At 40.1% G+C, this 243,793-nt stretch overlaps 1 protein-coding gene across 1 annotated transcript; it reads left to right on the forward strand.

The window, feature by feature from the left end:
- Nucleotides 1-82,440: 82,440 nt before the first annotated feature.
- On the forward strand, nucleotides 82,441-242,525 carry CNTN1 (contactin 1; the record flags this gene model as incomplete). Its single annotated transcript, XM_082012534.1, has 23 exons — nucleotides 82,441-83,057; nucleotides 146,242-146,361; nucleotides 161,893-162,022; nucleotides 165,850-166,022; nucleotides 170,372-170,467; nucleotides 171,509-171,715; nucleotides 172,998-173,094; nucleotides 173,249-173,430; nucleotides 174,594-174,718; nucleotides 176,719-176,836; nucleotides 178,472-178,622; nucleotides 179,106-179,233; nucleotides 181,875-182,050; nucleotides 193,091-193,211; nucleotides 197,769-197,927; nucleotides 201,243-201,392; nucleotides 204,800-204,870; nucleotides 212,208-212,442; nucleotides 216,037-216,140; nucleotides 222,061-222,247; nucleotides 223,825-223,937; nucleotides 225,080-225,236; nucleotides 242,446-242,525. Exons 1-23 carry the CDS (start codon nucleotides 83,012-83,014, stop codon nucleotides 242,523-242,525), a joined length of 3,126 nt encoding a protein of 1,041 aa, XP_081868660.1. The 5' UTR covers nucleotides 82,441-83,011.
- Nucleotides 242,526-243,793: the final 1,268 nt, after the last annotated feature.

Consider the following 243,793-nt stretch of genomic DNA (forward strand, 5'->3'; position numbering starts at 1 on the left):
ATTTATCTGGTGCTGTGGAATTGTGTGGCATGTTAACAGCTGCAAAAATGATTTAACTTTGGCTCTGTACAAGCATGCAGCTAAGTGCTTATTAATAAAGCAGCATTTATAAAGTAAATATTATGATGACTTAATGTGCCCGCAAAAGTGCAATTCATGTTTCTTTTGGAAATGAATGGTGAATTAGGAATTCCATCACATGACAAACAACGCTAGAAAAGAAAAAGATACAGGTAGAAGAACATGACAAACGCTTTTGTTGATTTAATACAATTGAAAGTTTGCTGATCCTGTGGAAATGTGATTCTTTTTCTTCAACTAAGGAGAGCTCCATTAATGGCATTTAATACTCCATAAGTCTATTAAATAAAAGAGCCTTAGGATTTCCTTGACAGAGAAGATATAGGATGTGTTGTGCGTTGAAATGTAATTATTACTTAAATAGCAGTAATCCTAAAGTTATTACGAAAGTGAAATCATTCAGTGGGCATTCTTGAACAGTCTGTGTGCATGTGTGAGAGTGTATATTCCCGTAATGTTAATCAAAATGTCATGGAGTTTGTGTGACATTTTTTGGATTAAATGTAAGGACTTGGTATTGAAGGTTAAGCCCAAGAAAATCAGATAGACAATGTGATATCTTTTACAAAAAATAATGAAATAATTTTATTTAAAAATACAGATTTTCTATGTGTGTGTAAAATGACTGTTCAGTGCAACTTGAAGACAAATCTGTTCTTTACAAAAGATTTAGTCATGAGAGTAACCTGTAAGGCTTAGTTGAGTTGAGTTTTGCAAATTGGAAAGGAGGGAGACCGTATCACTCTCTACAACTACCTAAAAGGAGGTTGTAGCGGGGTGGGTGTTGGTCTTGTCTCTCAAGTAGCAAGTGATAGGGTGAGAGGAAACAGCCTCAAGTTGTGCCAGGGGAGGTTTAGATTGGATATTAGGAAAAATTTCTTCATGGGAAGGGTTGTCAAGCACTGGAACAGGCTGCCCAGGGAAGTGATTGAGTCACCATCCCTGGAGGTATTTGAAAGATGTGTACATGTGGTGCTTAGGGACGTGGTTTGGTGGTGGACTTTGCAATGTTAGGTTAATAATTGGACTTGATGATCTTAAGGGTTGTCGTGCCTTAACCCCAGCCAGCAGCTAAGCACCACACAGCTGCTCGCTCACCACCCCCGCCCCCCGGTGGGATGGGGGAGAGAATCGGAAGAGTAAAAGTGAGAAAACTTGTGGGTTGAGATAAAGACAGTTTAAGAAGTAAAGCAAAAGCTGTGTGCACAAGCAAAGCAAAACAAGGAATTCATTTACTACTTCCCACTGGCAGGCAGGTGTTCAGCCATCTCCAGGGAAGCAGGGCTCCATCACCCATTAATGGTTACTTGGGAAGACAAATGCCAAATGCCCCCCCCTTCCTTTTTCTTCCTGCAGGTTTGTATGCTGAACATGACGCCATGTGGTATGCAATGTCCCTTTGGTCAGTTGGGGTCAACTGTCCCAGCCGTGTCCCCTCCCAACTTCCTGTTCACCCCCAGCCTCCTCACTGGTGGGGTGGTGTGAGACGCAGAAGAAGCCTTGACTGTGTGTAAGCACTGCTCAGCAGTAGTGAAACATCTCTGTGTTATGAACACTGTTTTCAGCACAAATCCAAAACACAGCCCCATACTAGCTACTATGAAGAAAATTAACTCTATCCCAGCCAAAACCAGCACAAGGTCTTCTCCAACCTAAATGTTCCCATGATTTTATGATTCTGCATTTTCCTGCTTTGATTCTGTGTATACAAGCTCATGAAGAGAGGCTGTGAGCCATCCCTTGATATTCTCCTTGCACCTTAGTTCTATTCTCTTTTGACCAGAACTTGGATAAGTAATTCACAGTATATTTCACATATAGGGGAAAAAAGTTGGAGGCTGGCTGAGGCACTCAATAATTTCCACAAGCAGAGAAGAGTTTTCACAGGTTCGTGGTTCCTTTTTGAAATGAACAGGCTACCTATAGTACTGATGGGGTTTAGGCAGTTACATGCTTGTTAGTCAATTATTCACCTTGACAAGAAATTTTTGATGATCTAGTTAAGCAGATAGATGCCTGGAACATATATCCTCTCATTGGGTAAGTATAATTCATAGACTTATACTACTGTTTGAGCTCCTTTGATCAGTAGTTTCAAAAGGTAAGTTTTGAAATTACTTCATCAGTATTCTTTTTCAAGTTTAATTAAAGTATGCAGACCATTCCTTTGGAAGTTTTAACAGTATTTAAAGCTATCCTACAATTACTTGTTACGCAGTGGAGGTGAAGTTTGTTCAATGTTTAGAACACAGAATAGGGAAAGACAGTTTAAGTGAAAATATTTAGACCGAAGCTGGACATTTCTTGAATGACTGTTCCATGCATATCCTGCCTCTTCGACAGTAATTACATAGCTCCATTTAATGCTGATAGCTAGATTTCCACATGGTTGTTTAATGAGCTGATAGCAGACTGTTATTAACATGAGATTTGCAGGTCAATAGAAGCAGTGAGACAGTCTGGACTGGAAGTACTTTCTGTTTATTTCCATTGCTCTCTGTCTAGTTTGGTTATATAGGAATTAGCCTCTAAAAGAAACGTGCTAATCTTGATCTCAATACCAGCCAGATGGGTAAAGAAAAAAAACCCTACACCTTAGAGATTTTTTTTTTCTTCTTTCTGGGATTAATTCCTCTTGCCAGTGACTGAATAGTCCTGTCTCACTCAAATCAGAGATGTGTTTTGCATCTTAGGAGTTTTATTTTTTTCTCAGAGTCAAGAATTGTTTGGGTTGATGTTAGCAACAGTAATGGCGAAAATTTACCAAGAAGCAGAATGTGAAGAGTGTTGGTACTTGTTTCTATGTAGTGATTCATTTTGGTTTATGTTAGAAAAAATTGCCAACAGAAGTAATAGCAATAATTATTGCTAAAGTCCTGCAACCCTCAGGAAGCTTATTCTGATGAAAAATAATGTTTGGGGGGAAAAGAAAGCAAATAGAAGTATAGAAGTCCCAACTTGTGCTTAACAGGTACTTTGGTTTTTCCTTTTTTTTTTTAAATTTATTTTAAAATTATCTTCCTGTATATTCGAATGAATATTTACTAAGAGGAAAATCTTAAATCTCCTTGCATATAAATGTCCTTTGAACAGCTGGCAGGTGTCTCTCGTATTTTGACTGACTATTTTGCCTCTAATTGATTTTTCGCATAGGCACTTGTTGAAGTTAGGGTTTGTCTAATTATTTACTGAGTGTGGGTTAGTTAATGCTTTACTTTCTATATCAGAGTGTTATACTTGTAAGTACCGTAAATTTTGCTCATTTTTTTGGGTAGTCTCTTGGTCTTTGCTATGAAACGTAATAGGGAATTTTGAAATACTGCATCTTGTGTCTGTGTCCAACTCCTGAATAATTTCAGAAATTAAAAATAAAAGAATCAGGAAGTTCATTCAGAAATGAAAGAATATAACAGCTACTGGAAGGAGATAGATGTAATTGCACTGTGGTTTTCTAAGCCCTTAAATAAGCATGACAGTTGGGAAATTTGGTTTTCATATACTCATATGGGAAGTCAATGAATTAATTTATCATATGAAGTAATAAATGTTAATTTCAATAGAAAATTATGTGGGTGTTTTGTTTTTGTTCTTTCACATATATTCAAAGGCAAAAGAAATGGAGTTTGGAAAGACTGATGGTTTACCGTTTCTTCCCTTTTTTCACGACTGTGAGAAAAGGCACAGAGCTCATTACAAGAATGCTTCATGGTCTGGCAAATACACCTTGCAGGGACAGACTTAGGGAGCTCAATTTAATTGGTTTATAAAGATGAATTCAACGGTGACTCGATCAAAGATTGTAAGTACCTGCCCTGGGAAGAGATAACTACTGCTAGAGAGCCCTTTAATTTGACAGACAAAGATACAGCAAGACTATAAAGCTGGAATTTGCAAATGCAAAAAATTGCAGTAAAAATACACGGAAAAATATTTTTTGAAGATGAGGGTTATTTACTTTTAGATTAACGTTAGCCAAGATGGACTATTTCATAAAAGCTGTGTTTTAGGGTTACCACAAGTTACTAGACCCGATGCATGAATTACTGATGATGGTTTGTGATGTGTATTATACAGCAGATCGGCCTAAACTATTACTATGGCCTTTTTGGTCACAGAGTCTTGATTTCAAGTACATGTCCTAGCGGTACTGTCATTGATTTGTTTTGTTATTGTAGGAAGCTAAAAGTATAATTTGTGGTTTATTGTCCTTAAGAGTTAACTACATTCTGTATCACCAAAAATCTCTCCCTCTGGCCCTGGCGTATGTGGCTTTCTGTAATACATTATGGGAGTATACTGGCAGAGAAAATGAAGGTAGTAGCGTGCTGCCTAGTAGCTGAGACATATGGACAGAAGAACTAAACTTAGAATAGTGGTAGTGTTAGTTCAGATAGGAAATCAGGTTAGGAAAACTTAATTTCTCAGAAGCATAGAACTATATATGAAAGAATGAATGCAATCTATACTTCCAGAATTCAGAGAGATTTTAGGGTAAGATATATAGAAGCCTCTAGTTTTTCAAAGTGAATAAAAATGTTCATCATAAGATGTTTTGAAGATTATAAGAGGAGACCATTTTCAAAAGAACCTTTACTCTTCAATACAGTTTGGAGGCTGGAGTAGAGTTACATATTTTGCACTGTGAAGCAATCATGACTGTTAAAGCTGATGTCTTGATTCTTAAAGCAAATAAGTGAAACACTGAGGTCCATGCATATGTGAATGTATACATATGTGTGCGTGTTTGTGTGTATATACGCACATACATAAAAAAAGGCAAAATTCTTAAATGACACTTTCTTTTCCTCCCACTATATGGAAAAAACCCTAACACTGAACAATCAAGGTTTTCATTTTGACTGAAGTATTCTTAAATCCATTATAATGTTGCCTTAGTTTACAACATTTCTTTTGTTTGTTTATCATAGAGTGATGTGGTGGTTTTCTTTCACTACAAGTTTGCCACAAAGTGTAATAAATATTGGGAAAAAGCCCCGAGATCCTTAGATGTAAGAGACTACAGAAGTATACAGATAAATTGTTAGACAGTGGTGCTGCTCAAGAGTCATGTGGAAAGAGAATTTTCCTCCCAAGATTGTTCAGAAAGCCACTTCATTAAAACAATTGCCCATTTTTCTTTCTATTGGCAATTTTCCAGTAGTTAAACAAACAGTGACAGTATGCAACATCCTCAGCATAGTACAATTAGTATGACACAGCAATGACCAGAATAGAAGTAGATCATTTCACAGTAGCTAGACAAAGACTCTAACCCATGTTTTTTAAAGTGTTGTTCTTGGCATGATGTTGCAGTTAACAATTAGTTGTAGCAGCACTTGAGAAGTTTTCAAAAAAGAATCAGGTGAATTCATAAATTTCACTTGAGTTCGTGGAGGAACATTAGACTCCTTTAGAGTTGAAGTACTAATTCAGTAATCTAATGAGCAAGGAAAAACATTTGTGCTGTAAAAATTACTGAATAAGCTACATGAATCCAAATCGAGTTACTCTTATGTTGCACTGTTACGATTTCACTTGACTGAACAAAAATGCTTTCTTCAGTGCTCAGTGGCCTCCAGCTTTCCTTGCCTATTAAATCTTTTCATACGCTTGATTGCTAGAAAGCTGCAGTAAGTACCTTCAAAAGGTATGGAAGAGCTTGCTTGCTTTCCTTTTATCCGTATTCCCTTTCCTTTTAGACATAGCCTTGCTCATTACATGTAATCTTTTGAGAATAATATTCTGTAAACAGTTTGGAAACAAATTGTGCTAATTTCTTGGAAATGTTGTGAGGTATTTTTACTGCCTAACTGGGAAAGTGAGAAGAGGTTACTTCGCTAATTACACAGTGATTCCTTTCCATAATTAGTTCACTTAGCCGATTTAATCTTCCTCTTAACAGACAAAAGAGTTGCATCGGCTGAATCTCAGATGCGAAGGATGTTCTTTTTGGTAGGAGCTGAGAAAATCTGGATGGTGTCCACAGTACAGAGCCAGTGCTGCTGGCTCTCCCTTGCTTGTGGCAGCCCTGTTCCTCTGCAGTTCCATGTTCAGGCCTTGGGAAGTGCGGGGAAGTCTGGAACGTTTCCATGATCCCTCAGAATACTTTCTTAAATACGTTGGTGACATTCAGGTAACCTAATTTAGGCATCTAAAAGGTAGATACTACGTCTGAGTTAATCACACAGGAGGAGAAGGAGATGTATTTACATAATGATTCGTTTAACCAAGTTCTCTCTGAACATGAAGATAAATGCCCGAGTCAGACCCAGGTATTTAAAGAAATAAACAGCAAAGACTAGGTCAGGGGAATTCAAACCCTTTCTTTGCCCTTATGTTTTGGTATCATGTCTCTCAAACTACACAAAGTGGAGAAGTGTGATAACAATATTCACATCACCCCAGTTTAGACCAGGTTTGCCATAAAAGTTAGCTGGGTGATGCTCTTCACTCCTCACTTGTCAAAAGGGAGAGAGGGACTACGCCAGAGTGTCACTTAGAACAAGGAACTGAATGGGAAACAGGCTTTCTCCAAGAGGGGTGCCTAAGGAAATAAGTTGGTGATAGTAGGTGATAAATGTGCTTAAATATTCCAACATATTACTTTCTCTGTTCAGCTTATTCAGACTTTTTGTTAGGCTGAAAGTGTGCAGAAAGGCCCTTGGAGTGACAGTTGTGCAATGCTAAGTGCAGCACGCAGCAGGGAAGGTACACTCAGAAGGCTGGAAGTATGCTTTGGTTGATGTGTAGGTGTGTCTCTACATATTTGCCAGATCCTTCCAAAATTGTACCTGTCCGGAAGAAACCTCTAGACGGATTTGGTTGTGCTCCTAACTTTGTAGTGGAATGCAGTAGATTTTCACTTGCAAAAGTATTGCTGTATTTGTTCTGAATCCTGCCCCCCCCGCCCCCCCGCAAAAAAAGTTATTGGAATGCTTGCTGCAACACAATGAAAATCACGATTGTAAGTACAGAAAAATAGATGTGTTTAGCTTACTTTGAACATTCAGGAACCATTCAGTATGAATGTATTGAATGAAAAACAAATATTAATAATGTGGCTATTTGAAAAAGTGTTTCTAGAATGGTATGCTGAAAATAAACTGAAATAAACTATAGATTCTATGTACTGATATTGCATAGCAGATCTATTTCAGCATTAAAAACTTAATATAGTCTGTCTTCTTTTTTTTTCCCATCAAAACTATGTTAATTCTGTTGAAAATAATAAGATTAAATTCCTGGGGCACAAACAGGCTGCCAAATGTTCTGTAGGTAAAATACAGCTCCAAGCATTACATGCAGACTTTTAAACTTTAGATTTAAAAATTTAAATCTTTTTATAGTCTGAATAAACTATCTGAGGCTAATTTTATAACTACGAGGCATAAACACCAAAGACCATATCCTCAAATGTCTTCAGTTTATATTTGACGCAAAACAATATGTTGTCAGAAATATTTTTAAAAATTACAAAGAGTGTAAGGGAGGGAAAAAGATCTCTGCATAGATTACACCTCCCACCCCATTTTGTATTATTATTATTGGTCCTCCTTTAGGGCAGTGTACTTATTTGGAAAGCATTCCAGAATATGTGCTGATCTGTATAGCCTGATACTACCTTCTGATGAACTCTTTAACACCTTCTGATGAACTCTAATCAAGTTCAGCAGGTAGGAGGCAAACCTGAGTCCCATTTTCATCACACACAAGAATGACTGTAGCAAGTCAACTGTGGAGTCCTTTTTGTAGACAAGGGGTGTAACTATCTGGAGTCCCATGTTCCCGGGGGCCGGCGGAGGAGAGCGCAGTTCATTGGGCTGCTCTCTTCTGCTTATGGGTGCGTGAAGAGCAGCTTTCACCAGGCCACTGAAGTATTTTTCCTTCTGAAATAAAGAGCTGAGTTACAGATGGGCTACGCTTCCTTTCGAAGTGAACCTTAGAGATTAGTGAAGCAGGGGAGTGATGTAATATTTTGATACTGCGATGTCACACATCAGCTTCTGCTAATCTTTTACTTTCAAATTTTAAACTTATTTCCCAAATAAAAGCCAGTCTTTAAATTTTCTTCCTGAAATGGTTTTAACATCATAACTGTGTGCAGTCACAGTTTTCCTATTTCCTAAATTTATATTATTATAAAAGTCAAATAAATGTGTATTTCCATGTTATGCCTTTCAAAGTAAGTTCAGTACCATTACGGGGATTCAGAGCAGTGAAACAATTAAAACTTCATTCTTTTTGATACAGCTACACAGTCCCTAAATGAGAAACTGTAGTTTTTGAAGCCTCTGTTCAGCTAAACTCCATGAAGAGTTTTCTACTTGCATGTGCTTTTATGTCAGTTTTCCACATTGAATTTTCTTTGATAACTGCTTCAGAGTGAGAACAAAGATGTTACTGTGTTCATTTTAGTCACATGTTTGTAAATGATGAGCTGCTGGTGCAGCGATGGCTTTGTTTAATGTTGATCAGTCCATGCTGTCATGCTGTGTAGCTTGTCCTGAATTTACTCCACTGATTCGGAGCAACATGGTGTAAGGGCTTCTTGCTCACACAGCATACCTCATGGATGGGAGCTGCCTTTGGCTCATTTTGCAGAGAGCTCATCAGGAAAATGCAACTTTTGATCTTTAAGCCTGAGCATGCTAAATGTTTGATTTTTGTCCTGCTTTGCATGGTGTTCCCAATCGCCTTGCCTTGCTATTTCAGGAGTATTCCCTGAGTCGGTTTGGGAGGTCTGGGCGTTGTGACACTGGCACATCTCTTCTCGCTGGCTTTCCTCTGTTTTTTGGCTGAAGATTTCAGTTAATGCAAAATGACATAAGACTAGTGATGTTAGCAGTAAGGAATACTTGCGCTTTGCCAGTGATCTTTGCTCGCTGGCTTTCTTTACGTTGTGTGGTTATTGAGGTTTAAAATGTGTTTTGAAAAAAAAGATGATCAGATTTTTTTCTGTGTGACCCGTTAAAACACTTCCTCACTGCTTTTCTGTGTGTATATGAGGCTGCTGATACTTGTACTTACGGTACCATTTTGGATGTATTTCATACTTTTTATTTTATTTTAAGTATAAGAGAGATCTACATGGTAAAATTCTTCTAGTCATTTCTTCACTTGGCAAAACTTTCCTAGTTTTCACGTGAAAGTTTTTAACTGTTTCTGGAGTGCTTCAAAATAAATGCATATTGAAAATGCAGTAATATGGTGCTACAATTTGTAAGTAGATAAGCATACTTATATATTACAAGAAAATCAGTATGCCTAAAAATATCGTGTTTTATTGGAAATACTTTGTCAGTAAATTAATTGGCATTTTAAAGGAAAAATTAAGAAGGATGAGGTATTAAACACTGAATCTTTTCAGAGCCCTTAAACACTGTTTGCTTTCTATCTGTTCTTGCTATGTGATTTTATTAGCATGTAAATTCTAGTTGGTTGTCTTAGTGCATTGAAGATCCAGTTTCAGGCAACTGAAGAACCACTTTTAAAATAAATTCAGATGATTCAGAGAATTTAATTAAAGTTCTTTGAGATTTGATTTAAATTTTTAATTATAGAGAGTACTGTTTTGCTGTGAGAAGAGTGAAGTTAAAATGTTATTTTTGCAATAGTCTTATCTCTTCTAAAATTTTTTTCTTAGTGTGCTTTTTGGAGTTTTCCATTTGAAATCTGAAATAAATTAGGTCAAATAGCAATGATTGAGGGTTTGTTTGTCTAAGAATGTAAGTATTAGACTGTGTGCTATCTGGTAAAGCTGTTCACGGGTAGGAATTTTTTAGAAATAATAAATGGGCAATGCTGTAAGAAGTTGCTTATAACAAAATAATATATTTGTCCTCATCACTAGTTTGTTGTGTCAAATGAACAAAGGGCACCCACCTAACCGAGGTAAATATCAGATGCCGCAGATTAAATAGTATTTACAAATGTATGTCATAGAATCATAGAATCTTTGGGTTGGAAGGGACCTTTAAAGGTCATCTAGTCCAACCCCCTTGCCATGAGCAGGGACATCTTCAACTACATCAGGTTGCTCAGAGCCCTGTCCAACCTGGTGCCCGTTGCACCAGAGCAACACCTCAGAAGAACAAAAGGGGTTCCTCTAGGAGAGTGACACGGCCGACAGCCCAGCTGAAGAGCTTCTGTACCAATGCAAACAGCATGGACAACAAACAGGAGGAGCTGGAAGCCACCATGCTGCTAGAAAGCTATGACCTGGTTGTCATTACTGAAACTTGGTGTGACAAATCCCACGGCTGGAGTGCGGCTGTCAATGGCTACAAGCTGTTCAGAAGGGACAGGCGAGGAAGGAAGGGCAGAGGCGTTGCCCTCTGCGTCAAGAAATGGATAGAGTGTGAAGAGCTGTCTCTGAGGAGTAGTCATGAGCAGGTCGAAAGCTTATGGGTAAGAATCAGGGACCGAGGCAACAAAGGGAGCCTTGTGGTTGGTGTCCACTACAGGCCAGCCAATGAAGGGGAGTCTATTGATGAAGCATTCTCACTCCAGCTACAAGAAGCATCGTGCTTGCAGGCTCTCGTCCTGGTGGGGGACTTCAACCACCCCAACATCTGCTGGAACAGTAGCATGGCGAGCTGTAGGCAATCCAGGAGACTCCTGGAGTGCATGGAGGGTAACTCTCTGTCCCAGGTAATAGACAGTCCTACCAGAAGGGAGGCCATACTGGACCTCTTGGTCACCAACACAAGTGAGCTAATTGGTGATGTCAAGATTGGAGGCAGCCTGGGCTGCACTGATCATGCACTGGTGGAGTTTGTGGTCCTGAAGGATATGGGGCAGGCAAAGAGTAAAGACAGGACCTTGAATTTTAGGAAAGCAAACTTCCAGCTCTTCAGGGAGTTAGTCAATATGACCCCCTGGGAAACTGCCCTCAGGGACGAGAGAGCAGAACAGAGCTGGCAGATCACAACAGGACACTTTCCATAGAGCACAAGAGGTCTCAATCCCCAGCTGTAAGAAATCAGGAAAGGAAGGCAAGGGACCAGCATGGCTGAGTTGAGACCTGCTGGTCAAACTAAAGGGCAAGAAGGAAGCACAGGCAGTGGCAGCAGGGACAGGTATCCTGGGATGAGTACAGGGACGCTGCCCGGTTGTGTAGCGATGAAGTCAGGAAGGCCAAGGCGCGGCTGGAGCAGAACTTGGCAGTAGACGCAAAGAATAATAAGAAGGGCTTCTACAGATATGTCAGCCAGAAAAGAGAGGTCAAAGAAAGTGTACCCCTCTTGATGAGCAAGACTGGCAAACTGGCAACAACAGATGAGGAGGAGACTGGGCTATGCAACAACTTCTTTACCTCAGTCTTCACTGGCAGTGTCTCTTCCCACACCTCTTGAGGGGATGGACTGTAAGACGGGGACTGGAGAGCAAAGTCTGTAAGACAAGATTAGGTTTGAGACCACCTAAGGAACCTGAACATGCACAAGTCTATGGGACCTGATGAGATGCATCCCAGAGTCCTGAGGGAATTGGCTGATGTAGTTGCTAAGCCACTCTCCATGATACTTGAAAAGTCCTGGCAGTCAGGTGAAGACCCTGGAGACTGGAAAAAGGGAAACATTGCACCCCTTTTTAAAAAAGGTGGCAAGGAGGACCCTGGGAACTACTGACTCATCAGCCTCACCTCTGTGCCTGGGAAGGTCATGGAACAGATCCTCCTAGAGGCTGTGCTAAGGCATGTGAAGGACAGGGAGGTGATTTGAGACAGCCAGCATGGCTTCACCAAGGCCAAGTCCTGCCTGACCATCGTAGTGGCTGTCTATGATGGCGTGACCACATCAATGGACAAGGGAAGAGCTACTGATGTCATCTATCTGGACTTCTGTAAGGCCTTTGACACGGTGCCCCACAGTCTCTCTAAGTTTGAGGGATACAGATTTGATGGGTGGACTGTTCGGTGGATGGGGAATTGGATGGATGATTGCATCCAGAGGGTAGTGGCCAACGGCTTAATGTCCAGATGGAGCCTGGTGATGAGCGGTGTCCCTCAGGGGTCCATACTGGGACCAGTACTCTTTAATATCTTCATCAATAACATAAACAGAGGGATCAATGGCACCCTCAGCAGGTCTTGCAGATGACACCAAGCTGAGTGTTGCAGTTAACACGCCTGAGGGACGGGGTGCCATCCAGAGGGACCTGGACAAGCTCGAGGAGTAGGCCTGTGTGAACCTCATGATGTTCAACAAGGCCAAGGGCAGGGTCCTGCACCTGGGTCAGGGCAACTCCGATATCAATACAGGCTGAGGGATGAAGGGATCAAGAGCAGCCCTGCTGAGAAGGACTTTCATCCACCAGGGTTCTGGTGGATGAAAAGCTGGACATGAGCCGGCAATGTGCGCTTGTAGCCCAGAAGGCCAGCCATATCCTGGGCTGCATCTAAAGCAGTGTGGCCAGCAGGTCAAGGGAGGTGATTCTGCCCCTCTACTCTGCTCTGGTGTGACTCCACCTGCAGTCCTGCATCCAGCTCTGGAGCCCTCAGCACAGGAAAGACATGGACCTGTTGGAGTTGGTCCAGAGGAGGGCCACCAAAATGGTGAGAGGGATGGAACACCTCTGCTGTGATGACAGGCTGAGAGGTGTTGGGGTTGTTTAGCCTGGAGAAGAGGAGCCTCTGGGGTGACCTTCTTGCAGCCTTCCAGTGCTTCAAGGGGGCTTATAGGAAAGATGGGAACAGACTTTTTAGCAGAGCCTGTTGCAACAGGACAAGGGGTAATGGTTTTAAACTAAAAGAGGGCAGATTTCAACTAGATCTAAGGCAGAAATTTTTCCTAATGAGGGTGGCACAGGTTGCCCAGAGAGGTGGTAGATGCCCCATCCCTGGCAACATTGAAGGTCAGGTTGGACGGGGCTCTGAGCAACCTGCTCTAGTTGAAGATGTCCCTGCTTATTGCAGGGGGCTTGGACTAGACGACCTTTAAAGGTCCCTTCCAACTGAAAGATTCTATTATTCTGTGATTGTATGAGCTGCTGTCATCTATTTTTCTCATAGGAGAAAAAAAAATTAGTGGTAGTATAACGTTCTCTCTGATATGTGTTGGCTCTGCTTAAAGAAAGTATTGGATAGCTGTGCTAATTTTCACAATTCAATTTGTGATCTGAAGAGATAATGTTATTACTTTATGTTCAATAAGGCTGTTGGATTTTATTCAGAACTAACTACTGTCTAAAACCAGCCTAATTTAATTTTAAATTATGACTTTCCTAAATATGAAGTCATAATCAATTGAAAAATAAATGTTTTTTAACACAAATTAGTTTTTTTACCCTATTTATTTTTGTCATGTGCCTCAGGGCTCAGTAAGGGATAGGAAATGGTTACAGATTTTCCCAATCTGCATTCACTTTTGTTTTAGTAGTATGCGCAGGACTGGAAAAATCATTCATATGTATGTTATCTCCTGTGGAAGTAAATGCTAAAATTAGGTAACTTACCATTTAACTAATTAAACTTCCATTCCAGCACCTCTTAGCTAGCGGTGAGGGAAATGTACCCCATTGCTATTTTTGAAGTACAGCAAATGCTGCAGAGATTGCATAGTCAATCACTGTAGACATTTTTATAATTAATCAATTGTTGTGAAAATTAATCAGTGCTTTTTCATATGTTATTAAGTGAATGCATTTGCAGTATTACCAATTGAAGCAAACAGTACACTTTTTTAGTGGTATAAGGATGTGGTGTAATGATCTTTCTCCCCAGCAAATAGATTAAGTGGAACCAGATTCTTTGCTACCCTACATTTTCCCACTCACATGATGGCAGAATCTGTGAATTTAAGGAAACCATTAATTAAGGGTAGCCTCAAAATGAAATTGAGAAAATGAAATTCTCTAGTGGGGATAAAAAGTAGCATCTCTGCAGGATGATCATCCCTGATGCATGGCTGCTTCCTGAGATGTACGGGTTCAATGTCTCTCTGCTCCCCAGGCACTCATCGTCGCCCTTTGGCTCTTTGGGATAAGGTGAATATACTCTTTAATTTGTTGATGCAGGAAGGTTAAAAATCCTTTTGAGCTGGAAAGATAAACCCAGGCTCTAACGTTGGAAGGTGGCATGAGATTTATGGAGGCAGGGCTGACGTGACTCTTTCAGTCACTGAGGATGAGGTTGGTAGTTGTATTTCTGCATGAAAGGAGCTGAGGGCTGTGGAGGGGAGGCTGCACTCCTGGGAAGAGGGGGAGTTGCTTTCCGTGGCTTTCTTGCCTTGGAAGCTTTTGAATCAAATGGAGATCAGAACAGGTAGAGAGTTAGGTGCCATACCTGAGAAACTGGAGGGTTATGCCAGTGGCAGCACCTGTACATGTTTTATTGTGCTCTCTCATTAGGCTGAGGAAACTACCCTGTGTTTATGGCTTGCTGTTCCTTGATGAAGGGTCAGGATACTGAGGCTAGAGTATCTTGTTTTGGATCTTCTTTGGAGGGAGAGTAGTTCCTTGAAGAAATTGTCTTCCTGTGCGGGGCATTACACAGAATACTATTCCCAAGATGCTACTTGTTCCCTAGGCTCTCAGTATTTTAAAATGTGAACTAGGTGTAACTGATGCCGTCGTATTTGCAAAGCACGTGAAACTAGATCTGCAAAGCTACCTCAGCACCCTCTCTGGGGATGTTGACTCCATTGCTGGTTTTGTAATCCTTTTTCTCTGTTTTTCTGCCTCTCAAAGTGTAAAGAAAGAAGAGAATTTACTGTGCAGATCCAGTAAAGTCTTCGTCATCTCGCCCCTCATTTTACTGCTTGGAGTATATGGATGTTGGAGGAAGCCATGTTTCCCCAGATTTTAAAGACTAATAATGGAGTCTGCCTGGACTGAAGGATCAGCTGTATCTACCATCTACAGTTTGGCATCTGGTTTTGGCACTGACCGTTGGTGGAGATGAGCTTGTTTGCAGAGTTTAAGAGTACTGTGTTTAAGAGTTATTGTGGCTGTGCCTTCCAGAGCCTGTCTTTCCAGCTGGCTCTGCTGTCCTGCTGGCTGCTGTGGGCCATGCCGGGGCCATGCTCCACTCCTGGTGCACTGGTGTGCTGCACCTTTACTAGCTGCAGTCAGCTGGTCCGTGCTTTGTTGGCAGTCCCCAATCTTCCTGGGACTAGGCTTCTTCAGCTATGGCTGGAAATGTAACCAGGTTTGTCACAGGATTTGTCACAAAAGCTTCTTTATCTAGGACAAGTTGATAGCATAACGCTATGTCCCCACAGCTGAAGAGCTGCTTGGTGGGGCCTGACTGTCTAGCAGGCTACATCTCAACTGTGTTTTCTGCTTTATGTACATTTGGGTCAGTTCTTCATGTTGTATGTTGTGTACCACCTGCCAGTTGGTGTCTCGGGTACTGTGCTTTTTCAACTAGTTAATTACTTTTCCCATAAATTAAGTGTATAGATGTAAGCAACAGTATTTTCAGTTGAGGATGTCTGCCTTCAGATGGTACATTTTGACAGTAACATCAGTCTCTTTCATGGAATTTTTAGTCTTTAGCCTTAAAGACATCCTGTTTAGTAGTCAAGTACATAATATTTATCAGTTAAGCTTGCTACGGCAGTTGCACAGCTCCTTTTTCAAGCCTTCATAGCACCTTGACCTGTTGCTGGCTTCCCCTCCCACCTCTCCTTTCTCCTCTGCCCATGAGGTGTCAACATTTGGGATGCTGGTAGAAGCCCTGTCTCAGAGCAGGGACAGGGATTTCACTTCAAGCTGTTTAATGCGTGTGTGGGATGTTGGCAGTTGCTGTTCAGCTGCAGTCTGCGGAACCTTACTGTTCGCCTTTCGCCTTGGTTGTGTTATTGTTAGTCCTGTGCAGTTGTTGTTTGGACCGCTAGTTATAGGGTTGCTATTCACAAGTATTCCAGATTTCATCATTTCTTTAGCATATCATGAAGTATTTCAAATCATACATTGCCTTTTATTTCTGAAATTACAGAGGAACAACTATAATAAGGCTGTAACTGTATAAGGCTGTGTATTCATTGGGGCTGTTTTGTCAATGTCCCAAACTGCCTCACATTCTTCAGTGTTTTTTTAATAGATTTGCTTGCCTAAAGCTCCGAGATCTATGCTCCCATATCTGATACTGGTGATTCCTATAGCTGATATTGGTGATTTCTAGAACTGTAAAGTTTGTTTTGTAGAACTGTAAAGTTGAGAAAACTTCTTTTTGTCTGGAAAATAGTAGTATCATAGAGAGTATAATTATTTATAGATCACTGATCACAATCAAGTAGAGTCATGGGAATTGGTTGAGTGTAACTGTGGCATAAAATACTGTTTCATAATGTTAGTTATTTAGCTAAAATAAACATCAGAAAAGTTAACGACTAGAAATCACTCTAAGAAGGAGAATTTTGTACTTCTAAGTGGAAACACTACTCAGTGAATTCTCTACTTGCACAGGATTTCTGCTCCAAAAACACACTGTGAGAAATGGCATCCTTTTTACTGTGAGAGGCAATTTTCTTTATTCTACTATAAATCTGCCCTGCCATCAAAAGAGAAGTCCAGGCATTCTCCTTGCTCTGAGCTGGGTCTTCTTGTTCTCTGGTTCATGTTGGTATTAGCATTTGGAAGCCCTCACAACGATCTGGATCATTGAACTGGTGCAGTTAAAAAGAAAAATGGATCAGTGAAAGTCCAGGATACTGGTGGCAACCAGTGACTCATCTAGACATTTAAGCTAATCTTAGTAATCTAAAGGTGTGTGTCCAGTTAAACTACTGATCTGTGCTTTCTCTGTAGTCAGCAGTGAGTAGGCTCCCCCCAAAGGGGAGCTGTTCCTCCAGATGTTCAACAGTGCAGATGACTAACTTGGATGACTAACCTGACATCAAGCTTTTTTAGGCAGCAATGTTTAGATGAGAGCCGTGTGTTTTCCTCTTTCAGTCCTGATCTTTGCATAGTTTTAATACTTTACTTTCTTGAGGAATTCTAATTTTGACTTTATAAATCTATACCTCATTCAACTGATCAGCAAGTGACAGAAAAAGGACATTTGTTAACAACCTCTCAGAGAAACAGTTTAGGGGAGAAGGTAAGTTCTGCTTATTGAGCTATAATTCTCTTCTAGAGATAATTGTGTAAAAACAGTGCTGGTTTTCTGCACTGAATACAACTGCAACCTAGCTGAGATAATTGAAATTACTATTTTGATTAGCGACTATGTAGATATCAGTACTAGGTACTTACAGATCAGATTTTGAGGAAAAAATAATGAACTGATGCGGAGTATGCGTTCTGCTGTTTCAGTCCACAAGTATGCAATCAGAATGATTTATGAACTGGAAAAAAAAAAGATTAATAATTAATGCATAGCAGCTATTCATGGTCGTCTGCTCTGGAATCTTTGAGCCAGTCATCATTTGTCAGTGTTGCATATATTGTTCAGCGTAGAGGAAGTTACTATTTTATAGTTGAATAAGAGCATATTTTGCCAAGATTTTTTAACACATAATAGCATGTCTAAAGAAAGTTGGTGTAGGAAAATTCGAGGAAGATGCAGGTAGCCATAAAACAATTATTTTATTATTTGAAATCCTACCTGATATGTTGTTAAAGTTTTATTAGCTCTTACAGTTATACTCTGAAATACTGTGATTCCACCCTAATGGCTTTCGACCAGAAGTTACTAGTGCATTTTGTACTTGTCAGTATTCATAACTCCTAAAGAACAATTTAAATTTACTTTAAAAAGGGTGGTTGCATTTTGCAACTGTTTTTGTGGAATAATAAATACTGCCTTAGCAGTAAAGAGATGACATGTAGCAGGCAGAATAAGATGTTTCAGTTTTGATATTTGTCCTCAAAACTTCAAAGGCTTAGCACAGTTTTAGGAATTAATAGAGAACCCAAGCACAGAGTACTTACTACATATTTATCTGCAAATCCAGGTAATAAATCGGTTAGTTTTAGTGTTATTTTATTTCTTATTCTTTTAAATTTCCTTAAGAAATAGGCAAAAGAACAGATCCAAACGAGAGCTTTGCCTAAAATAGAACTTGGGCTAACCTTAGGTACCTGAGTTCAAATCCCCAGAAAACCTCTGGCATTGACCACTTTTATTGGAAGTTTCTTGTACAGTGGGCATTTTCTCTGTTTGACTAGTAATTCCCCGGGTTCCTGCACCAATTTTGTTACATCTTGAAACGTGCCCATTTTTAGCAGCCAGATACATACCTAACACGTGAATCACAGCCTGAAGGTGCCCGACTCTCTCCACTCTTTACGTAATGAGCCCTTGCAGAGCGTCTGTGCTTGTAACTTGGACCTTTCTGTGAAATGGTGTAATTAGATGGGATGAGCCGTGGCTTAAGTATTGCTTCACCTAAATCCTCTGAAGAAGTTCAGTCTCCTGCATACGTTCAGAGAATCGTCGTCTCATACATCTGTGTAAGAGCAGACCTGTGGCAGAATGATCTCAGCTGTTGTTTCTTTTTAAGATACAGTCAGTGGATGGGGTACCTGTTTTTTCTGCAGAGCAGTCACCCAAGAACTGGAAGACCTGACTTTCAGCCCAATGGAGTTGAGTTTTTAGTTCCCTACCTGCTATGGTGTAAGCTAAATTGGGGGAGAGGGCGGAGCAGAGAGACTCCCAGTTTTGAAAACATGTCATTGTCACAAAAATAGTCCTTTTAAAGAATATGTGAAGCCCTGCTCTGTCTCCTCAAATGCTGAGTGTATGCATGTCTTGTATGGGAATATGTCGTGCTGCAGCATAGCAATGCAAATGAATTTCTGGGTAATACCTGGCAAATTTCACACTTAACAGGATGGAGTATGAAGTGTGAGAAATCTGACTGTTAAGCAAGTGAATTTTATCTTGAGAGTAGGTTCAGATCTGTAACCTAAATTATAGAGATGGCAGGGTGACTGACTTTTGAACATTTAATCCTGGTTTTATTTCTTACCTCTTTCATACCATCACAATCTGATTTAATAGAAATAGCCCTTGCTCTCAGCCAGGAGTCACGAAGTCAGTCAGTCACCCTTTGTGATAGGCTTTCAGAATAGTACAAACCCTGTATTGCACAGAAAGAAACAGTAAACATATGAAGTGGCCATCATCTTCACAGGCTTGCCAGAAACACAGGGAACACTCCTGAGCACTTTTGGTGCCAGTAAAGTGCCCTTAACTCTTTTTTCTTGTATAATCAAATTTGTGCACATAGTGAATTACAAGCATGCCCAACAGCAGAGTGCCGAATGGAGAGTAATGCAGAGAGCTGGATCACTGTGCTCTTTGGTATGGTGGAGCTGCTTCACCTACTACAGCACAAATGGAACTTGTAGCCTAATGAGGACACTTAGACGTCTAAATTTAGGTATTTAGATCAAATGTTTAAATGTCATCAGTTGGGTAATGTAGATCCTAAGAAATCATATGAATGATTCATCTGTGTGGCCTCATTCATTTTGAAGAGGAAAACAGATAAGGTGCTAATTACTGGTGAAGGCTGATGTACAGCATGGAGAAGATCCAGATCCGCATGCATAATTAGCAGCCACTAAGGTTGTGGATATGATAACTGGTGTAATTGCTCTTCAATCAGATACTGCAAATAATAGAGGCAGTAATAAGGACAACAAGATTTCAGTGTGTCGCTGCTTTTGAGTGTTTCTGGTGAGACTGAGCACTCCCCGGTGGTCGCTTTGGGCCCCGTGCCAGCCCTGCCCAAAGCAACTTTGGACTTACTGGGTGTTTCCATGCCACCTTCTATACTTTCTCTCCCACTTCATCAAGTGAAGGTTACCTCCTTCCTCAAAATACGCTGGCTGGTTTTTGTTCTCCTCTCCTGCCTAATTATCCAAGTGTCCTCTGAAAAGTAAAACTAATGTACCTCTGCTTACCATGATTAGTCTTATTACTGCTTCTTAAAACTAGGTCCAAGTCATTTTGATCTGGTTCTTTCTGTACCCCATCCTAAATTTCCTTCATGCCTTGTGCAGAAAAAATGTCTGCTCAGGAGCACAGGGACAGCAGTACTATCCTGTTACGTATTTGAAGGTGCTTGTTCACAGCGGCATTGAGTTGTTTATGAATGAGAAGAGAAAGAGGCGAGTTTTCCAGTCTCTGAAAGTGGAAAGGACCTCCTCATGACATAGTGTTGCCATAGTGTTTCTTTGTATAAAATACGTGAGTAAGGAAGCATTACTGTCAATTTTACTGTGGCCTAAGACAGAAGCAATGAGCAGCTTCTGGTCCTAAAGAGCTGAGAAAGTAAATGAGGAGGAAACAGGGTGGGGTGGGCCTTTGTAGACTGATTACTTTTGTTAGTTATTTCTGAAAGACAGAGATAGTTAGAAGCGGAGCGATTGTTCACATGACTTGTGTTCCTTGTGAATGAATTGGGATGACATTTTAGGATCTTTTTCAGGTGGTGGAATCTAGTCCTGCTGACATGCAAAGGCCAAAGGACATATTCCTCAAGGTGCCTTTGTGTTGCTTTACCCATAACTGAAAACAGGCCTCCCCACCCCACTGCATCTGTTCTTTCTGTTAGTGTAAAATTGTCCAGCCTGTATCTTTTCAGTCACACGCAGCTCACGGGGATGGTTCATGTCTCTCCAGTGCTGTGTCTGTCACGGTTAACACCAAAACTTCTGCGGGGGGAAGCAAGCCAGCAGGACTCTGGGGGCTGTGTTCCACATCATCCTAGAAACATGTGGTACATCCATCTCGGCACATCCAAAATGTAAACCTTCTTTCTACCTGGAAAAAACTTTTCACCTTCCCACTGTGCTGTGTGTCTTTCAGGTTTTTGTACAGGTGCAGGAAGGTTTGCTAGGTCTCTATTGATGCTTTGACAATTACCCACGAATAATGTAAGAACATTTAGTAAGCAGTTGGTTCAATACCTCTTCAGACGATTTAGGCAAGACAGAGATGATATAATGCTAATGCAAAGCTGTAAAGATAGCAAAAAGCAATAGAAAGGGTAGTGCTTTTACCTCTTGCTTCTCATAACTGTAACAGAAAGAATAGTCATAGGAAACGACGAATCATCAAACTAAAAATGATGATTAAAAATGATCACCTTTGAAACTGGTGCACAATAAACTGGTGGAACTAAGTGACACAAATACCACTGAGGGAGCAAATAACGAGGGATAAATAATGACTAGTCATGCTGTCTGACATTCACGATTGTCAGGCTGAAGATACGGAGGACAGAATTGTTGAAGAACTCTGGCATGGGTTAGCTAATAGTGGTCTTGGATTGGAAAGTAATTCCTGGGAATGCATCAGTAAACAGTTGCCCACTTTAGGGGGTTTTAAAGGCTTTATCTACTGCTCATCGTAATACAGAATGTGAAATCAGTCTACTTGGACCACAGCCCCATCACATATGGCTATCATTTTTAGGATGACAGAGCATAGGAATGGTCTGGAGAAATAAACTCCAGAAATGTAGAGAAGCAGACACGCACCGTATGACATGGCAGGATGCCTCGAGGCAGGGAACCTATCCTGAAGAACCGCAGGTGAAGCATTATGCCCTCCTCTGTCAGAGCAGCATTTTGGGCGACAGTTAGCAGCAGCTGCTGGATGAATTGTTTCAGTGTTTTTCTAATACCCGTAGCAGCACCAAGAATTGTGCACCCTGAGGAAAGGTTGTTAAATACAACTGAGCTGTGGAGGTCACTACTTGTATCTGGCTGATGAGAGAGGTTGGCAGTCTCCTAAACCGTTTGGTACACCTTGTTTCTGAGACTGTAAGAAGAACTGTGTAGTTTCTGGAGTTTGATTTAATACATTTAAAAGTAAGGTGGACTATGCAGGTTTTCCGAGTCCTTTGCTATAGGTAGTAAGACTTCATTAAATTTTTGGAGGGGACTGCTGTATCTGCACAATCCATAAATGATGTTTTCAGTTCTGCCCTTGAAATGTGTCCTGTGCAATGCTGGCAACGTGTTTTTTTCCAGTCAGATACTTAAATGACTTCAGCAATTTTAGACATCTAAAAACCTGTTCTTTCTAGTAAGATTGTCACAGGAGTGACATGCTTTAAGATTCAGTTCTCAGAAGGGGCAGACACTGACTTAAACTTGCAGCTCCAGCAACTGCTTTGTAATGCTTGTTTGGTGAAAAGGTTTTAGCAAAGGTGGTCACTGTAGTCTACAGAGAAAAGTACAGCTAGGTGGTCTTCCTGCTTCATTATCGTGAACTAAAATGCACTTATGAAATTTCTCAAATACGGACAAGGGACCAAAAGATGTAAGCTGTTTAAATAGAACGAATTACTTGTGGGGAAAACTCCATTAACTACACATTGGAAACCCTTATGTGGCACACCTCCAAATAATGCAGTCTCCATTTTCACCAGCAGTTAGTATGATGACCTTCAGGAGACATTTCTAGAAAGGTCCATCTTTTTTGGGTAATCATACTGAAGGAAGGTGCTGCGTTGCTTTCTATTCTGTTCCACCATTGCTTTGTGCTTCTTTCCATAAACAGATTGTCTTTTTAGAATTCTCTGTGTGTGAATATCTTTTCTATTAATCAAAACGAAATTTTAGCCATTGCTTATTAATAGAAAAGTTTAAAAGGGTTTGTTTGTTGTTGTTCTTTTTAGAAATCACAAATCAGGTGAAGCTCTATATTTGGTTTTCTTTCTTCCCTTACCTCCTTTCCAGGCTCAGTGTCTTTCAGTTTAAGTTAGTTTTTTTTTTTACAAGGACACTGCAGTACACCTGTCAGGAAATACTTACATGTGTGTCTGTGTGTATAAAGAAAATATTTCCAGCATACTGTACTGAAAAATAATACGATTTCCACAAGAAGTGATTTGAGTTGACCTAACTTTTTAGTTGCATTATCGTGTGTCTTGCTGCTTTTCCCAATGTTGGCTACAACAATATTTACAGAGTGGAATGAACTGTTAAAGCCCTCCAGAAGTTCTGCCAGCCCCTTTGCGATGGGGTGATGATTACTTGCTTGCTTACATCATCCTTGCTCACGGACTGTGTCAGAGCCAACCAGCACTGAAATGCCACAGGAATGGCCAGTGGCACGTAACTTGCTACTGATACAACTAGTCACATAGACATTTTGTTAATCATTATCCAGATATTCTGAACACTAACTTTGACATTTGGATATAGGAATATAAATACTTTTGTATGTTCAACTCTGAGTGTAAAAATTAATGTCAGTATGGGAAAGCAGCATTGGCTTGCCTTAAAGATCTCTGTGCAAAGTGTACCTTGTGGAGTGGAATAAAAGCAGCCCCCTTGGAAACTAGTTCCTTTTCACAGATGAGTAAGAAAATGTCTTCTAGAAGACAATTCCTTCTAGAATTTGAAGGAGATTCTTGCAATAGTGGGCAAGGAGCAAAAGTTATATCTGAGCCTATATTTATGCAAGATTTTGTTTCTGACAGTCGGTTTATATTTTTCAGAAAATGAGAAGCACTTGGCACTGTTCAAATTTTTAAACTAGGACATGTGACCTTTTGGGGATGCTCCTGGTGGGGAAGCTCAGGAAAAATTAAAAATTAGTAGCTTTAGTTTTAAGGTTTTGCTAATTCATTTTAAGTTTTCTGAATATTGCTCTCTCCAGAAAAACCTGTGGAATTCATTGTCTGAATGCTGTTAGCAGCCATCGCATCTTCTGACTGCCACTGTAAATGACAGCTACTCCTTGCTGTCACCAATTTGGATTACAAAGGTCTGTCCTTCATGGGTGTGACTTCTGTCGAACACATTACATGATTGTGCACAAAGCCTTTAAAATCTTCTCTATTTCCGTAAGACATGCCTATTTTTGTTGTTTAGCTAAAAGAGGACAGGCATGAGGGAAGTTTAAATAAAATGAAAAAAAAACCCACTTAAATGGGTTCTCAGCTCCATGCAAAAGAGTAAGTATCTTTGCCAGCATGATCAGTGGCAGTCCTGTTCCATGTTACGACAAAATCAGGACCTTTTCTCCCTGTGACTCCCAGCCCTGTATTTTTGTGCTGAAAGTAATGCATCACAATTGTATTACTCCAAATAACATCACTTTTAGAGATAAAATTTAAAAAAGTTTCACTAGAAATCTAATCTGCCCTTGTTTCTAGGTACACAACACATTTCTATGCAGTAGGACCCCACAGGAGAGTTCAGTGTAATTGTAGCTCAATTTTCATAATTTTTGAGTATTTGTGGTTTAATTTATTGTGACAAACCAAAGAAATGCAATTATAATTTAAAAAATCCTACTTGCAGATGCTGATACATGTTTACATTTGCCACTAGATTGTCCATGCTGTTAAAGACTTTAAATTTTGTTTTTTTGAATTAGTCTTGTCTTTTTGTTTTCTAATGAGAGATCAAATGCTTATAAAATGTAATATAAAATTGCCTGTAACTACAGAAAATCTTCAGTGCGTAGAGGTAGCATTCATCTTTTCTTGATGTTTAACCCTGTCAGATCATTTTTCCGTCTGATTTCCCAATATGTAAAATGGAAATACTGATGCTTCTGTTTTTCTAAAGTGCTTTGATATTGCTGATGGTAGGCACTATATGAAAGCTTGATGTCAATATCATTATGTGCTTATACATCATGGAAGGTACTGCCAGGTTTGATTATTACTGGGTGATATTCTGCTTCACTCAGAGGACACTATAGTCATGATTGTATTTTCAAATATTTCTATAGCAGATAATATCAGCCTGCTTTCATCAAGACCTTTTTTTTATTTAACTAGACTAAGGCAAAATATATTGACTTCTAGATGCCACTAATTACTGTAAGTTTAAAAAAAAACAACAGAACAAAACGTTAATAATACTGTTCATGAGCAAAAATTAGTATTTGTTAATGAGTTAGGTGCATTCATGGTAGTGTAGGCTACTTACTGTGCATCACTTTGCCACTTCGTTTTTCTGCAGGTGAAAATTCAGAAATCTTAGGTCATTTCTCCCAGTGGTACATTTTGTTATCTTAACAAGGTTTTTATTACACTTAGTCTTTTGATTAATTTGCTGACTTTGGTTCATTCATCCATCATTCCTAGATTGGGGCTGAGCTGCATTTTTTCATCTGAGTTATGCTCATGCTTTTGGGGTATTTGATACATGAAGTCTGTAGATCCTTCCACCCACTTTACAAGGACAGTAAATTCAGAGCTTCGGTGTGTGTAGTTTCCATATGTGAAATTGTAGTTTAACTTTCTTGGGCATTTGCTAGATTTCAGTAACAGGTCTCTTTTTTGCTTTTTCTTTTTTAAACATCAGGTTCTTATTGCTTATTTTATTCCTCCTTCTACCTCATACAGATAAATTGTACTGATTTAATAATTCCAAAATCTACAGTAACAAGCCTATCAATGGAAGTTATTGAATAAACACTAAATAAAGTCACTTTGTTCATTGCTAATAGTAAACATTCAGGGCATGACTGACTGCTTTTTTTAGTTCACCTTTTTGTTAAAACAGATAAAGGTTATTTTCATCTCTAGCATTTGCTGGCTGATCACGGTGTTCCATGTCAGAGAGAGGCTTGAATAATCTCTTTGAAGGCAGTATTGAGGCAGAGAATTAGCATTCTCTCCAGCTGGACTCCACTGCACACAGGTTGGTTTCTCATTTGTCATGGCAATGTTTTCATTAGGTCAGCTGAAAAACTGCCCTTCTCTCCTTCAGAATGCAAAATGAGCAGGGAATAGAGGGAAATGAAATCATAGAAATAGATGTTAGATAATGTGTGTCAATTAACCATGAAAGCAGTGACATTTATTCTTATACAAGTTTTAATAATTTGCATGTGCATACATGAAACTATTTCAGACACATTAAGCTTTCTTACGTTTAAATGAGGATGGTGATTGGCTCACCAGTATGAAATAAGACTGCTTTCACTGGACCAAATTTAAGCTTTACTTCTAAATATGTGGAATCAAAGTGCAGATGGTTGAGTCCAGAGATTCTAAACATGATTTTGCAAATACTACCTACCAATGGAGGTGCTCCCTATTATTTTGTAAATCATATGCTGTAGCTAATTTTTCCTTGCATTTTCCAAGACTAGACTTCTTACCTTTGTGATTTGTATTACATTTTATCAAAGTTTCTTCAGTTTTGAAAGAGTGTCTTAAGAGATGTTTCCCACTAAAATAGTAGAACTGCTATATCAGTATCTCTAAACGATTTGAGAGTTGAGATGTGTATTATGTAAGACGCCTATGCTTTCAACTGTTACTGCTCTTCAACTCTTTAAGAAAGTACAGTGTGTATGTGCGCATATATATACACACACATGCGTATCTCTCTCTCTCTCCTTCGGAGATGCACCTTTTAACCTAGCTTTTTGAAGCCAGAGGGGAAAACTCACATATAGCTAACAATTAATATTCACTTTGGGTGGTAGAGCAAAACCACAAATGTTTTGTGTTGGATTTACAGCTTACCCTCTTTTTGTGAACTGTAGAAAATAAGCATGAGTTCTCTATATGTAGTGAGATTGGACAGGAAAGTAGATGAGGAAATGAGAAGATATATCACCACTCTTGATTCTCTCCATCCCTCCAAAGTCTCTAGAGACATGGTCAGATTTGGAAACAGAGAGCTTTGACAGAAATTCTGATAGGATCAGACCGAAAGGTAAAGCTGTAGTATTTCCTGGCACAACAATAGTTTAAACTTTCATTGCAAAATACTTAAGTCACTAATGTTATATAAAATAGTAACACTGCAATACTGTTTTTTTTTTTCAATAAAAAATGACTGGAGTATGGAGAAGGTTGCAAAAATTTGTCCCTTTGAATATGAAATTGGCAATACCTTTTTTAGCCAATCTACACTTAAAAAGTTCAGTTAGAATGTGCCATTTCATTAATTTTGTTGGAGTGTTTTGGTTTGAAAATAAATACTGTGCATGCAGAAAAAAGTCCAGAGAAGCATAATATGAATGACAGATGACTAAGGAAGATCAGATAGAATAAGAAATTTATAGTGTGTTTAAATTTATTTTGAAAGACTGCTTTTACAATTAATTTGTCTCGCTATCAAACTGTTACTTCCAGTGCTTCCTGAGTTATTTTCAATAAAGCATAATTACTTGCTAGAAATCCAATAAAGTAATATTTTTCTGTCGGTGTTAGGGAAAAAAGAATCATCCTGGTCTAGTCTATGCCTGGACCTGTTCAAACAAAACCAGGTTTCTACCACATGCTGGGTTTTAATAGCATAAATACTTCAGACTTCTAAATTACATAAATAGTGCAGACAGTTGTCAGCTTTGGAAATAACTTACATGCAGCTGGTGGATATGAAGAAGTTGTTTATTTTGGGTGATACAATTCCCCTAAGGGAGAAGAAATTACTGTTTTGCTGTCCTATTTTTATGTTGCTTATCAATTCTTTTTGCACCGTAAAAATATGGTTCAGTTTCAGATTTACTATAGGTTTTGATCAGTCTCTTCAAGACCAAAGGGAAAACTTCTCTGACATTACTATTTCATTCTTGGGAGTCAGCTACGTGGTTTAATACTTCTGACTTTTATTTAGCCAGTTATTGGTTTGGGATCCTAACAAAACAGATGCCCCCAAAGTGTAAGATTCAGTGTACTTTCAGACTGAAAGTACACCCAGCTGCACACCACTTGGCCTTCACCCCCAGCTAGCTCTGCCCCAGCTGGGACAGCAGGGCTGGAAGTGTGGACCAAGAGCTGCCGTGGAAGACTTCCCAAGACCCTGTGTTCTTCCCTTCTCATAAGAGAAACAACTGTGACAGGGATAATCCACTTTTACGTAAAAAAAGCTGCCTTAGAGATCTTAAAATGTGCAGTTCTGGTGTTGCTCTGGAGTGAAACTCGGGCATGCTCTGCTGTCCATGGTGAGGCTTTGTGTGTTCTTAGGTCTAAGTATTTGCTTGTCTTATCTACGCCATCGACAGAAGTAATCCAACATATCCATGTGTGTACATACATGTGAACAATTCATGATTTTACGATAGCAAAATATGTCTGATATATATTTTAAATATGCTGCTCATAAGATACCAAAGGTTTTGCATTTAAAAACAGTCTATTCGAAAGCCTGCTGGCTTCCCCAAGTCATTTCTCAGGGGAGAAGCGCCAGCTCTTGTGGTGAGGGAAGCACACTCCAGGGCTTGCCATCAGCGCCCGTGTTTGACTATCTGCTAAGTAAAACCTGGTAATTCTGGCATTGGTTGAATGCCATTCAGTTCTTTATCACTGAAGAAATGACCGCACCAGCAGTTACAAAGGAAAACCTACTGAATTAAAGGCTTTTGCTATCTAGAAAAAGCAAGAAAAAATGCTGGCCATTGTATCTTTTCATCATAAGTTACCATTTACACTTCCCTGAGATCTCCAAAGGACAAGTTTTTTCAAAGACCTTTTGGACCACATAAAAATGGAATTGGATCTTGGGGTTTTTTTTTTTGAGCCAACTAAGTCATCGGGCTTTGTGCTTACAGGTGTTGTCAAAGAGTATGTTTGGCTGCAAGTCATGTGCCAGACTGGGGCTTTTGTGAATGCTAAGACTAGTAAACAATTAAATACTCCAGCCACATAGAGAAGGTTGAAACAGGACTGAAAAGAAGGTCTGAGACATGAATTCCCAAAGAGCTTAAGGAATGCTTCAGCTAAGGTTCACTGCATTTACTCTTGTCAGGCAATAACCAAATATCACTTTTAAAGCCTTATATGAAAAGAAAGCATGCGTTAGAAACACAGAAATGGCTTTGATTTTCTACAGTTGTGTGTGCATATATATGTATTTTCTTGTTTAGCACGCTTAGTGATGACTGATCATCATGCAGTTTGTAGAGGGTTTCTTTCCTTTGAAAACGTAGCCTTCACTGTGTATGTAGACTACAGAAATATCACGTGAATGCTGTGTAAAATTCAGATACTGCAGCACTACAATCACAAGATTCATACAGCTGAACAGTGCTGGGCTGCTATGTATAATTTGACTTTTTTTTTCTTCTCATGTTTCTCTTTTCATTTTGGTTTCACACGGTAAAGCCATGCAAGATAGCATGGTTTTCCTTTATATTTGCAGGCTGCATAGTCCAAGTATTTATTTCTTATTTTGAATCTTTCAGCATGTGCGTGTTAACCTTGATCAAGGGCCTGACATCTAGTTGCTTTTCAGGGAAGAGGATGGTTTACAGAAATGCACACCAACATGTCTGTGTGCTTTTTTTGGTTGCTTATGCTTCTGACCCCTTTCTTCAGTGCACTTGGGAAGAATGAAACACCAAATACAGGGCAAACTCTCTATATGGAAAATACATCCTGTCATGCCGCGAGAGAAAAATTGTCCATTTAAAGGCATAACTAGAATAAATGGTATTCTGAAAACCATGACATGTATGGTATTTTAAATGAGCTCTTTTTTTTTTTTCTAAGATGCAATAGAAATTACCAAAACCAAAGCAAGACTAAGACATAAATGATAGATAATACTAAATAATGAAAGCTTTATAGCGGTGTCATATGAGAAGGTAGGAAAGTGGAAGCAGTTGCAATCCTGAAAGGTTTGACTTGATACAAGTAACTTTTCTCACTAAGAGAGGTCCTTCACTTTTAAGCAGGGCATCATTTACATGTTTTTCCTGCTGTTTTATATGGTTTTCTTCTTTCTTTCTGTCTTTCTGACTTTTTTTATAAAACCAACATCAAGAATCTTTTAATATCATTCTTATAATACAACTGGTGCACCTTAGGGTATTGCTAGTCACTGTGTGACAGAAGTGTCACGGTAAGAGTTACCTGGTGAGGAAGGCAATAGGCTGCGAATGCAGAGATGGTGCTATTCCCACCTACACTGCAGTTTCGGTATGTAACTTCAGGCATGTTAGTTTAGTTTAGTTCAGTTCCTATGTATAAATATATAATTTCCTATGTATATAAATGAGAGTAGTAATTGTTTAAGACACATAATGGATGAGGTATGTGCTGATTATTCCTTACTTGAAGACAAAGTTAAGATTTAAAACAATGATTGCATAGTACGTTGTGTACTTACAATCTGTGTATACTGACTAGATGGCCATCAGGATGAGGGTGAAAACTACTGTTCAGAGATGACCTTATGACAGTCTGCAATGGAACACCATGAGATACTGGACAGCTATACTGTCCAAGTAAATCAAGCCCTTGGAGAAACAGTGTGCACAGGTTAGCTTGGCATGGAGCCATGCCAAGCCAGCTATACCGAGTCTGTGATTTGAGCTATTGTATCTATATATTCTGCACTGAGGTAGGCACTCGCAGAGCTCTAGTAGCCTGTGGGGAGCTAGCAGGACAAGCATGGACAACGTGCCGCATCCTGACATTTTCATTTACTCTTCAGGCGCTGCTGGATCCTGGCTTGTAGATGAAGAAATGGTTGAGTTAGGCTGCCTGTATTAGGTGGTCTGCTTAGCTTACATACCCAACCTGGAAGGCATGACCACGCTTTTGTGTTATAGTGTGATGAAGGACCTTGGACACTCTGCTGTCTAAATGATTTATCAGTCATCTGAACTACATGTTGTAGTAGACTCTGCTGTACATGGTGGCAAAAGATGTGAAAATGATCCCTGCCCTGGTGGTCTTACGGTGCACCAGAGTGGTAGCAACTGAGGTGGAAGGGGTTGCAGCGTGAAAGCAGTGTGCAAGTTAGCATATGTGATGCCAGATCTTCCTATAGACTATTCTGAGTGTCCTAAGGAGATGACATAATCACGCCATGGAAGTACAAAAAAGAGAAAGAGGCAAAATAAATTTGTGGGGAAGGGAAATAAACTGGACACTGGAGGACCAAGGAATCTAGAGATAGAAGAGAAAGAATAGTTGTAAAAGCAGTCGATTTATGCTGCCTATCTTTCTTTTCTGCTACTTTGTTTTTGTTCAATGCAATAAAAAATTAATCACATACAGTTCAACATTTTACTTGTCCTTAAAACTTGTGCTCTGTAGAATGAATCAAAAAATTACATATTTTTAAACGGGTGCACTAATATCAATATGCACTTATTATTCCCCTTGATGAAGGCAAGAATCACTCCTTTCTAGAGATACATTTGTAGACTGTAGATCTACATATTATGTAGAGATACATACATAAACACAGCTGATAATATAGGATGTAAGTACAAAAACCCAGGTAAGTCTGTAAGTAGATAGAGATGGATATATTTCAAAAGTCTGTCTAGAAGATATAAAGTAAAGCGGACATTTTCAACTTCATTATGTACCTGTGGTAATGTCAAATAGCTCAGCAATGTCTTTTTAGACCATTTCTACTCTGCCAAGTTCAATAAGATACAAGTATTTTCCATGAATCAGAATGGTGACAACTCTGTCAGAGACATGTATCCTAAAAATGACTGTGAATTTATGAGGCATAATACATTATAAATATATATGTTCTTGGGTAAACAAATGTTTGTTACCATATGCAGTGGTCTGCAGCAATCTTTATGTATGGAATGAAATCACATAACCAGTTTTACCCTGCAGTCGCACTGAAGCTTGATCCGGCCACGGTGAAGACAAGAAGCACCAGCTATGATTTCCATACTGTCTTCACAGTCCTGGCAGATGGACTTCAATGCTGAGCAGGCCAGGAAACAAAGTATTTTTTGTTAAATTGGGCAAACCAGACATTTTCCCACAGTTTTTCAGAATTCACAGATTCGGTGGCTACTCACTCTTCAGTGTGGATGATGCTTAGATGATCTTGTAATCAGGTCTTACAACGTACAGGGTACACACTGTGCCCGCTTTCAGTGCTCTAGCCTCTAGATTCCACCAGATGTGTATAGTTGTGTATAGCTAGTGTAGGTAATGTGCAACCGGCGCATTCTTGGAGACGCCTTGTTTTGAGCAGGAGCTACTACACATTGCCTGAGCTGTCTACCTCTTACAAGTAGGCTGCTGTTCTCTAGACACAGTGACACAAGCTACTGGAGCCTTGTAGAAAACTAGGTGGTTATAACAGATATTTCTTAGAATTTGCCTTAATTAAAAAAGATTCTGCTTTAATAAGGAGCATAACAAAAAATTAAGTTTCTCCTTGGCAGACTTCCCTTTGGTTAGTCTTCACATAAATTGAGTTTGCTGTCCTTTTTTTCTTTAAAAAATCCTTTTATAACCAAACTGACAGGTAGTATTTTTAGATTATGTTGCCAGAATGTGAAGTATAATATTTACTTTGATGAACAATCAGAAGTAAAAGCATATTAATAACAAGAGTGATGCAGGTCTGATGTGTTCCCACCTGTCCCCCTCCACTAGAGTATTTTTGCCAGAAATGGCTGATAACTGTCACATTATTATGTAGAAACTCATTACAGGAAAGTAGGTCTTCAGATAAACTGTACATACATTTTCCATACAGATACGGAAAAAATGACAGGTGTTAAAACATAGATTAGCTTTTTAAAGCTATGTAGGCTTCCTGTACCTTAGTAGGGGAAAATAAAAACAAAAGTAGTGGAAATAAATTTTCCTCCGTTTTAAGATGAAAGTATGTACACAGGCCAATTGCTTAAATTGTTTTTGCTGTTAAAGAACGTATGAAGGTTAATCCTAGAGCCATGAGGGGCCTGTGGATTCCAGCAGGTCGTACAGGTCACTGTAGGTGAGAAACTGATAATGTGAAGCACAGTAAGCTGATGAATCTTTCTTTCCTCCTGGCCTCTCCCAAACTTGTTGATGTGCTTTGGAAAAATGCCAGCATGGTCCAGTGGATTTCATTTTTATGTGCGCATTCATCTGCAGTGACAGCGAGGAGCTGAGCACCATTTTCTTCGTGTAATTTCAAATTATTTAATATCAATGGAGAAAAAGTAAATCTTCTCTTGCTCACATTTTCATTCCTGTAGGCTCTGGTGTAGTTGTACTGTAATAAAACTGTCATACCAGTGCCAGAACCAGCCCTGCGATTCAGCCTGTTCGTGTGCATAACCTGTATTTTGTCAGGGCTGGTTTGGGCAATGTTGTCAAGTGTCCTGCTATAAAAATCTTGTCATGGTGGAAGCACAAGATGACTGTAGGAGTGCTGGAGTAGCACTTGCTACTCCAGAGAGCGATCAAAAATAGTTCAGACGCCAAAGGACTTGGCCCCACTTTGATGTGAAAGGGGAGTGTTGGAAGAAGGACCTTAATCCCTCAAGTATGATTCAGCATCACTGTGTTTATGTTGAGCGTGATGTGGGACTGGGTGTCATGTGTGTGTCTCTGTCAGCAGAGCTGGCTGGCTGCCAGTGCCTGCAAAAGTCAGTGTAATCCTCCCGCCAGGGAGGTACCTGTCTCCAGCGCACCGTGTCCTGTACTGCTCCTGCTGCACGTCCACCCAAAGCTGCGCCTCCCGGTGTCGTGGGCCCTTCTTCCTCTCTGCGTGCTAGGGAGGATTTAGAATGTGGTCACTGCCCCCGGGGTCTTTATAAGCCATTCTCGCCATGATCTAAGTTCATCCATATTAGTTCATTTACTGCACACTCAAGTTGTTATTGAATTATTGAGCTTCAATGTAAATAAAAGTCATTATGTGAGGGGAGATACTATGCTGTCAACATCTGCTGCAAGCTGGGCTCTGTGATTTATGCCAGAGTCCTGGGAGTACTTCAGCTGGGGAGGGTTTGGAAAAGCAGCTGTTGAACAAGAAACTAAATGCAAATTTACCATTTTTTCTCTACATCAGAAATACAGAATTTTCAACTCTTGTCTGTCAAAATTCAGAGATGGATAATGCATTCTTCATTAGAATACTGGAAGTTCCTTTTAACAATTAATATTGTGCTATGCTGGCTGTATTCTTGTTACTTTTAATTCTTAGTATTCCTGGGGGTTTTCTGCAAGGTAATGTGTGGTCTATTTTTATATATATATAAAAAAATAGATATAATAGATTATATATATATAATAGATAGATAGCTATAGATATATTCCTATAGAAAAGGAAGCTTTTCTTCAGCAATCTACAAACTGATGGAGCAGTCAAAGAAGCTGTAGAACAATTAGCCCTGTAGGAAATACTGAGAGCAAACTACATTCTCAGTCTCTATTGACAAGTAAGTATCTGTTTTTTCCTTTGTGTTAAGCGACATTACAAGGTGGCAGGAGACATTACCGCTCCGTTAGTAAAAATGCTGTTGAAAAGTACTGGTGAGCTTCCTCCTAGATTCTGCTTCTTCCACTTCACATTCAGTGGTGCTGCATAAAAGGGTTTATTTCAAAGGCCTGCACAAACACAAGCAAAACACAGAGCCAACATACTACAAAATTATATGAAAGTCAGTGAGGATCCGCAGAGTAAGTAGAAGTTACAGTTACAAGTAATTTTTATTGACTTTATATTGGCATTATATCTTCTTTTACTCAGGAAAGCAATAGCTTCTCTTAGTATCTGTGGTGGGTTGACCTTGGCTGGGCACCAGGTGCCCACCAAAGCCACTCTATCACTCCCCTCCTCAGCTGGACAGAGGAGAGAAAATACAACGAAAGGCTCCTGGGTCGAGGTAGGGACAGGGAGAGATCGTTCACTAATTACTGTCATGGGCAAAACAGACTCGACTTGGGGAAATTAGCTTAATTTATTGCCAATCAAATCACAGTAGGATAATGAGAAATAAAACCAAATCTTAAAAAACACACACCCCCCCCCCCCCCGCTTCTTCCTGGGCTCAGCTTCACTCCCGATTTCTCTCCCTCCTCCCCACGAGCGGCGCAGGGGGTCGGGGAATGGGGGTTGTGGTCAGTTCATCACACGCTGTCTCTGCCACTCCTTCCTCCTCAGGGACAGGACTCCTCACACTCTGCCCTGCTCCAGCCTGGGGTCCCTCCCACAGGAGACAGTCCTCCATGGACTTCTCCAACGTGAGTCCTTCCCACGGGCTGCAGTTCTTCAGGAGCTGCTCCAGCCTGGGTCCCCCCACGGGTGCCGTCCTTCAGGAACAGGCTGCTCCAGCCTGAGTCCCCCGTGGGGTCACAGGTCCTGCCAGCAACCCTGCTCCAGCCTGGGCTCCTCTCCCCACGGGGCCACAGGCCCTGCCAGGAGCCTGCTCCAGCGTGGGCTTCCCACGGGGTCACGGCCTCCTTCGGGCATCCCCCTGCTCCAGCGTTGGTGGTGGAGACCTGCTCCCCCGTGGAGCTCCATGGCTGCAGGGGCACAGCCGGCCTCCCCATGGGCTTCCCCAGGGGCTGCCGGGGAACCTCTGCTCCGGCGCCTGGAGCCCCTCCTGCCCCTCCTGCTGCCCTGACCTGGGGTCTGCAGGGCTGCTCCTCTCACATCTTCTCACCCCTCTCTCCCGCTGCAGTTGTGCAGTTTTCTTTTCCCCCTTCTTAACTCTGCTCTCCCAGAGGTGCTGCTACTGTCACTGATGGGCTCGGCCTTGGCCAGCGGCAGGTCCCTCTTGGAGCCGGCTGCACTGGCTCTGTCGGACACAGGAGAAGCTTCTGGCAGCTCCTCAACAGAAGCCACCCCTGCAACCCTCCCACTACCAAAACCTGGCCACACAAACCCAGTACAGTACTTCTGGAAAATATTCAGGGAAAGTCCCATGGTTAGTAACTGAGAAAAATGGCATAATAGTTTCCTGTCCTTCAGTTGGAAGATACATAGAAGATTTTTCTTGCAAGGTAAATAGAAGCAAAAATAAAACAAAAAGATATTAAAAATCACTGGAAGGGGATGTTTTTCCAATATGTATTTCAGGATAAAAAAAAAATACTGCAATATTTCTAACCAAGACTCATCTGCCTTATCTTCTGATTCTCTTTTCACTGTGGAAACAAAGCTTTTATTTTTAATTTAGTTCAAATTCTAAGGTTCTAAATTAAAGTTCTTTGATTTGAAACAGGTCTATTTGTATATATTTAAACTTGGGGAGGAGTTAAAATGCACATTGTTATGCATCACTTGGATGGCTGTTGTGGTTTAACCCCAGCTGGCAACTAAGCCCCATGCAGCCGCTCGCTCACTCCTTCCCTGGTGGGATGGGGGAGAGAATCAGAAGGGTAAAAGCGAGAAAACGTGTGAGTTTGAGATAAAGAACATTTAACAGGCAAAGCAAAAGCTATGTGCACAAGCAAAGCAAAACAAGGAATTCATTCACCACTTCCCATGGGCAGGCAGGTGTTCAGCCATCTTCAGGGAAGCAGGGCTCCATCATGCGTAATGGTTTCTTGGGAAGACAAACACCATGACTCCAAATGTTCCTCCACCCCTTCCTTCTTCCCCCAGCTTTGTATGCTGAGCATGACACCATGTGGTATGCAATATCCCTTTGGTCAGTTGGGGTCAGCTGTCCCAGCCGTGTCCCCTCCCAAGTTCTTGTGCACTCCCAGCCTCCTCGCTGGTGGGGTGGTGTGAGAAGCAGAGAAAGCCTTGACTCTGTGTAAGCACTGCTCAGCAATTACAAAAATACCTCTGTGTTATCAACACTGTTTTCAGCACAAATCCAAAACATAGCCCCATACTAGCTACTGTGAAGAAAATTAACTCTATCCCAGCCAAAACCAGCACAATGGCAAAGAGATGGCAATTAAAAGGTATAAGAAATAATGTAGCGTGCATTGGGGAACTTCGTAAGAGCCATTTCTATACATTTCTATAAAACACAGGAGACTTTATGTATAATATTTGAAGGTTCAAATTGGCAGCCAAGCTAGTTAAACACTCTACAGTTAGAGCATTCAAAAAGGTATGCTGCAAAGCCTTATGGTATTCCTCAGTGTTTATGGATGCTTTCAGATGTTTAGCTAGATCTGTTAAGAATGCAGTGCAGTTCAATTCCCATTTACAGATATGATATCTCAAGGGGGATTTTCAAGACAGACTTAGGTATAAACAGTTTTTGAGGTGGGGAAATAAAGGAAGATTTCCTGAGAGTAAAGTGACTTTAGAAAAGTCTTTGGATGTTTTCCTTTACCAGTTCCAAATCAGGCATGATGAGCATAAGAAATTCCACTCTGAGGCAGAATGAAGTTTGGATTAGAAAAGCAAAGAGGAAGACGATGGTTTTAGCAACAGCAGCAATGTCTATCTTTGATGTGCTCAGGGGCCACTTAGCCCCTCAACCCATTTTCAGGCCAAATAGTATGGCACTATAGGCAACTGTGTTCTATGGGAGCAGGAAAGGAAATGGAGACCCCTAATAATTTTTAAGTGGATGAGCAGGCTGGGAGGTAACTGTCAGTCAGCTGTGGTGTATCAGGACTAAGCAGGCTTGACTCATGACTGACCCTGCTAGACTAGTAACTGCTGATTTGCTGGTAGGATGCACACCTTGACTTTTTAGGAAATCAGCATCTACTTGGCCTGTTTCATTTCCTGATATTCCTTCTGTTTTTCCTTTTCCTAGGACTATGCAAAATGGGGAGGCTTTGTGCTTTTGTAGCTCTGTTTTAAGGCTTAAGACAGTTGGCTGCCTGGAATACCGGATCTTGTCTGCTACTTGAGCTGGTCTAAAGCATCAAACAGAGCTAAAATATCTAACTTCAGAATACCAGTTTCCTATCCAGGTAACAAGCTGCTTAGTGGATTTCCTAATCTGAAAGTAAAACCGTAATTTTGAAATAGCTTTGGTTTTGAAAGATGAAACTTCTTTTGCAATCAAAGCAATAATAATGTTGATTATAGTATGACATGGAAGGTGAGAAGTTTAGAATTTCCATGTTAAGGGTGCAGAAGCAGCAGAGCCAATCACAACAGGATTCTAACCTTAAAAGGATGAGAATTCATTAAATAGTATTATTTTTCTTGGATGACATCGCATACACAGAACTGAGGTCCTGATTTTGTGATTTGTCAATTAAAACTGAAGGTAGCATGTTAGTCTCTTGCTGTATTTTTGCTGGTTCCCAGCTGTCATATAGTCTCGCTTATTTGAATAGACTTAACTGTGAAAAAAAATCTATTAAAAGCATTCCTAGTTTGAATATGCCCTACTTTTAGCAATGAATCTGTCACCATGTCCATCTGAATCTTAGCAAGTTTTTTTCTCTTATTTGTTTTCTGCTAAGCATAGCTTTCTTGGCAATTATCTAATTATGTGAGTTTCAGAAATGTAGTTTGCTTGCTAAGGAACACTGTGGTCTAGCGAAATGAGTTTCTGGTCAGGATTGTCTTAAAACCATAGTGGATAGTCACGGGAGTTGGGAAGTTATTTCCCTCCCTAATTTTCCAAGCTTTGAAAAACAAAAAGCGCAGCAGAAATTAGATTTGAGAAAACATGGCCTGCTGGGTTTGATTGTTGAGGTTTCCTTAATGAAATAATAAAATAAACAATGAAAAAAAGAGCAAGCAGATTGGACCACTCAGGGAAGTGAAAACCAGCCTTTCCTGGGGAGTTGACCAGCCTTCTCTTCAACTTTGTTAGTGAATTGAAGCATAAACTCAGAAAAAGTATACTCAACCTCTTTTTTTTCATCAAAAATACATAACTACGGGAAGCAGACCAGGAAAGACAATCAATAAGAATTTTTAAACAACCATCCTAAAAGTAAGTAAGGAAAGACACATAAACAGTCTGTACAGATCTTGCTGTGTTGGTCCAGTAGCAGGCACTTTCTTAATATTTCATAAACCATTTTGATCTTCTAGAAATTCTCATCCATATAAAATCCTTATCATCTTCTTTAGAGGTTTATTCCCCTGCTGCAGGTGGCTACATTTTTATTACAGGAAATTACTTCTATAGGGTACTCCATTGAGTAGTTGATACAGTAAATGTGTAGCATACAGGATAAATTCCCTTCATAAAACTTTAATTTACTAGCTGTCAAAAAATTGTTACTTCTTGAAATTCACTCTCCAAGTACAAAATATATATTTTTTGTGATGTGTTTGATGCTAAATTTCATGGTAACTCATAGACAAGTGATGACTTGTTTTAAGGGCAATGAAACAAAACATTGCAAAATTTGTGTCACTTGTTTTTTTCATAACCTGATTTATTTTGGAGAATTACCATGGAAAAAAAAAAAAGAAATTAATTTCTAGCCTTCTAATGAGTATCTGAAATAGAATGGAGGAATCAGGTCTCATTTGCAGCAAAACCAATTTCCAGGCTACAGAGAAGATTTCTTCCAGTGTATCAGTCGTGCAAAGGGGCTTCAGTGTGAATAATGTTTAGTAACTCTTTAAACATTGAAGCAATTCACTTAATTTTTGGGAGGTATAAGCATGTATCAAAGTCCATTAATCTCTAGAACATGGGACATTTGTATTTTTCTTTTCTAAAACCGTTTTTGGCTTTTAGCCTACTAACTTGGGCAGTATTGACAGATTTCATAAGCTACCCACTTAGGCCTGGCCAAAGCTTACAGGAGGTGTGAAAGTTTAGCAGGCATGGCTTAGCAAGCCGTGAGGCACAACTCAGCCTTGACACAAACAGAACTGGAGTTTGACAGTGGTGTAAAGAGACATACGTTGTCTTTTGCTAGTGTTAAATGTGAAATGGTAATTTTAAAGTCATTGTGTCTTATGTGACCTTTGCTTTTGAAGCTTAGTCTTAATATGTAAGCACATGGCTAATGTATGTATGCGCCTGAGAGGGCAAAAGCAATTGATAAATCAAATCTAGATGTTGCACATCATACAATCCATCAACTTTGCAACAAAAACAAATATAAGCTCCCTGCTTTCATGGGACCGTGCTGGGGAGGGCAAGGTTCAAAGCACCATGCTTGAGAGAGCAAGAGTTTCCTAAGCAGTGTGCATCTGTTGTAGTACTTTTGTGATATGGAAAGATGAATGACCTTGTCTTAGTTCATAAAATAAGGGGAAACATGGGAGGATGTGGTCACTGTTGAGGTCAGAGATCAGAAGTGTAGTTAGTACAGGATGCTTTTTTCAGTTTGATTGGTGGAAATTTTACCAGTGACTTCAGTCAGAGCAGAATTTGGCTGTTATTTTGCAAGCTCTTATCAGAGCCATGGAATCACAGAAGTATCACAGAAGATCTCGAGTTGGAAGGGACCCGTAAGTGTCATCGAGTCCATCTCCCTGCTCCTTGCAGGACTGCCTAACACTAAACCAAACATCAGCACACTCCCTGCCATCCTCAGGCTCAGGGCCTTTGGGCTACAGCTGCCACTTTGTACTGGGATGGGGCCAAAGGGATCCAGTTTGTACTGGGACAGCGCCCAGTCTGTACTGGGATGGGGATCAGGGGGTCCAGTTTGTACTGGGATGGAGCCCACGTCTGTTCTGGGAGGAGTGAAGAGACTGAGTTTGTACTGCAACAGGCCCAGTCTGTTCTGAGACAAAGCCGGCGGATCCAGTTTGTGCTGGGTCGAGGCCCAGTCTGTACTGGGATGGGACGAGGAGATCCAGTTTTTACTGTGAGGAGCCAGGGGATCCAGTTTATACTGTCAGGAGGCCCAGTGTGTACTGGTACTTGCCAAAGGGATACAGTTTTTACTGGCACGAGGCCCAGTCTGTACCAGGAGGGGTCCAAAACGGACCTCTGCAAGTGCAGGGCCCCAGTGTTGTTGCGGCTGTGAAGAGGCGGCCAAGGGAAGGTGAGGGCCACCAACAGCTTTTGGTTCTGGCCACTTGTGTGTGGGAGCCTGAGGTGGTGGGTGTCCCTTTTGGACCTGGGCTCTGGCTGGGGTGAAGGGGTAGGTGCAGGTGAGGATGAGGTGCCAGAGCAAGCGCAGAGCCTCTTCCTCCCGCGCTGCCTCCCTACAGCGGAGAACGGCTTCCCGCACGCCGCCGGTTACGACTCAGAAAGGCTTTCCTTGCGCTGGCTCATTACAACACAGAAGGGCTTCCCCTCTCCTGCCTCACAGGGTACATCACAGCTACCCTTATCCCGTGCTGCCTCAGCAGGGCAGAGAAAGGCTTTCTCTGCTGCTGACTCCTTAAAACACAGAAGAACTTCCCCAGTGCTGACTCTGTATGACACAGAAAATCTTCCCCCATGATGATTCAGGTGTCTTAGGGAGGTTCAGAGGGGCTACCAAGCATGGACCTACCACTAACATTTACAAAACGTCTCAGGTAGCTACTGTGGAGGAGACTGGGGCTGCTACCTGGGACTTCAGCTGTCTCCTGAGGAACCCAAAAAATTGTTTGCAATTCCTGGGAGAATTCCCAGGGAGATACAGGGCATGGACATGGCTCACACTTAAACAACAGTCCTCAGGCGGCTACCTCAGAAGAGTCTGGGGCTGCTACCTGGGAATTCACCTGTCTCTAGAAGAAACCAAAATGCTCCTGGAGATGCCTGGGAGGAGTCCCGGGGCGCTGCCAGGCATGGACCTGCTTCCAGCATGGGAACAAAATCACCAGGTAACTGCCTAGGAGTCTTATTTGGCTGCTTCTCAGGACTTCAGCTGGGAGAAGTCTGAAGGAGCTACAGACAACACTCCTAAGTACCTTCCATGGAGGAGTCTAGGGCTGCTACGTGAGAATTCAGCTTTTTGTAGGGGAAGCTGACACTCCTAGAGATGCCTAGGAGGAGTCATGGGGAGCTACCAGACGTGGACCTGCCTTCAACATGAACAAAACTCTTCAACAAAATACCTAGGAGGAGTTTGTAGCAACTACCCATAACTTCGGCTGTCTCCAGATATGCCTGAGAGAAGTCCCAGAGAGATACTGGGCATTGATGGGCCTTCAGTATGAAGAAAGCTCTTCAAGTAGCTAACTAGAAGGGGCTACCTCCTGAGGCTTCGGCTATACCAACAAACCAAAGCTGCCTGGGAGGAGGCCCTGAAAGCTACAGGGCATGGACCATGATAAATCAAATCTAGATGTTGCACATCATATAATCCATCAGCTTTGCAACAAAAAGCTGGAAGAAGTGATTTGCAGATGGAATTTTCCATTTTCCAGATGCAAGAAGTGATTTCTTTATGGGCACAGGCATTTTAGAAATAACTAGATAAGAAGGAGAGAACCTTCTAACTTACAAATAACATCATACAATGAAACCAACATTTATGTTTCCTAATTCCTATTTTTGATGAGATTTAAGCACTAGAAGACTCTTTGAGGCTTGTTAGAGCTGTAAAAAGGCACTTGAATATCTGTAGCAAAGACTGGAATAAGGGCCAAGAATTTTATTTTCTCCCTGTCAAGGAGAATGAGTAAGATCTGACCTCCTCAGAGGTAGGTACGGTGCTCTGTCTGGGAGAGCTCCTTTCTGGGCAGGTGCTGCAGAAGCCATGCAGTCCTCGGTGGTAGTGACTAGGATGGCTCTGAGGATGTTCCACAGCACAAATGTGTCCTCTCTTGGAGGCCAGTCTGCTGTAGACTTGTCTGTCTTCCCTCCATTCTCCTGACAGAAGGGGAAGTTTTCTTGGGATGCAGATCTTTTTCTATCAGAAAATAAAATGAATATTCTGTAGTGATTTATTGCTTGTTCCTTCTTGGTTTGTATCCCTTGTCCTTATTAAGAGAAGAAAGGATGGAAAGTAATGCTGAGGTCATAACCTGGTAGATGATCAGGGGTTTCTCTGGAGTTTAAACTGGCTTTCTTCCCTCATGTAGGTACCCAAGTCAATGTCTGTCAACAAAGCAGAATGGATGAGACAGAGGAATAACCAGATTGGTAATTAATTGTGGTTAATTGGTATAATTCATAAACTTGCTTCTGAAAGTGGTCAGAACATATCTCCCTTGCGAGGGATGAGAGCAAGCTAGAAGCCAGCTATTCTCTCATTTGTTTGGTAAGAATTTTCTTAGTGTTTTGTGATTCACAGGCTAGAAAATACCCATTTGTTGTTATCAGAATACCAGGTGCTTTATATGTTATAAGCACACAAACAAGCTACTGTGCTACTCTGTGCCTTCATTCCTTCCCACCTATCGTTTGCCTGTTTTGGTTTCATCTGTCTATAAAATTTGGGGAGTTCTGAGCCCAGCTCTTTGAAATGGCTCAGGCTCTACTGGATCCAGGTTTCGTGACTTGCTGGCAGCTGCGGCGGTGGAGTTGTACTAGCCCATGTCTGGACAGAGGAAGCCCCTCACCTCCTGTCATGCAGTAGCAGAGCGAGCAGCAGCCGTGCAGCGTGGGACCATTTGCAAGCACAAGAGGAACATCTGACTGTTTGGGCTGCGTTTGCCATTCAAACAACTACCCCGTATCTTCTGGATCATGGGAAGAAGAAACCACAGGCTGCGTGGAAGCGTCCCACAGGCTGAGCCATGATGTGCTGTGTGACGTGATACAGATAGCTTAACGGAACGCTGGTCTCATTGGGCTCTGTGATCTGACATAATATACATAATGTTAATCAGGAAGGCTCTCATAGTGTTTTCCTAACAATCCTAATCTTGTCTTCCATGATATGGGCCTGTTTATATCCCTGAGAAATTATTTTGCTTTTCTTCCCTGTCAGTTGAGGTTATCCAAAATCATAAAATTCAGTGCTTTATTTTTGCCATTGGAGAAATCTGTTTATTATGAGTCATAGAAATGTGAAACATGGTAAGAACTTCAGCACAATTAGCCTCCTACATTTACAGTCCTATAGTTAAGTTAAGAATGCTTACGTTGTCATCCTTCTCACTCCCCTCCAGTTTGGGGAAATGGTGGCCATGAGCTCTGCAGAGGAAGAAAAGGTGCCTTCCATCCGCCTTGGATTTTTCATTTCCATCTATACCCACTAAAACATCGCCTTCCCTTGAGGTAGGCAGGTCTAAAGGTGTATAGTGCTGTCTAGTTTATCCTGGGGCACGGGTCAGTCTCTTCAGCAGAGAATTATTCTGGATCTTACGTTTTTATTGCGAAGCTAAGTAATCATCTATATACCATAACATTAAGATACATATTTTGATGCTTTTACTGTATTGCTTCAGAAGCGAGATGACTTCCTAGTAGTATAACAATGGATCCAAGAAATCAGAGTAGGTCTGTGTAGGTCTGATCTGGCTGCATGCCTAATATATGGATAGGTTTCTTACAACTTTCGGGTTTTAAGCCCAGGAGGGAGGCTGAATAGAAAAATGAGGAGATGGACTGTTAGGGATGCTGTGGTAAACAGAGTAAGCTTTTTCTGGGTCTAGAATGCCGATTCTGCCACACCATCTGAAATGGTACGTACTGGTTTGACAGAGGAGACTTAGGTTCACTAGGCACCAAGATAAAATCATTAAGTCATTCAATATGGAATATGAGCTGGTGTCTCAGAAATTGGGCAGTATGAAAACAAAGGATGTCCTTATTATTTATGACATTTTAGACTTACTGGAAAAAATTCTTTGGCTTGAGTTTCTTTTTAACATCAAAAATTGCCTCTGTGGAAGGGCAGTTTGATCAGGAGTGTGTAATGGAACAGAAATGGTTTTAATTTTAATTCAGATTGAATCCAACTCAAGTGATCAGTGTTTTACTAGGATGAATATCTGATATTTAGAGATGGTAGTTCATGTAACAGGAATTGATGATTTAGTTCAGTTCTTAGTGCACTAATTTTACATGAAATAATATTTTCACTAATTGATTCATTTCAGAGAAGTGAAAAAAATGTGGTAAATTTGCCTTATTAACCCAAGAGAAGCTGATTTACCTTGGCTGTATATAAATACGAGATTTACATTGTTAGCATGGCAAAGGAAGCCTGTGACATGCTAAGGGTTTCATCAGTATCTAGTTTTCCAGACAAATATTTAATGAAAAAAATAATCCCGCATATTATTTAGCCTGTTTTTAAGGAAATGAGACTTAGGCCATTGTACTGTGCGCTCGTCAGTGGTAACTTTTGAACCTATTGTGCACTTTACAATTCAAACTTGATGAAGGGCTGGAATGTTCCAAAATGGCTGCAGCTGGCCTCAGTGAGGAGGAGGGTTACCTTGGTGGTTACCTGTTCTGCCGGGAGCACGCACACCTGCAGACCTGGCTACACCTTGTCTGGGTCTTAAGCGAGATATATGGCAGGTTATGGGGACATTCTAAGTGGAGGGTGATTTACAGAACGTGGAGACCAGTTGTAGGTGCCATGGGATGGTGTAGGGTCCTGCAGGGCAGGGGAGGGACCTGGACTTCTACTGAGGCAGCGCAGGCAGGCAAAGTTGTCGGACACACGTACGTAAGGCTTCCTCGGTCATCCACTCCTGCAGCAGCTTCCGTTCGCTACAGGCATTTAAAGAAATGCAAAGGGAAATTTGCCAAGTATTTTCTTTTTTGCTATGCACAGTTGAATTGTTAAGCAATGTGGAAATACAGGTATAAAAAAGGGTATTTACTTTCTGGTACAGCTAGACCTATACGTTTTTCCTGTCCTTTTTTTACAGGTACTTTTTCTTAATAAAGATGATAAATGTCTTAGCAGTATTTCACAAATAAAAATGAAGTGCCTTTAATATATCATGCTTTCAGAGGTTCTGTTCTGTGACGTGCACAATAAATGAAGACTAATACGCAAATACTTTCTTTTTTTTGAAGCTATTTTATTGCATACCATTTAAACATTTAAGCAGTAGTTCGTTTACTCCTGGGGCTTGATGCTTGTGGTAGTGGCATTTTTAATATCTGATTTTTGAACATCTGGTTTTGCCAGAGAAACAAATTAGTATCTTGAGGATTGCAGAGTTATTAGTGATTTTTCTTTTTGTCTTCCAGTTTGAGTTCTCAGACTAATTTATTCATCATCCTGCTACCTAGCAGAAAGTTTAAGGCAATCCTACTCCATTTATATCCAAGGCATGACTAAAAATTGTTTGGTTGTTCCCAAGGAGCAGATATAATGCGCTTTCTTGTTTCATAAGTAGTGCTAAATCCAGATCTCTTTTTAGTTCTTGAGCATGCACTGACTAGCTGAAAATCCTGTAATGAAGAATCGCATCATTCGGTTAATTGGTGTTCTGCATGATAGAAACAAGGGCAGATGCAATTCCTTGCTCTCCCCAGTAAATCCAGGCCTGTGGAACATACTTTGAAGTGCTGACAGTTTTATGTTCTCTGGAGTAGAAATGAATTACTCTTTCTAGACCAAATGAATTAGAGTTTAGAAGGGAATGCAGGCTGCCTCTGAAGCCCAGAAGTCAGCAATCGGGAAACTGAAATGATGTAGAACTCATAATTTTCTGCAATCTTTCTTGCTACTGATTCCACTGATAATTAAATTTGAACCTTTTGGCAGTTCTCGGAACGTTTTTATCAAATTCTACAGTGACGGATTGACGGTCTCAGTGTCCAGAGGTGAACGGGGTTTTTATCGTAACTCTGCCTGAGCAGGTTGAATACACTTTGCTAACCTTATTCTCAAGTGTAAAAGATGATTTCTTTCTTTGATTAAGAGAAATATTTTACAGGTCTTTGACAAACCTAAACTTGGAGGCCCTTGATAAATCGTTTGAGCTTAGTCCACACCTTTCTGATTTGATGCGTTTTGTATCAACAAATTCTTCTATTGTAACCATTTTTTCAAACTGTCAAATTATCTTTCTGAGCAAGTATAGCACTGAGACAATACATGAGAATGAGGGAGTCCTAAGCATTTGATATTTCTCCACTTCCTGACATGTTTTGTCTGAAATAAGAGAGGACTTTTCATATCTAGCCTTAACTGAGCTAACAATTGCTCTGGTTAATGGTGAAGAACATCCTTTGTTTGGAAATCATTTGGAAATACCACCCTGAGCCGCAATACTCGCTGAAATACCACCTAATTCTTTACTGATGTACACTTACAATAACCTAGTGTACAAGGTGTTCTCACTTGTCTGGCTGTTACTTCTCATGCTAACGAAACCCACCCGTTTACAGATGTCCGTGTCGTTTGGGATAGAGACCAAACCCAGATACAGCTGGGACAGGGACACCTGACACAACCTGCTGCATCTAATGCTCAAAGTATAGTGTATAGGCAAAATCTGTGTGCAGCCCAAATATGCTCCCTGGATCACTGACATCCAGTAACTAATGATCTAGTTTTGTCCTTCGGTGAACAGGCAGTGCTCGTCTTTAAGATGCACAAATGTCAGCAAGTCAGAGCTTGAAAAAATCACTTCAGTAATGAATGGCATACAGGGAACTTCTTGAGTGTGGAATAAAATTTACTAATTCCTTCAAAATATTGGTTGCCGTTTAAATATTCCCATCTTTTTAGAGAAGCTTATTTAATTGCCCAACTAGGAATTAATGGTATGTGGGTGGTGAGGGCAGCTATGAAATAGATGATTTTCTTGCTTTTCTGATGTTTGATCAGCATTAAAGTAATGTAGAAATGAGGGGGTTGCAGTTTGGACTGCTGCTAACCTGTTGCCTGCTAACACATTTACTGGAATACTACATCTCACACACAGAGGCAGTTACAAAGAGACTTTTTAGGTTTTCTAGTGCAATAGTGTGTGGTAGGATGATGACTTACTACAATTTATTTTATCTCATAGTTTCCAGAACAATGCTAGGAAAACCAACTTGAAGATTCGCTAGAACAAAAGGTAGTTTAATCAAAAAGAGGGAACTTTTTCTTTGTGTCTTTGTGGAATAGCATGCATCTTTGTTTTTCCTTTTTTTTAACCTTTTTTTAACATTTATTGCAATAGAAAGTCATATATGTACTTAGCTTGCCACAGGCAGATCTTTTTGGCCTTGCCAGAATCGATTTCCCTCTTGCATCACAAATGGTTTAAGTTGTAGAAGGAGGTTTTGAACAGAATTTCACGCTATCCGCTGCATAGCATCATTGCCTGATAAAGGTAAATTAGAGATTTCCTAATACATGGAGAATATCTCCTGCTGTATTTTTTTAACTAGACAATCTGCTGTTCAAATGCAAGTTGTATGTATTATTTTAATAATTTTAAATTTTATTATATTGGAAATCCTTTTATCAGCACCACAGCTAAATGAGTGGTAGAACATTGATATAAAAAATGACTTGCTATTTGAAGTGGAGGCATTATCTATGTGCTGCTTGTATTGGCTCAATTTCGGAAGAAAGACTAAATAAGATCCCTGTCCTGCAGGATTACTTGCACGATTAGAGTTCCTTATGTGTAAATCTTTTCAGGATAAGAGCCTTTGTAATTTCTAGGGCAGGAGCCATATCTGTCTGTCTGCTTTGTGGTGCACCTCCAGTATGAATGCATAACTAATAATACTCACTTTTAAATCCTTGCGAAAGCAGTGACTCCAGCTCTGGCCAGTAGGAGTTTTTCCAGGAGCTAAACCCAGAATAAATGGGGAGCAAGCGTTGCAGAGGCTCTGAACACACTGGTAGCATTCTGTTTTGCACTGTGAAGTTGCCTCGTTTACAGCCTGGGTTTGCGATGGACTCGCCTGTAGAAAGGCAAGAGCTTGGACCTCCACTGCTCACAGATCTAGTTCCCCTGTTTGCAGACCTCGATATCTAATGAAACAGCCTGCAGCTAGTAGAAGATGATGAGATGTTGACATGATTAACCAAAGCAATTTTAAAAACTGCTTAACCTCGTGCCTCGGTGGAGGCAGCTGAAGTGCCAGTAGCTGTGATCAGCACAGGGCTCTGGTGCTCAGCCTGGGGCTGCAGGGAGAGAGGGAGTAGTGAGTGATACGTGGAGCTAAAAGTTTATTTTTAGCCTAACCAAAGTCTTTCGAATCAAAATACAGCTGTTAAGTTAGTCCAGCTCTGTCGTTATAGTCAATAATACAGTTAAGACACGGACTTGCTAGTTCCTGTTCACTTTTCTGGTGTTACACTCACCCCTCCAGCATCCTCTGGGTCTGCAGGCTGGGGCTGCCGATGCTTCTCAAGGAGGGCTGGAGGGGCAGAGGGGTGAGGTTACGATGAGCCTTTAGCACACTGGCACTGGGATGAGTTGCATCCTGACGGTGTGGGTCCCTTACTGCCTCCTCATAAACCTGCTTGGAGGTATTTCTACAAGTTTTCTAGCACAGCTGGTTTACTTGCACATCTTCATTGATTCGCAGTTCCACATTGTACTTGTTTTTCTGTTTGGTACCGGTAAAACTGGTTTTACCTGACACCTTTACACTGTGATTTGTATTTGCAGGCTGATGCTGGGGAAGGAGGGGAGGGAGGAGGTGGCCCAGTGCTTGGGGTGATGGTTTAGGCAAGGTGTGCCTCATTGGGTCGTTCCATCTCCAGCCCCAGCACTTCCAGTCTGCTGCCTGCCTGTCGTGCTTCTGGAGCCAGGGTTGGACTGGGAGAGTGCGCTGATGGGTTTGTAGGCTCTACTTTGGGTTTTCCAGTGCTACCTCTGTAGCATTCCCGGAAAGATCATGGGCAGTAGGAATCTGCATGTTCTATATTTTGTAATTTTTTTTCTTTTATATGAGGAAAGCATTTGCTAAAGCAGCTTCCTGACATCCAAATTCTAAAAAAAAAAAAGGGAAAAAGAGAAAGGAAAAGAATAAAAAAGGAATAAGCTCTGAGCTTGCGTTACAGATTGCTTAAAGGATGGGAACTAAAGTTAGACAGCTGATGTAAAATTCAATTAGCATCTAAACCAACCATTTAATTTATAATTTTCTAACAATATGAGATGAATTTATGTGTGATGAATTTATATTTATTTTTGATTGGTGTCTTTCTGCTGTGACACCTACGATTTTTCAGATATATCTATGACATTACTACCCAAACTGTAACTAAGAGGACAAAAAAGTATGCTTTCTTAAATAACTGCTCTATTTCTGTTTTGAAGCCACAAAGATGGATCTCTCATCTAATGTTTTGTACCATTTTTGTGTTTGTTGTATCTATCATCTCCTCTATTGTACTGGGGCTATATTCTTGCTGGCACTGTGGAACTATGTTCTTGCTTAGCATTTGTGTAGGTTGAGGAATACTCGTTATGGCTTCTGTTCTTTAGACATTTCCTAGACAGTGCAAGAATTTGTTTTACCTTCTTTTTTAAAAGATATGGAAGAAGTTTTATACATTTTTGAATACAACTTGTCACTCACTGTAATTTTCCGGCTCTTTGTTAGCTTTGTTTTCTATCAATCACAAGTGGTAAGAGCAAGTTGAATTTCTAGCTGTTCTGACTACAAAAAGAGCTAAGCTACATAATCTTTTTTGCAGTTTTCAAGCAGGTTTTTTTTGTGGAAAGACTTGTGGGAAAGGCCATATGTGTCGAGCACGAAAACATATATTTAAAAGGATTAGGTGAAAATGCAGAGAAAGGCTTTATGGAAAGGAGGCAAATTATCACTAACAGCTTTGAGAAAAGCTACTAGAAAAATGTCAGAAGTCCTTACCGTTCTGAGTCAGACCTTAAATCTGATTGCAATTTATGCTGCTAGAAATGCTTCATCTAACAGTTGGTACTAAGGTCATTTTTTTAGTCTGAGAAACTGGCGTATCAATTTTCAATTGAACATTAATATCTCTAGATAGATAACAGCTTTGTATCTCTGTGGAGCTTGGAAAATCTAAGCTCCTTGACATGCACAAAAAGCATTGCATTTTTTATTTATGTCGGACTCTGCATATTGTATTCTCATCCAGAAGCCATTCGTAAGAAGACGCTAAATATACAAGTATCTTTCTGATATAAACAAATTAATCATCTTTCAGGTTGATAAAGTTCTTATTTTCCCCATGTTTCTTTTCCATGGGTGATGTTTTGCATGACACACTCCTCCTGTAGTGTCCTCCGCAGTACATTCATATATATAGTAAGTATTACCAAAAAACCTTTTCTCTGAGTGGAGGTTAATTTATATGACCCTTTTTTGCCAATGCTGTGCACGTCCAGTGCCTGGTACTGAACTGATGGGTCTTTCTGATTAGCAAAGATTGAAAGTGGCTTTTTCAAGGGCTACTCATGATGGCTTGTGTATTACTGAGTTCAGCAGTAATCTTTCTCCATCGCAGCTCTCTCTCTTGCCTCATACTGTGATTGAGGCTGAAGAAGTGAGTTTAGATCTGCAAAGATGATCTAAAATTCCTTGTGTTTTTCTATAAATTTTCATGTATGGAGATTCAAGCAAATTACTTCGTTATCTTTTACAGCCCACTGTGAATGGGAAAAGTGGGATAAAATTGAAAAAAAAATCTTCTGCCTGTCTTCACTATGTTATGAGCTGAAATAATCAAATCACGTTTTCATACCACCTGATGCAATATTGTCTGCCTTCATCAAATGAGAAAATCAGGTGGAAGTACCACTGCTTTCCCAGCTGACTCCGGTTCAATTCAGGTACCAATAGATACAAATAATGACTTGCAATGTCATTGCTTAAATATGAAAGAGGAGTATACCGTGAAGGTTCCCAGAGCTGTCTGTGGAAGACAGCTTATTTTGTCAGCAGGAGTGAATCTTGTTGCAGCATCTCCCTCTTTCTCCCGTGCCTGTGGCAAGCACAGGAGAAACAGAGTAGTGAGCACACCTGGATTAAGCTACCTACCCAGTAGTATAGCTTTGGAGCCTGAGTGCTTGTGCCTTTGATGTCCCCCATGGAACTAACTAGCAATTGGACCTAAAATATCTAAAAAATTCCTTACCTCTCATTCACATACTTAAATCATTGTCCATTTGGCTATTAGCACAACTTAAAAATCCTTTCTATAATAGGGATCAAGTACAGTTACAAAAGGAAATACAGGCATGGGAGTATGTATGAGCTGGAAACCTATTAGTTTATGTAGCCAACTTCTGAAGTGAGCAGTCTGTATTACATGCTGCGTTTGGGTTGCATTAGATCTTGGAAGCATTTGAAAAATTGCAAGTAGTGCCAATGTAGTGTGGTTCCTACCTTGGCTCCCCGGATCCAGACATGTAGTGGATATTGCACTCAAACTGCTAAGAGAGGAAATGGAGATTTGGAGGTAGTTTGACAGTATCTACAGCTGTGAATCGGAGAACGTTTGGGAAGAAGAAATAAAAGCCAAAGTTGAGTAAAGATTTTTTAATCTTTCTGGAAGGGCATGCCAAAATTTGATGGATGGAGGCAAGTATAAGGAGGGTTCAGAAGAGATACAATAAAGGGAAGAATGAAATGCGTTTGAGAAAGCAGGAGTTTGATGATGGTATACCAGCATGTATCTGAGCAGGCATCTCAGCGTATTTACTGCAGGAGAGAGCTCTAGGATCGAGTTTTTCTGATAAGGTATTAATGACTTTGAAAATAGCTAAATGTGCACCCAAGCTTATTTTTAAAGGCAGCCTATAATAGCTTGTCTATCAAGTAATCAGGAAAAATAAAACCACATAAGCTCACTCTGCTTTTAAAGATTAATTTTGTTAGGATTTTATTATCATGTCTTCTCTTTATGCAAGAAGGTGACTAACTGGAAACCCACATGTTTATAAATTGCAGGAAACACCTGGGAAAAGCTGATTGTAAGTGAATGTCATGAAAGTATGCATAATAAATTCTAACAACTGGTAATTGAAAAATTGAGAGTTGAGCAAACAACTGAACCCTGTCTTTATTCCATTTTAGATACCGCCTCTGGATCTGCATTGCAACCGAGTCCACCTTCTTAGAGGTTGGTGACTTTTCTTTTTTTCAGTCTTACATCCAGTTTTAAAGTAATTATTTATTACCATGTTTAAGTACTGAAGTAAAAGACTAGCAAATAGTTAGTCCCGGTGCAATGGAAAAAGTAAAAACATTGTTAAATCAGAAATTTATGCTGAACTATATGCACAGAAGCAGTGTTGTGCTTTTGACCTCCTCAACATGATTAGTTTTTAAATGTTGGCTGTATTGAAATATAACATTTTAGCATTAGGTCTACTGGCAAGGTTTTTTGATTCAAATACTTTTCTGGTTTGAATTTATATTTGATATGCATATCCATCAGTTCCTGTTTGAAGGTTGGAGTAGTCTGTACTTCTGAGACTGTATCTACCATGAAAGCCACAACAAATAAGCTTTTTATATATATAATACAGAAGCATAGGACCTGCTCTGTATTTTCATTGTCTATTCACAAATGACCTATTGGGTTCTACAGCATATATATGTTTGAAACGTGGAAGGTGGCACCCGGTGATCAGGTTAGAACAGGCTAAAGCCCTTCCTGACTTGGCTGTCTATATACATATTGCTGGGCAATAGGAAGCCCATAGCTCAGTAATGACTGTATTCACTACATTAAGGTGGACTAACTTTGGGCTACCTATAAAGTCATGTTACACTGCTATAAGCAATATTACATGCCTCTGATGAAGCTAGTCTGGTGGGATGGACAGTTGTGGCAGCTCAGCTGGGCATAGTGATTTCTAATTCATCTAGCTGTCTATAGGAGTATGCTTAGGTTTTCATTAGGGGTATGCAGGCATGATTTTTTCCCCCAAAGATCACTTAAAGATTGCATTAAGTTAATGTATGTTCTAAGACTTATCATTCAAGTAAGAACAAACACAAGAGATGTTTTAATACAATTTTGGAAACAGTTTTCAGTATATGGTTTTAAATGCTTGAAGTGAAATCTGGAATTCTGTCGTAGAACAGGATCAGAGGAAGCCAAAATACGGTGCCTTGGCTTAAAGTTATTTAGCACTGACACATTTAAGTTCTGCGTCTTTTACCTTCTATAACTTCATTAATTTTCTGCTGCTGGACAAGGAAAGCACCAGCTTTCAGAGTTGTGCTATAGGGAATATAGTGCTACAGTATAGCACTATGAGAGTAGTGCTACAGTGAATCCTGTGGATACCTACCTCTAGCCCATATCCTTCTGGCGGTCTGAACCTTAGTGTCTTTGACTGATATTTTGGAAAACTGTTTTGTTGAATATTTGTGTAGTGCTGAACCAAAGGAATCTATGCAATATAAGCAAATAACAGTAATTCTTATGTGTTGTTTTGGGCTTTTTTGTGAAATACCTCCTTGCAATTCTATTTTACATATTGCTTCAGTTAATTTTAATTTAATGAACAAATTAATGTAGATCAGACTTAATTTTGGAGTCATTGTTAGCTAACCTGTCTGAAAAATAGCCCCAAATCTCCCTTTTTACTGTTTAATTAATTCTTAGTCCAATATTTATACGGCTGTTTTTTCTGTTTCCAAATTACAATACATGACTTTTCATATCCTATATTGTTCAATGCTAGTGACATGGCGTATGTTGTAGGCTTGATTCTAGAAAGGTGATTTCTACACTAACAAAGACATAAGTGCAGCTTATTAATAGTTATTTGTGATTGCAGTTGCCTGATCAGAGTTCCTGGAAGTCGGTGGGTGTCTTTCCACTTGGATGATGAGTATGGGATAAAGCCCACTTACACCCTACTGAGTACAGGACACTATTGCACTGTGCTTAGCATCATACAAGACTGTAATAGTTCCGGTCCATACAGAAACTGTGCTTAGGCTCTTATTGTGATTTACAGGTATAAGTGAAGCTTCTTAGCAGCCAGATCTGACGGACATAGTAGCTGGCCCTGCATGGCGACACGGGAGGCCAGTGTGCTTCTCAAACCTGTAGCAGTGCACGCCGCTGCAAGCAGGCTTTCATACCAGTTCTGTTCTCTGCGCTTATGAACGCACCTTATTACATCTTTTTTTTTTTAATGGGACAGGTGTTCATGAGACAGATCTTTCATTCCTGAAACCTCTTTTGTATCTGAGATGAGGTCCATCAGAACTCTCTTATGCACCTTTTCTGTTTGAGAAAGATTTTTATCCACCTTTGTTGCAACTGTTCCTCACACTCAATTTTCCATGTACGTGTCGTCGTACTTTCCTTACCAGTAAGCCCGTAATTGCCATGGCACATGCTGTTACTCTCTTACTAAACAACGACCATTCCCCTGCTTATTGTTTTGTTCAAATGAGCTCGTGATCCCAGGAGCAGCTGGATATACCTGATGCTTTTTGTCTTCATTCAAAATGTCCACAGTCACCTGCTGCTTCGAATTTATAATTGCCATCAATAAATAGGAATACTACTTTTATCTTCGGCTGAAAAAAAAGGCAAAATGAAGGCTGAAGGAGGAGTGGGAGTTGGAAGTGGAGGAGTCTGCACTCCCCTGCAGCGGCAGATAGCTTTGCTTACTCTCCTGCTGGGACAGGGCACCTGCCGGCGAGTCCATCAGGTAGTGCTGTGGGTCTGTGCAGCTGCGGCAAGCCCGCAGGTCGGGTGTAATATCTTACGTGCAATTCCCCAGCCAGTGCTTTTCCCCAGGGAAGGAAGCAGCTGTGGGTAAGCTGCCTGTCTCCTGCCCGGCTCTCCCCTGAGCTCCTGGGACGCCGAGAGGGAGCAGGCCAACGCTAAGCTCTGATCACCATCTTTCGACAGTGCCTGTCATGTAAGATGACAGGGAGGCTGGGGGGGAGGGCGGCACAGCTGTAGCGCGACATTGCAGCCTCCCTTTTACTCTCTGACCTCATGTGATTAGACAGCCTTGTGTAGGATCTGCCAGTCGTTCGTGTGTGGTTCGGGACTGGGAGAGATGCTGAGCCATGCTGAGCTGCAGCAGAGGAGTGCTCTCTGGTAGGACTCGGCACTCAGAAGGACACCGTTTGGCTGCAGGCAAGCGGCACAAGGTGCTTGTTGCGTGCCTCTCCCACGGTCTGATTCAAAGACATGATTCTGTGATATGACCAGGCGTGATGACTGTCACCTATTCGAAGAGAAAATTGAGAGGCAAGTATATTGTCCAGTGGGTATTCAGCAGGAGTAATGATGTGTTCATTATTGCATAAGTTGTAGCATCTCCTCTAACAAAGCTCTTTGAAGTATGCTATAAGCTCATTAAATATCCGGACATTCAAAAGTAATGCTTTCCATATATTGTTGTATTTCTATGATGCAATGCAGTCTCCTCCCACTGAAATTAAGCATTGCGAAGGCCCAAAGTATGAAAGAATTAGATCTGTGTTTGGATGTAACTGTTGCTTCTGACTAAATACTTCTCAACAATCTTGCAGAATTCAGCTGTAACATGTTCGAATGAGCAGAAGCAGTTCAAATCAACATTTTCCTGGAAAGGCCTTCATAGGATAAATTCTGCTTATTCTACATTAATTTCTATAACTATGCAGCTGCCTTTTATATGAGAGGCATTATTTTTGAATTACTGAAGTATTTTAAGAGCAATGCTCTTGGTAAAGGCATAAACAAAGTACAAAGGCCAGTCTGTTTTCCACATAGTAGATTGTTGTTGAAGAGTTTGTGCCAGCCAGTACAGAGTGGAATCGTGTCTTACTCCTCTCAAGAGAGATGAATTACTCAACTGCCTTGGCTCCTGCTGCTCCACATTCTTGTCCTTGAGCTGCATTGTTGGAGTGGCCTGCTCCTCCTCATGGAGCAGCCAGTGTCACTGGCAGAAATGTAAATGCATAGCGTTGCCTCTATGGAAGGTCTTCACCTGTGAGCTGTTTTGGATATGCACCACCTTTCCCAACAGTTCAGTAAATTGTGCTTTTGAGATTTTTTTTTTTTTTAGAGAAAACCAACAGATTTTTTTCAACAAAAGCACTATGCACAGCAGTATCTATTAAAACTGTTGCAAATTTGCAGAGACTGTGTTATTGATTGATACACTGATACATTGCTACAGCCCAGGTAATTTATCTTGCCATTTTTCTGTTCAGAAAATTTGTTCAAGGTTGTCATTTCCTCTGGTGGTTGACACAATAGGGACTGTGAAAAGATAAGGTAGTCCAACTAAGATCACCTGATTCAAGTGTATTTCTGTCTTTAACTCATTTTACTGTGAAGTAGGTAGCACTGTGTGGCTTCAGCAATTAATCTTTCTTCTTAAAGTTTGTGTTTGCAGCTATGTACATGTTTTAATGTGGTTACCCCTGCAGTTTCTTAACATGCCTCAGTACCGTTACACCCGCCTTGGGGTTAAAATCTGACTGGCACGCTGCTGAAGGGCACGTCGCAAGTGCCGCTGCCGCTGGCGGTAAAACCCTTTGAGTTTGGTAGGAACAATATTGAAGCATATATGTAGCTGTTGCAAAGCGTTGAATAGGATCATTGTCAAATCAGCAGCAAATACTGAGGGTCACACACAGACATTTCCTAACTGGGGGTGTGCAAAGAAGTCTTTGCTAGACTGGGTCACGAAAGCCAGCAGCCTGGGAGGAAACACAGTAACTGGAGTGACAGAGACTGTGTGCAAGTCCCCAAAATAACCTGTAGCCCTTCACTGGTGGAGGGAAATTAAGCTGGTGTTTTGCTGAAGAGAACTACTTGTTGCATAAACAACATAATTTATGGTAGATCAGGAGCAGGACCACTGCAGATGCTCAGAACGTTTCCCCTGTTCACTTGTCAGCTCTCCACGCTCCCCAGGCAGGGCCAGCGGCAGGAAGGTTATCCAGATGTTGGTTTAGCCAACTGCTGGTATTGCTGCTGGGGTCGAGTCGTGGGTATCACCTCTTTTTCTTGAGGGAGGAAAGGTCTGTGTCAGGCCCTTACACTGCAGGCATGCCGAAAGATTTGAATCAAGGCAAGATACTAAGGCACTGTTGTGGTTTAACCCCAGCCAGCAACCAAGCCCCACATAGCTGCTTGCTTGCTCCCCCATGGTGGAATGGGGGACAGAATCGGAAGAGCAAAAGTGAGGAGACTCATGGCTTGAGATAAAGAGAGTTTAATAGGTACAGCAAAAGCCGCACGCTCGAGCGAAGCAAACCAAGGAATCCATTCACTGCTTCCCACGGGCAGGCAGGTGTTCAGCCACCTCCAGGAAAGCAGGGCTGCATCACACGTAACTTACTTGGGAAGACAAACACCATCACTCCAAACGTCTCACACTTCCTTCGTCTTCCCCCCATCTTTATATACTGAGCATGACGCCATATGGTATGGAACATCCCTTTGGCCAGCCCGGGTCAGCTGTCCTGGCTGTGTCCCCTCCCAGCTCCCCGTGCACCCCCAGCCTGCTCGCTGGCAGCCCAGCACGAGAAGCTGGACTGTCCTTGACTGCTCAGCAATAGCTCAAAACATCAGCACGTTATCAACATTTTGTCATCCCAAATCCAAATCATAGCCGCACAGTAGCTTCTATGAAGAAAATTAACTTTATCCCAGCTGAAACCACGACAGGCACTTACTTTTATGTGTTGCCGGCTTTCACAGGTAAATAAGAAGAGATTCATATGACTGAAAACTGAGTGTACCAAATAGCCTTGCTGGACTCTGACATCTTGGATATGTGACTTTTCATCAAGAAAAATGTATGCTTTTCATTAAAAAGAGACTATCTGCAAAAAATTGCTTACTGGAGCTTGCAAGAGTTATGCAAAGCAATAGATATTCAAAGTATGAAATTGTGCAAGATCATGTATGTTTACTGCTGTGGGATACAAATGGATCTAGATGGTACAAGTATGTCCTATCTCTATTTTTCTGTTGGGATTTTTTGTTTCATTCTCCTCCTTTCCATAATACTCCATTTTTCTTAGCTCATTTTTCTTTCTCTCACTGTTTCCTTCCTTCTGGAGGAATTTTTTCCACTGAAATCCAATGCTTATTAGCCTGACATTAGAAACAGCATTTTAGGCAGGATCTCTCTTGTCCCTCCCACCAGCAGTTGCTCTCTTCTCTCAGGCTTGCCTAAAGAAGGCAAAGAAGTCTGAAGCTATGAGCTCTTTCACCACATCTGCCCCTTACACTTCTTATGGGTTCCTACCAGCCTGTTCATAACCCTAGCAAAAAAATGCCTACTGCGGTCATCCTATAAGCAGTGAGTAATTTTCCTGTGTAAAAATCATGGGTGTGAAGTACTGACGGTGACAAGCCCACCAGCTGCCCCATGTCTCTACTGGGTCAGCACAGGGGAAAGAGAAAATGGCAGCAGATGCCAGCACATTGCTTTATGGCCACAGGCCAGACTGCATGTTGAAAATGTTCCTTCCTCTGTTTCATGGCAGAGCTTGAAGATGAAAATTCTCTTCTAAATGAAAATATTCTTCTATAGCCACAACGTGCATTGGAGTTAATAAAGAGTTTAATCTTAAATTAAAAAGTGATAGAAAACCAGAACAATAGTGTATGCTTTATTCTATGGTGGTTAAGGAGATTTAGCTTTACTTATCTTTCAAATACATTTTGAAGTTCAAACTCGGGTAAAAGTTGTGGCTTATAATTGAAGTCTATCTCTTGCTTAGGCTGTTGAACTCTGCTCCCTTTTGTGGCTGTGTGCATGTCTTACGTATGTTCTGGGTATGTGTGTATGTATGCATTTTTGTGCCTGCATCACTACTTTACAAAATTCCTTTTAGCAGTTTTTGTAGTGAAATACAGCCAAGCAGTATTGAAGCAACTGGTCACATTTTTGGGTGGAGAAGTCCTTGAAGAGTAGTATGTACCGTATTGAGATTTCAGGCCTAATGTTAAAAAAATTCAACTGTTAAAAGTAACACATTGACTTAGGTGCTTTAGTAGACCATGTGTGAGTTATTGAAGAGTATGTTACTGAGCTGCATTAGCTTGCTGTCAGTTACTTCCCTCTTGATAACCAATTCTGACAAAAATTGTTTTGAGGATCAGATTTAAGGTGCGGGAAGCTGCCTGTGTATTTCTGAGCTCTCTTCCCCTTGTTTTATAGAACAATGGAAAACTACACTTTCCAAAGTGAGTGATATCTGTGCAGGCTGGGAGTATGCCTGTGTGAATTTGGTGTTGGTTCTGTGAGCAGCATCTTTATCGCAACCTCTGTTTTGACAGGAAGCTTTCAGTTGGCTTTGTATATTCATTTCCTAAGAGGCATTTGCATGTAATAGCCAAACTGCATCTGGGAAATTGTGACAGGAGCAATCACGCTGTGGATGACTTTACGGCTAAAACAAGCAGCTGGTTGCCAGCAATACTGCTCAACTCTGAACGACACCTGTCCGAGCAGGGCTGGGAAGGGGAACGTGGAAGTTCCCCACGAGGAGCACGGGGACCAGAAGGGTGTCAGAGGGTTTTTCAGAGTTTTTCTCTGACGGGAAGCCAAGTGAAGCAAACGAGGAGAGTTGTCTGTCCAAAGTATTGAATCCAAACCCTGGATTAGTTATTCCTCAGGTGTATAACTAAGAAAGGAATTAAGAGTCATGTGAATTTTAGGATGTAAATATTTAAGCAACTCTAGGTCTTGAAGAGCAGGATTTCAGAGGATTGCAATTCAGGTCAGAGCCAGCCCACCCTTGGGGAAGGCATGGAAGAGAGAGCAGTAGGGTGGGTGAGACAAAGATCCCATTTGGCCTTTTCTTTCAATACAGAACAAAACTAAAGCTTGTTTATATTCATGCTAAAATTTAAGAAAGAAGTAAAACCCATGAAGGGACTCATTCCCGAGTAGTGCATAGCATGGCTCTTGCAGCTGGCTGGTCAACCACTCCAGCTCTTTGCTTGGTTTAGGAGCTGTGTTCAGATGTAGCTGTGGTAGAAACTGCTGCCAGTTCGTACTCAAACTGCCCAGCCTTGGACATGTGCAAGGATCAGAGGTATCTCCCTCACCCATTTATATTGGTTTCTATTTTCATAAGGGCCTACAGTTAAAAATAATAAAAATCAATACAATTCAAAGACTTTTTTTATTTTATTTCATGCTTTAGATATAGTTACATACACATATACATGTTATATATAAAAACTATAGTGTGTAGGGTATATATAAAATTCAACATATGCATTTAAAAATATACTTTTAATGTATATTTAACTATATTGTGCCAGGCATTTATGTTACATACCACAATAAATTCAATAAGCTGCTGAAATTTTCATAGCGCTTGTGTTGCCAGCACCACTCGTGTGGTGTGGGAGCTTTAACGTGGTGTAACATTTTACCGTTTCCTAAGGAAACACGGATTGTGCAATCACTTTCTGTCTGTCAGTCCTCTGTGTCAGGTTTTGAACTGCTGATCTAGCTCCCACAACATGGGAAGGAAGTCTTCTGTGAGTCTGTAAGATAATTAAGTTCTTACAAGTTTCATGATGGCCGTAGCTCAGTAAAGAGGAAAAAGCCAAATCAGTGCCCTACTGAGTGGAAAGCTGTTATATAGTCTCCTTGGCAGCAATCAACATATACATACCTCCAGGCTAAGCACAGCAGGTGCTGTCTCCTGCCCAGAAGAGATGTCAGAAAGTACATGTGGTGGGAGAGAAGCTGAAATTATTTTGGTTAAGGGCTGTGAGAGAACTAGGACTCAAATCTGTAGGAAATCGTGTTTCATTACATCTGTCAGTCACAGAACAACTCATTACATTTTTTTTTCATTTCACCATTCATATTTCAGTTTTCAAGTAATGTAATTACTGAATTCACCAAATACTCATTTTTAGAGATAAGATGTGTCTGAGATGTGAATGAGTAGCAAACTGAGAGTCTTTGCACATTATGCTTAATGCAGCTAAAGCTATTTTACTTCATACTTTATCTTTAGAATTATTAGCTATGAGCCCTTTTTTTTTGTTTTGTTCTCTGACACTAGTCTGACTTGTAGCTTCAGGAATCTTTTTTGCTGGTCTTTGAAGAGATTTGCATTAGTGTGCACTAAAATATGATAAGCATGTAACTCCAGAAGACCATTTAAAAAAAAATGAGATTTCAGTATGGAGTCACAGTGAATTTAAATACGTAGTTATTGGTATTACTCTGAGAGCTAGTAATTTATGTTCTTATTTTCCTTAGTATCAATATATTTACTTACTGTATTGTGACAAAAGGATTTGAGTACTATAAATAATTTCTAAAAAAAAAGCATAAAATTAGTTCAGAAGCCTTGCTTTTGTAAAACCTTGGATGGCCTTGAGCATCAAACTAACCAGAACAAAGAAAAAGTAGAAAACAAAAATCAAATAACGTGCCTTCTGCAAGCTGAGTGAACAAAGCTGAGTGCTGTCAAGTTTGCTAAATTTGGCTTCTGGCAGGCAGTCAGAGGCAAAGGTTCCCAGCGTGGGGAGACACGAGTGCCACCGGCCTGCTCGTGTCCTCTGTCAGTCATTGGTGTTCCAGACAGCTCAGCAGACGGCTTGTGGTAAGGTGCGGGACGCAGAGGAACTGGTATTGCACCTAAACCAGACTTAGCTTTAGTAAGGAAGTAGGGCAAAGACGACGACAAAAGCAAAGGTGAATGATTTGGCAGCATAAAGGCAGTCACATTTGAGCATTGTCAAGTAGAAGGAGAGATACAATGGGAAGATTAATTTGAATAGTAGTGTGCATTGCTTTCTTTCAGCATCAATCATTGCAGAGGGCTAAAGATCATGTTAGACAACTCAGGAAAAATATTTTTTCAATATACAATAAAAAATAAACATTTGAGTCGTATAAAGAATGGAACAGGTTAGGCAATACCTTCTTACTTGAATGTGTTTAGTTCTTCAAAAATATGAATAGGTATACATTTTAAAGCAATGTTTTGATGCACAGGCTAATTATTTTACAAATTAGTTGATTAGGACAGTTAATTTTGCAGATGAAATACTTCAAGGAAGGTATAACTGGAGAACTACAATGTGGTCAACAGAAGTTGACCATATGTGTATAAAGTGTCACTTACTCTTTCAAATAATACTAAAAAAGAAGTAACATAGTAATAGAATTATTAAAAAAGTAATTTAAATTTAATAAAAGGAAATGTATTTTACTTAATAAATTATTTATTGAAGTTATCACCACAGTATATTATACCTACAGAGGTTAATAAAATTCTAAAGAACAGTCAATGATTATTCCCCGAGAAGAGGTAAGAGGGATACATTTCTTTGTGTTTAAGGGCATAAGCTTAAAAAGGTTGAGGACAAAGGTGCTCATTAAGGAAAACTAAACATTTTTCTCTTTAGCCTCCTCCTTGCTGCTCTTGATTATCATACTGGAGTAGATGAAGGTCAGCTCTGGATGCCCACAGTACATGTGCCATCAGTGCTACACCCTGATCTTGGGTGTGTGCACACTCCAACAGCCCTCATCTGCTAGCCTTTTCTGTTAGAGGATCTAACAAAACACAGCTTCTTTCCAGCCTTCATTTGAAGGGAAACTGGTGCACCTCGAGAGGAGGAGAAGAAGAGGTGGTAAAGAGGAGTTGTCATACGGGTCTCATCTCAAATCAGGACATAGCTGGAGTGTGGCGTATGATGTCAGCATAGTCATAAAATATGGCAAATCCTACGTGTGATCCGATTGCTGCGATGCTTGTCTGTCATAACATCCATTTCATCCTCAGTTCTTGCTCTGCTGCTCTGTCCTTTACCACTTTTATTGTATGAGCCCCCCTATGCAATGCCATGGCATGTTCGAGATGTCCGATATATGTTTGTGCCATCGGCGCAGATGTGGGAAGGACCGTGACATGTAACTGCGACGCAGCAGCCACACCAGACGCTGCCCTCTCCCAGCAGGCTGGGCACAGCTCTGCTGCTGCTGCTTCCAGAGCTAGCTGAGTATCGCTGCACAATCCGGCATCGCATGGTATATAGATAAACTTTGTAATCTAGACCGTCACCCTCTTTTTCTTTGTAAAGCGTTTGTCTCAAGTTTGAGAGCTATGTAGAAGTGCATATAATTAGTGAAATGTTCTTCAGTGGTGTTCTGGGGATTTTTTGCTTTTTATCCCATTTGGATTCTCAAACCTATAGGATTAACCTTCAGCCTGAATGAGTCAGGCAATCCATTTACATTCCACTAGCAGTGCACTGCCTTTTCAGTAATTCAAATATAATTTGTTTTAATACAGGTAATGATATTTGCAGTCGTATTTTCTGGTGCTGAGCTATATTTTATAGAGTTGAAACGTCATGCAACATGTAAATGATAAAATGGCCTTTACATCTTTTCCTAGTTTCTGACTCCTGAATATTATGTCCTTTTGTTCTGGTGGTTTTGCATGCTCCATGTAGGCAGAGGGAGGTGGTATGATTTGAGATTAAAGGTTGTAATTATGTAATGTTGGAACCCATAGACAGTACTTTAGGAACACTGATAATCTAAGCATAAAGGTAGTTGTGAAGGCTTATTAAAAACGTGTGTTATATAAATGGGCAGTGTATGGAGAGATGGGAAATAGATGTGTCTCTGAATGTTGTGTGCACTGCATTAGAACCTAGTGTTCGCTGGCTGCTCAGGGAGAGGAGAAGAGAGGTAGGAATGCACACTGAGGATTTGGTAGGTTACAATATAAAAGTGTCTGGAATGTGGAAAGAGCATTTGAAATGTGATTTTATGTGAAACTCCTCATCTTATGTTTCATTCCTCATTGTGCTGAATTCATTTAGAAGGAGAAATGTCTGTCTAGCATAGGGCAAGTGATAGCCAAGAGGTGTAGGCAGAGGTTTTATTATCAGATACTGGTGACAATTTTCTTGGACTCTATACCTAAAATGAAGTACCTTAAATATATATACAGAGAATAATATTGGTCTGAAATATGAGCAAAAATAGAAAAGTAAAAGGAGATCATGATCAGATGTTGCAGAATGAAAAGACAGCAAATGATTCATGTTGTTCTCAAAAACTGCTGAAGATGAGTTTATTTGGGTTCTTCAGAATTCATGCTGCTGCAGCTAAATCCAGTTTAAATTATATTCAAAGACACTTTTCCTTGATCACTACTCTTCTCATGGTAGGTGTAAAAAAAAGGAAGGTACATACTTCCAGAAAGTCTTGTCTACATTTTAGGCTGAATACGGTGATTGTTTTTTTAAATTTTTAGTGTGCTGACGAAAGTCTGTGGTCAAAACAGAAAAAATTTTCATAGGGGACTCTGAAGAGGTGCACTGCTTCTTTTAAGCAGGTGGGTAGATAGCTTTTGAGAGTCTTGACAAGCTGTGACAAGCTCACAGCCTTAGAGGCAGCCTCTCTGCATCGGCTGAGATAAAAGGGACTGGAGCCAGATGGAGGCAGGATCCCTTCCAGAAAGGTTACAGAGGCTTGGCAGTTTGTTTGTCCGTAACTACTGTGATCAGCATCTACCCCCTCCGCAGGCAGACGTTGCCAAGATGTTTAATAAAATGTGGTCCTGTGTTTCTTCCTTTTCTTCTACAAATTGCAACTGAACGCCCAGATACCTAGCCCACGTCTTTGTCTCTGAAGGAGCTTGAGCAACTGCTTGTTGAAGAATGTGAGTAAAGAAGAAAACATGTTTCAAAATCAGATGTGGAAGACCTGGTTAAGGGTTTGGATTCAGATCAGGCACTTCAATCTTGGCCATACATGCCAGATATAGATTTTGTGACCACCTAGCTATTTGTTGTAATACTGGTTTTAAGTGTGCTTGGGGCTGCAATAGATTTTTTCCCCCAAAATTAGTTCCTATAAAAGTTCTTTGTTTTAATTGGTAGTGTCCCAGAAGAAAGTAGCCCTTTGGAGAACATACGATAATGATGTAATATTGAAGCAAAGTTCAGGATTTCATGGATTAGTTTTATAATGCTTCTACTTGATTTTCCCATTATAGGCTTAACAAAGCCACAATTATCTTAACCTAAGCATGTCAGTCCTGTTCAAATCCAGTTGGTTATTTTCATGATGAAAATTAACTTTTTTAAGTGCTTTGCTGGATCAGGGCCCAGATGATTATTACCTCTTTCAAATGAGTGTTATAAAGCTTCCTTGATCATCTTAATAATGGAATTATACCAATAATTATTAATGAATAGTATTACTCTGTAAATTCCCCTGTGAATCTATCTGCATACAGGAATTAGAGCCTCAGTTCCAGTATTTCATAAATGTGCCTTAGCACTCTTAATGCAATTTATTTACTTTCTTGCCCAGCGATAATACATTTATTTCTATTTCTGGTAAAGAGACATCCTTTGTGATTTGGAGGTGGACTGGTTTTGATCACATGGAATTAGATAGTGAACCTTCAAAACTGCCCCTGTGGTGAAAAACGAGGAGTTGATTTTTAAAAATAACCCTTTGAAAAGGTAAAAATCTCTTCCTTTTCAAATGTAGAAAGAAAAGCATCAGAGACTGAGGATTTAGGGACCTCATTAAGGACCTTGGATCTAGGTCTTTGTTTCAGTAAAAATGAGAATTTAAGAATAAGAATGACTTTAGTAAGTGACAAAACCAAGGTGTGGTCATTTTCACAGGCTTTTCTTACTTTTCTGTTAGCATTTTGCAGCTCTTAGAGGTGAATGTTGAAGAAAAATTGTAGCAGTATCTCCCTTGATCCTTCTTGGTGACTTACACTTGTTGATTCTTGCATTTCCATTGTGATAGACACACTGGGAAGAGCCTCCATTGCTGTCAGTGGTGATTTTGAATGCTGAAGCAGTCCAGGGCAGGTCTTGTTCTGCTTGTGGACTGCTGCAGATATGTACTGAAATGCTACTTAGTAGCCCCCTTCCCTTTCCCTTTCCTTTTCCTTTTTCCTTTTTCCTTTTTCCTTTTTCCTTTTTCCTTTTTCCTTTTTCCTTTTTCTTCCTTCCTTTCTTCCTTTCTTCCTTTCTTCCTTTCTTCCTTTCTTCCTTTTTCCTTTTTCCTTTTTCCTTTTTCCTTTTTCCTTTCCTTTTTCCTTTTCTTTTTCCTTTTTTTCATAAGCTCAGGAGAATTGCAGTGAAACTTCCGGACATCAGCACCCAGGGCAATTCATCTCTTTTCCTCATCCAACTGGGTGACGTGGAGCTGAAGCCCTTTCCCCTAGCAGCAGCTTCCGATAAAGCCCGAGGCTTGGGTGCCTGCTGCTATCTGTGCTTGCCACAGGTCTGCTCACAATCCATATCCCTTAGTTTCCTGTGCCGACACTGCTCCCAGCTCAGGGTTGGTAGGTGTCCAAGAGGAGAAGCTTGATGCCATGGCTGAAGGGAAGCCAGGAGGGACATGGAGAATGTGACTGGAGTCACATGTGAAGTAAATGTATAGCTCTGTGGACAGACTGAAATGGCCAGCGAGTGGGGAACCACAAAAGTCACAGATGCTCCAAGGTTTGGGTTTTTTTTTTTTTTCATAAGAATCATAGGAGTCTGAATTCTTAAAGGAAAGCCCAGGAAAGTGACCTGGTGTGGTTAAAGGGCAAAGGCTATCACAGAGCAATGTTATAACTATTTGTACCTTTGTAAGTCCAGACAGGTTTTTAAAGTATTCTTTTAAAACGAACAGTGTAGGTACTTTCCAGCCACCTCGTAGAACTACAGAGAGTCTCACAGAAGCCACATATTTTCTCCTGTTTGTCTCTGGCGGTTTTGGTCTCTGGCCTTCCTGTCGTGACAAATGCAGTCTTGTTCTGTGCCATCTTTCTGACAAGCCCAACACCACAGAGCACTTGATGCTGTTTATTGGTTTCCTCTAATACCAGTTTCATGCCTCTTTTCTTGGATGAGCCTATATATCAAACGCGCCATCAAGCATACTTACGTTTTGAGAAGTGTTCCTTGGTAACAAAAAGATGGGCTGAGAAGTCAGAGACTTTTTTTGTAGCCCGTGTGTGTGACAAGCTTGTGTGTGTTTGGAGAACTGAGGTCACAGAGGTCTATCTTCTTTCCTATCTGATGACCAATTCAAATGCACCAAACGGGATTTACAAGATAGGTTTCATTAGAACACAAATTAATAAACCAGAATGAGTATCTCATTAAATAGTAAAAACTGTAGGTAAAACACAATAAAATAAAAGGCTTTGAAAACCAGGCCGTCCCTCTGTGCCCTTGAAGAGCTGGCTTTTTCCTCCAGTACAGTGGAGCAAACAACATGAAGCCCCCTCCAGTTGCCCCTGTTTTTTTAACTACTGAGGGTTGGCTGCAGAGCTGCTCCTTATACTACAGGGAAGTCCCTGATCCTCTCAGGGGTTTCCTGCTTGCCTTGGGTTACAGAGTCCCAGCTTGCTTTGCCCCCTCCAAAGCAACTGACCCTACACTGCATGGCAGGCTGCTTCTGGGTGAGAGGCTGCCCTGGGAAGGCAGAGGACCCGTGGGCTTGCCCACCTTGGGGAGCAAAGCCTACAGAGAAATCTCACTCTCTCGCTCCCTCTGAAGGTTTTCAGCCCCAGACTCCACGTGCCAGGGCAGCACAGGCAGCCGACCCAACTCCCTCCTGCCCTCTTGTACAAAATATACTGTGCACATTGTTTTTACTGAAAACATACAAATCACAGAATCACAGAATGCCTAAGGTTGGAAAGGCCCTTCAAGATCATCAAGTCCAACAGTTAACCCAACGCCACCATGCCCCCTAAACCATGTCCCAAAGCACCACATCCACACGTTTTTTGAACACCTCCAGTGATGGTGACTCCACCACCTCCCTGGGCAGCCTGTTCCAATGCCTGACCATCCTCTCGGTGAAGAAATTTTTCCTAATATCCAATCTAAACCTTCCCTGGCGCAACTTGAGACCATTTCCTCTCATCCTATCACTAGTTACCTGAGAGAAGAGACCAACACCCACCTCACGACAACCCCTTTTCAGGTAGTTGTAGAGAGCGATAAGGTCTCCCCTCAGCCTCCTCTTCTCCAGACTGAACAACCCCAGTTCCCTCAGCCGCCCCTCATAAGACTTGTGCTCCAGACCCCTCACCAGCTTCGTTACCCTTCTTTGGACATGCTCCAGCACCTCAGCATCCTTTTTGTGGTGAGGGGCCCAAAATTGAACACAGGATTCAAGGTGCGGCCTCACCAGTGCCGAGTACAGAGGCACGATCACTTCCCTACTCCTGCTGGCCACACTATTTCTGATACAGGCCAGGACACTGTTGGCCTTTTTGGCCACCTGGGCACACTGCTGGCTCATGTTCAGCCGGCTGTCAACCAGCACCCCCAGGTCCTTTTCCGTCGAGCAGCTCTACAGCCGCTCCTCCCCAAGCCTGTAGCGTTGCATGTTGTTGTTGTGACCCAAGTGCAGGACCCGGCACTTGGCCTTGTTAAACCTCATACAGTTGACCTTGGCCCATCAATCCAGCCTGTCCAGATCCCTCTGCAGAGCCCTCCTACCCTCCAGCAGATCAACACTCCCACCCAACTTGGTGTCATCTGCAAACTTACTGAGGGAGCACTCGATCCCCTCATCCAGATCATCAATAAAGATATTGAACAAGACCAGCCCCAGAACCGAGCCCTGGGGAACACCACTTGTGACCAGCCACCAACTGGATTTAAAGCCATTCACCACAACTCTCTAGGCTCAGCCATCCAGCCAGTTTTTTGCCCTGAGTAAAGCTGTCTAAGCCACGAGCCGCCAGTTTCTCTAACATAATGCTGTGGGAGATGCTGTCAAAGGCTTTACTAAAGTCCAGGTAGACAACATCCACAACTTTTCCCTCATCCACTAGGCGGGTCACCTGATCATAGAAGGAGATCCGGTTGGTCAAGCAGGACCTGCCTTTCATGAACCCATGCTGGCTGGGCCTGATCCCTTGGTTGTCCTGCACATGCCCCGTGAGCACTCTCAGGACAAACCGCTCCATGACCTTCCCTGGTACGGAGGATAGGCTGACAGGCCTGTAGTTCCCAGGATCCTCCTTCTGGCCTTTCTTGTAGTTGGGTGTCACATTGGCAAGCCTCCAGTCTTCTGGGACCTCCCCTGTTAACCAGGACTGCTGATAAATGATGGAGAGTGGCTTGGCAAGCTCCTCCTCCAGCTCTCTCAGTACTCTCGGGTGGATCCCATCAGGCCCCATAGACTTTTGGGCGTCCTGGTGGCTTAACAGGTCCTTAACTGTTTCCTGCTGGATTATGAGGAGTTTATTGTGCGCTCCATCCCTGCCTTCCAGCTCAGGGGGCTGAATACCCTGTGGATATCTCGACTGGCTATTAAAGACTGAGGCAAAAGTGGCATTAAGTACCTCAACCTTGTCCTCATCCTTGGAGACAATGTTCCCCGCCTTATCCAGTAAGGGATGGAGATTCTCTTTGCCTCTCTTTTTGTTGTTAATATATTTGTAGAAGCATTTTTTGTTATCTTGTACAACTGTGGCCAGATTGAGCTCTAGCTGGGTTTTTGGCTTTCTAATTTTGTCTCTGCTTGACCTAAGAAGATCCTTGTACTCTTCATGAGTTGCCTGCCCCTTCTTCCAGAGGTGATAAACTCTCCTCTTTTCCCTGAGTCCCAGCAAAATCTCCCTGCTCAGCCAGGCCGGTCGCCTTCCCCGCCAGCTCTTCTTATGGCACATGGGGACTGTCTGCTCCTGCACCTTTAAGATTTCCTTCTTGAAGACTGTCCAGCTTTCCCGGATCCTTTTGCCCTTCAGGACTTTCTTACTGTCCTTCCTTCAGGACAATTCTCACTCGGAATTGAGAATTCTATCATGTCACATAATATACACACACACACACGCACATATATATACAGACATATATAATTAATACATTATACTATCCTTCAAGTTCCTGTGAGTTGTAGTGAGGTGGGTGTTGATGTCTTCTCCCAAGTAACTAGCGATAGAATGAGAGGAAATGGCCTCAAGTTGCGCCAGGGGAGGTTTAGGTTGGATATTAGGAAAAATTTCTTCACCGAGAGAGTGGTCAAGCATTGGAACAGGCTGCCCAGGGAGGTGGTGGAGTCACCATCACTGGAGGTGTTCAAAAAATGTGTAGACGTGGCACTTCAGGACATGGTTTAGGGGGCATGGTGGTGTTGGGTTGATGGTTGGTCTTGATGATCTTAGAGGTCTTTTCCAACCTTAATGACTCTATGTTTCTCTGATTGTATAAGTTACACATACATCACCGAGGATCTAGAGGTGGAGATAGAGCAGACGGTGAAACCTCAGTTGTCAGAGAGTTATATAGGGTTTGTGTTAGACAGACTGTGTTGTCCTTCATGCAGGGTGTCCCTTACACTGATTTTCGTCAGAACAGCATACTCACTGCCCGTGATGCAGTACAGTATTTACTCCTTGCCAGTGCAAACTCACCTCCTCCATCCAGCCTTAGATAGGTGTCAGTGACAAGTGTTTTTGTGTCCCGTTTGCTAGCCACAATTAAAGTCATACTGTTTGTTTTAAAGCAACAGTGGCTTCATTGATATCTCAGGTTGTTCTTATGGAGATGTCTTTGTATGTCTTTGTGATGAACACAACTAATGACTAAGAAACAAACATTTCCCGCACTTGAACAACCTTGCAGTCCTGCTGAACAGAAACTGCCTGTAGCTCTATGGCAGAATTGGAGCCTGTAGGTTAAAACAAGGATTTTTCAAACCCTGACGATGGTTTATAAGCTTGCGTGGGTCATTTAAATGTTACTAATCTGTGCTCCATGTTTTGTGCAGCACAGCAGCAATTTTGGTTTCTATTAGGAAATGAGAGGAAGACTCCAGTAAGAGCCATCTAGCAAATTCAGTGCTCCTTTTGCAAAAGATCGGCAGCTTTTTAAGAGGTGATAACATATCAGTAGTCTGGAAATATCCAGGTAAGATCATAATTGAATTGTTCAGAAGATTCCTCTCCTTCTTTGTTGTCAGATTGTCTTAGGACATTACTCAGTCTCATAGGTACAAAACTTTTTACAAGCTTTTTGGCAGAACGTACACTGAAAACAGGGTGGAGAGATGGAATATGGCCAAATTCCATGCTTAAGTTCAAGATTTACTTACTTAATACTTTCATCTTTGGAGAGCACTAAATATATTTATATTTCATTCTGTAATGGATAAATTCTGCTCTTTATTTGTAAAGTTGTATGCCCACAGTTCTCTTATTTTAGTTCCTCTTCATGCTTGAACAGATAAATACTTTCTATGTGAAATTTGGTGAAACTTCTATTTAATGGAACTGCTACAGAACAGGTGGGCTGTATCAATCACATTTAGTCAAATCTTAAGTGACAGATTGTATATTTGCAATTGTATTTCAGGATCTGATCACAGATTCGTTATTTGGCAGTACCCATAGCTTGTACCGGTCGTGCAAGTAAAAGCTCTGCGTACAAAAGAGTCCATCCCTTTTTGTAAACCCTAAAAATCATAGCCCCCGTGCATACAATGAAGCTAACATGATATCTTCTCATATTTCTCAGAAGTTAAAATTTTTACTTGGGACAGCTAGCAGGCTTGGATATTTGGTATTTTGGTACAGATTGTGCTTTTTATTAATATTGCTGCTTACCTTTGCAGACATGTTATGGTGGGTTACTGTAGATGTCCATTAAGCTAGTCACTGCAGCTTCCTTTCCTTTGAAACATGTTTTGCATTTTCCTGTCAAAGAACTAGTCTCTGTTGCCTCTTAATACTTCAGTGGTAAAGTAAATAAATAAAGGTTAACTTCTATAAATTCAGAGGCCCAAACAGTTAATTTTCAATTATTTACCTGACTAGTTAGATGGAGAACTATCAAAAGGCAGTATTGCAACTGCTACTTCTTGCTGTCTTTTAGCTGATGTATCCCTAAGGCATAGTATTTAGTATTACAGTTTATAGAGAACATATTTCCCGTATTTGACAAGGAGCTGCTGTTAGTTTTTGCAGACCTCAGTAATTCAAAGAGGAGCTTTCTGGAAGCTTTCTTTAATTAACTCTTCATAGGACCATCTGCACTGCAGTGAAGCCACATGTCTCTACAAGCAGTAGGAGAAGTCCTTCAGCCATCCCGTCATCTGCCTAAAAAAAAGTCTGGTCTTGGGAAATAATTATGGCAGAAAAAAGAATTAGCCAATGACTAGAAATACTTAATCTACATTAAATTGCTTAGGGTGGTTTTATGTTTTGTTGTATATATCTGTGAAATTGTTAGCTTAATTTTTGTGTATTAAAAAAAGTCATTGAACATTTACATCTTTGTACCTAAGATGTACGTATGGTACTATTATCTCATTTAGATTTTTTTCTTCTGTTTGTTTTTTTTGGTTTTGATTTCTACTACTAAAATCAGCTAAACTGTGCAACAGTAGTCATTTGACCAAAACATATTTTTCTTTCAGAAATAAATGACACCCATTCAAAGGTTTCCTTCATTTGTTATTTACATACTTAGTATTTACTCATTCCAAGACAATATTCCTGCAGTATATCCCTTACATGACTACATTTCACTTCAGGACTTGAAATTGAGCCTCTACTTCCTCAAAGACAACTCTTTTTTGTCCCAGTTAGAAATTTGGTTTTAGTAACATTATTTTTCTTTCTCTTAAAACAAGCAAAACAGCTTGCATACCCGTGTACTAGTTGCAACCCTTCATGTTTTGTAGCGTGTTATATGTTGCATTTCTGATGAAGTGCTGACTGCTATTCCTTTATCTGTTCAGAGACATTTTTAGTCATTAGTCTGTTCATTTGGGTTCCAGGTTCACTCAATGGAAATATCCTGTTCTCTACGTGTTGGTGAAATCTGCCTTCTGCTGAAAAAAAAATCATATGAAAACCAAAAAAGTTTATGTAGATTACAGTTTGGGGAGGAGGGAGTACTCCTCAAAGCTGTGTAAAATGATTGCATTGGTCTAGGTTAGAAAAGAAGAGTTAGAGGAAAGAGAGCTTCTCATTTCAAATTTGAAGGGACTGACAATCCTGGTTTGGCTTTGTTTTGGGTTTTCCCCCAAAGTGGTAAAATTTACAGATCTAATTGAATTCCCACTAAATTCTCACTGACAGCTCAGAGTTTTCTACTTCCATTAATTTCTGGGCTCTTCTCCCTGCAATTTATGATGCATATTTAGCACTGCTCATCTTATATTATCTGTGCACTTGCAGTTAGTAATTTCTCACAGAGCATTTCTAAGGAGAGAGCGGAGGATTAAAAACATGATTGCTCTTGGACCTGGGAATGGATATTACTGCAGATGAAGATCCTTCCTGGGAGAACCTGAATGTTTGATTTGTTTTTTATTTGGAGGAACACAGTTGTTCACATGGTAAAAAGAACTGCTTTTGCAATTTGTATGTTTATTTTCTCTCTGGTCAGATAGGACTAATGGTGTGTGTTGTACAGTGGAGCATCTGTTGATTCAGAGAACTGTGAACAAATGGAGATGACAAAGTCAATAGCTATGCTTTGGCAAAGAGGAGAGAGGGCTGTGTGCCGGTGGTGAGTAGCAGAGGATGATTATCACTGACAATGCAGACTGTTGGTGGCAGGGAAGTAGGAGGCTTTCTGTTTGTTTAATGTCACTTTTGCTTCTTTACTGGCAAGCTACTGATCTAAGTTGACCTGCATTTGAAAACACTGGGTGGTACTGACTGGCAAGTGTGTTTGACACAAAGATGAAAATTAAATACTGGCCTCCCACCTCAGTTTTCCTGTGATTTGCATGCAGCCAAATGCTATCCCATGCTGCGTACCAGGGAACACACTGACATTTTCTTCATTCAAAAGTTTAGTGTCACATGCAGAGCTACCAGGGAATGGGCTAAAGTCAAGCAAGCAAATAATGTATTTCTTCTAGCGTTCAGTGGGTCGCTGAGGGACAAGGCACCCTTGTTTCCTCTGTAGGTGCAACGGGAAGGACAGCAGCCCACTCTGAAAAGTAGCTATGCAATATGCCCTCTCTGAGTATTTGCAGACTGAGTAGAAAACAGATAAAAATCCAAATGTGCAGATTACGAAGTAAGCAGGAGAAAAACTCTTCTGAGTATTGTGTACTTTGTTATGAGTGTTAATTTGCTGGAGGCAATGTAAGTTGGTATCTTCGTGGTTTGGCATCTGAAATGCTTTTTCAGGGCACCAGGTTAGTACCTGTGGCCATAAGATCTTGCTGAACGGGGACCAGGCTGTTCTCTGGTTTCTGCAGTTGGCGGGGTGCCGAGGACACACCTCTGCAGGGCTGCTGGCCGCGGCGGGCGAGAGGCAGAGCAGGCACGCCAGCACCGTCCGTGACTTCGGCCTCTCCCTTCTGACACATGCTACGCTCTGGGGATGGCAAGGGCATTTTACAGGTAGAAAAAATCACCACCACGATCACCTGAAAACAGGAGGCAAAGGAAAATAAACTGTGGGACGCTCAGTGGTGCTGCCTGTAATCCTTCTTGCGCCTTGCTTTAGCCTTGACCGCCCTGTTGGCTCTCAGTCCACTGAGCTACATCCAGCTGCCATTGAGTCTCTCCCGTTGTTCACCCAGTTTTACCAAACCTGCCCCCCCGTGTTTGTCCTTGCCTCCGTGGTGGCCTTCCTCTCACCGTTCTGCTGATGTCGCTGACATTTCTGGTCAGCTTTTCCATTTCACACTCTTTCTATAGCGTCTGTTCCCATAGCTTCAGATCAAACCTGACATCTCTTCTGCATGTTTCTTTTTCTTGCTTCCCGCCCCACCCCACTTCTCTCACCTCACCAGTCTTCACGGAAAATCTCATCGGTTTTGATTCCTGCTTGTAGCAGATGTCTGTCAGAATCCTGAGTGCACCGACAGGCTCTGCAGGTCCTTCCCCCTTTGAGGAGTTAGCTCCCAGTGTGCAGCCCAAGTCTGAAATGGTGGAGCTGTGTAGCCTGGGATCAGATTTGGAGGAAAGCTGTGAGAAGCCTTCTCCCCCTTTCCTCTAAGAGCTGCTTTTAGGGCTGGTGTTGCTTGGGACCTTGCCTGAGCTGCGTTTCAGCCACCCTTATGTCTGGCCAGGCTCCTTGCTACCCCTGCCCATGCCCCTGCCCCCTTCCCGGCCCGGCCCGGCCTCAGACCTGCCCCACCGCAATGGCCTTGTCCGGTGCTCCCGACCCGCGGCTGCCCCGGTTGCAATCAGCCCAGCCCCACACTGCTTGCTCAGGGGCCACGGGCTTGTGCCCCAGGGTGAGGGGCTGCCCGTGGCCCGCGGCTGCCCGCGCCCCTGCCCTCACCCAGCAGCCCCCGCCCGCCCAACGCTTTTCAGAGCAACCCCAGCAAGACCCTTGGGTGCAGCAGTTTTGTCTCTTGCTTGTATGATAAGCAGCTTGTAGTTGCAGCATTTCAGTCAACTGGAAACATTCACTGGCTTGAGCTGCACACTTAAAGAGCTGGCAGCCATGAAGTTGTTGCTATGCTCTGCACTGGCAGTGGCCTTGAATTTCTGCTCACAGTAATGGATATTCAGCTTTTTCCACTTTTCACCAAAACACATAATTCAGTTGATTCCTGTGGTGTTCCCTGAAGTTTTGTAGGTCTTTGGATGAGGATATTGGAAGGGTCTGGCTTTGAAGCCAGGCATCCCAAGCGGGAATTGCTACTGGGTCAAGCGTAAGAGCTTGCTTTGTTTATCCGGTGATGTAAGTTGTTAGCGTGATGAATGAGGACCAATAAACCAAACGAAGAGAGTTCTTAACTAATGATGGATAGAAAAATCAATCCAGAGGTCAGAAACATCATAGAGGAAGCATGCACAGTAGAGTGCAAAACCAGCAGTAATGAATATATAGGAAAAGATCATATCGAACAGAATTTTTGCTAAGCAACAAGAGCTCAAAATATATGCAAAAGTTCAAGTGCTATAGTGGTCTTGGGCTGTCAGCCCAAGGAGAATGATGTGACCAGAAAACCAGGTGAAGAGAAGACCTGAAGAACAGAATTTCCCCGTCAGCATTACAGTCTGTAGAGGGATATACTGCAGCAAGTCATGCTGCACTTCACGTTAGTTTTGGAGGAGCAGCGATTTGAAATAAATCACTCTGCAAGTGTGGGAAAGCGTTTGGAGGGAGGTTTTGTGTGTTATCGTGGATACAACCTTTGTTGCTGTTTGAAACCAAAGCCCTTAGGGAACATGAAAGCAGTACTGTCTCCAGCTCTGTATGTGTGGATAGCTCTTGAAAGTGAAATGACGTTTTGAGTAACAACTGCCTCATCCTGAGGACCTACACAGAAAGAGAAGAAAGGCTTAGACTTCACATAGAACATGTGAACATACAGAGTGGCATTTTTCTCAGTATGTATGGAATCTCTTTTACACCTGAAATATGGCAGATATCCATAGTAGTCTGTAGCCTATTGTAATAATAACTCTAGTTATTATATTATTTTATATTATATTAGAACTACATAATATGTAGTATGATATTTTAGACCTGTTCTATATAATAGAATACAGTATAATATATGTAGTAGGGACAATTATATTGGCATAAATTTTATGTAATTATATTAAATATTTTGACTGTTTCAGGACAATAATTTTAAAAAGCTTTTTCATATAATTAATTGCTATCTTTGCTATCTTAAGCAAAGCACTTTACTGACTTAAACAGTAGAGCAGAACAAGCAGTTGTTTTGTCCGGGAATATGTTTAAGTATTGCCAGCAACGTGGTCCACAGAGGAACAAAATCATGTTTTCAGATTAAATGACTGAACTGGCACACTTGATTTTGTTCAGCCTCGTAAGATTCCTCCATAGCAACTATGGACCAGTGCAGATTCTACTCCTGACTCCCCAGGTTCTATTAGATAACCCCTGTTAGATGCCCAGTCTCCCACACCCTCCGACACTGTTGATGATTATTGTAGTACTGAAAAGCCACAGTCCTCAACCAGAGACCTCTTTGAACAAACAAAATAAAAACTCTGTCCCTCTCCCAGTGAGAATTACTCCTAAGTAATTATGAGTGGAAGTATAACATAAAAGGCAAAGACAGATGGGGAATTGCAAAGAAACAGTGAAAGTAAATCAGCCATGAGCAGAGATAGTGGCCTATCTATTTCTTGAGCAGCCTACATGCTGTCAATTTTTTTGTAATTATCATAGCAAACAAGATTTAAGAAAGGATTTGAAGGAGGACAATACAGTGACTTTGCAGGTGTTGCAGAGAGTTCTTCTGAAGCATGAAGTGTAATGGGAGGAAGCACAGAAGTGCTTGACTGAAAATTTAACAAGGGGCTAATGAAAAATAACTTACAGACTAATTGTAAGTTGGCTGTTCAGTACCAAGTGAGAATAATAATGAGAGCGGTCCATGGAATGGAACATGAAATTGCTTGTATTTAAGATACCAAAGACGGGAGTGAAGGGAAGGAAGGAGAGAGGTCACACAGTCAGAGTGATGCACCAGAAGAGTGGTCTTTGCAGCAGCACTCTGATTAGGTGCTGTGTTTGTCTGGGACAGAGGAAAAGATTTTGTACTAATTTAGTCTTGAGATGATGAGGATCTGGACAAGGGCATTGACTAAGCCCATATTAAAAGTTCGTGTATGAGCGATATTGTGCAGAAAGATTCTGCAAGATTTGACGTCTCGATTTGACGACCTGAGGATGATCTGGGTTGGAGACAGCATTCAGGCAGGTGTCTTAAATGGTGGGCTAGATGGTGCCACTGTTCACAGTGATTCAGTAAAGATCTGGCATGATGAGTTTGTGGGGGCGGGTAATAAAAACCCTAATTTGGCTATGTTGAACTTGGTCTGATGCCTGAATTTACAGTGTCAGAAATAACTGTCTGAGATAACAATTTGAAAAGAGTGTAGTGCTATTGGAGTATTGGAGTAGAGGTGTAACATCCAAAGAGGAAATGGTAGTTGACACTGAGTTTACAAATTAAACTGCACTAGAGTAAAGTTTTAAGAGGAAAGAAGACCAAATAATTCTTTGCAGAACATAGAAGAAACCATGGAGTTTTTCCTTTGAATGACATCCAGAGCAACAGTTAGGGAGGTTAGGATAAGACTGTGTAACGGAAGCCCAAACTTCAAAAATAACAACTTAGGTCTCCTACCCATGAAAAACAGTTGGCATCTCAGGAAGAATGAGGAACGAGCGCAGTTCCTGAGGTCTGGCTAAATACAAGTGTTAGAGGTTTCAAGAGTTGCTACATTGGCATGCAAAAGGTAAAAGCCAGAAGGAAAGGAAGACAGGAACTTCATGCAGTAGTCTTAAAGCTATGTAGACTTGAAAGAAAGGAGGAAGATGTAATGGTGGCTGCAGAAGCAAATGAGGCTAAGGGAAATGCTAGGGATTTTTTTTCTTTGTGAAAGGAAAAAACAGTGAGAATGGTAGGAGAATAGAAGCAGACATGGATGGGGAAATGAGAGTTTCTGAAGGAAATGATGAAACTGTGAGATGGCTGTGGCTCTGAGGAGGGTGGAACATAGAGCAGGACAGAACAAGCAATTTTCGTGCTTCAAGGATTAGGTAGGGAAATGAAGGGCAAGCAAACAAAGAAAAAATCATGTTGCTATTTTGTCATATTTCTGTTGGAGAAACAGGCATGTGGAAGGAGAAGTATAGACAGGAAGATTTGACAGCTGGAGTCAAGGAGGTGACAGTCATTGTGGATGTGATAAAGAAATGGTAGAATAAGAGTTGGCTACCTAGAAAACATGAAGGAGAATCGAATTCATTTGTTGTGGAAGAAAATAACTCTTGGACAGTGTAAGAAGAAGAGCAGAGGAGGAAGACGTTGAGGATGAACCAAGGCTGGGGTTAGACTACAGTAAGGGAGAGTAGCGAAAGAATAGGTGCATGAAACAGTGGGATTTGAACAAGTAGTTACTGAAATAAAGTGAAGATTTGTAAGAGGTCTACAAGAAATGGCCTCATTAAATGGCTTTGTGCTCTCAGAATATGCTGGAAATGGGATCCTGTGATTGAGAGTACCTGACAGTCCACTGTGCAGCATATCTTAAAACCTCACGGAACCATGAGCACTTTCCGATTTCAAACTGAGTAGAAGATTCCCAAGTCTGAATTTCTGCTTTGAAAGGGTAATGTGCCGAGAGGGCTGTGAGGCTGCGTGTAGTGTGCTGAAACTGGTACTCATGATGAAGGATAAATCTTTGTGTTTATGCCTGTGAGTTTCTGATTTCTACCTAGACATAGTAAGAATGTGAATGCCTGATATGATCATTTATATTAGAAGTGTGGAACCGGAGCAATAAAGCAAGGCGAGCAGGGCATTTTCATTACATGTTTTTCATTACTGGTAAATCAGGAAATGCTAAAAAATACAAATAAATATGCAGAGAAGGGTAATGAATTGTCAGATTTCTTTGGGATACATGCCTAATGGAGTGAATCTGTAGGCAGTACTTCAATGTAATAAAATGCACCTACAACAAAGACTCATGTTTGTGTTTGCTAACACCAGTAACCAACAAAGCACTAATTTGCCCAGTTGTCAGACCTTATCCATTTGACCAGTGAAACCCTTCTTATCTTTGTAATCTTCCAAAGAAAGTGGCACCAGTTTCTCTTTTTATTGTCTGTGCTTCTTACGGATGTTTGCAGTGTGAGGGAAGACTTGCTTTATTCCCCAGAGCTTCTAGTCTTGCTTTGAGGAATCCATCAGATTTTACACAAATTCCAGAATACCCGGCAAAGATTGCAGAAATTGTCAGAGCATTTTTTTCTGTGTAAAATACCTAAGACTGATTTATTACAATACCAATGACTTCCACATGGAGTTGTTTTCCATTTCACATTTCAAATGGGAATATCAGTTCTGAGTTCAATGTGTAATTTACCTTTTGCTGTTAATAAAGTGTAGAAATCTAGTTTCTTCATGAATCAATAATCAAAATTCATATTCTGGACAGAACTGTCCAAAATGGCACTTGGGTTACAGCATTTACATATGAAATCAGTTTTAAGCAGTTGCTGAAAGGATCTATAGAATCCCAAACACAGCTTGAACAGGGATAGTAGGGGATGTCAAAGTATACCTATGTGCCCAAAATTACCTGTCTCCTGCCCTGTACCAGGGAAATATTCTGTTAAACTACATGCAGAGTGGATACGGTGCCAGATTGAGATGTCTAAATTGAGCGGTCCACGTGCTGGTATCTACATGTGATCTACATGTCTGCAGTCTGATCATAATTGGCAGAAACCTAGTCAATACAGTCAATGGAGATGTGAATTATTCAGCTTACTCTTAAATAGACTGTAGGAGCTGGACAGCCAAGCAGCTTCTAAGAATCTTTTGACAGAGGATGGGCATCTTCCTGATGTGTAGGCATGCGCTGCTAGCTATCCAAATTTAGACATCTTTATCTGGAGCACAATCCCAACATAGCAAGAAGTGGCAGATGTTCACTGTAATGGTAAGCGTAGGATGAGCTAGTCTGCCATGCCTACATGAGCATTTTTGTCCCGGTAAACTTCCCACTTATAACTGATTAGAGTAAGATCAGAGCGAGCTCATGGGGATTGTATGACCTGGGGCATGAATCTCATCTCTGTGAGGTTTCTTCCCATTCTAATGTGATTAATTAAGCAGTCAGGTTCACAACATCACGTTTTCCGATACGGCTTGTAACTTCTAGTTTCATGCTTGTCAGAGATGACTGTGACCCAGCACTCAGGGTATAGCAATGGGTGAAGAATTTGACAACTTAACCTGCTGGTTTTGATGTATCACGAAGTAGACGTTAACTGCTGTTATATTATAGCCCTGGTAGCTGTTGAGAAAGGCCATACCAGAAAGGCATATGGTAATTTCTTGGTGACACCTTTGCAGCTCACTGAAATGTTACGGGCGTGCCTTAGCATAAGGGAGGATAGTAGATACTGGATATACTGAAAGGTGAGAGGCAAACCAAGCAAAGCTTCTTCCCCATTTTCCTCTGAAAAAGCCTCTATTCATTCTAGTTTCCAGACCGTATGCCAAATCCTGCTTGCCCCAGACAATTTTCCGTTAATTTAATTGGGAGGACTCTGAACACGTACAATTGCAGGAGAGTCAATTGTTTAGCCCAGATTCAGGTTTTCATCAGTATGTGGAGTGTTTCCATTCACGCTGCAGGCCCATCAAATTTTTTTCTTTTAGCCAATTGTACCTTCTTCTATCCAAGGCAGAAATAATTATTATAGGTCTTACAAGCCTCTTGAATTTCTTTTCAAATAAACCTCAAGAACAGTTCTATATTTTAGTGATGACGATGTATTTTAGCGATAAAAGATGAGATCCAAACTCCATCAAGAGTAAGAAATACTTCCATGATTTCAGGAAGCTACAGGTCGTCATGGTTCACACTCCAGTGACCATGCTGTTTGTCAACACGAGGGTGACCGAAGATTCTTGTTATATTATTTTTAAATATTGCTTTGCAGTTTCACCTCAGTCATGGCCCTAGTGTTTTCCTTTTGCCTGTGTTCCCTGTCTCAACTTTTTCTTCCAAAACAGTGTCAGTTGTGGTTTTCCTGTGTATAGAGGGAGAAGCATGTGGCAGTCAAAGGATGGGGTTGCCCAGAGGCTGCTGGAGATGGGGGCTGAAGACAGGGCTGGTAAACTGTTGATGAGGCTTGTTTACACGATGGGGCTGCAAGAAAAGGGAGTGTACTGAAGAGGCTGGAGGATGTTCAGATCTATGGGAAGAAGTAGAAATTTTGGGAGTTGTGGGAACAGTTGATCTGGCAGATACAAATTATGTGAGCTGTGCTAGACAAAAATTATGTGTATGTGCATCTCTATAATATAGAATATAATACATGCATTGTAATCAGAGGATTCAAGTGAGGGTGGTCTAGTCTCCTGGTACAAACAAAGTGCAGGTATATATGGGGCAAAGAATGTGGCGTGGGGTAGAAAGCTCTTACGCCTGCTCTTTGCTTTTGGAAAGCACTGTGCTTTGAACGTGGGGTTAGGAAAGCATACTTGCTTCTAATGTTGCGTGGAGTTAAAAGGAGAAACAGGCTGCAGGGAATACAGACTTCAAATAAAAGGCTCAGATAATGCAGCATTTTTCGAAGGTCAAAGAAATGCAGAGTCCAGATTAAGCACTCTGCAATATGTAAATGCCACGCCACGTATGTTGGAGCTACGGTTGAGTGCTGCAGGGGGGAAGCCGATGCCTGCATCCTGTTTTGGATGGAATACTGTTTGTTGCAGCAGAGCAGTTGCCCAGCCCCGATTGTGTTAGTGATGAGCTGATCGATACCCCATTACTGGCTGTAACAGTTGCTGCAGGAAGAGCAGAGAAGATTTTAATGCATGAATTATGCATGCTGTGCTCATTCTTTAGTCTCAGAGCAGAGTGACAGAGATTGTAAAGATGACTGGGGTAGTTTCTTGCATAAAGTGACTGCAGTGAAATGCTTCATATTTTCATGCACACAAGCAGCATTGAGTGGGACGGCCTATTTAAGAAGATATAAATCCCCGAGCTTACAGCACAGAATGCTTGATTTGAAAGCATTGCAGCCATGTACAGAGCCAGTTTTCCTGCTGTCTAACCTGCTTTCTGCCGGAGGTTGGCTGAGGGATGCTAACGGCTGTGCTTTGCTCTGAGGTCACAGCTTGAAGTCTCTCTTTTTTTTTTTTTTTAATTTGCTTTCTGCCGCAGGAGAGGATCTGTGAAGTTTATTGGTGCAACCACTGTTGTATTTTTCAAATATACAAACTTGGAATAGTTGTTATGAACAAAAGGACAAGCAGGAATTCACCATCTAAGGTAAAAAGGGGTATTTTTTATTTGTGGATTTGAGTGCAGAAGAGGGAATATGCTGAGGCAGGATTATGATGGTGCAGTGTGGTTACATTGACTCAGATATCTGTGCTGGAATGCAGAGTCAGGATTCTCGGATGGGTATGGCTGCACCCATCCTACTACTCTGTTTTTAAATGGTTGTTTAAATATTGCTGAGAGTAGATTCTGTTATACTTTTTGAATCCTGCAGTTTGTTCAAGAGTGTGCATTTCTGAAAAATTTTTATCTGCTCTAGATGACTGCATTGTGGGGAGGGGCAGGACAGCCACCAAGATAATCATTATAATAACATGATCGGTTTCATTAAGGGTCCTAACAGAATAATGACAATGAAATTTCATTGAAAGCTCCAGTAAAACGTGTGTCAGGCAAACGAGGTCCTAGAATCTACTGCTTGGCTGTCCTGTAAATAACTAAGATGATCAAACTGTTACATTTTGTTTAAAAGTCTGGGCTGTCAATCAGTGAAGAGACAAGCCTGTCCTTATTGTCCTTCAGAAAACTATGTACTGTTGGAGATTTTACGTACAAAGACAGCTATTTCTAATTATGTAATTTACTGGAAATAAAAAAAAAAAGCTTCTGAAAGCATTCTACAGTCTTTTCATGTGCATGTTTAACAACCTAGGATATAGTCAAGAAAATTGTCTAACCAATGTAGATGTACCATAAAGATACCACTTTTTAAAAGAAGAGAAATTAAATTACATTATTCTTGCCTATTAAATTATTTACCACAATGAATGCTTGAAAATTTATCTATCATTAATATCTTCTGCATTTGCAGATTTTGATATTTTGGAAAACACAGTACAACTGCTTTAGTTTCTGTGTTCAGTGACTTGAAGATGTACCCCTAACTTTCAGAGAGAGGTATTGTCACAGAGTATTGAGAAATAGCTAGTTAAATAAACCTGAAAGCTGTTTGCTGGGTGATGTGAAGGAGCAACGTATCGCCAGTAAGCTTTACAGGCAGTCAGGGCAGTATGCTACCACTCCTTGGGAAAATGCCTTTTTATTTGGAGTTTACGTTGCTGTCTTACATTTACATCTAATAACACCTGACGGGCCAGTTTTGGATCCCTGAGTCCTTATGCCACATGGCACAGAAACACGTATGGACCCCTGCCTCAGTGAACAGCGTGCGTCTGGTTGTTGATTACCTAACAATCGGCTGGAAAAACGCCGGACCAGGGATCAGGCACTGTTGATGTTGCTGGGCTGAAAACGTGTCAAGCAGTCATCGGGCGCAAGGGGCCATTTCGAACCCACCGCTCCGTGCGGGAGTGCCTGCCCTGTGGTACGGCCCCGCGGCTTAGCCGATGCCCTTGCCGCCTGGGCAAGCTGCGTTCCGCCTGCCCTTGCCCAGGGGTACGTCCTTTCATCAGCCTTCCCTCCCACGCGGGGGGGGGGGCTGGCTGTGTCTCGGGGAATAAGGAATACGTTCCGCCGGTGGGCAGGGGCGGTGCCGCTTTCTGGGATGCTGAAGGCCTGGCTGGATGCTGAGTCATAGGGCAGGTCTGGGAGGTGCCCGCTGGCCCCCGGGCTGCAGCCACAGCGGCTCTTGCGGCGAGATGAAGCCTGGGGAAGAAAAACACACGTCTAGGGAAGGGGAGCGTCTAGAGGGAAGAGGGAGACGTTGAAAATCCTGCCTGGCAAGCGCCGCATCTCGCGTGCGGTGAGTGCAAACAGGCTTCCGGGCGTGCGAACCCCAGGCTGGGAGCCCGGGGGGGCGGCAGCGGCAGCAGTGGAGAGCTCACACGGGACTAACAAGGAAGATGTGTACGCTAGCTGGCTGCTTGCGAGTGTGCTAGGCGTTCTTCATGTGCCGTGGAGGACCGGTTGTATTTTTCTCTGCTTCTGCCGTGAAAGTTCACGTGGGACGCGTAATTGGCAGATTGAGCAGACTTTCAACCATAAAAACAGATACAAAAGAGAATAAATAACAAGGGGGGGAAAAAAGAGGCAACTTTCCTAAACTCCTCACATCTCCTTAATTAAGGAATACCTAACTTTGTGTATCACTGAAACTAAATAAAATGATGGAAGCCTATTTCTGTGAGAGAGAATGACGTGTACACAGTTAAGGGTTGCACATTCAAGTACCGAATTCAGAGCATATGTTGTTTACTGAAATACGGCTCAGCTGTTTCAGTGCTTTGTTACTATTTCCAGATGTATCAGTGAATAAACGTTACTTATGTTCTTTGAGTATCATAAATAAAAAGCATCACAGCTACACTCACTGTGACATGGACAAATATTAATCTTAGAACATCTTCATTTTTTTCCCCATTTAAACTGAGGTACTTAAATCACCTGTGTTTAATGAGGAAATAGATATGCTAATAGATGGTAAAGAAGTGGAAATACTAGTTTTCTCTAAGAAATAATGACTAGGATTTTCTAAGGCATTTGAGAGAGGTATCCGGGGTCCACTGAAATTCACTAGGGACCGTGATCTTTAGTCTCTTTGGTGGAGATTTTCAGAGGAGCATATATAAATATTTTAGTCACTACAGAGAAAACAGCTTGGATAAAGAGCAAAGAAAACAAAGGCAGCCCAGCAACTATTTGCTGTTAATACAGGTAATTAGAGGAAAAGCAGAATTAGTTGTTGTTGTTGTTGTTGTCCCCAATCTCCTCAGATAACTGGGTAATTATATAATTTAAAATACAAAGACATAATCCAGAGTTCTATAAAAAGGAAAGGGTAAGAAGGGAAGATCTTGCAAGCGCCATATTAGTAAGGGATATTGTTAGAAAAAAGCAGCTTAATATGGACAGAAGTCTCTGTTAATAACCTGTTGGAATAGTCTCTTTCTCATTATAATGTCAAAGATTTAATTACAGTACTTGGTTTTCTCAAATTGCAACTTTGCAAATTATAACCAACTTGGACTTAATTCTGGAAAATTGTCTTGTAATGAATACATTTACAGTCAGAGAATTGATGCCTGCTTACCAGGTCTTATTGATTTTATTCTTGGTCTGGCTGCAGAGCAGACCTATTCAGTACAGTTAATAACCGAAGGGGTGACTACTTGGGAAAATCAGAAGCTTCAAGAGCTGATGCCTAGGCATCGTGTAAACTTGAATGAACAGAAATCAGTTCTCACTCCCTGTTGCAGTAAAGTGTCATTGTCATACTTTTGAGTTATGCCTCTATGATAAATAAAAGGAAAGGTTTTTTCTTCTGGTCTATATTGGTTTTCATTTGGTATTGGAAAGAGAAAGCAGAATTAATGCATATTAATAAAGGGAATTAATAACAGGAATTAATGCATATTGAATGATCATGAAGTTGCAATTGTTCCAAAAGTAGCAAAACAGTAGATTAGCAATAAAGAAATACTTTGGCATATTATCTTTGCTAACAGGAGAATGCTTGTAAGTTATTAATAACACGCTAGAAAGTGCTTTGTCCTGTAACTCACTCTATTATACACTGTTACTAGACATTTATTTATTTTTGCATTTCCTGCTGTGGTGGTAAAGAGATCACTGAGAATAATCAGGTTGCTTATGACTGATTGAGTGTGTCTTCAGAGGTTAAAAATTGTTAATTGCATAGAATAATTTTAAACAAGTAACCTATGAGTACTTCATCAGTGCCTATTAACAGAAAAAGACATCAGTATGTGTGTGTCTGTGTGTAATATCTACTTACTCAACATGCGTTCCCTGAGCTCTAGTTTTTCAGCAGTAACTAAGAATAGTCATGTTTTCCTTCTGTTAGCATTTGCCTGTAAATAACCCTGAAGGGACAACAGAGCTGAGTTCTGCTAAACATCACTCATTGATAGCACCAAAACCTCATTTGACTTAGCTGAGCAGCAGGAGAACTGAAACTCCTTTATCCCATTTGCTGAAGACATTATTCACAGTGCAGTAATACTTCAGTACGTTGGAAACAAGGTCTTTAATCTCTTAGGAGAAACTGGTAAGACGAGCCAGTGTCTTAGGATTTCTACTGGTAGAATTTTTACTAAAAAAAGGGCTAGCACATTAAAGATTACTTTAAAAAATAATTATTCACCCGTCTTTTGAGCTGGAAGCTATAAATTCATTGATTAATGTAGGTCAGTGAAACTGTTTGGAGCTTTTTAGACAAGCTTTTTGAACTACATCTCATTCCTTGTTTTAAAAATGGGTTTAGCGTCTTAAAGGGTGGCTCCGGTACAGGTATTCCTTCTGCCTCCTACAGCACCAGTGCACAAGGGGCGTGTTAACTGGTGGAAGAGTGTGGCAGAAAATAAACCAGTCGTAGACAGCGAAAGCTGTTCCTCAAGTTTTAGTGTTTGAAGCAGATAGACTACATTAAGATAGTGGGACAGAAATCTGCAAACCTTTCAGGATGGGGAGTTCGAACACAGGCTTTTCCTCCGGGTGCTGGAATCCGACCTAACCACAGTGTTTGTCCCTCTTCAGCCCTGAAACCAATCTCTCATCCTCAATCCTTCTTCAATGGGGATGGGAACGATGATCTTATTCATTAGATTCAAGGCCATTTGGTTGTGCCCTGATAGAGGATGAAATTATTCTTGGGCTGTTCATTTCCATGTGGAGAAGCCCAGCAGACTCCAGAAGTCTCACTAGTGCTCTTCAGGTCGGATGAATGCCAGCAGTTTGGCATATTCATGTCACAAGGCTTCGTACTGGTTGTTACTGACCCAAAAACGGTGTTAGAAATGAAATACAAAATTTGATTGGGTTAACTGGTAGAAATGAAGAACTGCATTAATAAGTGTACATATCTGGCAGCGGTAATGATGATCACTTTGATATCCCAGCAGTTACTCTGGGAAGACATAGGCCGTATTTCCTTACAGGAAAACACTGATATCTGAATAAATTGAATCTTTTAACTCAAAAGACCAGCATGTTAGAGACCATCACCACAAAGTGTTTTACAAATTTCAGTACTTGTATCCAGCCTGTGCCAAATTCTAGCTTATGCTCTGTGAGGGAGGTTAAGCTGTTTTTAGGGACCAAAGGCCTTTCATGGTAGGGCCAGAACCAGACTCTTCCTAAACATGCTCTTTATTTAGGTTTCTAGCCTGGAAGACTGGGCCCTTTTGAAAATGTTCTTAGTGGGGGATGAGTGGGATTTCATAGCTGCAGGGAATGACTGCAGAGCAGTCAGAAATTTGGCCAGTCTCTGTCCTCCTCCTGGGGCAGAGCATGCTGTTCCCTCATGCTCTTTGATGGGAGAACTTCAGAGACAGCCCTGGGGAGAAATCTCAGCCGGGAAACAGCCAAAGGCTGTGAGCTGGGAACTGGCAGACTGCTTTCTCCTGCCAAATGGGACAGAGGTATCAGTAGTATTTTTACTTTTTTAACTTCTTTTAGGAAACCTGTTTCTTAGAGTGACTCAAGTCAAGTCCTTTCTACTACATCCACACATAGTTTAATGGGTATGAAACCAGTAGAAACTTCCAGTGACATTGTTTCTGCAGTGACTTGTCATGGGGTGCAGGGGGAAGAGGATTTGGGATGGAGAAGAGGAACCCTTGAGAGGAAAAGCGAGAGCTTCTCCAGACTCCCTTACATCTAACCAGGGGGTGGTCTGTTGGGAGTGTCTGGAGGATTATTTAGGTTGGCATAGGCTTTGAAGGTCTCATAAGGAGCCTTTTTGTCATGCAATATCTGGATACAGTGAGGCCCATTTAGTCACAGCAGTGCCAACTTTTCATAGTGATTTAAGATTTCAAATGAGGAGTACAGGAGTTTACTCATAGCATTGATTGGGATTTTATGCTGCTGATCAGATATTTGGTTATGCAGAATCACATTTATATAAATCGTGATTTCATCAGGCAGCCCAAATAATCATATCTTATATGATTATAACATCTCGCATGAAATAGACACTTCAAAATGCAGCTCAATATGAACAGAAATCATAGCACAGAAATGTAAACTCCCCTGCTTCCCTACATCGGGATTCATGGAGTATAAACTGGTAATGGCAGCCTCAACACCAGATGCTGGTTGTTTCCTCCCACAGCTAAGGTTTCAGATAACCCAGCAACCACATTGCCCGTAGAGGCCATAAGCCATGCACAGGAGCTGAACCTGAACTGCTTTATGAATTACACACAGCTTAAGATCTTCACATTGGCTACTACTGCCAACACTATAACTGCTAATTTATTTTCTTCCCTGCAGTAGCACCATATTTTGTGAGTTATGCTTTTTTTTTATGGAAAGCAAGATAATTTGTGATGTTAACTTGCATAAATAAATGCTTTTTACATCTTAGGACCCAAAGAAATCCCCAGCTGGCTTTGTAAGACATCTTTTTTTCTCTCCTGAACCACTTCATGGCAAAAAAAAAGGACAAGGACAAATGGTCTGAACTTATGAGTCACTATTATATTAATAACAAATATACTTAAGTTTTTCTTTCTTCCATTTGTGCATTTGTTTGCAGCATTACAGAGTTGTGTCCACATACAAGTGTTTCAGGTTCCTGGATATTTTTTCACAATATAAGAGCTCAGGAATTCCTATTACTAAATTTGTGATGGTAATGTAGCATTGTATTAATCATAGCTGCATTTGTAGAATTACTTCTATACTTTGTTTTGTTACTGGTTTCATACTGAGCTTGAGCGAGTTACGTAGTTCCACTACTGTTGCAGAAGAAAATAATAGTTTTGCTGATTGGGTTCAAATGCTTTGTCTTTTGCCAGAAGTGTGTGCTGCAATGGAAGTAGGAATGCTCTACTATTTACCTTTAAGAGCACCAAACCTGTTTTTACGACTTTTTTGATGCCTGCAGTTGAAAAGTACATGAAGAAGGAAAGACGACATGTGTGCTGCTAGTGTTAGAGCAATGCTTACTAGTTACTACTCGTCTTTGTGGCTAAATATGTGTATTGCCAGGAAACCTTGGAACCAGGTGTTTATGCAAGTAAGAGGTGTGTGAACCCCTGGATTTTTCCCTCATTTTCCATCACTTTTACTAGCTAAGCACCTAGTGCTTTCCAGCGGGGCATGCATGGGTTGATTGCATTTCACCTGTTGGGACAGCCTGCCGTGGGCATGGAAATACGCTCCAGCAGAGCTAAGTTACCAAGGAAGAGTGGCACTTTAGTTCCTGCTGAGTTTCTCCTTCCTTCCTTCCTCCTCCTTTCTCAAGTCCTAGAGCTAGCTTGCTCTTCCTGCTCTGTCTCCTCTGCTCCCCTGTTCCAGGGGTCATGTAGTGATAACTAACCTCAGCCCCCAAAGCAGCCCAAGCATCGGTGGGCTTTGTCCCCACTTTCTCTGGGAAATTTCAACCCGTGAGCTTGAGTACTTCATCTTCTTATTAGGCAGCTTCAACACACTGGGTAAGGGTGTTACCGCCTCCTGTGCTGCCTTCCTCTTAGCCCGCAGAGCTGCTCTGAAACCTACTGGTACCTCTCCCATTGGAAAAGTTAGACTTAGCTAATTAATAATTTGACACCAATGATGTATGACACTCTCTTGCATATTTTCTCTTCATGATTTTAGTGGTAAGAAGCATGGAAAAATGCAGAAAGAGAAATCTATCATTCAGTCTATTTTTGGCCTCCCAAGGGTTTCACATCTACTATATGAAATTGTAGTTTATTGGTTAATTCACTAAATAGAGAAGGGAACACGTTCTCATCCTGATGGGAAGGAGCTGAAAGGATACTGTTGTGTATCATTGTCCCTAAAGGCAGGACTGCAGCGCATCAGAGCAAACTCTTCTAAAATGCATGTGTCTTCAACCTGATGGCAATGGTAGAAGTGGCTGCAACTCATAATACAGCTTCAAAATGGAGACTGGCTAATTTATGAGGAAATCCATGTAAAGCAAGTTTTTCTATGGAGGTTCACATGTCCTCTCATGATTCTAGGAAAGGAAGAAAATACAACAATCTTCTGCACTGGGAATACTTCATGACTAGAGATTTGAGCCTGCCAAGAGAAGGACACTTTTCCTTCCATGCCTGGGTCTTACTCTAGTTGTGTGAGCAGGGTGTCAGCTGTACCTGCAGAGGTGGGGCAGGATCCACCTCAAAAATAGCAGCTCACTGCTGAATGAAAAGCACTCAATTCAGCCTTTTCCAGCTGTGCTTTGGTTAAGTCCTCTAGATTTGTTCTGTTCCCCAACTTGGACTAACACTGATAGCAGCAGAGTATGTGTATATGTGCATTTTACAAAAAGAAACATAATTTTACTGGACTTTTGGTGTACGTGAGTAGGTGTGTTCTCTGGGTGACTTAAGTTTCTGGCTCTTGTGCACTATAGCACTTTCCTCCTGAATTTTACCCATATAGAGCAAATCATTCTCATTTTGCTTTTAGAATATTTTAGTGACCGTCTGCTTACTTACAGCAAGCACCAAAAAGAAATACGTGCCTGAGTCATCGTGTATCGTTTTTTGTACTCCAGTTGTTCATATATAGTCTGATTAGTTCTTTGGTATTGCTGAGAAGAGACAACCTGACGTGACATGATAAGAAATAAGAAATAGAAAGAATTTGGTTGTAAAGTGTAATATCCAGACTCTTCAAAACACATGAAATAGCATAGATGTGAAGTAAGCGTCTTTAGCCTTGGAAAGAGATGTCTGAGCGGAGTGAGGAGGGCTCTATGCTGCAAAGGGTGTGCAGAAGGTGAATAGGAATCACTGTTACTGCTTCTTGTAATGATTTCAATCAAATCTCCTTTGTTCTGCAGTGAGAAAAGGTTCAGAATAAACAAAAGAAAGCATTTGTCATGCAAGGAGTGGTTAAACTGTTGGTGTTACTGCTACAGGCTGTCTGGGTGCAAAATGTTCTCATACGGGCTGAGAAGGCGGTGAGACCAAATGGTGGAAGAGCAATCCAGCAAAGGTGGTTAGGCAGAAAGGTGGTACCTCCGATGAGGGAAGTCCCCAAATCGCAAAGTTCTGGAAGAAGAGGATGTTCTGGGGAGTTACGGCATCCTGTCTGGATTCTCTGGGGCCATGTCAGGGGCAGGACTGCCAGGTCACACAGACCATGGTCTTAACCTGCATGGTTGTTCTCGGGTTTTAAGGTGGGTGTTGTGCCAGCGATGTGGCTGGCAGCCAAGCCAGCTGCCGTGTGCGGTGCTGCGGAGGCTCTGGGCAGTATAGCTGTCCATACGCAGGTGATCACAGGCCGCTGGGATGCAGCCAGGACTTTTCTGGGTTATGCCACGAGCCAAGACTACAGCCCAAAATCAGGAGGTTACTATCCCTGGCTTTGGTGATAGTTTCTTCAGAGGACTTGTACCTTCTGTCACTTACTAGGAAAATTACATTGCAGGTTCATCTTCCTAATTTGGGGCTTTACCTTTTGGGGATGTTTTGGGGTTTGTTTTTTTAATGTTCAGTTTGCCATAATCTTAGAGAATAAGTAATGAAAAATCCTTTTAGACATTTTATGTTCTATAAAATAAATGGACCTGTGTTCACACATGGAGTCGGATGAAATAAACCAGTACAAATTGGAACTTGAGCATGGAAGTACAATACTTACCCATGTGAGAGGATCTATAATGCTATATAAAGTTATATGAAGCATCACATACTAAGAAGATGGACTTCTCCCCCGCCAACATCTGCTCCTCTGAATCTCCATTTGGGACACATTTAAAAATAAAACAGACTACATTAATTTTCACCTGAAATGCAATCAGTAATGAGCTAACACATTAAAGAAGGAGATGCCAGACAGTTGAGTGCCATCTGGCGTAAAATATAAACCTCCTTTACCTGGTATTTGTGTTAGGAATATCTGCGCCGGCTACCAGAATTCTCTTGGTGGCCTTGTTAACCATCCAGACCATGATGATATTTTTGAATGGGCTTTTGTTGAGAAAAAAAGAGAACTGTAATTTTCCAGAGGCTGGTAAAGAACTTCGTCCAAGAACTGGGTCCACGTAAGCATTTAGTAGTGTTCAGAGAGCTGATAACATTGGGTTACTTCGCTGTCCTGCTTCCTACAGAGCATCCATACCTTTGAGAGGCCCAGGACGGGCCCTTTGCACGTGATAATTTGGGAGAAAGTGGATACGGTGCAGAGTCGTTGGGTGACATAACGCAAGGCCATAAGGAATGTACTGGGCCGGACCTAATCCAGCACCCTGCCTTGAACGGCCGCTAACGGCAACGCCTCCCCTGCTCCCCCTCCCAGCTTCCAGCCCTCGGCTGCCCAGAAAATCCCTGATCCAGAGCCAGCTGGTGGGTGTTTCATAGTTGCCGATTAACCTGTCCACCAGGCGTTCGTTTAATCTCTTTTTGAACTGGTTTATCTCTTCAAGTGCTCATAAAAATGCTTTGATGACACTCTCCCCTGTGCTTGTAGCATGTTCTCATTTTCAGCCTGATGGGAGTTTAGACAATCGTGTCAAAACTTTCTCAAACAGGGAAAGTATGAGGATAAAAGAACTTAAAAACAGAAAAATGTGTTTTCCCAGAGAAACTTCATTCTTTTAACTACCACAGTGTGTCTTGGATGTTACAATGTGCTTCCTCTTTGTTCCCCACAGTGAAGATGAATGCTGTGCCTCAGTGCTTTTCAAGGTGACTCTTTAAAAGAGTTTTTCTCTTTTACTGTATCTCTGCTGTGCCTGCAGAGGCCTCGCAGGTGACTTTGTTTTCCCGGTTCCGATGTGCATCTTGTCACGAATTCCAGACTTCCTTAAACTGCCAGCTGTTTAAAACGGAGTCCAGAGAAAAACAAAGAAGTAAATGTGTGTTGTTCATTTCTATACTGGCCATATTTATTTTCTTTCTTAGCCTGATAGAAGTATGCACAATTGAGGCCTATATAAATGTTACTATTTTGCACTAATTATTCATTTATTAAATTCTGTTAAACTGTGAAAGGTAAGACGAGACTTAGAAAAAACAGTACAGAGTGTTTTTTTCAGGCGTGAAAGGAAAAATGAAACACAGTAGTTTCCTTCTGTATTTCCCTTTCCTTAGCCTGAGTTTTGTGCACATCCAAAACCTTTCACTTACATTAAATGAAACTTCAGCCAAAACTTCTGATGGAGCAGGTACCTTGAGTAATTAACAGCAGTGGTGCTTGAACTGCTAGCAAAATGAGACTGCAAAAGGTAAGGTTGCAAGAGGTTATCAGCTGTGAACCTAGGGCCATGGCCCGCCCAGTGGCCTGATGCTGCGAGTCAAGTCATTTGATGGAGGTGCCATGAGGCTGTGCAGTGTGATGGCTCCTTCTTGAGCAAGGCTTTGTTGTTCAGAGTAAATACAAGGACTTAGCTCTGCTGTCGGTTGCAATGAAGGACAAGTCGAAAAGGCTAAGCATCTTGTTTTACCCAAGTTCATCATGCTTAATGTGGGAATAAACAATGCTCCCTTCTTCCTGTGTTTATTCATCTTGTTTATTTGGAATGAAAATTCTTGGGGAGCTCAATTACGTTTTTGTTGTACCCAGAACAGCAGCTTTTGAGCCTTGGTTGCGAATCTTAAGACTTTCCTGTAGCACAGATGACAACAGCGCCCTTGATTTTAATGACTTTCCCCAGCACTGGAAGATGTCAGGAGTCTTTCTGTGAATATTCTGTATATCTTTGTCAGTAGTTTTGGCTGCATGGAGTTCAGCTGGCAATGGCTGCATATAACCCACTCACTGCACTTAATTATTCAGAGAGATTTCTGCAGTAATGTCTGTGCTGGAATGTACCTGATGGAGCACATAAACCACAGCTAAGGTGCAGTTGTTCGTGGAAGCCAGAATAACAAGGAATAAGTAAATAACTTATTTACTTATTTATAATAACTTATAAATAACTAATAAGTAAAATAAGAGGGAAAGCGATGATGTCTTTGGGGCAGTAGACAGAGACGAGGGATTTCTAGGCTGAAATGAGAGCATGAACGTGAAGGTTAAATTTCAGGGTGTGGACATCTATGCTGATTTGATCCAATTTCTGTCCTCTCATAAACGAATAGTTAACAGTTTGATTTGAAAGAAATTCTACCAAGTCACTTCATTTTCATCCAGTAGCCACAGGCCAGTTTTGCTTGTTGCCAACTCAACTGGGTATTCCATGGAGTCACAGCTGGCAGACAGCTGTTCCCAGTGGTTTGCTCCATCGCTGGAGCGAGGGACTCCGGGAGTGCCATCAGGGTCTGGAATGGCCAGAGGATCTGAAAGGTGATGGGGATAACATCTCCTTCATTATCAAACCATATAACATGCTTTTGAGTGGACAAAAACACAATTCACCTTGAATTGTGTTTGTTTGATCTATGTTCCCTCAAAAATGTAACTACAAATGCTCAACAGTTGAGAGTGGAGAGTGGTGTGGTGTGGAGTCCCTATAATTTTTTAAAGTAAATGTCATATAGGCAAATTCTATAGGAAAGTGTGAGGCAAACTGGTTCTTCTAGGACCTTTTCCTACGGTCCAGTCAGATTTTCTTCTTGGTTCATATGTGTTTATAACAGGTAACAACTGCCTGAAAAATATAAATGTATGAATGTTTTTCCTTTGACAATTCAGAAATAGTTCAAATTAGATGATAATTGATTAATTTAAAATTATTAACACTTTGATAGTTTAGCATAAATTCAGTTTAAAGAATAGTTTTAAGGTTTTCCCTGCTAATTTATGTTGAAAATATTCTTACTATATGCAGCATCCATACAATGTTGATCAGTCCACTTAATATAGTCTGTTGATTTATATAAGTTATTTATGATGATGCTGAGAACGAAATGCTGAATATCTTGAAGGCTTTATACCATGAGTATATAGTTTGTGGTCGGTTAATTTCTTTTGATGTATAGTTAATAAAACTTTCATATTTTTCATATTCATATTCAGCAAACAATATTTTCATATTTCAGCAAACGTTTTCATATTCAGCAAACAATTCTCTTCCTTCTCTCCCAAAAAAGGATGAAGGATGGGATTTATGCACTATGCTTAGCCATCCCCTTCTCCAGCACTTAATTTTGAAATGATATTTAGATTGTAACTTTAGCTGTTTTTAATTTAAAAAAAAGGTTAAGCAGTTGAAATTAAAATGGGAGGTCTAGAACAAACCCCACTTGGTTTGGTCTGAAAATTTTTTGTTGTTGTCTGAGAAGTGGTTAACTACAAATATTGTTATTTTCTCAACTCTAAATGTACTTTTTGGAAGAGGAATAGCTCCAGATCAATTAATTAACAAGTCCTGATCATGAACCATCACTTAACTACTGTGCAGTCAGCTGGTATGTCACCTAGATAGATACATTTCCTGACATTATGTCAGGTTGTCCTGCTCAGTTGCTATAACTAAAATAAACTGGTTCCTTAGAAGATGCTCCAATAGATGGTTGTGGCCATGTACTTTGTATTGCACCAGTATATTGAGAAAGCAACCCACAATATTCAGCTGAAAGTAAGGATGTTTATACCACTCCATTTTTTTTTTTCAATCAACAGGTAATCTCAATTATGCTAAATCTGCTGGGAATTTTTTCCAAGATAATACTTCTTTATGTCTGCACCTTATTAACATATGCCAAAAGTGTGTCCTGTGTCTGCATGTTGGGCTGTGCAGCCAGGATGGAGAAGCAGGACACCAGCCACGGGAAGGGCTTAAAGCACAAATCCATGTTGGAGCATAGCTCTGAAATGGAGAATTGCTGCATCCATTTGGTTTCTTCCTGGGCTGATCCCCCCACACCAGGATTCTCTATGAAAAGACCCAGAGGTGAACCTTGCAGGCTGGCCTGTGTCCCCGCCCCGTCCCGTCTGCCAGTTCTCTGTGGAGAGGCACGGTCAGATTCTCATGGTTAATCTTTCATTATGATTATTTGAAGAATGATGGCATTACATTTCATTATGACATGAATAATTTCCTCTCAAACCTTTGATGCATGACAAGCTGATCTTAATCTAAAGTTGAGCACCTCCATGTAATTACTTGAATAGCAGGTAAGGATGGAGTTTGATGCAGTGATCTGGAAAACAGCAAGCAGGTGCCTGTGTAAGGGCTTAAGGTAATCAAAGCCCGGAAACATAAAATGCTGCTGTATTCAAATTGTTACTTGTTTACTTTTGAATTAATTTTTTTTGAACATGGTATTTCCTAGTCCTTTACTAGTAATGGATTTATCTAAAAACTGGGGATTGTAGAATAAGGAAAGGCTTCCTGCTGTCAGAAAGCATTGTGTTCTTGAACTTCTTTCGTAAAGATCTCAATTTTTAAGACCAGTTGTTGGCTTCCGCTCCTTGTTTGGAAGGTTATCCCAGAATCCTCCTCCCTTGATGGCTATAAATTTCATTCTAGGCAAAGCTGATTTATTTTTCTAAAGCTAACCCCTGAATCAAATACTTTTTGAAGAGTTATCTGTGAAGTCTGGTTTCTAGCAACCATCCCTGTTCTCATCAAGTGCTTGTGCACATTTCATTGCCTTTTATCATATGCCCGGGAGTGGAAATTTTGCTGCTGTTCAATTTTTTTTACAACCACTATACATTAAATCAGAGACATGAAAAAGCAGCATGCCCAGGCATCAAACCAGGTCTTTCCTTCTCTGTCATCTCTCAGACATCCTGTCATTGTCCTCAGGCTCTTCTGTGGCTTTGCGATACACACGTACGGTACCCACACAGTTTGAATGTGCTCTTACAGATGATTGTTTTTGTGTACATCTTTAAAATCTTTAAAGATTTCAGCGGGGAGAAGTTGTAAGTAACCTTTCTGTCCCACCTTTATTTGTCCAGTCCAGAAGTAACTCTGCTGAAGTCCTTACAGTTATATCAGTATAAAACTAGCATCTCTTCTTGCCTTTGTGTTCCACGCTCCCAGCTCGCTGGCCTCGTGGAGTCATTTACTCTAAAGCACAAGCAGGGACAAGTCTGGCTTTCCCTTGTTGCTTTCCTAGTACAAGTTTGATGGGTGAAATGCACTATGTAATCTCAGATCAACAAAAGGTCCTCAAGGCAGTGATTTCAGCTAGAGAATTTGTCAGGTTTAATCTAAGTAAATGACAGTAAGCCATCTTGAGGGATACTTTTTCTTAAGGCTTTTCCACTAAGGTTCACCTGACTCTGGTGCCATTAGGCTAGTATCATTGAAGAGGCTTGTGTGAACCTCCCTGGTATCTCCTGGCTTTGAAAGCTCATCAAGCACGTTTAGTGACAAATGTGCAAAAATCCCATCTGCAATATTTTGCTTTGTCACCGTTCTGGGGTTCAGCACGGATGGCACCAGAAAGTGCCCTCTGGCCTCTGAGCCAGGGAAGAATTAAAATCCTGTGGTCTACAGATTCCTCTGGAGGCTCTGAGTCTAGGACCGTCTTAAAGTTGCTCTTGTTTCGTTCCCTCAGAACTGAGCAAGTTAGGCTATCTTGTTTGTACCAAAGCCTGAAACGACACAGTACTGTTTTGGGTTTTTTCCACTTTCCAGTTTGCTCACCTCAATCTTCTGAAGATTTCTGGCCAATGTGAGTACAATGGTGTCCTTTCCTGGTGCCCAGCTTATTCAAACACCAACACAGTTCAGTCATGAAACTCAAAGATGTTCTCCATTGATTGAGCTGTTTGTTTAGTGAGGCTAACCCGTTTCTTCTAAAAATTCAGATTTTGCTGCACAATTTTCTTCATGAAAGACAGTTCCAGAGTTATGTAGAGTTAACTCAGGTCTAGTGGCCTCCTTACCTGGGCAGGCATAAAATGAGAGTGGGATGGGAAACCTCAGAGCAGGAAATCTCTGGATTGTTTTTCTGTGGGATGCAGAATCTGCTCTTCATCTGAGCCTGTTGGCAATGAGATGGGCATGACCCTTCAGTAAGATTTCTTAGGTTATCAGGACTGCTGGCGTGGCCACACACAGCAACAGTGCACTGCATCGTGGCTGCAGTGGCAACGCTCTATATTTTGTTACGAGCAGATGAAGTCTGTAAAAAGCTGATGAGAAAGAAATGGAATTCCTTTTCAGATTTGAGCTATTTGTTACTAGCATTTACTTAGAGTAAGAGGTTAGGAATATGAACAGGAGATGATCCAACTTCAGTTTTTCTTGACTTGGAAAAAGAAAGAACTGAAATGGGAAGATTGGAAGAGGTTGTAAGGGAAGGCATTGGGGAGTAAATAACAGCATATAGATGAAACTTAGTCTGCATTTTAGTTTTTAAAAATAGAGGGGAAAAAGGTTGGAAATGAATTTTGATACTTTTGATTGCATGCATTTATCTTTAAAACATTTCATTTTTTATGCTAGTTCTAGCAACCCTAAATTGAAGTGGTCAGAAAGGCTTTTTTGTGGTGATGTTTATGCCTCATTAAACATTTATAGAAATACTAATTTAAGATAGTGAAGCAAACTAATATACTGATGAGGCTTGAAATAATAAATAAGCGATGAATCAGAATCAGAGATTAGGTGAAGCACTCTTTTTTAATTTTTATATTACTCTTCTAGATTTGTGATACTGAAGTGTGTGTGCATGTATACACACATACATGAGGAGTTCAGAGACTTTGCCTTCATTTTGTATCTTACTTTTTAATGAAGTGTTCACAGAATGATTAGACTATTTTAAAGAAGTTCCTAGAGCTAGAAAATTCTCTTGATATGTAGGAATACAATAATTAGAGCTTGAATTATTTTCTGTTACACAAATCAGAGCAGTTTACAGAAGTTTTTAACTACATCGGCTAAACTCAGAGGCCATATAAAAAAAAATTAAACCCTATATTATAATGGGTAAAAAAAAAATGTAAAGACCTTTGAGAGTATTTCTGTAGCAAGCCCTAGTATAGGACACGGTGAAAGAGAGCAATCCATCATTGAAAGTACTGGTTAAAAAATCTCCCCACACCACTCGTTGGTAAGTATAGTGATTGGCCAAATCCAGTTGGCCTTACCCAAGCAGATTCGTTGGTGAGGACTCGTTGATACAACAGACACTACATGTGCAGAGTCACAAGCAGAGTACCAAAAAAAGAAATGGGTGGGGCAGGACCAAAGAGAAGTTTAATTCAAAACAAATGAAAACCTTCGAGTGCAGCTGCCAGATACTCCATGCAAGAGCAGGATGAGGCCAAAAAAGACCTTCTGGCATTTGGAGCTTCCTCCAACCCAACTGTTCTCTGCAAACATTAGTTGGTGCTCAGGCATTAAGTATTTAGGGCATGTCTACACCACATATCACAAAATGGCACAGCACTATACCCAAGTAAGCTGGCGATGTGGTGTGGACAGATTCTGGGCCGGTCATGGTGCATACAGCGCACTTCAAGCTCTTGCCTCTCTTCCACGCTGTGGCTTGCGTAGGTTCCCTGGGCTCGAGTCCAGCAGTGCTGCGTCCCAAAACTGCAGAGCCTCAAATGATGGTATGCAAATAGATGTTCAGACGAGTGTGTTTCCCTGTCTGATCTCAAGTTACATAGTGCAACAGCATATCTTCCCAAAATTGCAACTTGAATGGGTTATAAATTGCTCATAAGAGTAATCTATACCTAAAACTTCGGGGAATTAAAAAATGTCGCAGAACTTAATTAACTCAAAATTATCCCTACTTTAAAATTATGTTAAAGATTAACTTTCTGTATTACTCTAACATGAGTCATAACTCTATGACTCTAACAACATAGGCAAAACCAAACAGTAAAATATGACTAGTAATAAGAAAATTGATAGACTGGAAGTGTTAAATGCAAAACGGAAGCCTTGCAATGATGGGTGTCTCCGAGATAAATGTCAGTGGATTTGCTGTGTCACCTTTAGACCTTTAGACGTCGGAACAGTGTACCTGAGATCGTATTTGTATCATTTGCAACAAGAAGCCTCCTACTTTCCTGGGCCTCTAAAGTTAGCCTCTGAACTCCATACGTTAAAAAAATGTGATCAAGCTTTCAAAAATGCTGACAAGCCAATCAACTCCAAATGGATATGTAGATGCATGACATGTTTAAATGCAAGCCATTTTTATTTAAAAGACCATATGTGAATTTTAAACCTGCCTTTAAGAACCCAGGCTTACAAAAACTTGAGCTACAAGTTATGCTTCACACTGGATCACGTATGAGGTCTTCTGTTAGGGCAGTGCAGGCGTTCACGCTTAGCCAGCCCCTGACATGTCCTTTCCTTAATTGTTTTCTTAAATGATTCCTTCTTAACACAAACGTTTTTATCTCTGGTCTTCATTCAAAGCTGAAATGAGTTTGTCATTCTTTGGTAATCACAAGGCTGAAAAAATATATTTTTTCTTCTTACAAAAATCTGAGTGGTGAAGTGACTGACTGTAGGTGAAACAACAGATTTGAAATTCTGAACGAGTGGCCTCTTACCTGAGGAGATGACTTTTGATGTCCTGGTGAAAAAGGTTTCATTTGATTGACTTACTGGCTTTGAAATTACCTGAGTGAACAGCTTGCTTTTTTCCCCTCCCCCAACAGATGAAATACATGTCTTAGAAAGATGATATCCATAGAGCGCTAATTTCATTGTAAAATGTGTACACAAGGCATGCCCCTCATCCAAGGGCATATGTGCACCTTCAAATAAACCTCATGCAGCCAAAGAAGAATTACAGTGCCTTTAGAGTACATGGCACCATCTGAGACATTGTATGCAGTGTCCTTATTCCTACGTTAATGCAGAAGTGCTCCGAGTTCCCTGGTTCCCAGCTTGGTTGTCCCTTTGCCAGAGGGCCCGGGTAATCACAGGTATTTTAACAGCACTCAGCTCTCGAGAGCTGACAGTATGCCGCACAGCCAACGTTTGGCCACGATGTTGGAAGTTTAAGCCTATGGTGAATACACACGTGTGGATTGAGTTCAGTTGGTTTTGTCATTTTAGCATAGAGTGACCAGGGAGAGAGTATAAAAATGTTCTGTATTGAATGGAAATTGTCTCTGGAAGACAGTTTATGAGCTGTCAGGAAGGAGGAACACATTCTAGTGTGGTTGTGGCTAAACCAAGAGGCCTCGTTATCCTGACTTTGCCTGACACTGACATTTGAGTGGTTTACCATTTATAAACAGGTTTTTTTATAGCTATATAGAATAGTACCTAACTTTTATGCAGTACTTGAACAAAGTCATCCATCTAGCTACGTAAGATGGCAGTGCGACATGACATTTATTGGGCATGGTGGTGTTGGGTTGATGGTTGGGCTTGATGATCTTAAAGGTCTTTTCCAACCTTAATGATTCTGTAATTCTGTTATTCTGTGACAAAGAAAAATCAAAGAAGCTGCCTTCAAAAAGGCTCACGTTTTGTAACAGGAAGAGGAAAGGAGATGGTAACAAAAAACTACTACTGATTTCTTTTGTATGGAAAGGAGCATGCATATAAGATTTACTGTTTTTTGAATAGTGAGACTACACATAAGCAAAATTCTGCATGCAAACAGAAATTATTTAAAATTTTTAAAGCGGTCCATCTTGTGGGGGACTTCAATCTACCGGACATCTGTTGGAAGTATAACACGGCAGAGAGGAAACAATCTGGGGGGTACCTGGAGTGTGTGGAGGATAACTTCCTGACACAGCTGGTGAGTGATTCCACCAGGGGAGGTGCCTTGCTGGACCTGCTGTTTACAAACAGAGAAGGACCGGTGAGAGATGTGGTGGTCGGAGGCCATCTTGGGCTTAGCGCTCACGACATGATAGAATTCTCAGTTGTGAGCGAAGTAAGGAGAGGGGTCAGCAAAACTGCTATCATGGACTTCCGGAGGGCAGACTTTGGCCTGTTCAGGTCACTGGTTGAGAGAGTCCCTTGGGAGACAGTCCTGAAGGACAAAGGGGTCCAGGAAGGCTGGACAATCTTCAAGAAGGAAATCTTAAAGGTGCAGGAGCAGACAGTCCCAATGTGCCGTAAGAAGAGCTGGCGGGGAAGGCGACTGGCCTGGCTGTACAGGGAGATTTTGCTGGGACTCAGGGAAAAGAGGAGAGTTTATCAGCTCTGGAAAAAGGGGCAAGGATCTCGTTAGGTCAAGCAGGGACAAAATTAGAAAGGCAAAAGCCCAGCTAGAGCTCAGTCTGGCCACAGTCGTAAAGGATAATAAAGAATGCTTCTACAAATATATTAACAACAAAAAGAGAGGCACGGAGAATCTCCATCCCTTACTGGATATGTCAGGGAACATTGTCTCCAAGGACGAGGACAAGGCTGAAGTACTTAATGTCTTCTTTGCCTCAGTCTTTAATAGCCAGTCCAGGTATCTGCAGGGTATTCAGCCCCCTGAGCTGGAAGACGGGGATGGAGAGCACAATAACCCACCCATAATCCAGGAGGAAGCAGTTAAGGACCTGTTAAACCACCTGGACACCCACAAGTCTATGGGGCCTGATGGAATCCACCCGAGAGTACTGAGAGAGCTGGCGGAGGAGCTTGCCAAGCCACTCTGCATCATTTATCAGCAGTCCTGGTTAACAGGGGAGGTCCCAGACAACTGGAGGCTTGCCAATGTGACACCCAACTACAAGAAAGGCCGGAAGGAGGATCCTGGGAACTACAGGCCTGTCAGCCTGACCTCCGTACTGGGGAATTTCATGGAGAGGTTTGTCCTGAGAGTGCTCACAAGGCATCTGCAGGACAACCAAGGGATCAGGCCCAGCCAGCATGGGTTCATGAAAGGCAGGTCCTGCTTGACCAACCTGATCTCCTTCTATGACCAGGTGACCCGCCTAGTGGATGAGGGAAAGGCTGTGGATGTTGTCTACCTGGACTTTAGTAAAGCCTTTGACAGCGTCTCCCACAGCATTCTCCTGGAGAAACTGGCGGCTCGTGGCTTGGACGGGTTTACTCTTCGCTGGGTGCGGAACTGGCTGGATGGCCAAGCCCAGAGAGTTGTGGTGAACGGCGTTAAATCCAGTTGGTGGCTGGTCACAAGCGGTGTTCCCCAGGGCTCGGTTCTGGGGCTGGTCTTGTTCAATATCTTTATAGATGATCTGGATGAGGGGATCGAGTGCTCCCTCAGTAAGTTTGCAGATGACACCAAGTTGGGTGGGAGTGTTGATCTGCTGGAGGGTAGGAGGGCTCTGCAGAGGGATCTGGACAGGCTGGATCGATGGGCAGAGGTCAACTGTATGAGGTTTAATAAGGCCAAGTGCCGGGTCCTGCACTTGGGTCACAACAACCCCATGCGACGCTACAGGCTTCGGAAGGAGTGGCTGGAGAGCTGCCCGACGGAAAAGGACCTGGGGGTGCTGGTTGACAGCCGGCTGAACATGAGCCGGCAGTGTGCCCAGGTGGCCAAAAAGGCCAACAGTATCCTGGCCTGTATCAGAAATAGCGTGGCCAGCAGGAGTAGGGAAGGGATCGTGCCCCTGTACTCGGCACTGGTGAGTCTGCACCTTGAATCCTGTGTTCAGTTTTGGGCCCCTCACTACAAGAAGGATGCTGAGGTGCTGGAGCATGTCCAGAGAAGGGCAACGAAGCTGGTGAGGGGTCTGGAGCACAAGTCTTATGAGGAGCGGCTGAGGGAACTGGGGTTGTTTAGGCTGAGGGGAGACTTTATCGCTCTCTACAACTACCTGAAAGGGGGTTGTGGTGAGGTGGGTGTTGGTCTCTTCTCCCAAGTAACCAGCGATAGGACAAGAGGAAATGGCCTCAAGTTGCACCAGGGGAGGTTTAGATTGGATATTAGGAAAAATTTCTTCACCGAGCGGGTGGTCAGGCATTGGAACAGGCTGCCCAGGGAGGTGGTGGAGTTACCATCTCTGGAAGTGTTCAAAAAACGTGTGGATGTGGCGCTTCAGGACATGGTTTAGGGAACATGGTGGCGCTGGATTAATGGTTGGACTTGATGATCTTGAGGATCCTTTCCAATCTGGTGATTCTGTGATTCTGTGATCTGGCCTCGTATCTTCTCTCCAGGAGTTTCAAATAACATATAGTGAGGAAAGAGTATAAAAAGAGTGAAAAGATTGCATAATATACTCCCACAATATTCTGTCAGTCCCCAGCAATTTTTTACTTGGGAATTCCCAAATCACACCTGCCATCTTTGGGCTTAATCGTATTTTAGAAATTTCTGTATTGCATGGTTGTGTAATTGCTTTTGAATTAATTAAAAAATTTTTGACAGCCTTGTGTAATTAGCGGTGAGATCCACATTACCCATGTCGCTACCATGGAGTGAGCATTTGATGCCAATTGCCAAATTTTCCTCTTTCACTGTAAAGCTGCAGGGAGCACACAAACTGAATTTCTTCTGATGAAACTAAAGTGGAACTTGTGCTGCACATGTGTCTGTATTTTAAATGAAGCCTCTCTCTGGGACACTGTGCATGAGCAACCTGTTCCTCAAGAGACTCTGTAAGCAGGATATACTCAGGAGTATATATTAGGAGTATGAAGTGTAATTTATTGCTTAATATATGCAATAGATAGGACTAAAAAGCTACCAGCTACCACTCTCAAAAAAATGTTCCCTGTGTCCTGCTGTTCCACAGTGGGTGCCAACCATGCAGGGAAATGCTGAGCCTCCGAAGTGCCTTCCATTATCTTTGATGTTGCTGAGTTGCCATCTCCTGTTTGTTTTTTTTCCTTGAGATTTTAAACCTTTAGAACCTAATGTTTTTCAACCATTACTCTTCCTCTCTAACAGCTGGGCTGCTATCTTTTACCTTCTCAACAATTACATTGCTGTCTGTGCTTTTCCTTCTCTTATCTCGCTTAATTTTAGGTCACATAGTGTTTCACAGTTTCCTAACACTTTTCATGAATAAACCCAAGCAGAGGTCACACAGCTGCAGTGCCTAAGCTGGGGACATCAGGCATCTATAGAATGGCATTGTGACATTTTCTGGTGTGTTTTGTGTTTCATTACTAGTAACACTTAGCAAATTTTTTTTTCACTGTTAATGAGCAATGAGTGGACTTACTTGTTGGCTCCCTCAGAGAACTCCAACAGAGCTGGAAGGCATGGTTTCCTGCTAAAAAAACACCAACTAATCTTCACTGATATATCACACAACAGATTACAACAATATATATGCAGATTTGAGTTTCCATTCCATAAAAGACTTAATTTTTAAAAGAGTACTTACTGCTTTTTCTCATAACATACATAAGTACCTTAATTCCTTTAGTATTTTTAAGAAAAATGATAGTATTAACTGTGTTCAATTCCTAATGACTAATTTTCTGTTACCTAACATGTAGCATTAATGACTGCAGAAGAATACAGAATACATAAAAAGTATAAAAATGCTGCATTTTTTAGTCTGGGCACAAAGAAATGTTGCAGAGAAGTCTCTCATACCAAGTCTCAGCTGTGCCTTGACTACTAAACATATTACAGTATAAAAGAATATATTTTAATGCATTTGTACTAATTTGTTAAGGTAAATTTATTAGTCATAATACATATAAATGAACTATGGTGTATCAACTCAATTAGTATTCTTAATCATGAGTCTCACGTCATTTATTCTGAGACCACAAGCAATGCAGTAGATTTTGAGGAGTTTTTACAAAGCGTTTTGCGGACTAAGTTTACATAATACTAGAGAAAACTGTTTTTAAAAAAATAAAAATATTTTGAAATTATTAATTGTACATTATTGTAATTAAAAGCATAAAACTTAAGTGAAAAGCAATAAAAACAAATTATAATTTATTTTCCTTCCCCTTCCTTCTTCATCCGTAAGAGCAGCTGTAATTACTGTATGTGAGCATTTACGCTTGCCAGGGAAAAGCTAAATAGATGTAATTGATAGCAACAGCTCAGTTTCTCAAGTGAGGAGAATGAGTGCTTGTGCTTACATCCAGTAACTGCAGCCAGTTTTCCTTTCCCAATCTGCAGCAAGTGACCTTGCCGTGGCTGCAAGGAAAGAGCTCTTCCCTTGTTGAGGCAGTAGAAAATGGATAAATCCAAAAGAACGTCGAGCTTAGAGAAATTGGAGTGGCCATCTTCTGGATTAGGAAGCAGAAGCTAATGTCACTGTAGTCTCAATAACACCTCTCTATCCGTGCATGCCGAGTTTGCCTTAGGTGAAAGATGGACACGCAGAAGACTGTGAGCTACACACGCGGAGAGGACGCCTGCATTTGTTATGTGGCACATTCTTTCCAGTTTCTGGGAATAGCAAGATGGTAGTACATGTCCTCTTTAAAATCTCTTTTTTAGGTTGCAGACCAGCAAGAACACAGATCCAGATGGTTTAGCTCCACTGGTTTGAGAAGGGAAGATTGGGCAAAAGAGCTAGAAAGAAGGAGGGCACCCAGCACAGATCGTCCCCACGCGTCTTTCTGCAAGCAGCAGTTTTAAGGCATTGTGACCCAGAGGTCGCATCTGAATCATCATTTTCCATAACGATGGAATGTCTATTTATACATTTGTCTTCCTCAACATTCAGTGACAAGTTCCTTAATTACCTATTTCTTTGAAATCCAGTGCCTGATGATATCACTGGTTGTATTAAGATACAGTGAATAATCACATTTCTCTACCTTTTTCACAAGGTTGTAGACCTCCTTACATTATCAGTCATCCCTTTGATCAAACAAGGAGTATAGGTTTCTGCAGTTCTTGTGTGGAAGATGTTCCATACCCCTAGTCCTCCTTCTTCTCCATCTCTGTCATTTCTCAAGTTCACTTTTTTTCCTTTTGAGTATGAGTGGCTGCAATGGCAGCTGGATAAAAAAGGTGGGCCCAGCACAGACTTACAGAGCAGTGTAATGATTTTTTCTGTTATCCTGAATTAGAAACATCAGCCTTAGAAGCTAAATGCAAGCTGAGAGCAGTTGTTTTGAGTTCAACTTCAGTATTTAAATCGGTTAGACAAGCTGGGAGAACAAAAGTTTGTAACATGTGGTGCAAGGTGAGAGGGATGAGATCACTACTTGTTACGAGAAAGAAAGGCAATTTGTTGCCTCAAGAAAGTGGCAGCACTTGCTAGAAGCTAGCTGGGGATTTAATGTAGCCCAAAAACCTAATAACCCTATTGAGTCCAAGATATTTAGTATATGAGCTTTTTTTTCTGAGGCTTATCTTTAAAAGGCATTTGGTTGATCTCCTTGGGTCATCAACACTGAGATGTCAGAGAAGAAGCTGTTGTTTTGTGAGATGTGTTTTCCCATTTACGATGAGATGTTGCTATCCTTTATCAAGGGTAGAGTTTGTTCTGGTGCAAAATGGTTGTTTAATGATGTCAGCCACATAGGTGCATGCGATAAGGGCATTTGGTGCATTGCATCAAGTGTTTTGCTGGCCGTGCAGATCCAGGAGTTTGGATGGTTCTTGTAGGAGCGGCACCTTTTTTTGCTGGTTGTGAAGATGATCTCCAAGCCTTGCCTTTGCTGCACTGGCGTGAGCAGGTTCCAGTGGCAGTTTATGTCTGTGTGAGGAGAGCCTGCTCCTAACAAGGAGCTTAACAAAGCTGAGGGATTGCTTGAGCAGTAGAAGCAGATGTTCTGGAAAAAATACATGAGGTAGAATCATTTCTCCATGTGGGTTATTCTTAAATGATTGTTCTGTATAGCTTCCCTGGGAAGTCTGTATGTGGCATCTGTGGATATATGATAGTGTGAGGCTTCTTTCTCCATCAAAGCAGGTTCACACAAGGCATTTGGAAAGCTCATTTAAAGCTGCCCATTAAAGTTAGCATACTTATCACCCCCTCTCTGCTCAACGTGGTGTAACTGCATGACATAGTTAAGTTGAACTCAGAATTACTGTTCTCAGCTTGTAGTAAGCTTTGAAGGCTGCTGCTACTGCTAAGAGCAAAATTAGAGTCTGAAAGTCTGAATGCTTTTTAGTTTTTTTCTACCTATTATGAGATACCACTGGTTATGAAACTGCCATTGCCTTTATCTAGAAGTCAGCACAGCTACAACATGACCAGTAGTATTCCCAAGTCTAGTTCCCTTTTTGACCACTGCTGAGAACTGGACTGATATTTTTAGAGACCTTATTCATGCTAAAATGTGAGGTTTTTTGAGTGGTAATGACTGATCTAGAATCTATTTTTCTGTGTGTACAGGTTTTTTTTCCTAATGTTCATCACTTTCTATTATCAGAAATTAATTTCATCTGCTATTTTACTATGTTACCTTCAGTTACGTGGTACCATGATCTCCCATAATTCTTCACCAATAACTTGGATCTTACTGCCTTGAAAATTGTTTTATCATCAGCAGTCTTCATCATCTCAATGTTTTGCCCTTTTCCCTCTCATTTATGAATATGTTTAAGAGCAAAATATCCGAGCGGTCACTCTGGTAGCTTTGTTCCATCGTGAAAACAAACCCATTGTTCCTACAGTTTGTTTCCCTTCGTTTAGTGCTTATGAGTCCAGAAGAAGAGATTCTGGGAGGAGAGAACATTAGCCAGGGAAGTACTCTCTGCGAGCTCTGGGCAGAGGCTGCCTGCAGGTCTCCTGTGTCCATTGCTTTGCTAGTTTCTGCATTTGTTTTTTCCACAGAGCCTGTGTCAGCAGAGAAGGATGCTTCAGTACGATGCTTATATGGCTAGGCTGTTTTTTCCCTTCTTTCTAGATTTGCCACTGGACTAAAATAAATAATCTGAAGGATATGAAGATACCATTTTCATTATAGCTATATCCCATGATATAGCTATATAGGTGAAAGTAAGGTTGTATCATCACTGAATTCTGAAGCAAGATGACAGTAGAAGCGTGAATTTTGATGTTTTCCAGCTTTACTTGTTGTGACACAACTATTGCAAAAACTTGCTATTTAGATTTGTGGAAACTGTGTATCCTGTTTCAACTGGCCAATAAAATTAATGGTGTGGTAAAACATGAAGATGCTAGCATGCAATAAGGAAATTTTCAAGTCTGTGTTGAGTAGACAGGAGTAAATAGAACAGACGATATTTCAGGAAGTCTGGTATACCTACCCTAAAGCAAAACCAAACATGAGTCCCTTCCAACCCAAACTATTCTATGATTCTATGACGTTAGGATTAGGACAATTGCAGTGGTGCAGTTGCTAGCTGTACAACTGCATTTTCTTCCTTCACTTCTTCAAGTGTTATTGATGCTTACTGAACAATTTCAACTTCTGAAGTAAGTTGGAGAGATGATAAAAGTGAAAAGCAAGCTAAAGAAGAGTGTTAGCATGAGAGTATTTCTAACTGCCAGTACTGCCATTTCCAGGCTGTGCAGCCTGATAAAAGCATGTGCAGTGGCTTTTGTTTGAAGCACCAGTGACATCCAGGGGAAGCATCCGGATAGACAAACCCCAGTCTGTCAACTCGTAGATTATCCAAAGGTCTTTAATACTCAGCCATTTGAAGTTGGGAACTTGGGATTGTTTCACTTCCTGACCCAATTCAGCTTATCTCTGGTTTATTGTTTTAATTTTGGTAGAACAGGATTTCTTTTATTGCTGCATTGACAATGAGATTCAATGAATGACTCCAGCTGGCGCTGCCTGTTTTGTTGCTCTGCGTGATATCCTAATTGACACGGTATTCTGGAATCTGCTTGAGGTTATGAACTGTATACTTTAGCAAAAGACTCTAGGATCAGTCAGATTGCACAGTTGACTTCCTGCAGTGCTTATTAGGGGTGAATTCATGTTTATTTGTAGTGTTGACAATAGAAACTGAAACCACCTATCTTTCTACTTTATTCCATTTTTAACACTTTATTGTGAAGTAAAAATAGCTGAGATTTGTAGGAAATAAAATAATATGTAATAGAAATCTTAAATCTCAGCTGATTACAAACTGTTATTCCTATATTAAATTTCTCTTCAGGTTTGTAACAGGTCGTGCTCAATTTTGTCTCTTGGTACTCAGCATTAGCACAAGACAAATGCAGTTAGGATGTTGTCACACTTACTAGAAGATAATTTCATGGCAATAACACCTGTCTGGCATTCAGCTGCTCTGTAGATGTACTATATCCATTAGAAGGACAGGCTTGTTTTTAAGTGCATACATTTTCAAAAATAACTTTAGCAGTTTGTGAGGTTGCTCTTTCCTCTTGGAGAAGTAAATGAGAGCAGAATTTGTTTCAGTTAAATGCTAGATTCTTCTCGGAATAATTTAGTGGTTTTGCATCTGTCTACTTTCAGCAGAACTGGGAATATTGGTTTTTAGTAAGGCTTTTCATATAAAAAACCTGAAAAGTAGCAGCTCAAACAGAAATTATGGGGTTTTATTTGCCTTCTCCCCTGAGATACAATCTTTCAGAGATACTAATGAAGAGGCCAGTCCTGCAAAGTGAGAAGTCATGTCTTTATTCCCATTTTTCAGCATTGTTTTGTTGAATGCCATCTTCTTTTCTGAGGGGGACCATAACTGAGACTGTGCAGGCAGGTGCTAAGTATCACAGAAGATGAAACTGAAAACCAGACCCTGTCACTAAACCAGAAATAGTTTGAGAACTATGTTTTTAATAAGCTCTTTGTCTTAGTCTTTGCAGGTTTGCTCCTAAAAGGAATAGAAGGTACAGATCCCATCATTTTTAACATGCAAAAAGTTAAGAGCTAGGGACCAGGCTCACCACATCTAACTTTATATATCTAAGTGAGGTGCGTGAGCTAGGTGTATGGTCTGCTTTGGCCCTCTAGGAGGGGGCAAATGAAGGAAGACAATCAGGTGCCTACTAAGAGGTTTAGATCTTGGGTAGGCTGACCTATTTTCTAGGTGGGCAGATCTCTGTCCAACTATAGACAGTGTCTTGAATGACTCTGCTCTTAAGTTTGTCATATCAGGGCTTTGGCATGTGCTTCAGAGTATTGGCCTTTGCTTCTAGATTATGCAACATGAAAATTATGTATTTGAAAAATCACCCATTAAAATATGATTTCCCAAGCATTAACTTGATTAGTTTGTTAAAAAAAAAAAAAAAGAGCATGTTTAAAACCATTAGCTGATTTTAATTACATTTTGAAACCATGGATGCTTTTTTCAAATAATAGATACTTTAACATAGTACAACATTTGTTTTTCTTTTCCACTGAGCCCACAGAACATGTAAATTGCTACGTATAAACTGTAGGATACTACAGCTTCTATAGCAAGTCTTGGGGTTTGTGCTGATTGTTTATAGCACAATTATAGTGATAACCAGTGTCCTATATATTTTCTAATGAAGGAGAACAAACACTCCCTGAGTAAGAGAACTTTAGGTCTAAACCTCACAAATTAGGAGCCTGTAGCAATCTAGGTAGGTTTTTAAATTATTTATCAAACTGTTAGTGTTGTTATCTGTGCTAGTTCTGTTAGATTCAATTGTCTTAACAGTAACAATTTAGTGGAGAAATCTGTTGGCACAGAAAAAATATCAAAGCAAAAGATAAGCTAAATGTCTTTATTGCTGAATACATTCATTACAATTATAAATCATTTGTTATAACACTCAAGTCTGCTCATATTCCCAATTCCATCATGGCAGAAAAGAAGATCCCAGCACTAATCATGAGATCACCTGAGGGAAAAGCCACAAAAAGCAATTTTTTGAATGTTTTTTTTTTTTTCTTCAAATGTGCTAATTTCCATTTATTAGCTATTTATATTATTTATATGACTGCACTGCAAACCCGAGAACCAATATTCCTTTGATTTAATGTAACTTAGTTTGTATTTCTATCTCAATTGCATGAAATATTATTAGTAATACTCATTGCTATATTATTAATAATATTAATTACATATGAAACATATGTAAGGTGAAATACATGAAACTGAAAAAAAAACAAAGCAAGTTTTGTTAGGAAATCTTACCAAGTTTTCCTCTACTTAAAACACATTCCAAATCCTAACAGGTTAATGCATCACAACCATTAGTACTCTAATGTTTTGCTGAGAGAAGACAGCCATTCTCCACACCAAGAGCAACAAATCTTCTACATGTTCACTATAAGAATTTGTACTTCTGTAGGTCTTCTCCTTTTCAGTCCCACGTTCTTCTGTCCATTTTAACAAAATTACTAAATCTTAAAACCTTAGATGCAGGCAGCTCGTCTGCAGCACAAAGGCAAGCTGGCTTAACTTTATTAGTAATACATAGGCTTTGTCTGACTGTTGCCAGGATAAGAGCTATTGTGTATGAATAGGAGAGCAGGGGAAGAAAGATGCTGGGCTTCTGGACACGTGATGGAGATTAAGAGTTTATTGATTCCTTCTAGAAATCTGGTAGATTTTTTTCTCAAAAAAGAGATGCAAAATTTAAAAAGAAAATTTGCATACAGAAATTTTAGTTCTAAGGAAAAATTAAAGCACCAGACTCACCAGCAAAAATAGTCTCTTGAACTTGTCTTTCCTTTCATCTCTTAGGTCACTTAAGTGTCCTCCTTATAAGTATCATTTAGTATATCATTTACTGTGTATTTTCATTCATTCCTTCATCAAAAGCTCACGTTATGGCCAGACGTGTTAAAATTAAAGCAATCAAATAATTTACAATGACAAAGGACTTAATTTTAAAAAGTGCTGAACATCTAAAACTACTCCTCACACCTGTTGGGATGAAACATCAGATGATGAGCATCCCTGGCAGTTGCTATTTGGTAGGAATAGCAGGAGTCCAGCACCATTCTGGATTAAGCGAATGTCAGGAAAAATTGCATTCTATATTACATTATAAAATTTCAGGCTGTCTTTATGAGTAAGGAGTGCACATTCTCACAGAGCTTTAGGGAGAAGCCATGAGATTTACAGTTTGTCCCTCTTTAGCTTTAAGCTTCTTCAGCAGGAGGTAAAAGGGATTTAATAGGCAACCTACGGCACTGAAGTAATGTTCAGTACACTACAGTTCGTACAGTGTATGTTATATTTTTTCCACACAGATCCTTAAGGAAATGTCTATTTTATAATAGTTAGTTACTGAAATACCTTTTGCTAATCTTCACTTTCATCTGTCTCAAACATTTGCAAATGCTTCTCCATAAAAGAGGTAATTGCCCAACAGTTACACTCTACTGAAATTACTGTTTGCACCAGAATTACTTACAAGAATACATGAATGAGTTATTGGATGCTGCTGAGCAGTGGCACTAATACAGTTACTGAAAATCAAAGAAATGGATTCCATCCTCCACTCCTGGAACCGTTCGTCCTTCAGCTTAAACAAACAAAGCTCTATTCAGATCAATACAGCTATGACTCAGTGTCCAAATTCAGTCTAGATGATTATGCATAAGGATCGCTGTAAGGTGCCAATTTTGTGTAACTGTGCCAATGATAATAAAATAGAATAAAAATCCAAATGTGAATAGCTATAAATAATTGAAGGGAATAAAGCTGAGGCGTGAAAAGATTGGAGGTGCTTTCAGTTGGTTACACAGTGAAGTTTGATACCATTTACAGTAGTACATTAGTCTATACCATGTAAATGGAAAAGACCCCCATCCCAGAAAACACCGTTGCAATTATCTAATGTTGTTGACCACAGTAGATGGCCTGCTTTGCCAATGCTCTTCTCTTCTTCAGGAGGTGTTAAGAGGGCATTAAGACAGAATTGCCATCAGTGTTCCCTGTACTATTTTTAACCCACTCAGGACTTGGTTTCTAGTGCTGTCTAGCACATTTCTCTTAAAGCTTACAGCACATTTAAAAGCCAAATCTGCTTATAATTAGCATCGCTAAGGCCGCCTGCAGGTCCACCAAACTCCAGCAGGTGGACACGGGCAGACTTTTGTCATAACTGAAAAACTCAACAGAGCATCCTGGAGAAGTGTGAACTTTGCTGGAGTGCCTGAGTATCTTACCCTTAAGGTCCTGCAAAAAGACCATCACCATCATGTCTGAAGTACTATGACAGCAAAGAAGCAGGGGCATCACGACTATCTGCCCCTTGGGAAGAGGTAGATTATACTACAACAGTTGTGTAAGGCATTTTTTGTCCCTCTTGGATGGCCAGCCTCCTGGGCTTTCTTCCTATAGAAAATGCCCTTTCATGGCAACATCCTGCATTGGCTCATGAGTGCTGCCATCAATTCCTGGCAGAAGAGTGAGAACTGGTCTCCTGGAAGTTAAGTATTTGAGGCAGGCACAGGCCAGTCAAGGCTTGGCAGCTATGACAGGCTAGGTCTCGTTACTTCATCCTGGAGCTTGTTCTGGTGGTGGGCTAAGGAAAAATTTCTTCTCTCTTATTGCCAGAGACCGGAACAAAACAGACTGTAGGATCTAGCTTCCATCACTAGTGTCTTTTTTGTCTTACTTGGTTTGCATTTGTTTTGGCATTTGTAACGCAGATGATCCTTATGAACAGAATGTTAATTTATCCTTGAAAAAAATACAGCTTGCTTTTGTGAGACAGTCTGTGGGTTCATGCAAATCTTTCCTTGCACTGAAGAAATATATATATATATGAAGGCAATTTATCTTTGCAGAACTATGTAAACTTGTATACTTCATGAAATGGATAGAGTTCTGATTTAATCTCGTAATGGCATTTTATTTTAAATTGTAGAGACGGTCCTTTTTATTGTGCTTTTGCAAAGTAAGCAGTTGCTTTTCTGAGACATTTAAAGGGAAGCATGTGTGGGAAATCCTTCACTACAGACTGAATGACAAGGAAAAATTAGAGGCTCAAGAGGGAACTAAAAGGCCTTGTACCAGTGATCTATACAGAAATAGTTTTCTTTTAATTACTTTACCACTAAATAAAAGTTCATGTTAATGTGCTTACTTTCCTAGTAAAGGCCAGGTCCTCAGGCTTAACCAGTCTGATTTGGTGTCAAAGAATATTGATGGTGATACATAGGATAATACAAAGAACCTTGAGATACAGAACCATGGCTGCTGAATTTTTAGTTATCCCTGAAAAGACAGGGACTATATAAGGATTTTTAAAGTGACTTAACATTTTGGAGCACAATACAGCATAGAGCTGTATGAAGGTTTTCAGTCAGCCTAAGCCATTTAGAAGACGTAGCTTTGGAAGGAAGAAGAGGCAGGACCAGTAAATGAATCATCTGGACCTGAATGAATGCCACTGTGGATGTGTATTTTTTCTTGAACTAAGTACTACAAATATTTATAAGGGTTTTAAAATTACTTGTTTATTAAGAACAAGTATCATTCTAATTCCTGCACGTATGGAAAACATAAGATTGGTTGGTAGGTAGTGGAACACTTTCTATCAGTTTGTACAGAATAATGACAATTAAATATTGGCAGAACAGCACCTAAAAGAGGATAGACTTTCTCACCATCATTGGTTTCCCTTAATTTTTTTGAAACTTGTAAAACAATAAAAAATTGGCATGTTAGTATGAGTAAAGATAGAATGTTTTTAATGATTGTCAAATACAATGATACAATTTTTACAAGCAAGATGGGCATTAAGTAAGCAAAAGACAATTTTTTTTTGCATCTGTTTTATTGTGTATATACTTTTGTCTCTTTTATTATCTATATACTTTTACAGGCAGTTCAACAGTAAAGTTTTTGTAGAATTTCTTCTATACTAGCAGTAGACAACATCAAGTAACAGATATCTCTAAAATTAACTTTTGGACAGCTACCTTTGTGATGAAAATCTTCACTTGTAAATGTTGGTATATCAACACAGGCTATTAAAGATGAACCTGTTGCAGAAAGCCAAAGATATAAAGTGTGCACGTCGGATTTATTTTGCTGTAGCTTACTGAAACCGGGACAAACAATCTTGGCATTGGGGCATTTGGAACTGATCGGTTCCCAGCTGCTTTCATGACATCGGAAACTTGCCACCAGACTACAAAAGCATGGATAATGCCTCAGTGATCGTCCTGGAGTTCTTCTCTGGCTCTGCAAATGGAACTTGAAGCTTGGCTGGCAATGAACAGTAATAATCCTCTGGCTGGGTGCTTACAGAGAGCACAGCAAAGTTTTAAACTCTTCGTTTCATCTTACTTCCTGAAGACATGCATGTAATGGAAGTGTCTCCTTGATGTGAAAATTAGCCAGTTGTCTTCAAAAAACACCATCTTAACTTAAATGTACTGAATTGTTCCATGCAGTAAATTCAGAATGGTTCTCCATGACTTCATCATATCTGATGCAAATTGTTACGGTCTATAAAAATTACCTATTCTGAGTCTTTTTTCCCTGGTGTACAAGCTCAGCTTTTTGTTTGCCTTTAGGAGGAGATCATGCACTCTCTCGGGGCTTGCAAGAGCAGCTCTGCAGGGGAAGGCACGCCAGCAGCCAAGGCAGGGGCAGCATCCTCAACAAGACCACCACCCTTTGTTCTGGCCACTTCCCCAGCTTGGACAAAGGCTCATCAACTCATTACAGCCCCCGTTTACACACACAGCCTACCATAACAACCTTCCCCACTCACCCTTCATACACACACACACTCGCAAACATAGGAATCCTTTTGTTTCTTACCACTTAAACCATACTTATCCTCGGATGTACGTAGATGTATACATCTCTCTTTACAACTGAAGAGAAAGAGCAGAGCAAGTCCAGTGATGGAAACCAAGAGTTGGGCAGGAGCCTGGACTGCCAGACAGGTTCGCAGTGATGAGGCAAGTCCAAGGTCAAGTCAGCAAGGCAAGGTCAGGGCTGGGCACAGGTGCCTGCAGCATTGCTCAGGCAAGAGCCTGAGCTCAACATAGCCTCCAAGCCAAGGAGCAGCGTAGGCATGAGTGGAGACCCCAGAAGAGGCTTCTCACAGCCCTTTCTCATAACTGGCTTATCAACCCTATGAACTGTGTTCGGGTATGTGTGCAAAATAGAGAGGTACAGGTTAAGAACTGCTCTATCTCTGGTAAGCATTGATTTTTAGTGTGTCAGGCGTTGGACTAACTCTGTGTCTCTGAGCAATTTGCCCTAAGCTTCTTGACGGCAAACTTGACACAGTAGTCATCCGCTGATGCCTACATCTAATGAGGTCAGTTGAGTCCTCAACACCCCAAGAAATATTTTATAAAGGTAAACTTTATCAGTCTAATCAGTTCTGAGGTTTAAGAGTGCGTACAGTTCTAGTTTTCTTTGATATTAATATTAATACAATTTTTTGAACTTTGAGATACATTGATAAAACAAAACCTTGCATCTTAATGTTATAGCTGCAATCAGGTGAATTTTAGAGTACAAAATATTCTGTATAGACCCCATTATAAAACTAATGGATGGTTGGCTTCTTTCCAAGTAACCTGCAGCCATATGATAAGAACATAATTAATGCTTTTAAGACCATTAGTTTTTATATTATTTTATTTATTTTTATTAGATAATTTGTTATTGTTTAGTTCTGCTAGACTTAGTTCCTCACAGGCTTTCGTGCAGTATAGTTATTTTTTCTTCAAAACATATAAAATGCCATGAAAGTAACATGTCTAAAATCTTTATTATTCCTATTCTGTGATACAGGTTCTCATTTAATATATAAAATGGTGTAAGAAATATAATTTCGTTTAGATGATAACTAAATTGTTTGGAGAGAGAGAGTTTTTTGCTGAAACCCTATGTGGCCAGTGTTGTTCTACATCCACATCATTAATTAGGATTTAAATAAAAGTTAATCTATTAATGCAAAGAAAAAAATTGTACAATGTAATTAATATTGATAAAATAAATTTAATTTTTTGTTTGTGAGATAAATTCAAAACAGTTTCTTATACTTCTGCATAAATTTCCTGGAGTTAGAGTTCTTCTCCTAACTGTCTCAGTGGACTAAGCGGAAAACATCTGTCATCTTAATTTTGGGGAGACCTCTTATGCCTGCTAGTCCTCAACTGTGAGTTTTTTCCCAAACCGCTGCTTTTGGTTTTGCAGTACACAGGTATGAACCTAGCCTGGGACTGGGTCCAGTACAGTAACATGGACAATATTTCATTGTCAGGTTCGTTATCCTTTGAAGTAAAATGGTGATTGGAAAACAAGGAGTCTGCGAGCGGCAGAATTTATGAAACGTGGTTTGCTGTGGCTTTGCGCGCTGTGTTTGCGTTACCCGACCCATGGTGAACTGCTGGCCCCTCACAAGCTTCTCCCGTGGCCGAGACGTCTCTGAGTGACCACGGTCTTGTGCGGGTTCTCTGTTACCGTGGCTGTATGCCAACCCTGCCGTTCCCTTAGGGGTGGTGCTTACCAGGCCTGTCTCCTGCACCCAGGTAGACATTTTCGTGACACTTCTAGGAAATTAATTTATGTCCTGCAGACTTCTGTCAATGTTGGTTGAAATGCCAAATTTGGTTGAAACACCTTTGGTGAAGGTACAGGTTACTCAGGAAGAAGAAACTATCAGACAGGCACATACAAGCAGCTTAATTGCTTACAGCTCCTTTCCTTAGGAAACTGGTCTAAAGAAGGTAGTATTTTTGCAAAGATTAATTCATTTTTGACAGATGGTCTAGCTAGAGGCTGGAGTAACAAGTCAGCATTTGCTGTGGTCTGAGAACAGATGTGAAACATAGAGCAAAAAGAGAAAGAAACTTGACCAAGAACCTCAGCGTGTCCATCGTGCACAGGGCACGGGAGATTGGGGCTTTACCTTCACTGTACCTGGCATGGCGAGCCAAGGAGCAAGTACCAAGACCTCACAGAAAGCATACATAAGAGAAGCATTTTCATGGTGCCTGGCAGGCAGAAGTCTGTTAGCAATCTAACCTTTTCTGTCTCTCCCCTTTTCTTTTTTTTTTTTTTGGCTTGTTCTTCTAGCAGGAGGTCTCATGAGCTCCTGGAATTGGGGTCCACTTGCTTTCATTACTTACATTTTTTGTGAGCTTGTTCAGATCTTAGTGTTTCCCTGTAATAATTTTCTGTATAACAGTTCTGGAGGGCAGACAGAAGCACACCTTCGGATATTGGTATTTCCCCCCATTTTGTAACAGTAAGTGAACGCCAGCCCTGTGTTTCCTCTGCTAAAGAATAAGAATACTGATACAACCTTCTCTTTTTACCTGAAGTTAAGTTTTAGGAGAAGCTTTTAAAAAGTATTTTGAGATCTGAGAGCGAGCAGTTTATTTTATTTCTAGTGGAATATTTTGAAAAAAGCCGGTAGGTTTCTGTGTGGTGGACAGCAAGATACTAGACGTGTTGGGAGCTGCGAGCATTGAATGTTGCCTGAGGATCTGCTTCTGCATAATCTGGGTAGTATAAGCCACTCTTTCCTGATAGAAGGTATTTGTGTTACGAATCCCCAAATCTGCTGTTATTTACTGTCGGCTGCAAAGACGGGAAGTGCACTGGGATGCAGGTTGAAGAGCAGGATCCAGAGGAGCCGATGAATATGTTTCCTGAGCTGCCTATCATTCGACCATTGCACAGGCAAGCCTCCAATGGCACCACTTGTCCCGTTCCCCAAAGGACTCAGATTTTATACCCATTCCAACATGAAGATAAGCAGCTGACAGAGAACTGGTGATTTTCAATTATGTTTCTCTCCACGGCATTTTTACATATAGAACAAATCAAATCAAACGCCTTATGCTGTGAATTACAAAACAAGCAACACCATATGTACTGGCCTGGTTTCTGCAAACTCTGAGGGAAAGAAACATGTAGGTATTGTGTTAGGACTGCCACTCGTTATATAGTCTGTAAGTTGGTTTGCTCTAAGCTGTTAACACGTGGTAAAATTGCATCTGTGAGAAAGAGATCTTTGTCATCTGCCCATCATTTTTCACCCTGCTGAGGTACTGGGGGGCAGTTCATGAGCAAGCTCCAGAGTAGGAGCTGAGACTCACCATGGGGACCGTGCAATAGTCAGCTTCGTCCTAAAGCTGTGTCCTTCTACTAACCCCATATTTGTGGGATAGCAGGAAACAAGTCTCTCATTTGGCAGAAGGCAGTGTGAAGAAAAGCTTGGGAAACCTTTGCAGGAAATGAACTGTATCTAATCCGGTTTGATATAGTAGGCAGCATATTATTAAGCCAAATCACCATGTTTATCCCTTTTTCCTTTGCACCCTTGTCCCTCAGGCCAGTACCCTTCCCTCCTCCGGGCAAGCTATGGAGGGTTTTATAATTGGAAGGATCAGTAAAGCTTCCCTCTGTCCCCTCCCCTCTTCACCCATGCTGTCTCCTAAGTTCACGCCAATACTTGCTGCTGAATAAGATGCAGCGCTCCATTAAAACCCAAATCACTGAAATAATGAACTGGAATAACTTGCCAGGGGCAAAGTGTGTTTTGTTAAGATACCAGAAAAGATCCACAGACCAAGTCCACAGGGGCCTAGTCTTTGCATTTACTCCCCTCAAATGCAAAAGAAAAGAAAGGAAAACAGCACAACTACTAGGATGCTATCTTAATTTTATTTTGAGGCTTCTCTTATTTTCAGCATTACATCCACTTTTCATCCAGTTTTGGCTTTTTTCTGTCATCTTTCTGTCATCTGTCATGTTTCTTCTTTCTTGCTTTTCTTGTCAAGTGATGCTGGTCAGCTGAAATGGTAATTGGCTCCCTGTCAGGCCAACTCAAGGATTTGCAATTTATTTTTGCCTGTCACCTGTTGAAAAAGGACTGGAGATTCCTTTTCTGCCAGCAGAAGAGTGCATTAGTAACACAAAAGCAGCAGCTGCATCACAGCAGGGATGCACAATAGTTATATACATCACTTACTCTTTTTCTGTTTTGAGACACTAGGACAGATTGTTGTCTTTAATTCTCTACCTGGAAAAAAAAAAGAGTCCATATAGTGCTTAAAATCAGCTGCTCTCTTTTTTGACTCCTGAAATGACATTTCTTATCCCACAAAACCTTCTTGAAAAATGATTTAAAAACAAGCAGAAAACTGTACAGCTGAAACATAGACGTAGTTCAGTGATGCATTTTCAGTTTTTAAATTGTATAACCTTATCCAGAAGGTGTAAACACAGTGGTAAATCAGGCGGCTTCTCAAGACACTTTCAAAATCCAAGATGCACTTAGGCTGACTTGGCTGAGAATTCAGGTTATAGTCTGAGGCCATAATGGTCTTATTGATGCAGAAAAAGCAGCAGCAGCCAACATATCGGTCATTTCTTTCCTTATCCTCCACTTTTTATAGTGCAGCCAGAAACACTGCAAATATAAATGGTTGTGTTGGATTTCAGTTTTCATTCAAAGGAGGGAGAACTAGTAAAAATAAAAGCTGTAAGTTGATTACAGCCAAGAAATCTGAAGAATGCTGTGGTCATTTTTTATTCTGTTCTTTTTATGCAGCATCACACTGACCTTTGGCAGGATGCTCCCTATTGAGAGAGTGTTTTCGCGATCTGCCTTCTTTAGTCTTTGCCAAGTGCTGGTAGTGATGGGTTTTCAAATACCCTTTCCAGTGATGGAATGTCATATACCCTTTTCCTTTGCTTTTACTCCTTTCAGAAAAAGTACTTTCTGTCCTGGTAACCTGGTAACATCAGCAGTGCATGCAGTGCGGTATGTTGGACTAATTGCCAATTAAATAATAGGGAAGGCCAAGATCTAACAGAAAAATCATTGTGCACCGTTCATTAACTGCATTTCACAGAACCAAAATCATGCCACGGGATTTTTAAAAACAGGTTTAAGGAATGAGCAGTTTCTTCCTTAATACTGAACAGCTACAATGCAGAGCAGAATGGAAAGATGTTCCCAGGGGTTCTCAGTGCTTCCCCCCACCAAGTAGATATATCTGTACCATTCAGTAATTTACATGGATTAGTTTATCTACCTTCTCCGTTGAGATGAATGGCTTTAAAAAAGACATGGGGAGTCTCGGAGATAATCAGTATCTTAGTGCTATGTGTAAATACGCCTTCTCTGATGCTCAATTATAATAAACTAGGAAATACTAAATAAGATTGAAGAAAATGCTGCAGATGCCTTTCAGGCAGATTTTAAAATATTTGAGTGGCTTCACAGAAGAATCATGAGAATAATGAAAGTATCAGAAAGCATGCCTTATGGTAAGGGGTGCGTACCATAGAGTACTTAACTTACAAAGATTCAGCTAATTCCCACGAGCAATGGTAAAGTGCTATAAGAGGAAGATTTTGTTTGGTAAATAAAGGTATAACAAGGCTGGTTCTTGATGCTACTGGTTCCTGGTGCTAGATAGATTCGAACAAGAAATGGAATGGGTGTGCGTGTGTTCATCTGAACGTGCTTGAATATAGGCAAAAATGGCCCAAAAATAAAAAATTAGGCATAAGAAGTGAGTTGTGTTTGGGGAAGGAGTGGAAGTGTAGAAGGTCTGAGAGTGAGCAGCATTTCATTTAGAGCAACAGGGTTTGAAATGTCAGTGCTAAATGCATTGGTGGGAATGGGGAAAATACTTAGAAATAAGGAAAAGAGGGAACACCCAAAATAAAATTTGAAAATTATCATTTTTATCATAGATCTAAAACCCAGTCTTGAAAATCTTTAACATTTGAAGTATCAAGACAAAAAATTCTCAAAATAAGCTCTTTGACATATGGTCTATTGCATAAACTTAAAACTTAGCATGAAACTTGTTTTTTAAGAGAGAAGTCGTGACAGCTAGCCACAATACCCTGAGATCTATTTTTAATCTTGCTGGTGATGGAATGCTGAGTGGCTGTTGGTTATAAAGATCTTTTCCATGCAGGTAGTTTATTTCTGTGTGAATAGAATGCCTTTCAAGATAATTCATAACCCAGTATCAACTCAAGACCTTTTGTTATTGATGTAGTTACTATCAAGAAGGTTTTTTACAGTCAGTTCTTTCTGTATTTTTGATCTCTCGGTCACAGCTTTGTTTGCAGTTTCCACAGCTGTTTGTAATATTCAAACATGAAGTAGGTTAAAGGAGGTTTTTTGCTTGTTAGGAGCAATAAAAATTGCTGCTCACTAAAAAATGATCTACTTGGAATCTCACTGGAGCCTAGCAATTCAATTTGTGGTCTAACAGTGGCCTTTCCTGAAAGCACTGAAAGGAGGTGCTATAAAATGGAGTAGAACTGGACATTCTTGCTTTGGGAACAGGTAGCAAGGCTTGCCAGTCTGAAAACACAGGATCCTACTCTGGGAAAACACATCGTCACCTGCCTTCTTTCTTCAGTTCCAGTTCTTAAAGTACTGTGAGAGCTCAGAGGTAGGACAGTAAGTCTTCTTTCTTCTAAGTTCCAGTTCTTAAAGTACTGTGAGAGCTCAGAGGTAGGACGGTAAGTTTCAACCAGCTGCCTCAGTGCTCAGTCCAGTACGTTATGCTTTGCAAGGAAGTATTTAGTAGTTATTGGAAGACCTCAAGAACTGTGAATGTCACTAAATTTCACCATACATCCCATCTAAATCACTCCAGAATAAATTTCCAGCTTTTTGTTATGCCTTTCTCTAGTAGATTAAAGGACCCTTTTGTCTCCAGTATTTTCAACCCATACGTAGGTCCTGTAGCCAGGATATTCCTTAGCCATCTCCTTGGTATGCCACACAGGTTGAACAAGGAAAGTTCTTGCCATAAGGCATTTTCTCCATTCCTTTTGTATATATGTGTATATTTTACATCTCTCCACACTCTTTTTTTTCAGTCTCTTTTAATAAATATCATCCAGCATCATAATTATTTCCAGCGTTCCAATATGGGTCATGCTTGTTCCAAGCAAATTTGCTTATTTGTAATAAGCAAATTCATATGGTAACTGTACTTCTTCGTCATTTAATCTGTAAGGGTCACGCAGTTCTTTTAGCCACAGCATTGTCCTGGAAACCCCAGTTAAATTGCTTGTCCACTGTATCCCCTAGACGCTTTTCAGAGTTGCTGCTGTCCAGAGCGCACCCATTCTGGTCTATGACCTCCGTAATTTATTCCTTTCTGCACTGAATGCCGTGGTTTTCTAAGCATTGAAGAACACTGTGGCCGCTTTGTTCTTGCTGTTAATTGTGGTGTGGTTTTTTTTAAACCAGAGTTTCTTCATTTGCAAGTACAGCTTTTACATTTACTTCCAAATAGCAAATATTATCAAGCTGAACAGGTCAAAAACCTCCTGTGAAATGTAATTTCCTTTTCCATGTCCTTCCATTAGCTTTATTAGATGGGAAATGCCCGAGACTTCAGAGCTTTGGTTGTAGCATGCAGTTGCGTGCCTGCCTGGTAGCACGAACGTCAATAAAGTTCTGAAGGGGAAGACATCAGAAAGGAAGTTTCCTGCATAAAAATGACCCTAAAATATAGTCTCAAAAAGATACTCTTTAAAGTGCTTTCTTGAATTGAAGGAAATTTTTACAATACCTGCTCTAAGAGGCTAACAAGAGCTATCAGACTTCTTCCACCTGAATGTTCTTTTAAGATCTATCCTGTGTCTGTTGGGAATTACGAAGAGCAGTGGTTTATATACCACATAGAAAATGAAAACTGCAAAATCAGTAACAAGTTCATGATTTAAACACTAAATAACCCTTTAGAACCATCTTCAAGATACAGATTCAGTTCTGAATACAGAATTATTCAAAATATCTTCAAAATCTATACAGATGTTAGTGAAATTCATTAAATTGTTTCACAATTTCAGATAATCCTTTAAGAAGTTAAAAGAATTGATTACTCGATAATGTGACGCCAATGTGAAGACTTAACTGATTGGATATTTTATCTAATTTTGACACTGGCTTGTTTGTATAGCTTTGATTTGCTAATATATTGCTTTGCTCTTAGTTTAGTGTTAGTAACTGTAGATTGTTACGGTTTCATTCTATTTTAGCTAAATGGTTAAAATAAAATTTATGAGATGTAGGATGAGTCACACTTACTTCAGAACATAATGGAGACCCAGACCTCTTGATATTGGTCACTTAAGACTATCACCTGACCACTTCTCTCTGTATTTAATTCAAATGCAGAATGTAATTCAATTTGTTTTTCATCGTAGGTACACACTCTTTGCAGGATAAATACAAATTGCTAAACGCAAGCATTTTTATTAAAAACACTAATATGTGTTAGAACAAATAATCTTTAGATGTGCCATGAAGCATAAAATAGTGGTGGTAAAAAAGTATGAGCAATTAATGAAACCAACTGACCCATTATATGTTATAGACATAGCACTATATAATTTTGTGAATAGTAATCTTGTACATTAGTAACTGTTTTTTTCAAACTGTATACTGCAAAACATACACCAAGACAGAGTAAGATCAATGGTTAACTATGGAGAGAAAATCTGCTTCCTGTGTTTTTTCTCCTCAGTCTAATCACTTTTCTTCTGATAAGAAATGTAGGCAAGTATAAAGTGTATTCTCCACACAATTTACTAGAAGAGTATAGCAGTGTGCCTTAAATAATCTCAACTGTTATCTCAGGTGTCAAATATCATAGCATAGATTAATAGAGTTTTTCTTTTTGCCCATGTCAGTAAATCCATTTTTGACCATGTTACAATAATTACAGGCAAAGGGGATTTTGCCCATGTCAAACGGGAGAAATTTAGCATTTATTCTATTCTCATGTACAACAAAGAGATAATGTACACTATATATCACTTTATTGCTGATGCTTGGACTGTCATTTGCTCTTTCCATCCACAATAAATATCCATAGAGTTCAGCTTATAAACGATTGAGTGGTGTACTCATACCAAGTGAATAGGCACTACTGTGCTGTAATGCCGGAAAAAGCAGGAAGGAAGCTTCATTGTTAGGGTAGGTCTTAAAATTGTCTTTGGTATATGCCCTATTAGGGGAGCTGGTGCCTCCTGGAATGAAGGTTGCTGCATGTCTTCTGAAGCTCATCTTTTCATGAAAATCACCTAACACTCTATTCCCATAGAAAACCTAACAGAAGTTACCTCTCAAATACTTAGATTTCAACATTTTTTTATGTCCCGGTATCTGGTCTTAATTCTATTTCCACTCTAAGAAAGTGTAAAACCAGAGTTAAATTTGAGAAGTAACAGCTTTGAAATGCACACATCAAAATGATAACATGGAAATTATTCCTGATTTCCTGGTCCTGAGGTCCTAAACTATAATATGATTTCCTTTGTTCCACTGTGCTTCTGCTTAAATCCTTCAATCCCCATATGCCATACTGACAAAGGACTGTATTCTTCTGTCTCTCTCGATCATCTCGTTTCTGCTTGAGTCCAAAGAATGACCTGCGAAAGTTGGACTTTAGATCCTATGATGGCTCACAAATACTGAAATTTTAGCTCTTCAAAATTGCCGATGCATTTCTGTGATTACTATAAAAGTCAGATAGCAGCATTAAAATAAACCACAGAATCAAACAGTAATGTAAGATGCCATCTCTCAGTTAAGACAATACTGACTTGTTGTCAAATTACAGTGTCTTAGAAAAGGAATTTCCAGTTATAACAGCAGCACAGAAGCTATCTGTGCTGTGACCTAGAGCTATTCAATGTTAATGAGAAGAAAAAGGTGATATATAAAACTGCATTGCAAAATGCCTGGTGAGTTTAATTACATATATCAAATATTTTGCAGGCATTGGCCCCGTTAGAAGATTTTTTCATATTGTTGGTACTCTAATGAGAATTAGAAAATTTTCTTGTCAGAAAGAGACCCCCAAAGTTCTCAGAATGTTTCAGAACGTAATTAATATTACAGTACAAATACTGTACATTTTTAAAGTGTTGTTGTAGTATTTTGAGAAATATAAAGACCAAATGACCAAATTTGTGTTGCCGCAATGATTCATTTGACAGATGCATTAGCAGACCCCAGAATGTGACATACAGCAGTTTTGGGTAGTTATAAATAGCAGCATCTTTCACATTGCCTTTTTAAATGTACTCATAATGCATGCTGGACTACGTTCTCATTGTACCTCCATCAGTATAAAAGCACAGAGATACCTATGAAGATAATGATGTTATTTCAATTTCTGATATTGGTTACTTTGAGTAACATTTTGTCTGTTCTTCTCTTGTCAGTTCAGCTATACATCAGGGAGGTAATTTTACCAATTTTTTTCCAAATATATTGAATGTGAAAGGTACATTACATGCCTCTCCAGTTAAATTAGTTCAATTGAATATTTGAGGCAATTAAGAAAAGTTGAGCACTTTGGGGAAGAGTTCAGGACAGAAGGATGAAGGTAAGCACGGTAGAAAGTATGTGCAGAAGTTAATAGATTAAAACAGCTATAATTGATTTTCTTTAAAGACGTTAATGTGTGGATTTTCTTAATTTGTAGGTACACTAACATATCACCTAAGACATCGTGATATGTACTTGCTACTTGGCTTTTACTGGATAGAACAATGTCTGCACGTGATGATGTGCTTTCCCTTTCGTTACATAATGAGTATATTACTCTTCAGTTGTGAAGTGAAAAATCAGAAGAGTTAATATTGTGTGAGTACTTAACAGTACAATTTAAATGACCTATCCTTGTTTGTTGAGTACTTTTGGTCATATATAACCCCCAAATAAACCTAAATTAATTGAAAAATTAAAATATAATAATAGTAATTCTATTCTTTTACTCAAAAGTTGGGCATCAAGAATTAGGAAGTATTACTCTTTGGCCAAAGTATGAAAAATTTAGGACATAATAGGGGAAAATACTAAAATTCCAGTACATTTTCACAAAGTCTGTTCAGGTTTTAATAAGCAAAGACAATGGACATTGTGATGTTTGAACTCTCTTTAGCGTTGAAAAACAGGAGTAGTAAGCACATGAACCCCAACACTACTACATAATACATCTCGTACTTTCAAATTAGAGATTTAATCAAAACAGGTAGGATGCATATTTTGAAAGGATTATCTCTCTCAGATATACTTTACTGCAGTTTTCATTACACCTGTTTTGTCAGGAGCTCCTAAACAGGGAAAGCCCCAGTGTTGGAGACCACGTGTTCTTTGGTGTGAACGCTTCCAGGTCTGTATCAGAAATGCAGTGAATAGAGAATAGCTGTGCAGGAGCTGTAGGCAGTTGTTTAGCAGTGTCTGTAGGGACTCTGTTTTAGTGCTTGGAAGAACGTGGAGTTGCTGCAAGATATTACACCATTACTTTGCAAGCAACACCTTCTAAATGAGAAGGTTATTTTGATTTCTTGGCATATTGCCACACTGAAATAGCATCTGTGAAAGAATACACTTGTATGTTACATTCAACAGAATAGTTATCAACTAAAACATTTGTAATTATTTGAAATTAGTCTGTTGGAAAGGAACTACTTACTAATGCAGCTTCGATAACTAAAGAGAAATGTCTCTTTTTGTGGCTGAATTGCCTAAGCTGTTCTTATTATCTACATGTCAAAACATATTCTTTGTCACAACAATATGAAATGTGGAACAAAATCTCTAAAAGGGAATTTTCTAGGCTTTAGTCCTGCAAACTGATGAGTGCCTCCTGTGATTTTGCTGTATGTGTTCATCCTATACTTAAATATTTGCAGACACTTCAGTAGATCAGGCCTTTGGCTCTCAAATGTCTGTTTGGTTTTTCTTCTTGGTATTTAGGAATAAAAAGCAAAGCGGAATGATTTGGATGTATAAAATCAAGTGCTTCTCTCTTTTGGCTTTATTTATAGAAGTATTAATTGCTTAGAAGTGATCTTAAATGGTTCTCTGGATTCAGTCATTAAACTGATTAGTCATACTTTTTATAATATAATTCTCATACTTTAAACTACTTTCTATACAAATAAACATTATTGCATTACAAAGATAAAATACTTGCATTTCCAGATGCGTTGCCATTGCACAGATAAAACACTCGCACACTCGTGGAGCCAATCCTGCACGTCGTCGTAGAAATTCAGGGTCAGATTTATCTCACTGAATTTTTTGGTTGTTTTTGTTGGGGTTTGCCAAATCCGGTCTCTGGAGGAAGGCGAGCTGCAGCAGCTCCCTGTGCCTGGGACCCACCAGCAGCGATGCTCACACAGTGCGTACATACATCTGTAGGTGGCTGGCCACGTAGATCAACAGACAGAGAGGAACAGCCGTCGCAAACAGAAACGGCCCCAACAGCCTCATCCTGTCTGGCTGATCAGGGTGAAAGCCTGTTAGTGGAAAGCACGTGTCCATACTTAAGTGTGGACCCCACCAGTAGCTGGCCTGAGGCGCTTGGGCTGTCCTGGGCCTGGCCTTGGATCGCCAGGTGTCCCCAGCTGCTGGTGGCAGCTGCGCCAATACCTGCTCCCAAGCCTTTACCCTGACCTGCTGGCTAGTCCGGCTCAACGTCTGCTTGCAATTACACACGGGCCTACACACCCAACTCCACACCCCCTCCATCTTTGAGGAGAGACCTTATGGCTCTCTGCAACTACCTGAAAGGGGGTTGTGGTGAGGTGGTGTTGGTCTTTTCTCCCCAGTAACAAGCGATAGGATGAGAGGAAATGGCCTCAAGTTGTGCCAGGGGAGGTTTAGACTGGATACGAGAAAAATTTCTTCACTGAGAGGGTGGTCAAGCATTGGAACAGGCTGCCCAGGGAGGTGGTTGAGTCACCATCACTGGAAGTATTCAAAAAAATGTAGATGTGGCACTTCAGGACATGGTTTAGGGGGCATGGTGGTGTTGGGTTGACAGTTGGACTTGATGATCTTAAAGGTCTCTTCCACCCTTAATGATTCTGTGATTCACATGTTTCTACTCCAGTTTCCACAGTTGCTGGTCCTCTGGACACATGGGCCCCTGCAACCCATGGCTCTTTTTCCAGTGGCCACCACTCAGATCCCTCACACACTCCAGTTTCTCCAGTTGCTGCCGCCATGGGCTCCTGGGCCCCTTGGGCTCGTGGTCCCACCCCAGCGGCCGGCACTTATGCCTCCATAAACACATGTGCACACAGAATAGGGAGCCCTCATCCACAAAATCAGTCAGAGATGGAATTTAATAAGAAACAGGACACACTTTGGTGATGAGGCCAGACAAGTGTACTGACCACCCGCTGCTGCTACGCAGCTGGGCCCTGTTATCCTCTTACCCATACATTTCCCCACAAAATCCACCTTGATTTAATCTAAGTGCAATCAGGACATCAGTATTCTCTCTTATTAGCATGGGAGGGTGTGATTTCTGGTGTCTCTCAGGTGTAGCAATTTTGACCCTGGGATGCATCCTAGGGCTGTTCTGGTGGTACACATCCCTGCATCCCCCCCTCTCTGACTAAGCGTTAAAGAGAGATTTCTGTAGATGCTGCGTGCCTCTGAGGCTGTACTGGGGTTGATAGAGAATACGTGCATGAAAAGTATCAACTGATAATTAGCAGGCAATAAACTAAGCTTTCAAAACAAGGTGTTTTTTTTAAAAAAGTCTGAAGACTACAGAAACTATGCTTTAGTTGTAGGTAATGAAACCAACAGTGACTGTCGTTTGTCTTTTAAAATCTTCAGAATACAACTAAGTCTACCTCACAAGTAAGTATCCTTGAAAAGCAGTCTTTAAAACCCAGAGGATCTTTGAAATGGTGTTGGCAGCTCAAACCTGTAAAAAATGCCTGTGAATCTCACCAATAGCTATTCTGGAATGTGTAAGCTTAAAACCGAAAGGCACAAATAACGTATTATTACAAAATCCACTAGCAAATTCTAGCAAACATTGAATTGATTTTCTTTTTTTCTCCTTTTTGCAGCTGCTAGTCTGATTTGAACTGTTTATTCACAGGATGAAAGAGATGTTTTTAAGCATTCTCAACAGTTCCAAGTGATTGATGTAAATTTTAAAAAAGCTACTCTGACTTAAAGAGAGTTGCTAGGAAACATGCAGTTTGAAGATGAAATCTCCCACTAAGCTTGTCTTTGACTGTACAATAGGAAATATGTTATACGGTATCTTGAGTTACAGCTTATGTGGATAAACTGTTAAAATTTTATGCATATAAATACATCTGCTATGAACTTACTGAATACAGAATCACAGAATCACTAAGGTTGGAAAGGACCTTCAAGATCATCAAGTCCAACCATTAATCCAGTGCCACCATGTTCCCTAAACCATGTCCTGAAGCACATCCACACATTTTTTAAACACTTCCAGAGATGGCGACTCCACCACCTCCCTGGGCAGCCTGTTCCAATGCCTGACCACTCTCTTGGTGAAGAAATTTTTTCTAATATCCAATCTAAACCTTCCCTGGCGCAACTTGAGGCCATTTCCTCTCATCCTATCGCTGGTTACGTGGGAGAAGAGACCAACACCCTCGTCGCCACAACCCCCTTTCAGGTAGTTGTAGAGAGCGATGAGGTCTCCCCTCAACCTCCTCTTCTCCAGACTAAACAACCCCAGTTCCCTCAGCCGCTCCTCATAAGACTTGTGCTCCAGACCCCTCACCAGCTTCGTTGCCTTTCTCTGGACACGCTCCAGCACCTCAGCATCCTTCTTGTAGTGAGGGGCCCAAAACTGAACACAGGATTCAAGGTGTGGCCTCACCAGTGCCAAGTACAGGGGCACAATCCCTTCCCCACTCCTGCTGGCCACGCTATTTCTGATACAGGCCAGGATGCTGTTGGCCTTCTTGGCCACCTGGGCACTCTGCCAGCTCATGTTCAGCCGGCTGTCAACCAGCACCCCCAGGTCCTTTTCCACTGGGTAGCTCTCCAGCCACTCCTCCCAAGCCTGTAGCGTTGCATGGGGTTGTTGTGACCGAAGTGCAGGACCCGGCACTTGGCCTTATTAAACCTCATGCAGTTGACCTTGGCCCATCAATCCAGCCTGTCCAGATCCCTCTGCAGAGCCCTCCTACCCTCCAGCAGATCAACACTCCCACCCAACTTGGTGTCATCTGCAAACTTACTGAGGGAGCACTCGATCCCCTCATCCAGATCATCTATAAAGATATTGAACAAGACCAGCCCCAGAACCGAGCCCTGGGGAACACCGCTTGTGACCAGCCACCAACTGGATTTAAAGCCATTCACCACAACTCTCTGGGCTCGGCCATCCAGCCAGTTCCTCACCCAGCGAAGAGTAAACCCATCCAAGCCACGAGCCGCCAGTTTCTCCAGGAGAATGCTGTGGGAGACGCTGTCAAAGGCTTTACTAAAGTCCAACATCCACAGCCTTTCCCTCATCCACTAGGCAGGTCACCTGGTCATAGAAGGAGATCAGGTTGGTCAAGCAGGACCTGCCTTTCATGAACCCATGCTGGCTGGGCCTGATCCCTTGGTTGTCCTGCACATGCCTTGTGAGCACTCTCAAGATGAACCGCTCCATGATCTTCCCCAGTACGGAGGTCAGGCTGACAGGCCTGTAGTTCCCAGGATCCTCCTTCCGGCCTTTCTTGTAGTTGGGTGTCACATTGGCAAGCCTCCAGTTGTCTGGGACCTCCCCTGTTAACCAGGACTGCTGATAAATGATGCAGAGTGGCTTGGCAAGCTCCTCCGCCAGCTCTCTCAGTACTCTCGGGTGGATCCCATCAGGCCCCATAGACTTGTGGGTGTCCAGGTGGTTTAGCATGTCCTTGACTGCTTCCTCCTGGATTATGAGGAGTACATTGTGCTCTCCATCCCCGTCTTCCAGCTCAGGGGGCTGAATACCCTGTGGATACCTGGACTGGCTATTAAAGACTGAGGAAAGAAGGCATTAAGTACCTCAGCCTTGTTCTCGTCCTTGGAGACAATGTTCCCTGTCATATCCAGTAGGGGATGGAGATTCTTACTTATTATTGTTTGCATCTGAATTTTTATTATCCTTTACGACTGTGGCCAGACTGAGCTCTAGCTGGGCTTTTGCCTTTCTAATTTTGTCCCTGCTTGACCTAACGAGTTCCTTGTACTCTTCGTGAGTTGCCTGCCCCTTCTTCCAGAGGTGATAAACTCTCCCCTTTTCCCTGAGTCCCAGCAAAATCTCCCTGCTCAGCCAGGCCGGTCGCCTTCCCTGCCAGCTCTTCTTACGGCACATGGGGACCATTTGCTCCTGCGCCTTTAAGATTTCCTTCTTGAAGACTGTCCAGCCTTCCTGGACCCCTTTGTCCTTCAGGACTGTCTCCCAAGGGACTCTCTCAACCAGTGACCTGAACAGGCCAAAGTCTGCCCTCTGGAAGTCGATGGTGGCAGTTTTGCTGACCCCTCTCCTTACTTCGCTCACAACTGAGAATTCTATCATGTCGTGAGCGCTAAGCCCAAGACGGCCTCCGACCACCACATCTCTCACCAGTCCTTCTCTGTTTGTAAACAGCAGGTCCAGTAAGGCACCTCCCCTGGTGGGCTCACTCACCAGCTGTGTCAGGAAGTTATCCTCCACACACTCCAGGAACCTCCCAGATTGTTTCCTCTCTGCCGTGTTATACTTCCAGCAGATGTCCGGTAGAGTGAAGTCCCCCACAGGAACAAGGGCCAGCGAATGCGAGACTTCTGCCAGTCGCTTACAGAATGTCTCATCTGTCTCTTCGTCCTGGTTGGGTGGTCTGTAACAGACTCCCAGCAGGATATCTGCCTCATTGGCCTTCCCCCTCATCCCTACCCATAAGCACTCTACTTGGTCTTCACAATCATTGATTTCTATGCAATCAAAACACTCCCTAGCTTACAGAGCCACCCCACCACCTCTCCTTCCTTGCCTATCCCTTCGGAAGAGCTTATAGCCATCCATTGCAGCACTCCAGTCATGAGAAGCATCCCACCATGTTTCTGTGATGGCAACTACGTCATAGCTGTCCCGCTGCACAATGGCTTCCAGCTCCTCCTGTTTGGTGCGCATGCTGCGTGCATTGGTGTAGATGCACTTGAGCTGGGCTATCGATTTCAACTCTGGCACGCCACCCCTAGGCTCATCTCTAGTGAGCCTGGTTTTATCCCCTCCCCGCTTCAAGTCTAGTTTAAAGCCCTCTCGATGAGGCCTGCCAGCTCATGAGCAAGAATCCTTTTGCCCCTTGGAGTCAGTTGCACTCCATCAGCTGCGAGGAGGCCCGGTGCCGTGTAAACCGCCCTGTGGTCAAAAAACCCAAAATTCTGACAATGGCACCAGCCCCTGAGCCACGTGTTGATCAGGTGTGCTTTCCTGTTCCTTTCAGCGTTCTTCCCTGTCACTGAAGGGATTGATGAAAACACTACCTGTGCTCCCGCTCCATCGACCAGTCGCCCCAGTGCTCTCAAGTCCTTTTTGACTGCCTTTGGGCTTCTTAGTGCAACTTCATCGTTGCCAACCTGCAGGACCAACAGCGGGTAGTAATCAGTGGGCTGAACCAGACCAGGGAGTTTCCTAGTGACGTCTCTCACCCGGGCCCCAGGGAGGCAGCAGACTTCCCTGTGAGTTGGGTCTGGTCGACATATTGGGCCCTCTGTACCCCTCAGAAGGGAGTTGCCTATGACAATCACCCTCCTTTTTTTCTTAACAGAGGATGTCTTGATGCGTGGGGCTGGCTGACTCACCCTAGGCACCCCCTTGGACGGACCTTCGTCAGGGTCCTCATGTTCCTGTCCCTCACGTTCCAGAGCCCCATACCTGTTGTGTAAGGGCAGCTGGGACAGTGAGGGAGGCCGGGAGGGGATTCGCTGGCCTCTCTGAGCAGGCACCTGCTTCCATTTCCCCTCAGGTCCCCTTCTTTTGCCTGGCAACAAGAGGCAGGGGATCCCCTGCTGCTTGTGGAGCCTCCACCAGCTGCCTCTGCTTCAGGGATGGCCGGGTGTGGCTCCACCGATCTATCTCCCTCTCGCACTCCCTGCTGCTCCTCAGCCTCTCCACTTCCTCTTTCAGCTCTGCCTCAGGCTGAGCAGGTCGCTCACCTGGTTGCACCGCACGCAGGTGGTGTCTCCACTGGTCTCTGGCACAAGCGACAGGCGAAGGCACTCTTTGCTTGGATACTTGGACAGCCGCGTGCCTCAGCGGGAGCTCTGTGTCGCCACATTCTTTCTGGACACGGTTTTCAGCCGAGTGGCGACCATGGCTGAGCCTCCTCTGGGAGGACGATGGCCACTTGTCAGAGAACCTCTAGTGCTGGGGAGGGGGGCGCGCGGAACTGCGCCCTGCCCGCACGCCTCCCCTGCACGCCCTGCCCGCGCAAACTGACGCGCCACGTCCTGTTCGCCGCGCTCCGGGTCGCTCGCGCTCCCTGGGGCTGCTCTTGTAGGCGGGGGATTTTGGCCACCGCCGGTCTAGGCCCCGCCCACGCTGCGTCAGAGCTGCCGCTCGCCAGGAGCCCGCTCCGCCGGCCTCGGGGCGGGGGGGGGAGGCGGGGGGCACCCTCTCTCTCCCTGTGCTGCCGCCTTCGCGGTTTGGCCGCTTCAGGAAGGGTCTCCCGGCGCGATCCTTCGCCCCGGAGCCCTTCGCCTCGGTGGCTTCGCCATGATTCATTCCCATACACATGATTCATTCCCGTAACTTCATTTAGTGATGGATAAGACCGTATTGCTAAGTTCAAGAAAATGTGAAAATCAGATAGAAAATACTGAGTGCAGTAGAGGTATTAATTTAATATAATTTCATTTTCTGAAACATCGAATTAATTTTTTCTTAGAAATGGATCTAGTGTATTTAAGATTTAATTTCAAGATGATGTCCTGAGTAGTCAAAGCAATCAGCATAACTGTTCTTTTCTTGTATAAACTTTAACAAAATTGAAACTCCAAAAGATAACAGCGGTTATACACTTAATTTTACTGGAGAAGTTAATGGATTTTGTCCCTTGAAAATTGTTTGCCAAAGTAACCAAAAAATCCTCCTTAGCATATGAAAGAATGCCCAGTTTTAATAACGGATATTTATTTGTATTCATGACTCATGGCTGATTTTTCTTCATGCTGATTTTAGAGCCTTGGGTATGTTTGGTTATCTTGGAGTCAAAGTTAAACTAATGGGGCTTTAAGACACAAACTGAAGCTACTTTTAAGTACAGGAACAGAGTAATATGCTGATCTGCTTGATGCTTGGTGCTTGGCAGGAGGTTTATTGATTTTTGTTTGCTGAAATTTTTTACCAGGCAATCTTTAAGCAGCAAAGCCCTTACGGCATGCTTTCAGAAAAGTGTGAGCAATGCCTGTGAGTTACAGCAGCAGTAAGTGATCTTATTTATTACCTAAAAAGAAAGAACAGTTGCTGATAGAGCAAGCGGTATGAATAGGGACTTGGAGGACTGGCTGCCTGACCCTTTGCTGCTGACGTGATGATTAAAGACAGTGTTTAAGTACCGCTAAGCAACACTTCATTTTCTGAAGGTATTCCAAAACAAAACCTTTTTGCAGCTCAGTGACTCAAGAAAAGTAACCAAGCTGTATTCATAATTAATAGTAAAGGTGAGTTGCTGATCTTACCACAAATTAGGAGATGCCTAAGCTTCCTTAAAAATATGTTTATAATGGCAGTACTAAATGACCCTTCGTTACAGAGTCATTGATTAACTGCAAGATGAGATAGATGTGTGACCACTGTAAAACTCTTGTAGGGAAAGCAATTAATGTTGATTCATAATGAATCTGTGGATGGAAATAAGAAAAATAAGACATCTCATTAGTTGCATGAACTATCTGAGGACAAAATAACAGAAAGCCAAAACAAAGAGTAAAAAAAATGAAAATGGGAAGGGTGATGTAGCAGGCAAGCAAAGAAAAGTCCCATAGGGCTTCTTAATTGCCTAACAAAAAAGAAAAAGTGCCTACTGAGCAACTGAGTGAAGAAGTTACTGATTCCTGAGGTATGAATTCTTTGACGTGTAAATACAAAAGAAGCAGGAGAGTTAAATCCGCAGTGTGTTTAACTACCAACGTGCTGTCCTACTTAAAAAAATGGTACATTAGGAAATTGCCATGGAAAACAGACATCTTTTAACAGTAAGGTTGCCATTCGGATCCCTGGTACCTTCTGCATCTTATTACAAACTTCTGCAAATATATTTGATATTTTAGTTTCTTGTTATAGGCACTATGGTTTTTTACTTTGTAGAATAGATGCTATTGCTTTCAAGTGCAAAAGGCATGGCTCAAAACATGCCTAGAGAAGGAATTTATTGTCTTTTTGGTGCTTGATTCTTGGAGAAAAGTCACAGCTTCCAAAGAAGGGAGCAGGGAGGGGAGGAAAAGGGTAACTCTGAGCCAGAATTCTTTGTGGTTCATCAGTGTGCCAGGACATTAGTTCTTTTAAGCCTATCGACATGAGCGTTTAAGTGGACAAGAATGCACAAAGAGCAAATTTATAAATATTTGTAAAAGAATGGAAGTTTTGTATTGCAGTCCAAAGTTAAGGTTTCCCATTGAAACTTGGGCCAAGGCCTGTGACAACCCTGGAGTCCTCATCACCTCCAAGACATTGGTTCTTTGTGTTTCCAAGTCAATGTTTATGAAGCAAAAATACAGAGCTGGTTGAATTGTCCACTAATGATAAAATCACTTATTAATTTAGCCTGTCTAAATATATTAATGAACTGATCGTGTTTTTTATTTATTTATTTAGCACCTGTAAGCAGTAGGCAAAAAATTTTTGAGTAATGGGGGGGGGGTAGTTAGACTGCTCTTTGCTCCAACTTTGTAGATGTTTGTTATGTGATTGCATGTTGTCCTTGAAAGTGTAAATTCTATTCAAGAAGACTATCTTATTTATGGGGCATCAAATTGATGGTCGTCTTATCTTGCTTTCATTCATGTGAAATGGAGAGAGTAGTTACATTCTTTAAATAGGATGATGTGGAAAGTACTAGAAGCATGACTGTTGGTGATGGACTGTTTGGGCCAGTGGGCAGTATCGGGGACACTGGATTTGAACTTTTGTTTCCACTTAAACAAATCTAGCAAAAACAAAGAGTATAATTATAGAAATCAAAGGTGAGTTAAAGGAAATGAAGCATTTCCATAAGCCTTTGTGAAGGGAACTAAAGCCTCTTTTGGATTCTAAGACATAGCCAGCTATCATCAAAAATCTTCTGTAGACATAATCCCAGACCACTGTAGAGAGATAAATCTGCGCAGTGGCAAGGAACTTGACTGTCCTCACCTTTCTGGTAATAGAGAAGACTAGTAAACACTCGTGGCTAAGGTATTGGTTTCAGAAGTAAATCAAGGGGTTGTAGGTGATGGTTGAGAAGCCAGATATTTGAATAACCCTTCTAATGGCACAATCTAACGTAGAATGCCAAAACTTGTTGATTGATCACAAAATTAAATTGCAAAGACAAAAATAGTAGAAAAGGACAAAGGGTGATACAATAAATAATCTGTAATATCCATCATTATTTTTGTTACATTCAAAAGTTTCTTGGTAATTCTAAATACTGAGCAACTAGTAAGATTTATGAGGAGCAAGTTATCATAGTAAAAAATGCCAACTCTTTAAAGAAAATGAAGATAACAAGCAATTAGATGCTTACTAAAATCACTAAAAGAGCCTGAAGTAAAAACAAATACAAAACACTGATTAGGTTCAAGTATTGTGTGGCTTCTAAAAGGCTTTGATTATAACTTGCCACTGTTTTAATTGACTAGTGAATTATTGCAATTATATATATTCATGTTTTAAAAAAGGGTGGAGAACCAGAGATTTCTTCTAGATTGTTGTATCTATTTATAGTCTAATCTGGATGGAATCTCTACCAATTCTAAAACTTGAATGTGTATAATTATCATTATATACCAGGAAATGAGAATCGTAACAAGCATCTTGATTTACCTCTCCTAGCTAAGTGTACCAAGCCAGAGCTCCTAAACGCTTTCCTTTGCCTCCTCTCTGCCCATTCAGCACTTGGGGGTCCTGAGAGGGGGCCCTGAGCAGATGTCGGGGACTGATGCAGTGGTCACACTGGATCCATGCTGAAAGCCTCGGGAAGGGAGGTTCAGAGAAGATCTTGCCATGGGAAACGTTGAGATTTACTGTCAGAGGCAATTGCTAATCCTCATGCACCTTCATCTCCCTGCATCTCCATCTCCATCTCCATCGCTTTCCCCCTCTGTCTGTCTTTATGACTGCCCTTTTCGTTTAGCTTATTGCTTCCATCCTCACTTATATGTCCCACAGGACATCCATCCCCTCTGTAACTGTGTTTCTTTGCTTCCTTGGCACTCTTTTGACATCCCTCACTGTTACTCCGCTTTCCCTTGTCTGTTCCCACCCCTTCTTGATTTAAAATCTAGTTGTTTATGTAGCCTGTTTGCACTGCTTTTGGTCTTACGACCTTTATTCACCTGACTTCTGTTACCTGCTCTTCGTAATTTCTTTTTGTGTCTAGATTATGAATACTTTAGACTACATATTGGGAAAAATTTCTTTACTGAGAGAGTGGTCAAACATTGGAACAGGCTGCCCAGGGAGGTGGTGGAGTCACCATCACTGGAAGTGTTCAAAAAACGTGTAAACGTGGCACTTCAGGACATGGTTTAGGGGGCATGGTGGTGTTGGGTTGATGGTTGGACTTGATGATCTTAAAGGACTTTTCCAACCTTACTGATTCTGTGATTCTGTGATACTTGATACCCTTGCAAAGAGATGATGTCATCTACAAGTTTCCATTAAGTAGGGAAGTGATGCAAAACACTGGCTATCTTCATAGCTGTAAAACAAGTGTCTGTTTCCCCTGCATCAAAACCGGAATGTGCGACGAAGACCTGAAGAAAGCCACGTGGAATATGGAAGAAAATACAGACGTTTTCCTAAATCTCATTTTGAGACACTGACGAATCCTTACGATCGGGTGGCACAGAGAGGCAGGTCTACCCTTGCGTCCTGAGAACCACCCCTTGTCCTCGTGAAGCATCATGGGACAGTGCAAGCCTCCAAGAGCGTTCTGGGAGGTCCCCGTGTTCAAAACTGAACACGCTTCCCATTCAGCAGCCAATGTCCCAGTTTTCCTCCACCTCCTTTGGGAGCTTTGCACTCCAGACAAGCGCACCAGAAGGCGTTTTCTTGAATCTAGCAAGGCAAAGGCCCTGCAGCGGTGACTGGTTCTTTTGGGAAACTGAAGAGTCAAAAAGGAACCTAAATGTGTTAATGAACTTGAGATAGTAATTAAACTTGACACAGTTGCAGTTAAGTGCCTGCTCATTTTATTCCATATTCTAAAAATACCTTACTCATTTGCTAAAATTACGGTGCTTTGTTGTGAGAAAAGAAGGGCGGTGTCCTGTGCAGACTAAAAGGAGTATATCCAGGCATGCAGTCACTCTCTGCTTTCACAGGCGAGAAAAGTGAGTCGTACTGATGACTCTTCTTTGGTTTGGGAATGATTTTTGCCTAGGCAACAATCTCGTACCCTCTCTGAGAAGAAAAAAAGTTGAGAGCTGTAAAGCAAAAGAGTCAGCAGGTAATGCTGCGTGAGCACTGCAGCCCACGGTGCTGCCTCCGGCACGGGTGCTGCTGCCTGAAATAAGCCTGGACGCGTCCTTGGGCAGCAGCATGTGCAGCCATCCTTCTTCAGACGTACAGATGATAACCTGTGTGCTGTCTCACCTCATAGCGGTTCTGCCAAAATTCAGCAGAGCGATGTGAAACAGGCTCACTGCTCGTCCACAAGCTGAGATAAATCAGGAGGGATGGATGTGCTATATGTACAGAACCCACTCAGCTGAAAGAAGCGACAGCAAAGAAAGGATTTTAATACTGGCAGGATGGGTATTTTCGTATCTCAATAAAATGAGACAATTATAGCTTCTACTGACAAAATTACTCTAATTTGAACCAGTGTTCAAACCATTTTTTTCCTGAGAAAAAAAGGAGTTTCTTGAGAGTTAGAAAACAAGGTAACTTTCCAAAATCTAACCTGAATTTTGCAAAAGAGAGGGAGCGGTCTTCCGTCTTCAGCGATGCCTGTAATGTCAGAGAGAGAACACAGGTTTACTCTTAACAGTTTCATCTATCAATACATTTGAACACAGTTATTATCACCATGAGTTACTGTGTAATTACCGTTGTTCCCAACAGAGTTCCTGTTTCATTGCTGTTTAATTATCTGCATTATTTCAGCATAACTATGCAATTTAACTCACGTCACTTGGAAATAAATGTTCCATACGAGGCAGTGTCATAACACAAGAAGCTTCATAGCCAGGGTATGGTTGCTGGAAAAGTATACCAAGTTATTTGTTGATGTAGCCTACCACTGTCTTTTTGCAGAATCATAGAATCTTTAGGTTGAAAGGAACCCTTAAAAGTCATCTAGCCCAACCCCCCTGCAATGAGCAGAGACAACTTCAACTAGATCAGGCTGCTCAGGGCCCCGTCCAGCCTGACCTTCAATGTTTCCAGGGATGGGGCATCATCTACTACCTCTCTGGGCAACCTGTGCCAGTGTTTCACCATCCTCATTGGGAAAAATTTCCTTAGTTCTAGTCGAAATCTGCCCTCTTTTAATTTAAAACCATTATCCCTTGTCCTGTTGCTACAGGCCCTGCTGAAAAGTCTGTCCCCATCTTTCTTCTAAGCTCCCTTGAAGTACTGGAAGGCTGCAATAAGGTCTCCCCAGAGCATTGTCTTCTCCAGGGAAGAACTCTCTCAGCCTGTCTTCACAGGAGAGATGTTCCATCCTTCTGATCATTTCTGTGGCCTCCTCTGGGCTCGCTCCAACAGGTCCATGTCTTTCCTGTGCTGAGGGCTCCAGAGCTGGACGCAGGACGCCAGGTGGGGTCTCCCCAGAGCGGAGTAGAGGGGCAGAATCCCCTCCCCTGACCTGCTGGCCACGCTTATTTGGATGCAGCCCAGGATATGGTTGGCCTTCTGGGCTGCGAGCACACATCGCTGGCTCATGTCCAGCTTTTCATCCACCAGTACCTCAAAGTCCTTCTCAGCAGGGCTGCTCTGAATCCCTTCATCCCCCAGCCTGTATTGATACTGGGGTTTGCCCCAACCCAGGCGCAGGACCCTGCGCTTGGCCTTGTTGAACCTCATGAGGTTCACAAGGGCCCATTCCTTGATCTCATCCAGGTGCTTCTGGATGGCATCCTGTCCCTCAGGCGTGTCAACTGCACCACTCAGCTTGGTGTCAACTGCAAACTTGCTGAGGGTGTACTCATTCCCATTATGTCACTGCTGAAGTTATTAAAGTACTGGTCCCAGTGCAGACCCCTGAGGGACACCACTCATCACTGATCTCCATCTAGACATTGTGCCTTTGACCACTACCCTCTGGATGCGACCATCCATCCAATTCCTCATCCACTCAACCGTCCACCCATCAAATCTGTATCTCTCCAATTTAGAGAGAAGGATGTTCTGGGGGACCATGTCAAAGGCCTTACAGAAGTCCAGATAGACAACATTGGTAGCTCTTCCCTTGTCCACTGATGAGGTCACTTCACCCTAGAAGGCCACTAGGTTGGTCAGGCAGGAGTTGTCCTTCGTGAAGCCATGCTGGCTGTCTCAAATCACTTCCCTGCCCTCCATGTGCCTTAGCATAGCTTCTAGGAGGATCTGTTCCATGATCTTCCCAGGCACAGAGGTGAGGCTGACAAGTCAGTAGTTCCCAGGGTCCTCCTTGATACCTTTTTTTAACATGTATGCAATGTTTCCCTTTCTCCGGTCTCCAGGGACTTCACCTGACTGCCAGGACTTATCAGATATCATGGAGAGTGGCTTGGCAACTACATCAGCCAATTCCCTCAGGACTCTGGGATGCATCTCATCAGGTCCCATAGACTTGTGCATGTTCAGGTTCCTCAGGTGGTCTCGAACCTGATCTTGTCTTACAGTGGGAGGGACTTTACTCCTCCAGTTCCCATCTTGCAGCGCATCCACTCGAGAGGTGTGGGAAGAGAGATTGACAGTGAAGGCTGAAGCAAAGAAGTTGTTGAACACCTAGACTTCTCCTCATCAGCGGGGGAATACATTATTAGACCTTTCTTTTCTGGCTGACATACCTGTAGAAGCCACCCTTATTATTCTTTGGATCTGCTGCCAAGTTCTGCTCCAGCCGCGCCTTGGCCTTCCTGACCTCATCCCTACACAACCGGGCAGTGTCCCTGTGCTCATCCCAGGATACCTGTCCCTGCTGCCACTGCCTGTGCTTCCTTCTTGCCCTTTAGTTTGCCCAGCAGGTCTCGACTCAGCCATGCCGGCCTCTTGCCCTCCTTTCCTGATTTCTTACACCTGGGGATTGAGAGCTCTTGCACTCATATAGACATCATACAGCATAGAATCGTGTACATATAGAATCGTATAGTATGTTCATACCTTATTCATTTAAGGTAGATGCCTGCAATAGTTGTGAATATCCTTTCTGTAGAAGAGCACACAATAATGCTGGAGTCTGAAGAAACTTTAGTGCTAAGATAAGTGGGAGGGTAAAGAAGGACGTTTAGTAAACTCTTCCCCTTGGATCCAGCTACGGTAAGCACATGCATTTGTTGCCAATAGAGAGCCTTTTTTCCAGGGATTATTTCTAAATAAATCCTGCTGCCAGGTATCACTGTTTAGCTCTTGTCTGTGTTTTGCTGAGCACTGTTTTCATGTAACAACCGTGTTATGGGGACAAACTTTTTAGCAGGGCCTGTTGCAACAGGACAGGTGGTAATGATTTTAAACTAAAAGAGAGTAGATTTAGATTAGGTATAAGGAAGAAATTTTTCACAAGGAAGGTGGTAAAACACTGGCACAGGTTGCCCAGAGAGGTGGTAGATGCCCCATCCCTGGAGACATTCCAGGTCAGGTTGGACGGGGCTCTGAGCAACCTGCTGTAGTTGAAGATGTCCCTGCTCATTGCAGGGGGGTGGGACTAGATGACCTTTAAAAGTCCCTTCCAACCTAAACTATTCTATGATTCTATGGTCTTAGGGTCATGGCAACTAATACAGGTTTGACCTTTTTATTAAAGATTTCATTTGCTAAAAAAAACAAAGGAAAAAAGTTTGAAGTGGAACAGCTCCTGTAATTTTGGAGCCAAAAAGGTTATCTTGTGATATTTCTTACCATTTTCCTACATTATGAGTTTAATAAAACTCCCCATGAAACTCTTCTCTAAGGAAAGCTCACTATCTGAGGCATGTTCAGATAAGCATCTCCTTAGCATTATTCTGAGGAAGAGGGGACAACCATAGGGCCCCAGTGGGTGAGACATGTTCCTAGCCATCTCAAGGCTAGGAACATGAGACACAACAGGTACGTTGAGACAGACCTGTCCGGCAGCAGCTCAGGAGAGGCTCTCTGTTAATCAGAGCAGCATTTATCCCAAGCATACTTACAGAGTCAGATCTCTTTATACAGGTGCTTTGAAATTCAAAACTGCCCATTTCTTGATGTTAGAGGTGGGAGACCTGGCAGTTTCAAAACATTTGATTTTGGAAAAATAAAACAATTTAGTAAAAATTGTGACCTGGGAAGAGCAAGAGTCTCGGTAAAAGGTAGAAGACACTATCACAGTTGTCAGTACTTGGTGTGGGAAGCTGGAAAACAGTAGCATCATCAAGGTTACATCCTGCAAAAAGTGACAATGCCATGTTAGCATGCAACATGTCCTAGGATGCATGTTACTGAAGCGTATTCTAGTATGTATAAGCATATTTTATAATGAAGTAACAAAACGAGTATTCTGAGCGGAATGGATGATATCAGCACGTGCCTGAGATAGAACAATACTCTGTCAGTGACAAGCTGGAAGCCTTGCTTTGTGTGAAGGTCGTAAGTTAACCACTGCTACAGCAGAACCAATCAAGAGAAGAGGTATCAACAAGATGTGATGGTGTTAAGGATACATTTATATATTCATGGCAAGAAATCCATTAAACAAAATGGAAAATTGCATACTGCAAACATGACGACACATTACCCTAAAGAAATAGATAACAGCCACGAGCCAGAAAGAAAAAGCCAGCAAAATATTCTGATTGAAAAAAGTAAAAAATGTTATAGAAGTAAAGTATTCTGGAAATTGTTATCTAAAATTTTAAAATATTCAAAAGAAGCTGCATGTTTCTTTAGCTTGATTTTAGTATATGTACAGGCAGAATTTTATCCATAGGGAAAACTTCAAATACGACATTTCAGTAATGATTATATTCAACATTTAAAAGGAAACTAATACCGCCTTTCCGGAGGATCATGAATTGTTAAAAGTTTAAAAGGAATGGTATACTAGACAAAATAAATGAATGCTGAAAGACATTTGTGTACTTTGTTTTCACTGTAATTTTCTTGTTAATTAATTGTAATGTAGTATTTACTGAGACGAAGGAGAATAGAATCTGGACTTTCCTATTTTTTTGCAAACTTTGTAATATTTCAATATTTCTAATAATGTGAAGTGTTCACAGAGAGAGGATCTGACTTAAGTTTTGGTTTAGGAAGATGAGTTTAAAAGATGATATTCAGTATTAATATTTGCAATATTACTGTCACTGGAAAATCTGAGTACTTTTAAACAGTGTGCTCTCAGATTCAAAGAGATTATGAATTTGATCCAGCAAATTTGATAATGCATTTATTATTCACAAGTCTCTATCCTATATTAACTTTTAAGTATTGAGTTCAGACAGATAATATGGCAAGTGAAATGTGATATGAGATAAAGCCTTATGTCAGAATTACTCACTCCTTTTTCTTTCTCTCTAATCAGGTATTTTAGCTCTCTCAATGCTGGTGTTGCAAGGCACAATTCCTTTTGAGATAATCACTGAACAGAAGATAACCATGTGGCTCTTCATCTATCATCTTATTACACCCTGTTTCGTCTTCTGCCTGGCAGGTAAGATGACCTCCCATGTTAATTCATTTAACTAACTGTTGTCAGTTTTATGCATTTCAAGGTCAATTATGCTCTTTGTAGTGCTTTCATTTATTTGTGTGGCTACAATGAATTACTAAATGTGAATGATGCTGCTATAAGGAAACATACTACAATGGACGCCATAGTTAAAAGCTTGTGAAAATACAGATCTGGACTTGAAATTTGGTTTTGTCTATTCTAATTATTTCTCTAGATTATAAAAACATATCAGCCATCTGTTTGTGCACAGATGATCAACATGATGAGAAGAATGGAAATATGCCCACAATGAAGAGGCACTAAACACAAAATTATGTAGGCACCATCTAAACCATTATATACCATTATAGACACCATCTAAAAGTCATAAAATCAGCATCCTACCAGAACAATGTAGTGGTAGTTTTCATAGTACAGTGGGGCAATGCTGCATATACTGACTAATTTGAAATTTAAAATGGGAAAACTTTTCATAAATAGAGAGGGGACCATGAACTTTCAGGAGTCGTATTTTGAATATCTGAAATTATAGAGATGTTTGTAACTGAAATTTTGGTTCAGTTCTAAGAGATGGAAGGAGCTCTTTGGAAAGCAAAAATTGAGAATTAAAATCTAATTACTGTTCCAGCTGTTCTGAACAACTTTGAGATTTGTAAAGCCTGTTTCAGACATCCATGCCAATCTAAATGAATGCTGTTTTTTAGTTGCTATCAAGAATTAGATTGCCAGCATAAGCGAGCTCTTCTCAAGAAAGAAAACATTTTGCTTATATACAGCCTGCATGAACTGAGATCTGAGTATGTAAAAACAGAATAATTAAATTGTGCATACATGAAATACTGACTGAGGTTTGAAAAGTGCAAATATTGTCTATTAATGATTTTCAAGGTAGGCTGTAGGTCCTTCTCTACTTTGAGGAGAAAGTTACTCATAAAGCTAGTTCTACTGCGTTTCATAAACTATTCTTAAGTTTCTCTGGGTTCTTTATGTAATTAATAAGTCCCTAACTGAAACGGGCTCGTTCGTAGTCTTACTCAATCTGTCCTGCCATTTCAGGCATTGCCTCAATTTCAGTATCATGAGACCATATTGTTTGTATTATTGAGTCAAAAAATCTGATTAATACTCTGATGTAAGCTTAGCACCTTTTAAGAAATTACTCCATAGCTCACAGGAGTGCTTTTTGGTTTAATGAAAACACTATTTTATTCTATGAAGAGTTTGAAATTAGTTCTTTACTCCATGTCTGAGTTTTCTGGAGGATATACTGGTACCTAATAAAAATCAAGACCTTTAAAGTGTTGTGATCTCATGCTTACAATGTATTTATTATGTGTTTCAAGGATGTTTTCTTTGTTAAGATATGAGGGTTGCTAGTGGCACCAAAATAAAAAATTAAAATTCATCACTTTAATACTGGGCTCATCCTGAAAAAAGAGGCTGTCAACTACCATTAGTAATGTTACACATGTGATTTCACTCTGGGCATGGTGATGTCAAACAAAATTATCAGCTGCAGTATCCAAGCAAGTGCTGGACATTGGTTGATTAAAAAGTTAAGTCAGTCACTGAGGACAAATATTCAGTTAATTTCTTGATGGGCAAGATGATTAATGCCATTGCTTGTGTGTTGTGCACATTGCAGTTGTGCCCAGAAGCCAGAAACCTTGGCACCAGAATGCACCTCCTGGCAGGTGCCTTAGAATGACATGGAAAGGTTGTGCGCTATGAGTGTCACAAGTAAGTGACATACATAGGAAGAACAAAGAAGGGTCTGATGATATTGCATGCAGTTGGAGTAGGCATTGCTATATTCATAGCAATGTTCGTTTGATCTTTCGCTTGACTCTGTTAGGGTATGATTCCTGTAAAAAGAGTAGGGGACATTGGTGTGAAGGGTTTTGAATGGGGCAAGGTTCTAATAGTGCTGTTCCCAGTTCACAGAAACTTCCTAACTTATCTTCTGTTATGGAATAAATCCAGGACTTGCGTGTATTTTTCATTAAGACCTACCGCCACCTCTGAAGGTAGAGAACCATCCTCCAGTGTGGAAGATTCATAGTCTTACACAATCAGAGGCAGTTTGTATTTCTGGTGTATTATTGCAAGGCTGAGTAGCACACACTCTGTGCTCTTGGACCTGCTCTACTTTGCATAAATAATTAAATACCCATTTGAGTTGAGAGAAAATCTGCTCCTGTCATCTAGGGATTAGGGCACACTTATGGATTATATAAATCTGATGTTGTAGTCTTTGCTCTGCACCAGCACTTGAACCTTGCTAGAGGGTTTCTCATTTCAAATGAGTGCTAGAGCTGTTGGCAGTTCGTCTTAGCAAATTTTCCTTTTTAATATATTTCCTGGCAATGAAAATGTCATGGAAACCAGAAAATACGTAGCTGCAGTAACCAAGACGAAATATAAGGGATTGCTTGGGAGTGTTCACAATACGGTTAAAAGTGAAAGATAGATACTGCAGAGAAAGAAGGAGCATTATCAGGGTGATCAGGTCAAGTTTTAGGAGTTATTCTTGCACACATGATACTATTAAAGGGGAATGCTGGCAGTGTCAAAGTAATGGAGAATGTGGGAATTGGGGACAGTTTTGAGTAAAGATCATGAGTTCTCATTTCAATGCAAGACAGACCAAGGACCAGAGTAAAAAGTAAAATTAGCTGGGAGCAGGTGTTGAAAGCAGAATATTAAAAAGTTGCTCTAGCACTTTTTAACAAAACATGAGGTTTCTTTGGAAGTGTATTTGGTTCCCCTTGCCTCTGGTGGTGCTGGATCCACACTTCTAGGTGGTTCTACCATTTCAGTTGCCTTTGGGCAAACCGATCTGTGACTCTGGAGCCACCAGTCAAGGTTTTTGCAACCCATGGTTTCTAAACAGACCTAATATATTAACTGCTCTGGAGCCAGGAAATTGATAGCTTCCAGGGTAATTTCCTTTGGGATGTCTCACCATATGATCTGTCCCAAGTTCAAAGATATCAGACAAAAAACCTGAAAGTGTTCAGAATTCATGCATTTGATTGAGCACTGAGAGCTTTCAGACTTACCAGCTAGAAGTATTTGGGAAACAAGGGGCTAAGAAGCTGAAAACCTGGAGCTACACTGACTTGTGATGTTCAGAATTTTGCCTGAAAGGGTGACAGGTCTTCTGATGCTCTATAAGCTAATGATTTTTACCTGTTTTCAAATTGATCTTTTTCCTGCTGCAGGAAATTTAAAAATATCTTTTTGCCAAACTGAAATACATATTTTTTAGAAATTTGGAGTTTGCCTTGGAATAAAACCGCTGACTTTTAGCCAGTCTGGTTTTATGGCAATCAAGGGAATAAAACCCCTGACTTTTAGCCAGACCTGTTTTGTGGCAATCAAGAGCAGAAGTTGAGAATTGTTACAATGACTGGCAATTTCCCAGCAGTGGGGAATCTGCACTTACTTGACTGAAGGGAAGCAAATACTATACAAATCAGTGCATCAGCAGTTTAGGCAGAGATCATCTGCGATGAGGCAGGAGAAATATTTATTTTCCAGGTAAATCAGTTCTTGAAATGTAGTCTTGCAGATATACATTAATGAAAAAGCTGTAAGTAGATTGGTCTTTGACTTACTGATAGAACAGTTATAATAAGGGTTGCCTTTCAGAGTGCACTTTGAGCAGTGCAAGGCAAATGAGAGCAGCAAATCACTCCTCGGGGAACATTGTGATGATTGTCAATCCACTGCCAAAAAAGTTATTTCATGCCTATTGCTGTTAATATTTGACTCTTATCCTCTTTCCCCTGACACCTGGACTCTCTCTCAAACATACCTCTAAGTTGCCTTTGGCTCCCCATTAAATTCACATCCTATTGCTAAGTCTGAATTTTAAACTTTTCTTTCATCTAGTACATCCCATATAATGAATCAACCAAAGTGTATCTTCACTTGGGATAATAACCTTGCACCAAAAGAATTGAGAGTGTCTCAGTGACGGGCTTGTTTTGTTTCTTCCTCCAAAAGACTAATTAAAAGCTGCAAAGGCCCTATATTTTATTGTGCTTAATGAATATTTGATTACATTTGGCTATAAGAGGAATCGATAGCAAAAAATGTTACTGTGTCCCTCTCCATATTACTGTGTCCCTCCTTCTAATGATACTATTCTACTTTTTACCTTAGGATTTCATAGTGCAGAGCTAGGCAGTACCTGGCTCAAGCCAGGTACCTTGGGTCAGCTCAAGCCTCAAAAGGCAGCTTGTCACTCTAGTGACTATTTTGGGTTGTGCACAATGAGCTAATAATCCAGGGGCAAAAATGTCAAAAGCACTTCAGCTTTTTAGGGAACCTAATGCCTTATTTTCAAAAATCCCTAGGACCCCAAGCTTCAGTGAAAGCTGGTAGGACACGGCCTCTCAGTGCAGGGCAGTTATTTCGATGTGTACATGAGGATGCGATTAGACAGCGTGCTGGATTTCTGAGTACGTTGCTGATATTTCATATGCACCTGGAAGGCTTGTGTGGGGAGGTTGTGCGGAGCAGCTATTGCAATTCACCTTCATTCCTAATTTGCCGAGTACTGGCTTTCCCATGAGATCAGCACATTAGGCTTTTAAGTCACTTTTGAAGTTTTTGAGGAAGAACCACTTAAATGATTCAAGTATCTGATAGGCAAATGTGAGTATGTTTAGAAGTACTATACTTGGTATTGGCTGGCATTCCTCCTGGCAGCCTGAGAAGACAAGGAAACTGAACCCTGTCATTCTTAGGCATAAGTGGAGAAACTTGCTTTGCCAAGGGTTGGAGCCTTTCATGGTTGAAACTTTCTGTAAAGGGGAAACTACAAAATTAACTGTGTGGCTATTCAAGGACTTCACTGACACATGTGGGATAGGAATAATACTCCTGCTCTTTTCAGTCCAGAAAAGTAGAGGCAGCCTTCCCAAAGACAATCTAACCTTTTCGTATAACAGGAAGCACAACAGCTTGAGTGGTTACTTTTTCTGTTTGAGTACTGACTAGTTCGTAGTAATTGACATCCCTTTTGTGTCTTGCTGGCTTACACTGGTAGCTCTTCTCCATCAGGATGATGGAATCTTCTTTCTAGACCATGAAATGCTACATCATGAGTTTTGCGGACATGAACTTCCACTGCTTCAGCACATAAGCTTCCCATGAATGCCAAGTGCAATTTTTCCCACTTGATTATGAGAGAAGTAAAAATAATCCAACCCCCAAACCTTAAATTATATATAGTTTGTGTTTTCTCCAGAACAGTAGGTTCAAAAATACCTTTTTTTAACAGAGGACCAGAATCTACATTATTTAAAGCTTTTTACCACAACATACGGCATTGTTCACAATTGCTGAAGAGAGATAGGCATTTTCATCTAAATACCAAGTGGATGAATATGCTTAATAACTGTTTACCTGTCTGCTTTGTCCCTGCTTGTGTCTTAGAAGACCATTTCATGCTACTGCAGAGTGTCTGACATTTGTAAATAAATAATCATAATGTGTTTTGTGATCATAATGCTCAAAAACCTGGAATTGCCTTGTTTACCTTCCTGCAAGCCTGGTAGAGGTATTTTGGCTCATTCCCAGGCCATCTTGTTTCTGAGCATGAGCTTCTCAGATACGAGTCGGTCATAATTTCTGTGACATATTGAAAACAGTACAAGATCTACTGTCAAATGGTTTCATACATATCATCTACAGATCTACATATCAAATGGTTTATAGGCTTGCAGTGCTGATACAGAACTTGACAACTTGGTGATAGTTAAGATTATGAATGAGTCCATGGCTCTTCTGTTCAGCATCCATTGGCATTCAAGGTTAATCTAGCCGTGTGCTGTGTCAACAGATTTTTGTCCCTCTCTCATGTGAAAATATTTAACAGGATACAGCACTGTCGGGTAGATCAATACTGATGAGTGATACCAAATGACTCGAGCATCCATCTTTAGCAATGTTAAAAGCCAGGGAAATGGAGAGGTCTACAGGAAGCAGGAACAGAAGGAGAAGGCGGCTCATTAGAAAAATAAAGATACTAATTAAAATAACTTTATATCAGTGCCCAGCAGGGCTGATGGGATCTTAAGTTTTCCAGCTGTTTTAGCTTCTTTCTGACATTGACCTTTGGAAAACTTTTCACTGTGATTTCCTGTTGATACTCACATCACAATTTGTGGTGTTTTTGAAAGCAGTTGATTCTTATGCAGCAGAGGACTTGAACATGTGCTTAACATCACGTTCATAAGTAAACTTGTTGATTTGGCTCAACTTGCATGCTAAAATTCTATGATGGATTGAGTTCCTGAAAGAATATGAGAGGCCTCTAATGAACTTAAATTGCTGTCTCATTATTATTTGCTTTAAGCAAATAGTATTACCATTTTACCCTTCCTAAAGATGATGATAAAGATCTTACTGTTTCCAACAGAAGCTCTAGTAACCATCCCTTAGTAAAACTGTTACGATCTTTCATTGAAAATATATTTTCATTACAGTGGAATTATTAGGCATTTATCCATCAAAAAACTACTGCTAACCTTCTTACAATTATCTTCAACATGAAATAGTTTATGCACAAACATTCTGAAAGGAAAGTTCGTACTATTTTGCCTTTTTTAAAGCAAAATGGTAAATTTTTTTTGTTAAAGTATGCAAACTGTAGGTCTTGAAGAGCATTCAAATCTTTCTCCCTTTATCTTTCAGCAAGCCCTTCTAATATATGGAGGTTTGGTCTTCTGGTCTTGGAGCTTGGGATTTTTTTACTATGGAATTGAATGCATGTGCAGAAGTGTTCGCAGGATTAGGCCCTAGGATATATCCACTGTAGTTTTGGAACATATGGATTCATAGGCATATATAGCCCTGTATGTTTTACTGCCAGCCCCTCACCCCTCCCTGTATTTCAGTAATATCCATCATTATTTTCTTTTGCATATGGTCTTCCACACTAATGTTTTTCTGTTTCTCACGTGCAAGTGGTTCCTCCTGAGTAAAGCACCTTCTAAATGGTGCTGGATCTGGGAACCCTTCCAGAACCCTGAGTGCCCTAAGTACTGGTTAAGGGAACACTTACTCCATTTTATTTAACCAGCTGTTTACCTTATTAAGAATCAATTACTTCTCTATTTTTGTGTGTTTTAATTTAAAGATTTAGTGAGATTAAGGACACTTTAGAACAAATAAGGCAAATATACAAATGGACATGCATTAAAAATCTCTTGCACGTGATTCACAGTATGTGAATCATTTGAGTGAAGTGAGTTGATTTTAGATTTGACTTCCCATTAAATCTACTTTTCCAGTGAATTTCCACATAACTATATATCCACCATTTCTGACTAATCACTTGAAATATATGACTTTTTAAAAAACAGTGTTTTTTTTTAAAAAAAGTGTTAATAACTTCATAAATGAGGAAAAAGTTAAAAGATTATTTTTACTCCTAAGTGAAGAATATTCCACAACTCCTGCATGAATTACAGATTGTAACTACTCTATAAGCCAATATGAAAAGATATATCTTCTAAAGAACGTAGAAAATTAAGACGTGCTTGTAATCAGTATATCAATTTAGATAGGGAGAGTAAATGTTAATTTGTAGCATTTTTGCTTATTCTTGTACTAGCCATATGAAGACAGTGATGCACAAGTGTCCTAACATGGTTTAGTGACCTGTCTTTGAGAGACATTGTTATAAAAGACTAACAATAAAATTACAGTATACTATGCCCTTTCGGAATTTTCTATTTTCTTCTACTTTTCTGTATTCAAATTAGAGAATTGATTATGCAAAATGTGAGGATGAGTACATTGAAAAGACAGGTAGCAGTCTATACAAATAATGTCATTAAATAAATTACAGGAATGGTCCATTTCAGGTTCCATACAAAATAACATCTCAGATCAGGTATAAAACTCACTCTGTACTTGTGACAACTTCCATGAGTAGAAGAAAACAGGTATATTTGAATTAGGGAGGCTGTTAAATGTTAACTGAGAAGTAATGTGTAATTATTAGTAACTGCCTCTGCCAGTAAACATAGTGGTCTTTTTTGACCTGTTCCAAATTTTCTACTATGTGATACAGAAGTCCTCATTAAGAACATCAGCTCTTTCCTTCTTCGCGTGTGTTCCCTGCCTGTCTGATAGAATCATAGAATTGCAGAATCACAGAATCATTTAGGTTGGAAAAGACCTTTAAGATCATCAAGTCCAACCGTTAACCTAGCACTGCCAAGTCCACCACTAAACCATACGCCACATCTACACGTCTTTTAAATACCTCCAGGGATGGTGACTCAACCACTTCCCTGGGCAGCCTCTTCCAGTGTTTGACAACCATTTCAATGAAGGAATTTTTCCTAATACCCAATCTAAACCTCCCCTGGCACAACTTGAGGCTGTTTCCTCTTGTCCTATCACTTGTTACTTGGGAGAAGAGACCAGCACAGAGGTTTCTAGATGCTGCTGCAAAACAAGAAAAAACAAGGATATAATAATAGGTCCCTCATCAGTTGTGGGAGTGGGCTGTGCCATCATTGTACCCTCCGTCCTGAATCGTAACACTTGAAGAAATGGGAGACAAATTGCCATTAGCATTCATATTGTTGCTAGTGATGGTACTCCAGCTACCTCAGAAGGTTCATTTCCAGGAGGAGGCTTGGGTTCTGGGTTCAGTGGGCTCAGCTGAGACTCCAGCTCATGTTGCACAGCTACAGTCAGGTAAATCCAGACTCTCTTACAGGAAGATTATCATGCTTTATTTAACCAAGGGTTAAGTATGTGATACAGGTTTCAGCTTTCTCTGTATTTAAGGAAGAGAGAATAGGATATCCAAATTACCTTCTGGAAATGCTTGTCTAAGAAAGTGCACATGTCTAGTTTGGACAAAATCCCTAACATTTAAAATTACATGAGTTAAATACCACACTTAATGTCAAGAGCCTCACTTCAAATTTACAGTACAGAAGAGAGTAGACTTTGTAGAATGAAAAAAGAAAGAAGGAATGACTATTCTTGCTATCACTTCATTTATTGAACTTTATGTCCTCTGTGTCATCTCATTAAGGTTTGAGATACTGGAGTGCTGCAAGCCCAGGTTATCTGTAAAAAAAAGCCTTTTAAAGCATTTTATGTTCCATGATTTGCCACAATCATAAAACAACCCCTAAAAACATACGCAATATGTGCCATATGCAGCTGAGAATGAGTAAGACAAAAGTAAACAATTAGGTTTTATTTAATTTTCCATACTGGAAAAAAATAAGCCCAAGAATTGCTGTTTTCTCCTATGAACTAAAAAAATTCACAATGTCTTTAATACCTGGTTGTGCTTACTCACACATCAGTTCCCATAATTATAAGCAGCTTTACTTCATGACATTATCCTTAATCTATGAGTAAAATCGATTTTCAAAATAAATTAGATGCATGTAAGGACTGAATTAGCTAATAATAAAATAAATTGACTTGTCTGAATGTGATTTGGATGACTGGTGTTGAAACAAGCAAACTAGCCCTGCTCTGTCTCGACAGAGGAATTATTTGCTCAGCACTCTAACCCACTGAAATTGATGTTTTGAGTTAAAGATTTAATATTGTCTATGGTAGTAACAGGTTGGCATAGTTGCTTAATACTATGTAGAATGTAAATACTGTATTTATGTTTAAAGAATTCCATTGCACATGAAGAGCAAGATGAGTGGTTGTGTGCAAATACTCCTGGTGCAATTTTTTCTTCCTTATTTCTTGCTAGCAAGAGGAAAGACACAGAGGTAGGTAAGATACCACAAGATGAAACTCAGATCTAATATGAGAACTTTTATTAAATTGGGAAGTTCAACAAAAAGATCCAAAAGCTGAAGATCTTTAGATATTCACAATGTTTAGATATTTGCCAAAATAAATTATGAATCACCTAGAAACATAGAATCATAGAATGCTTTGGGTTGGAAGGGACCTTTAAAGGTCATCTAGTCCAACCCCCCTGCCATGAGCAGGGACATCTTCAACTAGATCAGGTTGCTCAGAGCCCCGTCCAACCTGACCTTCAGTGTTGCCAAGGATGGGGCATCTACCACCTCTCTGGGCAACCTGTACCAGTGTTGCACCACCCTCATTGGGAAAAAAGTCTTCCTCAGATCTAGTCTAAATCTACTCTCTTTTAGTTTAAAACCATTACCCTTGTCCTGTCACTACAGACCCTGCTAAAATGTTTGTCCCCATCTTTCTTCTAAGCCCCCTTTAAGTACTGAGAGGCTGCAATAAGGTCTCGCTGGAGTCTTCTCCAGGCTGGACAACCCCAACTCTCTCAGCCTGTCCTCATAGGAGAGGTGCTCCATCCCACTGATCATTTCTGTGGCCTCCTCTGGACCCATTCCAACAGGCCCATGTCTTTCCTGTGCTGAGGGCTCCAGAGCTGGATGCAGGACTCCAGTACTCACTAGAGCAGAGCAGAGGGGCAACCCTTACTGGAGGGTTTTTAGAATCAGTCAAAAAGACACCCTTTGAGATAATTTGGAATGGTAAAACTGGTAGGATCTACCAAGATCAGGTAGGGAGAGATATCAGATAATCAGTCACCCTTTTTTAGTCATTTTTACGAAAAGAAAAAAAAAATGCAGTCCATTTCCTGTATTTAACAGACTTAAAATTTATGTATTCAGGAAAATCAAAAGTGAAAAAATGGAAGACATGTTGCCCTGAATATTAAGAGTATGTACATCCCACGTCAAATCTCGGACAGGCTGGGACCCGGACATGAAAATTATAGATTACGAGAAATTTGACAAAAGCATGTTGTCACAATGGGGATAACACCAAACCAAGAAAATTCAGCTGCTAAGGAATGTTCTGAACAACTAATAAAATAATTCAGATATTAAAACACAGAGTATTTGCTCAGAGTAAGTTTTTTAAACATTGTTTAACAGGACTGGATGGAAAAGAGTTGGGAGAGAGAAGCAGCTGAGGTCTGTGTGTGTGTTCACGTGCAGCTGAGCGCTGCTCACCCTTTTCTAGATGGTGAGAATTTCCTTCACTGTTCCCCTAACACTGTCCACATTTCTGCCCAAAGTCATGTATTATGATGTCTACACTTCCTGGCACCTCATTTATACGACATGAAGTTTCTGCTTCAGTTCCTCTGATTCCCTTCCCAGCTGTATCCCAAGCAGTTTTCTGCCATCTCCTCTCCCTAGATATATCGATATCTTTTCATCAAAATAATGTCCAAGCAGCCCAAGATCAATTTGCCATTCCCACAGAATAGCCTAACATCTTCATCCTCCCTTTTTCAGTGTCCCTGGGGTGCTCTTACCATGTATCTTCTCCATGTCTCAGGCTTCTGATCCTTAAATCCCAAACTGACCAAATGGCCATACTCTCTCCATCCGTACTCAGCCTTTTTCCTATCTGCAGCAAGTGCATGTAAAAGAAAGTTAAAGAAATCCTCTGGTGTTAGGAACGGTGTTTCCCTAAATGTGTTTTTTCAATTAAGACCTGTAAGCTAAACTGGAAAGTTGCTTGGTTAATTTAGGGTATTTTTAATGCACAATAACTGCATTTGGCTTTGATAAATCAGTCTTTTCCCTTCTTCCTACTAATGTTACAGTGACTTATATCCAGGGCAGCTTTGCTGAAGTCATTCATCTTTCAAAAATCAAGTCAGAGTTTGTCTTCTGTGTTGTTAGATTTATGTCAAATTTACCTGAGTAAATTAGTGTCAATGTAGTTACAGTAATACATGGAATTCATACATTTATATAGAATTTCATTATGAAAATAAATACTGAACTAATGAAATATGCTCTCTAACAATAACAGTGATTAGGCTTTTGGAAACAAGACACAAGTAGTGGACCTATATGGTGGCTATATTGAAGAGTTTTGTATTACCTTTATATTTATAGATAAGCATAATTTCCTTATCAAACTGGAGATGGACATGAGAGGGAGAAGCAGGAGCAGGGCACACAGAGGCTGCAGGAGCATTTCAGTGGGCAAATAGTTAGGACATGGAAGCATGTGAGGTGAAGGGAGATCCATGCAGGACTGATACAAGGATGATCAGCTACTGATTTGGTTTTAATTTCTCTTTTTATGACCCAAGTAATACAACAGGAGTGTATATAGTCTGGAAAACTTTTTTGTCTCTACGTTCCTACAGTAGTGTTTAACGCGTAAAATTAAGTCATTTGAAAGCTAGTTCATTTTAAAAAAATAGATTTATATGGAAAAGCTGAACATTTCCTGAATTAAATATATACAAAATTAGGATGCACTGAATAAGCATTGTGCCTTTCTTTTCCCTCTTCTGATGACATTTCTTGAGATAACGTGAAAATGACTGCCTCAAGTGGTTTCTGATAGTCTTTTACAGATATTCTTTTGGTATCTTTTCTCTGAATGTGCTGGATATTTTATATCAAGATCTCTCAACATCTCTCACAGGCTTGTGCAGGGACATGAAGGTGTACTAATATAATTTTGTACTCATCTACAAGTAGTGGTAAGGCTTTCAGATACAGCTATCTTACTTAGGCAGTGGTTCTTTCAGATGGTTCAATTATTAAGAGAACTTTTTTCCACTCAGAAGGTGGAAGCCTATACCTCTGCTCCTCTTCCACCCTTGGCACTGGCACAGGTCTTCATCAGTGAACAAATTCACCTCACTAAACTGGCAGAAATCTAACCCAGAAAGCTGGAAGGGAATAGATTTCCACTCTCTTTAGCTGTAGCAGCTACCTAAGAAGTCAGACAAGCATGAGAGGTGTTGCAGAAATGCCTACAGGGAGAATGACATTGCCCAGCTGGAGACTATCGCTTGGAGAAGGAGTGACAGGGCCACCTTCCAGCGGCATCGGGTCTTAACACAGGATCCACGATCTCACCAGCTGCATAGAGTTTTTCTTGACCTTTGCAAAGACTTCCTAATACACTTTAACACTGTTGAAAAGTCTGAATCTTGTTTGCAGAATTCACTGAGGAATGCTTCAATCTGATGACAGCTTTTGCTCCAATAAAAAAATTACAAGAAATGTACCCAGAAAATCAGACAGTAAGGGTGTTTGAGAGGTCATGGAGTCCATCCTCATGTCTAAAGCAGGACCAGAACAGAGGAAGTGTGCTTTTCGTCTCATCCACAGTTTATCTAACGCATCTATTTCCTTCTTCCTTTTCCTACTTTTACTTCTCTCCTTTTTCTTGTGGGTACAACTTCAATGAACTGATCTTTTTCCTTGTACTCTGAGTCTGCCCTTCCTCCTCACCCTCCGAACTTAGTCACAGAGGCATGGTACTTCACTCGAAGTGTCAACATTTCTTGCTGATCTTTTCACAAACCCTTTCTCTTCTCTTTTCTCCCCCATGCTGTTTACATGCCACAGGTCCACGCTCAGCTTACACCTGGGGGGGAAAGGTTTATTGATTGCCACACCTGACGTGCAGTCCGTGCATCTTCTTCCGCTCAGCCAGACATCTGAAACCAGATTCACGATAGATTGCAGCAGAAGTGCCCTTACAAAGCATACTCGGTTGGTGTGGGAAACAGATGCTCACTCAGTATAAGGAATAGTGCTGGCAGCATGAAAAATGCATGCCATGAAATGCCTAAGTGGTCCGTAACATCATTTGAGCCCTAAGGTGGAAAGTTAGTCAGTGCATATCATATGGCTGTTTGCTGCTGGGGGCCGTTGTTATTCTGTATTCGTATTCAAGAACTGCACAGAAACTGCTGTCAGGTTTCTGGCTCACTCATTCCAGGCTCTGAGCAAATACGTGATTCTTGCCCTTTCAGTCTGAAATTACTTCTTCTTTTATCTAGCAATATGTAGATTTTTTTCATAGTGTTGTGCTTTAAAATATCAAAGCAAGCAGACCATTTTTCAAAAGCTCTGCCTTTCTTTCTAGTTGCTCTTCTTTGCTTCTTTGAAAGGCTTCTCTTCTCATTACATGAAGTACTTTTTAAAAGTGAAGTTGCCTGGCCATACTTGTTGCAGCATAACAGTGCTTTCTGGACCTGCTCCTGTCCCGAAGGCAAATGGTCATTTATTTTTTCCCAAACTTGAACTGGGAAGGGAACTAACTTTTTCTCTATAAACAGCTTTCTGCTAGTGCTGTAATCCAGTGTCTACCTATGCATATGGAATTTAGGAGCAGTAAAAAATATATCTGCATAAGGATTGTTTCATATATATATGATATTTTAATACTGACATAATTTACATTCTTTAGTTATATAGGTAGTTTCTTCCTTCTCTCTTAGGTTTTATAAAACTTGCCTAATTTAATGTTTTGAAAACCAACAGCAAGAATTTTAAGGGGATCAGTACAAAAGCGTAACTTAATTATGGACATTGATCTGTTACATTGCCAATTTAGGTCTCGGTACGTGAAGATTTTTTAAATGGAGCATTACAAGACATGTAGTGGATTTTTTATGGGCAGTACAGATACTATTGCTTTGGGAAATTTTTAAGCTAAAAAGATTGAAGGGAAAGTGAACCTGGTAGCGGTCATGTATTACTTTGCTTTTCCCATGAGTTTACTTAACAAGTGTCCGTACCGTGAGTTCAGTCTCAGCAGAGACCTGTGACAATTAGGCAGCTATGCTGTCCAAAAATTTTATCTATACTGAGCATGCACCATCTTCTCACAGTGCCACTCTGTGCCTAGAGTGCACTTTTGCCATTTTCACGGCAAAAAAAACCCAGTTACATCGCAGATTTGCTGAGCAGAATTTTCCCATAGTGTTCCACCTTTGCTCCTAGTCTTGCTTTTACAGACCCCAAAGAGCCATCTGGTATGCTTGGAGGAGATGAAGGAGAAGGGAACGCAGCTGGAGCAGGCAGAGCCTGTAACCTTTACAACAGCATCAGCAAATGGAGGAAAAAGATGAAAAAAAAATGGTCTGTTGTCAAACCTGTCTGACATTTATTCATCTTTAAGTGCTTGACTCTACAAACTTAAATTATTTTCGATGTGGGGCTTTTTTAAAATGTTACTTTGGAGGAGAGAGAGTTAACATAAACATATACCTAATCGTGAAAGGAAGGACAGAAATGTGTTCTGGGAACAATGTAATTCTCAGCTGTGAATCTCCGACATTCGTTTTCCTTTGTTTGATGTAATAAAGATCCTATCTAAATGTATGCAAAAATTGAAGCTCATTAGGTTATAACATAAAGAACACTTAATGTTTGGATAGTTGTTTTACATCGGGACCTGTTTGATGAGAATTTGTTGGCTTCGGTGAAATAAGTTGGTCTCAGTGCATTCCTAAAGGACATATCTTCAATTCATAATTATCTTCATCAAATAATTGATGGTGTCAGTGGAGAAGGCAGAGAAGTTAGTTTTACAGGAACATAGTTTAAATCAGAGGACAGGAATGAAGCAGAAGTCAGTGAAGGAAGGCCAGCACTTGAATGTGGAAGGTGTAATGTAAATTCATCTTCAGTTTGGCTACTAATTAAAAGGTTATTAATTTTAAACTCTATTTTTCAGAGGAAGGAAACAAAGGTTATGGACCCATTTTTGAGGAGCAACCCATTGATACCATCTACCCAGAAGAATCTTCAGATGGACAAGTTTCAATGAACTGCAGGGCTCGAGCAATTCCTTTTCCTACTTACAGGTAACTCTCTTGTTTTGATTTTCAGGTCTTATGTATTTTACTCAGTGAGTGTTTCAGGTTGTGGTATTAAATGATTGACTATCTTAACAAAGTCTTCTAGGCAGGAAAAAACAGGGAGATTTGCAATTTCTGAGTAAAAATCAACCTTCATTCAATTTGCCAAAATGTCTAGACAGTGTTGAAAGTAGTACATCCATGTTGTGTTAAATGTTTCCAGCTTTTGAAAGGAATAATGATCCAGATGCAAACAGAAAAAAGTGACCTTTAAAAAAAATTAAGAGGCTATCTTTCCGGCTTAGGCTAAGGATGACTGAGGTTCAGGTCCTTGATTTTTTGAAAGTTCTTGATTTTTTATCCTATTTTACTCTGAAAGAAGAAGGACTGGCTGTTGAACTTGGATATTCTACATCCTATGTTTCTTTTGCACCCACCATATCGCAGAGACACTCATGAATGTGTCAGCTGTGCTACTGAAGGCATGAAAAATGCTCTTCTGGGAAAATGTTTCAGCTAATTTTAGTAGAGATTCGCACGTGACCTCTTTCAGAATAATTGCGGTGTTATTAGCAGGACAATTCAGCTTCATATGGAGATTTCAGAGCATCCATATAAGTTTGTCAGCTGTTATCTGCTCATTATGTACAGGGCAATGTACTGAAGATTGTCACTACTAAGACCATGACTAATTTACAGCCTAGTCATGGGCAGAATACTGCTGTCATCATACTAGGGGACAGATGCAATTTCTTGCCAGCAAAGGAGATCCATTTCATTAAATTATCCTGTGATCCTATGATTTGCCCTCATACTCACTTATGTGTGTTCCTAGACTCTGGTTGTTAAGACAGAAAAAGCAGTTGAGTCCTTTGTTGAGGACTCAAAAGTTGAGTTGAGTCCTGGCTGTTCTTTTAAGTCTGTTACAATATTGTGGTGAACTATGGTTTCTTCCATCAAAACAGCTTAACTAGTCTTCATTGCCTTTTTTTAAACATGCTTACAGGTTGTCTACATATACAGAACAACCTGTGACTGAAGGATTTGAGGGGAAACTAGAATATCCGTTTTGAACATTATCCCTGGCTCTAGTATCTTTACAGGTTTTTCTACATGGCATTTTGCTGTTGCACTTGTTTGCTCTCCCCGTGCTTGGAACTGACTGGAAATGTGGAGAGATCAGATACGCTTAATTAGGTACCCTTCTGATATACTTACCCATCACTTCCAGTCTGTCCAGAGACTACCCCACCCTGTCTGCAAGACTATGTAAACATATCATCTATAGAGATTTACAGGCTCTACATAAATTTTAGCATTCTTCATTATGGGCTCTGCAAAATCTGAACTAGTAAAGTCACTCTGGGACAATTGTCTCGCACCTCCAGAGTTCTTCTATTTAGGAAAAAATATAACAATTGTTGCTGATAGCTGATGTGATGATAATTTCAATACAGAATAAGGCCACTTTCCTTATTTCCTGACTTCATTATATTAGTCTGCCTCAATATATTGTCTTCATTTCTTAGCCCTGCAACAGTTCATGAGCCAAAATTCTCCTGTTTTAGAGGTAGAGAAGTCCTTCCGGCCACTTCTGTTTTGTCTTCTTTTAGAAGTTCTTCATTTTCCCTGTTTGTTAAGCATCATCCACTATTCTGTATTTGATGGTCCTTCATCCTTGCTAAAGTTCAAATACTCATTGTAGTTTCTAGGAATCTATTTTTTTCCCTGTCATTGCTGGAGCCTTCAACACTGATATGGAAGGCAAGATACTTTCACGGGGACCAGATATGAGTCCTTTAGTCCCCAGTCCTTTCTGCAAATCGTGGAACTCTGATTACTGCACTGTTTCTCCCAAAATGACCTTTTATGCAAATACACACTGCTGATTACTAGTGACCTTTTTCTGTAGCGTTCCTAGCATCTTTAGAGATTTCATAGGTCTCTTGGTGATTCTACCATTCCTAAGGTTTCTTCAAACACCTTCTCTTTCTGTAGGCTCCCATCAGATATAGCCTCTTGGATGGTTCCTAACTCACTGTACGTATCTTTATATGTATATTCCTGCAGTTTTACATCTCAGCTGGAAGAAACTCAAACCAGCTTTGGAAACAGAGAAGACAGATAGATAACTACACATTTTACTAATACATCTTCCCAAGCTGCTAGGCAGTTAATAGGGAAAAAAACCCAAATATTTGTTCCCAGCTCTAGAGATATACAACTTCTTTTAATCTCTGTGCATCCGATTGGGTGTCATGAGGCATCTGACTCTGTGTGAGAAACACTGTGCATGTAAAAGAAACACTCACCAGCTGACCCTGGTGAGAACTACCCATGAGAATGAGGTTACTGACAAACACACCTTTTGTAGAATGAAGGAGCTGCCATTTAAGAGGCAAGGTTTGAGGAAGAAGGTCACATGACTATCTTCATTAAGGTTAATTTTTTATACTACAGAGTAACCCTGTTTAAAAAATGATTATCAATTAATACTGTACTCAGAGAAAAAATATTGAGGAATATCATAAAAATATGACTGTGTTTTCATCTTTCATAAATTCAGAAGAAAACAAGTTTTAATTCTTACTCTTCACAGGTACACATTTTGCAATGTTTTTCTGATCTCTTTCATTGCAGTATAGGCTGTCCTCGTGACAGTTATTCCTAGCTGTTTCTGAGCAGGGAATTTATTTGTAATGCACACATGGAGTATATCTCACAGGACTGAAGTGATACCTCTAAAATCCTGTAAAAGCTAAATGCTATTTATTGCATCTTGAAAATCTTACCATTTCATTATTTATGTCTATTTGTAATTTATTTTTTCTTAATACCACTTCTATTGTTGTTTCTCTCTATGACAATTGCAATCTCAGCTTCCAAATGAGTATTCTGCGTATTTCGGTACGTTTTATGAAGGAAGGAACACATAGGGTATGCGCTCTCGTTTTCAAACGCTAGGGCCTGTCAGTTGCCTTGTGGCAAAAAAGCGATTTACACTGCAGGAATGTTATGATCTTTAAATGTATTTAAGTTGCATTTTTCCGATTTGTGCCCAGGAAAGGTGTCGTTCCTTTCAAAGAAGGTTATGGGCTCCCCCTTGTGGACGCAGTAATTGATAAAAATATAGATCTAAATCATGAATCCTGGTTCCCACTACTTGTGTTGTACCTGGCAGAAGTCAGTAAGGGCCAGACCTGCTCCACCAAGTTCCTCTCGTAGTCCCTGAAGTGAAAGTTACAGCGACTCAGTGAACGGGCTGCGGGGTTTTGCAGTAATTAAGGTGGGAGTGTCCAGCAATTTTTTTTAATGTAGTAAGTGGGTCTTAAATCAGGCATGCCACTGTTTTTGCACAGACTTCACTGGCATGTTCATCTTTATGAAACATTTTCACCCCCTACAGCAAGTTTGCAAAAAGCTCTTAAAAATTTCATTAATCCATACTTTAAAGGTGCAGAGGGAGTATTTTCTTAGCCAGTTTGGCCTTAGATAGCTATTTGAGCATATGTTTATAATCCCAGTGCCTGATCACTAGCTAGCTCCCTCACAGCTGGCTCAAGTGTCCTGTGCTGTATAGCCAGCAATCAGGTTTTAATATACGTCACATCTTCACAAGGCTGAAATAGACTGAGACTGTTAAGTTTAAAAGACCTATGGAGTTTTATCAAATCTGTGGCTTTTGCTGAAGAAAAACTTAAAACATATATAGAAGCATATTAATAACTTCCTGTATAGTTTATCACAATTTATGAGTTATTTTTCAGATCACATTTCTTCATAGGTTTGTTTTTCTGGGCCAAATCTTATGTCTGGCTTTTCTTTTTTAATAGGTGGAAACTCAACAACTGGGATATTGATTTAACAAAGGATCGCTACAGTATGGTGGGAGGCAGACTTGTTATCAATAATCCAGAGAAATCAAGGGATGCTGGAAAATATGTCTGTGTAGTGTCGAATATCTTTGGAACTGTCAGAAGCAGTGAAGCCACTCTGAGTTTTGGATGTAAGCCGATGTTTACGTCAAAACGTAGAAACGTTACGGTTAGCTTGAAATGCCCAATGTTTTACACTGCGGTGTCTTCTGCTAATGTGTGCTATAGCTCTATTACTCATAAAAACAGTATCTTAAGTGCCTTAAGTCTGCAGAGGTCAACACAAAATAAGTTTTGTAAGCATTTTATATTCTTTAGCATTCGGCTGACATGACAGCCTTCTCAGTGAGTTGTTGTTAAATTATTAATTGAAGAGACTCATGGAGCCAGATCTTGAGATAATAATGTCCAGACTCTTTTTAAATCATAGTAGGACCTGAGGGGAAATAGTCAGAGAAGAAAGATGCAAGTGGTCGCTTATGATGATGAGGCACTGCCGCCGTGCAAACACAACTGGGACGCCTACAGGAGGAAGGCATGGCACTTGCTAGTGAAGCGTGCTCCTTGACTCCTAGGCTACGATGAAGACCTTGCTGGGGGACATTTCTGTCAGCCTCAGACATTCATGAACTAGTCTTGTGAATGCATGCGTATGCACAGATCTGCACTGTCAACAAATACCTGCATTGCAAAGAACTATGAAGTAGTACATAAAGATTAACGTAAAATTTTACTGACCGAAGACAGAGTTTGGGATTTTTATTTTCTTTTGCCTTACGATACTTTTTTCCCTGGATATATTTTGTCATCAGAGGACAAAAAAAGGAATCCACAAAAAAAGGAATCCACTCTTACCTGGTGACCATTCACAAAGCCCTGTATGCCCTTAAATGCTGACATTCAGTGCTTAGTGCCCCTGTCCATTCAGCAGCCTCCATGAGCAGAATTCACTCCTTACTGTATAGGATTGGAGGTGAAGTGAAAAGTTCTTTTTTCTGCTAGTGGTTATAATACTGTGGGACCACATATCTCAAGAAAACTTGAGAGGCTGTAAAGAGACAATGAATTGCATAATAGTTGACCTCGTCTTAGTCTGTATTTTACCCGGTGTATTTTCTAGAATTAATAGATGGCCAAGTTGTTATTTCCTCCTAATGGAGATGGCATCAAAAATCAGTTTTACAGGGTGTTTATTTATACGTAAAGCAGGCATCAGTGGTGCCAGTCCTGAAGAACCAGTAGGATAAAAGCTATGACAATAGCTGTATCTACTTAAAATGAAACCAATACAAATGATAGATTAAAAAAATAGAATTAAAATAGCCTGTGGCATATTTTCTGCATACCAGCTCACAGACTACATCAGCTGAATGTTGATAGTACTGGACAATTATACTGAAGAGAATCCTGATATGTAATATTTAACTATGTAAATGAAAATCAGGTAAGGAGGTGAGGAATAGAAATGAAAGGTCAGCTGGAAGCTGATAAATACTTATTGAAAAAATGGTACTGTCGTTCTTAACACTGTTGTGTTTTCTCCCCTCTCATTTTTATGATCACCTTTAAAAAACACTTCCTTCCACAATCACTGTTTCTGAAAAACTGAATGTAGAAATGCAAAAATTGATATAGAAAATGTCTGATCTTTTGCTTGTGCATATACTGATTGAAAAATGGCAACAACTGTTTAGAAGACTTCAAAAAAAATCTTGAATACATGAGTGAGACCTTTTATTTTTGTCTTACTGACAAATCTGCTGAAATTATGGAACAAAAGCCACATTATCTCATAAACTTAATGTCAATTAATACACCTGAGTATACAGTCTTAGATCCAGTGCTTTAAAACCCATTAAAATCTTTTCTGCTGCTACACACAGACTCCTGAGGGAAAGCGTTTTATCCTGGAGAAATATTTACTGACTTTTTGGTGTGTGGTGAACAAAATCAGAAGCTGATATATTGTTCTATTTGCTGGGAAACAGTGTCAGAATAGTAAAACACAGAAATTTCACAGAGAGGCTGCAAGAACGACAAGGTAGAGAAGTTTCCATAGTCACTAGATATTAACTGTGTGCTTACAGAAATGCAGTGATTATGCTAATTCTTTCATTTTAGCTAAAAAAGAATGTTTTCCAATTAAGAGTTCATGGAATCATGCTTATTATAATTATTGAGTAATAACCAAGTAGTGTTTACGCAAAGAAGACATCAAGACCCAATCAGAGTACAGAGCATTTCATAAGTGGCAAGAAGGTGTAAAATTACATCTCAATAATTATATGACTTCCCTGCACCTGGCATAGACCATTCTATTTCAGTACTAACATAATGTTTTACATATGGAAATTGCCTGTCCTATCCCACGTCTTTAGATATGTGGTGACTGTCCTAGAGTTTCAAAGGTTATTCAAGAACTCTATAAACAAATTGTCTAGACTTAAAATGTAACCAGAAATACCTAAAATAACTTAAAAGCAGTGATAGGTTTTCTTTTCACCAAACCCATATGCAAAGCAGTATCAAACTAACAACAATTATTGTAATTTTTTTTTTATTTCTGTAACAGATTTTAAACACTAGTCTGTTCCAATGAAGGCAGAAATGAATAATGGTGATAAGTTTAAATGATGATCAAAAAGTCTGCAACAAGGGAAATAGATGTTTTTAGGAGACATCAGTCAATATTTTGAAGGTAGAAAGTAGTTGTGTAGTTAGGTCCGTGCTGACAAATGGAATGGGAATACGTTCAAACTGCTGCAGATATTATATGAATAGAGCTGTTCCAATCTGCGTGAAGCTCTTCCTTGGCTTTGATTATAAAACCTGTCTGGTCAAATAGCTAATTCTTACTAAATCAGTCTGGTATACTTAATTTCTTTTTTATCAAAGAACAATACTCCAAATTTATTGGGAACTACTTGTGGAGAACTGAATACAATCATTGCACTAAGGCACAGGGTGAAATTACATAAAATGATAATCAGAAGTCATTAGAACGGCCCGATACAATGCCTACCATTTAGGCATTGATCCAGTCAAGATCCAGTCAGTCACTGGAAAGATCTGTATTATCTTCTGGTCTGTTTGAGCAGAATAAACATTAGTATTTCAGAATTTGGGAGAGATGTCTTTCCCTGGACACTGACATCACTCTCATAGAGTTTTTTTCATGCATTCAACAAAGCATAATGACAATCTTCTTCCTAGATTCTTGTAATCATTCAGGTCTGACAGCTGTGGCTGGCCTTGGAGGAATGCTTTACCTGTACCATAATTAGTATATGTAGCATTTGTTCCAAAGTTAAGGAATTAATTATTTTTAGATAATGCAAAGTGTCTACTGGATGTATCTAACTATATGTTGCAATTTACAGTAATGAATAGTTTCTGTTTAATAATAGTCTACTTAATCTCTTTTTGTATGTCGCTCTGTCCTGACTTTTATTGTTTCTGACTGGCTGCTCTTGAACTTAAGTTTTAGTTAGATCTCAGAGCCAGCCTTGGGAATTTAGTACAACTGGGTAGCTGCCTGCCACTGAAGAGAGCTGAGGTCATCTGAATGAAGTTAGCTTCGGTGGTTTCTGTGATAAAATATTGCATTCAGAGGCTGTGCCCTTGGCTATTACTGATGCACTGTTTATACCACAGTAGCATTTAGACCAGGACTCCAGTCAGGATCTCTACAATCTCACTGTGCTTGGTGACATGGAGAAGCTTAACAAGAGGCATCCCCTGCCTCAAGTTTAAGTTCAGACTGGATACACAAAATGAGAGTGAAAAGAAGCAGCAAAGTGCAATTATTGACCTACTTGAAGGTTACTCATGCAACTGTCATCTTATGACTGCAGACACCATTACTGTTCTCCCATGGTCTGTGGGATATGTAGCTCCAGGAAAGACTTGTTTCTTTATCCTTTTACAACAGTCCTTTTACCCTGCTGCATGGCAGTTGGTTTAAAGAGGGTCAGCTAAGGTTTCTGCTAGGATCTGAGCCACTTCTGTCTGAAACCTCTGGCACAAAAGATATGTCTAAGCTAACTGCTTACCAGTCTTTGGCTGCTGGAGTTCTCAGGGAGGGCAGCCAAGTCATTTTAGAGAAGCCACTTCAGGTTACAGTAAAGAATTAAACTCACATTTTGGAGAAGCCAACTGAAAAATAACCTAAAATCCTTTTCCTTTCTCTACCTGGCATTCCTTCATCAAATGTAGCTCACCTAGCGACTCTTAGGGATACAATCTGCACCAATTTTTTCTGTCATTTGCAATTATGGTGACTAAACTAGAGTAAAAAATCCATTGCACTTGATAATGACAAAGTTAAAATGAGCAAAACTGGCATTATGAGTCCATAGGTATCTATCTGCCATATATTGTTGTATTTCTATATTAATTTCTACACAGCTGAAAATAATAAATAAAAAAAATATTGTAGTGAAAACCCCACAGTTTTCCTTCTTCCCTTTTTCTAAACTAGATCTGGATCCCTTTCCACCTGAGGAACGCTATGAGGTTAAAGTACGAGAAGGTGTTGGAGCAGTGCTGCTTTGTGAGCCCCCTTACCACTACCCAGGTAATTCAGCTCAAAGTGCTTCATTTGCAACTGCTTAAGAGTAGAAGAGAGAAGAATATTTATTTTTAAAAGTCTCCTTTAAGTTTACTTAAACGGTAACTTTTATGCAGCTAGAGAATCACTATCTAGGTTAGTTTTCCATTTTGAATACATGCTTGTAGTTGAACATATGTAAAGGATATTGTTGAATTTGCAAACATTTTTATATTATAAATGCAATAATAATGTAAGTATTGTTGTTATTATTATAAACTAATCTGGACAACAGAGGGAGGCTTGGCCTACCATTCAAAAGACAAGAGTACATGTCACTATGTCATTGTGTCATCCCAGACTTTCTGCTTCATTCCTCCTAATGAAGTCACCACAACAGAAATGTTCATGGGCTCCTGTTAAAATCATGGAACAGCAATAGGCACCTCCAGAGGGTCAGTGATGAAATAATTTATGCTCTGGAAGTGCCTTTCTCTCAGCATTAGTGACTGAAGAGCTCGTCACGGATTATGCCCGTAACCTCAAGCATCTGCAGTTCCATTGTAAGGCGTGAATTTGGCTGTCAGCATCTTTTACCATATATTGCTTGTAAAATGTGATAATGTTTTAGTTTTCATACTCTGCATCTAAGCATTGCAAGGAACTGAAGAACTGAGAGTATTTCTCGTTAAAATCCCTGATCGCACAATTGGTGAAGGCTTCTCAGTTTCTCAGTTGCGTGAGGTCAAGACCCAGCTGCCTGTCTTCTCCCCGGCCACTCCAATTCCTGTGGGAAGGCTGTGCCCAAGGGGAGCTGTGCACAGTGTAGCCAGGTCCCCAGTAATCTGCACTCATGGGAGCAGTACCCTGATCTTCAGTGTAGACAGGTATTAGCTGGCTACTGAAACAGGTATGTTCTCTCTCACATAGCTGCCACTCCCTCAAAAAAAGATCTACAGGCTAGAAATCAGAGTGAAGTGATTTATATGCCGATAGTATTCCATGGCTTAAGTAGCTCGTAGTATTATTATTGTTTTTTAATATTGACTAGAAAATTTTTACCCCCAGATGACCTCAGTTATCGCTGGCTTCTAAATGAGTTCCCGGTATTCATTGCTTTGGACAAACGACGATTTGTGTCACAGACGAATGGCAATCTCTACATTGCAAATGTAGAAGCTTCAGATAAGGGCAATTATTCATGTTTTGTGTCCAGCCCTTCAATAACAAAGAGTGTATTCAGTAAATTTATTCCACTTATTCCACAGTCCGATCGTAAGTATTTATTGGAAATACTATGTACATGCAAGTGTTCTAACTGTATTTTAATTTTGCTTATTCATCACTACTTTCATCTGTGTAAGGAGAATTATATGGCAAGCTATAAAGGCTACTACACAATGTTGTTTAGTTTTACAGATACAGAGGTCCAAATCGTTCCCATCCACAGTGAAAACTCTCTGAAGGAAATCTCCCCAGATTCATTCACAAACTTCCTTTCATATAGTTGAGAACAGATTTCTCATCCTCAGAGTCCCCATCTCTTTTATGTGATAAGCCCCTGTACTCATCCCAAAATCTTTAATATCTTTCCTGGTCTTGGCATTGGTTCAAAGGGGTATGACTGTAAAGCAGAAACTTTATGTAAAAGTTGATAAATAGCTTCTGGAATTAATTTTTTTCCCAGGAAGTTTCCCATGAAATGGAAAATCCTTTTCCCCTGTTGAAGTCACCTATCCAACGGTGGCCTAAGGGCTTTGTGTCTCATGGCCAATCCCCTAAAATGTGTTTTTGTGTCGCTAGATTATTCTCTGCCATTTCTTCATGAAAGCTGCATCTTTTCTAGATGGTAACCAAGTTCCCTTTTGCCACTTCAGACTGTGAGTCACTGAAGTCTCACAAGCTACTCATCAGGATTTCAGTGCCCCTTTTATCTGTTAACTTTCCCATATTACAGTGAAGAATTGTGATTGAATTTGAGTAATTACCAATCAGTGATACTTGTCCAAATTTTCCATGGCCAATACTCACACTGAGATCTTCATCTAGAAGAACTGCAGGAGGAGTCCTACAGGGATCACCAGTAGGTAAATTTGATTACATTTGCATCCCTGTACCCTCATTAAGCTGTAGATTTGCTGGCTCTAGCTCCTTCATACCATTACTAAGAACATATTGAGTTTAAATTCACAATAATTCAAAATATTCCATCCAGTAAACAAAAATGTGGAAAATAGAGGCTCAGGCTTTCGTCTACCCACACTCACAGCACATCATCACCCTTCAAATGTAAGTAAATCAGTTTATGTTAAAGCATTGTGCTGTAAAAAACGTTAGGCGTTACTCTCCACAGAAGGATAACTAGTTGCTGAATAAAACAATTCTGCCTTACTATGAAAAATTCAGTGCTAAATCAGACTTCATGGATGGCCAGGCTATTTATTCACTGTAAATAATTTTGTCTGGAATTTTAAGGGCTTTCTTGAACTGTGGAAGTTGTAATAGCTGTATTTCTTTCTGCTGTGTCTTTTCTGAGAATCTCTTTTTTTCATGTTAGGTGCAAAAGTATATCCTGCTGATATCAAGGTGAAGTTCAAGGACACATATGCTCTCCTGGGGCAAAACGTGACGCTGGAGTGTTTTGCTCTTGGGAAGTAAGTGTGTTGTAAAGTTATTGTAGAGCACTGTTTGCTTTCATATTTCAGGGAATGAAAGTACATGTTTCATCATCAAACACCTTTTTGTAGTCTGCAATTTAACAGCCAGTACTTGAACGTGCTGATTTGTACTTTACTGTACCTTTTCAAGTCCGGTTCCTGAACTCAGATGGAGTAAATACCTTGAACCCATGCCAGCCACTGCTGAGATAAGCATGTCTGGTGCAGTTCTTAAGATCTTCAATATTCAGTATGAAGATGAAGGACTTTATGAGTGTGAAGCTGAAAACCATAAAGGAAAAGATAAACATCAAGCAAGAGTTTATGTACAAGGTAGGTAGCACAATTTTATTCTTCACGATCTATGTTGCTTTTACTTATGTTGGAAATATCAACAGTTGGTGTCAGTGCTGACTCATAGCATCATCCTGACACACCGCTGTTCAAGTTAATAGGGCAAAATCAAAACTCATGCATTGAATGCCAGGCATGACGTTTGTGTTTTAATTGAACAACTATTCAATTTTTATAGCTGTGATAGTTGTATATACACCTTGACAGTAGTGTATGTTATTATTGATATAATTATGCATAATGGGAATTAAATAAATTTAGAGTACTTGAAATGAAAGAACTTCCAGGAAGAAAAAGAGACCATTATGTTTGTTATGCTTTCTTGTTTCCTCATTTTGTTTGTCTTTTCTGTCTTAACTCTCTCTCTTATTAACTACACTCAATTCTTTATTCTGTCCTTTCCCTTCATGCATTTGCTTAAATGAGGGAACCAAAAAATTCTATCTTACTGCTCAAAGTGGAATCATCCCAAGTAACCTGACTCCTTGACTGAGACTTATGCCACAAAACTGTGGCATGAAAAGGTCATACATAACATCTGAACTACCTTCAGATTTCTGTCTCTTTACATTGACTGTACAGAACATCTCCTGAGTTAAGATCCTCAGCTTGAACTTCAGTGGGATAAATTCAAATACTGCTTGTAATAGGTAAAGCTAATAAATAGGTTGGTTTGCTTAGCAAAAGCAAAAATGCTGTGGCATTTTCAATATTCATTTCTTAAATATCTTCTCTGGACCAGGAGAATATTTCTTGGAGACCTTTTCAGTACATACCTGGTTTTGCATATTTTCATGTCATTTAACTATCATTTTTATGGCGTTACTGAGTAATTTCCACGTTGTATAATCTACAGGTCAGTGTAAGTGGTAATAGCTTGTGTCTGTGGACATTCATAAACCATTATTTCAAGTCCGCGTTTTCTTCTCATAAAAAATAGTTTGAAGTTATTGTGAGTCTATGTGGTAAGACAAAAACATCTTCACTTCATTCTTTCTTGTGCTTGTGCCTTGCTGAGTTAGCAACATTACTTTGTGTTGCCTGTTAAGTATCCTGGAAGAAGCAGTGGAATTAATAGAACATAATGCTAATTAAATATGTATCTGCTATATTTACAAGGCATCATGGTTTTTATTCTTCAGCCTCTCCTGAGTGGGTGGAACATATCAATGACACAGAGAAGGATATAGGCAGTGACCTATACTGGCCTTGTGTAGCTACGGGCAAGCCTATTCCGACAATTAGGTGGTTGAAGAATGGTGCCTCGGTAAGTATATTGCCATAGATAACGCAGGATTGATTGGTTAGCCAATGGAAATGATTTTTTGAAGCATGCATTATTCAAAGGTTAAAAGAAAATGAATTATAATGATACAAATATTTGCCGATTCCACTTGCATTAGGCATTAATTTATCTCAGTCTTCTCTTTGGTTTTGAAATGCATTTCTTCAGTCTATTTAGTATTTAGCACTGAATTATGAACTTGTCTTTTGACCACATGTCTGAGAGGTCGATTTCCCTTTTTCTCCAGGCCTTTTTAAGTAAATGCTGTTTTCTTCTCTCTGGATAAAAAAATATCGATCAGCTTCACTCTAAAAATAATCCTTTCTACCGCATTAAACATGAGTGTGTCTTTAAAAATGTAAGACAAAATGGAATCAGTGGAGACAAGAGAAGAAAGAGTATTTTTTAAATTATCAGTGGTGTTCCTATATCATGTACTTTTTCACATTTTTTCTAACCACAGAATATTGCAAAATTCCATTATGTTAGGTAAGGAAATTTAAATGAGTACCATTTGATAATTTAAGTTTATTACATTGGATATTTTGTTTAAACAAAGTAGATTTTCTGTCCAGGCATTTCAACAACATATTTAATATCTATTGCTTATACTGTATGATGAGCAATTAAAGAACAAAGACAATAGAAGAGGGCACAACGTAATGCTGCATGTGTTGAGCTGTGGTGACACTGATCTTGGCAAGCAGACAAAAATAAGACAATGAGGCAGCACTATTTTGGCTGTATATCTTAAGAAAAATGTGGGAGGTTGGAGAGAGAACACGGATATCACCATCTGCCATATGGAGACGGCTTAAACCAGGAAAAACAATACTGTTTTCTAGCTTCGGTAGTTATTACAAACAAGTAATTTAACAAGCAAATTGCTCGATGGTCCCCACTGAACTTGGCTTTCACTGACAAAATCTCCATATTGGATTGCAGAAAGCAGTGTGCAATTCTCCCGTAGTACACCAAAAGGTTATGCTGTGTGTTAATATGATGAGATGATTTCCAAATGGAAAATAGCAAAAATATTCAAGCTGCCTTGAAAATATAGCTTGTTTCTAAATTAGATAATTTTTAATTAGGTATTTCACTTAGCACAAAACAAAGATTCCTTGTAGAAAATCTGATTTTATATAATCAGATAATTATGTATACTATTATATTATAGTAATTCTATATTGGTATGTTTACTTCAATCTATTCTTTTTTCAGATAAATAGTATTCTTTTAATCTTCCACGGCTCCATGCACTCCAATTGACTTGTATACAAAGTTTAAAGCTTTTCATCTTGATTTGCACAAGAAGACAGAATTTACTAACATGATCTTTCAAAAAAGGATTGATATCTATTTGTAATTTACATAATACCCCACCGCACTTTGTGCATTTTTATATACAAATTTTTAGAAATAGATTAAGTACTTTATTTTGATTTACTCTATTTTCTTTTTATATTAAAACAAAGTAGTAGAAAATAGTTTATACTACCTCCTAGAGGAATCTGCTGAAAAACTCCTACCTCATTGGGACTTGCTTTGACCTTTTATACCCTTGTAAAACAGCGTACATACAATAGAACATACTGAACAGTGAGCATGGCAAAACAAAGCTTATGTGCATAAAATTAATTCCATTTCTTGTTTCTTATTTCTGAATCAGTAGTGTTTGCATTGGTATGGTAACAGTGGACTGAAGAGTTGATGTGTCTAGTGCCACTCAGCTGTGGCTTTTCCAGAAAAATATTGATTGACACTGAATCTTTCTTTAAAAAAAGAAGGTGAATACATTGTCACAAAGACTTGAGATGTAATATGGATAAAATAAAATCTCATTGCTGTCTGAATGTTGTGCGAAGGAGTCTCTTCTGAACACTGTCACTAATAAAAAAATGAAGAAATGTGGGTGGGTGTGGATTCTTCAGCATACGTAGTCTGTATGAATATCTTCTTGTTTTATTGATTCTGTGTTTTAGTTCCGGAAAGGTGAACTAAGAATGCAAAGTCTGAGCTTTGATGATGCCGGCATGTACCAATGTATAGCAGAAAACACGCATGGAATTATTTATGCAAATGCTGAACTGAAGATTGTGGGTCAGTGGGATTATTTGCTCTACTTACTATTTAAGGTTTGAGTAATCTAGCAGTCATACTTGCAAGCATTGTTTGGTAATAGATTCCTGTAAGGAAAAAGCTAAGAACCCTCACTCAGTCTGGTGAGGTGTGGTTTATTTGAGCTCCCTAGCTGGGTTTTGGCAACAACTTGAGGAACCAAGTTACTAATTTATGGGGAATGTTTGCTGTGTTATTTCTGATGTTTCCTTGCTGCTGTTACCCCTGAGAGGAACTGGTAATGCAGGAATTACATGAAGCACACAGAGCTGCTGCCTACCCTCTCAAGCTTGCAAAACTGATGGAGAAGTGTTTTCTTTTTTGCTCATCTGTGCTCACTGCTCTGTGGGGCAAAATCTGCTTTTTTAGAAACCATGTTGTCAGCCACCAGGCTTTTGAAGCTCTTCCTCTTTACTCTCCCCTTCGCTTTTGCCTTCTAGAACCCATTAAGACCAATGTTTGTGTGCAATACAGCTGTTCCATCTGAGGGCTGGATGTAGTTATTAATCCATTGTGTTTTCCTAAGGAGCATCCTGTTGAAAGTTTGGCTTTCAGATCCAGAGTGATCAGTCTTAGAACAACTTCCGACATTCTTACTGATGTCTTTAGAGCAGACGTACTGACTGTATGACAGGGCTTTCCTAGGAGATTTCCCTGCAATAGTTACCCTGGGTTCTTTCCATCTCTCACTTGTCTCCACACTTTCCCCCGAGCTAAACTATTCTTGACTTCTCCAACCCCCTGCACAACAGTACTTCGTCTTTCACTGTTCTTCCATTACTATGTACTCACTCCCAGCCTGGATTACCCAGAAACAAGCACTTACTTTTTGCACGCACATTTTCAAAATTCAGTATTGGTAAGATGTGGATGTTTCTCAGAGTTTTTCTCTGTCCTGCTGCAATTAACTAATAGCCCTATTTCCTCAAGCTGTCCACACGCTTGCTGGCACGATTAGCAATGATGGTACGCCGAGGTGCAAAACAACTGAAAGCATTTTTTCTTTTATTTGCTTACGAATAAAGAGAAAATAGTAAGGAAAGGTCTAACCTCAGATACATTATTGTGGTGCTTACCACAGTCATGTCTTACTACTCTTGTACACAGAGTGCACTTAAGGCCAGCTGGCCAAACAGAAGACTACAAAGAGGAAGAAGGGCACAATCTTAAAGTTGCTAGAGGGGGGTTAAAGCCACTGAAAAGTAAACCCAACTGTTCTTTGGAAGTATGATCAAGTGAGCAACTTTTTACAGAAATCGGTCTCCAGGAATCTAAATTTTATTAGGACTGATCAAAAGGCCTTTGAAAGGGAGAACTTTCTATTGATTTCAGTGGACTTTGATCTTGTTAGATTAAACTTAGATGGAAGTTCAGAAATCAACAGAAAGAAACCTCTGGTGTAACACAGCATAGAACTACAAAATGAGTTTTCCTGTTTCTTTTAGATCACCACCTATTTCTCAGCACATCTCCGCGTCGTTAATATTTTTCTCACTGGTCTGAATAACGGACATTTGTATACAATGCAATAGTTCTGTATTTACTTCATGTTGCAAACAAATTGTATTTTGTAGAAAAATCACTAAGAGCAATACTGGTGTTAATTTTTGCTTTCAGCTTCACCTCCTACTTTTGAACTGAACCCTATGAAGAAGAAAATCCTAGCAGCTAAAGGAGGCCGTGTAATCATTGAATGCAAGCCTAAAGCTGCTCCTAAGCCAAAATTCTCCTGGAGCAAAGGAACAGAATTGCTTGTAAATGGGAGCCGGTTAGTATTGACTGTTAGTGGACACTGGGAGTCTTAAAAATGCTGCCTTGTGTTTCTGTTTATCCTGTAGGCTAGTTCTCACTTTTGCAGACCTCAGGGGCAGGAGGACGTGTAATTTCAGGAAAACAATATACCAAAATGTTACTAGCAGCGTGGATCGAAATAGCTAGCACTATATCCAAGCAGTCTGTATGGTGCTGTTCACATTTCAGAATTGAATTTTATTACAAAACTGTGAGAAAAATATTTGAATGGTCACAAGTGAATAAAAGTACACTCTCTTGCTCCAGCAATGTGAGGCATCTAATCACACCACAGTCTATTTAAATATTTTTACTACAGGAGTGTTTATAAATGCAGTAGTTAGATGTGAGCTTCCAAGAGTTGTTTGTGGTTTGTTCTTTCACTTACTAAATTCTACTGAAAGTATTGCTTTCTAATATAAAACCAAATTTCTCTTGATCTATTTTTTGCCCGCAATAGCATACGTATCTGGGATGATGGGAGCCTGGAAATTATCAATATCACAAAGCTGGATGAAGGTCGCTACACCTGTTTTGCAGAAAATAACCGAGGAAAAGCCAATAGCACTGGTGTTCTAGAAATGACAGGTAAACCTCTAAATTGTATTTGTTTGTTTAAACTAGAATCCCTTGATTCAAAATCACTAGTTTTTGTTCCAGCATTGCACCACTTTTGCAAGCCATTTTGTATCTTTCTTTGTAGTTTAACTGCTCATTAAACAATGAATTGATGCTTTTAAAGCACATTGCTCAGTCGGAACCAGGTATGTGTGCACCAGTTCTGAGACTGTAACTCAATTTTCAGGGTTGATTTTGCCATAAGAGATTATTAAATCTGACCCATTAAATAGACACTTTTTAATGCATTCATTCAATTCGGTAGCTTAGCGCTCAGGCTAAGGTGTGGTTCTGGGGCCATGACTCAGAGAAATGGGACTCTACTGACCTTCCTTAGTTTTTCTTTTCTTTTTTTCCGGTGGGGTAAGCAAGTTTGAGAGAGCATTGCAGTTAAAGAAACATGCATTAAATTTGTGAGATAAGGGCATATGACTGCATTACTAAATTCCCTTCTTTTATGGGTATTAGTATTTACTGATTGACTACTGATATCCTTAATTGTGTATTCTAAATCTGATGTCAAATAAATAAAGAGCTGTAAAATACAGACAGGTAAGATGACATTCATGAACAGATATGTCTTTCAAGTATCACTGATGGTAGAAGAGACATTTATCAAATACATTTTCTAATGTCTGTTCCAGAAATCATGCTGGATGTGACAGCTCAATGCCACAATATTGATGTACCAATGTAAGAATTAATCTGTATCCTCAGATCATATGAAAGCATTTTTCTGGCTGATTTATACCAAAGTTATTGTACCAAATGAAGTGTAAGACTTTTATTTTGATTAGGTTTGTTTAAAGCTTGCAGTTACTTTTTATCATCTTCTGCAGTTTCATATGTCTTAATATTACCCTCAGGCATTTAATTATTTTGAAAGGTTATGTAAATAAATATCCAGCCCTTTAATAGTTATATTATACCTTGTAAAATCAGGAATATCATTTGCATACTAAATTTGCACAGTGAAACGCTTAAGCCATATGTGTATAAACTTTATAAACTAGGTATAAAGAATTTTAAAATTTTGGAAAATTCTGCCCTGAGTCATCTAAAAAGGAAAACCAAAAGACTAAGACATTTCCCTTCCATCACAGCAGAAACAGAAGGGTCAGATGACGTATTTCAGAATTTTTTTCACGTTGTGCACAATGTTGAGGGTTGACAAAGAATGCTTTGAAAATAGTATTCCCAAGCACATTGTGTGGCCTGTAAAACTTCTCAGACATTGTGCATGACTACAGGAAATTAAAAAGTTAAATCTGAAGCTGACAGGCACTGCAAAGTCTGATGTTTTTTCCCATACACTGTTTGTTCACTGCCACTGGACCACTCTTTCAGCAACTTAGACTGGTAGAGTACTTTATGTAAACATTTAGAAAATCACTGATGGTAGAACCAAATGCTGAACGTACAGGCATAATGCTAGAATGGAGCAGGTATCCTAAGCACGTGTCCGTCGCTAGGACTTCAGAGATCAGATGTTAAAAGGTTGCTCCAATGCCCAATGCGATGCTCCATTCTGCAAAAGCCAGTAGTTATGCCATCCTCACAGCCTCAGCATTAAGCACGTTTTAGATATTAGTAGAGTAGGATCTAGGGGAAAGTTTCTCTCCAAGGCAGGTTGACAAGGAATGTTTGGTTTATTCAGGATATTTTACTGTTCTGTGTATGGTGGGGTGTAGTGTGCTCCTTGGAGCATGATCAAACCTAGACCTTAACTAGTAGCAATAGCTCTTTTCTTATGGCTAGTCTTCCAGGTTTAGTACCCTACTCCCACTTTCATATTGGTGGGAAAGGTTTTATATGCCATGGCATAAGGAAGACACTCTGTGCCTTTTTTGTTTTATGATAATAATTGAAAGAAAAGGAACAGGTCTTAGTGATCCAGTGAGTCCCTTCCAGAACAGCGTTGCTAATTTGCCATATGTTTGATGCATGTACCAAGAGCTGTAGCAAGTATCATGAGATCTCTGCTGGTTTTTGTTTCTGTAATAATAATAAGACATTGCTGGGGCATATACAGGTTTCTTCCTTTTGTTGTATTATTTTCTCTTCCTTTCCACATGTAGCTATTTGCATAGTTTGTTATGCATCCATTATATTGTTTCTCAGTAGATAAATTAAGATCTCAGTCCCTGCAGTGCTGTAATGGAAATCTGACTCAGCCTGACAACTGAGTAGAACTTTCCATTCGTTAGAGACAGGTTTTAAAACAAAATAAATATTATAATTAAAACATAAGAAATATTATAATGAAAACAAGAAATGCAACACAAGTCACATAAGAATAATCATCTGTCTTCTTTCTACCTGAGATATAGTCAGTGAATAAAAATAGCTTTAAATAGTCAGCAATGTGACTCAGAGACTGAAATATAGCCATTTTCAAAGGACAGCTAAATAGAAGTTAGGCATTTCAGTTTGTAAAAGGTTTCCTTTGTTCTCTTTAGTTTGGTCCTTTGAAATGTAGCTCCATGAATAACATGTAAACTAGAGTTTGAGGGAGTGGTTTAATGTATAATCAAACAGTTACAGAGCTGAACTTACATCTGGATAAACATTTATTTATTGCAATTTTCCATGTTTGCTGTTAACTTCACAGAAGCTACAAGGATTACTTTAGCTCCGTTGAATGTTGATGTCACCGTTGGAGAGAATGCTACCATGCAATGCATTGCATCCCATGATCCCACATTAGACCTGACATTTATTTGGTCTCTAAATGGCTTTGTAATAGATTTTGAGAAAGAGCACGAACATTATGAAAGGAATGTTATGGTAAGATACTATAGATCCTTATTTAATATGTGAAAGCCTAGTTTTCTTTATTGTGAATAGCTGTTTTTTCGGGTTTACTTTTTCTATTGTGTTGGCTGAGGTCTAGAAAGATGCAGTACGCTAAGAACATAAAATAAAATTACAATTTAGACACCTTACAGACATGTAGACACTTGCAGATAGATACCTGAAATCAGATATCTAAACTGACGTAAGTATTTTGGTACTTCAGTTAAATCCCACTTTGATTAATAGTGAATGTAGCTGGTAAGTAGGTAGCCTGATCGTAAACAGAGTGCAGATTATCTCGAATAAGTGTGCATATGCATTCACTTTTACTTATCCATGTTTTTCTCATCAACATTTCTAGAATTTGGCACAAGACCGGGACAGATGGTGGGTAGGAGTCAGACAGTCTGTAAACACTGAGCACGAAGAGTTTGTGTGAAGGCTAAACAAGTTAATACAAAGACACTTGTTTTGGCACATAGAAAGAGGAATCGTAGATCTTTTGTGTTTGCATGTACGGTTATCTTTTTACAGTCTCCTACCAGGCTTATTCAAAATGAATACCTCTATTAGAAGTCCCTTCTCGTTATGCCTAATTACACGCTGATTTACCTAATATTCAACAACAACGTCAGAGTGGTTGTCCATATGTGTGTATATTTATTCTGTTGGTCTGGGATTAAATGATACAAAAATCCTCAAATTTAGATCTTATTTTTGTGCTCCCAAGAGGAACTGCAGATGTGGAGAGAAAAGGTTGCTAATGGTACCTGTAGTGTCCGGGAACACCAGGGACCATGTTCAGTTTCAGCTCCATGTTCAAAATGATGTACCATGTAACAGTGCCTCCTGCAGAGTCTTTCTTCTAGGCTGGCAATATTATTTGATTTTCCATGGACCAAGAGATTCTTTTTCTCTCTTTCTTTTTCAATATCTGTTTATCTTCAGGTAAGATGTTTCAAGCATAACTATTTTAGTCTGATTTGGAGCAAACCAGTCCTTTGTGGAATCAGGGTTGCCTCAGCCTGCTCATTTGCTGGGTTGTAAATGTCCATAAGTCACACTGCTCTCTTCCAGTGAGAGAGCAAGTCCTTGTCCAAAAAACAGTAGAAGTATGATAAAATTAGCTGAAAAACATTGAAACCCAAAGTCATAAAGCCCTTTCTGCAATAAATCTCACGAAAGTCTATGTCCAAACTCAGTAGCAGGGTACTAAGCAGTTTGCAACGTATTTTGTGTTGATTCAGGAATTACAAAATATGTAGATCTTCACTAGTACGCTGGCATCTTTCAAAACATTTCCTGCATGTGGCTATTAAGCCATGTTTTTGATAAGTTTATGTTTACACTTCAGTAAATCAGTGCATAGGAATACCATGAAAAAGCTTGAATCACCTCCTAATGGCATTAGTTTGTCCTTAGATAAAGGCTGGAACGAGTCTGAGTGTCAGTCAAAAAAGAGTAAAGCCCCATTAAATGTATTCCTCGTAAAAGAGAAAATAAAACCATGCTGTTTCTGTCAAATTTTTTTTAGTTGATTGCTTTTAGCTACCTGACAGAAGTCACACAAAAAATTGTCTTCCGTGAAACAGAAAATCAGGCTGAAAGTGGTGATGAATCAGTAATTTTGGTGTGGAAGGAAGGTAAAAATGCCTTTACCAGAGGACTTTGTAATGCAAGACCATGCAATAAAAAAGAAAGGAACCTGAACTTTCTCATCTTTTGATCATGTGTGGAACAAAAGTTTTTATATCATTGACATACACTTTTGTTTTTTCCTCTTGATAATGAAAATAGAAGGCAATTGGATTTTTTTTCTTTTAGGGGAATTTCATTCTGAAATGTAAACCCAATTTTAGGGCACTTTCTAGGAAAGCACTTCAAGTGAACAAATCTGGGGCCAAATAAGGGCCTCAGCAAGTGTGTGAGGTGTAATTCTCCGTGAATATTTAGGTTCCCAGCCACCTGTTTCATCTTCCAGATAGCCAGTGGTCCTGGATCTCCTGATCCCAAATTCTGATTAACCCCACAATATTTTAGGCGCTTTATTGAAGTGCTTTATTTTAAAACTAAATTAGCCTGACTTTGCCAGGCAAGCTTGGTCTCTACAGACCTTCTACAGTTTGCAGAGAGAGAGAGGTGGTTCATTTCATGTGAGTGTTGAATCTTGTGCTGGAAGATTTCTTCTTTCCATAGATTACGGAGGTAGATAATCCATAGGATGCAGAGGTAGCTGAAGAGCAACTAGCTCTTTACGCACTTAAGACAGTTAAGGAGGTTAGATCCAAACATCCATTAATTTATGTGTCAGTGTGCACTCCAACTTCCTGTAGAACATTTCTTGGTTTGTTGTGTTCATTTTGCCCTTGATCAATACTGGTAGAAATTATTTTAGCAGGGGCAGCTTCTTGTTTCACATTCCTAAGCCTTATTTCTGGTTTTTCAAATGCAAACCAAATGCAGGTAATCTCTGTTCTTCTTCCACAGGCAGCTCAGTCTTCCTCACCCAGGACAGAGATTGCATTTGAAGTCTGGAATTGCGATTTGTAGTTATTCAGCAATTTAGCACTTAAGTAATAACAAATGCAGGATTTTTAATGAATTCAACAAATCTAATAAAATGGTTTATATAGGATGTAATTTAGAGGAATATGCACTTCCAATAAAAAGGCTTATATAGGATGTAATTTAGAGGAATATGCACTTTCAATATTTCTTTTTCATTCATTTATTATCGTATTCTTCAATTAAGGGTTTTTCTCCTTCCTGTGTGAGCTTCCATCTCCCTGGCAGTTCTGAGCTCAAGTCACTGGGTGGCAGATTTGCTCAGGCTTTCTCGGATGCAAAGGGGTGAGCTGTTGTGCATTTGACGGCAGCAGCCGTAACTGCTGGGCTTGAAGCAGTGGAGTCCATGCTGCCACCCAACCCTTCCCAAACATAAAAGAAAAAAATATTCCATCGTGAATATTAAAATTACTGGATACGTGATGCATGCTGTCTGCGCTATAATTTCCTGTTGATGAAGGATCCTCATCTGTCTTCCTGATAATATCACTATTAATTTATGTGACAGTGCGGATCAACATGCTGAAACCTGATACAGCCACAGTGTTTCAGTTCTCAAAATAATACTAATATTGTTGTCACATACACATAATGGAATGCTAATGAAAGTCATGTAAATACCTGCATAAGTCTTCTTTCTTTAAATGGAAGCTTTGGTATCTCCATCACTGCTGAAGGCAAAACTAATTTGCATTACATTAATACTAAAACTCATTTATCAAAAGAACATTTGTCTGTTCTGATTTCTTGTGCTGTTTTGATTTCTTGTGACAGTGATACTTAAAATGAAAAGTATATACATATTAATTGGTTAGCTTTCGGAGAGTTAAATGGAGTCTTAAAAATCTTACTATTAAATTGATTGCTTTTGACTTTTATGTATGATTTTTTTTTATACTTTCGGAGCCCCTCTAGTCCATTTGTATGGACAGTCAGGAAGAGGAACTCCATAATTTAACTGATTCAAGTCAGAAACTTGTACATACACTTAGGAAGAGTCCAAGTGGAGGCTGTAATAGTCTTAGTCACATACAGGCATGCATACATTTTAAAATACTTTCCGTACCATTGATATTCCTTTTTTTTGCCACATTGTTTATTAGTTGTCTTAAACAATATCAGTGAACCTGAAACCTGGACATTTTTCTCACCGTTTTATCTTTAGTAAGTTAAATTAGAATCCCATACAAGTGTTCAGGAGCTTGGCTTCCTTGCAAATAACTTTCTTTTATACGGATTAAAAGAAAGAGGGAGGGAGTGGTGATGGAAAAATACTATAAGGCTGGATATTGAGTTTTGTCATCGAGACAATTGACTTGTTGCTTGCTCACATTTTCTCATATTAGCAATGAGATTATCAAAAGAAGGTAAGGAAAAACTCTTATTTGGATACCTGAGTACCTACCAAAATGCAGGCCTGTATCGCCCTATCATGTAATATCTGGATCAAGTACCTTGCTGAAGTGGTTTATAAGTTCTATTCTTGAACCTTGCTGAAGTGGTTTATAAGTTCTATTCTTGACATCTAGTGTGTTTTTTACATCCCACAGAAGGTACTATCCTTATTTTTACATCAGAAAGCTTCAAGGCCTAATGCTGCTTTGTGATCATAATTTGTCAAAAAAAAACATTCCATGGAGCCCCACTTGAGATGTTGAGTTCCCCTCTCCTCTGCAAAAACAAAATAAAGCCAGCAAAACATAGAATTCCAAAACGGTAGGTGCAAAGTTGGAGTGACCAAGACTATTTATAAGAGAAACTTGCAGCTCGTTGCTTTATATTTTTTTAAATTGTGAGAATTTTTGAATTCGCTTAAAAATTTTTGCATGTCAAAGATTCTTGGTTTCTATTGTTTGGTACTTAAGTTTTGTTATGAAATTTGCATCTTGCATTTAAAAAATATTGAAAAGTAGAAAGCAATCATTCTGTTCCTATTATAAAAGGAGAAGAACCATAAATGAATGCCCCCAAACTTTCTGCTGAACTTCTCACTGACAGGATTAAATGACTAATGGTTTGAAGCATCTGACATATGAGGAGAGCCCAAGGGAGATGGCATTATTTAGCCTCCAGAAGAGAAAGCTCTGGAGGATCTTGTCAAATTTGTAAAACCTGGTAAGAAGGAGCTAAGGAAGATGGAGCCAGACTCTTCTCATTAGCACCCATTGAGCAGACAAGAGGTCGTGGGCAGCAACTGAAAACCAGGAAATTACAATTAAACATAAGGAAAACATTTTCATTGTGAAGGTGGTCAGACATTGGAACAGGTTGACTGGAGGGGCTACGGACTGTCTCCATCCATCAAGTTATTCAGAATATTTGGACTGAAGAAGGCCCTGAGCAACCTATTCCAGTCAACACTGCTTTGAGCAGGGAGGTTGGACAAGACAGATCCAGACATCCCTTCTGACTTCAACTATTGTGTGATTCTGTGATGGTTTAATACAGTTGTTAACTTCATAGTTAAATGAGGTGTATCAAAGATGGTACTGAGTGTTGAAAGCAAAAGGCAGCCAGTATTTTGCTCAGCCAATACATTTATATGCTGGTGCACAGTCATTTGTCAAATGGGATATCAGCACCTTTCACCACAAGCAGAAGCTCTGGTGTTTGAAATAAGGAGTTAAGGTGTTGGACCAAAGCTTGGTACTAGCAAGAATGAGGTCATTTTAGAAAGTATATCATGGACCTTTATGCTTTGTTCTTTCTGATTTCCATCAAAATATCTGATTTCCATCAAAATAGGAATTTTAACATGCTGAGAACTGGCAAATTATTTCTTTTTAACATTTAGGAATTATTTACCTTATCAACAGCTTTAATGATGGAATTTTTTTTCAGAATTGGTAGGGAGTCTTTCCCCAGGAGTTCACAGGACAAGCAAGGTGTCTTTACTGATGCGGGACATTGCACAGCATTGCACCCAACTAAAAAGCTCTCACAGAATGAGGAGCATTGTTCAAGATGGTGCTGACACACCTCAGAGTCATAACTGCTACTGAGCAGAAATTAAGACCTGCTGAATCCACAGTGTGTTTTGCAGTGTTCATAGGTTCAGGGATGTGGCACAAAGGCAAGCAAACATGTTCAGCACAGAACTTGCAGGGCTTGTAGCTCAGGCTCTATTCAGCTTTGAAGTCGCTTCTGAATCCAAGCGGTCTGTGTATAACTTGTTCTGGTTTCCCTGCAACCATCATACAGTTAACCTTCAATAACCTTCACTGTATTCTCAATTTGTTCATCTTACTATATCCCTCTCCAAAGTACAAAAAGTTTTGCAGTCTTCTAGGACCACATTCATAATGTTCTGGAGATGCGTGGCCAGACAGTTACTTTATATTGAGGTAAATCACACATGGAAGGGCCTGTTTCTTTGCTTTGACTGTAAAAGGTGGCTAGTTCAGATACCAAAAATCCACGCTACAGATGTCTAGAATAGGTGAGATGAATTCTAGATTGGAGACAGCAATTGCCAAAAAGGGAAATTCTCTAAAACAGCTGTTTTTGTAAACCACGGAGATTAAATTGGACTGTAAAGATCCTATTAGAGGAGTATAGCTTAATACCTGCTTGGGTTTTGTAACTTATTATAATTTGCAGTTCATTGGCTGGGCACGGTAGACAGGTGTTTTACTGCATGCTCCTCTGCTTCAATATATTACTGAGCAGACACTTAGTTTTATTGTATAAATTTCTGCTTGCACATTCCACAGTTTTCTGCAGCAGAAAAGATACAAGGATTTTCATCTTAATTTTTCTTGACTGCTTTCCCTGAGAATCCTCCTTGCAGAGCGTGGAGTCTAGCTCCAGCTATATGACTATATATAGCTATATAGTTTTTTATATATTTCTATATCTATCTCCAGCTATATGACAGGAAGTGAATAGGAAGGTCAGGAGGAGAACTGAAGAACTGGAGGAGAATGTTTAGCTAGGAAAGCTCAGTTACACACTGACAAGGAAGAAGAGGTTGTGGGTAGACTGGAACAAAACCTGGGAGAGTTGTAGTGAGCTCGTTCAGTACTGTTTGTTGAATATATTGAGGGGACAGATGGTTTTTCATGAAGCATGGCCAACCAAATCAACTGACCTACTGTTTTTTTCTGAAGAAGAGTCCCAGGACTCTGTGAAGGCTCTGTCTCAATACATTGCTTTCAAGGCCTTGATGTATTGGGGAGATGCTTTAGATATGAGTGGGTTGGAGGTCACATATTTTGGCTAGGTTTGAGGTAAAATTTAGAGGGAAGGACCTAATAGTAATGTAGTGAGCATGGAATGAGATGCATGGAGTCAGTGGTTAAGAGCAAGGAGTGGGGAGGAAAGCAGAAGACACAGTGCTGAGGGTGAAGCCAGCAAGCAGTTAGCTCTGACAGAAGCCTTTGAGGAAACCTATTATTAATCCACAGTGCTATTTCCAGCACAAAGAAGTGTAGCCTGTTCAAAGGATCAAGATATGCCAACTTCTGTGCTAGAATTAAAAAAACACACTGCAGAATCAGTTGTCTGTAACTTTATGTGCTTGTGAGGCTTCACAAAGTACCAAAATCCATGTACCATCCCTAGTTAGGTAGCAGGAGCTGAGAAAACCGGGTGTGAGCACTACTCAGAGAAATGTAGTTTGCAGTGTATTGTGAATTTTCGTCACCAGCCATGAAGTTGTGAGCCATAAATATAAATGAACGAGTACCTAGGCTTTTTCTGCTGTTGGAAGTGAAATAATGGGGCATATTACCACAGGGATGCTGGTACCAAGCACAGTGTCCTCAGGCATTCTCAGTGGTATGCTGGATGGAGAAGAATAATATATTTGTTGGAAATATTTCCCAGTCCACATTTCAGGGGTAGAATTAGCACTGTACTTCCTTTACATATAAATACAGTTTGCTGAAGGAAGAGATTCTTTAGTGGGAATGACTCTGTCATCGTTATCCTGCTGGGTTTTTTATTTACCCATAACTTTCATGCTAGCCATGGCTTATAAAACAAAGTGAGATAAGCTATTCTGTGAAGAGACAATAGAGCTGCACTGGTGGTGGTGTCCCCATGTCATCTCTGATCTCAATATCAGGAAGACAGCTGTAATCACATTTACATTAACATTCATCAACAGCTGTTGGATTATCTGTTCTACTTGTATCTACCACATAGCAGATCCTCTACTGGCAGGAACAAAACAAATCAAATTAACTCATTTAGAGTTAATAATTTTAGGTACAAGTAACAGAAAAAGATATTTAAAATTATGGCTAGCTTTGGAAAAGCTGATCCCATCACCAAGAATCCCATCTCTTCCATATTACTTCTTATCGTTTCTTTTATCATCTTACCTCTTACTGGGTATTAAACACCTCTGAAGCTCAGATGTCTAATTTTTGAACCTGAATTAAAAAAGACTGTCTTTGCTTACCAGGTTCTTCTATTTCTGTCAAGTTAGTTTCACTATTACAAAGGGCTTGTTACCTTCATAGTAACATAAGTTCCTTTATTGTCTCTTGAGGTCCCAACAGAAGCAGATGCTGCTTTCAGTCAAGGACTAGTTTCCTGTAAATGATTTTTGATCACACAGGGTCACGTTCTGATGGCTTTCAGGAATTGAGTGCACCGGCAAAGGTGATAGTCAAAAGAGAACAGTGAATCTCAGAAATAGGTCGTACAATGCTATTTTTGACACCACTATTAAGGCATAAATATAGGGCTCATATGATGAAAGTCTTTGCTTGAAACTTGGTAAATAACTGAGTGGTGAACCACAGATACCCTTGGAACATCCCTGAGTACTGCTATCACTATTTCCAGTCTGTGATTCAGTTTTCTCTGAGTTAAGGAAGGCATTTTTAAACTTAGCCAAGCTGAGGTTTTTGAATGAAAACATACAGTGCATTCATGTCTAATTTGTCGACGGAATTTGCTGATGCCCATGCTCTTTATTTGCTCTGTAAGCTCTTCTTTTACCACCAAGAACTTAAGCTTCTTCTGAGGTATGGAAAGCCTCATCACTAACTGCATTAAAACCTTGCTCCAGGAGAGCTTCTGAACCAACAAAAAACAATACCATATCTATGGGTTGTAGATTTTTAAATTATGTTACATTTTCCCATCTGTTTTTCAGCATTTAGATTTTAAGACCCGGTTCCCACAAGGGAAATTAATGTCAGAGCAAGTATATGAGCACATCATTAATAAATATAATAAAGTATTTTAATTAAAGTGCTAACATAGGAATTAATGAGTACTAAGGCTATTATGAATTTGTAATCATTTGTTATTGAAGTAATAATATGATTATGTGAATTCTAATTTTATGCAATTTTCCTAAACCTTTTTGCTTTGCTCGACCTTTGCTTATGTTTATTTGCAGATCAAAGTCCAAGCAATGATCAGAGATTCACAGGCGCTGTGGTTCTTTCTAGGATGACATTTAGTGTTAATAAACTAAAGGTTTATACACAGCACTCAAATAGAGAATTGTTTGTCTCTTTTATTAAAACCAAAACCAGTAAGAACAAAACAAAACAAAACAAAAAAAAGCCAGGAACTGAAAATTCAGAGTTTGTACTTCTGCAGCTGCTTTGTTATAATTTTGTGGAGTGCAGAGGAGCAGGTAGCTGCCCTCTCTGCTCCCATAGAAGTACTGACACTCTCACTGATTTTTCTTCCTGAAAGCTCATCTCACCTCATCTCCGTCCTGCACACACTTCGGCAAATGAAATTAAAAGCCCCCTTATATGAGTCTTGGCTGAAAAGTCTGAAAATATATATATACGCACACATATATATAGACACGGACATAGAGTAATAATAACTAAAAGAGAAATGGTCAGAAATATATCAAGAATATTGGATTGTTCACTGTTCCAGCTAATGTGTTTCATCATCGCTAACAGCACTTGTGTCACTCAAAAATGGAAGAGGTGCAGTGTAGCCTGGCCCTGTGAGGCAATCAGCTGAAGTATTGCTCTCCAGAATTAAGCAGTTTCGTTCATGTGTGCTTGATTCTTCTTTCATCCAATCAACAGTTTACCTCGGTGATTTCTTAAAGATGTGAATTCTTATGTTGGATCAAAAAAAGTGGTATTAACAGATTTCAGTTGGTGCTGAAATTTTAGGCCAGCAGAATCCAAAATCATCACTGGAGTTTGGAAAGGAAAAGGATCATTTTATCTGGCTATTTTAATCTCTCCTAAGTATAGAGCCTGAACTGGCATTCTAGTTTGCACATTTGCAAAAGATTTAACCTTACTTTTTTTCCCCCCTCCTTTTCAATAGGGCAACATAAACTGGATGACGTAGCTTTATTTCAATTACTCTGAATCTCTAAATGCAGAGACACTAATGACAGCCCATAGTATTTGAGAGTGTATTGAGGGTCTCTGCTGTTCCCTAGAACCTTCCGCTGATAATGTCCTTTCACCTAAATATTGAGCAGTTTCTTTTTTATGTACCATTTTGCATCTGAATTCCTTTTGTTCCTGCATGTGAAGGTGTCAGGATCACAGTGAGTTATCTTAGTGTTTGTTTTTTTAAAAAGTTGCATTTCTGAACGATCTGCAGTGAGTTAGGAAATCTGAATGTTGCCCCTTTTGGTATAGTGTGGTATAAACCCATCTGTTAATATTTTGTAACCTTTTGACTTTCATGAAAACAATCAGATATATTTTGGAGAGAACATTTGTGGTTTTTTCTGAAATACCTTTAAGACTAACACATGTATAACCCCATGATTTAACCTCTTAATCTTTTTCTGGAGTAAACTGCAGGATAGATAAGCAAAATATTTCAAGTGTGTTATTTTTAAACATTTGTATAAATATCTTAGCATAAGATGTGTTTTTCATTACGGATAGCTGTGGCGTATATAGTGGTCTCTCTTCTACTCCTTGTTGTGCAGGTGCACATCTAGTTACTCAGTGGGTTCACAGAAATGGCATTGGACAAAAATATTTTATTCAGTTTGTCTATCTGTACAAGCAGGTAGCAGCAGATAGCAGACCTTACATACAAATACAAATGTACATAAAAAAGCAAGTAATGGTGAAGAAAAGTCATCTCACTGCTGTTTGTGAAAAAAATCTTGAATAAATTTAATGTTCAGATATGGGCTTCAAAAAGTAGTCGTGGTGTTGGGTTGATGGTTGGACTTGATGATCTTAAAGGTCTTTTCCAACCTTAACGATTCTGTGATTCTGTGAAGTAAAAGGGGGATGTTTGCTTGTAGAAAAAAATTTACTAAGATACCTGTTTTTTTCATGTCCGGTAAAGAGCAGCAGCTCCCTAGGAAACACAGGACACTTTCAACAGCTGTCATATAAATCAGATGTATCTTTGAGGGTGATCCGTTCTCGAAGTAAGCACTTGCTTTTTGGAAATAGCAGCCACTGTACATCAGTTGGGAGGGGTGTGCAGACAGGTATCGCACAGCTGTGCAGGGCTGTTTACCGGCTTCACTAAGTGCTGTTTTTGTGGCAGATTAAATCCAATGGTGAGCTGCTCATTAAAAACGTTCAGCTGCGGCACGCAGGGAGGTACATGTGCACCGCGCAGACGATTGTGGACAACTCCTCGGCTTCAGCTGACCTGGTGGTAAGAGGTAAGGTTCTCCAGGTAAAACAGAAACGTGGCTGTTTTTCACCTGGACAAGCAGAGTGTTTCTGGTTGTTCAGAATATGTTATTTCTCAATCAAGAAATTACAGAAATTACGATGCGAAGTGCATGAACATGCAAAGTCCTTGAAGTCTACTCAGGGTACTGATTCTGTTCCAGACATTTAGAGGTCTAACTAAGCATATGCTTTCCTGAAAAGCAATAAAGATTTTTTATTATGGGTATTTTCCTTCTGTTAAAGTAATTTTTAGACAGTTTAATGTGGTGTTCATTATTAAAAATAGCTTTTATGTATCATTTCAAAGTATCCACTCTGTAACATTTTTAAGAAGCCACTTCTGTTTTCTCGTAAAGCTTTATGGATTAAATTGTTGTGTATAATACTAGGCCTAAATTAAAAGGGTTCCTAGTTTTCAAGTGTCAGAAACCAGGACATTTGGAGTTCAGGTTATCACTGCATTGTTAACTGATTCGTGTCTGTTAAGTATTATTGCGGTTTCAAAACACTGTGCTTGCTCATACCTATCCTGCAAGATCTGTTACAAGGCATGGTTTCCATAGACTGAGTTAATTCATGCCCTTTGGGCATTTTACTCTGTCTTGTGCCTCCGGGCATTACACACTCTGAAGGGCTAATGCTGTGTCGTGCTGACAATTCAAAGCAGCCATGACCTGTACCTGGAGCCACACTGCTGGCATGCTCTGCCCCACGTTCCGGTTACACTATAGAGCTCTGTAGCAGCTGGAGTATAGCTTGTGCCTCGACTCTGAACTTCTGTCATCTGAGGATGTTGTGGACTTGAATATTTCTGTATTTAATTCTAGCTGGGTATTAACAGCCAGTGAAGTGTCATCTGGTTTGGATGAAATGTCAAAGCAAATACGCTAAGCAGCAAAACTGCAGCATAGATCTGCAAAGAAAAAGAGAAGGGACTGTTCATGTGCCTTAGTATTACATAAGCAATTCCTCTTAAAAATAAAAAGAGAGACAAGGTGCCTTATCAAGCTTCTGATTCTCCTTCCAACACAGTAATTATGGTTAGAATTGTTGCTCTGAGGTTATGTTGTGGAAGACATCAGCATTCATTTTATGCTTGACATTTGTGTTTTAATACGATGAACACAGCTCTGCTTAGTGCTGAGTAATTCTCGCTGCCCTTTTTGTCAGTGGAAGATTCAGCATCTTACAGGGCTGATGAAATACGACAAAGGTGACATTATAGCTTCGCTGCATTGGTAGGAAGAGGCAAAGTATGAAAACACAGAGCTAGGTTCCAGCGCGTCTCACCAATGAAGCAGTAAAGGATAGCCACTGCGGGCACATGAAGATATTTTTTCTGTCCACAAAACAATTTAACAGTGCATATGGATTGTCCCGTGTGATCTTGGAGTGTTAAAGTCGCTGTTGTGTTCAGGAGAATTGCAAGCGATATTGGCACACTGAAGACTGGCTCCTGAGTGCTCCAACAGGCCTTAATGGGCCTTGGACTTCTGAAGTCTGAGGATGTGCTTCAGATGGCTGAAGATGGGCTTCAGACCTATGCTGTAGGTAGCTTGTCTCCTGGATGGACCACTCGGGTATATGCAGTAGTTTGTCACCCGGATGCACTTGATCCACTGCTTGCAGTACCTCGGACTGCCATACCGGCACCTGGCCCTACCCGCTACATTCAGACCCGGCGGGACTGTGCCCCATTGTTGAAGGAACTGCCAACCCTGGGGTTACTCATGGGTCCTAGATCAGCTTTCCTGAGGGAGCAGCTGGTCCTTCGTGTTTCCTGACACACGCCATTTTCCGAAACTTTGATAGTGAGGTGAGAAGCGGCAAGAGAGATCTCCTAAAGAAAGAAGGAAAGGAAGATCTTGGGACTGATGAACCTTTCCATAACTTCCAGCTTGAGGGCTTCTGAAGTGAACAGTTTTGCAGGAGAATGGGTCTCTCAGGCCTTACCTACCTGAGTCCTTAGAGCTGGGCTAGCAAATATGCGTGTTACCAGGGTGGAAGTTGACTAACAACCTTCATCTTAAAAATCAGCTCTTAGCAACAACTTCTACTTTGTGCAACCTCTGTGAAAAGTAAGAGGCTGTTTCCACATGCAGTGATGTTTCTAGTCCTTACCTTGAAAGGGAGGTCCAAGAACACCTAGTTAGTAGGTTAGTTTTCAATGCCAAGATTTGAATTTTAATAGAAGTTTGTTATGAGCAATCCAGTAGTCAACTGACGTACATTTTTCCAAGGATACTAAATGGGAACTATTCTTGCGTCTTAGGAGAAGAAACAAGCAGGAATTTGATTGTCAAAGTCGTAGGCCATAGCCCAATAGACTGTGTAGAGTGGTCACTTTTATTTCTTTTTAAACAGTGGCATATATATTCTTTAAGTAACCAGTCTAAATTTGAATACTTTCGGAGTCGGGAATGGAATTGCTTGCTCGTTAGAAGGATAAATTAATTGCAATCAAGGAACAACAATATTCCTTTTGCTCAGATTTATGGAGAAAATAAAGAGCTCAATAGCTGAAGATACATTTGGCACATTGTGTGTGTAGATCTGATGTAGAAATCTCGTTCCATTCTTTTTGTTGAGTTGTTTTTGTTTTGATTTTCTGTGGTTTCTCTGTAAACACTGCAGAGAAATATATCCTGTTATTTCTTGTTCGTTTTTTTAATATGCTCTGGGACTTGTTCAGTCAGATTTTGGGATAATTACCTGAATCATGTTGGCATACTATTATATCTGAAAGTGGAATCAGAAAACACTTCTCAATAGTTCTAATGCATTGTCTGTGTTGTTACACAACGGTTAATATATATCACATAACTCTGTATCGTATAAAACAGGAAGCATAACAACAAAATCAGAACAGTCAATATGGAAAGAAAATATCTGTAGGCCAAGTTTGTAAATAGGTATTAAGCTTTGTGTTACGGAATTACTGTAAGATTGAGGTTTTGTAGCACAGCTTACTGAACATTGTGGTGTCTTTTACAGATGAAGATTCCTATACTCACATATGTATGTGCCTGCATTACTCTCTTCTTAGCTTTCTGGTCTATGAAAAAATCACCTGTGCCTGTTGATCTGCACATTTTAGCCTCTCTTCTGGGGACCAAGGCACAGCAACAATAAAAAAGTTACCCACACAAAGTAGAGGTGTGGGAGTAGTAGTAATTAGAAGAAAAATTTTTAAATGTAAAAAATGCTTTTAGAAAAATGCATTTTTTGTCTCTCATTACTGTTTGGAAATAAACCAGATGAGGTTGGGTGAAAAGGTGCAATACCATTTATTAGGTTTAGTGATACACCTGGAAAAAACAGGCAAGTTTTGGGAACAGAGGCCTATCTCTTCAGATCTGAAGTACAACTAACAAACTTAAAGCCAAATATGGATTGAGAAAAATTGCTGTTATTTTAACATAGCTCTTTTAAGTAGTTGGTTTGAGCAGAAGTAGTATTTAATACTTGAAAAATATAGAGATGAGACTGTGAACTAGTTTAGGACAAGCAGCTTCTACCTGTAATGATTTAGCTGGGTGTTGGGAGCATAGTAATATGCCATCAAGGCAACATCTGTATTTAGTTCATGACTTTTTGTATTCACTAGAGCTATGAATTTTGAAATTAAACTTTGCAAGTGTCTGTCTTCTGAAGAAAAAGAAAATACTCTTAAGAAATCGTTTTATAGGTCCTTGTTGATGATCAAGACTGAAACGGCAGATGTAGAATGACTGTTTTGTGCAAAATGACTTCCCTTTGACAGCTTAGTGCGTCTGTTCCTTTGTGGCGGTCTTTGTGGGGTTATTCTGGTGCACAGAGGTTGTTCGATTTCACCCATGTAGTTCACAAGACTGCTTTTAGTTCAGCGGGTGTAGTGGATTCCACGTTTTGGCATGGATTTTTGAAATTGTTGTGGGAAGGCTTTTGTTGAACTATGGAGAAATGTTGTCTAGTTCTGCTTTCACTCAAGTTACATTAGTCTGTAGGAAGTTTGAATCTGGTGATAGGGTTTACCACACTGGAGTAATATCAAAGCCAAGAGATATGTGAAGAGGTCTATAGAAATGTCTTTCAAAGTATGATTTTTCTCCAATGTAAGTTACAAGATTTTCCATATAAATTGCAGTCAGGGCCCATATGGCACAGCAGAAATGCAGATTAAAGTTGGGCCACCAATAAGGTCAGCATTAGGTGGAATTAAGGAAGGAAGATTTTGTTTATTTTTTCTGACTCTGAGTTCACTGTTACTTGAAAAAAAGAGCGGCAACAGTTTCAAAGTATCATTTTTTCACTTAAGAAAATTTCAATATTACTACTTGGGCAGGAGTCATGGAAGTTTCATTTGGTAGTTGTTAGATGCAAGAGCATTTATCCCTTGAATCACTGTAGAGTATTAAAACGTATATATACATTTTCAATCTGTTCTTAAGTAGAAAATGAGACTCGAGAGCCTTGTATCTGATAAATGCAAGTAGGAAAGTTAGTGAACTTTAAATTTTCAGAATATCTAATTAGTGAAATGAACTACCAATTTTTTTCCTCAGGTCCTCCAGGCCCTCCCGGAGGTATAAGAGTAGAAGAAATTAGAGACACTGCTGTAGCACTTACCTGGAGTCGTGGAACAGACAATCATAGCCCTATTTCTAAATACACTATCCAGTCAAAAACCTTTCTATCTGAAGAGTGGAAAGATGCCAAAACAGGTAAGAGTAATGCCAGAAGTAATAAAGTCAATCAGTTTTAAAGTGTTTGATTGTTAGAAAGCCCGGCTAATCAGAAAATAGTCACAATAAAAGGAAACCAGGGATGCTATTGATGTCTGCTGCAGGGTTTGGGAGCAGGTACTGCCCTGTCAGTGTGTTGTCAGCAGATTTGTTCTCAGCACTTGGAGGGCCTGAACTGAATATCAAGAAATACAGAAAAGAACAGGCCAGTGTTTTCACCTGTTTTTTTGCCTCTTTCGTTGTTGCTGGAAACATTCCCCATGCCCTAATAGAATCATAAAAATTTATGTACAGGTTAATTTGGGTGACAAACAGGTGTCTTCGCTTCTGTATTTGTTATGCAGAAAGTTGGTTAAAATTGTCTGCTTTTCCCTGGGAGCTGCCTATGTTCCAGTTGCGTTAAAACTGGCACCCCTGGAGAAAACATAGCTAAGGTTATCCTTCTAACCACTGGATGTCATCATTGTGCCACATAATTGCAGCTGAGGACGCACCTACCTGAACACAGGGCATACTAATGTATATTTCTTTGCAAGATTTAACATAAATGCATAAATTATGACAATATTTTTAAACTACTAGTATCTTTGAATGCTTTGTGAAGGATAGCATTGCCACAAGCTGTACAGAATTGTCCTATCAATATGATTCATTATGCCACCATAGTAGGTTATAACTTCAGTGCTTTCCTGTGGAATTAGGGCATCACATACGCAGCATTTCTAAATACCAAGACTATTAATAGTTTCAGCTATTGTCTTTCATTTAAGTTGTCCTTTGAAACTACAGAGATAGATGTCTAAGAAATAGACTTTGACATATTGACCTGAAAATCTCTGTTACATTTTTAGATTAAAAAGTTAAAAATACTGGGCCTACCGCTTTAATCATATTTCTGTTCTAGAATATGTAGTATATGTAGCTCTATTGTATATAATTACCTCTAACATCCAGCACTAGTATATGACTTATGTTAAGGTAGCTTGGAAAATAAAACTAGAAGTTTCCCCAGACCTCTCCTGTCTCTTATATCTTGTTTAATAGTTTCTGTAGAACAGATTTATTTGAACTTTAAAAAAATAATTGATGTAGGCATTAGAGCTATTCAAATAACTCATGATTTGCTTCAGTAACAATATACGCAGGAGGGACGATCCTTTTAGACCAGCCTCCGCTTTTTTCAGTATAAATTATGTTTTATTTCCAAATCAGGGTTTTTATTTTTAATGTTGAGGAAAAAAAGAAAAGGAATTGGGAAGAAACAAGGTTATATGAAGATACAGGAAGAATTTGTAAACCGGGGTGGCAGCTCTTACACTGCTTCCTTTTGTGCTGCATACTACTAGAACTAGAAACATGCGTAGGAGATACAAGTGTTGGATTCAGATCTTTGCTCTGTCTGGTTCAGATCAGACACTTGGACCCATCTGTCTCACTTCTCGAGAAGATTCCCTATTTGCAGTGTTACAGGCATGATGGGATGCACTTATCTGCATCTCTGAAGTTCTTCTGCTTCACAGAATTAATGAGATGATAGTCATTGAGACATGCGGTCAGACTTTGAGTCTTATCCTTGCAGCATGTTGAGTGGGGCAAGGAGGAATCTAGATCGTTGAATTCCTTTTTTAAGAAGCTAGCAGGAAAGATATAAATTATTCATTTCTGAAAAGTTGAAATGAACTATTCCGGTGTTTTCGAATTCATTGCTTTTTCATTTGAACCACACTGAGTAATTTTGATTAATAGATGATTCCCTCAAAAAACAGGGAAAATCCCCATACTAACCATCGCTGGCACCACTGCAAGCTTTTATTTAATTTCTGGGCTCCTCCCAGTTTGTCTTGATGTTCACTTTCATATAAAAGAAGCATGATGAACAGTCCAAACTGATCTCTCATTAATGTTTAGGCTATCATTTAATGCTGCTAATTTTCAATGTGGGGAACAAAAAAATATACTTTGACATTGCACTTTGGAAATAACTGTTGTTATTATTGTTACTACCATTATTCCCAAACCAAATCATTCATCTCAGGTTGCGTAATATCAAGTGTGTTTTATGAAAGAAAGAAATGTATTCTATTTCACAGTATGGAAATACATATGAATGGGTTGTGAAATAAGTTGTTTACATTTATGTTGCTCTTTCCAGTTAAGGGGATCAGGTTCTTACCATGTTGAGTACCCATAACTATTCTGGGAATTTGTGGCACAGTAAGATTAAATAAAGAGATTGAAAGTAGCCCAGGAAAAGGAATGCCAAATTTATATCATGGCTTGCATGCCATAGGAGGTTTGCAATGGCTCTACTGACTGGACAAAAAAATAATTTGAGTAAGCATGAGGGAGGGTAGTGGGCAGGTGGAAAGAAAATGGAAAGTGTTTTTCTTTCTCCTTCAGGGCCTCACTTTGGAATGAAAAATTTAGTGATCGTTAGGTAGAAGAAAGTTGTGTCACCATCCGATGCTTACACGTCTGTGCTTGGGCTTTTTGCAGCCTTTGCATTCATATTTTAATTCCAAATCAGCTGCCTTTCCAGTGCGGAATATCTCATTTCTCATCTGCCTCTGAACCCAAGACTAATTTGACAAACAACTCTTGGCCTACACAATAAAAGACAATCCTCTGTCTTTCTATAACTGCAGACAGCTATAGAAACAGCCCCTATTGTCTGTGAATTGTAGACAGAGTCATGAGTTACGCATTTTATTTATGGTAAAGCAGCTCATCCTTACGACGATAATAAGTCTTTTCACAGGAATTACAAGAACACTTACCCTTGTTGGATCAGAACTAGATAGCGAGTTGTAACACGCTCACTAATAAGGTGCACCAAAATACGACCACATTTTACAAACCACTCTTTATCAATTGATCGAACCATACATTTGCACATGTCTAGCCCTTGTCTATATCGTTAATTTTTATTTTACTGTTTTTTCATTCCGGATTTCTCATTACATTTGTCTGTAGGTAAAATGAAATTCTACAACTACAATATGTAATTAGTAAGGATCTCATAACTACATGTACTTCTTTTGCTAGCTCACACCCAGTTAAAACTTACAAGTCTATAAAGGTTTATCCAAGACAGTGTCATAGTTTCCAAATTCCCAGCCACTTCCGTGAGTGCTTCTTGTAAAATGTGGTGTTCCTAATGTACAACATCAAGTTTCCTTCAGTTAGCTATGTGTGGTTGCAGAATAGTTGTAGTTTTGCCGAAATCAACCACATTGTTGGCTGACCTTCTTGTAAAAATACTGTTTTCTAAAGCAATTTCTTGTATTTTTTCAGAACCATCAGATATTGAAGGAAATATGGAATCTGCTACAGTGATTGATTTAATTCCATGGATGGAATATGAGTTCCGGATAATAGCAACAAACACTCTGGGGACAGGAGAACCTAGTATGCCATCACAAAGAATTAGAACTGAAGGCGCTCGTACGTAAACAGAAAATGTCAAGCTTTTTTATGTGCTTCTTAATTTTCACACTTTTATTAATCAATTTTGTAATTTTGTTTTTTATTTTTAAAAAGCACTTTATAAGATGCAAGTCTAGAGAATGTATTTTCAGCCACCCACTACTATAGATTTTAGTAAGCAAATACCCGACTGTGTAAATGCGATAGCATCAAAGCAGACAGGAAAGAAACATCATGATACAAGTGGCAAATTTGCCTCCATTGCTGAAACAGAATCATACTGTACCTTTCAGAGATCCCCCACTGTATCTATCAGTCAGGCTGCGTGTGTATGAATGCATGAACATGCTTGGGACCAGGGTAAAGGACTTTTATGAAAAAACATGCATGTGTTTAAAAAGGAAAATGTCCACTTGCTGTTTGGTTTGTGTTCTGACTGAAGAATACATGACAGGATGTGTGCTATACTGGATAACACCATTTTTCTGTGATTGAAGGCTTAGTCCTCTGTCTTCTTATTCCACGTCAAGGATGTGACATTATCCAACACAACATACGCCCTTATCAGTCTAATAGCTCAGTGTTAAAATCTCATAGTATATTTAAGGATATCCTTTAGGCTCAGGCACATCCTTTTCAAAATTAATTCTCCAAAATGAGGAATTAGATGTTATTATTCAAGATAATACAATCTGGTTTGACTGTACAAAGGAGATAACAGCAGTGCTTTAGGAGGTAATGCATCACTGCAAAAAGACTGTATCCAACAAAGCCTGTATACCAGTATACCCTCCTTAATACATATTAGCACCCATGTGCAGCCTAGATATATTTACAGTTGCTGTCCCATAGCTTGAGATTTGAAACTAAGAATGCAAAACCAAAGTGTAAAAATTGATTTTTGCAATTACACCAGCTAGGTCATTGCTTTGATTAGATAGCATTTTCAAAATAAAATGTATTTGCATTGCAAATTTCAAAATATTTATTAAAAGAGATCCACATTTGGACCATGAAAAATGTTGTTGCTTAGGGAGAAAGGAAATACAGATTGGTTAAATTAATCTGGACAGAGAAGGAAAAGCTGCAGAACTTTAATACTAAAGTAAAAGGAAATTGCTGCTTATAAAACTGGCTATTAGCAACGTAGTTTTTATGACTCAACATCTGTATTTGAAGACCCAGGAATCTAAATAAGAAAACTACACATGCTTCTTGGAGTGCCTGATGCACAACAGACATTTTTGAAATGTCAGAAAAGAGACAGAAAGGGAGGGGAAATAATGCTTACAGGTGGAATAGTGGTAGTGTCCTGCAGTTTGCAGTGGTATTTGTTCACGATATTTGTTGTAGCCACCCAAAAAAATGGCATATCCTCCAGTTTTGTAGCAGGATGCAATGCTTTTGAAGAGGTAGTCTTGTTTAGTCTGTTGTCTGATTCCCCATGCACAGCACCTTTGTCATCCCTGGCAGAGTGTGAGACATTTTTGGTGAAACAAAGCAAAATCTTAATGTAGTCTTGCTAGGCATCAGTCAGCACTTCTTGCCATGCCAAAATACGGTATAAATCAGTAACACTTAGCAGATGAACTTCTATTCCCAAGTGCATTTTCTGCCAGAAGCTGCAATTTGTTATGAGCAGCAACAATAGGATACGAGTTGCACTGTCAACTTCCAGGGTACTACAGAACCAGTACTGCATGTGCATTTTCATGTAAATCTGAAGAAGATAAATATTTTCTTGCACAAACAACAACCCATATCCCCCACGTAGTTATTTTTAACATTTGTTCTGTTTTGAAGTCTCTCTTCTTGTAGATAACGGTAATTTCAGTAACTTTTATTAGCATGCTAGGAATGTCGCTCTGATTTTTTTTAATGAAATCTGCTTGCTTCATCAATAACACATTTCACGGCGATTTCTTGAAATTCAGTGGCTCAAAGTCTGCTTTTATGTATTTTAGCTTCTGGATACATTAGAGTAATTGTCCAAGTATAGCTGTCTGAATTAGTAACCTGGTCTTAATGGAGAGAGAAACCTGGGTTTAACGGTTGAGAGAATGAGGGAGAGTCTCTTGATAAGGGTGATTTGTGAGACAATAGACAATCTTTTTTCTCTTCTCTGGCAGCCTGAGTGTCTTCTTTGACTACTTAAGCATTCTGGCAAACCTCTGCTTCTAACTTAACACTGAAGTTATATGCTTATAATAGATAATGTGACTCCTGTGTATTTCAATAATAGCAAGGCCAAGTAATAAGTTCAAGCTTCCTCTTGATTTGTCATGATATGTATGTTTGGTCTCTTTCTCCACTAATTTGTTTTGTAGAAGGCCAGAAATAAATAAGGCAAACCATGCACTCAATGCTGATTTCAATCTCAAATTTCTGCTACATATTTTTATCCTTTCTGAAAACATTAATTCCTCTCTGCTTTGTGTTTCTTCTCAGCTGACCCTCAGAGAAGGCCTCAGCAAACATCTTAAATAGCACGAAAGCACTTAGGAACTGTCCCCTTACTGTCTTGTGACATTGACCGATTAGTGGAGAAAATGCCTGATCATATAAGAATTTTTGCACAAAGAACATGTTCATGCAGATAGGGCATGCAGCTAATGCATGACCACCTGGGGCATGTTTAATGTGCTATAGTTAGGCCAGCTTCACCCAAGTTTTCAGTGGTACTTTGTACCACTTTTGCAGTGCACTTAGTGCAAAGAGTCTTACAGAAAGGAGATTACAGGAATGATTTGTAATAGAGTCCTTGAGACTATCCCGCTTTACCACTCAGCTGTGCACTGATTATAGATCAACAGATTTTATTTCATTACGCAGAATATCAGTGTAAAATGCAATTAGTAAGTTCCTACGTGCGATGCCAGTTTCGCTTCCTGAACATCTCTACCCATTCTGAACATGCCGATCAAGAAGGTATCTAGAATAGGATTAGGATGCCAGTGCTTCAAATATATATATCCATGGGCTTAACCCTACACATTGCGAGTAAATCCATTGAAGTAGATGGAACCGATCACAGTCTGTTAAGGTAAATATATGTGCAAGTCCTGGGTGCTGGAGCCCTTGGCATACCAGTGTCTGAGGAAGCACAAGAACACTACACAGTCCTTCTCTGAAGACCTGTGAGGAGTGTTCCATTTCTGAATAGCCTGTTAAGTATTTGTAGAGGATATTGTTAAAAAGAAGAATGATTGCTAGCTATGGTTAGAACTGGCATGTTTCCTGCAGCAGTAGCTATGCATCAGTCTTGGCAAGACCGCAGACTCTCACAGCTATTACACACTACCATTATTTTAATTGTGTGTGCCACGTGTGCTCATTGGCCCGCTGGTAAAAAGAAAAGTAAATAGTGATATTTTTACTGACTGCATACTTTGTAGTCATTTTTCCTGTCTCTTCTATTTTTCTAGCTCCTAATGTGGCTCCCTCTGATGTCGGAGGAGGGGGTGGGAGCAATCGAGAGCTGACAATAACATGGATGGTAGGTATTGCACTGAGATCGCACAAAACCTACACTTCCTTGCATCTGATCTTGCTCCTCCTGAAACCCATGAATGGTTTGTCGCTGGCTCCTGTGAAAGCAGGATTTGTACACAGTGTATAGGTTTTCAGACAGGAATGAGGAAGACAATGTTTTAGATGTTTATGTATTATTGGACATTTCTAAAATGTGATCTAAAACATTCTCTGGGAGTATGTTTCAAAGAGATTGAAACATATACTGACTATGATAATGCATTTAAAAATTCTGCATATTGTATCTTTCTTCGAGGCTTTTTTTAAGTTACAATCTGAATAGCATGCAGATTTGCTTACTACAACTAAAAGTAAAACGTCTTAATTACAACTTTAATGTGCTGTGCACAGATTGACAGGCTTTATTAAAAAAAACCAGAAAATACATTGCCATTCTGTAAACCAGCCTGTCATAATTATTAACTGGAGTTCTAAGGAAATTCTTGTGTATTGACATTTCATAAATCTTATTTTATGCTAATGTGACTGGGAACACAAAACAATGTTGCCTTGTACCACAATTTAGCCATTCATTGATATCCATGTACTGATGATGTTGTTCCTTTCTTCCAAGCCATTATTTTTTCTTTAACAATTATGCCTTAAGTAAAATAACGAAAGGGAAAAGGGACAGAGATAAAATGTTAATCACAAAAACAATGGAATGAAAAGTTCAAAAAAATGCAGTGTTATGAAAAAAGCTTTTCAGTAAGCAAAGTCTTTTGAAAACGTTATTTGTCATGTACCATAGGTATTCAGTCCATGACATTTTGTCTTTTCAAAGCCTTGTGTATATAGCTATATACATAAGTGCTGTCTTCATTCTGGTATTGAAGCAATGTTTTTTAGAATTTACCTATACTGTCATGAAAAAAAAGAAAACAGGGAAGAAGGGAAAAGAGACAAGAAGATAGGAAGAAAACAAAACCCAGAATAAGATAGAATAAGGATTTATAAGCAGAGTTGTTGTGTAGGCAAAATTTGCATAGGAGAGAGAGTTGAAGTCTTCTGAAGGGTATTTGGGAAAGCTAGGGAGGAGAAATAAAGCAAAAAAAAGCCTATCTATCTGATTCATGTCAGAGCCTCTCAGTACAGCAAAAACAGAGTTACAGACGCATTACCTCTGGCAAAGAAAGATGATTAAATGTTATGCTTGAAAAAATTACCAAGTTTTTCTTGCTGTTGACCTCTCTTCACCTTCATAAAGCTGTGAGGCACATAAAGCACATTATGCCATTTGTGTCTTTTGGGGAATAGTTTGTTTCAGATGTAGCAGCTTATTTACCCCAATGAAGAGTGCTTTTTCTTCTAGGAAGTAATACAAAGATGTCATCATTCCAACAGCAACTTTGTCATTATTGTATAGGGATCCTTCTTACTCATGTACAAATTTTAATCCATGTGCATATTTCATTCTTTTTGTACTTAAGGTTGATCATACCTCTTTGGAGAAGTCCTCAAGTATGACACAGAAATAGTCAGCCATACGTTTGGGCTAACAGATTTGGGCTTTCCTCTTTTGTTTTGTTCTGTTTTTTTAATTCCGTTCAATATATTTATTCACACTTCCTAAATATTTTAGCAATGAATTTACCTTAAAAAAATTTTCTAAGTTTCTGAAAAAGGGAGACGCACACTTCTGTTAAAATATATTGGAAAGGTTATTTCTTAGTTAGGAAGTAGATGTGTCCAAATTGGTTTGATTCTGATCTTTACTTATTTTTGAAAAACAAAAGTCAAATAAGAACACATGCATTGGACAGTTGCAGAAGACCTAGGGTTTTTTTTATTTCTTCACAAGTGCTGTCTTATAAAAACTTCAACAAACTACAGAGTTACTTCTTCCATTGCATGTAAAGACCCATACTCGTGGCATTTTGAGTACAGTGAAAACTTGGCTGTGACTAAACTAAAAAAGAAAATTATAACAATAGTGACTAATGCAAGCTCTGAAGTACAATATCATTTCAGTCTTTCCTATACACCCAAGTAGATTTATATTCCAATTATTTCACTTACCTAATGTCATGCTTTTTACATCTGTTCTGTAATGAGTAGCTTGTTTAGTCAGACAAATTAAGCATGGCTTCAAATATTTACTTCCCAAGAACCTTCCGTACTATGTCTAGCACTGTTTTTGAAAGAGGCATTAGATTTACGGAGCCTGTCTGACAGACAACAATATATCTATCTGTAAGGCTAAGTTAAAGGTGTATATTGATGCCCCCAAATGTGCTGACATTTGTATACGCTACTCAAAATAGTCCTTAATTAAAAAGAGAAGAAAAAAATGTATGGCAGGTTCACATGTTGCTGCCAACCCCCTTTCAGTTTTTGCTATGATTCATAAGCCCAGGTTGAATGAGACAGCCAGAGATGCAATCAAAGCTCCTTTAAGTCTTGTTTTGAAAGAACTGAGAAAGAGAGCTAGGAGTGACATGCCCATTCTTCCTCATTTTTCCCCATTTGTCTTTCCCTCTTCCATTCTGTTTTTCAAAGTTTTTAGTGGATACTACAAACTGTTCTGCTACTTGTACCTACTTATTGTGTGCAGCCGTTGGAGGGCAAGCTGCTTTCAACATTTTATTTAAGACCTTCCAGAATATAATTTTTAAGTGCCAATCATGGCTTTCTGAAGTTTTCTTTGGCTGAAAATCGTTCTGAGACTAGGGCCACATCGAGGCTGCTTACTTTGGCATATGAGAGGGGATTCTGGTTTATTTTAATCAGCTACATGCAATGATGGATTCAGAAGACAAGCTATCGAAGGTGACCCAGTCTGTGAATTCTTTTATTTTATGAATTTAAAGGCTGTCTATGACTCTAAACTTGTACATGAAGGTACATTAGCTGTTCTGGGAAACGACGTATCCAATTTTCACCTGATCTCCAATCATACCTGCGGTAGAAAACAAGCTAAGACATGAGCTATACCTCATCCAATAGGTACACTCGGAATACGCCTGACACACAAAAAATGAAGCACATAAAATAGATTATCTAGGTTTTGGGTTTTTTTCATAGCTGATTTGTAGTTGAAGTCTTCACTGGGTGCCTTGTGGTTACCATCACAACTAGAGACCAAATATCCATCTCCTTTTTTGCATGAGGGCTTTCTTGAATTGTATCTCTTGGCAGTCATCTTAATTACCAATTATACTTAAGTCATTCACGTGTTCTCAGAAGTCCTGTTGTAGGTAAATGGGTATCTTTCCACAGTCTAAAGCTCCATTGGGCCTGGCTGAACAGGGAGGTTTCACTGGGACTCGGGGAAAAAAAGGAGAGTTTATCACCTTTGGAAGAAGGGGGCAAGTAACTCAAGAAGAGTACAAGGATCTCGTTAGGTCATGCAGAGAGAAAATTAGACAGGCAAAAGCCCAGCTAGAACTCACTCTGGCCACAGTCGTAAGGGATAACAAAAAATGTTTTTCAAATATATTAACAACAAAAAGAGAGCCAAGGAGAATCTCCATCCCTTATTGGATGTGAGGGGGAACATTGTCACCAAGGGTGAGGAAAAGGCCTAGGTACTTAATGCCTTCTTTGCCTCAGTCTTTAATAGCCAGTCCAGGTATCCACAGGGTATTCAGCCCCCTGAACTGGAAGACGGGGATGGAGAGAACAATAACCCGCCCATAATCCAGCAGGAAGCAGTTATCTGTTAAGCCACCAGGACACCCACAAGTCTGTGGGGCCTGATGGGATCCACCCGAGAGTACTGAGAGAGCTGGCGGAGGAGCTTGCCAAGCCACTCTCCAACATTTATCAGCAGTCCTGGTTAACAGGGGAGGTCCCAGAAGACTGGAGGCTTGCCAATGTGACACCCATCTACAAGAAAGGCCAGAAGGAGGATCCTGGGAACTACAGGCCTGTCAGCCTGACCTCTCTACCGGGGAAGATGATGGAGCGGTTCATCCTGAGAGTGCTCCCAGGGCATGTGCAGGACAACCAAGGGATCAGGCCCAGCCAGCATGGGTTCATGAAAGGCAGGTCCTGCTTGACCAACCTGATCTCCTTCTATGACCAGATGACCCGCCTAGGGGATGAGGGAAAGGCTGTGGATGTTGTCTACCTGGACTTTAGTAAAGCCTTTGACAGCATCTCCCACAGCATTCTCCTGGAGAAACTGGCAGCTTGTGGCTTAGACAGGTTTACTCTTCGCTGGGTAAAAAACTGGCTGGATGGCCGAGCTCAGAGCGTTGTGGTGAATGGCTTTAAATCCAGTTCGTGGCCAGTCACAAGTGGTGTTCCCCAGGGCTCAGTTTTGGGGCTGGTCTTGTTTAATATCTTAATCCCCTCATCCAGATGATTGATAGAGTGTTCCCTCAGTAGGTTTGCAGATGACACCAAGTTGGGTGGGAGTGTTGATCTGTTGGAGAGCAGGAAGGCTCTGCAGAGGGATCTGGACAGGCTGGATCGATGGGCCGAGATCAACTGTATGAGTTTTAATAAGGCCAAGTGCCGGGTCCTGCACTTCAGTCACAACAACCCCATGCAATGCTACAGTCTTGGGGAGGAGTGGCTGGAGAGCTGCCTGGCAGAAAAGGACCTGGGGGTGCTGGTTGACAGTGGCTGAATGTGAGCCAGCAGTGTGCCCAGGTGGCCACGGTGGCCAACAGTGTCCTGGCCTGTATCAGAAATAGTGTGGCCAGCAGGAGTAGGGAAGTGATCGTGCCCCTGTACTCGGCACAATCAAGTGAGGCTGCACCTTGAATCCTGTGTTCAGTTTTGGGCCCTTCACTACAAGAAGGATGCTGAGGTGCTGGAGCGTGTCTAGAGAAGGGCAATGAACCTGGTGAGGTGTCTGGAGCACAAGTCTTATGAGGAGCGGCTGAGGGAACTGGGGTTGTTTAGTCTGGAGAAGGGGAGGCTGAGGGGAGACCTTATTGCTCTCTACAATTACCTGAAAGGAGGTTGTGGTGAGGTGGTTGTTGGTCTCTTCTCCCAAGTAACTAGCAACAGGACGAGAGGAAATGACCTCAATTTGCACCAGAGGAGGTTTAGATTGGATATTAGGAAAAATTTCTTTACTGAAAGAGTGGTCAAGCATTGGAACAGACTGCCCAGGGAGGTGGTGGAGTCACCATCTCTGGAAGTGTTCAAAAAACATGTAGACATGGCACTTCACGACATGGTTTAGTGGGTGTGATGGTGTTGGGTTGACAGTTGGGCTTGATGATCTTGAAAGTCTTTTCCAACTTTAATGATTCTATGATTATAATTCAGATTTTACATATGCAATCATTTCACTTGTGTTGCCAAGAAAAAACGAAGCAGTTATGTACGTAGAGACCTGCAGTTGGCTGCATCAGTCAGTTATCTTCTGCAACATGGAGTCATGGTTGAGTACCCACCCAGGAAGCAAGAAGCGCTCAGTCTGGAAGATCATCAATACATATCCCATGTTCTAGAAGGGTTCTCTAACCCTAGTCATGGTGTGCTGAGGCCATTTTCCAGTTTTTGATTGAACTGAGCCAACTCTTCTGCTAGAGTTGAAGTTAAGTATAGGCAAAAAAGAACAGCAAGCAAGAGGAAATCTACTGGTTACTGAACTCCGCAGATCATTGGATTCTGGGCCTTACTCCCACGGCTAGTTTTTGCTTTTATGCAGTGATGATCCTATGCTGAATCACTGGTGTCTACGGAGCTTCATCTAGAAACAGCTTTCTGTCCTCAACCAGCTGAAGGCTGGCTGCTTTTAATATTACTGTATTGTTATTCTTGTGACTTCAGCACTGAAGTTGCAGAGTGGTGAAACTTCACAGCAGCAACAGAGACAACAGGATGCAATGGGATCTGATAGGTAGCACACCCAGGGCAGGGCTCAGTTAACCTCAAGCTGAGTAAAGTCCTAATTCTCAGCCTTTGGACTGATTCTGTGCATTTCTCTTGGAAGCTTTGTCATGAAGAAAAGAAGTTCCATCATTGTTCATATGTCCTTATCAGACATTTTTCAAATTTTGAGTTCCGACATCTGTGTTTGCCTTAATTTTTTTCTTGTTGTATTATGTATACTAGTTTTCTAATCTATGTGTTATGTTTCTCAAGTCAAAACTTAAATGTTTCTCGTGTTCCAAAATTTGGCGAGTTTTCACCAGAATTTTCTTTCTCAGAGAATCTTTGGAGTTTCGTTCCGCTTCAAGCAAACACAAACATCAAAATTTGTAAGCTAGGGGGTTTTTTTGTCTTGTTCCGCTATTAACATCTACGTTTTATAAATCCTTGCTCAGAATATCTCCACACATGTTGGCTGAAGTGCTGCAGTAGTGGGCAAACACCTAAGGGGAATAATTACTCCCTGTTGTACTGCTCCAGGACCTTTGCCTCAAGATAAGCTATTGCATTTCTGTAAGGTTTACAGTATGGGAAAAGCTGATGCAGGAAGTCTAGCACTGATGAATTACATGATCTTGGCCCATTGGGTGCACTGTCTAATAGTTGTGGTAAAGGCTCCATGGACTGAGGAGGGATCACTGAATGCAGAGCTTTGGTAAATGAAGCAGAATTCATTATAGCAGATGGTCTTCCATAATTTTATATTTTCCAGTATTCCCAGGTATAGGAAATCGGCTATAGTTTTAAGAAATATTTTTGATAGGTACTTTTAATGCTCATACTGAAATTGGGAGCCATTTCACTTAAACTTTTACCAGTTAGAAGCTGGGTGGATAGTCTAAACCAGCAACTTGGACCCTCTCCCTTGTCAGTGAAAAGTGGTAGGATGAATCATTCTTTGATTGAGTGCATCTCTCTTCATCAGCTGTGCAAGTTGCCTAGGTGACAAACTAGGTAAATTCTTATAACTTAGGCCAGCCACATAAACTGCCTCTTCTCTCTCTTTGTTTTGCAAGAATATCTCTCTCCACACATGCACATGGACCCACATACTTGCATAGTGTGTCTGTGTTCCGTATCCACTATCATTTACTACTTAAGAAAGCCCTTTTTGCTAGCTACAGCTGTCAACAGTTTTAGTACACAATCATTCTTAGTTTCTTTCTGTAGGAGCTAACACGAGGTGTCTTGCACGGAATTTGGATGAGGAACAAGATCTTCAAATGTTCTGGCAGCAGATATGCTACTACTGCAGATCTGCGTAATGATGATTCTGCATTTTTAAAGGAAGATGGTGTATTTTTAAAGGGGATGGGAGAAAACCGTAGAAACAAACCAGAAGAAAATGGAACTTCAGTGTTTTTACAATGTGCATATTAATGCTTTCTGTATTATATATATATTTCATTAGGGATCCATTTGTTTAGTTGGCTACAAAAAGTAATGGTTTATCTTTTGCCTCTTTAGCCTTTGTCAAGAGAATACCACTATGGCAATAACTTTGGTTATATAGTGGCTTTCAAGCCATTTGGTGAGAAAGAATGGAGAAGAGTTACAGTTACTAATCCCGAAATTGGTCGGTATGTCCACAAGGATGAATCAATGCCACCTTCAACCCAGTACCAAGTAAAAGTGAAGGCTTTTAACAACAAAGGGGATGGACCATTCAGTCTCACTGCTGTCATTTATTCAGCACAAGATGGTGAGTAAAGGTTCCAGATAAGTTTTACACTGAGGGCTCAGATCAGCACCACCAACATCAGTAGAGACAACCTGGTCCTTGACACTGATTAATATAGCAACACGTGCCTTCAGCAGGGAGAGTGTGTATTGCTCACACAAAACACTTGCAGTTGTTCTGAATAAACAACTTCAGACTCTGCTTTCTATGCAGAGCACTTGGTTGTACTTGCTGTCAATGAGCAATACACAGAAGCGTTCAAGATTCTTCAAACAGCTTGTTAAAAGACTTCGGAATTTTAAAAAATAAATTCTGATCTTCATATTGGTCACTTAAAACATTCACATTATTGTCTCTGTGATCTTAATACATGTATTTGACATATGCGTATTTTTTTTTCTTCTTAACGGACCACACTAAAGCCTGTTATTCGAGTAGATCAGTATCAGAATTTAGTCCAAGTCTAGTTATATTTCCAGCATGTTTAGAGTCTAAGATAAATTTATATTTCCAGAGTGTTTAGAGTCTAAGATAAATTATCGCTGCCACATTCTTTGTTCTGGTTTGGAGATTAGAGCTATCAAGTGAATAATTTAATGAAAACCTCTGACATTTCACTAAAATCTTTTTCTTAATCCTTACTGGAATTACTTCATATGCTGTCATCTTTAGGATTGAAGTTTAAGTGACATTTCCAAATTTAGCAGGAGAAAGTACTAGAAGAAGGTTTACCTTAAATCAGAAGAAATATATACAACATCCTGATTGCAACATAATCACTCAAGCCTGTTTTAAAAAATGCGGTTTATTAATTTCTGACAGAAACCCAGAGAAAAATTGCTCCTATTTTTCTTTCCATGGAGCAGAATCTCCTTCACAAAGTTAACAGATCCAGACCAAAGAGCCAAGAGGAGGGATATGATAAGGCCACATTCTCACACTTCCAACTCTCTTCTTTACTCTGTGTAGTTCATGGGAGATTTATGTTCATGATTCCCATTAGCACTAATGGGAACTTTGCACACAAATGGCCCACACACAGAGAAAAGATAAAATAGTCCTTTTGTTTCTTGCGATAATTCAGGCTTGAAGCTAGCAACACTTAGCTATCTGAAAAGGTTAATACTAATCCTTTTTCTCAGAAAAGCGTACCTTAGGATATCATCCTCAACAGCTGCTACAGCAACAGAACCGTTGTTTTTGCAATTCTATAAATGAGTTAGAAAATAGCTATGGTGTAATAAAAGCCATATCTGCCAAATAACAATTCGGCATCCATGCTTTCTCAGAGGCATCATTGTCATTGACAGCTGACAGGTCAGCTTCCATGTGTTTATGTTAGGATTATACGAGCCATGTCAGGGATGGGAGTGTGTTTGTATAGCTCTCTGAGGTCAGAGCCATGGCAGAGCCTAGTAGCTCCAAAAGACAGAAGAAAAGCAAATGTGCAGTAGTGCCAGCTTCCAGATAAAGAAGTTGCTTCAGTGGCCGCTGATGTTCTAACACAGACCTTAGCAAAGTCCAGACACTTGACAGAAGCACTTGTGGTTAAGTGATGCCAGGTACAGGCAGCAAAAGGAATAGAAGCTCAGTGAACCTACTTCTTTGCTTTGATTGCAAGCACAAGAGTCACCAAAACAGTCGGATTCACGGTGCTCCAAACCTTACCAGTAGTGCTCGCAGCTCCTCTGCAGAGCTATGACTGACTACTGACCATATCAAATCCAGGAACTTCAGGGTGGGTTAGAAGGAATTTTTCCAATGGGTGTCATGGAAGTTATTCCAAAGAACATTCTGCAGAATGTTCTGCTGGCATCAGGACTTGTACAAAGTCACCTCAGTACCTTGTTGCGTGCTTGCTGGCTCACAGCCTTAACTTCGTATAGTTACGCTTAGAAGATAATTGTGTGATGACCACTATGTTTTCAACGAAGAGAACGTATTGTGAGGCCCACTTGATTGCTTCTTTTATTGGTAGAATTACTGAATTAGAAGTCTGGAGAAAGGCAGCTGATGTCATCTTTCTGGCTCAAGAGGGACTTCAAAATATTTACAGAACATAAGTGCCAAATATGGATATAAATTATTTGGAGCTCATAAACAAGCATAAGCAGATGAAATATTGTTTAGAGTATTGTATCAGCAAAATCCCTGGCAGTTGGAACTTTTCAGTCGGAAACATTTTGGCCAATTCTGTAGTTGATACAATGGAGAAGAGTCTGACAGTGATTTGGGAATAGATTAGATCATCACATCTATTCCACCTGTACTTCTGTACCTCTGAATCAGCAAGTGATATTGCTACCGTCAGGCAACACAACTTCTCAAAGTTATTAGTGAGATTTTAACGCGATGTGGTTGTACAATATTCTATACAGATATGTATAAATATATATACATACATAAATATAATGACAGTATTTCCACTAAGTTGTGTATGTTGTGTGCCTAGTTATAACTGTGGGCATCTTTATTCACTTTAGTGACTGGGGAATTTCTGTGTTCCCATGTGTTTTAAGCCAAGTTCCATATCTAGTCATACCTGCCATTGCTAGTAGTGAGTAATGATTGCTAGTAATGAGTGCATAGGTCTCTTGCTTATCTAAATTCCTGTCATTGTGAAAACAATTTTGCAATAATGTATCATTTCTTAATTATACATTTGCATTATTAACAGTCATTGAAAGACAATTACAAAAGGTAACTTTGCATATAAGATTATTTTGTTACCTAGGATACTTTTCATGAGAGATGTAACTGATTTTTTTCTTAACAGTGGCTGTTTTGATGCATAGTTGACTGGATGCCCAGTTGGAAGATTAAGTATATGAAAGCTTTCCTCAGCCCAGGCTGCCATGCCTGTCTGTTGCAACTTGTTTCAAAAGACTCGCGACAGAGAACTGTTCTTAGCTTGGAAAACTTTATCTTTTATAGGCATTGCTAAGTTCGTGCTTTTTTTAATTCCTTACCTCACTTAAAATGCAAGCAACAGTGAAATTAATAACTTCTTATAATTAAACTAGAACTTAATATTCTAAGCCCTGAATAAAAACATATCACATTATAATGATCTGTATTCTGCATTGGCTGGTGTCCAGAATTAAGAACACAAACAAAATCAACTTTGTATTGTATGCCTAATAGAAGGGTGCTCTTGGATTATTTCATACCTATATTCAAGTGTATATGTGCCACTGGCCAGCTCCATGTCTAATATCTGGTCTGATAAAAACTTTGTCTCATCATGGCTAAGTGACATCCACATGAATATTTGTGTGTAGCTAGCTTAAAAAATCTGCTGTCCAATTTAGTAAAAGATCACTGGGTGCTTTGTTCTATTTATCAATGCCTGTTTTTAATTTACACAAATTTCAGCATGGAATCTGTTGAAGCATAAAAATACATAGTCTGAGCCAAGTAATAGAATCATTGCTTTGTTTTTATAGAGTCATTTCCCATACAGATCATCACTGAATTTAAAGCTTATTCAAGTAAAACCAGATTAAACACGAAGACACTTGGCCCCACGATACCAAGAAAATAATACAAAGTACAAGCAAGTATAACTATATCACTGAATGAGATTAGATATTTAACATGTGTTTCATCTTCCAGCTCCAACTGAAATACCTACAGATGTGAGTGTAAAAGTTTTATCATCTTCTGAAATGTCTGTTTCTTGGCACCATGTTTCTGATAAATCTGTGGAAGGATATCAGGTGAGTGTAAAGGCGACACTATATATCTTCTTGTTCATTTAATTTAAGTAGTTAAATGTAAGGATAATTCCTACTCTAGCATTCTGTCTCTTAAGGGTCACTTCTCTTTAGTTGCCATTTGCTGTGCAGATTTCACATTTTGAGAAACAGATTATTTTTTGTGCTATGTACTTCACTATTAAAACATATTAACAAGTCTATGTGGTCACTATTCAGCTGAAGAAAGGCATCATTATTTCATAAAAGGATCTTGTCTCTTTATGTCACGTAATTGAATGCCTATTTCTACCTTCTCAAAACATACTGAGATTCAGGTTTGGGTGTAGTTGTCAACATGGACATGAAACTGTAACTAACCCGTGGCACATCTAAGTTCTCAGCAGTTACTAATATAATTCACCCACAAATCCTATAGTAAGTGGGACTGTGTGACAAATGCCCATAATCCATTGGAAGAGAGACACTGCTATTGTGCAAGATAGCAAAGTTTTGTTCGTAGCTTCTATTCTCCACGTAAAAAAGAGATTCAAGGTATGTCATGGCCCAAGACTACGTGCTACTGCCAGTAAAAATTGATCTTGTCCTTGTGCAAAGATGACAAGAGCCACAGGGTGGGTGCAACCAGAAATGGCCACGTAGTGCTCCAGCAGGGAAGTCTTAACGTCATCCATGCACAGTGGGTGCTAATGAACTCTGCAGTGTACAGCCGGCTTACTTTGGCTGCACTCCAAAATAGGGGTTTTGGCCTTAGTTTGTAAGTAAGTGACTTGCTTTGTGATTTAAGTTGTCGGCTGCTTGATGGTAGCCTTTGTGTTCCAAAATGAGCAAATACAAATGTGGAGTAACCTCGCAGAATGTATTTTTATAGCTGAAATGTATGAATAAATGTTCTTTGAATTAGTAGTACTTGTTTCTATATTTCCTGATCTCTGTTTCTGAGATTTATGTAATACTTTTGGGACACCGTAACAAGATCAGAGCGAAGATCTCAATAGGACCTAGCGTAGTGTCCCGTATAACGCTTGATTCTACACACAGCACACGTTAAGTTTTAAAATTACAAGCAGAGGACACCGGGGTTTGAAATTAAGACGCTGACATCAATGGCAGCTCCTGATTTACTAAAGGGAAAGAACATGGCGGGAGAACATGCCCATAGGCAACCCAGTTGTGGCCGTTTTTTGAATTTTACTTTATTTTGCATAAAGCCATCTGAGTTGGTGTCAGGGGACATCAGGGGGAGAAGGGAAGGGGGAGGATTCAGCAGGAAAGAACAGGATGCACAGGACAGTCAATAGAAAAAAGGAAAAAAGTTGGAAAGAAGCGTGAAGGATCTTTGGGCTGAAAAGAGGATAACTGCTGTTTTGAAGAAAAGTGGGATACCCTGGGAATGGGTGGAGAGCTCTGTTACACAGAATATAGATATGTGGGGTGTGGCCTTATGTTGATGGCTGGAGTGTAACTTCATCCACTCATTCCTAGAGAAGTACTACACTTCCGCAAATCCCATGTGAACTGGGTGGCTTGAATATGTACGGGTGGGCAGTGGCATTAGAATATGAATTTCTTCTCTTTTTTTCTCTTTTTCTAAAGTAACCTTCTAGTTATCAGGACTATGGGAAAAAGTTCCCATCTGGCTACAGAATAAACAGACGAATAGACATGAATTACTGGCCTGCGGAGCTCAGTAAGGTGTTCATTCTGAGATCTTTTTCTGTAGAGCAGTCACCAACCTCACTCTAGTACAGGGGAAAGCAGCAAAGGGCAAGCTTATGCTTCTACGCTGAGGGCAAAAAGAAAGTCTTGCACTCCTGAAGGTTAGATCTCCCATTGGTCCTGAAGGAGCCATAGGACAGGGCAAAAATAGAGAGGGCTCTTCTGGAAGGTCAAGGCCACAGATAGCTTTTGTGAAGTTACAATACAAGTTGTGGGGAAGGGAGCACTCAAACTACATTATAAAATTCCAGTGAATATGTCTGGAAGGCTCTGTGTCTATTGGCATCAAGAAATACTCCAGTATTTATTTTTCAATTACCACTCAGCTCTAACACAGGTTAGCAAAATCCCTCATTCACCAGAGCACCTTCTCAGTTTCATTTTGGTCTTTATTATTACCTGAAAATTGTATAATTGACCTTCTAAATGCTAGGGTTTAAGAGGTGGGAGTACCCTGAGCAAAGCACCTGCAGGTATTTCACTTGTGACACAACACTTTTCACACCAGGATGAGTCATATTTTCTTAACACTAATGCATACTGTCAAGATGACTGCCCTCATGGTGATGAGTGTGAGCTGACACGTTTTGCCATTACAGAGGAGTTATGCTCAGCTCTCACTTAAAGAAGAGATAAAGTATGAAAACTATCTCCATCCATATAGAGATTTTAAGATTTATGAGTTCTTACAATAGCCTGCCACAGCCACAGCTCTTCAGTGTATGCAATACCAAAGACACCATCCATATTTCCTGCTGCTTCTATGCGATAGATATATGTTTATTTTACTAAACAAATTTATCACTACTCACCTCCATTGTCCCTTGTTTACTGAAATATGCTATTAGCATTCTTTCTTAATGTGAATAAAGTATCTCTTTTATGTCTCTCCTATGTAAAACTTTCATGAATGTGAGAGCTGTTGTTTCATGGCACTTAGAGAAACAACTTCCGATGTATTTCAGTATATTAAAATTTGAATAGAGGAAAGGACCATGAAAGAGAGTGTTTTTCCCTGATTTCAGCACGGAAGGCTGCACTAATTCATGATGGCTAAGGCATTCCTTCCCACAGGTCACTGTTGGTTTATCTCCTGCAACAAACTCTAGAGCTGGGGTGAAATACCCTCTTGTGTCCCCTGGGGTAAGGTAAATGCAGATCGTCACTGAATTTAAAGTTTACTGAAGTGAAAACAAGGTAAATGCACAGCACCAGGAAAAAGCAGACTGTCTGAGATTCTTATCCAAGCTCTAAGAAAAAGAGAGAGGTGCTACTGAGCAAAGTGGGGAAATATGACTTCTTGAAGCAATGGGGCTTTTAATTCTAGATATCACTTCCACAAGGGCAAGAGAGTGAAAGAAATTTCCAAGTTATTTCAAGAGACTTTTAAATTATTTAAATAATAAGTGAGAAGAGAAATGTAGGAATAGCGTTAAGACGACAGTACTTTCTCGTAGCTCTCAAGGGATTCATCTTATTTCAATTTTTTACTTTTCCGAAAGTAGTTACAATGATCCAAATATGACTGTATATTAAATGAAGATGTAAAGAAGAACATTCTGAGTGTGTGACACACAGCTTACACACCATAGAAGTAGTTAAGTCCACAACATTGCAGCCAAGAACAATAATATTTGGGATTTAAATTTAATTTAATTTTTAAATTATATTACTTCTGCCTGAAATGTAATATGATCTCGGTGAAGTAATTTACATTCTCGTTCATTGTTCTCGCTTGTCGTGTTTGATTCTGTGTATTACTTGTTATATTACCCCTTAGCATCACTGTAGTGCAAATGAACGGTAGGATTGTAGAAAGTGTTGCAAGTCAGAGGTATTCAAAGGCTTCCAGCATATGCCCCATGATTAACAAAAGCTTCACATAAAGCGTGTTAGCCACCTTCAGGTAAAGCAGGTACTTAATTAACATAATAGAACATACTAGAAATGATTTAATTAGTCTTCAATGGCCAGTTAATATCCACAACAAAGCTACCATTGGTCCTTCTGTAGCTAATAAACTTTAGGGCACCTAGAACTTCACAGACATCCCTTTGCTGCAGGCTAGAAACTTGTTTGAACTTAGGGACAGAGATAGACATGACGTCCTCTAGTGCCTGATGTTCACACCCTCTCACACTGGGGTCAGCCACTTACAGTTAACAGCTTATGGTGTACAGCTGGTCGCATTCAACAACAGCAGTTTATCTACAACAGTTTGTTAATTCTAAAAATATTAAAAAAAAAATCTGACTTGAAGATCATAATCAGACCTTCAGCTGAAAGAACTGTGATGGTTTCAGATCCATGCCAGTTCGAAACCATTCATGAAGTGGAGGTTACCACCCTGCTGGCGAAGCCTGCAGGATGGATTGGGTGCACATTCCTCTCTCATTTTGGGACAAAGGCTGTTTAGTCAGTAAAATAACCACCTTGACAAGTGGGAATTCATGAGTGTGAGTGCTTAAATTACAGTAAACTGATGTTTGGGGTGCTAGTGGATTAAACTTCCAAAACCCTGTGCAGGGCATGCATTTATGTAACTAAAAATTACCTGTTTGTGCCTGCTGAAAGGCAGGTATACATGCTGTATTTAAAAATGGGAGCCAGTTTGGCCTGCACATACAATGTGATTCTCTCTACACCAGGAAAGAGTGAGAAAAGCCATTATGATATTGTCACATTTATAATAATCGGAGTATGAGTCACCTCTAACACTGATGGGCAAGACTGAGGCAACAAACACAAGAGACTTTAGTATTTAAATGAGAGTAATCTCTGTGTAATGATACTGGCTGTTACCATGTCCAATTTGAAGTAGGTGAAGAGAAACCTACTGCACCTCTCCTCATTCAGCCAGTATGTGTTCTGAAGGTAAAAGAAAGAATTATTTTTATTAAACATTTTAATTTAAACATGAACAAGAGAATAAAGCCTTGCTAAATAAGGGTTGTACCCATAATTTCTAAAGAGGAGACCTGTGATAGAAATACCTTGACAAACTATCTGCTGTTCTAACCTATTGCTTAAATGAAGTTTCCAAGGAAAGGTAATGTCAGCAGAACAGAAGATTAAAGCGGTTGCTATTTAAAAGATAAAATAACAGGATACCTGATGTTACCAGTCGAATCTTACAAAGCAAGATTTTTCCTAGAGCCTGGAATTACCAACATTAACTTCTTCCTAAAAAGATTTTGAAAGGTCCTCATGTAGCATACCCAAAAATCATTACCAGGGCAGGCAGGAGCTGAGCAGAAACGCTGAGGAAACCAAAATGTAATAGGTACAGCTTTCCCCTCTTTCAGGTTAGTGGGTTATTTAGTCTTACCCAAAGGGTTATAAACATGACAAAACCCAGAGACTGACAGCGTTTTACTCTCATTTGCATCTGACAAGGCCATGAAGAATAGAACCCTCTGTGTGTGAGAGACCCTATGGAATGGCATCACTCCATGGGAATTACTCTCTTTTAAACAGGTGCTTTGTAATGTGTAGTGAATTAAAGTAGAATGGAACAATTTCTTGGGAAAAAAACCTCACAGAATTTCTATGTACAGTTAATTGACTTCATATTTTAAGATGTTACAAGCTTACATTGGTGCTTTTCCCACAGTTTAAGCTTTTTTAGGTCCTTTCTCATCTACTTTGACAAATGTCACATTGTACTGGGAAATCTGATTGAATTTGGTTAAAGAACTTTAGAAAATGGTTAGGTACATGTATCTAGACCTGCACATACAGATAACATGGCTGAATACTTCTCATTCCCTAGATAGAAGTACAAAAGGATTAAATGTGTAAGACATTTTAAAGAACATACTGTGAAAACATTAGCAGAGTTTAGTCTACACTGTAGTGTAGGAGAACAATATTAAAGTTCGGGGTAAAATACTCAAACAAAACAGTCTTGTTTTCTGAAGGCATTATCCATCTCCCAGACTTCTAATGACTTATCTGAGAACAAGTTAAAGCGCTGTGAGAAAAGGTTTCATAATAAAATCTGAATTTATTTCTCTTTCTTTATATACAACTTGGTTAAAATCACAACCTGTAGAACGAATTCCATGCTATTGCTGTTAGATTTCTTTTAGCTCGCTTATTACCTGAAGTATGTAGTGTAGAAATACCCAGGATACATAATTTTTAATAAGCTTTCTTTCTGACTAAATATGCTAAACTTAATCATTGATTTGATTGCTTACAGATTCGTTACTGGGCTGCTCATGATAAAGAAGCAGCTGCACAGCGGGTACAAGTAAGCAATCAAGAATATTCAACCAAACTGGAAAACCTGAAGCCTAATACTCGCTACCATGTAGATGTTTCTGCCTTCAATAGTGCAGGCTATGGACCTCCCAGTAGAACCATCGATATTATTACTAGGAAAGCACGTAAGTAATTAGGTGCATTAGGTTATGTATAATGTCATGTACATCATTACTGCATGTTGCATTATGTCCATCATGTCTTCAAACTTGGCTTCTCATTTGCATACCAAATGATCTCCCTTTATGTTTGGTTTGAAAAGCTCTACCAAGGCTCTTCTTCCTCTCTTTTGTTGCCATGTACAATGTGGATATCTTACAAAAGGTGGTAAGGAGACACATATTATAGGCTCCTAAGATAATTCAGGCTGGAAGGGACTTGGAAGGTCCAACCTTCTGCTCCAAGCAGGGTCATCTACAAGCTTAGACAGGGTTCCTCAGGGAATTGATCCAATCAGGTCTTGAAAACCTCCAGGGATAGAGACTGCACGACCTCCCTCCCTGATAAACCTCTTCTGCTCCCTGACTGTGTTTCCCAGCATCTAGTCTGAGCCTCTTTTAATCAAGCGTGTGCCTTTTGTTACTCATCCTCCTGCCATGCACCATTTTGAAGAGCTTGACTCCATCTTCTTAATAACCACCCCACATGAACAGACAGGTGGTTCTCAGGCCCCCTACAAAGCAGTTTCTTCTCCAGGGTGAACAAGCCCAGCTCTCTCAACCTCTCTTCACAGGGCAAGTGCTCCAGCTCCCACCAGGTTGGTGGCCCTCTGCTGAACTCACTCCAGGTTACCAGTAGCTTTCTTGTACTGGGGGGGCCTAGAGCGGGACATGATATTCCAAGTGATGAACAATTCGGATCAGCTATTGCTTAAGCAGCTATACCCTGGATTTCTGTTTAATCAATAGCAAGAGGGATTATATTCTGGCTATTAAAAGACCAATTGCCTTTTTCATAAATAGTAGAGGGAGCCAGGATCAGGCAACCTTGAAAAGCGGGTGATCTGAATCACACCCTTGAATTTACGTGCCATAATAGGTTTCTGAATATAGCTCCTGACTTAATGACGATACCTAGCACTAACATATGCTGAGAAATGTTCAATTAAGAAACACATCCTGTGTATTTAAAACACACATATGGGCTAAAAATATGTACAACTAATTTGAGAATGTCTGCCAGTAAATAGTGTATTGTGCAAGTTGGACCTGCAGGGTTCATTTGTGTTGAATAAGAAGATTCCAATTTTATAAGCTTATTGTGTGAAATATAATTAATGGTTTCTGCAGTGGGGTACTCTGATTTCTACTGAGTTATATTCTGTAGAAATGCCTTTAAATGGTTAATTAAATATTTAATCTCAATGAATAAATATGACTTAAGCCACATTTCTGGGAGGTTCTGAACATGGTTATAGTTGCATGCCAGCAAACACACATGGTCAGCAACAGTGAAGGGTAATGTTGGCCACTTCCATTCTGGCAACACAGAAAGGCAAACCCACAAAGCAGCCACTGCACAAGCCATCCAGAATTGCCTGGCTGGAGGTGTAGCAGTTCATTCTGGGAAGCAGACTATCCCTTAATCATGTAAAGATCAGACATAATTTCCCTTTTTACATTTTTACATGTCTTAATAAAAATAACATTGAATGGTTATGAAATCTCATTTATGTGCATGTTATACATACGTTGCTTTTCAGCTCCAAGCCAACGTCCAAGAATTATCAGTTCTGTAAGATCTGGTTCAAGGTACATCATCACCTGGGATCATGTGAAGGCAATGTCAAATGAGTCTGCAGTTGAAGGATACAAAGTACGATCTATAAAAATATTTTTTACCTTTGTGTATGCTACCTGAGGTGTATTTTATAGACACTGTTGAATTTTGGTACCTACTCAGACTTAAACATAGTTGCATGCTAAAGATGTAGGTATCATGCTCAGGGATCACAGACATCCAGTAGGCTTGGGGCAACGTCAGTGGACTTAGTCGGTATGACAAGAAAACATTGGGGCACCGAAATTCAGTTGGGCAGTGAGTCATTTTATGGAAAACTTTCGATCAGTGACTGCAGCAACCTGATTTCCCATATGATTACATTTATTGTCTATTAGCTAAAAATACTGCTTAAAAAATTGTACACTTTAATAGTTTTTCCTTACACCAGTGTGCATTGTTCCAGCTTTCCTTCCCCATCTCCATGGGAGCTACAGTTCCTGGAACACAAGTTCTTTATAAAGTCTGGGAAGGTAGAGGAAGGGAAGGGACACTTAACCTCATTAAATGCAATTATTGTATACCTAGAGCAAGTGTATGTACTAAATATAGGGTGTATAGAAAGCTTCAAAAATTAGTTCCTGTTTAACTTTGCTGCTTGCTTGGCAGTAAGAAAATTAATGTCTTGTTCTACATGTACAAATTTTGCTTGAGAAGTTGAACTGTTTCCTGGGAATTGCTGAAAACATTTCACAGAAATTACTCTGGAAAGAGTGGAGATCTTTTCTAAAGGTCCTACAAGACATATACCATCAAATTTGCAATAGTTAATAACACTGAGAGTTAATAATAAAATTAATAATCATTTCATTTAGGAAAATGGTAATAAATCTTATGTCAGAAGACCCAGATGAGTTCTGAGATTTTTATTTGATGCTCTTTGACACCCTGCATCATTTATCCTCCATCATTTAATTACTTATTTTGAATGCAGGGACTGAAACTATTTTTCAAAAGTTGGCATAATTTTGTGACAGAGAAGCAACGAGGAAATCACCTGTCTAGATTCACCCTACGTAAAATTGGAAATAGTAGTAACTGCCACTACATTTTGATATATATAGGCTTCATATATAAATGAAAACCTAATACTTTTTAATTTACACACTGTATATATGTAACACGGTGTCCATGGAAATGTATCGTTTCAATAACTATACTTACTGTGACTTTCCTAGGTACTGTACAGACCAGATGGACAACATGAAGGCAAGTTGTTTTCGACTGGAAAGCACACAATAGAGGTCCCAGTCCCCAGTGACGGTGAATATGTTGTTGAGGTGCGAGCACACAGTGAAGGAGGAGATGGAGAAGTAGCTCAAATAAAAATTTCAGGTGAGCAGATAACTTCCTTTCTTCTTTACCACACTCCTTAGAAATCTTGGGCTGAATATTTTCCTCTTGCGCACTGTCCAGAGATGAGCACACCATTCCCATCCAAAATTGGAGAGGTAGCTCTTCAGCAGTGACTGCATTGAGAATTAGGGTTTAACTTAAAATCTTTCTGACGACTCGTAATGCACGCAGAACACTTCAGCAGCAGTTCAGCTCAATCTCGGAAGCGCTGCCAATCTTCCAAAGGTCAGACTGTTTCTACTGGTGCCCCCAGTTAGGCTACCACTTCAGTCGTGTGCTACAAGCATAACTGCATGGTGCCGGCCTCGGGCTGAAGACGTCAACTTGCAATAATCCTATAGTTCCTAGTACCTGTTGTCTCTGTATCTCATTCCTTTATCAACTGCCACTAAGACCAGAGAAGGTAACTGAGAAAAGTAGGTGGTCCACAGTGGTCCACAGACCAATTGCTAGGGGAGTTCCACTTGTCAGGAGACAAGGGAAGCTGTGACACATACAGATGAATAAGCAATGAGAAATGCTCAGTTTTAGAGTGATCTGGATGGTTGGTAGAGAGGAAGGGATCTTTCATGGATCAGGCTGATTCAACTTCTACTCAGTGTTGGTTCTCCCTCTGAGCTCAGATGTGGTCTGCACATCTCTTTCCTCTCAGTTTTGTAGATTTAATTAGTGCTTTAGCACACAGTGTATGAAGTGGAGCATATCAAGGAGTTAGATAAGTGTCTCTGCAAGGTTTAAACACTTGCATTGTATTCTTGTCTCTTTAATTAAAAAATGAACTTGGGGAATAGTAAGAATTAAACATCAACAGTGTTCTTGTCACACAGTCAGTGCAACCATTATTGTCTCTTTTTAAAAAAGCAGTGCCTATGCTATGTTATCTATGCACTGAGAGAGAAGCTGCCCGTTCCTAAAGGAGCGAACCTCCAATTTGCTGCTTTTCAATCATATGTACACTTTATATCACCTAGTGTGAACTCATGGGTATCACCATTTCTGTTTGTATGAAGTATCTATTCCACTCTTGATCAAATGGAATCTAGAGGTGGAGAATCCATCATTTGCCAGATACTTTGTTCTCACATTAATCACCTACACTGTTGACATTTTTTTTGTCTAATTTTTAGTCTATATTTATCTGGTTTTGGGGTCTAGCCATCGTTTCCTTTTATAGCCTTTGCCTAGATTAAAGAGTCTTTTTGTGCCTGATTTGTTCTCCCCATTAGGAAATGTATATATGTATCAGTCAAGTGACTGATCAAATGCTAAGACTGAGCACCTTGAATTTCTCCGTGATAATATTTTCTTCAGGTCTTAAATAATTTCAACAGCTCTTCTTTCCACCTCTCCAGCTTCTGAGAATTCCTTTAGGACTATATAGGACACTATAACTATATGCACTGTTTCAACTCTGTTGTCTGCAGAGATAGTCTCACCTCCCTACACTTGCAACTCCCAGCATTATTCATGAAAGGCTTTTGTTAGCCATTTATTTCTTTGCACTGGTCTGTAAAATGGTATTCAACTTGTTTGTCCAACACCAGCTCTAAATCCTTCCTGGAATCCTTGCTTACCAGGATACAGTGTCCCATCCTGATCTGTGGCATGCCTCTTTTTTTTCCTTGGTGTATAGTTTTGCATGTGGCTATGACGAAGCACAATTGGTTTGAATGGTTTAAGTTCCCATGCTATCTGGATTTCTGTATGAATTTCTCATTGTCATCACTCCTTACTACTTTGCCATTTTGATTCATGCACACAGTTCCCTAGCTGTTTACTTCTGGTTTTGATGAAAATGATTGGATTGTGTTTACATTTAGCATATGGTCTGTTATCGTGTCATTGTCTGTGAGAATGTCTTGGGGGTATTAAGTCAACCACTTTACAAAAGCTGTAATACATTGCATTATATTATCATACTCTGGGGTAATCACTTTTAACATATTTTATATGTTGCAAAAAAGTTGAAGCAACTGCTATCTTTAGGACATGTCTTAGGTCATCTTTGTATTATACATATATCATCTATCATCAGTGTGGTGCAAAGACCCTTTAGGTAGCAGCAGATTACTTCCCAAACTGGAAGCAGAACCATGTCAGTACAATGTTGAGCTCAAGTTGATCAGTCTTGCCATTTAGACCTGCCCCAAGCGTGGCCGTACAGAGTTAGCACCTCTGGGAGAGTTAGCACTCTACACAAATGCTAGTTTGTAGAGTTTTGTGCTGCTCCTACTTCCACACTGCACACAAGTTTTCATCCACAACTCCTACCATACCCCAGCTAGACAGAGGAGGACTCTGCCTTCGGTAGCATAGATGAAGGCAGCACCCCCTGGACTCAGTTTAGGAACGAAGATGGAAAATAAGATGAAAGGCAGGGTAATCTCTTTGCAGTACATAGTATACAGAGAATTGGGCAAGCATTTCAGGCTTTAGGTTTAAGTACAAGAACATCTAGTTCAGGAACTGTGACTGGCCCTGAGGTCTTAACTTAGGTATTAAAAATACAGCACATTTTAACTATCAATAGTTACGTTTGAAAGTCAAATGTAAAAGAAACTAGAAATAGATGTTATTTCCAGCTCAACCCCTTGTCTGAGGGAGAAACTTTCTTTTATGTTTTCCTCATCCTCTTCCTTCTCACAGAAGACTCAGGTACATGCTGGAGAGGGAGGCAGACGTCCTGCTGCAACTTTACTCTCATATAACCACTCAGCTTCCTGCGGGGTACAGTGTTTTTCTTGAGAATGGTATAAAAGAAGTTTACCAAACATAGCCATCTCACATGCATTTCTTTTTAGTGAACATCTTGAAATATAAATGCTTATCATAAAATCACTCACTGTATATATACTGAGCAGCATTTCAGCATACGGCTGTAATTAGTGTAAAATAGTCATGTACTGTTGTATTTTATCAGCCAGTGCCTGTTGTACAGTTAGGGGTTTAGGGATATTTTTGAAGACAATTATAGTAAATTAATGAGCTACACAATTTGAAATTCATCCTTGAGATCCCACAGCCAGCTGAAGGTTGGAACTACTTGTTTACCAAAGGAGTCCACTTCAATGGCTAATAATAGGCTTATCTATTTTCTTTGAAATATATTAAAGGCTGAGATTTTTTTTTTGTCTCTTGCAGGCTTTTTGGATTGCAGTGCTTTGTCATAATGCTAATGTTAATGTAATCAAAGCAATCTTGCAATCAGCAGGAACTAAAACCATATGGCGCTTGGTTCTTTTCTCACTTCACTTGTGTAACTGCACTGGCCTCAGGGCAATTAATTTATGCCAGAGTAAGGAAAAATAGAATCAAGCATTCAAATTTTAGAATTTCATCTAGGGTGGGAGAGAAGGGAGGGTAACCTCTGATTTTAGAAAATATTGTGAAAAAATGAAGATATCATGCACCTTCACCTTCAAATATGAAATCAGGTTAATGTGACATGGACAAAGAATAATTTATGTATTGTATATGCTTATAGCAAGAGAACAAAATTACATCTTCTTTTTTCTTCATTGCACGCATATATATACACATATGAATTCCATTTGCCAGAGGCATCTTCTGGGATCCTGAGAAAGTATTTACTTTGAAGCATAGCTTTTTCAAAGGAAAATGCAAAATTTTTGCCTGTAGTAACTCATACAAACATTTTAATTGTTTTATCTTTTAATTTCTTTTTTATTATTATTATTTAAAGGGGACATTAATATTTATTGCACGTTAATGCATCAAGTAAATCAGGTGATCATTCACTTTTCATGTGGTATAATCAAAATCTTTTGATCATAATTTGAAAATGTCCATCTGTTGCAAAGATGGTTGTAGCAATAAGAAAAGAGGAGAACACAGGTAAAAAACATAAGGAATGCTGATGAAAACAGTCCTCTAACTGGCATGACAGTCCTCTGTTATGGAACTTGGAACTTATTATGCATCTATGACAAAAATGTAGCAAAAATCCTCTACTAAACTAAAAATAGATTTCCGAAAGACATCTCTACAAGAACTGTAATTTTCACAACGCATTTCCCTGTTGTCTCCTGGCTCAAAATCTACGTAGAAAATACTCAGAATACCCTCTAACCTGGTACATAAATCTGCCTAAAACAACATATTCGATTCTCTGGTATTTCTCTTGATTTTCCTTCATCATCACATTCAACTTTATCACCATTCTAATTTATTTATTGGTACTGCCTCCTTCCAAGCCTTACTTTGAAAACTAAGGTTTGACAATTCATAGAATCATAGAATCTTTGGGTTGGAAGGGACCTTTAAAGGTCATCTAGTCCAACCCCCCTGCAATGAGCAGGGACATCTTCAACTAGATGAAGTTGCTCAGAGCCCCGTCCAACCTGACCTGGAATGTTTCCAGGGATGGGGCATCTACCACCTCTCTGGGCAACCTCTGCCAGTGTTTCACCTCCCTCATGGTGAAAAATGTCTTCCTTATACCTAGTCTAAATCTACCCTCTTTTAGTTTAAAACCATTGCCCCTTGTCCTACTGCAACAGGGCCTGCTAAAAAGTCTGTCCCCATCTTTCTTAGAAGCCCCCTTTAAGTACTGGAAGGCCACAATAAGGTCTCCCTGGAGCCTTCTCTTGCGTTGTAATTCCATGCATTACAACATATTCAGTGCTAAAACAAGCATTTTCTTGAAAAGCCATATTCTCCTTCATTTCAATTACTTCTCTTTTTCTTGTATTCAACCTCAACAGTAGGACAGACTGCAGAAATGTTTTCATATCTAGTTACTTTTTCTTAGTCTGCATTATCCTTTGATAATCCAAATACTTTTTATTTTGTCATTTATGTTTATTTATATGGGAAAGCCTGGATACATTCAAAGTGTGAATACAACAAAATTTCATTTTAGCCATAAGGCTTGTAACTAAGCTGTGCAGTGGTCGTTGACAGGCTTTATAGCTAGGAATTGGATGTGTGTGTACATGGATTTAGAACACAACGGAGGATTAAGAGAACAATATTACAAGAAACAAGAGCAGGATAGGTTGCTCATTATTGGAGAACACTGACAAGACAGGAATCCACAGCTGCTATACATCAGAAAACATAAAAAGTGGCCACTGTCTTGAAAAGGACCGTGTAACTTCCTCCTGCTTTCATCTTCAGCCTGAGTTGCCACATGCCTGTCTGGGTGAGCTTGGGAATTGCCTGCAAAATGCCCACTGAGGGCTATGGGACGGTCACGCGAACACGTGAGAACTCTGCAGTGCCTTTAAACGTTAGCGAAAAAGAAATCTATGGCAACTTCATACACCTTGTTACATGTTTTAACTTGCTACGTGATGGAGATTTTGTTGGCTATCCCCAAGCTTGCAAGAATGCTATAGGAAGGTGTGACTGTCGTGGAAAACAGGTATTCTTGTTGGATCTCAGAAAGCAAAGATAGGAGTTCTAAGGAAAGATACTATAAAAGTATAGAGAACGTGCGTGAGGGTACCGCAGCTATGGAGTGAATTCTGGGTGGGGAGCGCAAGAGAGGCAAGGAGTCTTCAGCTAGAGTAAGGATGGCTAGTCAGGTAGGCATGAACAGTAAGGAAGAGGCAAGTAGGGAAAGATAATTCACTTTCCTTCACAGTATGGGAATGAAGGTAATATTAGCAGGCAGCAGATTGAAAACTATCAAAGTAATAGTCTTTTGCATGGCACAAAATTAAATCGTGGAACCTACTGTGACAGGATGTTGTGCAGGACAAAGTTATAAGGCTTGGTCTATCGGGCCTTATTTAAAACTATGTCCTATATTCAGCCTTTGACTCAGGAGCTACTGAACAGAAGCTACTAAGTAGCTCAGGAGTTACTTTGACACAAGGGGGAAAGAATGTAAGAGGAAAGTCGTATTTTGCATGCCATGATTTTTTTTCCCTTCCCACTGTATCTGTTACAGACCACTGTTGGAATCAGCATCCTGAACTACTCACTGATTCACTAAAGCTGACCCTATGCTCCCAGCTTTGGGAAAGTGTACCATGAAATGCCTGAATAATATTTGGCTGATGGACAAAGGTTTATTTCGTCTTCCGAAACCCTTAAATACTTTACTGTTTTCAGCAGTTTGGATGTTACCCTCCAAACAATGACTGACTTTTAAAATGCTGAAGACAAAGAATAAATTTTGGTTCACTGTGCAGTTAGAAATACCTTTTTTAAAAATCCAGCAAGCTTTTGATTGCCACCCTTTCAGTAGGCCCATCAATTCCTCAATGAATTGAAGGTCTAACATTCAAATTCAGTTTGGGTGAATTATTATTCTCCATTAATTTATCTAGTTGTTGAGATATATCATATGGGCACTTTCAGGTTTTTATTACATAAACACAGCAACACTATACTCCTTCACTTTTATGAAACAAAATGCTTGGTATTTTATCTTCATTGTACTCTACCAATAGTATAAGGTGGAAAAAATCCAAAAGATCGTTATTTAAGTCGCTTATGCTTAAATGCAGCAACATAGCAAAAAAGAGTATCACTGAAAAAATCACGTAGCTCGTAGAGTGAATGCCAAGATTAGTATTTTGCTTTAATAGTGTAATCCCTTTGATGCATAATGATTTAATTTAATTCGAATGCATATTCTGCTTTCACCTCTTGGTAGGACATTTAACTATTGAACTACATTTATGCAGTATTTTTAATTGCTTTGAGAAATCAAAGCCAGCCAAGTAGTGTTTAGAGTGATTTAAAGTAATCTTTGGAAGACTCATCTCATTAATTTTTTCCCCTTAATAATGTAGACAGGATTGCAGACATGATTACAGGGGTGAAGGAATGAAGAAGGGAATACTTTCTAGTCATGACAATTCATACATGGTTTAATTTTCAGTAGCAAGCTGTGGAACTGCATTATTCAAATCCGTGTGGTATTTTTCAGTTCAGCAGTTAACATTCTATCTTACTTTTTATGGGTGCCTCGGAGCGGTGGCTTACTCGTACCTCTCAGTTTTATGCACCTAACCTAGCCAGGCTTCTTTTCTTCTTAGTGAGGAGAGTGATTCGGAAGTCCTAGGTTAAACATCTGCTGTACACTCTCTTTTTTGATGAAACCTCTCTCTTAAGAGAACAAACCCCCGTGATTCTCTAACAAAGGCAGCAGTGATAGTTTTCCAGTTACTTGAGTGTCAAAGTCCGAGCGCCTTCAGAAACGCAGTTTGGCAGTGAGGAAGGGGCACAGCTCTTCAGTATTAAGGAATTATCACAGAGTGATACTGTTTAATAAACACCAAGGTTTAGCATGGTGGAGAGGGGTAATCTTAACAGAAGCACATAACTCTATAAAAGTGGTTACAAAGACGATGAATCCGAAGTCTTGATAATGGCAGATGACATAACACAGGGCAGTGGCCAGAAATTGCAATTTGGGTGGTTCAGGTTGGACGTTATGAAAAATTTCACCGGAGGGTAGTGCAGGACTGGAGCAGGTTACCCAGAGAGGCTGCGCAGTTCTCGTCTTTGGAAATTTCTGCAACTCAGGTAGGCGAAGCTGTGGCTGACGACATCCAGTGTCGGCGACGGTCCTGGTATGAGTGGGAGGTCAGACTAGACAACCCCAGAGGTACAGCCAGGTACAACCAGGCATTTTGTGCTCCTGCGAACTGTGCAACTTCGAACTTCAAATCTACTGACAAAACATTAAATGATAAATGTTTCATTAGAAGCACAGTTTGTACTGTCATTATTCGGGAGGTTTGTATTCATGTATAAATAGATTTATTTGTTACTACAGATAAAAAGAGTAGGTAAAATCATGTATTTGCTAACTCAAACATATCTTTTACGTGCCAGTGACCATACAGGAAATGCTTGTGTGTATTTTTGCCTTCTTTACATAGGTATTTTAAATAGTATATCTTACTACATACTGAAATTCTCCGTGCCTTTTTCAGAATACTTGAAGGACTTCAATGTCAAAATGTTCTTGCCTTTAAAGACTAATACCATATATTCTGCTTTCACCATATTTCTAAAGCCTTTTCAGAGAAGCAATAGATGGAGAGTTGACAACAGAGTTCTTGGAAGTAAGCATTGGAAGAGTGCTACCTGGTCTGTCTTCTGTGCCTCTTCAACACAATTATATTATGCCAGCGTAAGGAGGAATATTATTTCTGTCAAAGTAAGGGAATGTCAGAAGGATCCTTCATCTAAGTCCATGTGAATGTTTCAGAGTATCACATTTGGTGCTTGTGGCTCTCACTAGACAGTGGCTGAAGAACTTTATGAGGAGAGAAATTCTAACAGATCAATTTGAAAATTTCTTCTACAGAAGCATGAATATTTGCTTGAGTTTTTGCTTTTCAACTCCTGGTGTTTTTAAATCAAGGCTGCGAGGCATTTCGGAAGGTGTGTTTTAGAAAAATCCATCTTCCTGCACTCAGTACATGAGAAACTAAGGAAGGCTACTTTTCCTGTATTGTATGTGAGACAATATTTAGATGATACAGGACATACATTAAAAGACATAATTATCCTTTCTGTGCTTAAATTCTGTAACTCAGCATTATATTCTAATACTGCTGAGCAGAAATAAGTGAAATGTAGAATTCAACGTGGCAGCATAAGTCACTCATCTGAAGAGATGAGCAGCTGTTTAAAGCTGGGTTTAGGCACTGCTGGCTCACTTAGATATTATCTGTAAAAAAAAAGTTTCCCTCATTTACCTCCACATGAGAAGGTTTTGTCTCTGTCTCCCTAAAAGAAGTATTTCATACATTTCTAAGTTCTTAGTTTCTGTAACAACAGAACCCAGTGATGGGTTGTTTCAGTCTTTTTCTGACATTATACAGTATGGAGGTAAAAAGCTTTATTTGGCTTTAAAGGAAGCATTTGCACTCTGTTACAATGGCTGTTAGTACTTCTGTATTGGGACACTAAAATGCAAAATGATGTGCTCAGCTGGAGGGGAATGTGGTACTAATCACAGACTTCTCTGCATGTACCTACAAAGTCCTCACAATCCGAAAATTACTTTGTTAGAAAGCCAAACAGAGCTGCCAACAAATGTATCAAAGCAGGAACAATTTCTACACTAACCCCCTGCTCTTGGGGTTTTTTTTGTGTTGTTGCTAGTTTTTACCTTCATCTGTTTCTCCTTTTATTGCACCTTCATTTGGAACTGGGCAAATTGGAACATTCCCAGTAAAGGTTCTGTATCAACCAGTGTACCTCTAGGATGCTTTATGCTGCCTATTCCTATCTGTCTTCTTTAGCAGAGATCCTACTACACAGCTACCTTGGAAAATTGTATTGGCCTTTCTGGTTTACCAGTACCCAGTTCTTCCAAGTATATCCTATCAGTAAAAATATTATTATTTTGCTCTAGGGAGGCACATGCTAGGCCAGCTGTTTGCTTTCTTCCTTTCTGCAGTAACTTTCATGCCCAATTTAAGATTTTTCCTACCTTGCTGAATAGCAAGGCCAAATTTAAGCTGAGCTGGCCTGTTGGACTAACTTATTTTCTTTGCTGCTTCTCAGTCCGCTAGTTGATTCTGCTGCGTGTTTGCCACGTTGCTGCCCACCCGTGGCCGATCCCTGTTCCCGTTGTTCCTTGCTCGCCGTGCTGAGGGGGCAGAGGGAGGGAGGCTGCCGTTTGCCAGCACCGCCTGCGTTCCGCTTTACCTAACCCTCTTTCTCAAGGACGGCGCGGTGATGGGACTTACCCGTACGTGAAGACTGCATAGCACGTGGCCAGGTTCATGAGCATGAGCCCTGCACTGTACTGTACATGCTGGGCAAGGCTTGTCGCATGCTGCAGAGGGACGACGGCCTCTCCCTGCCGTGAAGCAAAGATCGTCATCCAGCCTGTTGAGACTGGGTGCTTCTGCTCTTGTAGAAGCCGAGGGCATCCTTCTTCATCTTCTGATGTGTGAGCCAGTCTTGCAGGATGTAAGATGAAGGTTTTAAAGACAGGCTTTTAATGTACCTCAGTATTTATATGTGCCACATTTGTTCCCAAGAACACAGAAATTCCAAAGCTATAGTATTTTTCCCATTAATTCTCCACCATTTTGCACCTGAAGAGTTTCTACTGTTTGCCCATTGTACCGTGTGGTTGTTTAAATGTGGACTTTTTGCAAGTGAAAAGGAGTGACGCATTTTATGTATACTTGGGGTGAATTTATTTGTAAAAAACATTCACAAATCCCTATTTTCTTGAACAAGGCAGAATAGGTTCCTCAGAAATGCCCAGACGTGCCAGCTGGCCAAAGACGACCTGTCCTTTTTCTTCTTTTCAGGGTTACAATGAAACTTTCTCTTTTGGCCTCCCGTTTTTTCCTGAAGAACTAGCCCTTTTTGATGAAAAACCTGTCAATTACTCTCTCAGACAATGATCAAATTCCTCTGAATGACTATCACCCATGATTTCTCAGGCAATGCAGAATACATTTATGTGGGAAAATTCACAGCGAAGTGTTGTGCCACACCAGACAATCAGGGTAATCTCAGATAAGCTTTTCTATAGGGGCGAGCTACCGAAACTGGCTCCAAGCCCCTCCTGCTGCTTCAGCAGGCAGTTCCCAGCACTGAACACCTCGTCCTAGCTGAGCACATGATTCAGCCTTACTGGGCCTGGCAGCACTCCCGGTGCTGCTGGTGAGCCAGTTTGTCTGGAGTGATCGCTGACAACTGGAGAGACAGGGCAGATGCTGAGAGGTATGACAAGCTTTTAGGTCCTCGGAGCGATCCCGAAACTCAAAGAATGCGTGTGAGATACAGCTACTTCTGTTGCTTGGGTCACAGAAGGACCCCTATAGATTGTTCTTGCTATTATTTGTTGGTTATATTGCTTTAAAAGAGTTTAAAAAATACTACCTGTGGTCTTCTACTTAACTCTCCATGCAAAAGAATATGTAATGAACAGTAATACACGTGAAAGGGAAAAAGTAGCTGAGAAATAATTTCCATTTATTCCTAGTTAAGCAGTAGCCCAGACTGAAAATTATCTCATTTTCCTCGGAGTCCAAGGCATCTTTTAATTTTGGCAGCCCAGGTCTGTGGCAGGGCTGGAGTGAATGGCAAAGAAGCCCCTGCAGCTGCCTGCCGACACTGCCAACACGCCGGGTGCCATTGCCGGAACAAAACATAACATTTACTTGGCTCTGGCATAGGGATTTTCAAGTAGGAGAAGACAGACTTAACACTGTGCGGTGGACAAACCACCCAGACCATCAGCAGCCATTCAACAATGCTTTTAATGTTCTCCCTCATTTTCTTGTAACAGGCTTGAAGCTGTTCCGCAGACGCACAGCAAAATTTACCGCAGCACAAAGCACAGGCAGATGCACAGACAGCGTTATTGCCATCCTATACATCTACTCTGCTGCAAAACAGTAATTCACAGGGTTGTGAATTACTCCATAGCACCTTTCTTGAAAGGTCTATGGCACAAGCAAGAGGAAAATTTCCTCGTGCCCAAACAAAGGTATTCCTAGACAAGGGAAAGTTGGACCCATGACTTAGCAATGATGCCAGTGATGCAAGATAAGCATATTCTAATTAGTTCTGTTATTTTCCATTTAGCATGAATAGGTATAGCAGAATTTAAATCATGTCAGCTGATACTACCCATTTCTTTTGCAGTAGTCTCTCATGAAGACAGCATTTCCATCTGGGACAAGTGGAATTTCTTTACAGAAGCCAGTTGACACTGACTACAAACCCACTCACTTATTTTACGCAGTTTAATTTAAGCTGAAGAAATTACATTTCCTCTCCTCCTGCTTTTCTGCTCTACCTGGGTAAATATGAAAATACTCAGAAAACCAATATTAATGAAGCCTAATAGATGCTAAAGAAATTAACAGAGAGAGCAGACAAAAATCCTTTTTTTTTTTTGAGGTGGTCAAATTTTTTCACAGAGAAGTGGACAAGCTTAGTTAGAAGCGAGGAGAAACAGAGTATGAGAAGTCTTTGCATTGACCTTTCTTAAAGTAAAAAGGAGAGATATAAAAACAGTCAGCCCCAGTGGAAGATGGGTCCATGGGTCCTTGATCAAAAGGAGAATATTATTTACAGGAAAATGTGTAGGAGTTTGGCCATTCTTTTAGAAAAAAGAAATATGTTTTGCAAAACAGACACAAAGGCAGACTCATTTCTTAACAAGTTGCAAAATTTACATTACAAACTTAAATCCTTTATGAATCATATACAATACCAGTCCCGGTAAGAAAAAAATCTCTTTTTCTTACTTTTACTGAACATATGATAACTTGTGTTATGAAAAATGTGTTGCAGCGACTGTATCATTCAGATAGCCAGTCTGCATCTACCTGAGCAATTTGTGCAGCACGAGAGGAGTGGATTTGTAGAGAGAAACAGTGGTGTTGAGGATCCTGCTCCACACTTTATGCTCACATCAGGTTTTACTTTGCACCACCTCTAATCCAGTCCTGCACAGGGTATCCAAGGCAGCTCCACAATGCGAAATAAACCCCAATAAATGGGACAGCTGAGATACTCCCTTCAAAAACATGCTTCTTCTCAAACTAGAACAGTCATGTAGACATCCCCCTCAATGTTCAGTACCTGGAAACTAAGAAAACTGATGTCCTGTAATACAAATTAATTCTTGAACAATCTTTCCTGACAACAAAAGCAGAGAAAGAGTTTTGCCACAACAGGATCAGCTCATGATTAGCCAAGGAATAGCGTGTGGTTTTTGTATGTTGGCAAGGCAAACACTTTCCCATTGAGAAAGAGAAGTTATTCGCTTATGACAGCTTCACAGATGACCAGTAACTAATTTCCTGGTTCACAGATCTGATGAAAGTAAGATTTGTAAAGAGGTCTCTAGATTTTTGTTACAATCCAGTATAAAAAGGTACTGATGTTGTGAAAAGGGCCAAAAATATCATATCTTAAAGATAAGTAACATTTACAGAAAATAATAACATACTTTTACTAACAAATTTTTACAAAGGCTTGGGAAATTTATCAAAGTCTGAATTGTTTTAATACCTGTTTCATTTTAGGCATTAAATTGACTTTATTACTTTAGAATATAATCTTTGTAGAATAGTTACATGCAAATAGAAATTTCCTCATGCTTGGTCATCATTCAGCTTTACTCGGTAAACTTCTTCATGTTTTCCTTCATGAGAAGCATTCAAAATATGACTTTAATTGCATCTTTCCAACTCCATTATCCTGGTCTGAAAAAGGCAATATACATTTTATGTGGCTATTCTTAAATATGAATTCTGGATTTTTTTTTTCCTATGGCTACTATTCATTCATTAAGATACACTACTTTGATATTTAAGGATAAAGGCTATGGAAAAGATTAACATGTCTCATAAATCACTAAAAAGTACAAAAAACATGCTCCCCTGTCGTGGTTTAGCCCCAGCTGGCAACTGAGCCCCACACAGCCGCTCACTCACTCCCCCACGGTGGGACCGGGGAGAGAATCGGAAGAGTAAAAGTGAGGAAACTCATGGTTTGAGATAAAGACAGTTTAATAAGTAAAGCAAAAGCCGCGCACGCAAGAAAGCAAGATAAAGAATTCATTCACCACTCCCCATGGGCAGGCAGGTGTTCAGCCATCTCCAGGGAAGCAGGGCTCCGTCACGTGTAATGGTTTCTTGGGAAGACAGACGCCATAACTCCCTCCACCCCTTCCTTCTTTTTTGTCCCAGCTTTATATACTGAGCATGACGTTATATGGTAGGGAATATCCCTTTGGCCAGTCTGGGTCAGCTGTCCTGGCTGTGTCCCCTCCCAGCTTCCCGTGCACCCCCAGCCTGCTCGCTGGCAGGCCAGCACGAGAAGCTGGACTGTTCTTGACTACTTAGCAACAACTCAAAACTTCAGCACATTATCAACATTTTCTTATCCCAAATCCAAAACACAGCCTCACGCTAGCTTCTGTGAAGAAAATTAACTCTACCCTGGCAGAAACCAGGACATCCCCCTACTTTCACAATTGCCAAAATGTGCAGTTGTTATGTATGAGAATATATTTGAACATACATTCAAGTTCATCTTAAGCATAAAATTCTTCTGTTTATGGATACTTACAAAGCAATCTTCCAGTATTTTCCCTAATTTTGTCTTTCACTGAGTTGGATATACTGCTTCCTATGGAAAAATATACTATTCATAGAAATGTACTTTTTACAGCTGAATTGAGCTGATGAAGAAGGATTGGTAGGTCTCTTGTCTTGGTTTTCCAAGTGCTTGGATATAAGAAAGGACTTAAGAAGAAATCTTGACTTCAGGAACATCCCTACAGTCGTAGGGGAAGGGGTGGTAGTGGGAGCAGAGGAGAGTTTTGGGGTGTCAGAAACAAGAGAAAGCTGAGGGTGGAGTTTAGTATGGGGGACAAGGAAGAGAGTGGAGCAGCGGAAAGACTTGATTTGAATGAGTACCAGAGTCAAGAGGAGTAGGGTGGTGGACCTAAAAAGAAGGGGGAGAATAATAGGAACATGGCTGAAGTTGAAAATAAATTCTGCAGGGAAACCCCTAAAATTTTGGCTTCATGGCAGATGCTGTGGACTTTCTCCCTGGTGGGACAATGGAAAAACCGGGATCTTGTAAGAATACGTGTTTCCACCTTCCGTGGTAGAAACAAGAGGGGAAATAATTGGCTCCATCTTGGAGTCTGTCTTGTGAATATATCCCTGATGAGGTCTGCATAGAGCTCCAGGAGACACTGCCTTTCAGATCTGCCTTTGTAATAGCACTTAAATTCACTACTGAAGGCCTCCAGTAAACAAGTCAGGCCTTCTGTTTGCTAGTGGCTTAGGTTCCCTTTTTGTTAAGTGATTTGCTAGGTGACAAGCTGTACGTACGTGCATATGAACAGCTGTAGGCACACCCTGTCATGTGGTATGTGGTCACCTCATAAGCATACTTCTGTTCCTGGGACAAGGAGGGCACACACTCCTCTGACACCTTGTCTAGAGAGAGAGATCTTGGATGAAAGGTGTTTGCAGACCCAGCTGTCTCCAGTGATACACATGTATTATATATATGTTGGTGGAATTTGATTCTTCCCACCATACCAATGCTCAGGAACTAGTTGGGAAGTACTGTAATAAGCCAGTTGTGAGGAAAGAGGACTAAGCACTCTAGTTTGAGATACGCTCCCAACTGGCTTTCCAAACAACTGCCTGAAAACTGCCGTTGTTTGGAATGGGACTGTTTAAAGCTGAATGAGGAGAGGAGATAGATAGTGCTATGAACACGGGGAGCGACAGATGAATGCTTAATTAAATGTCTGCAAAGAGGACAAGCTCTGCTCAGGACAAAAATTCACTGTATATAGTATCCTTAGTTAAGACTTGTTTAGGGGACAGCACTTTCATCTCGGAATAGCAAATAGTACATGTATGGTACATCAGAGGAGACGCTGATCTGAAGGACATCAAATCCACAGTGTATTAAGACATGTTGTGAAAACCCCATTAAAAAAATCTCTGCAATTATGTATGTAGGAACCGCAAATGACTAAATACTATCCCTTCCATATATTGACAGCGAATTGATAAGCTGATGAACTCTGGAGTTTCCTGATTTGGGTTTGGTCCACAAACTTTATAAAAAATGTTTGTTATCAATCAGTTTCATTTCCATATCGTTTCCTTACTTTCTCCTTGTTATGCTAGCTAGGAAATACTGTAAAAAATAAATGCTTGAAGATAACTTACAGGTGTTTACTTGGCCAAACTCTTACTTCAAACCAGCTTTTTTTTCACACTCGGGATCTTGGTTTGCTAACTTTAAATTAATAAAGCACCTAATTAATAAGAGGTTTGAGATGGATGCAAAATGAAGAATTAAGCTCTTTATTTATCCTGAAAGATGCAGAAACTTCTGAGGCAGACGTGTAAAACCTACAGATCTGTCTTTCTAGGAGCCTGCATGGTGCTGGACCGGATGATGTGATTTACTTGTCCTTGTGAGAGATCTGATGAAAAAATGTGAATGCACTTTTGGGACTTTTAACTTCTATGAAAGAATACTTGAAATTTGTCATGCTGTGCCTGTGAAAAACAGGGCTGCCTGCTGAAATCTGTGCTGTTTGGTTCATAGAATCATAGAATCATTTTGGTTGGAAAAGACCTTTAAGACCATCAAGTCCAAACCGTACATCTAGATCATTGATAAAGATATTGAACAGAATAGCATGTTACCTTTTCAGTATGGTTTTAACTCGTTCAGAAGGACATCTCCTGCAGAGCCGTCCAAGTGGGACGGTTCCAGCAGCTCCCCAGGACTGTCACCTCCAGCTCTCCTTCTGTCCTTAGTCTGTGTTCAACAGCAAGACGAGCAGTAAGCTGGGTCCCCCACTGCCCACCTGCACTGCCCACCTACACGCTACCATCCTGGCCTAGACGAGCCCTCGCTGGGGTGAAAGTATAGCCTGTTCTCCAGCTCCTTTGGCCCATCTCCAAGACCGACAGCCAGGCACGGTTGGGCTGGGTTATTTTCTCATACTGATGCTTTTTGACGGGGAGCTGGAGCATGGCGACACAAGCTGTTTAACGTAATGTAGCAGTTCTTGTGCCTGTTTGCCAGAGTGAGTCAGGTGAAGTTTGCAAGCTGTCAATTAATATTTTTTGTCTTAAAAGATTTGTTTAAGAAAGACCCGTGTGACTTTAACAGACATCAATGTGTAAGTGCCACACTGCTAGAAGTCAGCCATGGACTTTGTAATCTGGCAGGTAAACAGAGAGACCAGGCTCTCTGACATCTCTCAGGTTATTGCTGATCATATGAACGTTAACGTTTCCAAAGGTGTCTCTTTGCTTCGTCACATTTCAAAGACTCCATTAATTTTGTTTTCACTTGTTTAAATATTTATTTTGACCTTTTACCTCCTGGTATAACCTTCTGGCTTGTTGGACCAGCCAAATCAAAATACACTGACGTGCTCTGAATGGTCTTGCTGCTTGTATAAACACGCTGCCTAAACAGCTCTTGCAGAACAAAAGAGCGAGTCCACCGCCCTACTAATAGCACTTAATTCACAGCCGAGCAAGTCTCGTTGTCCGTTTCAGATTATCCGCACAGGTAGGGGCTGTGCTGAGATACGCCAGCTGCTTCTCTTACCAGCCTTCGTACCCCGCGTTCTTGCTCGCATCCAGGGTTGTTCCCCCCCGCCAGGAGTAACACTGAAGTCAGACCAACACCGTGCTGTTATCTGTTCGATGCGCAGGTGCCACTGCTGGAGTACCGACTCTGCTGCTGGTCCTGGTGGTGCCCACCCTGGGCGTCCTCGCCTGCGCGGGATTCTGAATGTAGCTGGATTTACCTTGTCCTCCGCCTAACACAAAGGACTCCCTTTGAAGATGAGGACCACGACTTTTTGATTCCTGTGGCACCATCCTAAGCCAAATAAATTACTTTAAGATAAATGACCCTACCGATTTCCTATGAACTTTAAGAGGACTGAGGCATCCAGGAACTCCTTCATGAAGTAAATCAACTTTTGAAAGGCTAAGAAATATTTTTAACTTGTTCCAATATGCCTTATAAAACACTTATGCTGATCTGTGACAGTTGCATGATTCGGTCCAACGGGGCAAGTTACAGTGTTAAAACCCAATAACATAGGCTGTACAGTGAAAGTAAAATCACCATACGTAGGTGCTTTAACTTGAATAACAAATTGTGAAATATAATAGAGATTGAAATGTTGATTGTATGTGATAAATGTAAGAGTACTACGTCTGTCTGTACTATCCTATATGTTTTGTGTACTGCATATTTTTGAATGGCCCCATCATCATTTATTGGGATTACAGGTTTTTAGAGAGACAGTCAAAGCAAAAACATTTCATTTTTTCCAAGCTGTATTTCTTGCAGCTATTGGGTAAAATTCGAAGGACTTGAAATAAAAGTCAGTGTCAAGGAATTTTTTATTTTAAATATGTTCAGGACACCCGAGAAATGCATAGCATGCTCAGCTTAAAGGAATTTACCTGTGCTTCACTGACACAAGATTTACCATATTCCTTCTCTTAAAACAATTTTGTTGAGAAATTGTCTTACGGTCGTTGTTGCTGATTTTGGGAGTCAAATGTCAGCTTTCAGGGAAGCAGTGTAACGTACTGGTTTTGATTTTGTATTCTTGCTATTATTATTATTAAGGTAGCCACATAACACTTAGGAGTTTGGAGACGGAGTCCATGTTAAGATCAGCCAAGTGGACCATGAAGTGGTAGGAAAATGTATGTTATTTTTTAAAGTTAAAAGATTTAAAATATAAAAAAAGAAAAAGATATACAATAAATGGCAAAAACAGAGTAGCACAGTAAAAAAAATTATTATATTTACATTTTTATGCTGCAGATGCCAGGTGTTACCTTCCTGTAATGAAGGCGTACATTTGGGACAATTATATGCTTTTTCAAGAACTTCATATTATTCTAATGTTCATAGTGTTGTAAATAAGAGTTTTAAAGTTCTGAGACTGTTTCCCTATTTGATAGAGTACTGAATGATCCAACTGTGTCTTAGTACATGAAAGTCAGATCCCAACTGTTAGTCAAAGCTAAATGTTT

Source organism: Phaethon aethereus (assembly GCF_964289735.1).
Source record: "Phaethon aethereus genome assembly, chromosome: 1".
Taxonomy (NCBI): Eukaryota; Metazoa; Chordata; class Aves; order Phaethontiformes; family Phaethontidae; genus Phaethon; species Phaethon aethereus.